The sequence below is a fragment of the Biomphalaria glabrata genome, chromosome 14 (genome assembly GCF_947242115.1).
Source record: "Biomphalaria glabrata chromosome 14, xgBioGlab47.1, whole genome shotgun sequence".
NCBI lineage: Eukaryota > Metazoa > Mollusca > Gastropoda > Planorbidae > Biomphalaria > Biomphalaria glabrata.
Genome location: NC_074724.1, coordinates 14,396,573 through 14,672,105, shown reverse-complemented (window position 1 = coordinate 14,672,105; position 275,533 = coordinate 14,396,573). Strand labels below are relative to the sequence as shown.

At 37.0% G+C, this 275,533-nt stretch overlaps 13 protein-coding genes and 1 long non-coding RNA gene across 30 annotated transcripts; 5 read left to right on the top strand and 9 right to left on the bottom strand.

Moving 5' to 3' along the window:
- Positions 1-3,844: 3,844 nt before the first annotated feature.
- Positions 3,845-18,189, bottom strand: LOC129922666 (uncharacterized). The gene is made up of 11 exons (XM_056009377.1): positions 18,057-18,189; positions 16,363-16,692; positions 15,807-16,085; positions 14,568-14,870; positions 13,438-13,494; positions 13,112-13,144; positions 11,278-11,385; positions 11,101-11,128; positions 9,248-9,279; positions 8,121-8,326; positions 3,845-5,645 (listed from the first exon to the last, which is right to left on the bottom strand). Exons 1-11 carry the CDS (start codon positions 18,127-18,129, stop codon positions 5,463-5,465), a joined length of 1,632 nt encoding a protein of 543 aa, XP_055865352.1. The 5' UTR covers positions 18,130-18,189; the 3' UTR covers positions 3,845-5,462.
- A 9,523-nt stretch (positions 18,190-27,712) lies between these two features.
- LOC106059659 (uncharacterized) lies at positions 27,713-31,968 on the bottom strand. Its single transcript, XM_013217334.2, has 6 exons — positions 31,682-31,968; positions 31,429-31,536; positions 30,864-30,897; positions 30,597-30,655; positions 29,022-29,551; positions 27,713-28,467 (listed from the first exon to the last, which is right to left on the bottom strand). The coding sequence occupies exons 1-6, from the start codon at positions 31,797-31,799 to the stop codon at positions 28,264-28,266; spliced, it is 1,053 nt and encodes a 350-aa protein (XP_013072788.2). The 5' UTR covers positions 31,800-31,968; the 3' UTR covers positions 27,713-28,263.
- A 1,187-nt stretch (positions 31,969-33,155) lies between these two features.
- Positions 33,156-79,850, bottom strand: LOC106059656 (uncharacterized). The gene is made up of 7 exons (XM_056011141.1): positions 79,479-79,850; positions 76,200-76,490; positions 73,338-73,697; positions 72,163-72,429; positions 69,829-70,128; positions 68,182-68,502; positions 33,156-33,445 (listed from the first exon to the last, which is right to left on the bottom strand). The coding sequence occupies exons 1-7, from the start codon at positions 79,552-79,554 to the stop codon at positions 33,156-33,158; spliced, it is 1,905 nt and encodes a 634-aa protein (XP_055867116.1). The 5' UTR covers positions 79,555-79,850.
- Positions 79,851-86,627: 6,777 nt separating this feature from the next.
- Positions 86,628-96,138, top strand: LOC106059657 (uncharacterized). Its single transcript, XM_013217332.2, has 9 exons — positions 86,628-86,820; positions 87,186-87,515; positions 88,573-88,691; positions 89,964-90,183; positions 91,243-91,367; positions 91,871-92,087; positions 92,770-93,054; positions 94,136-94,453; positions 96,015-96,138. The coding sequence occupies exons 1-9, from the start codon at positions 86,766-86,768 to the stop codon at positions 96,086-96,088; spliced, it is 1,743 nt and encodes a 580-aa protein (XP_013072786.2). The 5' UTR covers positions 86,628-86,765; the 3' UTR covers positions 96,089-96,138.
- A 2,699-nt stretch (positions 96,139-98,837) lies between these two features.
- On the bottom strand, positions 98,838-121,905 carry LOC106066054 (organic cation transporter protein-like). Its single transcript, XM_056010674.1, has 12 exons — positions 121,683-121,905; positions 120,815-121,035; positions 120,621-120,724; positions 113,547-113,673; positions 111,361-111,557; positions 109,765-109,945; positions 109,458-109,567; positions 107,630-107,764; positions 106,602-106,690; positions 104,971-105,091; positions 104,069-104,141; positions 98,838-102,482 (listed from the first exon to the last, which is right to left on the bottom strand). Exons 1-12 carry the CDS (start codon positions 121,867-121,869, stop codon positions 102,303-102,305), a joined length of 1,725 nt encoding a protein of 574 aa, XP_055866649.1. The 5' UTR covers positions 121,870-121,905; the 3' UTR covers positions 98,838-102,302.
- Positions 121,906-123,404: 1,499 nt separating this feature from the next.
- Positions 123,405-134,207, top strand: LOC106066055 (glycoprotein-N-acetylgalactosamine 3-beta-galactosyltransferase 1-B-like). 3 transcript variants are annotated; one of them, XM_056011511.1, is made up of 7 exons: positions 123,405-123,600; positions 123,888-124,057; positions 125,251-125,392; positions 128,061-128,196; positions 128,428-128,549; positions 130,249-130,507; positions 132,340-134,207. In XM_056011511.1, exons 2-7 carry the CDS (start codon positions 123,985-123,987, stop codon positions 132,544-132,546), a joined length of 939 nt encoding a protein of 312 aa, XP_055867486.1. In that variant the 5' UTR covers positions 123,405-123,600; positions 123,888-123,984; the 3' UTR covers positions 132,547-134,207. The 3 variants fall into 3 exon arrangements, with proteins under 3 accessions (XP_055867486.1, XP_013080481.2, XP_055867485.1); XM_013225027.2 differs by lacking the exon at positions 123,888-124,057 and having other exon boundaries at positions 123,406-123,600; XM_056011510.1 differs by lacking the exon at positions 123,405-123,600 and having other exon boundaries at positions 123,629-124,057.
- An 11,527-nt stretch (positions 134,208-145,734) lies between these two features.
- LOC106066053 (uncharacterized) lies at positions 145,735-149,721 on the bottom strand. 4 transcript variants are annotated; one of them, XM_056010699.1, is made up of 4 exons: positions 149,659-149,701; positions 149,292-149,350; positions 148,650-148,712; positions 145,736-146,959 (listed from the first exon to the last, which is right to left on the bottom strand). In XM_056010699.1, the coding sequence occupies exons 3-4, from the start codon at positions 148,696-148,698 to the stop codon at positions 146,025-146,027; spliced, it is 984 nt and encodes a 327-aa protein (XP_055866674.1). In that variant the 5' UTR covers positions 148,699-148,712; positions 149,292-149,350; positions 149,659-149,701; the 3' UTR covers positions 145,736-146,024. The 4 variants fall into 4 exon arrangements, with proteins under 4 accessions (XP_013080476.2, XP_055866674.1, XP_055866675.1 ...); XM_056010700.1 differs by lacking the exon at positions 149,659-149,701 and having other exon boundaries at positions 149,309-149,330; XM_013225022.2 differs by lacking the exons at positions 148,650-148,712; positions 149,292-149,350 and having other exon boundaries at positions 145,735-146,959; positions 149,659-149,721.
- A 64-nt stretch (positions 149,722-149,785) lies between these two features.
- Positions 149,786-154,487, top strand: LOC129922859 (uncharacterized). The gene is made up of 3 exons (XM_056010698.1): positions 149,786-150,208; positions 151,316-151,416; positions 152,188-154,487. The coding sequence occupies exons 2-3, from the start codon at positions 151,368-151,370 to the stop codon at positions 153,552-153,554; spliced, it is 1,416 nt and encodes a 471-aa protein (XP_055866673.1). The 5' UTR covers positions 149,786-150,208; positions 151,316-151,367; the 3' UTR covers positions 153,555-154,487.
- A 6,292-nt stretch (positions 154,488-160,779) lies between these two features.
- Positions 160,780-170,673, top strand: LOC129922816 (uncharacterized). 2 transcript variants are annotated; one of them, XR_008774726.1, is made up of 2 exons: positions 160,780-161,202; positions 161,750-161,897. XR_008774726.1 is itself a non-coding variant. In XM_056010355.1 (2 exons), exon 2 carries the CDS (start codon positions 169,332-169,334, stop codon positions 169,929-169,931), a length of 600 nt encoding a protein of 199 aa, XP_055866330.1. In that variant the 5' UTR covers positions 160,900-161,202; positions 169,126-169,331; the 3' UTR covers positions 169,932-170,673. The 2 variants fall into 2 exon arrangements, 1 of the variants encoding a protein (XP_055866330.1); XM_056010355.1 differs by lacking the exon at positions 161,750-161,897 and adding an exon at positions 169,126-170,673 and having other exon boundaries at positions 160,900-161,202.
- Positions 170,674-171,266: 593 nt separating this feature from the next.
- LOC106060025 (uncharacterized) lies at positions 171,267-178,939 on the bottom strand. 9 transcript variants are annotated; one of them, XM_056010350.1, is made up of 6 exons: positions 177,944-178,268; positions 176,435-176,554; positions 175,974-176,103; positions 175,697-175,778; positions 173,765-174,901; positions 171,267-173,729 (listed from the first exon to the last, which is right to left on the bottom strand). In XM_056010350.1, exons 4-5 carry the CDS (start codon positions 175,743-175,745, stop codon positions 173,766-173,768), a joined length of 1,185 nt encoding a protein of 394 aa, XP_055866325.1. In that variant the 5' UTR covers positions 175,746-175,778; positions 175,974-176,103; positions 176,435-176,554; positions 177,944-178,268; the 3' UTR covers positions 171,267-173,729; position 173,765. The 9 variants fall into 9 exon arrangements, with proteins under 9 accessions (XP_055866325.1, XP_055866324.1, XP_055866322.1 ...); XM_056010349.1 differs by lacking the exon at positions 177,944-178,268 and adding an exon at positions 178,842-178,939 and having other exon boundaries at positions 171,267-174,901; XM_056010347.1 differs by lacking the exon at positions 177,944-178,268 and adding an exon at positions 178,659-178,792 and having other exon boundaries at positions 171,267-174,901.
- A 4,606-nt stretch (positions 178,940-183,545) lies between these two features.
- LOC106061720 (organic cation transporter protein-like) lies at positions 183,546-214,949 on the bottom strand. Its single transcript, XM_056011263.1, has 12 exons — positions 214,776-214,949; positions 212,573-212,790; positions 211,112-211,215; positions 209,667-209,793; positions 208,741-208,937; positions 207,551-207,734; positions 205,864-205,982; positions 203,322-203,456; positions 201,237-201,325; positions 192,385-192,505; positions 191,670-191,742; positions 183,546-186,616 (listed from the first exon to the last, which is right to left on the bottom strand). Exons 1-12 carry the CDS (start codon positions 214,912-214,914, stop codon positions 186,440-186,442), a joined length of 1,683 nt encoding a protein of 560 aa, XP_055867238.1. The 5' UTR covers positions 214,915-214,949; the 3' UTR covers positions 183,546-186,439.
- LOC129922948 (uncharacterized) lies at positions 196,444-200,568 on the bottom strand. Of its 3 annotated transcripts, none has more exons than XR_008774870.1 (4): positions 200,402-200,568; positions 198,206-198,311; positions 197,788-197,856; positions 196,444-197,425 (listed from the first exon to the last, which is right to left on the bottom strand). It is a non-coding gene; the product is annotated as an uncharacterized LOC129922948 (long non-coding RNA). The 3 variants fall into 3 exon arrangements; XR_008774871.1 differs by lacking the exon at positions 200,402-200,568 and adding an exon at positions 200,141-200,230; XR_008774872.1 differs by lacking the exon at positions 200,402-200,568 and adding an exon at positions 199,517-199,642.
- A 7,175-nt stretch (positions 214,950-222,124) lies between the features above and the next one.
- Positions 222,125-238,867, bottom strand: LOC106061721 (uncharacterized). Its single transcript, XM_013219924.2, has 7 exons — positions 238,474-238,867; positions 237,291-237,478; positions 230,224-230,437; positions 228,714-229,004; positions 225,588-225,705; positions 225,337-225,378; positions 222,125-224,848 (listed from the first exon to the last, which is right to left on the bottom strand). The coding sequence occupies exons 1-7, from the start codon at positions 238,541-238,543 to the stop codon at positions 224,602-224,604; spliced, it is 1,170 nt and encodes a 389-aa protein (XP_013075378.2). The 5' UTR covers positions 238,544-238,867; the 3' UTR covers positions 222,125-224,601.
- Positions 238,868-255,674: 16,807 nt separating this feature from the next.
- On the top strand, positions 255,675-264,289 carry LOC129922919 (uncharacterized). The gene is given in 5 exon segments (XM_056011140.1): positions 255,675-255,729; positions 255,877-255,956; positions 263,601-263,832; positions 263,835-263,869; positions 264,128-264,289. Coding segments are annotated over 5 exon segments (564 nt in total).
- Positions 264,290-275,533: the final 11,244 nt, after the last annotated feature.

The window sequence follows — 275,533 nt, the reverse complement described above, 5'->3', positions numbered from 1 at the left end:
CTTGAAAGCGTATCAAGTTAGTGTGTTCAATTAAACCTAAAAGAAAGTTCTGAATCTGCAGATGTCATGTAACTTGATGAGACTATACTACTACACCCTAAAAAAAAAACAAGACAAGACATAGATATTTTCTAGAATATATAAAGATGACATTGGAGTAATTTCAAAATAAGTATTTAACTGCCCCCCCCCTCCTCGACACCATTTTTTGTATTATTCATATTTGTGGATCAGTTTATCTCTATTTAAAGTTAGTTGATGTAAGAACAGAAATACAAATATGCTTCAGAAGAGTTTCTAGACCTATAAAGGGCCTACACATGAATGTTCGACAGGCTAATAGTTAGAAGCCAGCATTATATATGATTATTTTCAAATTCACATTTTTGTTGACTTTGGATTGCTGGAGATATTATCAAAAATAGACGTTATTAATAATGTTTAAGCACATGCAAATATTTTAGCAAATATATTTTTATAGTAGAGCTTTGTACTGTTATCGCCATAAAAACTAAAAGCCTTTCAGCATTTTACTGTTACTTTCTTCTCGTCTAATTGGTAAAATAAATCCTATTAAAAAAAAAACATAACAAAGGAAAAGAACTCCTTTAAAAAAAAAGGATGTATTTCCATCATTCGATAAAAAAGTAATAATTGCCAAAAATTAATTGACTAACTGGTTCATGTTTTGTTAGGTACAATAAATAATTGTTTCAATTTTCAACTTGATCCGAGAATAGGTGTCGGAGAAATCACGTGTTTAATAATTTGTTCCTGTAAAAGCCCTACATATTTACCCAAGTCTGTGTATACTTAAAGATTAACTTCCTTTTTTTGGTATTAGAGAAAAGAATTACTCTACGTTCAAGATAGCTAAAGGACAAATATAGTTTTTATTTATTATGTCTTTTCCATGCCAATGAAAAATTGTACACATTTTAACTTGATCCGAGACTGACTAAAAGACCTATTATTATTTGACATAAAGATGACTCAAGCAAGATTACACCCTTTACAACATACATGTAACTCAATGACATTGAATGTTTGACAAGCTTCAGTGTTTCATCTCATGTGGTTGTTGGATCACATAGTTGAGAAACACTGGGTAACACTTTATTTGTAAGCAAATTGTTTGTGAGCTATGACAATTAAAACTAGAGATTCTGGTTCAAGTGAGATGACTCATTAGTTTCAGTCTCTGCTTGAAAAAGTTTCTTTGTTATTGCTAAGTGGTTTTTAAAAATGCAGACAGTGAAATGAATAAAAAAAAAAAAAACAAGCAAAATATAAAAAAAAAAAAAAAGCTTTGTTCAGGAGAAGAACTCCGCACTTACAACTAAAGTTGTCAGTAAAAAAAAATAATTTCCCTTTTCGATACCCAACAAAATAATTACTTGCCAATAATTAATTGAATACTTATTTTGTTATTTAGTTTTTGTTTGGAACAATACATACTAGTTTACAATTTCAACTTGATCTGATAATGGGTGTGAGAGAGTTAATGTGTACAAATACGATATATTTGAATACTGAAGCCTGGGCGTGCTACCCTGCCTTATAGTGGCGCCCGGGTGGAAACGATCGTAGGAGGAAACGATTAGGCTAAAAGGTAGCGAAACAAGACTCCCGTGGGGGTGCCTAAGGGGGTTCGAGAGCATCCTCATTGCACTGCGCGGAGTTGTAAAAAAGCTCCCACAACCTTGTCACAATCCAGGCGCTGTTCCTCAAGGGGCCGTTACATAAATGGCGTGTCCCGCACAGTTTAGCCTGGTATAGAAAAGGAAAATGGCAGGGGTCTTAGTGTACGTGGCCTCTTGCCGCGAGTCTGGCCCACCGTCAGTCAAAACAGTGTAGACTGTTCTCATTCAGGCCGGTGAAAGGGAGCTCTTGTTCACTTTTGCTTGCTTAGAGTTCCAAGAGCCGAAGGCTCAACTCTACCTGACAGTTCCAAGAAGAAGAAGAAGAAGAATACTGAAGGATTAATTTCCTTTGTTGGTATCTAATAAAAAAGTTAATACATATTATTTAATTGACTAATTCTTTTTTTTAATTGATTTATGATTTATTTGTTACAATAAATAATTATTTAAAGTTTCCACTTGATCCATTAATGGGCCTTGTAGAAATAACGTGACAGAGTGAGTTGATGTAATTATTGCAATAAGCGGAGGAAGACAGACAGAGACAGGATGTAATAGATCAGAAATAGAGAGGAGACAGATAAAACGAAAGAGGGCCTGTTACAGATTGTTGGCCTCCTTCTGTCGTAGAACGAATACAGTTCATCTCGCATACTTCCTTATGTGGCTGTGGAAAGACACTCCCGTCCACAAATAGCGCAGGTTAAGGTGGCTTTTGCTTCGGTGGTAGAGAAGCTGACCATTTTTTGTATTGCATGTTTTTTTTCCTGGGCTGAGACCCATGTTCTTTCACTTTCCATGGCTTTCTTGGTCACTGTCTCCATCTGATGCTGTTACAGATTGGTTATATCAATAAATCAACATGAATATTTATTTTTAGAACGCCTGTGAGTCTACTCTTCTATGAATACCTAACATACGTCAGGGGAAGTAAGGGCGATTGGTCGTTGTTCTGACCACATGATACTCTCGTTAAACAACGGCCATAGGAATAGATTTAGTCCATCTACCCTTATATTATTGTTATTATTATTATAGATAGCAAGGCATGACAATGGCTCATTTTATTACATTATACTATGTGATCTCTGATTGAGGTTTAAAAAAGAAATCGAAAATATGTAGTTCAATTGAAATGAAGTCAGAAAAGTTTTAAGTACATTATGAGTTCTATTTATTTCAAGGAACAGAACGTTCTTGGTGTCTATTACACACACACACACATTTCATTGCATATATTTAACACAAAAAGTGCTGAGTTTATTTCATTTACATCTTTTTTAAAATAATGATCTAAAAACGAATGTACCACAAAACGTCAAGTGTTCATACAGAAGGGTTGATTGGTTAACCTTTGTGATATTTGGTAGGTATTACTTTTCCATTACATTTTGTCTTTAACTCAATGATGATATATATATATATATATATATATATATATATATATATATATATATATATATATATATATATATATATTATAAGCCTTTTTCTGTTTCTTATATGTATTTATAATTAGTGTGGTGTGCAAATTGTTAGTGACTATGACAAAGTAAGATATATATGGTGAAGCTCATTTTATGTTGGTTTGAAATAAATACATATAAACATTTATCTATAATAAAATAGGCATGAAAGTTTATCGTAAGCGCAATGTATCTAGTGTAAAAGGATTATACTTCAATCAGCAGATTGCTTACCAAGTTCAACTAACACATACTATAACCCTTCAAATGTTCTTGAAGTGGTCTAATGAATGTTTTACTTTAAAGACAAAACTGCATTCTAGAAAATAGGAGACACAATTTTTGTACATTAACAATAAATATTATTTATTCTGTAAGAAGTTAGAAATAAATTTACTGCAATCTTAGTGGGTAGAGGTGCTTGGTGGAGGGAAGGAAGACGATGGAGGCTTGAATGTAGTTACGTAAAAGAGTTACCTTGATGTTGTTGACTCAAAGACCATATTGTACTAGCACTTGATCATTTATTTTTAAAATGTAGTTAGATTCACCTTGTGCCGGTTGTACAGTCTATAATATAATTATAGCCTTTTATTATATTATTTATATTCGCGAGATGATTCTGGTTTGGAATATGGTAAATATTTCAAAAGAAGAACACAAAAGTATTAACATTATAATAATATTTAATATTTTGTATCAAACAAATACAGAAATGTGGGTTATTAAATGCATTTGAGAGTTGATTATACGTAAATTTCATTTAAAAAAAAAACAATAAAATCGTACAAATTGTAATTTTTAATACAGAATTTATCTTAACAATCTTAACAAAGAACAACACAAAAGTAATAACATTATAATAATATTTAATATTTTGTATCAAACAAATACAGAGATGTGGGTTATTAAATGCATTTGAGAGTTGATTATACGTAAATTTCATTTTTTAAAAACCCAATTAAATCGTACAATTTATAATTTTTAATAGAAAAATTATCTTAACAATCATGTGTAATGGAATTCAATTCTCTCATTTTTTTTTCTCAAATACTAGAGACTTGCCTTTGAGAGAGAATTTCAATATTACAGTTATATAAAATGTATTTGAATGTACAATTGTCTTGACTTTTTTTCAAGCAATTTGTATGTCAATTCTATCATCACTCTATTCCAGCATACTCAGTAAGCTCTGATTTCAGCTCTTTTAGGACATGTGGGAGGGGGGGGGAGCGAAAAAGTTTCCTTGATTCATTTGGGCGCTCAACAGACACAAGAGAGGTCAAGTAGAGATTGGAACATAAATCAGCAAAGCGATGTAAGCCACTCGCCACAATTTTATTCTCTCGAGGACAGTATGAGCTTACCATCCAGAAGTTTTCAGATCTATTTTTATTCTATTCGATTTTATATTGAAATCTAAATTTTATATTGTGTAGCGATATCAGCCTTACAATTGTATTGAGTATTTAAATGTTTTTTTTTTTATGGTTGCCTTTTCTAAATCTTCCACTACACAGACTACAACCACGTTTTGAATTTTTTAATGACCCATTTCATTATTAATATCAATGAAAAGTTATCGATGAAATAACATTGCATTAAATTATGAATAAAGTATGTTACTGCCAAGTATTGTAAGTAATCAAATACTTATAACCCTTAAACTTCGTTATTATGAGAAAAATAAATAATTGAAATCTTTCAATAGCCAAAGGAAAACAAAGTAAAGCTGATAATTTGAGGGGCCAGTGGATGCAAACCAATTTCTTATAAAATTGACAATGATTTCATTTCTATTATTGACTAAACTTCTAAGTTGGTCTGGCTCGGCTATATTGCAAGACATTGAAAGTAAAAGTAAAGTTTTCCTTTCAGACCTTGAGATCTCTAGGGCAGAGAATGTTATGGTCATGCATTTTATTTGTTGAACATTTAATGAGCTTGGTGGCCTTTACTAAAGTCAGGTACCCCTTAGAGTTAGATAAATTCAGGGGCGCCCTAAAAATTCTAAAATTCAAAACCCCATTCTTTACCGAGTTTCAAACCAGGACCTCAGGTTCGGAAGCCAAGCGCTTAACCACTCAGCCACAGCGCCCCCTGCAAAGACATGACTCACTGTCAAAAGTCATCGTTAAAGTTAGAGGGATATAGCACAAAGAAAGAGTGGTCAGAAGAAAATCTGGCTGGACAACGTACTAGAAATGACTGCCTCTCTTGTGTTATCGTGCAAAGCTGCTGACCAGGAGAAGTAGAGGGTTTAAGTTTCGTGAATTGTCACTGCACCCCTACGACAAAAGTAACGGATAGATTATGATAATAATGGTAAAATTCTAAAATTTATATTTCAAAACTAGTGTTTTCTTTGCTTGTGTTTTCCAAAGGACGTTTTGCCTGTTCGGTTCATGTCAAGTGAAGCGTAAATAATTTTTTCTTGAGAGTTTTCTTTTTCCAGTACTAATGGTCTTTTCAATAGGCCCTCTTTCGTTAGAGTGACGTAAATGAGTCCTTCTGATGACACATATCTGCCACTCTCCTAAAAATAATAAAAAACGAAAAAAAAAAGTTATAACATTTTTATTGTGAGATACGATCCGAAGTGTAAATTAACACATCAGTTTGACAATTGAACACGTAGGCCTATTTAGACATAAAATATAAGTAAATTCTAGATTTAAAATGATATCTTGATTTTTACAAGCTATGTAAAGGTTTTTAAAATACTATGGTAAACCAATATGTTGTAATGCAACTATTAACTAGGGAAGTTTATTTAATACATGATTCACGTATGTGCGAAGAATTTTTGTTTTTGAAAATATTGATTTTATTATTAGAACGATCAAGCATGTTAATGTAGAATAGATACACATTTGAGATAAGTTCTCAAAAAAAATATATAAGGGACATAAATAACGGAAGTTCTAATTATTTTTTTCATGAGAAGAACTTGTGAATTAAAATTGGTGTAAGAAAGGACAGTAATGGCCAGGACAGGGACTCTCAAACTGGCAGCAATATAAGTAAAGATAGACTTGTCACTCTACCATCCAGTAACCCTCTCCGCCATCCAAAACATATGTTCTTTTTTTTTTTTTTTTTTTGAGTAATGTCTCCAGCCCATTCCATAGACAACCACTCTCGCTTCAACCATAATCATTGCAGAGACGCAGAATATGCAACCACTCAGCTTTTATTTAAACAATGTATTTGTCTATATCTCAACACTAGTCAAGTTTATCATCAATAAACAAACCTAAGGAAGTGTTAAAAAGTGGGTAATGTGCAGTTTCAAAAGCAAATATCATTTATTACTACTTTGTTTCACTTAGTGTTACCACTATATATGTAGATTGTATGCATCATAGGTGTTACAGCTTTCCTATTATATATTAATTATGACTCTCTGACAACTACCTTCCCGATGAGTCTAGGTGTCCCAAGGTTCCGCTGTAATTATCTAATATAACAATTAAACAACTTGATCAATACAATACAAAATTTAATGATCTTTACGGCATGTATTTCAAACTGATCTCTCTACTTTTGACAACTAACACACTTCCGGTGATTAGCTCTAAGGTAAAAATAGATTATACACACATACACACCTTCACCCGTGACAATAGGCTTTGATAAAGTTTACCCCAAATAAATCGCTTAACAAGGTTACAAAGACAGCTTGTGTGGAAACACAAACTCCAAATCGGCCCCGAAGTGGTCCACCCAGGCAGGCTTCAATATTTTCAGAAAGAACATCCGAATGAAATTATATAAAAAACAAATGACAGATAAGAATGGAAAAAGAAGGTAGACAGATCTTGTGTAGTGCCCCAACGGTCCAGCAGATCAAAGGATAAGTGAAAGCGAATGTAAATTAGATGTTAACTTGTGATCTATCGGGCAGATGATGTAAAGTTCATCTGTTTATGTGGCCTACGGTTAACGAGGGTGTCATGTAGCCAGCACAATGACCAACCGCCATTGCTTTTTCCCCAACTAATGTCAGGTACCCATTATAGCTGGGTGGACTCAGAGGCGCCCAAGGATTCCGAAGTTAAAAATCCCAGTCTTCACCAGGATTAGAACCCGGGACTCCCGGTTCGGAGGCCAAGCGCCTTACCACTCAGCCGCCGCGCCTCCCCTGGCCTAACTGATGTCTTATAATTAATCTAATTCTTTTGAAAAGGCTCACTCACTTATTCGAATCCTCAAGAAAAAGAATATTTTTGTGTGTGCCGTATAATGTGTTATACTAAACTACAACAAAATGCTGTTTACAAGATAGCTATTCGTTTTAAATTGTGTCTAACTTATAATGCATACTAAATATATTTTTTTTCTTTAAAAAATTAGTAAACATTTGTTTGTGTGTAATTATAGTATTTATTATAACAGAACTTACATAACTTAAGAATACAAATATAAAAACAAACATTTATAACAAAAATCTACAACTGTTTGCATAAATGTGTTAAAAAAATGGAAAACGGTCATCTCCCCTAATAAAGAGCGTTAAGTGTTTGAGTGCTTAATAGTTAATAGTTGTAAAAGTGGTGTATTTTTATGAAAAAACTGCTTGCAAAAGTGATTTAAAAAACTAGATTTTTCGCTTTCAGAAAAGAAAAAAGTAGCCGTTGCATCAGAACTTTGAATGGTCTAAAATATTGTGATGTCGGATTTTCACTATCTTTTCTAGTTTAAGAGATCTAATCGGGACGTACGGACAGACGGATAGACAGACAGACATTTCACACAAAACTAATTTCGGGGGCCGCTAAAAAATTGAAATATTTTTGCATTGATGATGCTTATCATCAGAGGATTAAGGATTTTCTGATAGGGAGAGAACAAACTGTAATAATAAATTTATTTAAACACCAATAATACTAAACTCAAATGTACCTCAATGAACAGTATTAGGTCCACTAGTATTCTTTACAAAGAGAATTAGACGAATTACTTTGATTATGTGGATGTATTTAAAAAAAAAATGTTTTGTTATACGTACTGAGCTGTCCCCTAATGACGTCTCAGTTAGATCACTGTCTAGTACTATAGAATTCGTGTACACATGTTCATTAGAAGTCCTAGTGGTATCGTCTGGATGCAATAATTGATGAAAAGAATCAAGCTGTGCTATTCTGACATTGAGATAACCTGTTTCTTTCTTTATCCCTGTAACTCTTTCTTTCACTGTTTCTCTCTTTGTTTTTACTGTTTGATATGTAAGAAGGAAAAAAAAAAGTATAAAATTTAGTCAAAAACTGTAATACACAGAAGCACATTCACTCACAAAAAGAAACAATTACAGAGACTGTAAAAGAGAGAGAGAGAGAGAGACAGAGAGACAGAAAATATTTCAAAGATCTAGATATACTAGCTCTGTTTAACTGTTCTATTAACATAGAATTAAGAGAAATGAATTAAAGTCAGATCTGATTAATCGAAGCACATTGCTTCTTTGATTAATAAATTGATCTAGAGTCTTTGTTTTTCTGTGTTTGAGAGAGAGAAAAAGAGGGAGTAAAAAATGGCACTTTGTATCACTGTAAAAAACAACAACATAATAACTAATAATTAATCCTAATAGTATTGAAGAGATAAATCTAGATCTTTTGTCCTTTCGCTACATTGAAAAGGGGGCAAATAGACGATTGAAATTAATAAAACCTAATACCTATTTCTTTTTTTTTATTTTATTTAGAGAGAACCAAATACCAAGAACGGGAACTGCTACGAAGGGCTAGCTTTTTTTTTTGTTGTTGTTGTTGTTGGCGGGGAGGGGGGAGAGGATAAGTAAAAGGGCTACTAAAATTAACGGGCCCAAAGTATGAAGCGGGTCTTTCCGAATCAAGTTAAAATTCTATGTGGGAGAAAATACGTTTCGCAAATAAAAAAAATTGGGGGTTCCTCAGAGCGAAAGAGAGAGATAGAGAAGGAAAGAAAGAGTGGGCCGTGAAATTTTATTGTAACATTTACACTAATTCAGGGGCTAAAAAAGTCTATAAGGTTGGTCGTTAGAATGAGGCCCATTTGTTACAATATAATTAAAAATAAGTGGGCGGGGATATTCCGGCCAACAATTCAGCGGGCGTAGCCGCTGTGTACTGTTAGTTCAAATCCAGATGTACTTACTGTTTCTGTACCTCTCCTCAATGTTGTAGTCGCTAGAAAATATTAAAATTTAAACTAGAAAAACTTTTTAAAAAAAATACTTAAAAAACAAAGCTTATACAAAAAGTAATTGTATCATTCAGAACAGCCATGAATCTGTTGCCCCCGAAGGGGGGGGGGATCGCAAACTGGTTGCATGTTAGATAATCGGACTGCTCTATCGTTAGGGCAATAGCTTGATACCCAGGACTGGTGCCCAAGGCTGCTGAACCATAGTCGGCACTGCCTGCTTCCCCTAAGAGAGAGGACGTTTAGAGATCGTTCCTTTCAACGTTCGAAAGTAATGCCGTCGGCGCGGCGACTTTGTGCAATACCTTTGTTTCCGGAAACACTGGCCCCGAGACCTGTCAACGTCTGTGACACGCTGTTACCTCTAGCGCACCGACCACCAGGCTTTTCACCTCCATACCTAACCTTGTGAGTCAGTTGCAGTGGCTACTAGGCTCGCCAGGTGGAGGGTGGCGTCTAGTATCTATTTCTACATTGGTCACTTAGCCTTTAAAACCGTAACCAAAAACCATTTCTTTCTGGCCACCCCACACGGCAACCACGATGACGCAGGAGCTGGAACTGCCGTGTCCTTGTACGGGGGCAAGGCGACCTTACAACTCACTGCCCGCTTCCTCTTCCGTATTCTAAGGGAGTATTTCTCAGCATGGTTCGTTGCCAATGTGGTGTGTGATTCAGAACAGCCATGCAATTAAATTTGTAAAAGATCTAGAACATCAACACCTGAGCGATAAGAAATATTTTTACCAATTCTTTTGTTTAGCACTATTTAGAGCTTTTAGCTTTTTTTTAATTTTTCAATACGCTCTAATCCTATGACTTCTGTGGACCAGTTGGGATTTGGGGGAAGGAGAAGAATTAAAGGGACATCTGGGTGAATAGTACAGCTTTTTAAAAAAAAAAATAAAATAAAAGTGGGACGATCTGAATTCGAGCTCCTAACTTAGGCCTCCTAAAGATTCTATAGCCATGTATTGTTTATTTCAAGCGTGGTCGAGAGGCCAAGTGCGCTTGAACTTGGCTTGGCTTGGCTACCTAGAAGGGGGCTTGAGGTTCGACACCCGACTCGGGCAGAGTTGTGTTTACTGAGCGCCTAAAGGCAGCACGGAAAACGAACTCCTAGATACCCCCTTCCCCCCCCCCCCCACCGGTCCACAAATGAGTTTGGACCAAAAGCGCTCTGAGCATGCTATAAGCATGAAAGTAGCGCTATATAAAAGCTATAATAATAATAATAAAAAAAGCGGCGACCTATAAAAGGGACTGACTCAGCTTATATCACCACTTCACTCAAGTACAATTTCTTTACCTATTTCGAGATACCAAATAAAATATTCACTAATAGCTAATTAAGTAAATTCTTTATGAAAATATAAAGTTTTATAGTTCTTTTCTTAGCGTCAAACTTTAAAGTGGCGACCTACAAAGTATATAGGGGCTGATTCAAGTTATATCACCACATCAGTCAAGTACAATTTCTTTCCCATGTTCGAGATAAACAAAAATACCTATAGTTAATTAACTAATTGGCTTTTTTTACTTATTGCTTTTCTGTTGCCAGGTAAAAGAAATTTCCGCTTGATCCGAGATTGGGTGTTAGAGAAATAACTTATACAAACTTTTTACCAGATAGACAAACATTGTGAGTGGATATTAGCTTTGTAAAAATTTTAATACAATAAAACTAGACTAAATCTTATTATTCAGAGTTAAGTAGTGCACTATAATATAATAGAATTATGCAAAGATTACTAAGAGTAAAGAGGTTAAACTAATTTTTATTGAAAGGTATTTGAATCTCCTACCTTTCGGGGATTCTCCTTTTAAATAGAGCTTTAAGTAAAAGTAGAAACGTGAGAGGTATTATTTCTACAATAGGAAAACTTTTTGAAGACATCAAATACAGAAAAAAAAATGTGACAAATTTGTTCTTAAAGCAAATAAAACGTGAATAGAAATGGTGATTGCTAATGTGTATTTACCTCTTTTGAACAAGATAAGAATGTATAGAAGAATAGCTACCAGTAGCACAGAGGCAGTAATACCGAGGATATATACATGTGTATTGGCTTCCGTATTCTCATCAGTCTCTGCATTGGTGGGAAAGAAAATGTGGTTTATTTCATTTGAATTAATTAATTAAAAAGAACTGTAATTGTTTTTCATGGTTTAATTTAAATTCTAATGACTATCGAGATGGATGAAAAATAAAACAGATGGGAAAACACCTTTAACACATGAACGTAACTAACAATGGACCAGACGTAAAGGAATATAGAAAACTGTGCTTTCATTACACCTGCTATATAGTGCAAAATATATACATATTATACCCTCGTGTGATTTTTTTACAATAGTATCCTAGTCCGAAGTGTTTAAGACTTGTATGTTTAGTGTAATTATTGCTATGTACATATATGAATGTTAAACAAAGTAAAAGGTATCTACATGCATTCGAGATCTATATATACTAAATAAAGTGTAACCAGGACTCTGTTATTGTTGGAAAAATTCTTGTGTATTTTGGACTGTACTAAAAGATGCAGTTATTGGTGACACATTATTACGACAACGAGTAACAGAAAACGAAGTCGTAAAAGGACAATGCCTCTAAAAATGTGTTGACTATTCATCATGGCGATCATTTTACTCTAATAACTAGTGAATGAATAAATGTTAGATTTAAAAAAGAAATATTTTTTATCCCGCCCCATTAACCCCCTCACCACGAAAAAAATTATGGTCATGTGAATGTATGAATCCACTCAAGAGTTTGTATGGCTCTTCTGTCTCGGAAGACAATGGATGCGCCATTGGCTTTGGTTTTGTTTTGAGACTTTCTTTTCTTTTTCATGGTTGATGCAGCTTCATTTCTTTTGCTCTCAGAGAAGTTCATATCAGCACGTACAGTCTGTCTCCGTGCTGTCCAGTCTTGGGCTGTCTCTTCCCACATACTTTGTTCAATGCTCATGGTTCTCATGTCTCGCTTGCTGACATCTCTGTAGGTTAGTCTTGGGCGGCCCTTGGGTCTGGCTCCCTCCGCGAATGTATAAATCCACTCAAGAGTATATAACATTGTAATGATAAGACTGTACATGAAGAATCACAAGATGGCGCTCAAAATGTTCCTGAATGTGTATTTATTTCAATCTTTAATGAATAAGACCTACATATGGAAATACCCGGTGAATGGACTGTTAATATACATTTGCCAAGACGTAACTTAATATTAGAAGAATATTTTTGTAATATAACGGTTGAACTAGAGTTTTCCTAGAGGGGGCATATTATCTAGTATTTCTTTTCCCGAAGATAAACATCAACTGTCAAATTTCTATGAAAATTGTTTGAGCCGTTTTGAAGATTCCTGTCCAGGTTCCAGTTCCCGTGAATTTGCCAGCTGAAAAACGGAATTTTCAAACAAGCAAAATTTTAAAAATGTTTTTTGATTCGTGCATTGTCGACTGTAAATAAATATGCAAAAAATTTCAACTTGATCCGAGAACGGGAAGAGGGAGAAAAAATTTACAAAACGTTATGTGGGGAATAGCTCCACATATACTGCAACATCTCTCAATAAGTTACATTTATTCCCTTTTATGATATCAAATAAAATGAACAATTAACAATAATTAAATAACTGGCTGTTTTTTATATTAATTAATTTTTTTAAGGTACAATAAATAATTGTAAAGTTTCAGCTTGAACCGAGACTGGGTGTAGGAGAAATAACGTGTTCGAGGCAGACAGACAGAGTGTGTTAATACAGATATAGATAACATATAGAGGTCTAATGAAAAGAAATGTTGTGATTACCTTCGTAAGGTAAGACTTTTTTTGACTCGGTACCTTTTCATGTGTTAACAGAAAAAAAAATAATGAAATTTAGTCTTTTAAAGCTTAATAGAACAACATAAAATTGTAGGAAATCAGATTAAGAGAACCACACAGGAAAAGGTAAAGAGTGTGTTTGAGAAAGAGAGAGAGAGAGAGAGAGAGAGTTAAAGCAATATTTTATTGACTCCATTTATATATCATTGGGAATAATTCTAAAACCAAATACTAGGGGGTTTCTTATACTTAAAAAAAAGTATTATAAATCAACAAACATTAATCTAGGGGGAAAAGTTAAATAAACTTACCATTTTTAAGCGCATGTATTTCTATTGTAGGTTGATTTGTTTCATATTCATACTGGTCTGATGAAACATTATTGTATTTAATAAAAATTGTTTGTATTTAAAGTTTAAAAATGTTAATTAAAAAAAGAGAAAGTTGCAAACAATTTTTCTTCAAACTGTAGATGTAGGAGTACAGAGTCATTGATTACTGCTTCATAAATATGTTCTGCAATATCAAAAAAAAAATGTTCTCCTTTCAGTCTTTAAGATAATTTTTAGGTCATATCATTCTAAGGTCCAAGTTTAACGAGGGTGTCACTAGGCCAGCACAACGACCATTTCCCTTGACAGATGAGTGGACTAAAATTCAACAATTGGAAAGATCAGTCTACATCAAGATTTGAACGCAAGACCCTCATTTCGAAATCCAAGCGCTTTACAATTCAGCTACCGCGTCTCCACTGTAGCTATATTCTTCCTTAACAGTGAGACTAATAATAATAATAACAATAATAATAATAATAATAATAATAATAATAGTAATACTACTACTAATAATATTTTAATCTCTAGAGCACTGTTAATAAGTCCATGTTGTGCGCCAATCAAGAACTATAACACACAAGCCAGTGCACACAGCTAATCAGCTTTTCAGATCATCTTTAACTAATAGTGGAAATGTTTGTGGAGTCTCCTGATCTAGGCGTCTTTGTTGTCACTCTTATTAGCGTCTCTAAACATGGCGCACGGCTTCCAAACAGGGGGTCCCTGATTCAAATCCTGGAAAAGATTGTAATTTTTATTTCATCTTTGAGCGCCTCCCAGCTCTAATGTGTACCTGACATGAGTTGGGGAAAAGTAAAGGCGGTTGATCGTTGTGCTGGCTACATGACACCCTCGTTAACAATAGGCCACAAAAGCAGATGACCTTTACATCCTCTGCCCTATAGACCACAAGGTCTGAAAGGGGAGCTTTTTAACGTTAAACATGGCGTATTTCCTGTCTGATTCTATCTACTCTTTTGGTCTTAAGATTACTACAGAAATTTGAATTAAATATGTATCATAACACGTGGTATATGTACATATATGTATTTATTCTCAATAATTAAGTTTCATACATTCTTTAATAAACAAATTAGTCTACTTACCATAAACGTTAAATTCAATGTTTTTATTCAGTTCCTCGTCTCGACTAGAATTCGAAGTAGAAATACTAAGCGTATGATTCCCGATGTAACGTTCAAGCATTTCATTTATGTAGAAATAAAGTATTATAGATTTGTTACTTGAGATAGCTTGAGTCTCTTTGTACGATACATTGTTTATCTTTGTCGAAATATTAACAATGAAGTCTTGGCTAAGATTTAAACAAACGGAGAAATTCAGAGATTTTCCAATAGTCGCATTCAAACTTTGGGACTGTGTTTGTCCATCACAAAATTTCACAGCACCTTTTGTAAAACAAGTCAAGAACATGATGTTAGAAGGTATATTTGTGGCACAACATATTCTGTCAAAATGAAGAAATAATTAATCTAAATGTTGAATTATATTTCTATACTTAGAATTCGATAACAGATATTTGAATATCTGGATAAAAAGAAGAATACAAAATACCTATGCCATGATATATATATATACTTTTTACAAAGCTCATATCAACTCACTCTATCTCTCTGTCTTGTAAAAATGTTTAAGTTTGTACACATTATTTCTTCCACACCCAATTTCGGATCACGCTTTTACTTGACAATACAAGAAATAATTGAAAAAATGTAACCAATTAATTAATTAATTATTTGTATTTAATAATTTTGTTATCTCGAACAAGGGAAAGAAATTGTACTTGACTGATGTGGTGGTATAAGTTAAATTAGCCCCTATATATTTTGTAGGTCGCCTCTTTTAAGTTTGACGTTAACAATAGATAACTATAATTTCTTTCATAAGGATTTAGCTGGCAGAGTGATTAGTGAGGAAGCTGAGGAGCTCTTAGCCCTCGAGTTCAAATTCAGTTCATTTACTTTTTTAAAATGAATTTAAAAAGCGATCACCCAGATACCCCTTCTTTCTCACTCTACCCCTTTCCAACTGGTTCGGACACGTGAAAAGATCATAGTTCATTGAGAAATCTAAAGTATGAAACTGCACCAAACAAAAACAATTGATAAAACTATTTGTAATCATTCAGATTTATTGTTGTTAGTCTAGATCTATTTCAAATTTAAATACATAAATGATCCAAACTAATTAATATAACTTTGCCTAATTTAAGCTATTCTTAAAAAAATTATCACAAGCCTAATAGTGTTATTCTTTATGTGATGCTTGTTTAGTGCGTGTAAAAAAAATGTGAAGCATAAACAATGTTTTATATAAGTACTTACACAGACGTCTTTTATTGACATGCTCCACATGTTTGACGTTGTTTTGGAAATCTGTCACTAGACAGACGTATACATCTTCATTTCTGCAAGGTGGGAGCACGTTTTGATAATTGGCAGTTTTCTTCTCGACCTGATTCAAAGAATTATTTAAGGTTGCCAACACTTTGTTAGTTAATTTATCTTTTATTTCAATCATCTTAGGGAACCAATTCGCTTCACATACCACCACCACTTCATTTTCATCTTCTTTTTTTGTATACATTTTTAGTGAATATTCTCCTGAAAAAAGGTGAACTAACTTTATTATACAAGTGTAAATGATTGAACATTATTTTTAGCTTTACGAAGTAGTTCTTTTTAAGTGTAAGTCGTAAAGAGTACCAGAGGCGTAGGTAGGGTGCACGAGGGAAGGGGATAATTTGAAAACGGCCCCCCACTTGAGGAGACCCCAATGAGTGTTTTTACATTAAATATAAAATATTACTCCAAATGCAAGGGCTCCCTAAGATCCCCAAATGATGACTGATTTCTAGCTACGCCTCTGCAGTGTACAAACCTGGAGGTTTGATCACAAGTGTCAAATCTGTTTCTAAACTTTCTCCAAAAAATATTTGAACTGTAGAGTTTCCAAAGTTGTACACCGTAAAGTTTCGGATATGCAGTGTGAAGTTCAATGAATTCGAAGGTTGATCTAGAGCAGTCGAAGTAAAGTAAACATCAGCAGTTTTCTCATCTCTCGGTATCAAGACATCATTATATGTTATATTAAGTTCCGATTGGCCTGCTTTAGAAGTTCGAGGAAGACATATAGAATAGTCTACTGCAGTCCCGACTTTCTCGACCTGAGTGATATAATCTTTATGCAGGGCGCAAGACTTATGTGAAGCTGGATTGAAATGAATAAATAAAAAAAAGTATAAACAGTTTTAATCAGCAATCTTCATTTAGAAACTTCAATAGGACGTAGTCAACTTTGTTTGAGTTTGTATAAACTATTTGAAAACCACTGAATACAAGTTTTGCTAGAATTAAGTGCAATTTTTTTCACAGCCATCCTTTTTGTTTTTAAATCCAAATATACAATTAGTATTATTAATGCACTTAACAACCTTTTCTAAACGAGATTTTAAAATAGTATATTTAGATAAGTTTTGAAATAATAATGTAGTACTCAGTCAGTGTTGCACCTGGTCTTATGCCGCTGTCGTCTATGTTACTTGTGATGTTGCTTATAGTTTTTAATTGTGTGACCATTCATTGCCAAAGCAAGCAAATGTTAACTATTTTTTTTTAAACAACAAAGGTAACCATTATTTTTGTTGTTTAGTTTAAATTATAGTACAAACTGCATACATTTCAAGAGTTAAATAAGAAAATCTTTAAAATACTTTTAAAACAAAAAGACAACATCTCAAGTATGCAACTTAAAGAGCGATTGTTTTTCTCTTAAAAATTATTGAATGTTACATTTAAAAACAATGGAAATATTTTCTTTACCCCACCCCTTCTCCCCGAGAACAAATCCTGGCTAAGCGAATGTACAGAATTACACTTTATAATAGTCCAGTGATAAGCATTTATGTTTTTAGATCTAGACTTAGAAGACGATGCGCACAATTTTCCTGAACATTAACTCATTAAACTCTTCAGTCAGAAAAAATAACAACTTTGCTTTCGGAATTTTCGGAAAGAATTTAAATTAATTCTTTTTTTTACTTGACAAATTTGAACGGTCAAACTAGAGTTTTCCCGATGTGACCAACGAGCTGGTGAATCTTTCCTCAGCGATATACATCAACTGTTAAATGTATAGAAAAATCGTTAGAGTCGTTTTTTGAGATCAGCGTCCAAGTTCTGTCTTGAATAAAGGTATTGTAAAAAGAATTCAATAAATATTTATGTTCTTTAATAATTTTGTTCAGATAATATTCATACAATCGAGATCAGTATGCTGAATGTGATGTAGATATTTCATTGCTGGTAACGAGTTTTGTGTAAGCATGCTAGACCGACAAATCATAGATATATGTTCTTGTTGATAATAAAGCATATTTAACGATGGATAAAAACCTATAAAATGTTTTAATGATAATAACTTTCGACAGTTTTTGTTAAATAACAAATTCTGTAGCGATAAAAATAATATTGTATTAAATAGCATACAATGAATAATTGGAATGTAAAAAATTCTATTTATTTTGAACATTTAATAGAGAAATGAAATTTGGCAATATAAATGTCTGCACATACCATCATTGGATGCTTGAATTGTATACACAAATAAAGATAAAACTATGCTGAGAACAAAACGTACACATTGCATTTCGTTTTCTATCAAGGAAGTTTGAAAGTTAGCACAAACAAAATATACAAGTTGAGGTAATTGCACTCCAATGTATTAATGACTGGGTCAGTATTGTCAGTAAACTGTAGTTATAGTTTTTTTTTCTTTACTTCCAAGAATCCTAATTGTACATCCTGTGTATGCTTTCAATTTCTTTCAAGGCACGACTGGCTGAATCATTTTCATACCAAATACAAATAAGTTATTTAATTAATTAGTAATCGATGTTTATATGATAATATTGAAGCTAACAGTTATTTAGGATGTGAATTCATAAAGGCGCCTGTGAGGTAATTATTAATATTAGACATATTATGGTTAAATTAAATGGACATTTTTGTAAATGGTTTTCACATTTGTACATAGAAAGGATTGATGGCTTTCTGGTCATGCGGTAAATGTCTCATTTATCCCAGGTTTGAATCCTGACCACGCCATATCCTGCGTGATGTTTAAAATAAGATGTAATAATCTTCAAATCTGAAAGAACATCCGAAACATTTGGAACTAACAAAATGCTTCTTTTTAAATGTTTCAAGTTAGTGTATACATATTGTTAATTACGAAACCATTGTAGAATACTAGATAATAAAATTGTTATTTTTACATGGTATTATGTTTCTTTGGAGTTTAGGTTAATGTTGGATATGATTTGATTTTCTTCAATCCTTTTTTTTTAGAATATTTCCAGTATCAATGTGTTTGTATACAATGTGGTGTGTTAAAGAACATCTGGATAGAGATATAGAAAAAAAAATCATCGACGTCTGGAATAAGTCTTTTGTTTAATGAAACCCTGGCAGACGTGACCCCCTGTCACTTATTGGCAGTAGTTAAGAACACTAAATAGAACAAACTGAAAGTGGCATTATTTTAAAAACAGAATATAGAGACTTAGTGAACATTACTTTAGGACCATCACAGAAGCCAAATCTTTCTAGCGGTAGGGACTATACTGAAGACAGTTATGTGTTGAATATTTTAAATTTATTTCTTCATCAATGTTGATTTGGTCGCAGGGCCGGTCTTAGGCCACTGCAACCTATGCGGCCGCAGTGGACCCCTCACTTTGATAAGCCCCGCTCGAATTCTAGGTATAATATATCTAATAAACCATTTTAACGTATTATTACAGGGTTTCTGGAATTTTCCTAAAAGTGTAAAATATACGAAAAAAAAAGTCATGAAAATCTCCTGAAATTATTTAAAACTTCTGAAAACTGATGCAAATCTCCTTAAAAACAGACAAAATTGTCAAATCTGAGTGTCATTCAATATGGAAAACGCCAATACTACTAACTATTAAAAAAAGACATTGTCAGCTTTCATTTAATAAAAATGTAATAATAAGGCGAATTTTAACCAAAACAAGAAGCTCAAATTCTTAACTTACTTTAATAGTCCCTGGCATACAAATATAGATCTAAATCTATCTCGACCTCTTAAAAAAAATCGATATTTTTTTCTAATCGATAGTAAATCTAAATGGCAGATCTGAATGTTTATCAGCTTTTTGTTAGAAAGCTCATATCTACTGTAGATGGCTAATTTGAAAGTGATTTTTACTTAGTAAAGATTAATACAATGTAAAGAAGAATTTATTTTCTAATACAAAATATTAATTTTCTCTTATTTTCCTTATCACAACCCAGACTAGGCCCCGCGCAATCGGTTTCGCATAGGGCCCCGCAATCTGTAGGAACGGCCCTGCTTGGTCGACTGTGTTCTGAGAATTGACTCTGTATCTACTATTTTAAAAATGTGTGCAATGTAATTCACCCACTCATTTTTAACTCAAAAGCGATCCCTTTTTTACACCACGGTGGCAAACGCCAACTTAATATGAGTTCTTCCTTTCTATTTGTAATCATCTATTTTTATTCCCCCAGTATTTGCCTTGCAGTGTAATCATCTAGTCTGCCGTTTTAAATTTAGGTCAATTTTTTTTAAAAAGTATGAAAGTAACCGAAACTGTCAAAATGGTGGCTAGTTGCAGTGAATGTTTTAAACTCATTTCCCATACCAGATTTCCCGGACACCAAAATACCTTCCTGTTGTGAAGAGTACTTGAAAATAAAATACAGTCCAAGGAGACCGGCGGAGAACAATGGTAATGAATGGATGAATATTTAAAAACATCAGAAGAAACAAAAGTTTGTTCAATATCATAAGTCATATTTTTTTTTTAATCCAGCATTAACATTTATATACCTCAGTGGTTGAACACATTAAATTTAGGCTAGAATGTGTGTTAATTATTAACACAAGCATTTGGCAACTCACCACTTACAAATTTATCTCTGATAAATTACCTCTTACCCAAAACGTAGACATATATGAGTATTTGATTCCTTGGAAGGGAATTATTCTAACAATTAGTTCATTGTACCCCAGATTATGTATTACATGACAATATCCCCTATTAATATTATTTCACTTAGAATGTTTTTATTGTAAATATTTAACTCCTTTGCGGAGTATTCTTTAAACATATAATTAACTAGTCCTATATATTTCAATATCCAATTGATATCGAGCAAGTTGTCCACGAGATGTTACTGTAGTTGGTCACGTCAGTTTCTATACTTCAGACTTTGTCCTTAGGTGAATGTACATATTAACATATGGTTTCATGAATCAATCATTGTTTATCTCCCTTTTATTCTCTATTTCAGTAAACATTACTTTTCACTTTGACTAGTGAGCATGTACTTTATGTAGAAATTATTTTGACATCTCCCTTGATAACCACCTTTGTTATTATTCTGCTATTTATATCTTTTTTTTTATTACTGTGTTATCTCCCCCTGACATCAGTTCCCCACTACGACTATGTTTTCATCATTACAATGTTCACATTGAGTGCGTCTGATACATATATTTTTATTACCAGAAGTCTCATCATTACAATGTTCACATTGAGTGCGTCTGATACATATATTTTTTATTACCAGAAGTCTCATCATTACAATGTTCACATTGAATGCGTCTGATACATATATTTTCTATTACCAGAAGTCTCATCATTACAATGTTCACATTGAATGCGTCTGATACATATATTTTCTATTACCAGAAGTCTCATCATTACAATGTTCACATTGAATGCGTCTGATACATATATTTTTTATTACCAGAAGTCTCATCATTACAATGTTCACATTGAATGCATCTGATACATATATTTTTTATTACCAGAAGTGTCATTATTACAATGTTCACATTGAATGCGTCTGATACATATATTTTTTATTACCAGAAGTGTCATCATTACAATGTTCACATTGAATGCGTCTGATACATATATTTTCTATTACCAGAAGTCTCATCATTACAATGTTCACATTGAATGCGTCTGATACATATATTTTTTATTACCAGAAGTCTCATCATTACAATGTTCCCATTGAATGCCTCTGATACATATATTATTTATTACCAGAAGTCTTCGAAGAGACAGGTACAAACTCGTTCCGCTTGATTGTTTCATTTGAAGCTTTTTCTCCATTTTAACAGGTACATAAGTGCCACTACAACGGCTTCACGCCCAGTGTCCACTACTACCTACTGCACATGTCCAGTGATAAGAGCCACTGCCCATTAACCATTGCCCAGTAACCAGTGTCCAGCACCTAGCGTCTGACATCCACTGCCGAGAGGCAGCAGTCCTTTACAAGCTAGAGAGCCATCAAGCAACTGCTAAGATAATCTAACGGAGATAAAGGACAATCTCACTAAGCACCTCCAATCGATAATGATCAATACGCATGCCAGTTCATGTACATTTAGCTGTCTAGTGTAAACTGTCACCCTATTATATGTTGCTTTCCTTTTCCAGAAAACCTTGTAATGGCCTCGTTCATTGCATGCATTTTACCTTTGTGCCTGTAAGTGTTACATTTGTGCAAGTGTGGGAAGCGTGGTCGAGAGACTAAGTACGCTTGGCATGACTTGGCTACCTATGATGAGGGCTCAAGTTTCGACACCCGACTGGAGCAGAGCTGTGTTTACTTAGTGCCTGAAGGCAGCACGGAAAACCTACTCACATATACCCCCTCCTCCCACTGGTCCACAACTGAGATTGGACCATAGCGCTCTGAGCATGCTATAAGCATGAAAGTAGCGCCATATAAAAGCTATAAATTATTTATTTAAGTGTTGATACAACATAAAATCACCTAGAATCACATAAAGCATGTCACAGTGTCACGAGTATATGAACAGGTGGTCGTCTTTCCTACCCTTCTAAAGTATCACCTTTAAATGTAAGTTGTCCGCTGTGGTCTGCAACCCATTTTTGTCCCCTACAGTTTAATTGAATATTTCTTGAAATGAAGCTTCTATGTGGAGCGGTTGATGTATAAGTCGTTGAATTTGACTCATTTCTCGTTGAATTAATTTAATTATTCTTTTTACCAGTGCAAGGGAAATAGCCCAAACAAATGTATTTCCAAAAAATGCAACGTTCATTGTCTCCCTTATTATTTTAAGTCGAGGGCAGCATTGATCCCTCTTCAGGTACTAGGGAGGCATTGAAGTGGATCGTGATGACAAAACTAAGCAACAGAGTGTAATAGAGAGAATTGTTATCGAACTAAGCAACAGAGTGTAATAGAGAGAATTGTTATCGAACTAAGCAACAGAGTGTAATAGAGAGAATTGTTATCGAACTAAGCAACAGAGTGTAATAGAGAGAATTGTTATCGAACTAAGCAACAGAGTGTAATAGAGAGAATTGTTATCGAACTAAGCAACAGAGTGTAATAGAGAGAATTGTTATCGAACTAAGCAACAGAGTGTAATAGAGAGAATTGTTATCGAACTAAGCAACAGAGTGTAATAGAGAGAATTGTTATCGAACTAAGCAACAGAGTGTAATAGAGAGAATTGTTATCGAACTAAGCAACAGAGTGTAATAGAGAGAATTGTTATCGAACTAAGCAACAGAGTGTAATAGAGAGAATTGTTATCGAACTAAGCAACAGAGTGTAATAGAGAGAATTGTTATCGAACTAAGCAACAGAGTGTAATAGAGAGAATTGTTATCGAACTAAGCAACAGAGTGTAATAGAGAGAATTGTTATCGAACTAAGCAACAGAGTGTAATAGAGAGAATTGTTATCGAACTATGCATAGAAAGTGTCCAATTGAATTATTTACAATGGGGTTGACAAACTAGCTATCACTATAATAGATAGACGATAACTGTAATATATACTGTTTAATTCTATCAACACACTTATGTGACCAAATAAAATGTTAGTAATGTTGAAAAACGAAAGCATCACGGCTACTGCATCAGCAGCGGCAACAGCATTTCCTCCCCGAGAGCATTTATGTATCTTAAACAATAAAATACTTTTTAAAAAAGATTATATAAAGAAAAAAAACGCGAAATTACTGCAATATATTTCAATAGTTTAATCTTATCTTCTTATCTTATCTTATATAATACAGACGTTACTTCAAAAAAGAAGATGATTACGTCCTACGCGTCATGCATTTAGTCATGCATATTAACCAATGACTTAAATTCTGCCAAGTCACTGGTTTTCCTGGCTAGCTCAGGCAACCCATTCCATGCTCTAATAGCACTAGGGAAGAAGGAGTATTTGTACAAATTTGTCCTAGCATATGGGACGAGGAATGTACCTTTATCTTTGTGTCTTTCAGAGTATTTTATTAAATTTTGTTTTTGTATTTGAAGATTATGGTTCAGTGTTTTATGTATGATTGCTACTTTACTTTTGAGCCTTCTGTCCTGGAGGCTTTCTAAATTTAGTGATTTTACTAAAGGTGTTACTCTAGTCAAATGTGAATATTCGTTTATTATGAATCTCACTGATCTATTTTGTGTCTGTTCCAGTTTCTTAATGTTTTCTTGAGTTGAGGGGTCCCAAACGGAGGATGCATATTCTATTATTGGCCTAACCAAGGTTAAATAACATTTTAGTTTTATGTTCTTATTTGATTTATAGAAATTTCTTTTAATAAATCCTAATGCTTTGTTTGATTTTTTTGTAGTTTCATCAATATGTGGATTCCATGATAGTTTTTCATTTATTATAACACCTAGGTATTTTGCGTTTTTAGTCTGTGTTACTGGTTTGCCATGAATAAGATAAGTGGAATTAATTTGTTTTAGTTTTTTTGTTACTCTTAACAACTGACATTTTTCTGGGTGGAAAGACATGCTCCAATTTGATTCCCATTTCTGTAATTCATCTAATTCTCTTTGTAAAATATCTGTGTCTTGTGTTGTTTTTATTGTTCTATATATTATGCAATCGTCTGCAAATAATCTGACTTTTGTTCCTGAACTAATGCAATTTGGTAAATCATTTATGTAAATTAAAAATAGTAGTGGACCCAAGGCTGTTCCTTGAGGTACACCTGAGTTTACTGTTATCGGTGTTGATTTAGAGCCATTTATTATTACAGTTTGTTGCTCTCCCTATCAGAAAATCTTTAATCCACTGATGCAGTGGACCATTAATGCCGAAATATTTTAATTTTTTAAGCAAACTATGGTGGTGAACTTTGTCAAAAGCCTTAGAAAAATCTAGTAAGATAGCATCTATTTGTTCACTATTATCTAAACCTTTTGAAAAATCATCAATTAGTCCTATTAGTTGTGTTTCACATGATCTATATTTCCTAAAGCCATGTTGGTATGGTGTGAGGACATTATGTTTGTCTAAGTGGTTTATGATGTTGCTACATATTATGTGTTCTAGGATTTTACATGTGATGCTGGTAAGTGATACTGGTCTGTAGTTTCCTGGGTCAGATTTTTCTCCTTTTTTAAATAGGGGGGTGACATTAGCTTCTTTCCAGTCCTTTGGTACTCTGCCCTCGTTAAGTGAAGCCTGAAAGAGTATTTTGAACACTGGGGCTAGCTAATTGCTTAGTTCTTTGAGTAATCTAGCTGGAATACCATCAGGTCCAGAAGCTTTATTTGGTTTGGTGTTGGCTAATAGTTTTTGAATTCCATTTTCTTGTACTACTATATCTTCTATGTTGTTTACTTGGTTCAAATTCAGTAATATGTCTTTGTCTCCTGGGGCTGAGAATGCTGATGCAAAGTATTTGTTTAGGATGTTTGCTTTAGTTTCATTATCATTATGTATTATGTTATGTTCATCTTTTAATGGTTCTATGCCTGTTGTTTCCATTTTCTTAGACTTAATGTATGACCATAGGTTTTTGTTGTTATCTTTAGATATTACATTGTTTATGTATTCACTCTGCAGCTGTCTGCTTACTTTTTGGGTTAAGTGTTTAATTTTGATATACTTTTTGTAAACTCTTTCTGCATTAGTTTCTTTAAATTTTTTATATAGGTTTACCTTCTGTTTACAAAGCTTCTTTAGTCTATTATTAAACCAGCATTTATTTATTTTGTTTGATGTGTATTTAGTTGGTATATGATTTTCTATAATGCTTTTAAGATGGTTTTTAATGAAATTCCAGAGGTCATCGACTGGTTGGTTAATGTCTTTTTCTAATAAGAATGTTTGTTGAAAGTTTAGTGCAGCTTGGTGTAGTTGTGTCATGTTACATTTATTCCAGAGTAGGATGTTTCTTTTGGGTTTTGTATTGGCTACTGCTTTTATCTGACTGTGTATTGTTATGATCTCATGGTCTGATAGACCAGGGATAATTTCATAATCAACTACTAATCCAGGTCTGTTGGTTAAGAAGAGATCTAATGTGTTGATTAATCTAGTTGGCTTTTTAATGATTTGATCTAAACTTAAGATGTATATCCTTTTTATATTTAAAAAAAAAACAAAGTAAAATATCAACAATAATTAAAAAATGTGGACCTGACAGACAGACAAACAGACAGAGTTGAGATAATCTTCATTAAATTAGAGAGATATTACATTGTTCATCCATGTTCTTATTGGTGTCATACAAAGAATGTTGTGTATTACGTTTGGTAACATTTAATTTGCTGTCAGATGAAAGAGAAAGTTCATCTATTGTTTGTTTTTCTTTGAGTTTATTGTATTGAAGCCTTTATTGAAGACGTTTCATAAAAAGAGATGTTATTGACGTCCTATAGGTATGCTTGTCTCTAGTCATGTTGTGTGTAATAATAATACAATTAAAACTACTACCAGTTCAAACAATAACGCGAATTAGTAAGAATAGGCAATTTCACATCTTTGTTATCTGGCATGAAACATGCGCTTCTTTTTATATTTCTTTCTGAATATCTTTTTAGGTTTTGTTCTAGTTTTTGCTTGCATGCATTATTTCTACTTTATGCTTTTGCCTTGAAGTGTCTATGAATTTTGTGCATATACAAATTGTGTTTCTCAAGTCTAATGCGAATATTTGTTTCTTGTAAATAGGACGACTTTATTTTGCACCTATTCTAGCTCCATTATTATTTCTGGAGTGGTCCCAATCAATGGACTCATATTCAATTATTAACCTAATGAAAATCCAATAGCAAATTAGATGTATGTTTCTGTTTAGAAAAAGAAAAAGTTATTTTAATTAAAAAAAAAAACAAATAATTTGGTTGTATTCGTAATTACATCTTAAATACCCAATTATTTTTTGTTTTCAATCTGTATAACTGGCTTAGCACTGTTAGAGAGCGGGTGATCAATCAAGAAAAGGTTTATCCTCTCCAAGATAAATAAGCTTAGCAGGTCCCTATATAGTTGGGCTTAGTGTGTATCCTAAACCAGCAAGTCTGAGTGTAGTGTACACGTTATTTCCCCATCTGCCCAGTCTCGGATCAAGCTAAAACGTTGCACAATTATTTATTGTTGAAGAAATACATAAGGCAATACAAAAACAGAGTCAATTATTGGTAAATATCAAATTAAGTTTTGTTTAGAAAAAGGGAGAGAAATAGTACAGCATTGAGAAATACGGTATAAATATTGTATTTGTTTATATTTATCTCTACAGCCTCCTTCAGTCGCTAAGCGACTATTGATCATCTCATGGACAGTAGCTGTGGTCGGAACGATGTCACATCAGTTACCCCCTCTCCACGCAGTTGATGTATCCAAAGGAACGGCAAGTGCCGATACAGTTTGGGGTCAGCAGCATCGCAGGTTCTGCCAAGGTGTAGCACTGGGTGCTGCAAACTGTCTGATTTTTCCTCAGGGTTGACTCAAGAAGCCTTTCCCATGAATGGGTATAGCTGCAAGACAGCAGAGGTTTGAATTCAGAGTTTTCCTTCTCCAAGGTGGGTAGCCAGTCATGGCTAACGAGAGCCTCCTGCCCGAAGCTTACTGGTTTGGGTGCCAATTACTCGCCTTTGCCCCTTCTCCTGTTAGTGAGAACAGTTCCGTCGGACTCAATATCTGAGCCACACGTGAAGGCCAGGAGTTGGACTGGTTGTCAGACGCTATTTGAGACGCATGCCATTAGGAAGCATTAGTGCAGTGCTTACATCCATTACCACTTCCGGCAATGAAAGCCTTGCGGAACCTAATATAAATAAATATATATATATATATATATATAGAGAGAGAGAGATAGGTAGATGATAGATAGATAGATAGATAGATAGATAGATAGATAGATAGATAGATAGATAGATAGATAGATAGATAGATAGATAGATAGATAGATAGATAGATAGATAGATAGATAGATGGATGGATGGATGGATGGATGGATGGATGGATGGATAGATAGATAGATAGATTGATAGATAGATAGATAGATAGATAGATAGATAGATAGGTAGATAGATAGATAGATAGATATTTGTGTGTTTGGCTTGTTTATTGTTTTATAGAAAATGGGGCATATTTCCATTTCAACTACTGATATCCTAGTGATGTTTTTAGCAGATTCACACACAAGCACACACACACACACCCAATAAAATACATCAAATATATCAACATCTTCTCTTTAAATCAGTATAATTTTTTTTTTGCTTTATCTTGATTCTCAATGTAAAATTACAAGATTTACATTCTTTTATTTCATTTCAATGATTGTTTTATTGATCCATAGAGCAACCTTAATTATTTGATACAATTTCCTCATTATCTACATTTGACTTATATTGTATTTAATATAACATTGAAAAGAAAAATACGTTTTTAAGTCGCGTGGCCAATTACTTCTCTAGGTGGACTTATCAAGGTTAGTTTCAGCTGACAAGCATTTATTGATCCAGTTAATGTCAGCGTAGATGACCTTCTCATCCTCTGTGCTAGCAGACGTGTTGCTATGTTTTGTATTCTTCTGTCTTCTGTATCGGTTTCCGATGTAGTCATGGGACAGACTTATATAGATCAGACCATCATCATTAACGTATCGTCCAAGAGACTGCAATAACAACACAAAATAAAAGATTGCTTTAAAAATCTGGCCATTAACAAATCAAATAAATGATATTATTTATGAACCCATGCAGGTAATTTTGTGTTTGAATTGTGGAAAAACGTATGTTATTTATCTTAATAAAAATGTAAAATATCCCTTTTAGACGTTAATATTTGTGGGACATATAATGTAAAGGTCATCATCTGTAGTCCACGGTTAACGAGGTAGTCGTGTAGCCAGCACCAACCGCCTTTAAATCATCCAACTAATGTCAGGTACCCATTAGAGTTGAGTGCTATAATAGTCGCCCTGAAAATCCCGAAATTCTTTTACGCAGTATTCAGCGACATTTTAAGATAGATCGCCCGGATCAGAAGCTAAGCGCCAAACATCTTCAATATTTCTATAATGTAAGAAGACCACATGGAACCTGAACTCTTTTGTTTCATTATCTGCTCCAATAGGATGTGTTCGAAGACCCACAAGCGCTTCCTATATAAGAATACAATTATAACTAAAATGCAGTGACTAATTTTACACTTGCATTCATTACTTACCATTACTTCGCGTAATTCTTTCGGGTCAGGTATCTGCTTATAATCATCTTCTGATGAGCTTTGATGTACATCCAATATATAGCTTGGCTCTCTTATATCCTTATTGCTCCCCTTTAAATGTACATAAGCATTCACAGTTTCACTAACACCGCCATTGTTGCTAGAAGATAGTTCATCCCTGAGCGTTATATTTTCAGAACTAGAAACTAGAGACGAATGGAATAATCTTGTTTTCTTTAAGTCTTTGCCTTGCCCACGGCCAATATCAGGCATCTGTCTTTTAAAACTTTGACATAGTGCAGAAGTAAGCCTATTCTTCTGGTACCTATAATTTTGGAATGTGACCATGTTTTCGTTGTTCAGCTTCATACATTTCTTTAGACTTTGGGCCAAGTTGTTCTCGTCTAGACTCTCTAAAAAGCTGAGCGATGTATAGACGTTGTTTGGGGAGATGTTCTCGTATTGACGTTTCATTGCTTTTGATTCATTATTTTTCAGGACTTCCGTGTTTTCTGTTGATAAGCTAACAGCTGGAAAACAAAAGAATAATTATATTTTTGACTTATAGAATACAGTTAATTATTATCACGAATTTGCTTTCAACCAGAAGTCTACATTTAGACACCCTGACTGAGCTGACGAAAGCTTAAAATAACTAGCTTAATTTATTTTCTTTTCAAAGTATTTAGTTTGTCTACTTTGGCAGTGTTATTAGATCTGGGCTTAAATACAGACATCGGTTGAGGCTCTCGAGCGTTAACACAAGAAGCGCCTCTTCTTGATAAAGGACATAAATGGGAAAGTCTGGCAACAAAAATCAATGTTGTGGTTAATCTTGGTGTCGAGAACTTTTTTCTTATTTGACAGCTGCGCCTTAAAAAGTTTGGGAAGATTGTACATTTTTGTGAATTTAAAACAAGGTAGCATGAATTAAAAGAGTGACCTTCTGGTAATTCGTTAAAGAGTGACTCTGGATCAGTTATAAATTATAATGCCAGTACTATATTTCCACACCAAAATCTATTTGTCTTTATTTATCACAATATATACCTAATTAAATCTCTGGACTCTATTCGGTACATGCTTGACCATAGGAGCTCGTGACTTTTTGTTTAATATTGTTAAAATTGTGGTGTCGACGATAGGCAAACGGTCACCCGTGATAAATGCTGAGTAGCGACTCTATAGGAAAGATTTGTGTTGTTAACATTACACTATATCAATAGCGAAAGAGTCTAGTGAAATTACAACTTCACAATTCAGTCCGGTAAAATGATTCTAGTGCAGAGTAGGTGCAACACAACAGGATCCAGTACAAGTCCAGGTCGAGACTGAGTGGTCAGTACATTTGGCTACAGAAGTAAGAAGGGTATAGGACAGTACAGTTATCTACGGTAAAGAATTTGCAGTGTTAAATCTTGCCAATTGTACAGGAATAGCTCTCGCTTTATTAGAGTTAGGGTTAGGGAGTTCTGAGCTATCAAGTTCCATGAGTTTATATAATCATGTAGTGCACTGTTTTCAGAGAGCCTAGATATAAATTACAAATATGTATGTAAAGTCGTGTTACTTTACCTGCATAATTTCGAGGGTGTATGGACATTTCTTTACTCGATAACTGTTTATATACCAATCTGAAAGAAGCAAGACAAAATCAAGACATTAAAGCTTTTGATTAAATTTATTATCATACCACTTTTAGTATTTCCTTAACCCTTGAAATGGGATTCAGAGTTAAGAAAAATATATCTTTGAAGTTTAAGCTATGTAAAAATTACTTTTGACTTTTAAGCTTTCAGCATTTTTTAAATTTGTCAAAAACAAAAGGATGTAAACAGTTACCTTAATGAGGTGTATTTGGACTTCAATGTATTGCCTGGTTTTAAAAATACACACATGTAGTCTTTATGTATGTGTGATTTTAGTAATAAAATTACATTTCAAACTAAAAAAATAATCGTTCTACCATAAATAAATAACTGTTTTTTTTTATAAACTTACAAATCTTAAAAAAACGCAACGATATCATAACCACATTTGTGGCTGCATTCCGTGATCTAAAATTTCTTAAGAAAGTTTTTAAGAATTTAAACATAGAATACCATCTTAGAATTTTAGGATTTTAATATCACAAAAAACAAAAAGGAGACACTGAGGGAAAAAAAAAGACACTAAACTTTTTGTTTTATTTCCTTTACTATTTAATTATTTCATAAAATCCACATTTTTGTTGTAACCATCGCCCGTTACGTTTACATGTAGGCTGACTTGAATCTAGGGTGCATGTACTGACGTATGTTCCCATTGCTCCTTATAATAATATTTTTGTAAGTGTTAAGCACAGAGATAGAATTAATTTTCTCAAAGGATAATAACTATTTATTATTAGTAGTATTAATGAACGTACCAAAGTATTTCCAAGTGACACAACAAGCCAAAAGTGTCAGCAACACGGCTAAACCAGTCACTACAAATATCATGTAGTGTCTTTTGACTTCACCATCTTGAACTGAAACTTTAAAATATAAAAGCACTGACTGATGTTTCCTGGTTAAAGTATTTACGTTTTTTTTTCTTTTTTCCCCGTGTTTTCCCTCTTCGTGAAAACGGAACACTATTTAAAATAAAAATTTAGTGCAAAACAAAACTAAATCCCCTACCTTGAGGTAAATGTAGTTGTGATACTATAGCATCGTCGATCTTTAGCCATAGAAAGTCAGTGTCCAGCTCTGTCCTGTTCACAAAGGTTATGGTCAGATCATGATGAAACGTGCTCATGGTGTTGTTATTTACGGTGTATGTGAAGGTGACGTCAGATTTGGGAAACAATTTCTTAACTACAGCTAGTTTCCATTTCTTGCTAGTAACTCTAAAGACGCAAGTCTTGAATTCAAGTTTTGAATGTTCAACAGTTGCAACATTATCATACGGTGTACACAACAGAACAAAAATACGAAAACTTCGTAATACAGTAGTTCGTGCTACTATAAATAACTAATTCAATGTATAAACTTTTCTTGGATTGAGTTGAATTGCGGCCCATTATTTTGAATCAATTAATTAACCAATCACCTGGTACGTGTCCTTGCTTCCTTTTTATAAAGAAATTAAAAAAAAAAAATAAAGGTCTGCTAGTTAAAATTTGAAGCCTCCACGATGAGAGATCAACGTGTTTTGCCACTTAGCTTTTCAAGTACATATAAAATAAATATCTATTAATTTATTATTTGACTAATTTATAATAAACGATATAATTCTCTACTTAGTGTGAGTATTGTCACGGGACACTCGTCGAAGATTTGGTACATTTTTATATAAAACTAAAATTAATTAGTTTCTACTTATTTTTTAACTAATTTGTTGCTTATTTGTTAATTTTGTGTTGTGATGTTGCTTATCTGTCCTGTCATGTAGTTAATTGTTGCCTGTCTTGTAGTTAATTGTTGCCTGTCTTGTAGTTAATTGTTGCCTGTCTTGTAGTTAATTGTTGCCTGTCTTGTAGTTAATTGTTGCCTGTCTTGTAGTTAATTGTTGCCTGTCTTGTAGTTAATTGTTGCCTGTCTTGTAGTTAATTGTTGCCTGTCTTGTAGTTAATTGTTGCCTGTCTTGTAGTTAATTGTTGCCTGTCATGATTACGACAGATTTCTCTGCAGATGCCTGGGTTTCTTGTGCGGGTGTATTTCAATGTGATTAACTCCCAACCAAACAAGCACATCTGTTTTAACACGTCAAGAGACAAGTCCTAACACCGTTGAACAATTTAAATAAAGGTTTAATCCACAAAAGGCCACAGTCGATGTCTCTGTCCATAAATACATACTACCCTTATGAAATTATATCACCAACTCACCAACTGATTTTCTGTCTCCAAGTAGCCTCTAAGACATAGCGTCACTAGTTGTGTTTAAAATCCGTCCATTATGGTGCGTCTCTACATAAACTAAAAATACTAACTGTCTAACAGTGTCCAAAACGAAGAGTCACACTTTTTTTTTTAAATCCACCCTGCACTTCGATAATATTACATTAAATACTGCAATTATAGGTGGTCGATTTGTATGCTGGTCACACGAAATGTTCTTCTAGTGTCGTCCCCTAAAAAAAACTGTTTTAACGTTAACAATTGTTTATTTTTTATAAAGACTTACATGATTTAATGCCCATGGCCAATGTTTTAACTGCATTGCCTGAGTAACAGTAGTAGATTCCTTGATCTTTACACTTTGTTTTGTTTATTACTACTGACGTCAATGATTTCCTAGAGTTAACAAGAAGATTGTTTTCGTGCTTGATGCTTGCATTAACCCCCGAGCAGTTCAAGGAAGTCCTAGTATCAGGGAATGTTAAAAATTGAAAAGTTTCCCCTTCACCTGATACATTGTTGACTGTAAAAATAACTTGAGTTTGGTTGTTGGCTTGTTTTTCTGTGGAATAAAAAAATAATACCAGAAAAAACGATCTGCTTCTAAATGAAGTTTAACAATCTGTATACAAAAAGAAACAGCCTCAGTTCCGTTTTAACTACTTCATGTTTGTAACAATGTGACAGGTGGGGAAAATGTGACGTGTGTTTGGCACGTTTAATGTCTAGGGGATGATTATTTTTAAAGCTATCACACACCAACCTATCAGCATATGAATCGGGAGCAGACACGCAACGAGACGAAGCAATGAAAGATAGATACAAAAGTTAAAATAAAGAATATTTATTTACATAAATATACATATAAGGATAAAAAAAGGGGAGGGTTTGCATCTATCTCTAGTATATTCTATGTTTAATCATCACTCTTGCACCTATTAAGAGAGTATGTCACTTTGTCCTCTGACTTAGCTGGTATTCCTGTTGATGTCGCAGCTGGCTGTGTCCTGGCTTGAGGTTCTGCAGCTGGAGGTGGCGCTCTAGCGGATAGAGGGACGCCGGTGATATAGTTCTTGTGGAGTCTCAATCCCCAAAATCTAATATCTGTAGTGGGCACAGTAGGGCGGGTGGCCGGCTACCGTGGGCACAAGGTTACTGCGGGCAGAGCGGATCTGCCGTGGGCAGCGTAGTTGACAGGATATGTCCAGTGAGTTGCAGAGGGTTGGCGTAGCTATGACGTCTCACACAGATCTGGTCTATAGGGACGTCGCACCTAATAGCATGACAGGTGGGCTGTCAAATAGGCGGGCAATGCCGATAGCGCCGAGCAGTAGAGTTGAGTAGATCTCAGTAGGCAAATGCAGCGCTGAATAGCACTAAACACATAGGCAGTAGTTGAGTGGCGTCGAGTAGACACTGAACAGCAAATAGCAAATAAATAGGCAATAGGTCAGTGAGCTAATGCAGTGCTGAAGAGCACTAAGCACAAAGATAGTAGGTGATTCTTGATATCAGCTAAATACAGTGCTGAATAGCACTAAGCATCTAAATAGGAGGTGATTCTCGATAGCCAATAAATAGGCAGGTAAGTAATCCGATAAATAGGCAGGTAACTCTTGATAGCAATTACAGTGCTGAATAGCACTTAGAATCTAAATAGGCAATTGCAGCGCTGATTAGCACTAAGCACAACTGCAGGTAAATAGATCGTTGATCCAATAAAAGGCAATAGGTATTCCTCTAGGAGGGAGAATAAGTGATATAGTCCAGACTCGATAGCTCAGCTCGAATGAGAAATGAAAAAGGGTCTGGCTTGAGTTGGTTCACTTTATATAAGCCTGGAAAGTGCGGGCGGACACAGGAAATGCCCTAGGCTAAAATTTATCTTACACGTGGGTGGATTTGACTCGAGGTGGGAGCCGCACCTTGGAATATCACGCGGTGTGTTGACCAGGGTAATCTCTTAGATCAAAGAGAGATGTGAGAGAAGGGGGGGGGGAGAAGGATTAGCTTGCATTCAAACCAAGGTGGTGTCAACTGCGGCCGTCAGTCAGACATCCGGCGGATAAGACAAAAGAGATAGTGTGGTTATCTTTCCCCGATCAAGGGCAGATAAATGAAAGGACTGGCCTAGTTTTCTTCCAAGGTGGTGGACTAAGGTCTAGCCTGGAGAGAAAAAGGTGGGGCGGGTGGATGATTTAGGGGTAGGATGGACAAATAATTAAAATAAAATAAATAAATAATGAAAAATAATAATAAATGCTGTGATAATTTAGAGTGACTGACAGCGAGTTTTTGACTTGTCACATACGCCGCCGCCAAGATGGATCTATCGCAGAAAGATCCATAAAGTGCGAGCAGACTGATGTCACTCTAACTTTAAGATCAGTTGTCATCACAGCTTTAGAAAAAAAAAATCTGGGAAAATAAAGGGGTAGCCATGCCAGGAGGAGAGTCTGTCCAAGTTTGTCCGTGGTCTACTTCCCGTCCCTGATTATGTAGTCACCTGGGTGAAACACGTGGGGCTGCTTGGGAGAGTAGATTGGGCGATTGGATGAGTTATATTTCCGTCCTGGGGCGGATTGGGGAGGGTGATTGGGGTTTAGGCGGGGTGCCCAAGGCTCGTGTGCCCGTTGGGGCTTACCTCCAAAGCCGCTGTGAGGCGCTTCTTCACGAGAGTAAGTGGTCAGCTTACCTCGGTTTCGTCTGACACGATCAATGTCAGGGAAGAGTGGCCTGATAAAGAATGTGGAGTTCTGATCGAGAACGTCCCCACGAGTGCGACCATTCGGCTTACATCGTGGCTTCCTGACACGGTCAATGCCAGGAGAAGGTTGATATTGATTGGTGGCTGAGGAGCCACGAAGAGAAATGTTTTCACGAGCGCGTGGGTTCGGCTTACCTCGTGACTTCCTGACATTATCAATGCCAGGGGAAGGTTGATTTGGAATGGGGGCTGAGGAGACATGAAAAGGAGTGAGACCACGAGAGCAAGGGTTCATCTTACCTCGGGGCATCCTGACACTGTCAATGTCAGAGGAATGTTGCTTAATTGTGGCTGAGTAGCCTGGGTCAAGTAGACCCTAACGAGTGTGCGGGCACACTTTAACTCGTGACTTCCTAGCAGTGTCAATGCCAGGGCGGAGTGGTTTGAGCTTCGCTGATGAGTCGGGACTAGGCGTGTTAGTGTGGCGACCAGGGTTTCCAACCTGCTGGTTGCTGCCACGTCTCTGCTTCGTCGATCTACCGACGGGCAGAGAGAAGTACGGTTTGTTGACTACTCCAAGAGGGACATATTTGGAGCCTAGAATGAAGTCATATACTGGCGTGTCCATGACGGCTGCGTCAATGGTGCCGTGTACGTACTTGCATTCTACGTGGACCCTAGCAATAGGAAAAATCTTTGGAGGAATCTCACGGTCAAGGGACTGAATCGTCACAGTTCTATCTGTGAGATCAGCCGGATCAACCAGTGCTTTGCAGATAACTGAGCTTACCGCACAGCCTGTGTCAAATAGGGACCGGACGTACCGTCCGTTAACCAGAATCTTCTCTATCCCGGGGGAAGATGAGACAGGGTGAGGAAGTGCCGGTAGGACTTCCGTTTTCCTAGAGCCAAGGGCAGTGTGTTCAGGGGCCACAGTCAGTGTTGATATGACGTATGGGTCGCCCGCTGTTCTATCAGTCTGTGTTTGCTGATTAGACGCAGAGGGTTTGGGGACCGCGGTCATTACTGAAATGGTCTGTGAGGCCTGCTGCTTTTGGCGGTTGGGTTGGTGGCTACGCATGCTGTTGTTGCAGTCACGGTAGGCACGGTTAGGTTTGTTGCCACGCGTGCTGTTGTTACAGTCACGGTGGGCTTGGTTGTTCTGGTCATGACGAGGCTTACGTGCTGGAAAGTTGCCGTTTTTGTGCAAGGCTGGTTGTTGGACTGGTGCCTTTTTAGGTTGGGGTTGGCTTGGGGGCATGGGCTGAATTGGGGCGTCGCAGTTTGCAGGACTATTAGACTGAGCAGGAGGGTTGGGCTGGGTGGACAATGTGGAATCATCGAGAGGAGGGATATCAGGTATGAAAGCTTCATCCTTGGCAGCAACTTCTGTGTCCGTTTGGGCAGTGTACCCGCTTTGGATGTAAGTCGTGGTTTTGCTCTCCTCTGCTTCCTGGTCTTGTCTTGCCGGTGTGGTGTTCAGCTCCAAACTCTGCGGCCTATAGCTCTGTCTGATTTCTGGTGTTTCCTGTGCATGGGCTTTGTCCAATTCTTCCATTTCTTGCTTGAATTTTCTTTCATTGTTAATCAACCGGCGTACGATGTCTTCCACCTTGGGGTCTTCATATCCAAGGAGTATCATAATCTCCTCAACTTCAGAATCTAATTCTGTTGAGTCCATGATAATAGAGGACGGATTAGAAAAGGTATGAAATGGAATAGCGGAAAGGGCCACTGGAGAGCAATTGCTCCTGAGTTACAGGAAAAAGTGCAGAAGGAATGTGGTGTCTGCCTAAGTTAATCACAAAGTTCCTGCAAGGAAATGTTACACATGAAATGCAATAATAGTAATAAATAAAATATGACAGAAGTGACACTCTTGATAATGCGAAGTGATGATACTTATAAATATTTTTAGAAAAAATTATCGATATGAAATTTAGTTATTGCTGCCTGTTCGTGCCTGCTGTACTAATGGGTTAAATCCAGGACGGGCTCGCCAAAATGTGACAGGTGGGGAAAATGTGACGTGTGTTTGGCACGTTTAATGTCTAGGGGATGATTATTTTTAAAGCTATCACACACCAACCTATCAGCATATGAATCGGGAGCAGACACGCAACGAGACAAAGCAATGAAAGATAGATACAAAAGTTAAAATAAAGAATATTTATTTACATAAATATACATATAAGGATAAAAAAGGGGAGGGTTTGCATCTATCTCTAGTATATTCCATGTTTAATCATCACTCTTGCACCTATTAAGAGAGTATGTCACTTTGTCCTCTGACTTAGCTGGTATTCCTGTTGATGTCGCAGCTGGCTGTGTCCTGGCTTGAGGTTCTGCAGCTGGAGGTGGCGCTCTAGTGGATAGAGGGACGCCGGTGATATAGTTCTTGTGGAGTCTCAATCCCCAAAATCTAATATCTGTAGTGGGCACAGTAGGGCGGGTGGCCGGCTACCGTGGGCACAAGGTTACTGCGGGCAGAGCGGATCTGCCGTGGGCAGCGTAGTTGACAGGATATGTCCAGTGAGTTGCAGAGGGTTGGCGTAGCTATGACGTCTCACACAGATCTGGTCTATAGGGACGTCGCACCTAATAGCATGACAGGTGGGCTGTCAAATAGGCGGGCAATGCCGATAGCGCCGAGCAGTAGAGTTGAGTAGATCTCAGTAGGCAAATGCAGCGCTGAATAGCACTAAACACATAGGCAGTAGTTGAGTGGCGTCGAGTAGACACTGAACAGCAAATAGCAAATAAATAGGCAATAGGTCAGTGAGCTAATGCAGTGCTGAAGAGCATAAACACAAAGATAGTAGGTGATTCTTGATATCAGCTAAATACAGTGCTGAATAGCACTAAGCATCTAAATAGGAGGTGATTCTCGATAGCCAATAAATAGGCAGGTAAGTAATCCGATAAATAGGCAGGTAACTCTTGATAGCAATTACAGTGCTGAATAGCACTTAGAATCTAAATAGGCAATTGCAGCGCTGATTAGCACTAAGCACAACTGCAGGTAAATAGATCGTTGATCCAATAAAAGGCAATAGGTATTCCTCTAGGAGGGAGAATAAGTGATATAGTCCAGACTCGATAGCTCAGCTCGAATGAGAAATGAAAAAGGGTCTGGCTTGAGTTGGTTCACTTTATATAAGCCTGGAAAGTGCGGGCGGACACAGGAAATGCCCTAGGCTAAAATTTATCTTACACGTGGGTGGATTTGACTCGAGGTGGGAGCCGCACCTTGGAATGTCACGCGGTTATTTGACCTGGGTAATCTCTTAGATCAAATAGAGATGTGAGAGAAGGGGGGGGGGAGAAGGATTAGCTTGCATTCAAACCAAGGTGGTGTCAACTGCGGCCGTCAGTCAGACATCCGGCGGATAAGACAAAAGAGATAGTGTGGTTATCTTTCCCCGATCAAGGGCAGATAAATGAAAGGACTGGCCTAGTTTTCTTCCAAGGTGGTGGACTAAGGTCTAGCCTGGAGAGAAAAAGGTGGGGCGGGTGGATGATTTAGGGGTAGGATGGACAAATAATTAAAATAAAATAAATAAATAATGAAAAATAATAATTAATGCTGTGATAATTTAGAGTGACTCTGACAGCGAGTTTTTGACTTGTCACATACGCCGCCGCCAAGATGGATCTATCGCAGAAAGATCCATAAAGTGCGAGCAGACTGATGTCACTCTAACTTTAAGATCAGTTGTTATCACAGCTTTAGAAAAAAAAATCTGGGAAAATAAAGGGGTAGCCATGCCAGGAGGAGAGTCTGTCCAAGTTTGTCCGTGGTCTACTTCCCGTCCCTGATTATGTAGTCACCTGGGTGAAACACGTGGGGCTGCTTGGGAGAGTAGATTGGGCGATTGGATGAGTTATATTTCCGTCCTGGGGCGGATTGGGGAGGGTGATTGGGGTTTAGGCGGGGTGCCCAAGGCTCGTGTGCCCGTTGGGGCTTACCTCCAAAGCCGCTGTGAGGCGCTTCTTCACGAGAGTAAGTGGTCAGCTTACCTCGGTTTCGTCTGACACGATCAATGTCAGGGAAGAGTGGCCTGATAAAGAATGTGGAGTTCTGATCGAGAACGTCCCCACGAGTGCGACCATTCGGCTTACATCGTGGCTTCCTGACACGGTCAATGCCAGGAGAAGGTTGATATTGATTGGTGGCTGAGGAGCCACGAAGAGAAATGTTTTCACGAGCGCGTGGGTTCGGCTTACCTCGTGACTTCCTGACATTATCAATGCCAGGGGAAGGTTGATTTGGAATGGGGGCTGAGGAGACATGAAAAGGAGTGAGACCACGAGAGCAAGGGTTCATCTTACCTCGGGGCATCCTGACACTGTCAATGTCAGAGGAATGTTGCTTAATTGTGGCTGAGTAGCCTGGGTCAAGTAGACCCTCACGAGTGTGCGGGCACACTTTAACTCGTGACTTCCTAGCAGTGTCAATGCCAGGGCGGAGTGGTTAGAGCTTCGCTGATGAGTCGGGACTAGGCGTGTTAGTGTGGCGACCAAGGTTTCCAACCTGCTGGTTGCTGCCACGTCTCTGCTTCGTCGATCTACCGACGGGCAGAGAGAAGTACGGTTTGTTGACTACTCCAAGAGGGACATATTTGGAGCCTAGAATGAAGTCATATACTGGCGTGTCCATGACGGCTGCGTCAATGGTGCCGTGTACGTACTTGCATTCTACGTGGACCCTAGCAATAGGAAAAATCTTTGGAGGAATCTCACGGTCAAGGGACTGAATCGTCACAGTTCTATCTGTGAGATCAGCCGGATCAACCAGTGCTTTGCAGATAACTGAGCTTACCGCACAGCCTGTGTCAAATAGGGACCGGACGTACCGTCCGTTAACCAGAATCTTCTCTATCCCGGGGGAAGATGAGACAGGGTGAGGAAGTGCCGGTAGGACTTCCGTTTTCCTAGAGCCAAGGGCAGTGTGTTCAGGGGCCACAGTCAGTGTTGATATGACGTATGGGTCGCCCGCTGTTCTATCAGTCTGTGTTTGCTGATTAGACGCAGAGGGTTTGGGGACCGCGGTCATTACTGAAATGGTCTGTGAGGCCTGCTGCTTTTGGCGGTTGGGTTGGTGGCTACGCATGCTGTTGTTGCAGTCACGGTAGGCACGGTTAGGTTTGTTGCCACGCGTGCTGTTGTTACAGTCACGGTGGGCTTGGTTGTTCTGGTCATGACGAGGCTTACGTGCTGGAAAGTTGCCGTTTTTGTGCAAGGCTGGTTGTTGGACTGGTGCCTTTTTAGGTTGGGGTTGGCTTGGTGGCATGGGCTGAATTGGGGCGTCGCAGTTTGCAGGACTATTAGACTGAGCAGGAGGGTTGGGCTGGGTGGACAATGTGGAATCATCGAGAGGAGGGATATCAGGTATGAAAGCTTCATCCTTGGCAGCAACTTCTGTGTCCGTTTGGGCAGTGTACCCGCTTTGGATGTGAGTCGTGGTTTTGCTCTCCTCTGCTTCCTGGTCTTGTCTTGCCGGTGTGGTGTTCAGCTCCAAACTCTGCGGCCTATAGCTCTGTCTGATTTCTGGTGTTTCCTGTGCATGGGCTTTGTTTAATTCTTCCATTTCTTGCTTGAATTTTCTTTCATTGTTAATCAACCGGCGTACGATGTCTTCCACCTTGGGGTCTTCATATCCAAGGAGTATCATAATCTCCTCAACTTCAGAATCTAATTCTGTTGAGTCCATGATAATAGAGGACGGATTAGAAAAGGTATGAAATGGAATAGCGGAAAGGGCCACTGGAGAGCAATTGCTCCTGAGTTACAGGAAAAAGTGCAGAAGGAATGTGGTGTCTGCCTAAGTTAATCACAAAGTTCCTGCATGGAAATGTTACACATGAAATGCAATAATAGTAATAAATAGAATATGACAGAAGTGACACTCTTGATAATGCGAAGTGATGATACTTATAAATATTTTTAGAAAAAATTATCGATATGGAATTTAGTTATTGCTGCCTGTTCGTGCCTGCTGTACTAATGGGTTAAATCCAGGACGGGCTCGCCAAAATGTGACAGGTGGGGAAAATGTGACGTGTGTTTGGCACGTTTAATGTCTAGGGGATGATTATTTTTAAAGCTATCACACACCAACCTATCAGCATATGAATCGGGAGCAGACACGCAACGAGACGAAGCAATGAAAGATAGATACAAAAGTTAAAATAAAGAATATTTATTTACATAAATATACATATAAGGATAAAAAAAGGGGAGGGTTTGCATCTATCTCTAGTATATTCTATGTTTAATCATCACTCTTGCACCTATTAAGAGAGTATGTCACTTTGTCCTCTGACTTAGCTGGTATTCCTGTTGATGTCGCAGCTGGCTGTGTCCTGGCTTGAGGTTCTGCAGCTGGAGGTGGCGCTCTAGCGGATAGAGGGACGCCGGTGATATAGTTCTTGTGGAGTCTCAATCCCCAAAATCTAATATCTGTAGTGGGCACAGTAGGGCGGGTGGCCGGCTACCGTGGGCACAAGGTTACTGCGGGCAGAGCGGATCTGCCGTGGGCAGCGTAGTTGACAGGATATGTCCAGTGAGTTGCAGAGGGTTGGCGTAGCTATGACGTCTCACACAGATCTGGTCTATAGGGACGTCGCACCTAATAGCATGACAGGTGGGCTGTCAAATAGGCGGGCAATGCCGATAGCGCCGAGCAGTAGAGTTGAGTAGATCTCAGTAGGCAAATGCAGCGCTGAATAGCACTAAACACATAGGCAGTAGTTGAGTGGCGTCGAGTAGACACTGAACAGCAAATAGCAAATAAATAGGCAATAGGTCAGTGAGCTAATGCAGTGCTGAAGAGCATAAACACAAAGATAGTAGGTGATTCTTGATATCAGCTAAATACAGTGCTGAATAGCACTAAGCATCTAAATAGGAGGTGATTCTCGATAGCCAATAAATAGGCAGGTAAGTAATCCGATAAATAGGCAGGTAACTCTTGATAGCAATTACAGTGCTGAATAGCACTTAGAATCTAAATAGGCAATTGCAGCGCTGATTAGCACTAAGCACAACTGCAGGTAAATAGATCGTTGATCCAATAAAAGGCAATAGGTATTCCTCTAGGAGGGAGAATAAGTGATATAGTCCAGACTCGATAGCTCAGCTCGAATGAGAAATGAAAAAGGGTCTGGCTTGAGTTGGTTCACTTTATATAAGCCTGGAAAGTGCGGGCGGACACAGGAAATGCCCTAGGCTAAAATTTATCTTACACGTGGGTGGATTTGACTCGAGGTGGGAGCCGCACCTTGGAATGTCACGCGGTTATTTGACCTGGGTAATCTCTTAGATCAAAGAGAGATGTGAGAGAAGGGGGGGGGAGAAGGATTAGCTTGCATTCAAACCAAGGTGGTGTCAACTGCGGCCGTCAGTCAGACATCCGGCGGATAAGACAAAAGAGATAGTGTGGTTATCTTTCCCCGATCAAGGGCAGATAAATGAAAGGACTGGCCTAGTTTTCTTCCAAGGTGGTGGACTAAGGTCTAGCCTGGAGAGAAAAAGGTGGGGCGGGTGGATGATTTAGGGGTAGGATGGACAAATAATTAAAATAAAATAAATAAATAATGAAAAATAATAATTAATGCTGTGATAATTTAGAGTGACTCTGACAGCGAGTTTTTGACTTGTCACATACGCCGCCGCCAAGATGGATCTATCGCAGAAAGATCCATAAAGTGCGAGCAGACTGATGTCACTCTAACTTTAAGATCAGTTGTTATCACAGCTTTAGAAAAAAAAATCTGGGAAAATAAAGGGGTAGCCATGCCAGGAGGAGAGTCTGTCCAAGTTTGTCCGTGGTCTACTTCCCGTCCCTGATTATGTAGTCACCTGGGTGAAACACGTGGGGCTGCTTGGGAGAGTAGATTGGGCGATTGGATGAGTTATATTTCCGTCCTGGGGCGGATTGGGGAGGGTGATTGGGGTTTAGGCGGGGTGCCCAAGGCTCGTGTGCCCGTTGGGGCTTACCTCCAAAGCCGCTGTGAGGCGCTTCTTCACGAGAGTAAGTGGTCAGCTTACCTCGGTTTCGTCTGACACGATCAATGTCAGGGAAGAGTGGCCTGATAAAGAATGTGGAGTTCTGATCGAGAACGTCCCCACGAGTGCGACCATTCGGCTTACATCGTGGCTTCCTGACACGGTCAATGCCAGGAGAAGGTTGATATTGATTGGTGGCTGAGGAGCCACGAAGAGAAATGTTTTCACGAGCGCGTGGGTTCGGCTTACCTCGTGACTTCCTGACATTATCAATGCCAGGGGAAGGTTGATTTGGAATGGGGGCTGAGGAGACATGAAAAGGAGTGAGACCACGAGAGCAAGGGTTCATCTTACCTCGGGGCATCCTGACACTGTCAATGTCAGAGGAATGTTGCTTAATTGTGGCTGAGTAGCCTGGGTCAAGTAGACCCTCACGAGTGTGCGGGCACACTTTAACTCGTGACTTCCTAGCAGTGTCAATGCCAGGGCGGAGTGGTTAGAGCTTCGCTGATGAGTCGGGACTAGGCGTGTTAGTGTGGCGACCAAGGTTTCCAACCTGCTGGTTGCTGCCACGTCTCTGCTTCGTCGATCTACCGACGGGCAGAGAGAAGTACGGTTTGTTGACTACTCCAAGAGGGACATATTTGGAGCCTAGAATGAAGTCATATACTGGCGTGTCCATGACGGCTGCGTCAATGGTGCCGTGTACGTACTTGCATTCTACGTGGACCCTAGCAATAGGAAAAATCTTTGGAGGAATCTCACGGTCAAGGGACTGAATCGTCACAGTTCTATCTGTGAGATCAGCCGGATCAACCAGTGCTTTGCAGATAACTGAGCTTACCGCACAGCCTGTGTCAAATAGGGACCGGACGTACCGTCCGTTAACCAGAATCTTCTCTATCCCGGGGGAAGATGAGACAGGGTGAGGAAGTGCCGGTAGGACTTCCGTTTTCCTAGAGCCAAGGGCAGTGTGTTCAGGGGCCACAGTCAGTGTTGATATGACGTATGGGTCGCCCGCTGTTCTATCAGTCTGTGTTTGCTGATTAGACGCAGAGGGTTTGGGGACCGCGGTCATTACTGAAATGGTCTGTGAGGCCTGCTGCTTTTGGCGGTTGGGTTGGTGGCTACGCATGCTGTTGTTGCAGTCACGGTAGGCACGGTTAGGTTTGTTGCCACGCGTGCTGTTGTTACAGTCACGGTGGGCTTGGTTGTTCTGGTCATGACGAGGCTTACGTGCTGGAAAGTTGCCGTTTTTGTGCAAGGCTGGTTGTTGGACTGGTGCCTTTTTAGGTTGGGGTTGGCTTGGTGGCATGGGCTGAATTGGGGCGTCGCAGTTTGCAGGACTATTAGACTGAGCAGGAGGGTTGGGCTGGGTGGACAATGTGGAATCATCGAGAGGAGGGATATCAGGTATGAAAGCTTCATCCTTGGCAGCAACTTCTGTGTCCGTTTGGGCAGTGTACCCGCTTTGGATGTGAGTCGTGGTTTTGCTCTCCTCTGCTTCCTGGTCTTGTCTTGCCGGTGTGGTGTTCAGCTCCAAACTCTGCGGCCTATAGCTCTGTCTGATTTCTGGTGTTTCCTGTGCATGGGCTTTGTTTAATTCTTCCATTTCTTGCTTGAATTTTCTTTCATTGTTAATCAACCGGCGTACGATGTCTTCCACCTTGGGGTCTTCATATCCAAGGAGTATCATAATCTCCTCAACTTCAGAATCTAATTCTGTTGAGTCCATGATAATAGAGGACGGATTAGAAAAGGTATGAAATGGAATAGCGGAAAGGGCCACTGGAGAGCAATTGCTCCTGAGTTACAGGAAAAAGTGCAGAAGGAATGTGGTGTCTGCCTAAGTTAATCACAAAGTTCCTGCAAGGAAATGTTACACATGAAATGCAATAATAGTAATAAATAGAATATGACAGAAGTGACACTCTTGATAATGCGAAGTGATGATACTTATAAATATTTTTAGAAAAAATTATCGATATGGAATTTAGTTATTGCTGCCTGTTCGTGCCTGCTGTACTAATGGGTTAAATCCAGGACGGGCTCGCCAAAATGTGACAGGTGGGGAAAATGTGACGTGTGTTTGGCACGTTTAATGTCTAGGGGATGATTATTTTTAAAGCTATCACACACCAACCTATCAGCATATGAATCGGGAGCAGACACGCAACGAGACGAAGCAATGAAAGATAGATACAAAAGTTAAAATAAAGAATATTTATTTACATAAATATACATATAAGGATAAAAAAAGGGGAGGGTTTGCATCTATCTCTAGTATATTCTATGTTTAATCATCACTCTTGCACCTATTAAGAGAGTATGTCACTTTGTCCTCTGACTTAGCTGGTATTCCTGTTGATGTCGCAGCTGGCTGTGTCCTGGCTTGAGGTTCTGCAGCTGGAGGTGGCGCTCTAGCGGATAGAGGGACGCCGGTGATATAGTTCTTGTGGAGTCTCAATCCCCAAAATCTAATATCTGTAGTGGGCACAGTAGGGCGGGTGGCCGGCTACCGTGGGCACAAGGTTACTTCGGGCAGAGCGGATCTGCCGTGGGCAGCGTAGTTGACAGGATATGTCCAGTGAGTTGCAGAGGGTTGGCGTAGCTATGACGTCTCACACAGATCTGGTCTATAGGGACGTCGCACCTAATAGCATGACAGGTGGGCTGTCAAATAGGCGGGCAATGCCGATAGCGCCGAGCAGTAGAGTTGAGTAGATCTCAGTAGGCAAATGCAGCGCTGAATAGCACTAAACACATAGGCAGTAGTTGAGTGGCGTCGAGTAGACACTGAACAGCAAATAGCAAATAAATAGGCAATAGGTCAGTGAGCTAATGCAGTGCTGAAGAGCATAAACACAAAGATAGTAGGTGATTCTTGATATCAGCTAAATACAGTGCTGAATAGCACTAAGCATCTAAATAGGAGGTGATTCTCGATAGCCAATAAATAGGCAGGTAAGTAATCCGATAAATAGGCAGGTAACTCTTGATAGCAATTACAGTGCTGAATAGCACTTAGAATCTAAATAGGCAATTGCAGCGCTGATTAGCACTAAGCACAACTGCAGGTAAATAGATCGTTGATCCAATAAAAGGCAATAGGTATTCCTCTAGGAGGGAGAATAAGTGATATAGTCCAGACTCGATAGCTCAGCTCGAATGAGAAATGAAAAAGGGTCTGGCTTGAGTTGGTTCACTTTATATAAGCCTGGAAAGTGCGGGCGGACACAGGAAATGCCCTAGGCTAAAATTTATCTTACACGTGGGTGGATTTGACTCGAGGTGGGAGCCGCACCTTGGAATGTCACGCGGTTATTTGACCTGGGTAATCTCTTAGATCAAAGAGAGATGTGAGAGAAGGGGGGGGGAGAAGGATTAGCTTGCATTCAAACCAAGGTGGTGTCAACTGCGGCCGTCAGTCAGACATCCGGCGGATAAGACAAAAGAGATAGTGTGGTTATCTTTCCCCGATCAAGGGCAGATAAATGAAAGGACTGGCCTAGTTTTCTTCCAAGGTGGTGGACTAAGGTCTAGCCTGGAGAGAAAAAGGTGGGGCGGGTGGATGATTTAGGGGTAGGATGGACAAATAATTAAAATAAAATAAATAAATAATGAAAAATAATAATTAATGCTGTGATAATTTAGAGTGACTCTGACAGCGAGTTTTTGACTTGTCACATACGCCGCCGCCAAGATGGATCTATCGCAGAAAGATCCATAAAGTGCGAGCAGACTGATGTCACTCTAACTTTAAGATCAGTTGTTATCACAGCTTTAGAAAAAAAAATCTGGGAAAATAAAGGGGTAGCCATGCCAGGAGGAGAGTCTGTCCAAGTTTGTCCGTGGTCTACTTCCCGTCCCTGATTATGTAGTCACCTGGGTGAAACACGTGGGGCTGCTTGGGAGAGTAGATTGGGCGATTGGATGAGTTATATTTCCGTCCTGGGGCGGATTGGGGAGGGTGATTGGGGTTTAGGCGGGGTGCCCAAGGCTCGTGTGCCCGTTGGGGCTTACCTCCAAAGCCGCTGTGAGGCGCTTCTTCACGAGAGTAAGTGGTCAGCTTACCTCGGTTTCGTCTGACACGATCAATGTCAGGGAAGAGTGGCCTGATAAAGAATGTGGAGTTCTGATCGAGAACGTCCCCACGAGTGCGACCATTCGGCTTACATCGTGGCTTCCTGACACGGTCAATGCCAGGAGAAGGTTGATATTGATTGGTGGCTGAGGAGCCACGAAGAGAAATGTTTTCACGAGCGCGTGGGTTCGGCTTACCTCGTGACTTCCTGACATTATCAATGCCAGGGGAAGGTTGATTTGGAATGGGGGCTGAGGAGACATGAAAAGGAGTGAGACCACGAGAGCAAGGGTTCATCTTACCTCGGGGCATCCTGACACTGTCAATGTCAGAGGAATGTTGCTTAATTGTGGCTGAGTAGCCTGGGTCAAGTAGACCCTCACGAGTGTGCGGGCACACTTTAACTCGTGACTTCCTAGCAGTGTCAATGCCAGGGCGGAGTGGTTAGAGCTTCGCTGATGAGTCGGGACTAGGCGTGTTAGTGTGGCGACCAAGGTTTCCAACCTGCTGGTTGCTGCCACGTCTCTGCTTCGTCGATCTACCGACGGGCAGAGAGAAGTACGGTTTGTTGACTACTCCAAGAGGGACATATTTGGAGCCTAGAATGAAGTCATATACTGGCGTGTCCATGACGGCTGCGTCAATGGTGCCGTGTACGTACTTGCATTCTACGTGGACCCTAGCAATAGGAAAAATCTTTGGAGGAATCTCACGGTCAAGGGACTGAATCGTCACAGTTCTATCTGTGAGATCAGCCGGATCAACCAGTGCTTTGCAGATAACTGAGCTTACCGCACAGCCTGTGTCAAATAGGGACCGGACGTACCGTCCGTTAACCAGAATCTTCTCTATCCCGGGGGAAGATGAGACAGGGTGAGGAAGTGCCGGTAGGACTTCCGTTTTCCTAGAGCCAAGGGCAGTGTGTTCAGGGGCCACAGTCAGTGTTGATATGACGTATGGGTCGCCCGCTGTTCTATCAGTCTGTGTTTGCTGATTAGACGCAGAGGGTTTGGGGACCGCGGTCATTACTGAAATGGTCTGTGAGGCCTGCTGCTTTTGGCGGTTGGGTTGGTGGCTACGCATGCTGTTGTTGCAGTCACGGTAGGCACGGTTAGGTTTGTTGCCACGCGTGCTGTTGTTACAGTCACGGTGGGCTTGGTTGTTCTGGTCATGACGAGGCTTACGTGCTGGAAAGTTGCCGTTTTTGTGCAAGGCTGGTTGTTGGACTGGTGCCTTTTTAGGTTGGGGTTGGCTTGGTGGCATGGGCTGAATTGGGGCGTCGCAGTTTGCAGGACTATTAGACTGAGCAGGAGGGTTGGGCTGGGTGGACAATGTGGAATCATCGAGAGGAGGGATATCAGGTATGAAAGCTTCATCCTTGGCAGCAACTTCTGTGTCCGTTTGGGCAGTGTACCCGCTTTGGATGTGAGTCGTGGTTTTGCTCTCCTCTGCTTCCTGGTCTTGTCTTGCCGGTGTGGTGTTCAGCTCCAAACTCTGCGGCCTATAGCTCTGTCTGATTTCTGGTGTTTCCTGTGCATGGGCTTTGTTTAATTCTTCCATTTCTTGCTTGAATTTTCTTTCATTGTTAATCAACCGGCGTACGATGTCTTCCACCTTGGGGTCTTCATATCCAAGGAGTATCATAATCTCCTCAACTTCAGAATCTAATTCTGTTGAGTCCATGATAATAGAGGACGGATTAGAAAAGGTATGAAATGGAATAGCGGAAAGGGCCACTGGAGAGCAATTGCTCCTGAGTTACAGGAAAAAGTGCAGAAGGAATGTGGTGTCTGCCTAAGTTAATCACAAAGTTCCTGCAAGGAAATGTTACACATGAAATGCAATAATAGTAATAAATAGAATATGACAGAAGTGACACTCTTGATAATGCGAAGTGATGATACTTATAAATATTTTTAGAAAAAATTATCGATATGGAATTTAGTTATTGCTGCCTGTTCGTGCCTGCTGTACTAATGGGTTAAATCCAGGACGGGCTCGCCAAAATGTGACAGGTGGGGAAAATGTGACGTGTGTTTGGCACGTTTAATGTCTAGGGGATGATTATTTTTAAAGCTATCACACACCAACCTATCAGCATATGAATCGGGAGCAGACACGCAACGAGACGAAGCAATGAAAGATAGATACAAAAGTTAAAATAAAGAATATTTATTTACATAAATATACATATAAGGATAAAAAAAGGGGAGGGTTTGCATCTATCTCTAGTATATTCTATGTTTAATCATCACTCTTGCACCTATTAAGAGAGTATGTCACTTTGTCCTCTGACTTAGCTGGTATTCCTGTTGATGTCGCAGCTGGCTGTGTCCTGGCTTGAGGTTCTGCAGCTGGAGGTGGCGCTCTAGCGGATAGAGGGACGCCGGTGATATAGTTCTTGTGGAGTCTCAATCCCCAAAATCTAATATCTGTAGTGGGCACAGTAGGGCGGGTGGCCGGCTACCGTGGGCACAAGGTTACTTCGGGCAGAGCGGATCTGCCGTGGGCAGCGTAGTTGACAGGATATGTCCAGTGAGTTGCAGAGGGTTGGCGTAGCTATGACGTCTCACACAGATCTGGTCTATAGGGACGTCGCACCTAATAGCATGACAGGTGGGCTGTCAAATAGGCGGGCAATGCCGATAGCGCCGAGCAGTAGAGTTGAGTAGATCTCAGTAGGCAAATGCAGCGCTGAATAGCACTAAACACATAGGCAGTAGTTGAGTGGCGTCGAGTAGACACTGAACAGCAAATAGCAAATAAATAGGCAATAGGTCAGTGAGCTAATGCAGTGCTGAAGAGCATAAACACAAAGATAGTAGGTGATTCTTGATATCAGCTAAATACAGTGCTGAATAGCACTAAGCATCTAAATAGGAGGTGATTCTCGATAGCCAATAAATAGGCAGGTAAGTAATCCGATAAATAGGCAGGTAACTCTTGATAGCAATTACAGTGCTGAATAGCACTTAGAATCTAAATAGGCAATTGCAGCGCTGATTAGCACTAAGCACAACTGCAGGTAAATAGATCGTTGATCCAATAAAAGGCAATAGGTATTCCTCTAGGAGGGAGAATAAGTGATATAGTCCAGACTCGATAGCTCAGCTCGAATGAGAAATGAAAAAGGGTCTGGCTTGAGTTGGTTCACTTTATATAAGCCTGGAAAGTGCGGGCGGACACAGGAAATGCCCTAGGCTAAAATTTATCTTACACGTGGGTGGATTTGACTCGAGGTGGGAGCCGCACCTTGGAATGTCACGCGGTTATTTGACCTGGGTAATCTCTTAGATCAAAGAGAGATGTGAGAGAAGGGGGGGGGAGAAGGATTAGCTTGCATTCAAACCAAGGTGGTGTCAACTGCGGCCGTCAGTCAGACATCCGGCGGATAAGACAAAAGAGATAGTGTGGTTATCTTTCCCCGATCAAGGGCAGATAAATGAAAGGACTGGCCTAGTTTTCTTCCAAGGTGGTGGACTAAGGTCTAGCCTGGAGAGAAAAAGGTGGGGCGGGTGGATGATTTAGGGGTAGGATGGACAAATAATTAAAATAAAATAAATAAATAATGAAAAATAATAATTAATGCTGTGATAATTTAGAGTGACTCTGACAGCGAGTTTTTGACTTGTCACATACGCCGCCGCCAAGATGGATCTATCGCAGAAAGATCCATAAAGTGCGAGCAGACTGATGTCACTCTAACTTTAAGATCAGTTGTTATCACAGCTTTAGAAAAAAAAATCTGGGAAAATAAAGGGGTAGCCATGCCAGGAGGAGAGTCTGTCCAAGTTTGTCCGTGGTCTACTTCCCGTCCCTGATTATGTAGTCACCTGGGTGAAACACGTGGGGCTGCTTGGGAGAGTAGATTGGGCGATTGGATGAGTTATATTTCCGTCCTGGGGCGGATTGGGGAGGGTGATTGGGGTTTAGGCGGGGTGCCCAAGGCTCGTGTGCCCGTTGGGGCTTACCTCCAAAGCCGATGTGAGGCGCTTCTTCACGAGAGTAAGTGGTCAGCTTACCTCGGTTTCGTCTGACACGATCAATGTCAGGGAAGAGTGGCCTGATAAAGAATGTGGAGTTCTGATCGAGAACGTCCCCACGAGTGCGACCATTCGGCTTACATCGTGGCTTCCTGACACGGTCAATGCCAGGAGAAGATTGATATTGATTGGTGGCTGAGGAGCCACGAAGAGAAATGTTTTCACGAGCGCGTGGGTTCGGCTTACCTCGTGACTTCCTGACATTATCAATGCCAGGGGAAGGTTGATTTGGAATGGGGGCTGAGGAGACATGAAAAGGAGTGAGACCACGAGAGCAAGGGTTCATCTTACCTCGGGGCATCCTGACACTGTCAATGTCAGAGGAATGTTGCTTAATTGTGGCTGAGTAGCCTGGGTCAAGTAGACCCTCACGAGTGTGCGGGCACACTTTAACTCGTGACTTCCTAGCAGTGTCAATGCCAGGGCGGAGTGGTTTGAGCTTCGCTGATGAGTCGGGACTAGGCGTGTTAGTGTGGCGACCAGGGTTTCCAACCTGCTGGTTGCTGCCACGTCTCTGCTTCGTCGATCTACCGACGGGCAGAGAGAAGTACGGTTTGTTGACTACTCCAAGAGGGACATATTTGGAGCCTAGAATGAAGTCATATACTGGCGTGTCCATGACGGCTGCGTCAATGGTGCCGTGTACGTACTTGCATTCTACGTGGACCCTAGCAATAGGAAAAATCTTTGGAGGAATCTCACGGTCAAGGGACTGAATCGTCACAGTTCTATCTGTGAGATCAGCCGGATCAACCAGTGCTTTGCAGATAACTGAGCTTACCGCACAGCCTGTGTCAAATAGGGACCGGACGTACCGTCCGTTAACCAGAATCTTCTCTATCCCGGGGGAAGATGAGACAGGGTGAGGAAGTGCCGGTAGGACTTCCGTTTTCCTAGAGCCAAGGGCAGTGTGTTCAGGGGCCACAGTCAGTGTTGATATGACGTATGGGTCGCCCGCTGTTCTATCAGTCTGTGTTTGCTGATTAGACGCAGAGGGTTTGGGGACCGCGGTCATTACTGAAATGGTCTGTGAGCCCTGCTGCTTTTGGCGGTTGGGTTGGTGGCTACGCATGCTGTTGTTGCAGTCACGGTAGGCACGGTTAGGTTTGTTGCCACGCGTGCTGTTGTTACAGTCACGGTGGGCTTGGTTGTTCTGGTCATGACGAGGCTTACGTGCTGGAAAGTTGCCGTTTTTTGTGCAACGCTGGTTGTTGGACTGGTGCCTTTTTAGGTTGGGGTTGGCTTGGGGGCATGGGCTGAATTGGGGCGTCGCAGTTTGCAGGACTATTAGACTGAGCAGGAGGGTTGGGCTGGGTGGACAATGTGGAATCATCGAGAGGAGGGATATCAGGTATGAAAGCTTCATCCTTGGCAGCAACTTCTGTATCCGTTTGGGCAGTGTACCCGCTTTGGATGTGAGTCGTGGTTTTGCTCTCCTCTGCTTCCTGGTCTTGTCTTGCCGGTGTGGTGTTCAGCTCCAAACTCTGCGGCCTATAGCTCTGTCTGATTTCTGGTGTTTCCTGTGCATGGGCTTTGTCCAATTCTTCCATTTCTTGCTTGAATTTTCTTTCATTGTTAATCAACCGGCGTACGATGTCTTCCACCTTGGGGTCTTCATATCCAAGGAGTATCATAATCTCCTCAACTTCAGAATCTAATTCTGTTGAGTCCATGATAATAGAGGACGGATTAGAAAAGGTATGAAATGGAATAGCGGAAAGGGCCACTGGAGAGCAATTGCTCCTGAGTTACAGGAAAAAGTGCAGAAGGAATGTGGTGTCTGCCTAAGTTAATCACAAAGTTCCTGCAAGGAAATGTTACACATGAAATGCAATAATAGTAATAAATAAAATATGACAGAAGTGACACTCTTGATAATGCGAAGTGATGATACTTATAAATATTTTTAGAAAAAATTATCGATATGGAATTTAGTTATTGCTGCCTGTTCGTGCCTGCTGTACTAATGGGTTAAATCCAGGACGGGCTCGCCAAAATGTGACAGGTGGGGAAAATGTGACGTGTGTTTGGCACGTTTAATGTCTAGGGGATGATTATTTTTAAAGCTATCACACACCAACCTATCAGCATATGAATCGGGAGCAGACACGCAACGAGACGAAGCAATGAAAGATAGATACAAAAGTTAAAATAAAGAATATTTATTTACATAAATATACATATAAGGATAAAAAAAGGGGAGGGTTTGCATCTATCTCTAGTATATTCTATGTTTAATCATCACTCTTGCACCTATTAAGAGAGTATGTCACTTTGTCCTCTGACTTAGCTGGTATTCCTGTTGATGTCGCAGCTGGCTGTGTCCTGGCTTGAGGTTCTGCAGCTGGAGGTGGCGCTCTAGCGGATAGAGGGACGCCGGTGATATAGTTCTTGTGGAGTCTCAATCCCCAAAATCTAATATCTGTAGTGGGCACAGTAGGGCGGGTGGCCGGCTACCGTGGGCACAAGGTTACTGCGGGCAGAGCGGATCTGCCGTGGGCAGCGTAGTTGACAGGATATGTCCAGTGAGTTGCAGAGGGTTGGCGTAGCTATGACGTCTCACACAGATCTGGTCTATAGGGACGTCGCACCTAATAGCATGACAGGTGGGCTGTCAAATAGGCGGGCAATGCCGATAGCGCCGAGCAGTAGAGTTGAGTAGATCTCAGTAGGCAAATGCAGCGCTGAATAGCACTAAACACATAGGCAGTAGTTGAGTGGCGTCGAGTAGACACTGAACAGCAAATAGCAAATAAATAGGCAATAGGTCAGTGAGCTAATGCAGTGCTGAAGAGCATAAACACAAAGATAGTAGGTGATTCTTGATATCAGCTAAATACAGTGCTGAATAGCACTAAGCATCTAAATAGGAGGTGATTCTCGATAGCCAATAAATAGGCAGGTAAGTAATCCGATAAATAGGCAGGTAACTCTTGATAGCAATTACAGTGCTGAATAGCACTTAGAATCTAAATAGGCAATTGCAGCGCTGATTAGCACTAAGCACAACTGCAGGTAAATAGATCGTTGATCCAATAAAAGGCAATAGGTATTCCTCTAGGAGGGAGAATAAGTGATATAGTCCAGACTCGATAGCTCAGCTCGAATGAGAAATGAAAAAGGGTCTGGCTTGAGTTGGTTCACTTTATATAAGCCTGGAAAGTGCGGGCGGACACAGGAAATGCCCTAGGCTAAAATTTATCTTACACGTGGGTGGATTTGACTCGAGGTGGGAGCCGCACCTTGGAATGTCACGCGGTTATTTGACCTGGGTAATCTCTTAGATCAAAGAGAGATGTGAGAGAAGGGGGGGGGAGAAGGATTAGCTTGCATTCAAACCAAGGTGGTGTCAACTGCGGCCGTCAGTCAGACATCCGGCGGATAAGACAAAAGAGATAGTGTGGTTATCTTTCCCCGATCAAGGGCAGATAAATGAAAGGACTGGCCTAGTTTTCTTCCAAGGTGGTGGACTAAGGTCTAGCCTGGAGAGAAAAAGGTGGGGCGGGTGGATGATTTAGGGGTAGGATGGACAAATAATTAAAATAAAATAAATAAATAATGAAAAATAATAATTAATGCTGTGATAATTTAGAGTGACTCTGACAGCGAGTTTTTGACTTGTCACATACGCCGCCGCCAAGATGGATCTATCGCAGAAAGATCCATAAAGTGCGAGCAGACTGATGTCACTCTAACTTTAAGATCAGTTGTTATCACAGCTTTAGAAAAAAAAATCTGGGAAAATAAAGGGGTAGCCATGCCAGGAGGAGAGTCTGTCCAAGTTTGTCCGTGGTCTACTTCCCGTCCCTGATTATGTAGTCACCTGGGTGAAACACGTGGGGCTGCTTGGGAGAGTAGATTGGGCGATTGGATGAGTTATATTTCCGTCCTGGGGCGGATTGGGGAGGGTGATTGGGGTTTAGGCGGGGTGCCTAAGGCTCGTGTGCCCGTTGGGGCTTACCTCCAAAGCCGCTGTGAGGCGCTTCTTCACGAGAGTAAGTGGTCAGCTTACCTCGGTTTCGTCTGACACGATCAATGTCAGGGAAGAGTGGCCTGATAAAGAATGTGGAGTTCTGATCGAGAACGTCCCCACGAGTGCGACCATTCGGCTTACATCGTGGCTTCCTGACACGGTCAATGCCAGGAGAAGATTGATATTGATTGGTGGCTGAGGAGCAACGAAGAGAAATGTTTTCACGAGCGCGTGGGTTCGGCTTACCTCGTGACTTCCTGACATTATCAATGCCAGGGGAAGGTTGATTTGGAATGGGGGCTGAGGAGACATGAAAAGGATTGAGACCACGAGAGCAAGGGTTCATCTTACCTCGGGGCATCCTGACACTGTCAATGTCAGAGGAATGTTGCTTAATTGTGGCTGAGTAGCCTGGGTCAAGTAGACCCTCACGAGTGTGCGGGCACACTTTAACTCGTGACTTCCTAGCAGTGTCAATGCCAGGGCGGAGTGGTTTGAGCTTCGCTGATGAGTCGGGACTAGGCGTGTTAGTGTGGCGACCAGGGTTTCCAACCTGCTGGTTGCTGCCACGTCTCTGCTTCGTCGATCTACCGACGGGCAGAGAGAAGTACGGTTTGTTGACTACTCCAAGAGGGACATATTTGGAGCCTAGAATGAAGTCATATACTGGCGTGTCCATGACGGCTGCGTCAATGGTGCCGTGTACGTACTTGCATTCTACGTGGACCCTAGCAATAGGAAAAATCTTTGGAGGAATCTCACGGTCAAGGGACTGAATCGTCACAGTTCTATCTGTGAGATCAGCCGGATCAACCAGTGCTTTGCAGATAACTGAGCTTACCGCACAGCCTGTGTCAAATAGGGACCGGACGTACCGTCCGTTAACCAGAATCTTCTCTATCCCGGGGGAAGATGAGACAGGGTGAGGAAGTGCCGGTAGGACTTCCGTTTTCCTAGAGCCAAGGGCAGTGTGTTCAGGGGCCACAGTCAGTGTTGATATGACGTATGGGTCGCCCGCTGTTCTATCAGTCTGTGTTTGCTGATTAGACGCAGAGGGTTTGGGGACCGCGGTCATTACTGAAATGGTCTGTGAGGCCTGCTGCTTTTGGCGGTTGGGTTGGTGGCTACGCATGCTGTTGTTGCAGTCACGGTAGGCACGGTTAGGTTTGTTGCCACGCGTGCTGTTGTTACAGTCACGGTGGGCTTGGTTGTTCTGGTCATGACGAGGCTTACGTGCTGGAAAGTTGCCGTTTTTGTGCAAGGCTGGTTGTTGGACTGGTGCCTTTTTAGGTTGGGGTTGGCTTGGGGCATGGGCTGAATTGGGGCGTCGCAGTTTGCAGGACTATTAGACTGAGCAGGAGGGTTGGGCTGGGTGGACAATGTGGAATCATCGAGAGGAGGGATATCAGGTATGAAAGCTTCATCCTTGGCAGCAACTTCTGTGTCCGTTTGGGCAGTGTACCCGCTTTGGATGTGAGTCGTGGTTTTGCTCTCCTCTGCTTCCTGGTCTTGTCTTGCCGGTGTGGTGTTCAGCTCCAAACTCTGCGGCCTATAGCTCTGTCTGATTTCTGGTGTTTCCTGTGCATGGGCTTTGTCCAATTCTTCCATTTCTTGCTTGAATTTTCTTTCATTGTTAATCAACCGGCGTACGATGTCTTCCACCTTGGGGTCTTCATATCCAAGGAGTATCATAATCTCCTCAACTTCAGAATCTAATTCTGTTGAGTCCATGATAATAGAGGACGGATTAGAAAAGGTATGAAATGGAATAGCGGAAAGGGCCACTGGAGAGCAATTGCTCCTGAATTACAGGAAAAAGTGCAGAAGGAATGTGGTGTCTGCCTAAGTTAATCACAAAGTTCCTGCAAGGAAATGTTACACATGAAATGCAATAATAGTAATAAATAAAATATGACAGAAGTGACACTCTTGATAATGCGAAGTGATGATACTTATAAATATTTTAGAAAAACTTATCGATATGGAATTTAGTTATTGCTGCCTGTTCGTGCCTGCTGTACTAATGGGTTAAATCCAGGACGGGCTCGCCAAAATGTGACAGGTGGGGAAAATGTGACGTGTGTTTGGCACGTTTAATGTCTAGGGGATGATTATTTTTAAAGCTATCACACACCAACCTATCAGCATATGAATCGGGAGCAGACACGCAACGAGACGAAGCAATGAAAGATAGATACAAAAGTTAAAATAAAGAATATTTATTTACATAAATATACATATAAGGATAAAAAAAGGGGAGGGTTTGCCATCTATCTCTAGTATATTCTATGTTTAATCATCACTCTTGCACCTATTAAGAGAGTATGTCACTTTGTCCTCTGACTTAGCTGGTATTCCTGTTGATGTCGCAGCTGGCTGTGTCCTGGCTTGAGGTTCTGCAACTGGAGGTGGCGCTCTAGCGGATAGAGGGACGCCGGTGATATAGTTCTTGTGGAGTCTCAATCCCCAAAATCTAATATCTGTAGTGGGCACAGTAGGGCGGGTGGCCGGCTACCGTGGGCACAAGGTTACTGCGGGCAGAGCGGATCTGCCGTGGGCAGCGTAGTTGACAGGATATGTCCAGTGAGTTGCAGAGGGTTGGCGTAGCTATGACGTCTCACACAGATCTGGTCTATAGGGACGTCGCACCTAATAGCATGACAGGTGGGCTGTCAAATAGGCGGGCAATGCCGATAGCGCCGAGCAGTAGAGTTGAGTAGATCTCAGTAGGCAAATGCAGCGCTGAATAGCACTAAACACATAGGCAGTAGTTGAGTGGCGTCGAGTAGACACTGAACAGCAAATAGCAAATAAATAGGCAATAGGTCAGTGAGCTAATGCAGAGCTGAAGAGCATAAACACAAAGATAGTAGGTGATTCTTGATATCAGCTAAATACAGTGCTGAATAGCACTAAGCATCTAAATAGGAGGTGATTCTCGATAGCCAATAAATAGGCAGGTAAGTAATCCGATAAATAGGCAGGTAACTCTTGATAGCAATTACAGTGCTGAATAGCACTTAGAATCTAAATAGGCAATTGCAGCGCTGATTAGCACTAAGCACAACTGCAGGTAAATAGATCGTTGATCCAATAAAAGGCAATAGGTATTCCTCTAGGAGGGAGAATAAGTGATATAGTCCAGACTCGATAGCTCAGCTCGAATGAGAAATGAAAAAGGGTCTGGCTTGAGTTGGTTCACTTTATATAAGCCTGGAAAGTGCGGGCGGACACAGGAAATGCCCTAGGCTAAAATTTATCTTACACGTGGGTGGATTTGACTCGAGGTGGGAGCCGCACCTTGGAATGTCACGCGGTTATTTGACCTGGGTAATCTCTTAGATCAAAGAGAGATGTGAGAGAAGGGGGGGGGAGAAGGATTAGCTTGCATTCAAACCAAGGTGGTGTCAACTGCGGCCGTCAGTCAGACATCCGGCGGATAAGACAAAAGAGATAGTGTGGTTATCTTTCCCCGATCAAGGGCAGATAAATGAAAGGACTGGCCTAGTTTTCTTCCAAGGTGGTGGACTAAGGTCTAGCCTGGAGAGAAAAAGGTGGGGCGGGTGGATGATTTAGGGGTAGGATGGACAAATAATTAAAATAAAATAAATAAATAATGAAAAATAATAATTAATGCTGTGATAATTTAGAGTGACTCTGACAGCGAGTTTTTGACTTGTCACATACGCCGCCGCCAAGATGGATCTATCGCAGAAAGATCCATAAAGTGCGAGCAGACTGATGTCACTCTAACTTTAAGATCAGTTGTTATCACAGCTTTAGAAAAAAAAATCTGGGAAAATAAAGGGGTAGCCATGCCAGGAGGAGAGTCTGTCCAAGTTTGTCCGTGGTCTACTTCCCGTCCCTGATTATGTAGTCACCTGGGTGAAACACGTGGGGCTGCTTGGGAGAGTAGATTGGGCGATTGGATGAGTTATATTTCCGTCCTGGGGCGGATTGGGGAGGGTGATTGGGGTTTAGGCGGGGTGCCCAAGGCTCGTGTGCCCGTTGGGGCTTACCTCCAAAGCCGCTGTGAGGCGCTTCTTCACGAGAGTAAGTGGTCAGCTTACCTTGGTTTCGTCTGACACGATCAATGTCAGGGAAGAGTGGCCTGATAAAAAATGTGGAGTTCTGATCGAGAACGTCCCCACGAGTGCGACCATTCGGCTTACATCGTGGCTTCCTGACACGGTCAATGCCAGGAGAAGGTTGATATTGATTGGTGGCTGAGGAGCCACGAAGAGAAATGTTTTCACGAGCGCGTGGGTTCGGCTTACCTCGTGACTTCCTGACATTATCAATGCCAGGGGAAGGTTGATTTGGAATGGGGGCTGAGGAGACATGAAAAGGATTGAGACCACGAGAGCAAGGGTTCATCTTACCTCGGGGCATCCTGACACTGTCAATGTCAGAGGAATGTTGCTTAATTGTGGCTGAGTAGCCTGGGTCAAGTAGACCCTCACGAGTGTGCGGGCACACTTTAACTCGTGACTTCCTAGCAGTGTCAATGCCAGGGCGGAGTGGTTTGAGCTTCGCTGATGAGTCGGGACTAGGCGTGTTAGTGTGGCGACCAGGGTTTCCAACCTGCTGGTTGCTGCCACGTCTCTGCTTCGTCGATCTACCGACGGGCAGAGAGAAGTACGGTTTGTTGACTACTCCAAGAGGGACATATTTGGAGCCTAGAATGAAGTCATATACTGGCGTGTCCATGACGGCTGCGTCAATGGTGCCGTGTACGTACTTGCATTCTACGTGGACCCTAGCAATAGGAAAAATCTTTGGAGGAATCTCACGGTCAAGGGACTGAATCGTCACAGTTCTATCTGTGAGATCAGCCGGATCAACCAGTGCTTTGCAGATAACTGAGCTTACCGCACAGCCTGTGTCAAATAGGGACCGGACGTACCGTCCGTTAACCAGAATCTTCTCTATCCCGGGGGAAGATGAGACAGGGTGAGGAAGTGCCGGTAGGACTTCCGTTTTCCTAGAGCCAAGGGCAGTGTGTTCAGGGGCCACAGTCAGTGTTGATATGACGTATGGGTCGCCCGCTGTTCTATCAGTCTGTGTTTGCTGATTAGACGCAGAGGGTTTGGGGACCGCGGTCATTACTGAAATGGTCTGTGAGGCCTGCTGCTTTTGGCGGTTGGGTTGGTGGCTACGCATGCTGTTGTTGCAGTCACGGTAGGCACGGTTAGGTTTGTTGCCACGCGTGCTGTTGTTACAGTCACGGTGGGCTTGGTTGTTCTGGTCATGACGAGGCTTACGTGCTGGAAAGTTGCCGTTTTTGTGCAAGGCTGGTTGTTGGACTGGTGCCTTTTTAGGTTGGGGTTGGCTTGGGGCATGGGCTGAATTGGGGCGTCGCAGTTTGCAGGACTATTAGACTGAGCAGGAGGGTTGGGCTGGGTGGACAATGTGGAATCATCGAGAGGAGGGATATCAGGTATGAAAGCTTCATCCTTGGCAGCAACTTCTGTGTCCGTTTGGGCAGTGTACCCGCTTTGGATGTGAGTCGTGGTTTTGCTCTCCTCTGCTTCCTGGTCTTGTCTTGCCGGTGTGGTGTTCAGCTCCAAACTCTGCGGCCTATAGCTCTGTCTGATTTCTGGTGTTTCCTGTGCATGGGCTTTGTCCAATTCTTCCATTTCTTGCTTGAATTTTCTTTCATTGTTAATCAACCGGCGTACGATGTCTTCCACCTTGGGGTCTTCATATCCAAGGAGTATCATAATCTCCTCAACTTCAGAATCTAATTCTGTTGAGTCCATGATAATAGAGGACGGATTAGAAAAGGTATGAAATGGAATAGCGGAAAGGGCCACTGGAGAGCAATTGCTCCTGAATTACAGGAAAAAGTGCAGAAGGAATGTGGTGTCTGCCTAAGTTAATCACAAAGTTCCTGCAAGGAAATGTTACACATGAAATGCAATAATAGTAATAAATAAAATATGACAGAAGTGACACTCTTGATAATGCGAAGTGATGATACTTATAAATATTTTAGAAAAACTTATCGATATGGAATTTAGTTATTGCTGCCTGTTCGTGCCTGCTGTACTAATGGGTTAAATCCAGGACGGGCTCGCCAAAATGTGACAGGTGGGGAAAATGTGACGTGTGTTTGGCACGTTTAATGTCTAGGGGATGATTATTTTTAAAGCTATCACACACCAACCTATCAGCATATGAATCGGGAGCAGACACGCAACGAGACGAAGCAATGAAAGATAGATACAAAAGTTAAAATAAAGAATATTTATTTACATAAATATACATATAAGGATAAAAAAAGGGGAGGGTTTGCCATCTATCTCTAGTATATTCTATGTTTAATCATCACTCTTGCACCTATTAAGAGAGTATGTCACTTTGTCCTCTGACTTAGCTGGTATTCCTGTTGATGTCGCAGCTGGCTGTGTCCTGGCTTGAGGTTCTGCAGCTGGAGGTGGCGCTCTAGCGGATAGAGGGACGCCGGTGATATAGTTCTTGTGGAGTCTCAATCCCCAAAATCTAATATCTGTAGTGGGCACAGTAGGGCGGGTGGCCGGCTACCGTGGGCACAAGGTTACTGCGGGCAGAGCGGATCTGCCGTGGGCAGCGTAGTTGACAGGATATGTCCAGTGAGTTGCAGAGGGTTGGCGTAGCTATGACGTCTCACACAGATCTGGTCTATAGGGACGTCGCACCTAATAGCATGACAGGTGGGCTGTCAAATAGGCGGGCAATGCCGATAGCGCCGAGCAGTAGAGTTGAGTAGATCTCAGTAGGCAAATGCAGCGCTGAATAGCACTAAACACATAGGCAGTAGTTGAGTGGCGTCGAGTAGACACTGAACAGCAAATAGCAAATAAATAGGCAATAAGTCAGTGAGCTAATGCAGAGCTGAAGAGCATAAACACAAAGATAGTAGGTGATTCTTGATATCAGCTAAATACAGTGCTGAATAGCACTAAGCATCTAAATAGGAGGTGATTCTCGATAGCCAATAAATAGGCAGGTAAGTAATCCGATAAATAGGCAGGTAACTCTTGATAGCAATTACAGTGCTGAATAGCACTTAGAATCTAAATAGGCAATTGCAGCGCTGATTAGCACTAAGCACAACTGCAGGTAAATAGATCGTTGATCCAATAAAAGGCAATAGGTATTCCTCTAGGAGGGAGAATAAGTGATATAGTCCAGACTCGATAGCTCAGCTCGAATGAGAAATGAAAAAGGGTCTGGCTTGAGTTGGTTCACTTTATATAAGCCTGGAAAGTGCGGGCGGACACAGGAAATGCCCTAGGCTAAAATTTATCTTACACGTGGGTGGATTTGACTCGAGGTGGGAGCCGCACCTTGGAATGTCACGCGGTTATTTGACCTGGGTAATCTCTTAGATCAAAGAGAGATGTGAGAGAAGGGGGGGGGAGAAGGATTAGCTTGCATTCAAACCAAGGTGGTGTCAACTGCGGCCGTCAGTCAGACATCCGGCGGATAAGACAAAAGAGATAGTGTGGTTATCTTTCCCCGATCAAGGGCAGATAAATGAAAGGACTGGCCTAGTTTTCTTCCAAGGTGGTGGACTAAGGTCTAGCCTGGAGAGAAAAAGGTGGGGCGGGTGGATGATTTAGGGGTAGGATGGACAAATAATTAAAATAAAATAAATAAATAATGAAAAATAATAATTAATGCTGTGATAATTTAGAGTGACTCTGACAGCGAGTTTTTGACTTGTCACATACGCCGCCGCCAAGATGGATCTATCGCAGAAAGATCCATAAAGTGCGAGCAGACTGATGTCACTCTAACTTTAAGATCAGTTGTTATCACAGCTTTAGAAAAAAAAATCTGGGAAAATAAAGGGGTAGCCATGCCAGGAGGAGAGTCTGTCCAAGTTTGTCCGTGGTCTACTTCCCGTCCCTGATTATGTAGTCACCTGGGTGAAACACGTGGGGCTGCTTGGGAGAGTAGATTGGGCGATTGGATGAGTTATATTTCCGTCCTGGGGCGGATTGGGGAGGGTGATTGGGGTTTAGGCGGGGTGCCCAAGGCTCGTGTGCCCGTTGGGGCTTACCTCCAAAGCCGCTGTGAGGCGCTTCTTCACGAGAGTAAGTGGTCAGCTTACCTCGGTTTCGTCTGACACGATCAATGTCAGGGAAGAGTGGCCTGATAAAGAATGTGGAGTTCTGATCGAGAACGTCCCCACGAGTGCGACCATTCGGCTTACATCGTGGCTTCCTGACACGGTCAATGCCAGGAGAAGGTTGATATTGATTGGTGGCTGAGGAGCCACGAAGAGAAATGTTTTCACGAGCGCGTGGGTTCGGCTTACCTCGTGACTTCCTGACATTATCAATGCCAGGGGAAGGTTGATTTGGAATGGGGGCTGAGGAGACATGAAAAGGATTGAGACCACGAGAGCAAGGGTTCATCTTACCTCGGGGCATCCTGACACTGTCAATGTCAGAGGAATGTTGCTTAATTGTGGCTGAGTAGCCTGGGTCAAGTAGACCCTCACGAGTGTGCGGGCACACTTTAACTCGTGACTTCCTAGCAGTGTCAATGCCAGGGCGGAGTGGTTTGAGCTTCGCTGATGAGTCGGGACTAGGCGTGTTAGTGTGGCGACCAGGGTTTCCAACCTGCTGGTTGCTGCCACGTCTCTGCTTCGTCGATCTACCGACGGGCAGAGAGAAGTACGGTTTGTTGACTACTCCAAGAGGGACATATTTGGAGCCTAGAATGAAGTCATATACTGGCGTGTCCATGACGGCTGCGTCAATGGTGCCGTGTACGTACTTGCATTCTACGTGGACCCTAGCAATAGGAAAAATCTTTGGAGGAATCTCACGGTCAAGGGACTGAATCGTCACAGTTCTATATGTGAGATCAGCCGGATCAACCAGTGCTTTGCAGATAACTGAGCTTACCGCACAGCCTGTGTCAAACAGGGACCGGACGTACCGTCCGTTAACCAGAATCTTCTCTATCCCGGGGGAAGATGAGACAGGGTGAGGAAGTGCCGGTAGGACTTCCGTTTTCCTAGAGCCAAGGGCAGTGTGTTCAGGGGCCACAGTCAGTGTTGATATGACGTATGGGTCGCCCGCTGTTCTATCAGTCTGTGTTTGCTGATTAGACGCAGAGGGTTTGGGGACCGCGGTCATTACTGAAATGGTCTGTGAGCCCTGCTGCTTTTGGCGGTTGGGTTGGTGGCTACGCATGCTGTTGTTGCAGTCACGGTAGGCACGGTTAGGTTTGTTGCCACGCGTGCTGTTGTTACAGTCACGGTGGGCTTGGTTGTTCTGGTCATGACGAGGCTTACGTGCTGGAAAGTTGCCGTTTTTGTGCAAGGCTGGTTGTTGGACTGGTGCCTATTTAGGTTGGGGTTGGCTTGGTGGCATGGGCTGAATTGGGGCGTCGCAGTTTGCAGGACTATTAGACTGAGCAGGAGGGTTGGGCTGGGTGGACAATGTGGAATCATCGAGAGGAGGGATATCAGGTATGAAAGCTTCATCCTTGGCAGCAACTTCTGTGTCCGTTTGGGCAGTGTACCCGCTTTGGATGTGAGTCGTGGTTTTGCTCTCCTCTGCTTCCTGGTCTTGTCTTGCCGGTGTGGTGTTCAGCTCCAAACTCTGCGGCCTATAGCTCTGTCTGATTTCTGGTGTTTCCTGTGCATGGGCTTTGTCCAATTCTTCCATTTCTTGCTTGAATTTTCTTTCATTGTTAATCAACCGGCGTACGATGTCTTCCACCTTGGGGTCTTCATATCCAAGGAGTATCATAATCTCCTCAACTTCAGAATCTAATTCTGTTGAGTCCATGATAATAGAGGACGGATTAGAAAAGGTATGAAATGGAATAGCGGAAAGGGCCACTGGAGAGCAATTGCTCCTGAGTTACAGGAAAAAGTGCAGAAGGAATGTGGTGTCTGCCTAAGTTAATCACAAAGTTCCTGCAAGGAAATGTTACACATGAAATGCAATAATAGTAATAAATAAAATATGACAGAAGTGACACTCTTGATAATGCGAAGTGATGATACTTATAAATATTTTTAGAAAAATTATCGATATGGAATTTAGTTATTGCTGCCTGTTCGTGCCTGCTGTACTAATGGGTTAAATCCAGGACGGGCTCGCCAAAATGTGACAGGTGGGGAAAATGTGACGTGTGTTTGGCACGTTTAATGTCTAGGGGATGATTATTTTTAAAGCTATCACACACCAACCTATCAGCATATGAATCGGGAGCAGACACGCAACGAGACGAAGCAATGAAAGATAGATACAAAAGTTAAAATAAAGAATATTTATTTACATAAATATACATATAAGGATAAAAAAAAGGGGAGGGTTTGCCATCTATCTCTAGTATATTCTATGTTTAATCATCACTCTTGCACCTATTAAGAGAGTATGTCACTTTGTCCTCTGACTTAGCTGGTATTCCTGTTGATGTCGCAGCTGGCTGTGTCCTGGCTTGAGGTTCTGCAGCTGGAGGTGGCGCTCTAGCGGATAGAGGGACGCCGGTGATATAGTTCTTGTGGAGTCTCAATCCCCAAAATCTAATATCTGTAGTGGGCACAGTAGGGCGGGTGGCCGGCTACCGTGGGCACAAGGTTACTGCGGGCAGAGCGGATCTGCCGTGGGCAGCGTAGTTGACAGGATATGTCCAGTGAGTTGCAGAGGGTTGGCGTAGCTATGACGTCTCACACAGATCTGGTCAATAGGGACGTCGCACCTAATAGCATGACAGGTGGGCTGTCAAATAGGCGGGCAATGCCGATAGCGCCGAGCAGTAGAGTTGAGTAGATCTCAGTAGGCAAATGCAGCGCTGAATAGCACTAAACACATAGGCAGTAGTTGAGTGGCGTCGAGTAGACACTGAACAGCAAATAGCAAATAAATAGGCAATAGGTCAGTGAGCTAATGCAGTGCTGAAGAGCATAAACACAAAGATAGTAGGTGATTCTTGATATCAGCTAAATACAGTGCTGAATAGCACTAAGCATCTAAATAGGAGGTGATTCTCGATAGCCAATAAATAGGCAGGTAAGTAATCCGATAAATAGGCAGGTAACTCTTGATAGCAATTACAGTGCTGAATAGCACTTAGAATCTAAATAGGCAATTGCAGCGCTGATTAGCACTAAGCACAACTGCAGGTAAATAGATCGTTGATCCAATAAAAGGCAATAGGTATTCCTCTAGGAGGGAGAATAAGTGATATAGTCCAGACTCGATAGCTCAGCTCGAATGAGAAATGAAAAAGGGTCTGGCTTGAGTTGGTTCACTTTATATAAGCCTGGAAAGTGCGGGCGGACACAGGAAATGCCCTAGGCTAAAATTTATCTTACACGTGGGTGGATTTGACTCGAGGTGGGAGCCGCACCTTGGAATATCACGCGGTGTGTTGACCAGGGTAATCTCTTAGATCAAAGAGAGATGTGAGAGAAGGGGGGGGGGAGAAGGATTAGCTTGCATTCAAACCAAGGTGGTGTCAACTGCGGCCGTCAGTCAGACATCCGGTGGATAAGACAAAAGAGATAGTGTGGTTATCTTTCCCCGATCAAGGGCAGATAAATGAAAGGACTGGCCTAGTTTTCTTCCAAGGTGGTGGACTAAGGTCTAGCCTGGAGAGAAAAAGGTGGGGCGGGTGGATGATTTAGGGGTAGGATGGACAAATAATTAAAATAAAATAAATAAATAATGAAAAATAATAATTAATGCTGTGATAATTTAGAGTGACTCTGACAGCGAGTTTTTGACTTGTCACAAACAACATCTGTTACTTTTCGGTTTACTTTGTAATAAAAGCTGTATCTTTGAAACATTATACATTTTGTCTATTCATATTCTCTTGTATCCAGAGGGAGCACATTATAGATTTGTATGGCCAAAAACAAGATATCCTACATTAGAAAGTGAAAGCAAGAATTGAATGAAATAGGAACTACGACATGGAGAGGAGTTTGGGGGGTTACAGCTGTTGTGCTACATCTTTTCTATGAGATGACCCAAAGTCGCTAGGCAACTGAAAGAGGTCATAGATTTTTTTTTAGTCTAGCAAGAAAGGTAGCATAAAGAAATGTCGTAACATTTGACAGTATTTGTTTTCTTAGTCTAATTTAGGAAAAAAACGTTAATTTGTTTTTGTATGACGCATGGAGAAACTATTGACTCGTGACTAAGGCGCAATCTCTTGTGGGGACAGTGTGTGGGGCAGTGTGTGGGACAGTGTGTGGGGCAGTGTGTGAGAAATATTTGTAATGAAGAGCTTCTTGAAAGCGCTAGACCACACCATATACGTCTGTTCGTCAAACACACCTACATGCGCACGCTTGCACGTACTTACACATACACGCACAAAGCCTGTACCTAACACACACATTTGATCTCAAATTAAAAAAAAAAAAAACAACCTCGGGTTTCGAAATGTGCTCACCTATGTTGATAGTTTCCCCCTCCCGTTCTATTGAAACCTATTGAAACTAGATACACTTACATACCTTTCCTTGTGTCCCTTCTTATAAACTTTAACCGCACATTTCTTTTGTAAAGTTTCTGTCTTCCTTGGGTTATTACACGAGCAGAACAAGACGAGCTGATACACTCGTTATACAATGTTACATTTCGTATCACCACTGTAACAATTGTCTTGTTACTTAAAATGAAATAACTTGCTTCATTGCTTGATGTATTTGATGTCACTGTCTCTCCTGAAATTTGTAGTTTCTTCAATGTTCTGTCTGGATGTATCTTAAGTTTGAATTTCAGATACTTTTCGTCCTCAAAGAATATTTTCTTTATTCTCTTGCTTGTTTTAATGCCTAATAGAAATACACATATAATGAAATTATGTATAACAAATTATATATACGATAAGGCGCGGTGGCTGAGCGGTAAAGCACTTGACTTCCAAACCGGGGTCCGGGGTTCGAATCCTGGTGAAGACTGGGATTTTTAATTTCGGGATCTTCGGGCGCCTCTGAGTCCACCCAGCTGTAATAGGTACCTGACATTTGTTGGGGAAAAGCAAAGGCGTTTGGTCGTTGTGCTGGCCACATGACACCCTCGTTAACCGTAGGCCACAGAATCAGATGACCTTTACATCATCTGCCCTATAGACCACAAGGTCTGAAAGGGGGATTTAACTATTTTTTTTTCTTTTAAGATAAGTCATAACAGATAACAGACAAATATAAAATTCAATTATTCATATGAAGAGAGACGACACAAATTTATAACGGGGGCCGCTAAAATAAAATAGTGTATTATTTGTCATTTTATAGGAACTAAGACCTCTGTGAACACGGGAGACACGTGACTGCATGAGTCGCTGTGAAATAAACTTTGGACTTTAAAAATGAATATCACCGCTTCCCTTCTTGACCTACTCGTAAAGTGATAGAGTTCGCGATTGGGGTCAATAATTGCTTTAATCATTAGATGACTATGGTCCAATAACTCGTTGATCTTTAGGGGGAAGGGTTATCTGGGAGTGTACGTGCTGCCTTTACAAAAGCAATTGAATATATCTATCTGAGTGGTGGCTGAGTGGTTAAGCGCTCGCCTTCTGAACCTGAGGTTCTGGGTTCGAATCTCGGTGAAAGATGGGATTTCGAATTTCAGGATTTTTAGGGCGTTCTTGAGTCCACCCAACTCTTTGGGTACCTGACTTTAGTTGGGGAGAGTAAAGGCGGTTGGTCGTTGTGCTGGCCACATGACACCCGCTCGTTAACCGTTGGCCGTAGAAACAGATGACCTTAGCATCATCTGCCCCATAGATCGCAAGGTCTGAAAGGGAAACTTTACTTTACTAACTATTACACAAAGCCACATAAAACTAATATCGCCTTTTCGAGGAACGCGATAAAAGAAAATCTACTTGAATCAAACGAAATTGAGAAATAAAGTTATTAAGAAACTTGAACGTTATAAACAGTGGTATCAATGTTTCTACATTCCAATTAATCTTAATATTAATAGCATGCTAAAAATAATTTTACAGCTATGTCATTCAAATTGATACAACCTAAATAAAGTACTACAAAATAAAACATAGACAAGTTGACAAAAAAAAAATAAGGACGCAGACACATATGCATAACAGTAGAACGTACTGCGATAAAACTAAAAAAAACATTACAACTTACGATGGTTCCTTCTGTACTGCAACTTAAGTGTGAAGCTTCTGTTACTCACGTCTTTGATGGTCAATTTCATCACGTTGTTTGTAGCATTGCTATGTTTGAAAGTGCACTTGTACTTGAAGAGTTTATTTCTGCATTGAAGACTCACTTCTTGTGTTTGGTCTTTATTGTTGATGACTAGAGTCTCATTATCGAGTTGTGCAGTGGTTGATATGTTTTCAGTGGAGATGAACTGGAATCTGTACTGCCGCTGATCGCCATGTTTATATTGAGTTACTATTGATTCTGTTTGAAAAGGCGGGCCTAGAAAGTTAAGACAAAGTAGATTTTTAATAACAATTACATCTTTCAAGATTGAGACAAGAACATAGTTTTTAAGTATTTAAACCAGGTTTCAAGACCCAGTCGAGGTCAGAAGTAAGTCACATTATGTAACACTTCTCCTGGAACCTGAGTCTTGAACTTAATGTCCGAGAAAATGCCGTTAGAAAATTAGTCTAAATTTTGTTTGTAAGAGCTGATTTTATTTATTATGTTTATTTTATTATAGTGTATAATAGAACAGCATTAAACACGTTAAGTTATAAACTGAAGTGACACAGCAATCAACCTAGCAACTGTTGTAAATGAGAAAGGGAAACAAAATTGAAATCACAGTACTCAATGTAAACAAACTAAAAGCTAGACTGCTGGAAAGTTAGAACAAAGACTCACTGATAAGAATAACCCCAATACTCATTCATGTTTCAGAAGTACAATATTAAAATACATTTTTTAGAGATGCAATACTATCAAGGTATGTCGTAAAATGTTTTCTTTTTGTTCGACATTTTACAGTAGTACCTGGTCAATGTCTTAAATTAAAGCGTCCTTAATAATCTCGAATCAGTCTGTTATGTGTTTGACCTGCACTGCACTTTCTTAACTACATGTGCAGTATGTTTTGGATGTTCCTTCAGGGTTGAAGATAATATTCTTCCTAGTTCAAACCTTTCGCAGGACGACAGCTTGCAGGTTATAAACATGGGACTATCGAAAAGTCCGAACGACAGTCCAGAGCGAATACCGCAAGACTAGGCAGCCACGCAGTGCCCAAATGTAATCTAGCTGTAAGTTTAGGTAGTAGAGAGGTTTAGTTGTCCTTAGCAATTGAACATCGCCACTTTTTTAGGTGTAGTCCTAAATAGTAATTTTCTTTTTAATGAAAAACTTTTAATAGGTAAATAAGAGGAATTTGTTTCGTGAATAATCAATATTAAATGACATGATTAATTAATCTAAACTATTATATCGATAGTAGGAGCGGCAATGATATTTGTCGCGTCTATTCACCACATTCACCTGAAATAATCTCGTTCTATATATATATATATATATATATATATATATATATAATTCTCTTCTTCCCTCAAGAGTTTGGACTAAAAGCAAGAAGTAAAGGAAAGATCACTCTCTTATTTCTGCGGATAGTCACCCCACGAGGGGTGAGAAAACGTTTTCACAGCTCGCTACGGATGGCTGCGCCAGGACTGTCAAATCCTGCCCACTCCCATTCCTCTTTCGTCCTGCGTGAGGTTTGGACTAGGAATTAAACTATCGCCGACTCTGAAAGAACATCCGAAACATGTAAAACATTTTACAAACAAACATTAAATAAACACTGAATAGCAGCGCCGGTGTTCACCATTGTGAACAAGAAATCATGGAAAAAGAACAGGTAATCTATGTATATTTACAGGTCACTAAATAGCAGGGCCGGACTTAACAATTGTCTGGCCCAATGCAAAACGGATTTCGCTGGGCCAAGTTTGGGTAGGGAATCGGATAATAAGTGAAATTTAAGAGTTTATATCAGAAAATAAATTCGTCTATGCATTTTAATCATTCTTTACTACGTACAGAATTACTTTACGAGCCTTGCGTGTAGCAAAGTCATAGAGTATATCAAAATAATTATGTTTCCTACATAGATCCCGCTCAATAGCAAGAATTACCAAATGTTTCAATCTATCTTTGAGAATTGTTGACCTCAAGTAAATCTTCATTAGTTTGAGGCGCGAGAAGCTTCTTTCACCAGTTTACACAATGGACCTCATTTACCAAACGTAAATATACACATTTAGCCACGTTATAATATAAATAAGACAATGAAAAAAACGTAACCCGTTTTAAGGTATAATATGGTTTAACTTAATAATTTATAAACCTAGAATTAGCGCGGGTCCTATGAAAGTACGGGGCCCATTGCGGTCGCAATGCAAAATAGCGGCGTATGCTACGTCGCCGGTCGACTAGTATTTCCTATTTTCCTATCGGCCCAATCATTCTGTTGCTTACATAATTGGTTCAGGACGTCTAAGTCTCCTTTTAGCTTTGCTCCATAGGTATCAAACACTGTGCAAGAAAAAGATCCACACTTCTTTGTGATGTCATAAATGGCATTGCTTAGAGAGTTGCGTGTTTTTTTCCCAATTCTTCGCGTCCTTGAGCTTCTAAAACTGTGGATCTTAAACCTCCCCAAAGAAGAGCGTACTCTAACTATTGTAGCATTGAATCCAACAAGCAGATGTTTCTTGACTTGTTCCTGACATAAGAAACACCTGTCTTCGAAATAGAAAAAAAAAGAAAGTTAATATTTAAAAAAGTATATCTTTATTTTTATAATATCTCTATTCAAGTCACAACTTTATGGAACCTTTGTAGAAGAACCTAAAACGTGGACAAGGATCTCAAAAAAAAACCGGATCTAACGCATTTTCCAATGAATTTTCCATTGTTTTTAAATCTAACATTCATTAATAATTAAAAGAAAATCTGTAAGTTGTATAAACAAGGAATTGTTTTAAGAAATATAATCAAGAGAGTTTTTCTTGTTGATTACAAAAAAAATCTTAATTAATTTTCCAAAATTATGAGGCTCACTAAAATTGGGAAAACGTAAATACAGGTAGGGAATTGTGGAAAAATTTGAAGGAACCCTCGAAATTGAACGAATGTAGGCAGATAAACAAGGAAGATATTACGGTTGCTAAGTACTGGGCACTGGCCAGTCGAGCATATTTTGCCAAAGTCAAGGCGAACTTCGATTGACGTTGTCAACGCTGCCAACAAGGATGATTAAACAGTCAACTATCTGCTTTACGAGTGCGCGATACTACACCCCCCCCCCAAAAAAAAAAAAAAATGGCCCTTTGATTGACAAAGAAACCGGTATGCATGGCGAGTTAGCTCTGTACGGAGACAGAGCAACACTGCAACAAACTGCTGCTTTCCTTGTCCTTGTTATCAGAGAATAGTCTTCTCAACAAGGTGCCTCAGAGCAATGAGACTTAAAGGGTAAAGCACTGTGTACAGGAAGCTCCCCGGCGCCTATTTTTCTCACATGGTTTATATCCAAAGCCGTTTCAATGTTTGGGTCTAGCCTCAAGGCGGCAGTATATTGGGTTTTTAGTTTTACCTAACCCGAAGCTAAGCTGGTAGTAGATTATACAGATGATAAAAAATACACTCACTGCAGTAAATGAAAAACGAAAACTTTATCCTCTGACCATGTTCTGATTGTAGAACAAAAGTATAGTGGCCCAAGTCCTGTAAAGTAAGATTAAGTATCGAAATGGTGAGCAGATATGTGAAGCTATTTCTTCTATTTGGTCGAGAAGAAAGTTGATACTTGTTATGTTGATATTTCTCTTGTTGTACGTTGACTTTCCTATAGTAGTCTCTTGGCAACAGATTAAGACGCTGACCATTTAATTTAAATATGGTGTCATTCAAATTAGCCGCCACAACACAAAGAATGATTGATTTGTTTTCTCCAAGGTTCGCTCTTAGTTGTTTTAAAGACGGCTGTCTGTGACACAGTCGTGGAGGACCTGTGAAACAATCCAAATAAAATCGAATAAAGTGACATAAAGATCACTAGTCAATACACTAATTGGGGCTGTGAATGAATAATTTATCAAGTGATCAAGAGCATTATTCACGTGATAACATGCTTACTTTATGATATTGTACTATACTTTTTCATAAATAATTAAATATAAGTGGCCCGACAAAATAGCGCCTACAAAACATTCAGTATTTGAGGGTTAGGGCAATATTTTTTTTTGTCGAGGTTTCTATCTTCTTCAATACTATAAGATCTACAAGTATGCCATATTTGTATAGATAGTGAGTACTTTTTTTTTTTCTCATTCTCCTTTTTCACCAATTTTTAAAATGCAAATATGTTTTTGAAATGTGGTGCTCCTGTTGAAGGTATATGTATATGTTGATGTTTATGTTACACATATGTGTTATAGTCTAATCAGAAATCTTGATTATATGAGGCATCTCTGTTTGATCAAACCAGGGCGTCTTTTGTAGCAACCTTGGCAAACTTAAGTGCGTCAGGATTAGTTAAGATGGCGATCATTTATCTCAGCAAAATGTTTGTTAAATCGAAATTTGTTTTGAATAAGCGATGTCAATTCTGCCTTCGAAGAGCTAAATGAAGCTCGGCCAGATCTTGTAGGGAGTTTGTAGGACTATTTGGAGGGCAACTCTATTTCTCGCCAGAGACAAAACAGCAGAATGACTCCAAGATTTACTAAAGCATTATGAAATGTATGAAATCTAGTACAGGACAATATGCCACGAACAAACATTTCAGTAGAGGGATAGCACTATGCATTTCAGCTGTCTGACAAGTATGGACGTTTCCTTGAATGTTTTTGAAGTGCACTTTTCTAATATAAATAAATGCTATATTTGGAAATTATTCAATTAAAAGCTAATTATAATTCTTGCATAAGCTTTGCATAATCATACTTTATGATAAATAAAGTGTCTCCTTCAAAATGACTGAAAATGACTGAAAATTTATGATAAATTAAAAAAAATGGTACTGTTAATATTTTACGATATAATTTATAGATCTATAAAGTATTTATTGTATAATGACTGAAAAAATATTTTTTCCGCGGTACTTTATTCGCGTTATTTATATATATATTAAGGAAGCACCGGATAGTAGCTCTGATTTCGTCTGAATATGTAAATATATACATTTTCACTCTCCTTCAATATTCCTTGACTACGTCACGCTGACCAGACGTATGTCCAGCTTTGCGCTTATATCTTCAAAGGTAGAGATGAACAACTTCCATCCCATTTCCTATTTGTTTAGTCCATCACATAAATTACATTGATAGACAGGTGACCACAAGTCAACTACGATGGACTTAAGCTTAATATCAACAAGGAAACGTACTTATTTAAAGAGGGGGGGGGGGGCTTGAATTACAGCCAAACCTCTACACGAGTAACCAGGTAAGTAGTTTGTTTACTTGGTGATAAATCCCAAATACTTAACTGGACTACAAGCCACACATCTACATGGGTTTGGAGTTTGTTTACTTGGAAATAAATTGCAATTAGAAAACTGGACTACAGAACTAACAACTACACGAATGAGTTTTCGCTACACAAACCGCGAGTTTATCACAGCCCAGTAAGCCAGTAGCTAATGTTGATAGAGATCAAAATTACAAAGCTCAGATTTGTGTATATGAGCAAAAGAGGCTCTGACTAGGGCTAAATTTAAAGGGAGGGTTAAACAGCTCCTACTCCTTTTTTGTTTAGTCCTTGACACTGAATTAATTAATTGACATTTTAAAACAAGATTGAAGAAACTCTACACACTATAACTGATACTGTAAATAAATATTTCTGTTAAACTATTTTTCCTCACAATTTAGCTTCCAACCGTAAGCTACTACTGCGTTGTGTGTTTTGATATTCGTAATTATTTGGGAGTATCACGTGACTTCTCGTTATTACCTTAATTGCTTACCTTCATTAAATAACATTGAGGAATAAAATTTAAACAAAGCATGAGAGGATCACATTTAGTTTAAAATGATCGTTTTTTTTTTACCTTTCAGAAATATGTTGTTATATACTAGAAGCAATGAAGATATAACTTTATGAAAATGAAGCAAAATTTAAAAAAAAAAAATATATCCTTTAAAAAAGAGGGAAATAACTCTAGACTTACAAATATCTCAATAATGTAGAAGTTATTTCCACTATTCGATATTAAACAAAAAAAAATTACCAATAATTAATTTACTAATATTTTTTTAAATAATTTTTTCGTGTTTTGTTAGTTACAATAAATAAATGTTTAAAGCTACAACTTGATCCGAGAAGGAAGGGGTGTGCAAGAAATAACGTGCACAGACTTTATTACCAGACAGACCGACAGAGAGACAGTCAGACAGAGTGAGTTGATATAAGCTTTGTAATACAAAGAAGTCACAACATTTCATTTGCAATGGTTAGTGTGAACATAAACACAGAGCGTATTCTACAAAACAATGTGCTCTTCTTACACTTCATCATCATAGCAATATCAACTCGCCGAGCAGACTTGCTGTTTGTTTGGCAGAAGTAGCTTCCAGTATCTGTGCAAGTCATCGCTGGGATCACAAGTGAGCTAAAGTTTTTAAAATGATCTGCTATTGAAACTCCATGAGAGCTTGTCATTGTCACATTATCTCCTGATCTCGTTGTCCAACATCGAAGTTCAAGCCTGGAGCCTGGCACGGCTATCAAAGTCTGGCTTGGTTTCTTTAGAAGACGTATATTATTGACAGTAAACATTAAGTCACCTTTCTCTAGCGCTGCAATTTTGTAAACCAAAAATACATAATTAATTATCTAGAAATAGTAAGTCTTATACATCAGAATTATAGATCTAGAATTAGCAAGCAAGTATTTGAACATTACATAAGAAAGGCGCAGAAAATGAAAACTTAAATAGACCACCTGTGGAAAAAAACTTGGTCTGCACGAGATGCGAAAAATATGCAGGTCGCAATTTAGATTGCCTGGTTCTGTGAAACACTGCACTTGTCCTTAATCGTACATAATTAAATTTTTAATGTTTGATGTCTTACAATCTATTGCGAAGTTAATGTGTAATGCCTCTGTGTCGTGGCCTAAAAATTATAGTGCGTTAAAAGGCAGCTCCACGACTATTCGTTTTTATGTAATCCAACTAAATCTTAAAAACTTAATCATAATTTAAAAGGAAAAAAGAAAAAAAATTAGATTACACCTATAGAGTGGATTAAAGATTTTCTGATAGGGAGAGAACAAACTGTAATAATAAATTATCTTATCTTATATAATACAGACGTAAATTGCTCTAAATGAAAGCCGATAACGGTAAACTCAGGTGTACCTCAAGGAACAGTCTTAGGTCCACTACTATTTTTAAATTACATAAATGATTTACATTAATTCAGGAACAAAAATCATATTATTTGCAGACGATTGCTTAATATATAAAACAATAAAACAACACAAGATACAGAAATTTTATATGAGAATAAGATGAAATACAGAAATGGGAATCTCGACGTCAGTCTTTAAGAGTAAGATAAAATCTAAAACAAATTAATTTCACTTATCTTATTCATGGTAAACCAGTAACACAGACTAAAAACGCAAAATACAAATGTGTTATAATAAATGAAAAACTGTCACGGAATCCCCACATTGTAGACACTATCGAAAAATCAAACAAAGCATTAGGGTTTATTAACATAAACTTCTATAAATCAAAAAAGAACATAAAACTAGAATGTTATTTAACCTCGGGTAGACCAATAATAAGATATGCATCCTCTGTTTGGGACCCCTCAACTCAAGAAAACGTTAAGAAACTGGAACAGACACAATTATGCATAAAACACTGAACCATAATCTTCAAATACAAAAACAAAATAAAAACAAGGTTACAAAAGAGAGTTTGCATGTGATGATTATCTGAAAATCGGCCCCCGAAGTAAAATGTTTTACATAATTCGAATAATCCTTCAGAGTTGAAGATAGTTTACTTCCTAGTCCAAACCTCCCGCAGGACGACGGGGATGGGAGCAGGCAGGGTTTGAACCTTCGATCGTCGATAAATCCAAACGACAGTCCAGCGCGCAAACCGCACGACCAGTGGTCCACCCAGGTAGGCTTCAATATTTTCAGAAAGAACATCCGAATGAAATTATATCAAAGACAAATGAGAGATAAGAATGGAGAAAGAAGGTTAACAGATCTTGTGTAGTGCCCCAACCGTCCCGCAGATCAAAGGATACGTGAAAGTGAATGTAAAGTTAGATGTAAACCTGGCCTAACTAGTTTGTGGTCTATAGGGCAGATGATGTAAAGTTCATCTGTTTTTGTGGCCTATGGTTAACGAGGGTGTCATGTAGCCAGCACAACGACCAACCGCCTTTGCTTTTCCCAACTAATGTCAGGTACCCATTAGAGCTGGGTAGACTCAGAAGTTGAAAATCCCAGTCTTCACCAGGATTCGAACCCGGGACCCTCGGTTCGAACTAAATAAGTTATTTGTTTTGAAAAGGCTCAATCTCATATTCGAATCCTCAAAGAAAAAAAAATTACCGCTATATAGAAAAAATGTTCACGAAATTGATGTTTATAAGATTACTATTCGTCTTAAATTAGGTCTTACATATAATGCATACTAATTAGCTTTTTCTTATAAAAAAACTGCTTACATAATTGATTTTAAAAATTAGAATTTTCGCTTTTAGGAAAAAAAAAAGTAGCCGTTGCATCAGAACTTTGAATGGTCTAAAATATTGTGAAGTCGGATTTTCAATATCTCTTCTAGTTTACGAGATCTAAACGGGACAGACGGACAGACGGACAGACAGACAGACGGACAGACGGACAGACGGACAGACATTTCGCACAAAACTAATATCGTCTTTTCCCCTTTCGGGGGCCGCTAATAAAATACTCTGAAAGACACATATGCTAGGACAAATTAGTACAAATCCTTTTCCTTTTCTAGTGCTATTAGAGCATGGAGTAGGTTGCCTGAGCCAGCCAGGAAAAACAGTGACTTGGCAGAATTTAGGTCATTGGTTAGTATGCATGACTAAATGCATGACGCGTAGGACGTAATTATCTTTTTTAAAGTAACGCCTGTATCATATACGGTAAGATAAGAGAAACCAGACAGGGATTAATGAGTTTAGTGAACCTGAGATGAACTCCAATTGGTGGCAAGGCTGGAAGGATCAGTCCTCCCGTAGAGCCTTGGCGAGAAACTCTGCTGTTAGATGTAGTGCCTAATTTAGTGAACCAGAAGATTACATAGAAGTATCGAAAAAAAAAATCACGAGATCTACAGTGGACTGATGTCATTGGACTTTATCAGACTCAACACAACATTCTTATACATAATGCCATGCGGATCAGTATTTCCAAAACAATTATGATTTTATTCATAGCGTATTTCAACATAATTTCAAAGAGTTAGCCTATGTTAGCATTGTATCTATAGTGACGGAAATAAGAAGAAACAGGTGACATTGGGCAGGTCACCTCGAAAGAATGCCAGAGAACAGAGGAGCAAAGCTGGTTCACCGGCACAACAACAACAGAAGGCAGGCGCCCTAAAGGCCTCGATGCAGAGGCAAATCTACAACAGCTAAGAGTCCGGGCATGGAGACGTAAATAACATGATAGATCAGAAAGGAGAGACCAGTGACCTCCATTGGCTGTAGCGCCACTGGGATGGATGGATTTTATCATTAAACTAAGAACTAGCCTGGTTAAAATAGACAAGAAGTACTTACATCCCTTACAGCACATTTCAAGTGTGTTTATTGTAATGAAAAAAACGTAACACAATCTGCGACCTACACGAGACATTGTTTCCTAAACAATTCAATTAAGTTCTTGGTCTGCTATCTACTGTGTAAACTACTGACTTCGACTGTCTGTTAAAAAATAATTAGATTTTAACTTCCCCGTTATACCAATATGTAGGGGATGATTACCAGAATGTTCTAGTTGGTTCACGTTGTTAGCGATACTTGCTATGTAGAAAGTGACAGGAAGTGTCGGTAATGATGTGGGATTGACGGCTACAAGTCTTGAGTGCAAACTACAACATCATTATTGTTTGATTCGGTTTAATAGCTATCAAATAATATATGATTAGTTAGTGAGACGGCAACAAGTGGTTGTGTGGACTCTTGTCTCTCCAACTTTCAGCCTAGCTCGTTTACATCTCGAATACTAACTGTGTGTTTGAGTGAGTGTGTGTGTGAGTATAGTGATGGTGAGTAGACGCTGGTGATTGGTTAGTAGCTATGCGAATGATGCAAAATAAGCGCCACTCTGGAGAGCAGTCTTGTGTACGCCAGATGATTCTAGAATGCCAAAGTAAAAAGACGTGTTTTGTAATGAGTTTGATACTATTCATAATACCATTTTATATGATTACAAAAGTCTACTACCTTGATTTCATTTCTTCTCGAGTTAAATTAGTTTATATAATAATAAACGTTATTTTACCCCCTGTTCACAAATAAGTTATTCAAGGTATTTCAAGTTTTATAACTTAAGATATTAAACGCCTACAGCGGTTTAGTTGTCTGCCAGCAGATTGGTGCTACAAGTCCACGGCCGTCAACAACACAAGTGAACTTATTAAAAACTCAATTTCACTTTTGTATCGCCTTTTTAAAAGTGAAAAGTCTATAAATTATTTTCTGAAAATTATTCTCTGAGTTATATGATGACACAAATTCCTTTTGTACACCTCTGGAATGTTTCCTTTATTATAAGTTTAAATTGTAGGTATATCAGTAGAAAACGATTTCCAAATAAATGAACAACATTCAGCATTGGTCATCTTACATAGTTGAATATTTGCTCATTTGATATTTGTATATCACTATATTTTCATGTGAACCATTTACATTTTATTTCATTTGTCCATGGCTATTTGTATGTGATTTATTGCTCTTGATTGTTTAATATAATAGTATTTATCCCCACTTCTTGGATGACTATCAGACTTCGTGAATATTTGCCTTTGCTTATTACTGATTGGGTAACCCAGTGCTTAGGTCGCAAAAGTTTATGGTTTAAGTCATTTATTGTATTGTTGATATGCTCTAACCACTTTAAACATGGAGGGACACCATTGGGGAGTTCTTCGAAAGTGCAGTTTATATCGTTCCTCTTATGTTTGACTGATTCTTTCAAACTTGAAACTCTGTCGGTCCCATGCAATTATGCTGACTATTTTAGAAGTGCATGGTATATGTTTCGGTTATTCGCTTGTCCAGAAAACACTCAGAAAAAACATTTGGTTGGCGTTTAACAAAAAAATAAAAAATATATAGTAGTCTGATGAATGCCTGACGTATTAGAAACATATATGTGAGACTGTTTGTTCACAGTAGGGTCACGATCGTTTACTAAGACAGTGTCATGTGTAATAGACTAAAACAACACGAGCTTCAATAAACACAAAACACATTCGTCCTTATTTATGCTCTCTACTCCAGCCACTTGTTCTCTATACTCAGACTTCCTTTTACACACAGTCTCTGACACACTGCTGTTCACTCAAGCATGAACACTCAAGGTCCACTGGTCATTTCATACACAGGCACACACACTGCACTACCAGCCACACAAAACACATACACTTACTATCACATCATGGAGCACATGCGCAAGTTTATGCTTAAACCACTAAGAATCATGAGAGGTTCTTTTGGTTGTGTAAACTGAGGAAACTACAAGCAGGTCTTGCAAAAAGAAATTGAAAAAAAGAGGGGTGATGGTTGAAGGGGAAGTTGTTCTTTTGTTGTTGTTGCGGAAAGACGTGAGACAGAAAGTGTATTTGTAGAGAGTTTTTCTTTAAATCATTATTTCCTTCTTATAAATAATACTCGATCTTATTTTAAGTACAATCTGTGTATATTTATTTATACTATTTTATTCAAGTTTGTTTCAAAAGAGAATACTATAAACAGTGGTTCACTCTTACAGTAATAAATCTTTATTATGTTTTAAAAGAAGTCTCGAGCTACTAACCAATGACCGAGCATCAACGAACTGACAACGAGTATTTCTGATAAATATAAACGTCTATTTCATGTTATTGCTGTGATGAAAATGTAAACTTTGAAATGTAAAATGAAATATAATAAAATAATATAAACTAACTAATCACATTTTGTCAATAGTTCGTAAAAAAAAGGTTTCATCATAAAGGTTATGTTTGGCTTCTCTTTTAATTCTAATTTGACTGAAAATTTTCTTTTTTTTTAATCGAGGTAACGAGAAAAGTCTTCCACATATACCTGACACTGATTTCTCCATATGTCCAGGAAAAGAATAGGACCAGGGTGCAGGGTCCATGTAGGCCAGAGCAAAGAGATCATACTCCTATAGGAGCAAGTAGACTTGTCTGCAGAGAGTGCGCTGTTGTAGCAGGGAGACATATGAAATCAACAGTCTAACTTTAAAATCACAAATAACCAGAAAACATTTACATTATTTCTACTACTAAATAGCTCCTTACAGCCTCCACACAGGGGAACATTACATAGCATTAAAATGATTTTAAGACTTAAACGAGAAAAACATTTTAAAATAATGTTAAACAATGACAATATCCCCATTATAAATCTTATTGAGCGATTTTTTTTATTGGCTCTTAATAACTAGGTGTTAATGTAAAATAAAAAAAAAAATGGTACATTTTTACTCACCACCCGATTTACCCCCACCCCAAAAAAATAGATTGTGTGTGTGTGTGTGGGGGGGGGGGTGTATATGTGTTTGTCTCATTTTGTTTTGTGATACTCTACTAAGTACAGTGTGTAGCCAAAGTGTTTGAATTCAAAACAGTCGTCTGGAAACAGAAGACAGTTCGCTGTTCAACTGGCAGGTTCAAGACGTACACTGGGCTTGGAAAAGGAAGCGGAAGTCGACAACTTTAACAATGAGTCACTGCTGTTGGAGCTCTTCCGCTTACGTGGAAATTAGAAGCAAGTTTAAACGTGCTGAAGTAACACTTGAATCCATTTTCCAACCTTATATAGATGTATTTGATTTTAGCTGTAAACATACTTACAACTTAAAACACAAGTACATACAAAATCACTTATTCAAGTATACAGCCACAAAGAAAAAGAAAACCTATCAAAGTGTTAGCCGCTATGCATCATTAATTAATCGCAGTGAATAAGCAGATCTGACCTTAGACGTACTCTTTTTAAATAGAAGAGTAGCAGGATAATGACATCTCAGAATAAGCATTTTTCAGTTTCAAATACCGGAAAAAATGCTTGGCGCCGGACTGCTCACAGCGCTCCCCTGACCCGCCAGATGACAAAGAGGGAGGGGGGGGGGTTCTACTGTCTTTCCACTAACTACAGGAAGAACCTATTATAGGGTACAAAGCACATCCGAAAGAATGAAAGGTCAAAGTGTAATTAAGATCAATTAAACACACACACACGCGAAAAAAATCCTGGCTACGCCCATGTTTTTACCATTTATTTAAAGTGTAATGCTTTCATTATTTCGAACTTTCTTTGTGCTACAAACGGAAAAGTTTAGAAAATATGATGCAGCAGTGCTCACAGGTAATCATCACAGACCTATAGAGTAGAGTCACTATTGCGGAACAGTTTGCAGCTACTTTTAGTTTTCAATTTTTTGCTCCGTAATGGTTAGACCTATGGAAAAACTAAAAGTATCTAGGCATTGCCCATCCATTTTCCGATAAAAATAGACGCTTTGTTTAGTTTTTCAACAGATAATTAAATTTTACATTCAATTCAACTGAGATATGGGTAGTCACAATTACGGAACAGGATTTTTAAAGAAGTCACAATTGCGGAACACGGTAAAAATGTCGGAACAAAGCCTATATAAAGCATATATTTTATTACTCTAATACTTGAACTCCTTATCCTTTACATTAATTTTATTTTATTAAAGCTTAAGACAACACATTGTCACACTATGATTCTCTACCTCTTCTTTAATTGTATTTGACGTCACACTACCCTGATTTTCCTTACAAGTTTTTTTCCCACTATTCTTTTATTCTTTTTTGTTATATTAATATTATATAGGCTATATATGGTATTATGATTTGTCTTCTTTTTGCTGGACGTATGGTAATCATAAATTATATATTATATGTAATATTATTCTCTAAATGTTTTTAAATTTATGTATACTAATACAAACTCATATTTAAATTCCGATATCTAAATCAGTATGTAAATATTAAGCTAAATGATAGTTAATGCTCAGGTCAAATAAATAACATCTATAGTGTTCCACAATTGTGACTATCTTTAAAAAGGTAAAAACAGGATAAACACCTCCTAATTTTTTTAAATTGAATTCCTGGTAGATAGCTATGAAATGAAATTTTTCCTCATCCATTTATAAACCGAAAAATATGTGTATCATGCAGATGATGTGCCATTATCATTTTTAAAAAGCCTTAAGCCATGGCCTATGCGGTTCTCCTGGTACGTGAAAAATAATGGACGATTCCACACCTGTCAACTTTAACCTGGAGTCAAAATTAATTTTCTGCTGTGAAAGGAAAACCCTTATATTGGAAATGTAGAGAAATGGACCATGCGCAGTACCGTTACAGTAGTTTAGCAGTAAATTTCAAAATAAAGTAGATTTTAACTAATTTCGACGAGCTGTTCCGCAAACATGCCTGCTCCGCAATAGTGACTCTACTATATATATTATATCTAGTCTGGAAAACGGAAACGACTTCTACCCCATAATGATAAGAGCACAGGCCTATATATATATATATATAGAGAGAGAGAGATTGTTTCGTATGCAACATCATTTAAGTTGTAAAAGAAGTCGTCCCGAAAGTAGGAAAATTGATCTTTTCTTTTTTAGAAAAGTAATGATCTTTAGTTTTCAAAGTTTTGAAATAATACAATTTTGCGGATTTTGATTTGAATGGGCTATTTTTAATATTAACCACTGAGCTATTTATTTACGCAAATCTATGATATTAAATCATTTCCTGATAGTTTCCATTTAGATTATGTTTCATAAATTCTTGATCGAAATAGTTTAAGTCTGTGATTTTAGATTGTTCATTAATTACCTAGACCTTTCTAGATTATGTATCTATAAATTACAAAAATACAATTATGTGACGAAAGTGCTCTTATTTTCGATGTTCAATTACTAGATCTAGATCATAGACTTATATATATTGTATCCAAACTGGACATGGAGATCTTTTAAAACTATACAAAATGTGATTTTTTTTTAAAGTGTGCCACTATTTCTCCTCCTGTGGACCTGAAACCCATTCCCAAAGCCGTTCTCTTGAAAGCCCTACGAATCAACCTATTGAGCCAATGATCTTGGTGACCCCAGTCCTGAAATCATATCCTACCCCATGTGTTAAGTGGCTGCCCTCAGTAGGGAATGACAGAAGAAGGCGACGTTCGCTAATTCCAAAGTGCATGGCCATGGAACCACGACGTCAGTGCAACCAGGTGAAGGTCGACTGGAGACAACCAGGTGAAGGTCGACTGGAGGAGACGAAAGCTGAGTTCAACGTGCATGGCGATGGAACCACGACATCACTGTAACCAGGTGAAGGTCGACTGGAGGAGAAGAAAGCGACGTTTGCTGAATGCGACGGGGATGGCTTCGTCTAGTTCAAGAGGCAAGCTCACTGTCACCCCCACCTATCGACCCCCACCTGCAGCGATGAAACTTCAGATCCTAGGTTATGAGATGGATGCTGTCCAGGACGGACAGATCTAAGGAAGGGACAGTGTTATAAACCTGGTGGTGACATAGTGCTGTGTGTGTTTTAGCCTACTCAAATCGCCCCAGTCCAGCGCTGGACGAGCGGTCAAACGTGACGAGTGACAGTACACGCCAGTTCGGCCAGGACCCGTGTTGTAAATATTACGCACGCAAGTCACGGCAAATGTTATCAACCAGTGGTCAAGCAGCGTTCCATCCGATTCTTGAAGGCCTGTAGGAACCCTGTATAAGAGCGAATGTGTTAAAGTCAAGACACTTCACGTTATCTCGCCTCAGACGAGGCGAAGTCAGAACAAGCACGTTGTGTGACGTCAGTCCGGAGCAGAGATTAGGATTTTATGAAGTCAGTGTTAATTGTGATGTATTTGAAATTAAACTGAAACTGTTACTTGGGAGCCCTGGGTTGTGAGGTTCTTTAAATGTGTTGTGTCGTGTGGTGCAGTTTGAAGAGAGCCTGGATAGTGAAGAATCGCAACATTACTATATTTTTTTTTCATTTCTTTCTGGTTACATGGCAGGATCATCCAGATTTCTCATAAATCGACCACATTTTGCTCATTACCCATAACAAAATGTTAATAAGTTTTCTCATTCACCGCTGCAGTTTTTGCATTCTTCAAAGAATCTCTTTCGGCTGTCTCACTAGAAGTTGTCATGTTCTTATTTTCTGGTTTTGATTGTTTTAAAAACGCATGTAGGGCACCAATCTTGTTACTAGCTGAAGATTTAATAGCTTTATTCTTCTTTCTCTATTTCCAACCATAACACATACTTTCTACCTATGTGACTTGACCTTTTAAATACTTTTCTATCCATCCCACACCAAATAATTAATTTAATAATTTACACCTAGAATTGGCGCGGGTCCTATGAAAGTGCGGGGCCCACTGCAGCCAAATAGGCTTCAGTGTCCTAAGGACGGCCCTGATCAAGAAGTAGCACGTTCTTCACTGTATGGAAACAAAACATGACGTAGCTGCACTATGTTTCTATATTGAATGAGATGAAATGTGTATCAATAATAATCATTGTGTATCTATGTTTATCAATGCTTATCAAACTAAGGCGATCTGTGGTCTTATTATCCTACAGTGCAATCTGTACAAAACACATACTTTTTATCTTTCCCGTTTCATTAGATAAATTCAGAATGACTAAGATTAATGACATTCATTTAGTGTCTATGTTTAAGAAGTATGTGTAGTAGTTTCAAAACTGTTTAAGGAGTGTGTTTAGTAGTTTCACAACTGTTAATATCAAGAATACATTCTTTAATGGCGCTGCTATTAAAATTATTTACCTTTTCATGGCTATGTATATACATCATAAGTGAGTGATATCTGTATCGATAGAGCCTAAGTAAAATACTATCTTAAAAATGTATTCATCTACATACTGTTTATAAGTATTCATTTTGGATATAACACATAGATTTGTTGCCGCGCTAGTAAATGTACTTTGTATTGTAGCACCTGTAGTGTTATTGTAATTTACTGATAAACTCTACGTGTTGACATATCGAATAAATGACAATTTTAAAAACGTTACAAATAGGGCGGTGGGAGGGTTGAAAACATTGTACGTCTATATAACAGACCAACAGTAGAATAAAGTTATTTGTTATGCAGGCATGAAGATTATTGTTTACAATGTATTCTACCTCCTATATCAGTTAATATTCTAAACATCTCCAGATGCTATGTGTTTCTACAAGGACAACTCAACAATCCATCTATCATGTGACTTAGACGATTCATCGACCTCCGTCTCCTGGGTAATCTCGGGCCCTAATGGTACGATCACTTTATTTCACTGTAACACATCTACATGTCAAGAGGTGGACGCTATGGGCATTGAATTCTCGGCTGCAACAAATCTAGATCACGATCACAAGCATATAGTAAATAGTACACTGACCGGCGTTCTGGTAAATGGAAGTATGGCCTTGTTGAGACAGTTCACAAAATTACATTGTGAGACAGAAAATACAACTGTAACTGTCTGTAATTCGTTTGAACAATACGGTATGTATCTTTGTATGAAAATATTTCTCAATCTTTTGTGATTCATTTGGATATACATTTTAGTAATTTTTGAACACTTGAAAGAACAACTTAAAAAAATATCCCGAATTTTTCCTAGTGATTTATAGGCTGTTAGTATTAATGGGACAATTTGGCCATTCTCCAGTTAAACTCTTTTAAGAGAAGTGTGATAGGCCCTGATCTTGTAGTTGTAGGTTGGCTGTCTGACTTCCACAGATTACTCAGAAGATGTTTGAATTTCTTCTGAGGGTGCATTAGATGCGTTTAAACTACTTATGACCAAGACCTACACATTAACAAGATGTAAGAACTAAGTCCAGACTTTTAGATGCTTAAATAAAGTTTAATGCATGAAGGCAACAGTGGAGTCTCTGTCCGTAATAAGATGCTGTCACCTTGAACTTCTAACACCAACTGACTAATCAAAACATAAATAAAGTAAAAGCCACTAATCCATATTTTCCGGTAACTATGGTGCGTCTCTATACTAACTGTCTCACGCTAGCCATTATCTTTGAACTATGTTGTAAAGTCTTTGTCAACATTCTAGATCTAATACTTAAAGAGTAATTCTAACACATGTACTCAAAATAGAAACAACACTAGAAGATCACATGTCTAAATACGTCACGTGACGAAAATGAACAATAATTTAAATATTTTTCAATGTTTTAGTACAGACTTTTAAAACTAAAATTATGCTTCAAAAAAAAAAATAAATAAATAAATTTTAAAAAAATCGGAAATAATGGAAGCAATACTACACTTGTCTTCTAGTCCGAATATTTAAAACCAACATTGTCTAATTGTTTTTCTAAGTCGTTATTGGACTAGAGTTAATAGTTTATATTTACTGTACATTTCGATTTTTAAAAACAATTATACGGCTAGATAAAAATGTTATAATGTAAAGTGTAAGAATGAGTTTGTTTGATTTCGTTAATTTCTAGACTCTCTCTCTCTCTCTCTCTCTCTCTCTTTCTATCCCTAGAATGTGACGAATGAGTTAATTTCTAGACTCTCTCTCTATCCCCAGTTGATCCTGAGAATGTGACTTGTGAGCCTACGTTAGTTGTTGCAGACATACTTGCAATGGATTGCGTCATCAATTATGTGTTTCCTGTTGCAAGCTATTCAATCAATATCATTGCAGACGTGAGTTCTAATGAAAAATATTTATTCTATATCGATTTAATTGTTGTTATTTTCTTTTTGTTTAAACCTGTATCACAAGAGACAAAAACTTTTCCCTAATTAGACATTTTGTTGCGCTCTAGAAAAGAAAGTGATGAGTTTGTTATGGGTAATGGCGAGACTAATCGTTATAAACGGTCTGAACACTGACCTGCGAAATCCAATTCTGTAAACAAAGATTGAACTCCACAGGCTTCTTCTCATCTATGCACACAATGTAGAGCATTTTGGATACTTCATACTATAATATAAAAGTTGTAGTACCTGAGGAGTAACATTTACAAAATGCCGCCATATCTGGCTATCCTGTTTTCAAAGACATGTTTTCTGCTTGATAGGGAAGGGGAGATGAAGAAATGAAGCAATTAATTAGAGAAGGGTCCACTCTACATTTTATTCTAATTTATTACTAATGATTGCATTTGACATTGGTTCGTGGGAGATGTGGTCTATATATTAGTGACAGTTTTTTTCTAACATCAATTTTGTATTGTCTCCACTAAAACACGTCTGTCTTCCCCCACCTCCCTCAAAGAGAGGACCTGCCTGGGGGCGGGGGGGGGGTCATTACGTCAACCGCCCCGCCAACCGTCCAGCCTGGTAATGAAAACCCGACACAATATACAAATGGGTAATAACATCAATAAGTAGCAGATATATTTAACTCATTTTCTTCACTCCTCCCCGACCTCTGAAGAATTGGTGTCGGTGGGGGGAAGGGCGGTAGAGACCATAGCTCTACCCATACCGCACAATGGGCCAACAAACCATAACGAAATATTGACAATATAAAAAAATTGGTTAAAATATTAATAAGTAGCTTATATAATCCAGATATCTGACTAATTTTCTTTACAAACTGTGATCTCGGCCAAAGTCCCCCAACCCTACGAAGATGCATTGGCATCCACCCCCCCCCCCATTCCAAAGACTGGAAAACTGGTAGGAGCGGCATAATATAAAAGTTGGTTAAAATTTAAATTATAATATTCAGAAGAAAAAATAATTTTGTACACAAAATATGCTACTTTTGTATTAAAATTTGGTGAATCCTACAGTGATTCCTTTTCTTTGTAATTCTCTTTTTTATTTTTTTTTTACAATATTTTATTTTTTTCAAGAGCATAAGCTGGATCTTAGAAATTAAAAAGTCAACACAAATAACTGCAATAAACCTTTTAGTAGGAAAACTCAAAAACTATCCAAGAGCTTGATAATGATGTTATATTTCAGAATGTGAGCGAGTCAGACAACTCTGTCATTGAGAATGTATGTAGGTTTGTTAATCCAAGCACTCAAATGTTTTACCTGTACATCCTGGACTGCCAAATTGGAATGAATATAACCCTTCTGGGTTCCGGACATTATCAGTTCAGTATTACTGCATCTGCCAACGTCATTGAACCCAACAAATTATTTGTTCAAAGTAACATAATTAGCATGCCAATTTACGGTGAGAAACTCATATTATTTACAAAGCAACTTTCTATGTCTGTCTGTCTGTCTGTCTGGTACAATTTTGTTACTCAATATGTTTCCCATTCCCATTCTTGGGTCAAATTGAGATTTTACACAATTATTCATTGTATGTAAAAAAAAACAACAACATTAACATCAATCATTAAAAAAATAACCAGTTTTTTTATAACCAGCATTTTAATTATTGTAAATGGAGTATTTATCGTATAAGTGGAATGAATGTTACTTATTGAGAGATATATGGACGTTTTGTATATATACGAATTTTCTCCCAATTTTTCATTCGGGAATAAAGTTGAAAAAGTGCATAATTATTCATAGTCAACGACCAATAAAAGGCTAATTAGTTAATCAATTAGTAGTCCTTAACTAATAACTTTTTTAAAATAGAAAAAGGAGCTTATTCTTGCAATTTGTGATATGTGACAGTGCAATTGAGGTTCTTCCCCTTAGATAAGCTTAACTTTTTATTTTTTTGTTTGTTTATATTTGTTTGTTATTTTCTCAAAACATGCAATGTTATTATAATTAATAATTGTATATATTTGTATGTATCTTTATAGTTTTTGAAATAAGTTGCATGGCTTTTGAGATTCTAATCCACTATTTGAAACTTCTAAATAAAACCTTTGCCTGCACTTAGTAAATATAAACCTAAAATTGATTGACTAGTAATTTGTGTCCCTTCGATAACAACGACCAACTGTCTTTCCTTTCCCCCAACTAAAGTTTGGTGCACATTAGAGCTGGCTGGTCTCAAAGGCAATCTAAAAATTCCAAAATTCAAAATCTGAATCTTCAACGAGATTTGAGCCCAGGACTCAAGGTTAGGTAGCTAAGCGCTTAGCCACTCTGCCAAAGTTTCTATCACTTTTTGTTTTAGATTCAGCGGGATTTTTATTAAAGTTACTCAAACTGTATTACTAGTTCACTTATGATATATATTTCATACACTTCAAATCAGTAGACCACAAGTTTGTTTACTCTATTTTATAAAAATACAACATTTATTTTGATTATATATTTCGTACAGATCATATTACTTCCGTTGTATGTTTAAAACCTGAATACGATGCTGGGAATTCATTTCTGATTGTCACTTGTTTGGCACCGTTAACAGTCCGTGACGTCGTCTGTAGGTTGAACTTACAAACAAATGTAAGTATCAATTATGTTTTTCTATTGTCTTTTTTTTTTTGTAAGCTAGACATGATGGACATATGTATTATGACCTTTGAACTACTTTTGACGAGTACGTTATATTTGTAAAGTTAAAGGCCATAAATGATGAAATTATAATTCATTTTAACACAGAGACATAAGTGGAGTCATATCTTCAATAATATCAGTTTCCTGAAAACGTATAAATATTAACATATTATAATAACATAGTCAGTCGGATTAATTGTACAAATACAATCCACAAACGATGATCTTGTATATAGGCAGGTAGAACAAATAGTTTTTTTGTTTTTTTTTTAGGTAGTTTATGAGATTTATAACAGTATATGACTGTGCTAAAGATATTGAAACGTGTCTCTTTATTTACATTGTTGTTGTTTTTTTGTGGTTTTGATTGGATTGAATATTGAACGTTTTCATTAAATTTAAAATATCTTCTTAAAGCTTATGATGAAGAATCGTTGTTTCAATATTACCAGGGAACGATTTTTCACGACCGCTTCTCAGACAGTAGAATGAGCAAACTTATTCCAAGTGAAAATGTTCTTAACACATTTGCTGTAAAGTGCTCGTTTGACATCTTCACTACAAATCTAGGGATAGGCAGTCACCAGTTCCAAGTTGACTTGTCAACAAGAAACAATAGTGACCAATGGGTCTTCAACACAAGTGACTGGACATCCCCAATACGTTATTGTAAGTATTTTAATTTTATCTGAACCCTCAAATAGTTTACTGTTGACACATACATGTGTAAGCAGCATACAGTATGCACTTATTATTGTTCTCTTAGCAGAGCACCTTTCTGGAATGAGATTGATAGGATGTAAAAGTATTCATTAACGCTTTCTCTCCTAATCGACGATACCATCGTTGATTTTGACCTCATTAAATGAAATTAATGTTTACTTTTTTAAACTTGACTTTGAATTATATAAAAAGAGCATGCAGTTCCCTGATAACAAACAACAAATCTATTGAAGACCAATCATAACAGAGCGGAAAAATAATTACGGAGAGAAAGAGTTAAAAAGCTGTGTCTGTGTGTGAAGTATTATAAAATACTTCTCTGAATTATTTATGACATTGTTACTCTTTTCTTAAAGCTTCTTAACATTATCTCTTCATCTTCTGAATAGTTCACAATTACGTCCACACCAAGATCACTTCTGGGTTTTCGAGATTTTTCAGTCTAATAATAAATAAGTTGTTTTTGTACACATACACTAATGTGATTGTGGCCAGATAACCTGGTCAGCCCTTTTCTTCCGGCTTTTTCTTTAAGGCGTGACATGTACACTCTTTCTCTCTATCTCTTCCGGCTTGAACTCTGACGCGAGACAAAGCTATTATTAAAATACTTTTTTTTTTCTTCCAGATGCCCAAACACAGATCAACTATACTGTTAACGATCACTCCGATGGTGTAACCGTTAAAATTGGGGACACTGTGACCTTCTACTGTTCTTCTGATGGCTTTCCTCCACCGGCCAGAAGACTGCAGCTGGACAACTCTCCATCTGAAAACGTGACCTACTTTAATGGCACAGTATTAAGTTTCACCATCACAAACTGTCAACAGGCCGGCTTTTACTCTTGCGGGAGTTTCGGGCATTTAGGTGTGAATAACTATATACACAGGAGTGTCTTTGTCAACATTAAATGTAAGTTGATCTTTGGAGAAGTCTGTCCATAAAGTAACACAAACTTTGTAATGTAATGTAAGTTGATCTTTGGAGAAGTCTGTCCATAAAGTAACACAAACTTTGAAGTTTATTCTGCAAATCCATTGTTTTATTGTAGTTCCCGACGGTATAGAAAAAGGAGATACGGATGAATGGATCACATGAATAGAATTAGTTTCAGGGCTTTTAAATGTTTATATGCCCAATCAACAAAGAAAAAAAACAACTAATTTCTTTTGGTCTATTATTTTAAACTCTCCGGAGTTTCACTATGAAGTACAAAATCTTAAAATATTAAAAAAAGCGAAAATCTATTTTGAAACAAATCTTTTTGTTACCGTGACTGACTGCACGTACAAAGGGAGGCAAGAAGCAGAGCAGCAAAAAACACACCACATAGAAAACTGAAACAAACAAAACAATCACTGCACAGACCATACAAGAGTTAATGATCGGAATCCTGACTATAAAACTTCCTTAGTAGATTTATTACATTCAAATGTAGCAATTAAACTTTACAATCATAAAAAAAGATAATCTAAAGAGATTAATAGATGAAGAAATAATAACTTTAAGGAGCAAGAATCAGATAGAGATAGACAGAAAGATATAATTAATAAGGGAGCGCGCGCGAAGGAAAAGAGGAAAAAAAAACGAAAGAGACAAAGAGAGAGAGAGAGAGAAAGAAAGGAAGCGAGAAAAAGCGTGAATAAGATAATGAAGGAGAGAAAGAAAGAGAAAGAGAGATAGAGTGAAAGAAATGGAAAGACACTAATAGATAAGGAATGAGAGAAAGAAAGAGAGAGAAAAAAAGAGTAGACAAATAGAGAGAGAAGCGGAGAGAGAAAGAGAGAAAGCAATAGAGTAAGAAAGGAATAGAGGAAAAGAGAAAAGTGCTAAAAGAGATGTAGAGAGAAAGAGAGAGAGGAGTGAAAAAAGAGTAATTAAGCTACACCAGTACTACATTGAGAAAATTGAGTTTAGCTTTACAAAGGTAAGAATACACTTTGAAATAATTGTATTAATTTTTTTTTAAATAACTTTTCCTTCTTCTATTCAGGCCCACAGCAACTGTATCCAATAAAAGGTTGGAAAGGCAATAGGCAATACGTCGGCCAATTTTTAGGCAAGACAGAACTAGACATTACCGTTATAGGCTACCCAGCACCTTCAACTATGTTTTTATACAAACTCGACCATCCTGACCAAGCCATTGTTTATGACAAAGCTGCTGTAGTTTACAAAGGCGGTGACGGACCTTACGGAGACATAGGTGTTATATTCAAAGATCTAAGCCTAATTCGAACAGAAACTAATTTTACTTTAAAAGTCAACAACGGAGAGGGAGATGCGACATTTCTAGACTTTTCCATTCAAGGTAATAATACTGTTGAAATAAAAAATAATTGTTTATTTTCTATATTTATGTTATACTTTGCTACTTAAAAGTAAAGAAAAAAGTAAAGTTTCCCTTTCCTTTCGGACCTTACAGTCCATGGGGTGGGTGATCTGTTTTTGTGGTCCACAGTTAACGAGGATATCATATGGCCAGCACAACGACCAACCTCCTTTACTTTTCCCCAACTAATGTCAGGTATTACAAATCACATTCTTCACCAGGATTCGAACACGGCACCCTTTGGTTGGGAAGAGAGTTTTTTTTTTATCAAAGCATTACCAGTGCTTTAATATAATTATTAAGAAAAGCTAAAGCTATTGCCGCCTATTGCCTAAATTATACAGATGGCAAAAAGGGAACTTACATAATTACGGACAGATAGCAACTTTGTTGGCATTAGATTTGAAAATGGAAATATATATAGGTGACAGCTAGGTCTACATAATAATAATAATAATTACGCTAATTACTGTATTCCACCTAGATTTCCGTACTGGAAAAAATGTTCGCACATTTGTTGTCATTTTTTAAATATTTGCGTTTAAACAAAATATTTTTAATGTTCTAAAATAAATAAATATATATATATATATATATATCGACGTATGTGAGCTATCGCCAACGCAGCCTATCCTAAAGTTTATGTTATTATTAAAATATTATGCAGTATCTGATATAAATATTTTCTCCAGATCTCGATGATTTTGTCGTATTCCTATTATACAAGGCTAATGTTAGAGTTGGCCATGGACTAGTTTTTTCTTTACAATACCTCTATTCATGTCATAATTTCATGAAGGGTGGGTGAGCAGAACCTGAAGGCTAATCTCAAAAACGGTTCTAGCGATTTTCCTAGAAATTTAACAGTTGATGCATATTACTAACAAAAGAATTACTTGCTCGTTGGTCATAAAGTGAAAACTCTGGTTTGACGTTCTAATTTGTTAAAGTTTAAAGGAAATAATTTTAAATTTGGGTATACAAACAGCGTAGTGTACCGATAACTGAGCTGTTTAATGAATTTAAAGCTGCTTAAAGTTTATTGATTGATTATCTAAGATAATGAAGGTACCATTAAATAAATGCTTTCAAACACAACAGCTGCTGACCTAATTGGTAGAATCATTCGTTTAAGAAGCTAACAGTGTCAAAATCACGAGTTTGATACCCGGTTTAAGCTAATTTTTTACAAATATTTTTATATCTTATTTTAAGTTGTATAATGAAGGTATTGTATTTCTTTTTCAAATTTTTTTTTGTATCTTTCTTGCTTATAATACTTGTTTCTCTCTTGTTAAACATTTAAGTATCATTGTTTCTTTGTTTTTCTTCGATATATCTCAATATAGATACTTTATTTAAGCAAAGTATTCAATTGTCAATGGCGTCTGTATATGTTTTAAAGAGTTAGATAAAAAAAAAATTCCTTAATATCAGAAATGTATTTTGAAATTGCAGATTTTGTCTCTATTTGTTCATTATTGTTTTAGAATCCTGTTTTAACGGCAACCATATGAACATGTTTTCTTTCCTCTCTTAGGTGACAACGGTGCTTCTGTGGTGCGTGCAAGTCTCTTAGCACTTGCTGTCAGTATTGCACGTGCATTAGCTTGACCAAAACACGTGGGACAATTTCGTTCTATTTTATACAAGTCATTGAGGGGGGGGGGGAAACAGACTTAAGAAACTAAGTGTAGAAGGGTCGTATGTAATAATGATATCATAGCAGTCACATATATGGGTGTATCTGGTTGTTAGCGTACGTTAGAGAGATTTACTATTGAAATAAAAGTCTTAAGCTGCACAATGAATCAGATATATGTAATAACAGAGAATAAAACAAAGGTTGACATGTTTAATTTTTTTAAATGATAATACAGTATACTTTGCAAAGATGAATGGCATTACCTTTTCAATTAATGTCCACTTTATTAATGAAATTAAGAAATAATTTTTAAAAAGAATTTCTGGAGTTACAATTAAATGTCTAAAGTACTTAAGATAAATCTAGATTTGCTTGATACAATTTGGAACAATAATGTAAGCAAAATTTCGGACTGATACTTTTTAATATTAGCATCTCTTCATTTGTATTTTTAAAAAATGTAAAGAATATATAGAAATGTGTACTACAAATAAAAAAAAAGAGGTTTTTAAACTTAGGGTTAAGTCCAAGAAATATACATCATAACTTGTCATGCTATTTAGATTCATTTAATTCTTTACTTTATATTTGAAGACCTTAGAAATTCTGTTTAGAATGACTTCAGAAAAATGTAAAACTGATTGTTTGTTGTTTATAACATTAAACATATTTGTTTTATTTTATACTAGAATTAAATGAATTTTTAACTGTGTTTAACTGTACAATGTTTAGCTGACTGGAAAGTTTATTACTGATTTGTTTGTTATGGCTTTATGCGTATTTGTATCATTGAATAAATTATAATAACAATAATATTGCACTGAAGAAAATGCGTTTTAATGCATTTTAAATAACAAAACACCGAAGTAAACTAAATAAATGAAATGTTTAATATAATATGTGTAGTCTAGTAAGTGTAGTCTAATATGTGTATGGGCAGTCTAATATGTATAGTCTAATATGTAATCTAATTTTTGTAGTCTAGTATGTGTAGTCTAATTATTTTAGTCTAATATATGTGTAATCTAATTTTTGTAGTCTAGTATGTGTAGTCTAATATGTATAGTCTAATACGTAATCTAATTTTTGTAGTCTAGTATGTGTAGTCTAATTTGTGTAATCAAATGTGCGTAATCTAAAATGTGTAGTCTAATATGTTTAAGTGTGATATATGTAGTCTAATGAGTGTAATCTAATATGTGTAGTCTAATTTGTGTAATTTGATATATGTAGTCTAATGAGTGTAATCTAATATGTGTAGTCTAATTTGTGTAATTTGATATTTGTAGTTTTGTGTAGTCTAATAATTATAGTGATATATACATACATATATATCTACTAGACATATGTTACCCGCGACCCGCGGGTCTTTATTTGCGCATTACTGTTGATATAGTCACTGAGAGTGAGAGTAAACAGTTAAACGAAATAATAATGTAATAAGTAAAGCGAATGTGTCAATGTAAAAATAGTGTGAATGAAGCTATCAAATCAGAATAGCTAATAGGCTTAAATCCATTTAAAAAAAAATTAAAACATTTGCTTGTAGGCCTACATATATTTGATTAAAATTTGAGATGAATAGACTAAATTTTGTATGTTCATGTGTATAAAGTATAAAGTAGATCTTGAGGTAGACATAGATCTAAATTTAATCTACACTAATCTAGAGCTTTAATAGACTATTGAGTTCATTCTGTGCTGCGCATGCGTGAACTTTTTTTCATGAATGAATATAGGCCTATCTCAACACGGCTACGCAGCTTTAGCGAACAAGGAACGAATGTATTAAAAATGCTTTAGAAAAACAAATTTGAATGTTAATTGATTAAAATATGAAATGAATGGCCAATAATTAGTATGTTTATGTGTTAAAGCATAAAACTATCTTTGCGAAAAGAAGTTTTATCATCTTAGAGTTCAATAGAGTTTTAGACCTAGGCCTAGGAATAGACTCAGTAGAGAGATGTGTAAATGTGTAACCATTAGGTAATGTCTAATGAAATAATGTTCGCCAGGAAATCTGTAGTCACAGATATCAGGAACTAATTTATGTAAAAAATGCTTTTGGATAATCTAGTGGATTGGATTTAGATGTATGTTAAACGTAGCTAATGATCCTTTCACGTTATTTTTCTTTCGCTACGAAAATAAAATTAGTTTTGCGAAAATGGGTTTACCCGAAGTCGATACATTCTTATCTATTAAAAACGAAAAGAGCGATAGCTTTGTTAAATGAATGGGATTATAAAGTAACAATAAAACGAAATAATTTTTAGTACGCGATTCATGAATGAATATAGATCTAGGCCTTTAACTCGGCTTCGCAGCTTTCGTAGATGAATGTAGCTTTAGAAAACCAAATTTGAATGTTTATTTGATCAAAATATGAAATGAATGGACTTTAATTAATATGTTTATGTGTTAAAGTATAAAACTATCTGTGCGAAGAGAAGTTTTATCATCTTAGAGTTGAATTAGAGTTTTAGATCTAGGGATGGGATTATAAAGTAAACAATTAAACGAATTAATATTTATTACGCGATTCATTACTGAATTGTCTAATGAAAGAATGTTCGTCAGGAAATCTGTAATCACAGATATAAGGAACTAATTAATGTAAAAAATGCTTTTGAAACACAAAATTGAAGGTTAATTTTATTATATAATGAAATCAATGGACCTTCTTTTGTATTTTCATGTGTCAAAGTAAAAAACTATCTGCGCAAAGTGTATTTCTTAAAATTAGATCTAGGTAAAAATCCTTTCGATCTTTTCTCATGTCAACATTGTAGACATGGCCTAGATCCATAAAATACTATAGCTGTAATAGAGTCGGACAACTTTATTTTTTTTTGAGGGTCTTAAGTTTGTTTTAAGGCTACAATACATACACTACGGTCTAAGTTAGTACCCAAGGAACATTCCTGCCTAGTTTTATCAAGATTGGTCAAGCGGTTTTGATGTCTATAAGTAACATACATACATACATACACCACACATTCTACTTTATAATATAGATATATATGGCTCCTTTTGTCTCGAAAGGCAATGGATGCGCCCGAATGAGTCACTGGTTTTGGCTTAATCTTGAGACGGGCAGAATCTGGTGTGGCTAATAAGCCAATTCTAGAACGGCAGACTTTGCCACAATTCGTACATGTGTATGCCTCTGATTTAGGGCTAGCGGACATTATATATATATCACTGCACACTTGAGTTATTACAGCAGTTTCATATACATGAGTTAAATATATACCTGAAGACTAGCTAGCCATTACAGTACTATAATGATAGATACATACACATAATAATAAAAATGAAGCTCTGAACGAATCGAAAGAAAATTCTTGTAATCATGCTAACTAAATTTATGGTGTGTTTAAAAAAAATTAAATATATTGCCTAATTCAGTTGCGAAACGCGTATCAATCATCTCATAAAAACGAGATGAATGCCTGGGCATTATCTATTGTTGGAACGTTGTCGCGAACACACTCAGGTGATCTCTCCATATGAATGGCGTGCTGATACAATTTAAATTTAAACGTTTTTTCCTGCGTTGAGTAGGAAGCCAGTGGAAACAAGACCCAAAACAAAGAACTAAAAACATTAAAATGTTTACTTACTTAAGGCTTTCTCCCTCAGTCTGTCTTATCTAACTTTTCTTAAGTTTGTATACGTTATTTCTTCTTAATCCTTAAGTATTCACATATAGGGCTAAAGATGTGTGGTTTTGTCCATTTATATAATAGAATACATTTTTTTCTCCCACACCAGGTTTTTGATAAAGTGAAAACTTTCCAAAATTATTTATTGTAGCCTACCTTACAAAACAGAAATGATTAAACATTTAACCAATTTGTCAATTAATTATTGGTAATTATTTTTTTTAGATTGAAAAAGTGAATTAATTTCTACATTACTGAAATATATTTGTAAATGTGGAGTTTTTTCACTTTTACATACTAGGTGGCTGTATTTATTATATAATGCTTTCGCATTGTGGATATGTTTCAGTTTCATTTAGAATTTAGAGTAATACAGGGAAGGTAACCGGTAACTTTTTAGAGCGTTTGAAAACACATAAAAAAACATCTGATAAAATACTCATTAATCTATATTATGATTCGAATAACTGTGCTTCTGATTTATATACCACAGTCACATACCGATCAAGAATGACAAATTTATGTCTTCAAAAGAGACGATATTCGAAGTTCTCTAAATGTATACCATATTAACGGTTGTCTCCCTTAGATCATTTGATATTGCCATATAATGAAATGCCAAGAACAAAATGCTGACCTGTTCTCAATATATGTCGACTTAACAAAGGCATTCGACACTGTTAGCAGAGAAGGACTCTGGAAGATCATGTCAAAGTATGGCTGTCCACAAAAATTCATAACCATGATGAGACTATTTCATGATGGCATGAAGGCTCGTGTCCAAGAAAGTGGAGAACCATCAGAGCCCTTCGAAGTATCAAACGGGGTAAAACAAGGCTGTGTCCTAGCACCTACACTGTTCAGTATCATGTTCTCTTCTATTGCTGACAGATGCATTCACAAACAGAGAAAACAACGGGATAAATATATCATACAGATTTGATGGTGGCCTATTCAACCCAAGGCGGCTTAAAGCAAAATCAAAAACAAATGCAGCAGTAATCAGAGACTTGCTATTTGCTGAAGACTGTGCCCTAAATGCCTGCTCTGAAAATGATCTTCAGAGCATCGTCAGTGACTTCTCAAGAGCATGCTCAGACTTTGGCCTTACCATCAATACGAACAAGACTGAAGTCTTATATCTACCTGCTCCTGGGAAAGCCTACTCGGATCCAAGCATTATTATAAATGGACAGGATATAAACGCAGTGGACAAATTCACATATCTTGGCAGCACACTCTCCAGAAATGGAAAAATCGATAGTGAAATCGACCTGCGTATCGCCAAGGCCAGTGCATCCTATGGCAGACTGTCTACAAATGTCTGGAACAGAGGTGGTATCACCACAAACACAAAGCTAGGGGTCTATAGAGCCGTCATCCACCCTACATTGCTCTATGCCTCAGAAGCATGGACAGTGTGCAGTAAACATGCAAAAAACTAAACCACTTCCACATGACATGAGTGAGAAAAATACTAAATGTTAAATGGCAAGACAAAATACCAGATACAAAAGTCCTTCGAAGAGCGTGTCTGCAAAGCATCCACACAATCCTGATGCAGTCCCAGCTGCGATGGGCAGGTCACGTCTACAGAATGGAAGACCACCGCACCCCTAAACGACTCTTGTATGGCCAACTAAGCGAAGGAAAGCGCTCGCAAGGTGGTCAAAGAAAGCGCTTCAGTGACACCCTCAAAGCTTCTCTGAAGGCGTTCAGCATAGACCCTGGCACATGGGAGACAGAGACACATGACAAAGCATCATGGCGTCGCGCTGTAAAAACTGGCGCACAGGTTGCTGAGGAAAAGAGAACAACGCTGGCAGAAGAAAAACGCCAGAAAAGAAAGCAAGACAAACGACACTAGCTCCATCTGGAATAACCTGCCCAGTGTGCGGCTGAACATTCCGGGCTCACATAGGTCTCACCAGCCACATGAGGAGGCATAAAACCCCAGTGCAAAGCCCTCAGCCCCCTGGATGACAAAGTGGTCTTCATCGAACCACGATGGGCGAACTATATGTATAATGAAATGCAAATAGGATGAATGAATTTTTTGTTCCTTGAGTTCGGATACTATGATGTCTAAATAATTCAGGGAAGATATTGTCTTTTTTTTTCCCATGTATGGGATCTTTATAATTTTGACTTGTTTGTGACTATACAGTGAATACAAGCTTGTGTGAAGGAGAGGGAAGGACTGCATGTTTAAAGTTATTTATGTAGACTTAGCTATATTCTGTATTTTAACATGGCATTGTGTGTATTTTTTCTATAATATCAATTTGGATAGTATTTGTTTACAATTCTGTAAGATTATTTTTTTTTACTATTTCTCATTTCCCAGACTACGCTTGGATGTTGCCTTCAGCACACAAATTCCATGGTCACAATACTGTTAACTTAAGGATAATGCTCTATAGTTCTAGTTTACTATAAGCGTCACATATTGATGGAAGTTTATCCTATAATTTGGAATAGAGCATTGCCTTCATAGGATCAAACATTTTTGCTATTTGATTAAAAGATTCTCTGTTGACACCGTTATGAGTGGCTGAGGTTTCTTCTCTAAGTCCTCCAACGTCTGGGGTAGTTCACGGCCAAGTGTTTCTGGTAAACTTCGGATAGCCAATGGCAGGCTGATGCAAAGGGCGCCAAACATGACGTTAGGGGCCCACGCCACATGTCTTACCTATGGGGAGAGAAGTAAACGTTAAATCTGTTAATGTTCACATTATCTGTTTATATATTTCTGACATCATTTCACATTATCTGTGTGTCTGTGTTGCTGACACCATTTATACCTGTCTGAATCGACTTTTATCTCTTCATTTCCTTTACATCAATTTTGATATTTTTAGCGGCACCCGAAAGGGGAAAAAACGCTATTAGTTTTGTGATGATTGTCTGTCTGTCCGTCCGTCTGTCCGTCCGTCCCGTTTAGATTTCGTAAAATAGAAAGCTAAGATAAGATAATGGTATTGATCCAATCAAAATGGAATTCAGTTTGACTACTATTGACAACATCAGCGTAGCTACTGTACAATAACAGTATAGATGAAAAATTCGAACAACATTCACGCACAAAACACATACACATTCACAACCAGCGCTTTATGAATTTAACTTCTTTGTACTTCTCAATGACGACAGCTGATCTTGTAACACTCTGACCGAAAGTGGGATAAAGGAGTTTTAAAATCTTTCTGTTTTAGTCCTAATGGAAAGGAGACGACACTTCGTTCAGATCTTTTGTAACAGTGGTTTAATGGGTGCAGGTTGTCCTTAAGTATCGAGAGTGTTTTGGAAAGGCATCTTTAATTAAAATGCTCTTCAAGAGATGGTAGCTGTATTCGAGTGATATGCGATGCTTTTTTAATTAATCTATTTAGTCTAAGTCTTTGTGCCAGTGAAGTATTACCATACCAGCAGGTGATGGCAAAGCTAATTAGACTGCTGATGGTTGCTGTATGAAAAAGTTTAATAATTGTTTTGTCGATGTTAAATTTTCTTAGATTTCTGAGATAGAAGAGTCGCTGGTGAATTTTTGTGTAGAGGTTTTCACTGTTTTCGCGTATTTAAATTTGTTGTTGATAGTTTTTCCTAGAAATTTACATTCTTGTACTTGTTCTATGGTTTGATTGTTTATCTGAATTTCTGCAATATGGTCTTTATGTTTCCTAAAGTCAATAATCATTTCTTTAGATAATGAAAATCCGACATCATAATATTTTAGACCATTTAAAGTTCTGATACAATGGCTACTTTTTTCTTTCTGAAAGCGAAAGATCTAATTTTTAAAAACACTTATGCAAGCAGCTTTTTCATAAAAATATACCACTTTTAAAACTATTCACTTTTAATAGTAACAAACACGGGATGCTCTTATATAGATACAGCAAAAGGAACGGATGGGAAATAAAAAAGGCAATCACTACTTTTACTTCTATTCATACATGTAATAAAAATAATTCTAATTAATTAAATCATTTAAAAAATCAAATTGTCACACAGCCAAGATTTTGGTTCCAGCTACATTGGTTAATGATAAGTTGTCAAGATGAATAATTTAAATTAAGCAAGTTTGACTGACGAATGAGTGAACTAGTAGATGTACGTCAGAGTTGAACACACAGTTTAATATTGTCCACTACCTTCACGATGTTGTCTTGTTTAGTAGTTAGTAATAACAAGAAATTGTTCATTAATTCTTCATTATTAAATTGTATAGTGTTGCATAGTGTATCTCCATGCAGACACAAAAACAAAAACACTTACTAAAGTTCTGCTATATGGTGAGAGTAGAACTCCTATTGACCCTGCGACATATGCCATACCACATCCAGTGTTTCTATAAAAATACATTTTAAAGTAATTTTCAACCATATAAGTTTAACCCTAACCATGTTACAAAACGATAGAAAGACAACTATCGAAAATTACAAACACATAATAGCCACCTATAACTGTCTATAACTAAATTATGAGCTTTACAAAAGTAGTGAAGGAAAATTTGATGAAAACGAAATATGGAAAATCACTTTGTTTTTCACCATTTATTTCTTTCCAAGAACTAGACAAATTGAAAAGTAATACGGTTTAAAAAGCACAAGATATATTGACATTATTTTATTCTTATCATTGAATTCTTCTTCAGTTTGGCATTCCTTATGGCAGGGACAAGGACTCTTACAAATCAGTTCACGCCTTCAGTGACTATTAGATACTAGACTAGAGTTTGTTTAAATTGTTTCTTTTCCCAACAAGGACAGGATATTTTTAGAATGTTTTTTTACAACAAAGGAATTTGCTAAGAGATTCATTTTCCACCAAGGTACATGATTTTGTTTAGTGTGTACTTTTCCTCAACAAAGTACATGGTCTGTTTCAAGAAAGCCTATTCTCTGATGAAAACAAGGTACATGATTTTGATTACATTGTACCTATTCCAGACAAGGTACAGGACTTTGTTTAATTTTTACCTATTCCAATCAAGATACAGTATTTAATTTGCAGTTGCCTATTCCAGACAAGATGCAGGATTTTGTGTAGAGTTTACCTATTGCAGACAAGATAGAAAAATGTGTCTATTCCAGACAATGTACATGATTTGATTTTGTTAGTGGGAATTCAAACTTTTTAAAAATTAAACAGGAACAGCTTCAATCGTATACGTTTACCTGACACAAGTTGGAAACAACTCGTTTGCATAAAGTATGGAAGATTGATACGTAACACTCATGGCTATTCTTCCTATAAGTGGTAGTGCTATTAGAAGCCAGTCTCTGCCTGGACTAGTCCCTAGAAAATAAATACAAACAAGAAGACATTGGCTTCGCCAATAAGAATACCATAAATTAATGAAAATCTTTTAATAAGTGTTGGTATTTAATAAAGATTGCGTTCTAAATCACGGAAGCACAATCAAACACTCTGTTCGACAATACACTGCGTACATGAATTCTTCCGGCAAATAGCGGTGCATGCTACGCCGCAGGTCGAATAGTAAATATAACTCTCTTCGTGGCCCAACTATGCGGTACACCACAATGAAAAAGTCATGGAAAGATAACTCTTTTATTTCTGCCAGTCGGACTAGATTTACCCCACGTAACAGAGAGCGATGCTCGAAAAAAAAAAAGGGGGGGGGGTGAATGTTACGGCTCGTTGTTTTTTTATATTTTGTTCATTTTTCGTAAATTGTCAAATTGTCAACACAATCTAAACAGGATTAAATTAAATAATGTTATTTCTGTGTTGCACATTTAGTTGTGAATTAGTTGAAGACACTTTCTCCACATTTCTATTCTATTTTTTTACATTTTGACTTGTAAAAGTTTAACACACTCCTTGAATTATGAAAAAAAAAAGAATAACAAAGAAGAGGAAGTAAAGTGTTATTGCATATCATTAAACTTGAATATAGTAATTACTATGTGGATGCGTGTACGTTTGAACTTGGCTTGGCTTGGCTACCTATGAAGGGGGCTCGAGGTTCGACACCCGACTCGAGCAGAGTTGTGTTCACTGAGCGCCAAAAGGCAGCACAGAAAATCTTCTCCCAGATACCCCCCCCCCACCTCGACCCCCCTTTCACAGCCAAGCCAAGCCAATATCAAGCTTACATAGCCTTTCGACCACGGTCGGAACACGCATTCCACTAAATAATATGTATTATATATATATACATATATTATACTGTAAAGATAATTTTTATTATTAAATGTAAAAAAACAACAAAGAAATGATAATCGATTTTCGTAAGGACAAGAAGGAAAATGATATTGTTTCTGTAGCTGGAGAGACTATTGAAATTGTGCAAATATTTAAATACCTTGGTACTATCCTAGACAATAAACTAAATTTTACAGCAAATACTGATTATATCAGCAAAAAAGGGCAGAAAAGATTACGATTACTAAGAAAACTGTCCTTATTTCGTGTTAGCGAAAAGTCCTTGGCTATGTTTTATCACGCTCATATCTGCAATATTTTAAGTCTCAATAGTACTGCCTGGCATGGCAATCTCTCTTTGTAATATATATATATATTAGGCACAACAACCCGAACGAACACTTGAATATCACAAGATAAAGTAACGTAATGTTTTATTTTGTATTAATTTTACTAATATGGGTGCTAACGGGTAAATGGTAGAAATAGTATTACACAAAAAAAAAAAAAACGCAGACAGTAAAATTTAAACTGCACCCGTCCCGCTTGCTCGCCCTTATAATGTTCACCTAGTTCACCATAACCTCGTCCTCCGTTCATGTCATGATATAAACTAATATCAAAATGAAAGACTTACCAGCAAAAGGTGCGTTTAAAAGTGATGTGCATATTAGCAAGAATGCAGCCATTAAAGGGAAAATGGACAGACATCTTTTTCGTCCAATTCTATTTGAAAAATATTAAATAACTTAAGGCACTAAATACAAACAGAAGCGTCTCTAGCAGTTCCGTCTCATAAGGTTAGTTAAATACTAATGTGGCACAGTGACTCCGATAAGCCTATTTAAAATTACATTTTTGAGGAAAAAAACAACAACAACAAAAATGTAGTATTTATATCCCATACAACTAATTTGAACAAAAAATCAGATTAACTTACTATATGCATATTTGTTTTCAAAATGGCTGACTTACCAGCTTAAAATTGTTTTGAAAAATGTTCGCTTTAAGCAAAGTCTACATGATTAGTCTAGTTATACTCTTGTAACAAATAGTTACATGATTAGGAGATCGCATTTCTAAATGTCCGCTTTTTTAAAAAAAGTATTGTATATGTGTTTTCTGTCTGTCCCGCTTACGTCTGCAACGTTTCATTCTAAAACTAAGTGTTTTGATAATTTGATTTGAACAACACCTGATTCGTATTTGAAATAGAAGCCACGAGAACAGGTAAACTGTTGTTTTTGAAAAGTATATGTTATGTCATGTCATGCTATAAGCATGAAAGTAGCGCTATGTAAAAGCCATAATTTATTGTCTTTAGTATAGTGGTTTACAATTCAAAAGGAAATAATTAAAACTATTCATATTTCTTTGACGTACACGTATATGGAAATAGAATACGATTGCTTCAAAACCATCAGAGGAAGGATTATTTTATGCTAGAAATACTTCTGAAATTTTTTTAGGCATTCTTGAGCAGCTAGTTAGGCAAATAGTTATCTCAACTCACACAATGTGGCAACTTATTTTTAACAAAAAAAAAAAGAAAATTAGTATTTTAAGGTGTTATTTTTATCTTTTTTATTTATTTTTCGTTTAGAAACTTTACATTTAATTATTTTCTCACAGAAAACTTAAGAGAGAGAGAGAAACGTGTAATACCTGTTGATAAGACACCAAAACAGTATCGTCCCTGGTAATTCCATTAATGTTCCCAGCGTGTAACCAAGGTAAAAATCGTCTGTTAGATAGGTCGAGGTCATCACTAAACCCTGGGTGCTTAATGCCACAGCAAACCTGGAAAAAATACGCGACAGACAAGGCTCATATAAGCTTAATGTGCAAGATAGATCAAATCACGGATTGACTAAAGTTTATCTCAAAGAAATGAGATCAAAGATTGGACTTTAGCTATGTTGAAATGAGGCCGCCCACAAAGCAATAATAATAATAATAATCTTTATTATCCGTAAGGAAATTTGTCTTACAATTTTGTGCATTACACCAAACAAAAAACATTATAACTATAAGAAACCAAAGTGTACATTCACACCAGACTCACTCATAATTTACATGTGACAAAATTTATACCAGATTGTTCTTATTTAATGATTTGATTGCCAGGGGAACAAAAGAGTGTTTGTGTCTGTTTGTCTTTGCTATCGGTGTCTTGTATCTCTTTTGTGATGGTAAAATCACGAAATCCTGACACAAAGGGTGATTCTTTATTTCGAGGATCTTGTTAGCTTTTTTATAGATGTTTGTCTCAAACAACTGCCCAAATGGGGTTTGTTTTTTGCCAATGATTTTGCCAGCAGCATTGAGGATTCTATTAAGTTTATTCCTATTTTTAATGCTCAGATTGCCATACCAGGCAGTGATATTGATAATACATCTGGTGCTGCAGGTATCTGAAAAATGTTGGGATCATAAGCCTTGCAATTGAACTGTGTGCTGCAAGCCACTTCAGGGTCACAGGGTCCTGATTTGACATTAGCATTGACCTAGAAGACTATATGTTGCTTAGGTTTGGATTTATAGTTTTACTTCTCCTAAGTCGGTAGACATACAAGGCTCACTAGCCCCTTCCTCCTATCCGTGGCTTACTGGTTAAAGCTCCAGTTGCTCGTCTTTGCCTCTTATTCTGTTGGTGATTAAAACTCCGCCAGCCATTAAATCTAAGCCGCAAGTGAAGGCGCGGAGTTGGACTGGTTGTCAGAAGCTATTTAACACACATGCCATAGGAACATTACCACTTCCGGCTAAAACAACTTAACCGAACCAAGGTTGGCAATGTGGTTTGGAAATTAAATAATTGAATAATAAATAAAATAAGGAAATAAGGAATACTATTGGACTTCAAAAAGATCGCTCTAATTTACTGACTAAGATGATTACCAATTACCTTAGTTGTAAGTCGGGTTTTGGTAAACGTATTGTAGATGTCATAACATAATTTGAGATATGTTTTCCGCATTATCAACTAGAGTTTTGTTTCTCAGATACATGGCTGCCTGGTCTTCAGGAATGCGCTCTGGATTGTCGTTCGATGGCTTCGAACCTTAACTCGACAAGTTTCCTCTACACCGTCGGTAGCTGAAATGTGTAGTGAAGCATTACAGCTTACACGGCTAATAGCTGACTTCAGAAAATGTAATGGAATCCATGCCATAGAAAAAAAATTGACTAAGTTGAAATCACAAATATATTAAAGCATTTTGTTTAGTAAGAACACGGAACCTACACTTCTATCTGAATGATTTCTCATAAAAATAAAGCCCTCAAGCAGGATATGGAGGCTAAATTTGAAATTTACATATATCGATTCTAGAGTGGACGTTGGATCCGATAGCTAGACCTAGCTTAGACTTGGAATGTACTTCTATAATCTCTAACAGAACTTAAAATAGTCTCGTTGATTTTTCGCCAGTCATTGTAACATAAGCATATGAATAAATCTGTATAAACCAATAAAATATAATATACCAACCATAAATACATTGCTGTCACTGTCAGCTTCAGTAGCCGGCTGTTTGTTAGAAACAGTTTCATTTCTACACGGCTCTCTTTCTTCTCCTCACATTGATTGTGTAATAAACTCTAAACAAAAATCATCCATTATTGCTAAAGAGTGAAGTAAGATCTCACTAGTCTGCACATAGTTTAAAAAGGAATTCTATAAATTGTGTCTTTCAATACACTAAGTTATTGTTTGACTTAGAAATAAACAGAATAAGGAAACTTGACGTACTAAAAAAAGTGTAAAATATAGAGCATTAGGGTGAGAAAAAAAATACTTTTGTGTCCGTCGTGTCAAGCTCATCGCATTTCTTGGGGTTTGGCCAGAGTTTGAGCTGTAATAGTCCCAAAGCCTTCTCTGGGTCCACTTTGTTTATTCTTGCAATCTTTCGGACCAATGCCTCAGCCTCTTTAGATTTCTTGACTGAACACAGCCAAATCAAGGATTCATCAATCAGCCTTGTAGTGTATGACAAAATAAAAACAAAACAATCTCCAATTACAACTAATTTATGTTTGTTTGTTTGTTTGGTTTGAAATGGATTTGATGCTCATTAACATAACGCATTTATAAAAGTATAGCACGTAGGCCACGAGGTATAACTGACTAGATAAGGCCTAGCCATCAAGTATAGGCCTACCATCAAGTATATTTGATTAGTAAAGGCCTAGCCATCAAGTATAGCTGAATAGTCATTAAGTATAACTGACTAGCCATCACATATAACTGACTAATACAGGCATAGCCATCAAGTATAGCTGACTAGCCATCAAATAAAACTGACTAGTCATCAAGTATAATTGACTAGTATATGCCTAGCCATAAAGCATAAATGGCTAGCCATCAAGTATAACTGACTAATTTAGGCCTATCGATCAAGTATAACTGACTAATTTAGGTCTAGCGATCAGGTATAACTGACTATCCATCAAATATAACTGATATAACTGACTAATATAGGCATAACCATCAAGTAAAACTGACAAGCGATCAAGTAAAACTGACTATTATAGGCCTAGCCATCAATTATACCTGACTATTGTAGGCCTAGCCATCAAGTATAACTGACTATTGTAGGTCTAGCTATCAAGTATAACTGACTATTGTAGGTCTAGCTATCAAGTATAACTGACTATTGTAGGTCTAGCTATCAAGTATAACTGACTATTGTAGGTCTAGCTATCAAGTATAACTGACTATTGTAGGTCTAGCTATCAAGTATAACTGACTATTGTAGGTCTAGCCATCAAGTATAACTGAGTATTATAGGCCTAGAAATCAAGTACAGTAAACATACGAGTAGATGCAAAAAAAGACAAAAAGGAAAAAAAAAAAAACTTATTTTAGGGGAAGAAATCCGCACTTACAGCTATAGCTCTTAATAATGTAGAAGTTATTTCAATTATAAAATATCAAATAAAATTATTAATTATCAATAATAATTTGACTACTTGATTATTTTTTTTATATTGATTCCTGTTGTTTTTTTTTAGGCACGACAAATAATTGTTATCGACAATAGGTTATTTTGTTTCTTTTTAAATGATAAAACTAAAAAAAAACGATACAGTTTACTATTTGATTTGAGAAAGCGTTCTGCTTCAAAAGACAAATAGTAACAAGTAACAGCTATATTAATTTTTGGAACGGTAAATTAACTTTAAGTAGCCTAATGGATATTTAACGTGACAGGCGTACAAACGGACAGAAATATAGACATATGGAACAAAACAAATAGCGTCTTTTTCCCTTCCTGTGGAAAAGGGCAACATATATTTATGGGCTACACAAGAACTTTATTGAATGCGGTAGAATAGCATGAGCCTAATACTAAAGCACTAAACATACGCTATGTTAAAGACAGAGCACTAACCAGTAAAGCAACACGACGTACGATGAATACAGAGATATAGTGAGCTGGATAAAGTGCCAGTGTTGTACTACCATGGCGATAACACATAACATTAAACCGCCTAGTAATATCAACAAAGACTTGATAGTCTCTGGTAGTGCTCTTTGATCTGTCGGCATCATTTCAATCAGCAGGGTGTACGTAGACAGACCAGCATTCTACAAGAGAAGCATACAAATAATTTACATCTAAACAACAATGACATTGTAAGAAATATAGGTATATATCAAATGATCTTTAATACTTTATTTACTACAGAGTTAAAGTTAGATAAACTTCACAGATGCCATGGAAGTCTTTATGTCATTGATATTAAATTAAAAACACTCTTTTTTAATTATCATTGTCATCTATCTATCTATCTATCTTTCTATCTATCTATCTATCTATCTATCTATCTATCTATCTATCTATCTATCTATCTATCTATCTATCTATTTATTTAGTTATTCATATTTTTACGTATTATCCATATCTAGCTATCTATCATTCCTATTACGATCTCTATACAGTTTATCTATCTAGCCATTTATCATGTGTCTCGCTCTCGAGCGTGTCTATCTACTTATTATCAAGTCATAGTTTGTGTGTATTTAGCTATACTTCAGACACATCGTATGTGTTGGACAACACCACTAGCTTTATTAGTATAGAAAGAAAAAAAAAGGGTATGTCAATGAATCAACAATATAAAGAACAAAACAGGGTAGCCAAGGTCATGGGCAACATGTCCCGGCTGCAGAAAATAGTGTAGAGCAATACCTTGTTGTCTACTAATACCAACTTTCTAGTCTACCGGACCTGTCTGATGAGAACTCTGCTATACGGTGGTGAAGCATGGTCAATCTACTCTTTGCAGGAAAAAAAACCCTTCCACCTCTGATGGTAAAAGTGGATTTTTAAAATTAGATGGTAAAATAAAATAACCAATGAGGAAGTGCTACGAAGATCAGGGTGCCAGGACATTCGTGCTGTTATTAGCAGCAGACGCCTTGGCTGGCTTGGCCACGTTCACAGAATGCCACAAGGTCGACTTCCACAAGACATTCTGTAAGGTGATCTCACAGAAGGCATGACAGCCGCTGGTCGTCCACTTTTACGGTATACGGATGTATGCAAACGCGACATGAAGCTTTCTAAAATTGACACCAACAGTTGGGACAATGAGACACTGAAAAATTCAGAAGGATAGCAAGCATTAAAACAAGGTTCCTAGTTTGCAGATTGTTTATACACGAGAAGTAGAAAAAAGGGTGAAAATGTTACAGCGTCTGGTGATTACATATGACCAATCTGTGACTGCAGCTGTGTGTCAAGGATTGGCCTCTTTAGTCACACGAGAAGTATCAAACGGAAGAGACCAACTCTTATGACGTAAAAGATTATTAAAACAAACTATCCCTATAACTCATTCTGTATACACAGATACAAAGTCATATTTTTGTGTTTTAATATTAATAATTTCCTAAAAACGAGGAGATTGTAAGTGTTTGAGGAGATTGTAAGTGTTTGAGGAGATGTGTTTAAGGAGATTTTAAGTGTTTGAGGAGATGTGTTTGAGGAGATGTGCTTGAGGAGATTGTAAGTGTTTGAGGAGATTGTATGTTTTTGAGGAGATTGTAAGTGTTTGAGGAGATGTGTTTGAGGAGATTGTAAGTGTTCGAGGAGATTATAAATGTTTAAGGAGATTGTAAGCGTTTGAGGAGATGTGTTTGAGGAGATTGTAAGTGTTTAAGGATGTGTTTGAGGAGATTGTAAGTGTTCGAGGAGATTATAAATGTTTAAGGAGATTGTAAGCGTTTGAGGAGATGTGTTTGAGGAGATTGTAAGTGTTTGAGGAGATGTGTTTGAGGAGATTGTAAGTGTTTAAGGATGTGTTTAAGGGGATTGTAAGTGTTTGAGGCGATTGTAAGTGTTTGAGGCGATAATAAGTGTTTGAGGAGATTGTAAGTGTTTGAGAAGAGTGTAAGTGTTTGAGGCGATAATAAGTGTTTGAGGAGATTGCAAGTGTTTGAGAAGATTGTAAGTGTTTGAGGCGATAATAAGTGTTTGAGGAGATTGTAAGTGTTTGAGAAGATTGTAAGTGTTTTTTTTACAATGTGCGCACAACAAAAGATGAAATGACTGCTCTGAACTAAATTCTTAACTGCAAAAAAGACTCCTGTAACAAACTTGAGAATCAGAAACAGAACAAAGTTGTGCACAAATGAAGAAGTTGTTGAGAAGATCAACATCACCAGACTGCTCCAAACTAAAGTCTTCTTACGTCCGTGTCTGCGGGGATAGATACAAAAAAATATTAATTAAAATAGTTCTTGTGAAGTCAAATGTGATAGATTTTTTTAAAAACTATGATTATCCTAATATACCCCAAAACTTTATCATTGCTGTTAACAATTTTTATTCCATTGGTTATAATAATATTTTGGTTTAAGTAAGACATTGCAAAAAATTTTTGAAAAATTCTATATAGTAAAGATTTTATGAGCCTACACTGGCATTTTACGCTATAAGGGAGTTGTCCCGTGTGGAAAATTATACAAGATATTATATTTCGTATTATATTTTACAACCTTTAAGTTCCAGTAGATAAGTTATTACATTGAAAATGACTCCGAGACTCACAGCTTCACGTCATGAGGAGCGATAATCGAGAGCTGTGTTTCCCAGCCGTGAATGTCGATATCGCATTCTTTGAAGGATCTCATGAGAGTGTCTTTGTGGCGCTTGTATTGACCCCCTGGGAGCGCTTTCCTGCACACAAGTTCCCTTACAGAAGTCGTTTAGAAGGCGATTCGTTGTCATGCGGACTACATGTACCGCCCATCGAAGTTGGGACCTTTTTACTGTCGCATTGATATTGTTCATGTTGGACAGCTTTAAGATTTCTGTGTCTGGTATGTGGTCGGACCAACGCACCTTATGGATACTTCTTAGGGGAGTAAAGAGTTTAACTTTTTCATGTGGCGGGAATATAAAGTCCAGGACTCTGATCACTAGCGGATCCAGAACTTTGGAGTGGGGGGGGCGATTTTTTTCCAAACCCTAACCCTAACGCCCAGTAAACCCTAACCCTACGCAGAAACGTGCATACAGTGCGCGCGCGCGCGCGCGCGCACACAAACACACACACGCGCGCGCACACACACACACACACACACACACATATATATATGTATATATATATATATAAATATGAGAATAAAAAAAGCAGCATTTCTCAACCTTCGGCGAAAAAACAAAACAACTGGGGCAGCGCTATAAGGTTCTCTGGTGAAGTTCGGGGCGAAGCCCCGACGCCATAAGCGTTTTTCTTGCTTTTTTCACTGCAGAAACGCATTCTCCTGACAAGTACAACTCATCATTCATCAATGGAGTTCGGGGCGAAGCCCCGAACCCATAAGCGTTTTCTTGCTTTTTTAACTGCAGAAACGCATTCTCCTGACAAGTACAGCTCATTATTCGCCGAAAGCGTTTTCTTGCATTCTTCTCTGCAGAAACGCATTCTCCTGAAATCTGCAACTCATTACCCATAAATGAAGTTCGGGGCGAAGCCCCGACTCCAAAAGCGTTTTCTTGCATTCTTCTCTGCAGAAACGCATTCTCCTGAAATCTACAACTCATTACCCATAAATGAAGTTCGGGGCGAAGCCCCGACGCCAAAAGCGTTTTCTTGCATTCTTCACTGCAGAAACGCATTCTCCTGACCTGAAGCTCATTATTCATACTATTAAAAAACGACCTTTCGAATAATGTTGTACTTGAAAAATATTCTAATTTGAATTTATAGGCTCATAATACATTGCAAATAAAGCCGATTTGTTCCTTGAAAAGATAGGATACCCCACGTATTTAGATTTTTGCTTTGAGGATCGCCGCCGAAAAAAAACTTATTCGATAAATAGTATTCAAGAAAACTGTAGTATAAATTGTGAGTTATAGTCCCAAATTTTTTTAGCTAGAAAAATATCAGATTGAGTAAAGGTTGGGAAAAGGTGACTATGAAAACGTTATTTGAGTTTAGAACTCATCTCAATCGTTACTGATATATTGAAAAATTTCGTTTGAATTCTAACTTTTCCAAAGTCTTTCTTAAAATAATTATGATAACAACATGTGAAATTACACAAACTCTGTCTGGAAATGGGAGGGGGGGGGTAGAATGAAAACGATTAATCCTCGCTCCTTTACTAATTTCTGCTAAAGATTGCATTTGGCATTAAAGAATAGGGGTGGGGCGACTCGATATAAGAATTTAATTTATAGTATATATAAATTATATTAGTGACAGATTTTTTAAATTTTGTAATTTCTTAACTATAATACAAAAAGAAAAAGTATTGATTTGTCCGATGAGGGAAATGCGATTGCATGAATCGCCCCTCCCACTTGGTACAACCCTTTTTCATTTAAATTTACTAATGATACAATTTGAGATTAGAGTGTGGTACGACATATTTACAATGGGTCACATATCAATACGTAGTTTATATTATATAGATATTCAACTAATTTTATTCACAAACTATGATTCTCCACAAAAATAGGACCGCCCCCCCCCCAGCACTCAGAGGGCTAGAGTGGGGAGGGCAGTACATGCAATCGCCCCCCCCCCCCTCACCCCGCTGAATCGGCCAAAATACCAGAAAGGGAGCGACATAATATAAAATTTATATATTAATTCAACTAATTTTGTTCACAAACTATGATTTCTCCATAAAAACGGACCGCCCCCCCCCACTCAAAGGTTTTTAGGTGGGAAGGGCAGAAGAGGTATTCGTCCCCCCCCCCCACCAATCGGCAAACAGGGAACGACATAATATAAAGATCGGTTAAAATATCAATAACAAGTTACAGGGATATAGATATTTAATTGATTTGTTAGAAGGCTGTGTTTTCTACCGATAAATTGGACCGCCCCCCCCACTCGAAAGTGTAGGGGGGGGCGGAATTGATACCATCGCCCCCTCCCGACCCCACCAAATCGGCCAACATACTAGAAGGGGGGGGCGAACGAAATAATCTAAAAATATGTTGAAATATAAATAATTAGTATATATTTTTAACATAAGTAATAAATTCGTATACAAATTGTGTGAATCCTATACTAAAGTTCGTCCGCCCCCCCCTGGGGGGGGGGGTCGGCCGAGTGGGGGGGGCGATCGCCCCTACCGCCCCCCCCCCCCTGGATCCGCCAGTGACTCTGATGCATATAAGAGTGACAGGGGAACTACAGCACTTTATACTTTCAGTTTTGTAGATATCCTGAGTCCTCTCCCTTGCCACACTTGTCTTTAAAGTCTACCAAAAGCAGCCCTGGCACGAGCAACACGGAAGTCTACCGATGCTCACCCAGCACCAACCTGGTACATTTTCTTCAACAACAAAACTAGAATAGTGAGACATTCAAACATATTTAAACATCATTTCCATTTCCATTAAAAAGAAATAAAATAAAATATATATATTCCAACCAAATTCACAAATTCACAAATTTAATTACACGTCTGATTGATACACTCCAATGGTTTTTCAAATTTGAGTTATTGGCGTATTTAAATTTTGCGTAAAAAGTTGTAATAGTAAACATTTTACCTATTTGTATTTAATTGCTTAGTGTCACAGTCTTAGTTGACATTGCATGATCTAAAGTTCACCTCATGTTAAGAGTTTAAAAGACACGTGGAATTCCTGATGTAGAAAACAGGAAGTAGAATGAATAAAGTTGACTTTGGCAGTCAGTCAAGTCAAGCAGTCAAGTTAAGTCAAGTTAGTAAAGTCAAGTGGTATTCTTTGGACCGAGTGGTCAAGTATATTTTGGTCCGTGATGGACAGTAGCGACTTAGAAAAGTCTGTAGTAATTCCAGTTAGAAAGTAACTTGTGGGCAGTTATTGCCAGTGGTCTTTTGAGACATATATTAGTCAATCTATATTTCTGCACAGTGTTACCCGCTGAGATGCGGACGTGACTTGTAACTAACATATATTGGATATTTTTGATACCGCTGTTATGCGGATAGGATTGTTTATTATTTCTTGACTTGTAGCACTAACAAGGAGTGCAGTATTATTATTATTATAGTAAAATAAACTTTATATTTGTCTGCTGAAACGGACTTAAGTCAGTTTATAGTATTTGTCTTGCCACGTGTCATGAGTACTTTAGGAAGCAAGAACCCAGCATTACACGACATTCGCATTCTGCAACCTTACACCATTAAACCTGTCATTTACACGTAGAAATATTTATATTTAATAAAATAGACAGTAAATTCTTGACATCTCAAAAAACAACAACAACAAAAAACTGGGTTCTTTGAGATTTTGTTTTTAGGTTAGGCATACGTCACTTCCATCAACAATACTGAAAAGGAAAGTATTTGGTAATACCGCGTCTATTCCAAACCATTCGTATCGCTTCTTTCTTACAGTAGCTGCCAGGTTGTTAGGCTTAGTGACGGCCTAGTCCAGAACTATGCTACAGTTTTAGAGAGAGAGAGATCTAAAAGCATTAGGATAACCAACTCGACAAAAAAAAAGTAACATTTTCATCAAGTCTCTCACAGTCCCAAGAAGTAAATATATCGTGGGTCTGACTGATTCGAACAAACTGGTCAGTGTAAGGCTAGTCGAGACTACGTGTAGTCAGTCATGACAAGACAACCAAGCGATAGTGTTTGTTGTGTGTTGAGTGGTCAGGCGAGAAAATACACACTGCCGTGGTTAGTCAAGCATGTAAATCTATTTTTAACACGCATTTTCTCTTTGATTACAAGATCTAGATCTAACTGCATAGATGAAGATTTATTTCTTTACGAGAATGTAAACTTTACTATATGGTTTTCCGTTATTCAGTAAGTCTATAGATTAAATAAATAGGTTTATGTGATGTAACATAGAAACCCGGTGAAAGACTGACAGTTTTGGATGCGCAGTAAAATTACACCAGAAAAGCATCAATTACTAAGTCATTATTGCAAATTAAAAAAACAAAGAAGAATGCATTCATCATCTGTAAATCCAAACATATATTATATCAAAAAATGTCAAAACCATCGGAGTTTCCTTTAATATAAACAAAGCCACCTTTTTTAAAAGTTTTTTTTTTAATTTTGCCTTTTTTTGTTGTTTTTTTTTTATTGTTACTCTGTCCACGCTTTTGGGGCATATAGCAATGTAGGGAGGATGAGAGCTCGGTAGACCCCTAGCTTTGTCCTTTTGGTAATACCGCCTCTATTCCAAACATGTTTAGTCTACCATAGGATGCACTGGCCTTGGCGATACACACATCGATTTCATTATCGATCTTTCCGTTTCTTGAGAGTGTGCTGCCAAGGGAGGTGAATCTGTCCTCTGTATTTATTTCCTGTCTATTTATCTTAATGCTTAGATCTGAGTAGGCTTTACCTGGAGCAGGCAAATACAAGACTTCAGTTGTTGTTGTTTTTTAGTGTTTATAGTGAGGTGGAAGTCTGAACAATCTCTTGAAAAGTCAGTGAGGATGCTCTGCAGATCATTTTCGGATCATGCATTTAAGGCACATTCGTCAGCAAATAGCAGGTCCCTGATTGCTTCTGAATGTGTTCTTGATATAGCTTTGTGCCTCCTCGTGTTGAATATAGTTTTAGTTCTCTCGTGATTATTATTTATTCAAGAGCTACTAAATTTAAAATGACTATCCATTATAAATTATAAAGTCTAATGAATATTCTTCAATATTTGTATCTAGTAAAGGTTTTTTTAAATTCCTTTTGTTTTGTAGTTCTGTGGTTACTGGAACTTATAACTGTATGTCTAATGCTTTAATAATGTTAACAGAATGATGAAGGGACCTCAAAAGTTCAATTTCAGCTTGTGGCATTCTAAAATTCCTTTATGCCGCAATCATGACTGCGTTTCTGTCGTGTCATAGGGCGTAGCCTGACAATAACAGCAGAGTGATGTAATTACAGATAGAATGGATACAAACACCAGTAATATCTCTAGCATATTTTACTGTATTTAGTGATATAATTTTATTTATATATATATATTATTATTAAACAAAAAATAGTAATAAAATGAAACTGTCACCAAGGATAATGCTGTGTCCGCCCCAAAAACCTGATCGCCAGTGCATTGCACACATTACACAATAGGTCGTGGCGGCCCTGTTACACAGCCCGCATATATGTTATTGAAAGGGTTTCGCCCATCATTAAATGCAAGCCACTTCACCAACGATGCTTGTTGGTTCGCCTGCATGGCTTTTACTAAAACCAAATAATGTATGTGCCATACTCATGAACATTATAATAATTATAAAAGAACTCTACTAATATAAGGGATGAAATAAAGTGCCTTTGTATTCTTCTAATTACTTCAGTATAGAATTAAATTCTGTGTGAGTATTTAGATGCATTCTTTTGCACTTCATCCTGCTTGGTTTATCAATATATGTTTATATATGTTTGTATGTGTGTTTGCAGGCCAATTTTGTTGTTTTATTTTACATTCTAGAATCAAGTTGAAATTTATCAAAATTATTCATTGCTGATAACAATACATTAATCAATAAAAAAAAAATTAATTGATTAATAAGGTTTTGTTTTATATAGAAAAGGGGAATTAAGCATTGCAGTATTGAGAGATCTGCCAGTGATGTTGCGGTTGTTCCCCTTAAATAAGTTTTGTTTTAAAAAATATTTTGCTTATTTTATTACTATTTATTCATAATTATTTTCTTCAATTTTTCAGGAAAGCGAGATTATTTTGTTTTATTTTCCTGCTTTCTCAATCTGCTATACTTGTCCAGTAGGTCAGCCTTTTTTTTTTCTCTTTAGTTAAGGTGTGGCAGGATTCATTGCCAAACATTTTTCTTGCTATTATTGTTGATGTTAATAAAAGCAGTCCTGGTTTGTTTAATATCAGTGTTTTTAAAAGATTTGAAGGACTATTTTAGCATGTCAGGGAGACAATCCAGTTTATTGTGGCTCATTCATTCAATCAGTCTACCCGCTCATCCATTTGTTGTGGATTTTTCAGATAATTCATTTGGATATACTCAGACCTATTGTTTGAGGCAATGATTTATTTTTAATGTATGTATTACTATCTTATGTTGTAAACACATATAATAGTGTCTCTATGCAATTACATGGATCTCTTTTTAAATGAATGAAACTCGTAACTGATATTAAATATGAAAACGTATCATTTAAGGGGTGAAATTAAAAACTTACGTATCCGAGAATCTGGAAAGAAAGAGAGATCCAACAAGCTCACCAGACATAAATACAAGCTGTAAGTGATCAGACATCATTTCTTTCTCACAAACTAAGTCCCACTATAAGTAATACAAAGAACAATTAATTATTAAAGATATATCGGAACACTATTTAAAGGTTATATTTACGTCACCCCATTTTATTCCTACCTCTGACACAAAAGAATGTGTTTCAGGTTCACTATAAACGTATCCGTCCAAGCAGTGTGTTGTGAATATGACGTCACTTCCGTTACTGACCCGGATGTTGCATTGTTCAAGCGTGATGTTAAATATGGCGTTACTTTCGTCTGACAATACATTTCGTGAAGTGTTGTGTATGGTGACGTTTAGACTCTCTGGTGTACGACAGTGGTGATCTGGCATTTTACCTACAAAGCAGAAAATAAAATCACGAAAAGAGTTTGCTTGGGTCGGTCACGAAAAAAGTTTGCATGAATTGGTAACTCTACGGAGACCCTTATGGGTCTGTTTAGCTTAATATTTCGTTATAAACAGTTTCACTCCACAATTTAATCAGGGCTTTATTAATTCTAGACACGTAAAGTCATAAACTGATTAATCTTTTATTGAAGGCGTATCTAATAAGCTTATAAAAATTAAAATTATACCGTTTTAAAATACACATTAAGCTGTATTTGCCTATAAAAAAAAAATCGCTTGCATGTTCTATCTTATCGTTACATTGACACTTATAGTTGAATCTAAACCAAAGCTGCATTTAACTTCCGTTTATCTCCTTGGCAAGTGAATTGTGGGTGCTTCTTTATTTTTTATTTAAAGAACTTTTTTGTCTTCCTTTTTTTTCCATTTCTGGACACCCCTTAATTAAATACCAGTATTATCCCATTAATCAGATAAAACCAAACGGTTGTAATACTATTTATTATGTTTTAGACATTATACTAATACTTTAATTATAGGATTTAGAAATGCCTTACAGTATTAAGATTTATATTTGTTTCAAGAATAAAAGTGCAATCTCATATCTACAGATAATATAACCAGTGTCACTTACCTATAAAGACTACGGAACTCTCTTGAAATATCATTGATATTGGATACAACAATAAGATAGCACATCGAGTCTTTTGATAGAGGCCGTTCGACTTCAAGGCTTGAAATAAATCGTCAAAATTACCGTCCATTATTCTCAAGTGATAATAAACTGGGGGGTGAAATAAATGTGATGGTACTGACAGCATTGGGTCGAGTTTGTTAGCCCAGTGGTCTGGTTTAACAAAAGAAATAACACAAAGACTAGATCTATACTGAATACTGCGTAGAGGTCAGAATAACAAAAAAAACAATGCTGGTCTTTTTTTTAGATCATTTGTTCATACGTAGGCATGGCTCTCCAATAAATAAGCCGCGGTCCTCAAACAACGTGAATGAAAGAGCATCACACAGAAACAAAATGATTTATGATATCTCTTAATCTAGTTCAACCATTTTAGTGTTTTATAAGAGCCTGTGTCTCACAAGTGAAATAACCAATCCTTAGAGGAGTGGAGAAATGTCGATGCAATAATATTATCTAATATATATATATATATATGTGTGTGTGTGTGTGTGTTTATAAATATGAAACGACCATACATACATTTTCTATCCATAGCTTCAATTCCAAATACAAATGTTTACTATCTCAGCATGTTTCGTTTCGTTTCGTTTCGTTTTTGTTTTCGTTTTTGTTTTTGTTTTTGTTTTTCTTATAAACCAAGGGACAATCTCTTTTTGCTCTTGATATGGCGATGGTAGACTTCAGAGAAAAGACAATGAAATATAGTTTATATTTTGAAAAATCAGGAAATAGCTGTCATGTAATTATGTGTACACAATTATTAAGGTATGAAACTGAAGGCTTTGAGGACTGAATCTACAAATCTTAGATAAAGTTGAAGCAGGCTATTGCAATGCTAATTAATGTTAACAGTTGTCTACTGTACTCGCTTCAAATTAGTAACATAATTTTCACTTTTAAATGTTATAATGAAAATAGCTTAGCAGTATCATCATCCACATGCATTAATTAAAATTATAATTATATACTATATAAAAGTATCAAAAGTATATATTATATAACAAGTGCGAGGCTAAGTGCTTAAGCACTCAACATCCGAACCTGGGGTCCTGGTTTGAATTTCTATGAAGACTGGGATGTTGAAAATTTGAGATTTTCAGGAGTCCACTGAGTCCACCCAGCCCTAACATGTTCTTGACAAACGTTGTGTAAATAAAAGTGGTTGGTCGTTATGCTGGTGTAGCTAGAGATTTGGCTACCCTGACACGAGCTAATGCACTAAATATAATTCTAATGTGTGGAATACAAGCAAAATGGACACCAATTTACATACTATATGAATAGCAAGTAGCAAGATAACATGGCATTCATTAATATTGAATGTACAAAAAATAAATTTAAAAAAAAAATAAAAAATTAGACACTCATTTAGAGTCCTCCTCAATTGGGGGCCCTGAGGAATTTTCAAATTGTGACCCCTCCTTTTCCCCTACCCCAGCTACTCACTGCGTTCGAAACATAGAAACAGACGATCTTACATCCCCCGCCCTAAACATCGCAAGAGTTAAAAGAGTTACTGTCCATGTGTTATACATTTATTTTTACTTTTTATTAGAAAGATGGAAACAGCATTAATTTGTTTCGCATTTTAATGATTTTTCGATAATCCTTTTTAAAACCTCAGGCTCGCAGCTGTTGTTAGTAAAGTTAACAGGGTTTTAACAATGTAGGCATCGATCTAAACTTTCTTTAAACTTCTTGTTTAAAAAAAGACTAACAGAGAATTTAAATTAATGTAGCGTTAGATGAAGTTTTGTGTAAATATCTGTTTGGTGGTGGAGCATACAGCTTAGCTTGGTTGTTTTAGTCAATCTTTTCAAAGTAAAACTTACTTGGATCAGCCAGTGCTTGAGTAAGTCAACAGCTGACATGAAAATCAATCAGTATATTTAATACCATTGTGTTTGTCATTCTTTAACACACTAAACACATCTCTGTTGTTAGAGGAACTGCAGTTTATTGTGTACGCTTCGTTTTTCAATGACATCGTTTTACGTTCAACTATTTAACGTCATTGTGATTACAGTATATATTTAATATACTTATGGTGATATTTAATTTTTTTTCTCGAAATATGCAAGCATCCACAAACTTGTTTCTTGTTGCTTTTATTTCTGTTATTATTATTATTGGATTCAGTTTCGTTGGCTTTGCTACATGGCCGCAATCCTACACGACACCATTCCGGCTTAACATAGAGGATACAGCAAAAGTGCATTACATATCAAGACATAAAATGTTAGACGCAGGAGAAAGACGAAGTAACAGTCGAGGCCTCAATTTGGATAAAGACACATCTCTTACTCATGGTAACTTGATGAGGCTCTTTATCAACTTTGTTTTTACAAAGCTTATATCAACTCACACGCTGGTTCTCTCCTTCCCCATTGCCGTATCAAGTTGAATTTTTTGCAAATATTTTAATTGTTTCTAACAAAACAGGAATTAATAATGAAAAAAACAACAACAATAAGTTAAAAAAATATAGAAGTAATAAAATAATATTTCTTTTATAACGAAAAAAGGGAACAAGGATTACAGTATTGATATATACGGGTCTCAATGTGAAATTTTCCTTTGGGAATCTTTGCTTTTTTTTTTTTAAATATTGTTATGTTTGCTTATCTTATCTTATATGATACAGACGTTACTTCAAAACAGAAGATTATTACGTCCTACGCGTCATGGATTTAGTGCTTGTTTTTCATTTCTTACAGTATTTATTAAAAATAAATTTTACGCCAATAACTTAAGCTTTTAAATGCAAAAAATGTATATTTTAGTGACATGGAATTGATTACCATTATGTACTTCTTATTTGTCAATCCTTACCTGTCGTCCTTGTGCCATGTATAATCTGGCTTTTAGAGCTATTTGATCAACGTTTATATTTATTTTCGTATCATCAAAAAGTATAAAAATATTTTTATCATGTGTAAATTGTCAAATTGTCAATACAATTTAAACAGGATTAAATGTATTTTTTTTCTGTATTGTACATTTAGTTTGTGACTTCGTTAACAACAGTTTCTTCACAATTCTGTTCTATGTTGACAAAGCTTATATCAACTTTTTTGATACTTATTTTGTTTTTATATTCGTAAAGAACAAGGGATAATTAACATTTATGTGGTATAAAGACTTCGGAGAAGCGTTTTAATATAACCTCTACATACAACCACCTATTAAAAGAAGTAGAATAATAACTACTTAATGTTGATCAACTTTTCAAAGTATAAGGAGAAATATGTGCTACATGTATGTTATAAAGCACGTATATCAGACTAATATAATAGATATTTATCCCGTATAAAGTGGGCCATCATTAAGACTTACACCCAGGTGCCGCAAGTAACATATTTTTTTTGTTCCATTATTAATTTAAAGAAAAATGACTTAAGATTATACTAATCAACCGATTTTTTTTTTATAAACAACCTTATCAAAGTCGCTTGAAATAGTTGTGATCATAGCTTTAAGGTTCTGATTCCAATCTGTATAGATGAACAAGACATAGCTGCTGATTTAAAGGACCAAGTCAAGATTCTTGTCTGGGTGATGACTGCACCGATGTATCACTCGACTCGAGGCAAAGCTGTCCAAGAAACATGGGGGAAACATTGTGACAACATTCTGTTCTTCAGGTAAAACACAATGTGTGCATCCCAGAGAGTTGAATTTAATATTAGTTAGTAGAGGAACTCATTCAGGAACAGCATTCGGGGATACACATGATGACTGCCTGGTCGTGTAGTATGCAGGGGCTTAGTGAGGGGGGAGGGCACGATGCTCCGGGCGCCTCACGCATGGGGGCGCCACACGAAGCCCATATTTTTCAAAGTGATGTTCATGGAAAATGGTGGAGGGAGCGCTAATAATGTACCTTGTCCCGGGCTCTCGTTTTGCTCACTACGCCTCTAGTAGTATGTCTCCTGATTCAAACCTTTTTCTTTGACATTACCCAGCGTCCTTGTGAAGGCTGTGCTCAGAGGCGTCAATAGAGTGGGTGTCAGCCGGTGCGCTCATGGTGTCAGCCCCATCCGAAAAATGTCACCAACAAAAAAAAACTTTCGTTAGTTTGTTCTTTATGTTCAAGCACAATTCAGTGAGATCATTTAGTTTCTTCTTCCTCTATCCAGCTTTTTGCTGCTGAGCTGTCAGCTCTTTTGCAGACTGTGCCAAGGAAAAATAGCGTGCTGTTTTCTTTAGTTGTTTAGCACTGCTGTACAGGGTGTTGGTTATGTTGGGCTGGAGTGGAAGTAGGGTCTGCCTAAGGTGGGTTAGGAAGGGGCATTCAAAGAGATAATTTACTTACATTCATTGATTGATACAGGACGACTCAGTGGGTGACGATTCTGTATTAACTCTCGTTATGAATTACAAAGGGCTACATTAAAATGTGAGTTTATTTAAATTGGATACATTTTTAAACCACGATTGAAACAATTCAAGTTTAGAGGGTACAAACAGCACATAATCACGTTCATAAACTTCGCGATTAAAATCGTTCAAGAAATTAAATGTTTAAATATTTAAATCATCAAAGTCTTTATTTTCATACGATTTGAATTTCAATAGAATACTTGATCTGAATGTTTTAAGTCTGACTTGTCGTCGTTCTCAAATAGTTTTTGATTTGAATTCTGCATTGCATTTTTTCAAAGCTTCTTTCAGATAATAGTTGAATTTCTTGAGAAGATAATTTGTAGTTAAGACAAAAAATTAAAAAAAAATCTTTTAACATTTGTATAAAAGATTTGAACCCCAGAGCTAGCAGTTTAATATGAATTTCAGTTTGAATCTCAGAAATACAAGAATAGAAAAAAATAACTTTTTTACGCATGATAATAGTTTCGCTTAAATTAATTTTTGCCAAGATAATCAAACTTCATAAATCTGAATATACCACCATTTCACTTTACCTTCACCCATCCCTTAGTCTGTGTAACCTTTGGGGCTCTGTACATGATTTTAAACCGTTTCCTACGTTCCTCTCTGTCTTTTACCATGACAGAGCCGTCCATTCTTCAATCCTGTCTTATCATCTATTTCTCTCTCTGCCTCTTCTTTTTTTCCTAGTACAGTTCTCTGAAGGAGTGTCTTTGCGAGCCTTGAGGATCGTTTGTTGCGGCCATTAAGTTCTAGTTTTAAATTTTTCGACAGTGGTCAGCAGGCCATCGTGGGTCCGATTATCTGTTGGATCATGTTTCTAGCCTCCTCATTTGTGATGAGGTCTTTGTATGCAATACCAAGGATCCTTCTATAGCATCTCCACTCGATAGCTAGGACACTCTTCTCTAGTTCTAAAGTTAGCACTCAAGATTCACAGGCATACAAGAATGTTAAGCTTGGTGGCCAATGCCTTTGTCTTTCCAGATTGTTTTGAGCTTTGCAAGAGCGTGGAATTCTATACAAATCTGAAAATATAGCATGATGATTCGGAAGTTTTGAGTTCATTGCTGTGCTGGCTACATTATAAATCTTGACGATAGAGCCTGTGATGTGTCTGTGCGCTACTAAAGAAGACTAAAACTAATTACCCGTTCAGACCTTGTGATCTATGAAGCAGATGATGTCATCTGTTTCTGTTACCAACGGTTAACGAGGGCGTCATGTGGCCAACTCAACGACCAACCGCCTTTACTTTTCCCCAACTAATGTCAGGTACTCATTAGAGCCAGGGGGACTCAGAGGCGCCCTAAAATCCCAAAATTCAAAATCCCAGTCTTCACCAGGATTCGAACCCGGGACCCTCAGTTCGGAAGCCGAGAGCTTTACCACTCAGCTACAGCTCCTCCTTTAAAGAAGTCTAACAATTTTTAATATGAGATTTGTACTTCAAATAAGTGATTTTTTTTTGTGCGCTTAATGGCAGCATGGAATCTTCTTCCAGATACTCTTTTCCTCCAAGCATATTATAGCAGCTATGAAGGCTTGCTATCTAAGCCCAGCTATAATATTAGTAGTAATTTTAAACATTAAAATAATAATAATTTTTATTAATGATACTGGGTGGCTACCAGATCGTGTGGAATGCGCTCTGGGCAGTAGATCGTCCTTGGTTTGAATCTTTCTAACTGCCATCCCCCCTCACCCGTCCTGCTGGAGGTTAGGACCTGGGATGTTATAATCTTCCACTCTGTACGAACACCCCCTAAACATGTAAAACAACAGCTTTCCGTTAATTAATATTTATTAATAATTAAATACGAACATTTTTAAATTATTTCCTCAAGCTTTATCTGTTTAAGACAAAAAAAATTAACTTTCGCTGACCAGTTTTTGCTTTTATCTCAATGTTTGCATTGACAGCACACAAAATGACTCAACCTTACCAGCCATTGGTCTGAATGTTGAAGAAAATTATGAAAACCTCAGTGCAAAGACAATCAAAGCATTTTACTATTTATATGAACATAAATTTGATGAAGCTGATTGGTTTATGAAGGTCAGTGACAGAATTTTAGCACTGACCTATATTATTTAACAAGCAAACCTTAATAAGGCGCTATGTACAAATTATTGGCCCACCAAATATGTATATAGTGTGAGACTATTTCAAAATGTATTGACTTTGCAATGTTAAAGTGAAAAACCATTTATTACTCCATTTAAACTAGATATTGTACCACATGCATCTGTTTACATTAGATTAATACAGTTTTATGCCATAATTTAGGTTGACGACGACACGTACGTTATTCCAGAAAATTTGAGGTACTTCTTGTCTGAACAAGATCCCCGAGACCCGGTCTACTTCGGTCATCACTTTAAGGCTTACATTGAGCAAGGCTATCATAGGTGAGTTCTTTTTCTGTTCTGTGCTGTCTGAGTATCGTTAGACTTTAGACGCAGGACAAACGAGAACGTATAAACATGGTTCGTTTAGCAATTGAATGCATTGCGTCCCTTACAAACCCTAATGTAAATTCATGGTTCAATGAGCTTGTAAATATAATGAATCCTTTTAAACAATGACACTGTCTACATGTTCTTATTAAGCATATAAATAAATCTTCAGCCAACTTGCTGTCACACCGATTAGTTCTAGCACCTTCTGTCACCCCAAATTGTTCAGCAGCTTCTGTCACACCAATGAGTTCTAGCACCTTCTGACACACCAATGAGCTCTAGCACCTTCTGTCACACCAATGATATCTAGCACCTTCTGTCACACCAATGAGTTCTAGCACCTTCTGTTACACCAATGAGTTCTAGCACCTTCTGTTACACCAATGAGTTCTAGCACCTTCTGTTACACCAATGAGTTCTAGCACCTTCTGTTACACCAATGAGTTCTAGCACCTTCTGTCACACCAATTAGTTCTAGCACCTTCTGTCACACCAATGAGTTCTAGCACCTTCTGTTACACCAATGAGTTCTAGCCCCAACTAGCAACACAAGCCAGTTCAAACATCTACTAACTCTTAACATAAACGATTTCTAGCATCAAGTAAAATTACACAAACTAGCTTTAGCACCAATTAGTTCTAAGACATACTAGTTTTTATACCAAGTAGAACTTGCATAAATCAGCTTACGTATCAACTCAACCTCACAAATTAACTTTCACATATTCTGGTTCTTTTACCTTATTGAGAATCAACGAGTCGGATCGAAGTTCCTTAAGACTCTTGACCAAAGGAAAGAATCTGTACTCCATAACCTAAGTAGCCGACACTCCCTGCTCAGTGTTGACCCTCATTAACTAGACATTTCCATTGCACAGATTCTGATTGAAAGTAATCAAAGAAAGACGATAACGCGGACTACATGTGAAGCACATCTTAACTCTTTCTCTCCTAATCGACGATACCATCGTTGATTCGACCCCATTAAATTAATTTTTCATTTTATAAACTTGACTTTGTGTTATATTTCCCTTTAATTATATACCAAATACAACATTTTTTGATAAACAACAATGCTTTTGAAGATTAGTCATTACAGGGTATTAAAATAGTAATGAGCGAAATGAAGAGTTCCTTCGAAACGTTGAAAACAAATAATGGAGAGAAAGAGTTAATAGGTACAATTTGTCTAGGACAATGATACTGAGATATAATCTGGTATGTGTTGGAACAAACTCACCTGGATTGTGGAATACAATATATATATATATATAATCAATAAAAGACTAGATATATATATATAATCAATAAAAGACTCAGGGTTTTAAAAGTGTAATACTACTGTTTAAAAGGTAGGGGATGAAGTTTACCCCTAGTTAATGGTGTATCTGTTCAACTTCACAATATTTCACAAAATCAACATCACATTATTAGCATCACAAGATTAACATCACAACCATCACAATATTATAACAACCTCATAATCAAATCATCTACATCACAGCATAAACATCACAATAACAACATAAAACTATTGACATCACAAAATCAACATCACACCATTATTACAACACAAACACAGAATCAGCACACTTTACATCATTAAACTACATGCACTAGTATTTATTATGTTATCTTGTTACACCAGTGGTGGAGCTGGCTACGTCCTGAGTAAAGAAGCTCTGAGAAGGTTTGGGGAAAAAGGCAAGCTGTTCAGTCAGTGCAATGAGACGAATTCTCCAGAGGACGTTGCAATGGGGGCATGCATGGAGAAACTAGGCGTCAAAATAACTGACAGCAGAGACAGGTTTGGTAGATCAAGGTTTCACTGTCTGGACCCCAAGCTTCAAGTTCTAGGAGACTTTCCTGATTGGTATATCGAAATGGATGCACATGGGGCGAAAAACGTAAGACAACCTTTGACCTTTGACACGTTTTATTTGTTTTAAGGTGATTATTAGGTTCTTACAAACGCATTAAAACTGCTGAAATGTATCCCTCCAGCCCATTTTCCCAGTGTATCAGAAGATTGGTGTCAGAAGTTATAAAATGATTAACTATCATTGTAAACCTCTGCGCTGTGTCTTATGTAAGGTATGTTTAACGGGAGGCACTGCCAACTAACATCTGAACACAGATGAAGGTCAACGATGAAATGATACAATCAAAAGTGATATCAATTCATATCATTGAATCTGGCAATGAAAGGAATTCATTTCTGGAGTCGCTTAAGTCCAAAACTTTCCTATGGACAAACATGAGTTCATCCTAATGACGCTCACATATGAACTTTTATATTTCATATCTTACCAAGCTACACTTTAAAATCTAAACCCCCCAAAAAATAAAACAAATGTATCCAAACTTATACGCTCCACCTTCCTCAATGTAAACTAAAGAGACTAACAATATGGAATGGCTGCCTGGTCGTGCGGTTTGCGCGCTGGACTGTCGTTCGGATTTATCGATGGTACTGGGTTCAAACCCTGCCCGCTCCCATCCCCCGTCGTTCTGCGGGAGGTTTGGACTAGGAAGTAAATTATCTTCAACTCTGAGGGAACATATTAAACATGTAAAATATTTTACAAAACAAACAAACTTTAGTTTTTCAGAAAGTTTTGAAATTTTGCTTTCATTTCTACCTATGCATAAGATGAACATATTCATTGGCAACATCTGAAGAAGATGTATAATCCTCAATCAGTGTTATCATGTGCTTTTCATAAAATATAATTTGTTAGTAGGACTGATCCACTGCGCCAAACAATAGTCACACAAACTATTTTTATGTATGTATCTGTGTCACAACAACATTCGGATGGTATGACGTCACGATGTGTTGTGATGCCGGGGATTTTATTTGAATTCAATAGTTAACAAAAATGAAGATCTAAAATCACAATTGACAATTCTTTGATAAAACAAAACTCTGGAACTTTATTTAAACACAACGTAAGTACAGTTATGTACAAATTACAAATCAATGAGCATATTACAAAGGCTTTTCAAACAGAGCTCTTAGAAACGTGACTAGCTACAAGGACTTAATATTCTCGACTGACTTTATCTTCTTACTACCGCCAATTCTCTGGCGCTAACTCTTTTCAAAAATGTCTTTGTTTAAATTCAAATCAACCAATAGATTTCAAACATACTAATTAAGTCCCTTGGGTAAATCCTGACTTGAATGACAAGTGTCTAAATTTGAGGATTAAATCCCGAGACTCATGTCGAGGGCTTATATTTCTTTTAAATAAGAAATGTACACACAATTCTATAATGTGATCTGTGACAATCTGTATGTTATATCAGCTTACAGTTATCAAAGATATAGTCACACTATTGTAAACTTTGTTAATAGTATGAAATAGATCTTTGTTTTAATTTTACAACTTGTCGAATATGCAATTTACAAAAAAAAAAGTATTAAATACAGTTAAATAGGGCATAGAAAAGCATAATTAAAATAGTAGCTTGACTATCAGAAACTAAAACACACAAAAAAAACTAAACATAACTTATTGAAACCATTGGCGTAGCTAAGGGTGGGGAGGGGGGTCCAATTTACAAACACCTTCAGGGCCCCCAATTGAGAGAACCCATGAATGAGTGTTCGAAATTTGTTTTTATAGTAAAAATTACGCCATTATCTCAAGTCATAATGTCAAATATTAAAATGCATGGGCCCCCAAATCCTTAGCTACGCCACTGATTAAAACATTGTTTCCTTATATTCTAGGACGTCAGCGACTACGCCATCAGTTTTCATTACGTCACTCCGGAGGATATGTACGTCTTGGATTATCTCGTCTATCATCTACGACCTTACGGTCAATCGTCAAGGTCACAGAGAGTAAATAAGAGACTTAGACGTTCTCACAAGTCATTGAAACAGAGAGTCTCTAAACAGCGACAACAAGGGAAGTCAAAGTTTGTAATTGTTTAATTACACACATACAAACAAAGACTATCTGGAAACAGTTTTTCTGACCTAAGACTTAAGTTGTAAAGTATATGTCATTCAGAATATTGTAGTGATACGAAGCCCTGAACAGAAGGCTTTAATTTTATAAACTCTTCAAGCTTCAATATAAATATTTATCAATTTAATAGCATGTCATATTTGTGAAGAAAAAAAAATAAAATTTGTTTGAACTATTTCCTTATAATGAATTTGTATATTTTTGTCAAAGTATATTTATATTTTCTTTTGTATGCGGAGACTCCCTTAAAGGGTAGCCCTGTGCGGCTGCAATGTCCTTTAAGGGGTAGCCTGTGAGGCTGCAATGTCCATTTGAAATTGTCATGTACAGTTGTGCAAAAGCACTTGGAACCCTAAGGCCAGCAAAAGCGAACAAGAGCTCCCTTCTACCGGCCTGAATGAACGGCGCAAACCTCGCATACACCGTTCTGTCTGACAGGGGGTGAGACTCGGGTTTAGTTTTGCGATTACTTCCGATGGACTAGACAATTGAGACGCGGCCGAAGGCCGCACCACCGGGATCCCCGTCATTATCCTTTGATTTACCAGGCTAACCATGCGGGACACGCCATTTATGTAACGGCACCTTGAAGGACGGCGCCTGGACGTTGACAGATCGCTGTGGGAGATCTTTAACATCCCCGCAAAGTGCAATGAAATTGTTCTCACAACTCTTAGGCACTCTCACTCTCAGCCTTGTTGTCCTACCCTTAGGTCTAGCCGTCCCCTTTTATGACCGTTTCCACCGGGGCGCCACGATGAGGCAGGGTAGCGTGCTCTTGCAATGTCCTACAGTTTTCTCATTTCGGCCATGTGTGCGCTTTTAGACCTATTTTAATCCTTTATTTCTATACAATGGTTATAGAATTTTAAAATATTTTAAGCAGAGTTCAAACTGTAAATTCAATTCTATATTGATTAAAATCTTTTTTTTCAGTTCAATCCGATTAATCGGACATCATCGGAATGCGATGTTCTATTCCTAATAACCGGCTAGTCCAATTAACCGCATAAAAGTATTTTGTTATGGTACTTTTTTATTAGATCCTAATAGGGCTGGTCCGATTTATCAAGTGTGTGCTAAACCTGATGGAGTAAAGTGTTTAGGTGTGCTTATGATATTGTATCACGAGTCACCAGAGTCGAATGAAGAATTTATCTCTATACCAGGATAATGTTGTTTTTGTTTTTTTTTTGTTGTTTTTTTTTATTTCCAATTTAAAAATTCACACACATATTTTGATGTTTAGTTTATACTTTGAATTCTTTTGTTTTTTTATACATAAATTATATTTTATTACTGTCGAATCTGGAATGAACTATGTTTGTATCAGTAGTGTTATTTCTACATAAACAATATGTTTTATTGGTGTTCTTGATAGTCACGAAAAAAAAAAATCTTTGTGGAAACATATTTCGTTGCGGATATGTTTGATTTGTGTGAACTTGTGTAACGCCTAGGCAACACCTGGCCTCATCATTCTTAGTGAAGTGGTTTGTAACGACGCACATCCCATAAAGTGTTTGTCCTACAATTCGTATTGTTAATATAAGATTTGGTTTTCAAAGACATGTTCACGACATTCATTTTAAATTGTTATAATAAATATGTATTGCTTATATTATTATTTGATTTCTTTGTTATTTTAAGCGGCCCCCGAAGGGGAAAATGACGCTATTAGTTTTGTGTGGTATGTCTGTCCGTCCGTCCGTCCGTCCGGTTTAGATCTCGTAAACTAGAAAAGATATTGAAAATCCGACATCGCAATATTTTAGACCTTTCAAAGTTCTGATGCAACGGCAACTTTTTTATTTTCTGAAATGTTTTTTAAAAAACAAAATACACCGTTTTTACAACAAACACGGGAGGCTATTTAGTAAGGGGCGTGACTATTTTCCATATCGCACAAAATTTGATGCAAACGGTTTTATATTTTTGTCAAAAAATGCATATAAGTGGAACATAGTTTAAAACAACAATTAATAAGTAGTTTTTCATATTATCGCGTTTACTGCAGAGTGACACTTATCTAAAGTACGGAAATGTTGATTCTTTCTTGAGGCTTTGAATAATAGATTGACCTTTGCAAAACAATTTGATCAATTAGATAATCATTATATGACATTAGTTAGGTCAGGTTTACATCTAACGTCACCTTCACTTTCACATATCCCTTGGTCTGCTTGTCCGTTGGGGCACCAATGAATGATTGTGCGTAGTTTCAACTTGATCCGATAATGGGTGTGGGAAAACTAACACATTTTACCAGACAGAGTGAGTTAACAATTATTATAAGTTTTGTAACAATATCTAAAATAGCTATGAATATCTGTATTTGTTAACTTAGACCTTAGGGACAATAAAAAGTAAAAATAAAAGTAATGTTTCCCTTTCAGACTATTCCGTCTATAAGGCAGATGATGTTTCATTTATTCTGTGGTCCACGGTTAGGTGAAGTTGTCATGGGGCCAGCACAACAACCTATTGCTTTTATTTTTCACCAACTAATCTTGGGAGGACATGGAGGAGCCCTAAAGATGACCAAATTTAAAATCCCAGTCTTCGCCAGGATTCGAACCCACGACTCTCTTAGGAGCAATTACATTTAGGTACAATCTGTTTTTTTTTCTGTTTTTTTTTAGATACAAATTGTACCCTACATAAACAAGTCATCTGATAATCACAGACTGGCCCCCATGACATCATCAAAATAGTTTTGTTTCCTTTATGTCAACAAGTCAAGAGTACGACACCATTGTGTTAGTCGTTCATAAGTCTGAAATTGGAAATCACACTTTTCGAGTTATATAAAATGTCGCGAGTATTTGCCCGTGTCTATGTCGGAAGTCTCTGATATCCTTGATACGCATTTTAGCAAATAAAGATGAACAGATACGCTATTCTCGCTATTTTCCTGCTGACTTGTTTAATCGTAGCAGAGTCTTTCCCTTTCGTAAGTATGACATTAACTATTTGAGTTTCTATCAAGTCACTGTGTCTTTCTGGTTACAATCTTACACGTGTTAGTTCTCCAACTTCCCATTCTCGGATCAACGTTGAAACTTTGCGCAATTAATCATTGTGAATGACATCACGTGATTCAATCAAGAGATGTACCAATTGGTTAATCAATTAGTCTTAATTAATTAATTTTTTTTTCTATTGAAAATATGATAACTCACTGTAACTCAGTGACTAGCGATAATAAACACAATAATGTAGAGTATTAGGTCTATCGTCAAAAATGTTCAACCTACAAGAGATTAGTTAATTATCTTAATATGTACTTAAAGCACTCAGGCTTGAGTTTGAATTCCGACTCGAGAATTATTTTTTATAGCGGCCCCCGAAAGGGAACGAGACAATATTAATTGTGTGGCCTGTCTGTCTATTCGTAAGTTTGTACGTCTCGTTCAAATTGAAAATTGGGAAAGGTTTTAAAAACTCGATATCATCATATTTTCGATCTTGCAAAGTTGTGGTGCGACGGCTCTTTTTTTCTTATATGAAAGTAAAATTATAAGTTGTAAATATTTCATTTTCATAAAAAACATTACTCTTTTACAACCATTCACTATTAATAGTTTTAAATGTGTAGATATTAGTTTATGTGACTAGATACGCTAATTCAGGGTTCTCTTATATTTTAAGAATATGCAGAAAAAAATACGGATTACAAATATGTAATTTGAGTTCTACGGAGATAAATATGTTTTAAAATATTTATTTTTAAGTTTTATTTCTTACTAGACATATGTTACCCGCGACCCGCGGGTCTTTATTTTCGCATTACTGTCGATATAGTCACTGAGAGTGTTTTGTAAACAATTAAAAGAAATAATAATGTAATAAGTAAAGCGAATGTGTCAATGTAAAAATAGTGTGAATGAAGCTATCAAATCAGAATAGCTAATAGGCTCAAATTAATTGTTCAAATTAAAACATTTGCTTGTAGGCCTACATATATTTGATTAAAATTTGAGATGAATAGACTTAATTTTGTATGTTCATGTGTTAAAGTATAAAGTAGATCTTTAGGTAGACATAGATCTAAATCTAAATTAATCTAGAGTTAAAAATTGGCTTTTTTAGAGTTCATTCTGTGTTGCGCATGCGTGACCTTTTTTCATGAATGAATATAGGCCTATCCCAACACGGCTACCCAGCTTTATTTAGCGAACAGCGAACGAATGTATTAAAAATGCTTTAGAAAAACAAATTTGAATGTTAATTTGATTAAAATATGAAATGAATGGACAATAATTAGTATGTTTATGTGTTAAAGCATAAAACTAACTTTGCGAAAAGAAGTTTTATCCTCTTAGAGTTCAATAAGAGTTTTAGACCTAGGCCTAGGGCCTAGGAATAGACTCAGTAGAGAGATGTGTTAATCACTGTTAATGTGTAAACATTTGGTAATGTCTAATGAAAGGATGTTCGTCAGACATTACCAGCGGCCTGCAGGTCTAAGTTTGTGTTTACTAATCTAGTGGATTGGATTTAGATGTATGTTAAACTAAACTAATGATCCTTTCAAGTTTTTTCTCTTTTGCTACGAAAATAAAATTAGGTTTGCGAAAATGGGATTACCCGAAGCCGATACATTCATATCTATTAAAAACGAAAAGAGCGATAGCTTTATAAAACTATCTGTGCGAAGAGAAGTTTTATCATCTTAGAGTTGAATTAGAGTTTTAGATCTAGGGATGGGTTATAAAGTAAACAATTAAACGAATTAATATTTAGTACGCGATTCATTACGGTATTGTCTAATGAAAGAATGTTCGTCAGGAAATCTGTAGTCACAGATATAAGGAACTAATTTATGTAAAAAATGCTTTTGAAACACAAAATTGAAGGTTCATTTTATTATATAATGAAATCAATGGACCTCTTTTGTATTTTCATCTGTCAAAGTAAAAAAACTATCTGCGCAAAGTGTATTTCTTAAAATTAGATCTAGGTCTAAATCCTTTCGATCTTTTCTTATGTCAACATTGTAGACATGGCCTAGATCCATAAAATACTATAGCTGTAATAGAGTCGGACAACTTTTTTTTTTTTTTGAGGGTCTTAAGTTTGTTTTAGGGCTATCTTCTTCTTATCTTATATAATACAGACGTTACTTCAAAAAAGATGATTACGTCCTACGCGTCATGCATTTAGTCATGCATATTAACCAATGACTTAAATTCTGCCAAGTCACTGGTTTTCCTGGCTAGCTCAGGCAACCCATTCCATGCTCTAATAGCACTAGGGAAGAAGGAGTATTTGTACAAATTTGTCCTAGCATATGGGACGAGGAATGTGCCTTTATCTTTGTGTCTTTCAGAGTATTTTATTATTTTTTGTTTTTGTATTTGAAGATTATGGTTCAGTGTTTTATGTATGATTGCTACTTTACTTTTGAGCCTTCTGTCCTGAAGGCTTTCTAAATTTAGTGATTTTACTAAAGGTGTTACTCTAGTCAAATGTGAATATTCGTTTGTTATGAATCGCACTGCTCTATTTTGTGTCTGTTCTAGTTTCTTAATGTTTTCTTGAGTTGAGGGGTCCCAAACAGAGGATGCATATTCTATTATTGGCCTAACCAAGGTTAAATAACATTTTTGTTATATGTTCTTATTTGATTTATAGAATTTTTTTTTAATAAATCCTAATGCTTTGTTTGATTTTTTTGTAGTTTCATCAATATGTGGATTCCATGACAGTTTTTCATTTATTATAACACCTAGGTATTTTGCGCTTTTAGTCTGTGTTACTGGTTTGCCATGAATAAGATAAGTGGAATTAATTTGTTTTAGTTTTTTTTGTTACTCTTAACAACTGACATTTTTCTGGGTGGAAAGACATGCTCCAATTTGATTCCCATTTCTGCAATTCATCTAATTCTCTTTGTAAAATATCTGTGTCTTGTGTTGTTTTTATTGTTCTATATATTATGCAATCGTCTGCAAATAATCTGACTTTTGTTCCTGAAGTAATGCAATTTGGTAAATCATTTATGTAAATTAAAAATAGTAGTGGACCCAAGACTGTTCCTTGAGGTACACCTGAGTTTACTGTTATCGGTGTTGATTTAGAGCCATTTATTATTACAGTTTGTTCTCTCCCTATCAGAAAGTCTTTAATCCACTGATGCAGTGGACCATTAATGTCGAAATATTTTAATTTTTTAAGCAAACTATGGTGGTGAACTTTGTCAAAAGCCTTAGAAAAATCTAGTAAGATAGCATCTATTTGTTCACTATTATCTAAACCTTTTGAGAAATCATCAATTAGTCCTATTAGTTGTGTTTCACATGATCTATATTTCCTAAAGCCATGTTGGTATGGTGTGAGGACATTATGTTTGTCTAAGTGGTTTATGATGTTGCTACATATTATGTGTTCTAGGATTTTACATGTGATGCTGGTAAGTGATACTGGTCTGTAGTTTCCTGGGTCAGATTTTTCTCCTTTTTTAAATAGGGGGGTGACATTAGCTTCTTTCCAGTCCTTTGGTACTCTGCCCTGGTTAAGTGAAGCCTGAAAGAGTATTTTGAACACTGGGGCTAGCTCATTACTTAGTTCTTTGAGTAATCTAGCTGGAATACCATCAGGTCCAGAAGCTTTATTTGGTTTGGTGTTGGCTAATAGTTTTTGAATTCCATTTTCTTGTACTACTATATCTTCTATGTTGTCTACTTGGTTCAAATTCAGTAATATGTCTTTGTCTCCTGGGGCTGAGAATGCTGATGCAAAGTATTTGTTTAGGATGTTTGATTTAGTTTCATTATTATTATGTATTAGGTTATGTTCATCTTTTAATGGCGCTACGCCTGTTGTTTCCATTTTCTTAGACTTAATGTATGACCATAGGTTTTTGTTGTTATCTTTAGATATTACATTGTTTATGTATTCACTCTGCAGCTGTCTGCTTACTTTTTGGGTTAAGTGTTTAATTTTTATATACTTTTTGTAAACTCTTTCTGCATTAGTTTCTTTAAATTTTCTATATAGGTTTTCCTTCTGTTTACAAAGCTTCTTTAGTCTATTATTAAACCAGCATTTATTTATTTTGTTTGGTGTGTATTTAGTTGGTATATGATTTTCTATAATGCTTTTAAGATGGTTTTTAATGAAATTCCAGAGGTCATCGACTGGTTGATTAATGTCTTTTTCTAATAAGAATGTTTGTTGAAAGTTTAATGCAGCTTGGTGTAGTTGTGTTAGGTTACATTTATTCCAGAGTAATATTCTTCTTTTGGGTTTTGTATTGGCTACTGCTTTTATCTGACTGTGTATTTTTATGATCTCATGGTCTGATAGACCAGGGATAATATCATAATCAACTACTAATCCAGGTCTGTTGGTTAAGAAGAGATCTATTGTGTTGTTTAATCTAGTTGGCTTTTTAATGATTTGATCTAAACTTAGGTTGTGTAAAGTTTTTATGAAAAGCTCATTTATGTCCTTAAGGTTTTGGTGTTTATCTATGGTGTTTTCCAATTTTTATCAGGTAGGTTGAAATCACCCATAATCCAAAAAACTGCATTTTTATTTGTCTCTTTAAGTGTAGTAATCTGATTACATAGTTCCTGCATGTATTCTAAACTAGAATTTGGTGGTCTGTAAATGCTGCCTATTATTAGGGATGTTGAGGTGGTATTAATTTTACAAAATGTTGATTCTATATTTTTTGGGTTAGGTAAGGTACAATACATACACTACGGTCTAAGTTAGTACCCAAGGAACATTCCTGCGTAGTTTTATCAAGATTGGTCGAGCGGTTTTGATGTCTATAAGTAACATACATACATACATACATACATACATACATACATACATACACCTCACATTCTACTTTATAATATAGATTATCATATATTGTCATTGGAAATACCCATTTTTGTATTGAAGGCTTAATACTAGACTATCTCCCTTGAATTACTTGCCAACTTTTTTTCTGTTGCTGTTTTGTCTTTCTTTCTCGTGAAAAAACTTTTAAAAGCGAAACATTTTTTCCTATTTGCCACTGAGCTATTTTAGTTAAAAAATAAATATGAATATTGCCTGCAAGATTTGTCTCGTATATAAATTGCTTTTTTTTCTTAAATACGATACGGTTCCTTTATTTTCAGAGAATGTTATATAAATTATTGCCTTTCATTTCAGCGTGAGGGAAGTGTTTCAAGTGGATTAGGAGGAAGTTTCGGAGGTTCTAAAGGTGGACTGGGAGGATTTGGTGGTGGTGTTGTCAGTCGTGACATAGCTGAACAGGCCGAGACTTGGACATAAAAATATAGGATGTGAACATAAGCCTTCCTTAAGACCAGGTCACTGTGACCTAATTTATATTTAATAAAAAAAAATCAAAATGAAATCTCACAAAACAGTTTTGTACCTGATTATTTGAAAACATTCAGGTGTTGTTGTTTTGCTATTAATTTTGTAAAAATTAAAAATAAATAAATGAAAAAATAAGTAAGAAATGTCAGACATCATTAATGATGCTAATTTAATGTATATAGAACTGTATCATACATAACATGATCTCTGTGCTGTATGGGTTCCAAACCTGGAGTGATCAGCTCATTAAGACAGAAGATGATCTTTATGGACGCAATGTGGATAGAGCGAAACCACCTTGTGACTTAGTCTTGCACTAACAGGAACAAATGAAGAATGCAGTAGGGCAGTAGCAAAGTCAGACCAATCGTCTTAGAAGGCCCAAACACTGACCTGTATTGGATTTATATGTATGTCAAACTTTGCTAATGTTCCTTTCAAGTTGTTTTTTTTCTATCGCCACAAAAATAAAAGTGCTTTTGCGAAAATTGATTTACATCAATATGAAAAAAAAAATTATGGAAATGGGTTTACCCGATTTGTTAAATGCTTCTTAAATAAACATAAATTCAGCTCTAAAATGAAAGAAGCTCGAGATGAATGGGATATAAACTACAATTAAAACGGATTTACTCAATTTTTAAAATGAATGGGATTATGGAGTACGTCATAACGTCTAAATTCGCAGATATAAGGAACGAATTTATGTAAAAAATGCGTTTGAAACACAAATTGGAAGGTTAATTTTATTAAATAATAAAATCATTAGACTATAATTTGTATTTCATGTGTCAAAGTAAAAAAAACAACTACATGTGCAAAGTGTATATATATAGTTTTAAAAATTAATGTAGATGTAGATCCTATCCATTTTGTCTCATGTAAACATGGCCTAGATCCATGAAATAGTAATACTTTCAAAGAATTGGGCAACTTTTTTTTTGAGGGTCTTAAGTTTGTTTTAGGACTACTATACGTCACGGTTCCAGATAGTACCCAATAAACATTTATGCAAAGTTTTATAAAGATTGGTGAAACGGCTTTGCTTTCTATGAGGGAAATACATACATACACACATACATACGTATAATAGATTCTAGTCATTTTTTAGATCTAGATTGGTGAAACGGTTTTGCTTTCTAAGCGGGACATAAATACATACATACGTACATACATACATACATACTATACATACATACATACATACACACACACATACGTATATACATACGTTTAATAAACTTTAGCCTTAAGACTCATTTTTCAGATCTAGGTCTAAATTGACAGTTGGGCCTATAGATCTAAAAGCATTAGGATAACCAACTCTAGAAAAACAACCAAACATCTTAATCAACACCCTCCCTGACCGAAAACTAAATATACTGTGTCCGACTGATTTTAACAACCTGTAGGCCTAGAGTACTGTACGTGTGTAGTCGATGTTACTACAAGACTACCCTGTGTTTTTTTTTTCATTGCGCGTTATGCAATAGTGTTTGCTTAATGTCGAGTGGTCAGACTAGAAAATAACACACTGGCATGGTTAGCCAAGAATGTTCGTAGATCTATCTTTACACTAAAATAGTTACAAACCCTCCCTGCCCAGGAAGTAAATAGACCGTGTGTCCGACCTGGTCAGATAGACGTACACATGTATGTAGGTCTGTGTACTGTAGTGTATCGTGCAACCCAAAATGACAAGTCCACCCCGTGTTTTTTTTTCCCTTTCGTGTTAAACGGTTAGGCGATAGTGTTTGTGAGTGGTGTATGGTGAGTGGTCAGACAAGAAAACAGAACATTGGCATGGTTAGTCAAGCATGTACTTTACACTGAAAAAGTTATACAGGTCAAATGTTTTATAAGACTACAACAATTTCGTTTCTATTTATTGGGTTACTAGATCTGGATGTAAGATTTTTAATCTGTTTTATAATGAGATTTTCAACTTTACCGTATAAGTAAGATTTTCCGTTATAGAATAAGTTATTTTTTTTTAAGTACCAGGTAAAGGTTTCAGCTCAAAGCGAAAGTACAAGCACACATATTTGACATATTTAATTAAACCTCTTTTTTTCCTTAAATTTTATTGTGCATTAACGTTTATGTATGAAAATTTTTCTTTATTACTGATTTTATTAGGTTCTACAACGTTATATGAATTAGTTCGAGCCGTAGGCACAGAGTCGGATGATTATAGCGAGGTCTAGATTACCCCCTCCCCTGATCAAAAGAAAAAAAGTTATTAAAAAAATGTTTGTACAGTTTAATTAATATTCTTTAGTTTAGTTTAACTACATTTTAAAACTCATGATAAACTTTTAGTTTAACTACTTTATTTCAGTTGAAACTTAGTTTTAGTTCAGCTTTTTAAGTTTAGTTTAGTTACCATCACAATTCATAGTACATGAGGTTACAGCCTATTTGGTACTACGTACCTGTTCGATACTACGTGTTTTTTCGATACTAAGTGCCTATGCGATACTTCATAGCAATTGCCTTACTGAACTGATCCTATTGATAACACTGCCCACGGCAGATCAGCTCCGCCTGCAGTACCCTTTGTGCCCATGTTAGCCGGCCACCCGCCCTACTGTGCCCACAGAGACTTTGGATTGAGACTCTACAAGTACTGAGTCACTGGCGACCCTCTACCCGCTTGAGCGCCACCTCCATCTGCAAGACCTCCACCCAGAAGCACAGCCAGCTACAACGTCTATAGGACACTCAGAGAAGTTTGAGGACAAAGTGACATATACTGTTTTATAACGTGCAAGGAGTGATGATATAATATCACTAAGAGATAGATGCACCCCCCCCCCCCTTTTATTTTTCTTCTCTATATATTTTATGTAAATATCTCGGAGTCTCGAGATTTGAAGCAAGAAGAATGACCAGGATGAAAGAGCGCCGAACCAAAAAAAAAAAAAAAAAACTGATAGAAGAAGCAGGTCTATCTACAACTGACCAAAATCTACCCATGCGACATATGTGGCCGGTTTTTTAAAGCGAGGATTGGACTTTACAGTCAACATCGAGTCCATAGGAAATGAGAAATGTGCTCATCTTCGATCACAAAGGATGAGCTATATGTAAATAAATATCTAGTGAATTTTAAATTATTGTATCTTTCTCCCTTGTCTGTTTGTTGCGTGCCTGCTTCCGATGTATCTTTGATGGCCCAGTGTTTTTGCACATTCAAATAATCATCCCCTAGACACCAAACAAACCACACATAGAAGCAATAAACGAGGGCGGTCACAGTTAATATGTGTATAAACATAATATCTTGAATCACCACATAGGAATTAGGACATACAATAGTAATCCAAGTGCTGGAACAACCCTATATAGAAACATGTTCGACAAATAGAACTAGAGTAATAACACAGAGTTAGTAAAAAGTCCCTAATAATTCTTTATAAAGACTATCCTCTAAAAAGTGCTTATGGCGACTGCCTTCAATGACTGCTATCAAGTATCTGGACAGCTCAAGGTTACAAATATTCACCCTCTAAAAAATGAGTGATATGAATTTCACTCTAGTATCAAACTAGGGTTTTACAAACTAGGGTTTTACAAACTAGGGTTTTACAAACGGGTGTTACAAACTAGGGTTGTTACAAACTAGGGTTTTACAAACTAGGGTGTTACAAACTAGGGTTTTACAAACTGGGTGTTACAAACTAGGGTGTTACAAACTAGGGTGTTACAAACTAGGGTTTTACAAACTAGGGTTTTACATACTGGGTGTTACATACTGGGTGTTACAAACTAGGGTGTAACAAACTATGGTGTTACAAAGTAGGATGTTACAAACTGGGTGTTACAAAGTAGGATGTTACAAACTAGGGTGTTACAAACTAGGGTGTTACAAACTAGGGTGTAACAAACTTAGGTGTTACAAACTAGGGTGTTACAAAGTAGGATGTTACAAACTAGGGTGTTACAAACTAGGGTGTAACAAACTGGGGTGTTACAAACTGGGTGTTACAAAGTAGGATGTTACAAACTAGGGTGTTACAAACTAGGGTGTTACAAACTAGAGTGTAACAAACTGGGTGTTACAAAGTAGGATGTTACAAACTAGGGTGTAACAAACTGGGGTGTTACAAACTGGGTGTTACAAAGTAGGATGTTACAAACTAGGGTGTTACAAACTAGGGTGTTACAAACTGGGTGTTACAAAGTAGGATGTTACAAACTAGGGTGTTACAAACTAGGGTGTTACAAACTAGGGTGTTACAAACTAGGGTGTAACAAACTGGGGTGTTACAAAGTAGGATGTTACAAACTAGGGTGTTACAAACTAGGGTGTTACAAAGTAGGATGTTACAAACTAGGGTGTAACAAACTAGGGTGTTACAAAGTAGGATGTTACAAACTAGGGTGTTACAAACTGGGTGTTACAAACTAGGGTGTTACAAACTGGGTGTTACAAACTGGGGTGTTACAAACTAGGGTGTTACATACTAGGGCGTTACATACTAAGGTGTTTCAAAATAGAGTGTTACATACTAAGGTGTTCTACTGTATGGCACAAACTATGAGGTGGTTGATATTTTTCTTTCGACAATTAGCATTTCATAGATTGAAAACACATTGCCTCTATTCTCTTTACATTATGCAGTATATGCGAATGATGTTTGTTCCATAAATCATGCAACTAAAGTAGGTCATTTCTGTCCACTAGACAGAGCTTATTACAGGAAACATAATACGAATTGTATTTCATTGCAGCGTATAAAGTGGTTGATAAAAGTTATAATTATATTTGAAACAAAATAAAAAACAAACAAAATATTTAGATATTTTTTTATTTATATATAATCTGTAATATCAAAAAATGTTATAAAATAAAAACTCCAGAGTATTCTTGCCAAAGTTTTGATAATCTGAGATGTAACAGAGTATCTAGTAGGTAAATAACACTAGAAGTACTTAGCACGATATATTAGAAATGAATACATAGAAAGCCAAAGTCAAATTACATTCAATGTTTGATTTTTGAGCTTTTTTTTTCGAATCTTTAATTGACATTTTTTTAAACATTTATTCCAAAGGTGCTAAATGTAAACCTCACCTATGCAAAAAATGTTTACATTGTCCACTGTTATTGTTTATCTCTTTCACTCCAAAATGTGCTATAATTAACAGTTGTGTTACCGCCACTATGAACATATTCTTCTTTAAACCAGTTCTGTCCGAATACATACACTGGGGCTCCACTGCTGCCTTTACATGTCTGCGCGTCATACACCCAGTTATAACAAAAGTCTGTCTTAATGTTCCTGGTCTCTTGGCTTATCACGTGACCCACAGAGATTTTCTTGTCACCCCCATGAGGATGCGAAACGATTATCACCAATCGTTTTTGATATTTTCTGTCGTTTTCCGCAAGTTTAGTATCTTCTAAATATTTGGTTTCAATGCTTCGCCATAATTTGTTGAAATATTTAATGTTTTTTGAAAGTTCTTCGGCCACAGCTTTATCACATGTGACACACTCTAGTAGACATAAGTCCCCTGCTGTGCTTGACCACCTTTTCGTGGCCCCATGAAATAGCTTACTGCCCCCTGGTTCACAGTCATACAGTAACTTTAACTTGGACTTTTTCCCTTCTGTATCGTCGTAGACCACGTGAGTAGCAGTAAACACTAGAACTATCCACGTCTCTCTCTTACCACTATCCTGTCTAGATCTACACTGCGGACATTGGCAAAGTTTTCGCAAAGTCGAATCTTGATAGACGTCGGCTATTCTGCCACTGCCTAGCAGGCACGTCTTGCTGCCTCTACATTCGTAACCTGGATAGAGCTGGTCGGTGTCATACCAGCGCTTCATCCTTTTCTTGCTACTGTACATCACAGAGATTCTAACAGTCAGCCCAGCCATTGCTTTGACTAGCTCGAAAAGATCGTTCTCGCGATATTCTTCGGGCAGATATTCCATAGAAAACTTGAGGATTTGTCTGTAGTTGTCGTGAGGTTTGACACAGTTTTCCTCAGAGCACGTGTTGTCACTAAGATTAACAGTTTCGTGGGTTCCTAAGGAAGATATTTAAAAAAAATATTAGTATAGAAGCTTCAACTAAATATTTTTTACAGATCCTAAAGTAAAAAAAAAAACAACCCATTTTTATTTTACTTGTTTCTACTTTGCTTTATACTTATTTAGACATTTATTATTTTTATTTATTTTGCTGTCAATTTGTTTGTCTGGTTAAGAAATCATCAGAGTCATGGACCCAATAGTCACGCCACATCAAAAAGCTAAACGCGTCAACCTACGCTAAGAAAAATTAATAAGGTGCATTGGTCTGACCACATAAAAGATACTGAAATCCTAAAGTTGTCTAATATAAACAGTATCAATGGCACAGTAGTCCGCATGCCAGAAAATCACCTTCCCAAACGACTTTCTTTTACGGGAAGCTACGAGCAGGAAAGCGCTCCCAGTGCGGTCTATGCAAGCGCTATAAAGAACCCCTTTAAGGTCTCCTTCAAGGAGTGTGATATTGACATTCATGGCTGGGAGGCACAAATTCTCGATCGCTCCTCATGGCGTGAAGCCGTAAGTGTCGGAGTCAGGAGATACGAAGCAAGGAGAGTGGCCAGCATGAAAGCGCCAAACGAACAAAAAGCTGAGAGAAGAAAGAAGCAGGCCTATCTGCAATTCACGAAACCTACCCATGCCACGTATGCGGCAGGCTTTTAAAGCGAGGATTGGACTTTACAGTCATCTTCGCGTTTATAGGAAATGAGAAATGTGCTCATCTTCGACTGCAAAGAAGGAGCTAGTCGAAGATGAGCACATATGTAACTTTCTAGAAATAAAATGCTAAAACTACATTGGAATATCTGAATGTTCACCGTTTGCTTTAAAAATAAAAATAAATATGTTATAGTCAAAAAATTCTTAGAGCGACTGATTTTTTGCTATGATTTTGTTTATTGTAGGTGAGATTTTAATATTAAACCACCCCTTGCCCTAGCGCAGCCAAGGGCGGTTTGAGTTTAAAACCCTCTACCAGGGGATTTTTCAGTTAACCCCCCCCCTCTTCTATAAAACAAAATTAAAAAAAATGCAAACGACAATCCCTAAATTCCAAGAGCATAGCTAAGGAAGATTATGATTTTAAAACCCCCTTCAAAAAATGTTTTTGCGATAAAACCCCCCTCCAGCGGGGTTTGAAGCTAAAAAACATCTCTCAATAAAAAAAAGCAAATTACACACTCAAAATTCTATGAGCGTTGCCAAAGGGAATTTTGAGTTTAAACCCCCCTTCTGCATGGTTTAAAGCCAAAAACCACCTCTTCAATACAAAAAAAATTACATACTCAAAATTCTATGAGCGTAGCCACAGGGCTTTAAGTTTCAAACCCATTCAGATGGTTTCAAGTTTAAGATCCCCCTAAAGATAATTTTGAAGATGAAAACTCCTCTCTTCAATATTATTCTAAAGTAAACTACAGTATCTTATGGAATGTTTCATAAAATCTAAAGCAAACTACATTCCCTGAATTCCAAGAGCGTAGCCAAGAGAGGTTACAAATTTCTACCACACGCTGGGCTACGCCCATCATATATATATATATATATATATATATATATATATATATATATATATATATATATTTGTGTGAGTGTTTGCGTGTGTACTAAAAAATATCAGCTTCCCCCCACCGGAAAAAAATCCTTGCTACGCCCATGATGTTTGTTTAAAATTTAAATTACCGTAGTCAAATCTGGTTGAGTTTGCTAAGCTTGAAGGACTTGATCCCATGCTTTGATTGTCTTCTGTAAGATAATATAGTGATTGAAAGATGTGGAAGTGGTTTTGTTACGCTATCATTTAATTTAACAGGGTCGGGTTTAAGGGAGGGCTACATTTCCGGTCCTCCACAAGAAAGGGGTCTCCACAAAAGAGAACAAATATTTTCAAATTTCGATGGGTCAGAAATTATTTTTTTCTAACATTAATATCGCATTTTTACGGCTGTCAAAAATGTTGTGATAAAGAAGTGTCCGCTTGTAGCATGCTGGGAAATATGTCACTACAGCATATTAATTTAATTGTTTTGTATTCCATTTAGTAATATTTTTTTTTATCAAACGTTTTGATTAGAAATAAATATATTGCTGCTATCATATTAAAAACAAACAACCATGCTTTACAATACTTGTGTTTCTAGTTTACAAATCACTTTTTTTTTTAAAACATACAATTTTTTTGGGTGTTAAATTAAACATCTGCAAAATATAATTACAAACAGTTGTTGAGCACATTTAGTAAGATAAAATAAATTACAAACATGTGTTCAGTATATCTAGCAAGGCAAATTATGTTCTACTTTAGTATAGGTAAAATGTACTTACAAATGACACAAACTCACATTCAAAGCTTAGATCATAGCATAATGTTGATGGCAACATAACTGGTTGAATAGAATGAAAAAAAAAACTTGAACGCATTGATTTTATTGATTTCTACTGGCACGGAGACGTTCAAATATTCATGACCTAGTTTTTCATTCGGAAACAGCATTTAAAAAATATTCTTATTAATTACATGTTTTTCCTTTAAAAAAAATTAAAACTAAGCCTAACTGTTTAAACGATACAGTACATTCAAACAGAAAGCAAAGATCTAAATAAAACTAAAATTAATTTTGTTCAAAAGTTAACGACAAAAAAAACAAAACAACAACAACAAAATAACAGTAGGTCTATCTATCTATCATACTTATCAGGAGGACTGCGGTCGTGCCGTTGTCTCGGTGGTCCAGCATGCACTGCCCGCTGCCATCCCCCCCCCCCCCCCCCCCCCCGTCGCCTTGCGGGAGGTTTGAAGTAGAAAGTAGATTATCCTCAACTCTAAGGAAATATCCGAAACATGGAAAACATTGTACAAATAATGTTTAACATCTATCTTGGTAGCTCAGCCTATAGAACAATATTGATATTCAAATAAAAAAAATTAATTGTTGCACATATTGTTCTTAAATATTTGTACCAGTGGTCTACAATAAATGTTTGTAACAAGTCAAATTTAAAGCCAGTCAGACGACAATGATTACGATATACACTACAACTTGTCACAGTTGTTAAATAAGTCCGCAAGACTACACGATAACCCTTGACCCAATTATGAGGCAGTGTGTATCACGTATGAGGTAATAACACACGACGTTGGTTACACACTGCGCAGCTAGGCAGCCATCAGTGGCTTGGATCTACAAGCAAGTTTATGACAGAAGAGTATCTTAAGATCTGCAGAGGTTGTAATTTTACAAGTAGGTTTTATTGTTTTTAAATAAAACTTTCTACTCAATCTAGACAAGATTTAGATCTAGCAGAACTTAAGTATTTTAATGTCAAAGAGAAATTGGGGTAGGAACAAATTTCAAATGATCAATGGTACAAATGTCTGCTATAATTCTGTGTTGTTTCATGTCGTGTACAATTGTAAAACAAATTTCTTGACTGATAATAAAGATTATTATTGTAATTAGTATTATTATTGAAAAACTAATTCATGTAAATGATTATGAAATTTACTATCAGTGTTATTTAGGTTTTATATTATCTAGATTAATGTAAAATATGTGTAGATATGTATCTGTATGTGTATATTGCCGGTTTAGTTTATGTACGTAATGCAACTTATTAATTGTTGTTTTGAATTATATTCCACTAAATAGATTTCTTTCTTTAGAAAAAATAAATAAACATATTTTTGTAAATATTGATAGTTAGTATGACAGTAAATATTTAGATAGCTAATACTGTTCTATTTTTTTTTTATTTGTGACAAAAAAATCTAAAACAGTTTGCATAAATGTGTTACAAATATTGTAGATTATGCTCACCGTTTCAAAATAGTCTCCTGTGTTGTTTTTTTCACTATTAATAGTGTAAAAGTGTCGGGGGTTTTTTTGTCTAAAAAACTGATTGCATAGTTGATTTCAAATAAAAAGGTAGCCGTTGCATCAGACCTTTGAAAGGTCTAAAATAATATGTCTGATTTTCATTATCTTTTCTTGTTTTGGGAGATCTACACGGGACGGACGAACCGACAGGCCACACAAAACTAATAGCAGCTATTCCCCCTTTCGGGAGCCGCTAATAAAAAGAAGATTAATATAGATTTCGAAATAGATTAACCAAACATTTTCAAGAACGCCTTATTGAAAGACCATTAACAATAACGTGTGCTACAAGCAGTGCTTACAAACTTTGATTCTACTGTACTTTAAAGTGTGTCAACTTATTGTAAGCCTTTTGAAAGACATAGCCTCGAAGAGAAGGCTTATTATTATAATACAAAAATAAAACACTAGCTGGACACATTTGCACAAACTTTATTGTTTGTTTAATTTTGTATTTGTTTTCCAACACAGCGTTGCTTATTGTTACCTGAATGTCTTCACACTTCTGGATACATAGAGATCAATGGGACTAGTAGCATCCTACTTTACCAACAAACTTGACCGTTTTTATGGTAAACCTTTTTTTTTTGTTCAAGTAACGTTTTGCCTCTTGTTATAAGTTATTTATAGTTATTCATAGTTAATTTTGTAACTGAATCTCTTAATCTACCTCAACTCAAGAAAACATTAAGAAACTGGAACAGACACCAAATAGAGCCGTGAGATTCATAACTAACGAATATTCATATTTCACTATAAAAGTAAAATCACTAAATTTCGAAAGCCTTCAGGACAGAAGACTCAAAAGTAAAGTAGCAAATATACATAACACACTGAACCATAAACTTCAAATACAAAAACAAAATCTAATAAAATACTCAGAAAGACACAAAGATAAAGGCATATTCCTCGTTCCATATGTTAGGACAAATGTGTACTAATTCTTCTTCCCTAGTGCTATTAGAGCATTGAATGGGTTGCCTGAGCCAGCCAGGAAAACCAATTACTTGGCAGAATTTAAGTCATTGGTTAACATCCATGACTAGATGCATGACGCGTAGGACGTAATCTATTTTTGAAGTCACGTCTGTATTTCATAAGATAAGATCTTCTTCCTCTACCTTCTCTCTCTTTCTCTCTCGCTTTCTTTCTGTCTTTGACTCACTTGGCATATACTATAGGAATTGTTTATTTTTGTATATAATAAATGACATTAAAACTAAGTATACAATAATTAGAATACGTATATTTATTCCAAACACACACACACACACATACAGAAAACTAGAATTCAATTGTAAAAAAAAAATTGGCCTATTCAGCAGTAACATTTTTTTCCCCAGGCCAACATGAGGTTGACAAATTCTCCGGCGAGGCTGAAATATCATGTCTACCAGAAGATTGCAAAAAGTCCAAGGGACACAAAGATATGATACCAGTGTATGAGTTTACCAAAGATCATCTGCCCGAACGTTATAGAGATGAGGATGAGATCTACAAGCTCGCCCAGTCTATCGCTTATTTAACGGTCAGGCTGAGAACCTCCTTCGTCAGCAAAAAGAGGCCGAGATACTTACCGAAGACAAACTATGACTACCCTTTGTTTGAGAGCAGGGGCGAGAGCTGCATGAACACCGGCTCGGGTAGAGTCTGCGACGTGGTGAGAAACACAACTGGGAGCTGCTCCTGCAAAAAGTGTAAAGACTCTGGCAACCCCAGTAAGCTGTGGTGGACCATCAAAATCTTCACGGCCACCCACGTCGTGTACGATAAAGACGAGGCTGAGGCAACGACTTGCACGCTGTTCTTTGAAGGCAAAGAGAGCAACAGGAAGCGAGTAGACTTTGATGGGTGCAAAAAGATTTGGCTGGATGTGAGCGGAGACCTTTGCCTGCTGGAGACACCAACCTGCGATGAGACGCTGGCTAAAGAGCTCTTCGCTGAAATCAAACAGTTCAACGTTTATTGGAAGTCTTTGAAGAAAAAGTACCAAAATGACGAGGAAAAAGAAAAACTAATTATTATAGTGTCCCACCCACACGGTCAAGAAAAACGCATTTCTCTTGGGCTTGGGCTTGACATTGGTAAACAGAAAAAACTTGGATACAGCAAATTTATATACACAACTCCCACATGCCCCGGCACGAGTGGCGGTCCCGTGTATGTCCTGGGTTACGATTGGTTCAAAACTGAGTATGTACATGGCGGAGCAATTCTAGAACCAATCAGTGATTCGGACTCATCCTCTGACTCTGAAGGCGCTATGAATCTTGCGTCCCAAAAACTTTCTGATTTGTTCCCTTCCTATGATGAGTCCTCTGTAATGCCATTATCATATTCCTCTATTTACATACATACTGACAACTCAGAAAATTATAGTCTAGACAATTCTTCGATTCAATCTTTGCAGTCAGGTGAAATACAAGACCTAGACTTGAACATGAGGCCTGAGAGTTCCAATGACTCCAATTACTTTTCAGATACTCAATCCCACAATTCAGCCTATTCAAACGATACAGTCTCAGATAAGAGAGTAAATGCTAACATGAAAGCAATGTCTCTTGCTACAGCAATGTCTAACTCTGATATTCCATCCGATTCCATTTCTGATGACCTCACATCCGTGTCAAATGCTGATACTACTTCTAGTTCTAAATCTAAATTTGGGAAGTATTTCAGATTTTCTAATTACAGTGCAAGATGGTACTAACATCAACATACTTGGAACATTTGGGGACTTTTCACCAAGTGTACCTTTATTCTCCATCGAGTCAATGTACTTGTAAATGTACATCTAGTCCTCTTCAGAAACAAGCTGTTACATTGATGTATTGTTTATTGTCTTATAATGGTCGCTATACGATCTCCTCTGTCTGTCTTTCGTGTCCTTTGAAATACACAAACTCTCATACTCAGTATCCAATTCAAACTGAAACTTTCAATAATTAAATAAATGTAACTAACTCTAAATGTGTTGCACAAAATATTTTACATTTATAGAGGTTATCTTTAACGTATTTATCCATAGTGCTAATAGTTGACATATATCAGTGCTAATAGATGTATTATGTAAATTTGTATAACTCATTTTCAGTTTGCTACAATACGTCATACTTATTGTCTTTCTTGCACACCATTCGTTCACACAGTGTAGCATAAACAACTATTGGTTTAAAAACATATTTTAGTTGTTTTTTTTTTAATTTATCAATTGCTATGTAAATTGATCATCGTTGAAAAGGTTTCTTTACACCCAAACATTCTGTTTGTGTTGGTACTTTACTGTTATTCTATTTGTGTCAGACGTTCTTGTGCTGATTGATACCTCTAGTGATAAAGATTTGGTGTAGATGTTACTGGGGAAAGTACGAAATTCTGTTGTGGTGATAAAAGAAAAGAGAATTGTGAAATGTCTTAACGAAGAGGAAAAACGATGGATAGTGGAGTAAAAACAGACTCATAGACATTTTATGTTCCAACTAGGTGTTTTCTCATTACATCTCTTGTTCTTTTTCCACAAACTATTTTTTAAGGCAAATGTTTTGTTCATTTTGACTATTTATTAACTTATTAAGTAAAAGAAAAAATAATCTATTCATATAGATTTACTTTTTTGTTTTTAAATATATATCTTGTAATATTAGATCTTGACTTGCATTTTTTATTATACTTATTTCTCTCTATGAGAAAAAAAACAGAATAAAATGGGAATGTGTACTCTTTATGTTAAAATGAGATCAAATTGGTTAGCTGCCTGGTTATGTGGTATATGCTCTGGATTGTATATGTCCTGGCTTGTATATGCCCTGGATTGTATATGCCCAGGATTGTATATACACTGGATTGTAGATGCTCTGGATTGTATATGCCCTTGATTGTATATGCTCTGGATTGTATATGCCCTGGACTGTATATGCTCTGGATTGTATATGCCCTGGATTGTATATGCTCTGGATTGTATATGCCATGGATTGTATATGCTCTGGATTGTATATGCCCTGGATTGTATATGCTCTGGATTGTATATGCCCTGAACTGTATATGCCCTGGATTGTATATGCTCTGGACTGTATATGCTCTGGATTGTATATGCCCTGGATTGTATATGCCCTGGCTTGTATATGCCCTGGCTTGTATATGCTCTGGATTGTATATGCCCTGGCTTGTATATTCTCTGGGTTGTATATGCCCTGGATTGTATATGCCCTGGCTTGTATATGCCCTGGATTGTATATACCCTGGAATGTCGTCTCGATGGTCCCAGGCTTAAACCTGCAGCCGCAATTAACTCGCGTCCTGCTGGAGGTTTGGGGCTAAAAAGTAAAAGGCTAATTCTCAATTCTCCAATCTAATGAACAAAAATTGTTAAATAACAATTATAAAATCCAACTAATAATGAGTATAAAATTTTGAAATTTCATAATAGCTATTTAAAATACAAGCTGAGGTACTGAATCTAAATATTATGTTATCGTTGTAAAATGTTATAAAATCTTCAGTCTCAAAACTAAACAAGTATAATCATATAATTACGATATAGAGATTTATGATTCGTGAATAATGTTTGAAAGATTTATTCCAATAGTAAAGTCATGTTAGAACCCGCATTGGTAAAGCTCGAGCAGCCTTTCATCAGCTGAAGAATATCTTGGGATACAGGGACTCTGTGATACCAAGTCAATACTGCATTATGAAGCAGAGACCTGGAGAACCATTGTCACCACCATTAAAATAACAGTTATTCCCCTATCTCAAAAAGATTCTTAGAATCTGCTGGTTAGACAAGATCACAATGTAGCAGATATTTATTTAGAGACCCCGGCGCAATCCTTCATTCAACAACACAAGCCCTCACCAGGAACTCCAAAAGGAAAGTGCAAGAAGGGACAGTCAAGAAATACCTGGCAATGGTTATAGGACCAGGCTCTTAAATTATTTTGAGCAAATACTTATTTACCGAAATAAATATTTTACAAATACAGTTAATTGGACCAGACTATCACTTCCTGTTGTCGTCCGATTACCCGGCTTCAGCTGTTCATAAAACGTTTTGATCCAGGTCATACATATTCGACAGGAACATTTACATTCAATTCAATGTTTTATTAAATGTATGACATCCTAACAATCTACACAATTTTCTGTTGATTTATATACATACAACAAAAGATTGACGCCTACCTTCAAACAGATGGAGGTTTCTTACAAAGGCCTCGGGATGCACATTTGGGACAAAAGCAAATCCATGTAGATGGCCAAAAGAAAACCTAAAAATGGACCACCGCGGGACAACGTCTAGTGCTCCTCGATATCTTCGGACTTTAATAAAAGTTTATTATAAACATTATTGCTATCATAATTTATGAGACTTGGCGTTGGTAAAAATGTGATCAACTTGTTTCGAGTCCTTTCAGCTTATTGATATCCTACTCAATATTCTTTATAGTCAAAATCTAAGACTTTCCTGGGTTAAAGAAGTTCTTATAATTTCCTTAATGTTCTTGATAACATTTAATTTGCTTGCTAAAGGGCCTATCTCCAAACGTGATCATCCTCACTGTGGCATCAAAAGTATTAAGTGACTTCACACAGAAAGTTTATTAAGTGACTACACACATAAAGCTCATTATTAGACTACACACAGAAAGTTCATTATTAGACTACACACAGAAAGTTCATTATTAGACTACACACAGAAAGTTCATTAAGTGACTACACACAGAAAGTTCATTAAGTGACTACACACAGAAAGTTCATTAAGTGACTGCACACAGAAAGTTCATTATTAGACTACACACAGAAAGTTCATTAAGTGACTGCACACAGAAAGTTCATTAAGTGACTGCACACAGGAAGTTCATTAAGTGACTACACACAGAAAGTTCATTATTAGACTACACCAAGACGTTTTGATCTTTTTCACGTTCCCTAAAAACGTTTGAAGCAAAGTTACAATTCCCGCAACTCTACCAGTCATTGAAGTAATCCATTAAAACCTATACTAAAGAGTTTAGGCAAATTTAATTGCTGATTTTCTATAAATGACGTCGCTTTATCAAATAAGTCTGAGGCTCTGGTTTTCCCATGGAGTGACTCAAGGTCAATACATTTTAAAATATGTTAAAAGTAGCCTTGTATAACAAAGCTTACACTATAAATGTCAAGCAGATTCTTACAAGACTATTGCAAAGAAGGAGCACGGTAAAATCCAATGTGTACAAAAACATAAAATAGTGTTCTGGGTTTATAGATTGATTAGTACTATAACAGTGTTGGTCAATTTTGGTGTCGTAATACCTAGGGAGTTCAATCGAGACCTATATTGAAGGCCTGAACACTGATCAGCAACGTCGCAACCTGTGTGCAGTTTAGACCAATAGCTTGTTGCTATGTCACAGGTCTGTACTATTATTTATTTTTTATTCCCCATTTTGGTCAATGAAATCACCGAAGACTGCAAGTGTGTGCGCGCTGTCCTCTTTGCCTTGGAGTCGCTCAAGGCGCTAGAGAATTCTTTTATGGCATCCTGTTGTGTCAGCAGCCTGGAGCGTAGAAATTTATTACAGTCTTTAAAAAAATGCGTTTTGTAATGCGCTTACAAAGCAGGACAGATACAGGAACGACTGCTCTCAGCAAATTTCTACACTGATGGTATTTAAACTGACCCGCCTGGGCATGAGCATTGCTGCCCTTAGAGAGGTAAGTTTGGCCTGACAACTTTCATAGCAAGGTCATTGTTGAAGTGGAGTTTTGAGCTTATTTTAAACTTGCGTCTTAAACAGTGTTTAATTACTTTGCAGTGTACGGCTGTCACGTGGTTTAGACAAGTGTCTTTTGCTTTCTACCAACTCTGTTAATTTTTTTTTCTCTACTCGTAATTCTTGTGCGAGGCGAGAGCGCCTTGCATTTTTTGTTTTGAATTGTTTGCTACGTCACAAAGTCCGGTGGCATTTATTGGTCATTCTTTTGCCATAAGGAAGTTCACACTCGGAATTTGGTTGAAACGGACGGTGTGTTGGTCTGTAACAAGATTATTAATCTGTGTAAACAAGTACTAGTTCCTTGGAATTATTATTCGGTAGGATTTTTAGACCCCTGTTTTGGATGAGTTACTTCGTTTGTGAAAATGCAACGGCGCCTGGTGATTACATATGCCCAACCTGCGACCACAGCTGTGTATCAAGGATTGGCCTCTTTAGTCACACAAGAATTTGCAAAGGGAAGCTGTCATTCCCAGAGACATAAAATGCCACAGACTTCGTTTGTGATATCTCTTATTATATGTTGTATGAGGTTGTCACTATTTCTAGTATTAGAGTAGAAGTTGAGTTTTGTGTTTATTTCGTTTATAGGGTGCCAGTGTTGGAGTTGTATGTACTAATCTCGATTCTTTGCCAGAGTAGGCGTCGATATCTTCTCAGATGTATCTATTACAATCAGGTTTAGAGGTTATTTAGGTTATTCAATAGCTAAACAAAATTAAGGTCGCGAGGTTCAACCTGTCAATATCATCTAGTTCAGTGTCACAAAGAGAGTGTAGAGTAGTCTGTCAATATCATGTAGTCCAGTGTCAGACAGAGAGTGTAGAGCAATCTGTCAAAAGACGACCCATCAATGTATTTCAGCAATGACGTTTTTGCCAGACTATTTGTTGTTTAGTTTAGCATAATTCAATTCTTCAAGGCATTTAAATACTTTATGGCCAATAACTTTTGTGGATCAGTCATCATCATCAAACTCCATTTGAGTGAGGGCTTGAGAGGTTCAAATCCTCTCTTGCAAAAGCCCTGGACAGAAACCCTGCTGTCTTGCGTAGTGCATAAATGTCGCCATACAGGTCGAGAATTTTTGGTTTCCCAGACCTGTCGAGACGGAGATCAGCAAGTCTGGGGCAGTCAAACAGAATATGAAACACGGTTTCCTCTTCCTCCCCGCAGCGGGGGCACCGTGAATCGAAATTTGGCCATAGCCGTGAGAAATATGAGCCAACAGGACAATGGCCTGTCCTGCACTGTGCTATAATAGCTTGCTCAGGTCTGGACAGCCTCCACCACGGGGAAGTGCGGTCAGGGCGCTCATATGCTCCCAGACTCCACGGGCTTTTTGGGAATTGTCCCAGCACTCAAATCACTTTTCCATTTCTGTTTTTTTTTTAAATTATAGCCAGGGCATGATGAAAACATACAGCCTGTTCAGTGGGTGGAATTTGCCCACCCTGGTGGGCCAAGGAGTCTGCAACAGTGTTGCCAGTCACACTTATGTGACTCGATACCCACTGCATTATTACAGGTGTGCCATAGCGTTGTTTAATGTTATGTGAAGTATTAGTTTCTTTGACTTTTTTTTTCTACAATACCGGTACCTTTATTTAAGAACGCATTTAAGAATATTTTCATGTCTATATTCTTAGTTATTATGATTTAGATGCATTTAGTGTTTTGATCGAGATTTGATATCGGCATCTCTTGTTTTTGTTCAATCTTGTTTGAATGCTAAATAACTCTTAAAGTTCAACTGCATAGAGTAACATAGTCCTGATATATTTATAATTGATTTGATTTTTGATTTTTTATTTGAGGCACATCGGCACAATTTAGGCCATGTCGTGCCTGCAGTCCCTTAAGGATCCCTTTCTCTCTAAACAACAAGGGCCAGATTCTATACAGTCATATCATTAAAATCAAGGTCTATTCATAGTTAAAATAGTAAAGGAAGTAAAAATTTAAATATTTGGTAAAAATCTAATGTAAATAGTGCATGTTCACAAATTCATAAATCAGATCTTCGTAGATAGCCCCACTTCCCGGATAAAGCCCAGTACCTTCCCAGGGTCGACATTATCAAATAGTGTATTTAAATTAGTGACTCTAAAATATTTCGCCCTGACATCCTGGTATCTGGGGCAATCAACGAGGATATGTTCCACGGTGAGGCGAGAGTCACAGTACTCACAAAGTGGGGGCTCCTCTCTCTTCAGTACAAATGAGTGCTTGATGTAGGTGTGGCCAATCCTAAGTCTGGACATGGTCGTGCTACCACACCTTGTCAGACCCTTAGATGTGGGCCGCCACCTGACATCCGCCACAATCTGCCTGAGTTTACTGTGAGTCTCAGCCTCCCATCGGTTCTGCCACTCTCGATAGGTGGCAGAGGCAATACTTTGTCTCAGGTCCGAGTAGGGAATTTGGGTTCCTGACACCGCATGATTTAGGGCTCTCTTTGCTTCTCTGTCTGCGGCTTCGTTTCCCTCAATGCCAACATGGGAGGGGACCCAGATGAAGGTGACATCCCTACGGTCGGCTGTTATTTGGTCCAACAGCTTCAGGCTCTTATGTACCAATGGGATGTCAGTCTTCATCCGCCTCAAAGCTTGCAATGCAGATTTGGAGTCGGAGCAGATTATAAATTTCCTCCTTTCTGATGCTTTTACGGCCATAAGTGCAAGCAATATTGCGTGCAATTCGGCCGTAAAGATGGAGCAGCCATCGGGGAGTCTACGGGAGATTGTTTTGTTCCGAAAGGAGCAGGCACACGCGACCTTTCCCTCCATTTTGGATCCGTCTGTGTAGATGGTGCCACAATCTCCGTAGCTCTCCTGCAGTTCCCTAAAGTGGACTTGTAGTATGCTTGGGTCTGTATTTTCTTTTTTGAAATTAAGGAGGGATAAATTTAATTTGGGTTTATTCATTAGCCAAGGAGGGTTCTGAGGAGTTTCTATTTTAGAGATTTGGTCAATGGGTGGGGTTAAATTTTGGATGGGTTCTCTCATTCGAAGGCCCAACGGCTGTATGACGTTAGGCCTTCGATTGTGATATATTTATGTGTGTGCATGTATTTACATCCGTGTATGTTGGCTGACAGTGTTAATGTCCTGGTTACAAAGTCAACCCCCCCCCCCAAAAAAAATAATTTTGGATCCGTTCTTGTTGTGATGGTTACTTGTATACATTTTAACGTCTAAATCTTAGAAAAAAAATTATTTGCTAACAGGTTCGATGATATAATCAATAATAGAAAAAATCAATTCTTAGGAATGTTGTATAGAGACTGCGTCAATGTAAAGTATTGTAAAGGTGGCGCTCCAAAAACGAAACCGAAAGCCTACTTAAACTATTCTGAGTAATGAAAAAAAAAACAATCCTTAAATTTGTATGTGAGTGTGTGTGTGTGTGTGATTATTGTGTGTTAATGTGTAAGCTCAGGAATAGTAGGCTAACCCTGTTGTTCTTTGAGCTGTGCTTTAATTGATCAGAGACACCATTTCATTCCAGCGCTTGGTTAAAAAAATAAAAATAAACCCACAACTCAAATGGGCCATATATATTCTTACTTCTTTCAAGCTAGAGATATTCTGTATGGTAAATATTTCTTTTCAACTAGTTCTATACTTTTGATTTGATTTTGATTTTAAATATAAATAAACAAAGCAGTAAATTTTAAAAAGAAATTACGTTTAAAAACAAAAACAAAGCTAATCTAAGGAGAAGAACCGGCACATTTACTACAATATGTCTCAATGCTGCAAGGTTTAACTCCCCTTTGTCTATATAAAACAAAATTAATTAATTACCCCTCTTTGTGATTTACAGACTTTACATTTTGTTTTATTGATTCACGTATTGTCATCAACTAGGAACAGTTACGCAAGATTTTAACTTGATCTGAGAATGGAACGTAGGAGGAATAGTATAAGAGACTCTGGCTAGACAGTGGGAGGTAATAGAAGCTTGGGAAAAAAAAAGGTAGTTTATATTGCTTGCCTAGAAGTCAATGCGTTATTTCCTTGTGTGCTACAGTTAGCATTCTCCAGAGTTTTCTATTAATTGATTAATATATATATATATATATATATATATATATATATAAATCAATTGTCTGGAGGTATTTTCTGCTTATTTAATGCAGGTCATCGTGGGTCATTTTGTACTTAACGGAAATGATCCAGTTGAGAGCATTATTAGGATGTCAACATTTGGAATTCAACATTAGGATGCCAACATTTGGAATTCAACATTAGCATGTCAACATTTGGAATTCAACATTAGGATGTCGACCTTGGGAATTCAACATTAGGATGTCGACATTGGGAATTCAACATTAGGATGTCAACATTGGGAATTCAACATTAGGATGTCAACATTGGGAATTCAACATTAGGATGTCAACATTGGGAATTCAACATTAGGATGTCAACATTGGGAATTCAACATTAGGATGTCAACATTGGGAATTCAACATTAGGATGTCAACATTGGGAATTCAACATTAGGATGTCAACATTGGGAATGCAACATTAGTATGTCGACCTTGGGAATTCAACATTAGGATGTCGACATTGGGAATTCAACATTAGTATGTCAACATTGGGAATTCAACATTAGGATGTCGACATTGGGAATTCAACATTAGGATGTCGACATTGGGAATTCAACATTAGGATGTCAACATTGGTAATTCAACATTAGGATGTCGACATTGGGAATTCAACATTAGGATGTCGACATTGGGAATTCAACATTAGGATGTCAACATTGGTAATTCAACATTAGGATGTCAACATTTGGAATTCAACATTAGGATGTCAACATTGGGAATTCAACATTAGGATGCCAACATTGGGAATTCAACATAAGGATGTCAACATTTGGAATTCAACATTAGGATGTCAACATTGGGAATTCAACATTAGGATGTCAACATTAGGAATTCAACATTAGGATGTCAACATTTGGAATTCAACATTAGGATGTCAACATTTGGAATTCAACATTAGGATGTCAACATTTGGAATTCAACATTAGGATGTCAACATTGGGTATTCAACATTAGGATGTCAACATTGGGAATTCAACATTAGGATGTCAACATTTGGAATTGAACATTAGGATGTCAACATTGGGAATTCAACATTAGGATGTCAACATTGGGAATTCAACATTAGGATGTCAACATTGGGAATTCAACATTAGGATGTCGACACATTTGTTGGAATGTGTTGCTAAAAGGCAGATACTACTTTGTTTACCTGATGCTAATTTTCAACACGTTAGTTCTCCATTTTCCCTTCATCGTATCAAGTAGGACTGAAACTTTGTAAATATTTGTAAACATATAGGCTACAACTAAAAATCTATGTATACAAATTAATTTTCACAAAATCATACATTTCTTTCAGGTCAACACGAGGTCTATGTTGCTTCTTTAGGCTGTTCTCAGTGTGAACATAAACTTGAGCACCAGGACATGATTCTTGTTTCTCGAATTTACAAAGTATCACCTCCCAGAGAGATACAGAGATGATGAAGACCTCTATGAACTTGTGAAGTCTATTGCCAGTCTGACTGTACGTTTAAAAGCTAACTACGTCAGTGAAAGAAGACCAAGCTATATATCCGGAACCAACAAAGAATATCCATTGCACGAATGGCGAGGAACGAAGACACTGAGGACTGGAACTGGCCGAATTGGTGATGTTGTGAAAAAATCGAAAGGATGTTGCACTTGCAAGAGATGTAGGCTCTCCATGAATCCAAGTCGTGTCTGGTGGTCTGTGAAAATATTTACATCAACCCACATCGTGATGGACGACGGAGAAGCAGGGGATACAACATGCACATTATTCTTTGATGACACACAAGATACAAGTCGAAGAGTCGATTTCATTGGGAGAAAATTGAAATGGGGCTCAAGCACTGTGGAGCTGGCTTTGCTGGAAATTGATACGTGTAATGAAGAAGTTGCCAAGAATCTCTTCGCTGAGATAAAAAGGTTTAACACTAACTGGAAAGTGTTTCATGATAGATACAAGGACGAGAAAGACATGGAGAAACTTGTTATCATTGTATCCCATCCTCATGGAGGAGCGAAGCGCGTCTCTGTTGGCTTCGGCGTGGATGTTGGTCAAGAAATGAACCTTGGGTACCGTAAATACATATACACAACACCAACCTGCATGGGTTCTTGTGGAGCGCCGGTCTATATCTTGGGCAAAGATTGGTTTCGTACTGAGTATGTACATTTGGGCACTTTCAAGTGTGGTGTGTCTATAGCGACATCTGAGACTATTGACAAAAGTGAAATTCCTGAAATATATAAGAAATACAACAACTATAGCGCTCGTTGGTACTATCAGAATTGATAAATTATGCAGTGGCGTAGCTATTGCGAGGAAGTATTTGAGAATTCCCCCGAATTATTTTTTTTTTCATTAATGTCATCATGTCGAATATCAAAATGCATGGGACCCTAAAGAGGTCAAGCCCCCAAATGATGTCAAATCCCTATCTACGCCACTGAAATTATGTGTTCTGATTTGATGTAAACAATTATATGTAAACATGAAAAACGGTTTCTTGAAATATGTCTTTACTCTATATCAGGGTTTCCCAAACTGTGTTACGCGAAACGCTAGTGTTCCACAAGCGCTGAATAGGTGTTCCACGAACTACTGGAATCATTAACTGGTGGTTCACTAAGCGAAGTGTTACGTTAAATATTCCAACTGTGCATGCAACCATGTGCTCTCTTCTATGTCAGCTAAGTCAAGTTTGCGCCATAAGCTGGTCTTTTAAGGGTTTCGGTGTTACGTCGACCACTTTTTAGGTCACCAAAAAAGACTGTCTTTGGCATGCGTTCGTCTGAGATTCGTCTCCCATACAGGATACTGCTCTGTCCAGCGTAACTGTCGGACTTAAAGAATTCCCTCTATACAAAGGCCGCGGATACACATTTGAGACCAAAAGAAAATTTGCTGCCGAGGACAGACGCAGACGCTAAAAGAAAATCTTAATCGAGCATCGCGGACAATGGTTATGCTTGCCCTGGATGTGGTAAGATATGTAGGTCACAGCTGCAATCCTCATTAATTTTCGGACTCTAAGACAAGCCTTATTATTATTATTATTATTTTGCTGGTGAATTATTACCATGTGTTCATGCTTCAGTGTCTACCTCTCCTGTACCAAAACAAAGGAAATGGTCATAACACAACTTCTCTACGCCTTACTTGCTCACACTAAACATGATATCCATCTAGCGGTCAACGAGTTTGCGTACACTGCAGCCTCTTTTGATTTAACTATAAACCTCGGTAAAAAGCTTGGAGTTAGGGCCAGGAGAGATCTGAATGGATGGATGTGTAAAAGCAGGCCATAGCACCACTAGGATGGATGGATGGCAAAAGCCGGTATGAACTTCCTATAGTCCGACAGTCAGGCTGGGCAGGGCACGTAACCCGTATGGGTAACGAGCATATTGTTTGGCGTAACAGAGGTGCCCCACGGAAACGTTTCTTTAGAAAACTAATGCCATGATTTAAGTCTAATAAGAAACAAGACTACAAAGAGAGTTTGTGTTACACAAACTCAGAGGCGGCCCCCGTCGAAGTCGGATCTGCATATTCGCAAATAATATTCAAGAGGTGATTTAATTTTGATGTAAAATGTTTTACACGTTTCGGATGTTCCTTCAGAGTTGAAGATAATTACTTCCTTGTCCAAACCTCCCGCAGGACGACGGGGGATGGGAGCGGGCAGGGTTTGAACCCTGGGCCATCCATAAATCTGAACGACAGTCCAGCGCGCAAGCCGCACGAGCAGGCAGCCATCCGATGGTCAAAAGTAATAATGTTTCAAAGATTCATTTGCCGTAAATTTAAATTTAATAAAAAAATAGTAGATTAGTTTTAGTATATTAAAACATTACAATATTGATCAAAACGTTTGGAAATGAAAATCTACACTTTTTTTTTACACTTTAAGTTTAGAAATGGAAATTCTACATCTTAATCTAGTCTATTTTAGTCTAAACTAGATCTAGAAATTCTAGATCTAGACTCTAAAATAATTTTAATTAGAATATAAATCCAGATCTAGATATACTGTAATAAAAATCTAGATCTAGTTTAAAAAATCTAGATTAGATCTAAATCAAGATATCATTCCTTTTTTAAACGCGAGTCACATAACGAGGCTTAATAAACATTACTATACCGAGTTCTTTTTTCATTTCATTTGAAGAATTAATTCCATATAACGTCAGAGGGAAAAAAAAACACTACGTCACACGGCCTAGCTAGACTAAAAATCGCCTTCATCTATAAGAGCCATTTATCGAGTGTTCATAGACTTTGGTGCACCGAGTGCGTTCTTTAAGCATTTCATTTAAAGAATTCATTCCATATGACGTCAAAGGAAAAAAAACACTACGTCACACGGCCTAGCTAGAATAAAAATCGCCTTCATCATTACGAGCCTTTTATCGAGTGTTCATAGACATTGGTGCACCGAGTGCGTTCTTTTAGCATTTCATTTAAAGAATTCATTCCATATGACGTCAAAGGAAAAAAAAACACTACGTCACAAGGCCTAGCTAGACTAAAAATTACCTTTATCAACACGAGCCATTTCTCGAGTGTTCATAGACATTGGTGCACCGAGTGCGTTCTTTTAGCATTTCATTTAAAGAATTCATTCCATGTGACGTCAAAGGAAAAAAAAACACTACGTCACACGGCTTAGTTAGACTAAAATATGTTTTCATTAATACAAGCAATTTTTCCGAGGGTTAATAGACATTGGTGCACCGAGTGCGTTCTTTTAACATTACATTTAAAGAGTCCATTCATATGACGTCAAAGAAAAAAAATTCCATTACCTCACAATAGGCTAGTACCGGTACCATAAAAAAAAATGTCTTTATTTACACGAGATATTTAACGAGGGTTCATAGACATTGGTGCACTGAGTTCTAATAGATATTATTTAAAAAGGATCAAAGCCACATTGTTTTTGCGTTTTGTCTGTCAGTCGGTCTGTCCGTTATCTTGATATAAAAAAAACAACTAAAAGTTATTAAAAATTGATTAACCTTTATTTTACTTTTCAAAACATCGCAATAATTTTTAGGTATGAACACAATTGAAAAGTTTATATAATAGATTGTTCCGGATGTTTGTATAAATAGTAAAAGAAAAAGAGAATTTCAGATAAATGTAATACCGTTAATTAAATTTTTTGGATGGTCTCGTATAAAAATTAGATGTACTACAGCCACGTGGAGATATTTTCATACCTTACTTTGGTGTTTGGATTCTGTTTTCCTTAAAAATCGGAACATAATATTAACGATAATTAGATTTTTTAATGTTTTAGGTAGAAAGTTAAATGTACTGTAAGAGAGTAGTGAGTTAAAATATTTTTCATAAAAATCCGTAAAAACATTATTTCGTAAATGAGAAGATTATTTGTTTATTAATTAGAAGAGGGAGTTCAAACAATTATTTGGCGTTAGTAGATTTTTAAATAAATTCGGAAATTTCTGGCGACGATTTGTAAGAAACAAAATCCGGAACTTTCTTTATCGATTACAAAACTTCTATGCTATGTTTTACAAGAAAATTAAATGTCTAAAAAGTAATTTTCAGTAATCAATTCTAGTAAATTACTTTTTTTAAAAGCCTTATGCGATTTCAAACAATCATTAGGCATAATTCATGATTTATAAAACAATATCCGGAACATTTTTACACTTAATGAAATATATGTCAGTATATAGATTATGATTTAGCATTAATATGCTATTTACATAAAAAACGGAACAACATATTATTGATAATGTGTTTTTGCAACGTTTAAGCATGGAAATTGAATGTAATATAAGTTAGAAGAGCAAACAAACATTTGTTGGCGTTGATTAGTTTTGCACAAAAAAATCCGGAACAATCAATTTTAGATACTTAAAACTATTGAGATGTTATGGGAGGAACATTTAAGGGTAAATCAGATTTTCAATAGCTTTTAGAGTTCTAGTTTTTTAAATCTAATCGTGACGGACAGACCGACCAACAGACAAAACGCACAAAAATAAGCTTCTTTTATTCGGATGGGGGCACTAAACAAAAAATAAATAAAATCTGATTTTTTTTAAAAATTTAAGGAATTGGTTTAGCACCTGATCATGTTGCGACGTTACGCTACTGCACGAAAATCGCTGCATAAAAAGTCCATTTAAAAAAATGTGCGTGATATTTACATACAAAGTGCATTATTAGCCTTTATAAACAAACAGAAATGTTTTCTTTTAATTTTAGCAGCTAGTTGACCAGAAAAAACGTCTTTAACTATTATTTGTATTTGTTGTAAACATTTCCTGTACATTTTAAAAATATATTTGACTTAGTGATACTGAAAATACACAAAAATTGTCCATCTTTGTTAGCATATTGTAACATTGCCTCCCTTACATTTACGTAATTGTTTTAGAATTGGTGTATTTTTATGAAAAAATGGCTTTCATAATTAATTTTATAAATTAAACGGTTTGCTTTTAGAAAACCAAAAGTAGCCGTTGCACCTAAACTTTTCAAGCCGGATTTAATGATGAAATAATATTTTTCATATCTCTTCTAGTTTTCGAGATCTGAGTGTGACAGACGGACAGACGGACATTTTGCACAAACCTAATAGCGGCTTTTTCCCCTTACGGGGGCCGCTAAAAAAGCGCCATTTTACTTTGTCACTAAGTGCATGTTTTACCCTATAACGTAGAGAAGTTACATTGCAAAGACTTTCTTCCAAGCCAATAATAGTAAGCCTACAATAGTTTTACGCAAAAGATGGATTGTAAAACTATAAGACGGACGTGAGCTGTAGTTTGTCTAGACTGTAGGAGGACTTAAAAGACTTTAAATTTAATCGACATGTACAATTAGGCCTACAATTAGAACTAACAGAACACTAAAACAACTCTTCAGATTAGTAGTCTTTATCCGATCGTTCATTTTCGTAATTACAAGAATATTCTCAAAATGACTTCGGGTATATAACCTTCCGAAATTATTTAACAGAGCGAGGTTCGGCCACCTGGTACAAAAATATTCTCAAAATGACTTCGGGTTAATATCCTTCCTTAACAAATTATTCATCCGAGCTAGGCTCGGTCACCTGATATTAAGAAACTTATCAAGCAACGAATATGAGGGAAAATGTCACGTGTCTGCATGTTCTTTATAGACATTAGAATAGTTTGCTGAAACATGGCATGAATATTCCATAGATCTAGATGTATAATATGTTAGAGGTCCAAACCACCAGGGAATCTGAATTTGTACAAAATATAAACTTTCATATGTTTGTTTGTTTAATAATTTTTGTTTATAGACTTATTAACTTGTTGTTTTTTTCAATTGATTTATGCCTTGTGTGAATGAATAATTGGGAAAAGTTTCAACATTATCCGAGAATGTTTGTAAAATGTTTGACATGTTTCGGATGTTCTTTCAGAATTGAAGATATTCTACTTCCTAGTCCATGCCTCCCGCAGGACGACGGGGTATGGCAGCGGGTAGGGAGGGTATGAACCATGGGACATCGTAACAACCGAACCCCAATCCCACGTGCATACCTCATGACCAGGCAGTGAAGTGAAAGAAATAACGTGTACAAACTTTGTACCAGACATACAGAGTGAGTTGAACTTTGTACCAGACATGCAGAGTGAGTTGAACTTTGTACCAGACATGCAGAGTGAATTGAACTTTGTACCAGACATGCAGAGTGAGTTGAACTTTGTACCAGACATGCAGAGTGAGTTGAACTTTGTACCAGACATGCAGAGTGAGTTGAACTTTGTACCAGACATGCAGAGTGAGTTGAACTTTGTACCAGACATGCAGAGTGAGTTGAACTTTGTACCAGACATGCAGAGTGAGTTGAACTTTGTACCAGACATGCAGAGTGAGTTGAACTTTGTACCAGACATGCAGAGTGAGTTGAACTTTGTACCAGACATGCAGAGTGAGTTGAACTTTGTACCAGACATGCAGAGTGAGTTGAACTTTGTACCAGACATGCAGAGTGAGTTAAACTTTGTACCAGACATGCAGAGTGAGTTAAACTTTGTACCAGACATGCAGAGTGAGTTGAACTTTGTACCAGACATGCAGAGTGAGTTGAACTTTGTACCAGACATGCAGAGTGAGTTGAACTTTGTACCAGACATGCAGACTGAGTCGATATGGTCTTTGGAAAAACAAAACAAAACAAAAATGCACGTGTCTTTATTGCGTGTTTCAATGTGCACCTTCTAAGAGCATCAAGTTCAGTGGGCGACCAGGAAAATGGGCGACACCATTAAAATCAAGTTAAACATGTGCAGTTTTCATGTTGTTGGTTGGTCGTTGACTTGTAGCCCCAGACTGCTAGCAGATCTACAACTAAACCAATGTAGGCGTATTATTTATTTTAAACTAGAAAAACGTTTTTAAAATTCATTTTTTTAAAGACAATACCTCAATTAAACAACTTAGGCTAGAATTTAAAAAAAAACAATATTAAAAAATAATAATAATAAACTATCCTGTGTCTAACTTGTGACTTTGACAAAGTTCATTGAACGAACGATTTTACCCATTCGGCCAGCCGGAATTAAAGATTGTATCTACCTGAGAAAATATTTATTGGTGTCAAGTTTTTTTTTTCTACTTTCCTGCTGTTGGCCTTGTTGACGTAAGCTGTGTCAAGTTTTTTCCACTTGATGTCATATGGAAAATTTTCATTAATAAAACATTCAAGCCAAACTTATATTTTCGATAAACATTTTCAAACCGATATAACGGTCGACCTTAAGTTTTCCTCTTGTGGTCAAGGACTCGAGATTTTTTTCTCTCATGTAAATACATAGACCTTGAAATTTTAAAGAAAATCGTTTGAGCCGTTTTCGATATAAAATATATATACAGGAATTGCTCGCTTAAGAATATTAGATAATATCATCAATGAAACTATTTTTTCTTTGCCTTCTTGTGTAACATTAAATTTTGGTGAAAAATATATTTGTAAATTGTTTATTATGTGTTTGTTAATTAAACAACAATTTACTGTTTAGGGCAGCTTTTCTAAAACTGTGGGGGGTACGTTCCCCCGTGTGCCTTTGTTATTACAGCCTAGTTGCTATTCTAGTGAGTTCAAATATTCTGTTAGTAGTTTAGGTCCCAAAATTCTATAGTGGAAAATTAGACTAATGGGAGATACAAGCCAATGGTTTTAGTGTATCACTTTGGGTGAATCTGGAAAATGTGTAAAATGAATCAACCAATGAAGTCAATAACCACATTGAACTTTCCTAATGCAAAAATTTTGTTTAAGCAATAAATAACTGATACATATATATTTTTTTTAATTTAACAAACTCAAATGATTTGACAATAGATTACACCGCTAGGCCAACTTCTAGCACATTATAAAGTTTTTTTGTAATTTAGATTATCCATTTACATTGTTGTAGATTGTAGTACTTGATTGCTTATGTCCCTTTGGTGAGAAAGACATTTACTTCTTGTTTCTTATCTATTTCAAGTCATTTGTAAGTAATAATGTGTTCTGTGTGTGCTATCATTCTTACAACTTTCATAGTTAAACTCGACTTTACCAACACTTATGATTTATTAATGTAAAATTACAGCTTTGTTCATGTGCAGCATTAATATATAAGATGACATTTGTAAAGAGGCATCCAGTATCATCAAGAGAATATGAATGTATAATATATCATGACAACAATATTGTCCACAATGGTTAAAAAAAATATAACAAGTATATATTTTGAATATTTCAATTATTAGAAACAAAATTTAATGTATTCAATCACAGCATCCCCTAACTCTCCTCAAGAGCAAAAAAAGTAAATAACAAAACTACTGACTGTTTTGTGAGTTGCAAGAATCAACTTTCAGAAGACAAAATCAAAACAAAAACAACTTACTCTTTTCAACCTCCTACCTATTGCTCCCCCCACCCCTCCATCATTCAAACATACCTGGAGCCCACAACTCAATCTAGACAAGCAAAATTGAAATATTCCATTTACTGGTACTTTTTGTACATGTCATCTACAAATATATCATCTAGAGTTTCCAGTACCTAATTACTGTCAAACCTATAAATTATAAATAGACACTAAAAAGTAGCTGTTACATCTTTAACCAGCATGATGAAAGTGAAGGCCAAATCTGATTTTCAAAAAGCACTTTAGGATTTTTAGAATTTAAATGTGAAAGACAAACATGGCAAATATTGGCTAGTCTTTATATGTTCCACTAAAAATAATCTTACTTTGGAAAAGTTCTGTGGCATTCTTGGCAATGTGACTAGTTTTGTAAGACTTGTATGTGCATTAAAATAATTCATTTTGCATTAGAAAACAAACATATTGAAAAAAATATAAAGAAACTAACATATCTTAGAAAAATACTTAACAATATTTTTTTTTCACAATGGAATGTAAGACATGACATGAGTTGGTACAGAGTAATAATACAGCATTGAGTCCAATATTAAAGTTTAGAAAGAATGCAGCATTTTATTTGGATGTACAAACCCAGCTGTGGCCTCATTTTTTTTGGTCACACAGGACGCTGATTAAGAAGTATGTCAATTCTAAAGGCAGATGATTTACTAAGGGCCTCAAACACATGTGCTAGAGCCTGTTAAAAAATCTCCAGGTGTTTCTTTTTTTTCCTGCTCCCACTTCATGAAATGGGTTGCCTGAATCAGCCAGGAAAACTAATGAATTATCAGAGTTTAAGTCACTGATTTACAATTATGATTAATTTGACACATTGAAACAATTAGGATGTAATTATATTCTGTTTTGAATGAACCACTTTCATGTTAAAATAAGACTAAGCATAAATATTATGTAGAAAGTGAGTTTAAGTAATTGATGTACCACCAAATAGATTTTGTTTTAGTAGTCCAATAGTTTGTCCACCGCATCTCGCAGATCCCAATGATGTCCAGCCAGTAGGTGTCAAGCTGGGGCAGTTTACGCATTGGTTCAGGGTTCTTACGTTCCATATAATGGTCAGTTTCTTTGTGTTGAAGGGCTTGCCATTTTAACATGAAAGTAGTTAATTCAAAACAGAATATAAAGAAAGACATGATGATGCCTACATCACGAATGTGTTCCGTATTATGTCCTGAGTATATCATGGTTTTGCCATCATAGATTAATAGAGAGGCACCCAAAATTGGCCTCCACATAAACTTGGATAAGACAAAAATTTTAGGAGTGGGATATAAGGAAAAGGGTGCCCCCGTCAGACTTGGCGAGTCAAAGCCTGAAGAGTTGGACAAGCTCACAAACCTTGGCAGCATCATAACAAATGATGGGGATGCCTACCGTGATAAAGCGTGACGAATAGGAGAGATGGGGAGCAGCCTATTTGGACAAGCCAAGTCATTTCACTTGAAATAAAAATACACCTCCTTAGCACAATCGTCATCCCAACAGCAACATAGGCATATAAGACATGAAAGTCATCCGCCAAAATTGAGGTGGCTCAACAAAAAATGGCTGAGAAGGATTTAGGGAGTCAGTTCTATGGATCGGGTCTCAAACAAGGAAATCCTATGTTGAACTGGGAGTCGAACACTTAGTGAGGTTGTAGCAGAGCATTGCATGAGGTTTGCGGTATATGTTCTCCAACAAAATGAACTACACAGACCAAGAGTTGCGGTGACATGGAGGCCAATACAAGGAAAACACAATCATGGATGTCCTTGTATAACTTGGTGCCAAACTTTCATGGAGGACCTCAGAGCAATGGACACAAGGTGGGAAGAGGATTCAGACATTGCCAGTGACAGATTTTTGTGGAGACAGCTTGCCACCAAATGCACCAAACAGAGTGGGAGGACCTAAGTCTAAGTCCAATAGTAGCTTCTTCTGAGTGGAACTTCCATTTACTACTTAATGTTCTCAATTTCTCAGAAGATGTTATTAATTTACATTGTTTAGACAACTTTTTCTTTATAAAGAGATTTGATTTGTGTAAATAAAAGTAAAAATTGTTTTTTTTCCTGGAAGTGATCCATGTTTACATACTGTACTTCATATTTACATCCAGTAGGATATGAATAGATCAGTACCATCTAGTACTATATCCTTTATATTTGACATATTTTTCAATATCAGGAAATGTCTGTGGAATGTATTCTGCCCCTGCTAAGGTCTCTGTCTTATCAGCACAACTGGTGTTTGTAAAAAATATGCTTTCAGTTTGAGAACTATCTTTTCCTGCATTTATGAAGCTTATGGATAAATTTGATGGGTCTAAAACTTCAGAATGACTTTTAGAATAGACAGGTGAGTGTTTAGGTGAATCAACGTCATGTCGGTAACCACTGTGAACATATTCAGTTTTGAACCAGTTGTTGCCGAGGGCATAAACAGGGCCTCCACTTGATCCCAGGCAGGTTGGGGCATTGTAAATATATTTGCTGAAACCAAGATTGCAGATGGTTCCAATATCTACACCATGGCCAACAGAGATACGCTTGTGATCACCATGGGGGTGAGAAACAATAATTATCAATCTCTCATCTGTAGCTTTAAGATTTTTGAAAGTCTGATTTAGCCTCTGCCATAGAACATTAAATGTCTTGATAGTTGAAAAGAGAAGTTCGCAAAGTTTCTTGTTGCATGAAATGATCTCAAGCAAGCACAAATCCCCTTCCACATCAAGCCAAACACACCTGCATCCACTTATCTTAAATTTATTGTGATCATTTTCACCTCCATGGTCAAAGAAAGTACATGATGTCTGATTGGCCTCTTTGCTGTCATAGACCACAGCAGTGGCGGTGAATATCTTGATAGTCCACCAATTCTTGCTAGGATTCGGAGAGATCTTGCATCCGCTGCACTTGCATGTGTCACCCCCTTTACCTTTCTGCTGCACAACATCACACACCCTACCACTTCCCATACTGATAAAATCACCAGAGCCTCGTTTGTCATATAAGGGATATGGTGAATCAGTTTTTGGAATGAATTGAGGTCTGCTGTCACTCACAAATGTCACTTTCAGCTTCACTGTAAGGCTTGCAATAGCTTGGGCCAAATTGAAAATGTCATCATGGCGATATTCTATAGGTAGGTGCTCCAAAGTAAACTTGTCTACATCAACCATGTCATCTGAACAGCATCCTCTTGCACACCTTTTGGATGATTTCTCAGGGTTTGTATTGGCCTCTGCAACTTGTACTTCATGTGTACCTAAAAATTGAAAATAAGTAAATAAATGATGCCAAGTCATTACATGATGATAAACATATTCTTTTTTACAAATTTAATGACGTAGAGGCAGATCTTCAACAGCTAAAAGTTCGGGCATGGAGACGTAGAGCACAGGATAGATCAGAATGGAGAGATGTGCTAGAGCAGGCCAGGGTCCTCCATAGACTAAAGTACCACTGGGATGGATAGAAAAGTATATTTTATGAATCTTAATTAAGCAAGAATTCTGGCTAACAGAGTGTGAGGTAAATTGCTTGTTTTCAAACCCAAAGCATATCTGTAGAAAATTCCAAAAGAGCAATATATGGGTTAATAATAATGATGACACTGTCTTCAATGCTTAAGATTAAGGATGAGTGTAGTGTTTCACGTGACTATGCAAACCCAGTTGCATATATTTCCACATCTGATGCAGACTAAGCCTTTGTTTGTTGGGGGTTGATTCTTCAGGTTTAAATTAAATGTTGTCAGTCATCACATATTACATTAACTGCAAAAACTCCTTTAAAAGTACTAGAAAAAAAAAAGGGATAAATATTGATTAACTGTCCCTAGTGCCATAAGAGAAGGGAATGAGTTGCCTGAATCAGCCAGGAAAACAAACCACTTATTTATAGAGTTTAAGTCAATGATTAACATGCATGACTAGATTGATACATGAAATGCGTAGGACATAATTATCTTCTTATTTGACGTAACATCTTTAATATATAATACAAGATAAGATACATGTGCAAAGTAGCAGGTACTAGTATAATAAAGTTTTAAAATTACCATAAAACAAATCTTTATTGGCTGTGAGTGATGCTAAAACTGTCCCCATGATATGTTGTTGTGCCTAATCATCTAAAACCTGTTCCAGAAAAAAATATATTCACATTTAAAAAATATATTATTTATTTTTTTTTTACAAATGTATTTGACATAATTTTCTCAATGTGATTCAAACACTAATTTAATTTATCATAAGTATTTTCATATAAATATCTTGGTAAGAATATTATATATGTACTTGCTTTTATGGTCAAAGTAAAAATTAAAGTTATATCTGAGCAGTAAAGCATTAGGCTGACCAGTTGAAACTCACAAGGTTCAGTAAAGACTCAAATAGTTCATCTCCTTATGGATATGATTTAAAACTTGGGGTATGCTGCCGAACTCTATACCTCCAATCTGATTGGCTGAAACAATACAAGTTGTCATTTTCATATTTGTAACATGAGTTAGAGAAATTAATATCTAAATTAAATATTATATTCTGCCCCATGGAAAATTAAAATGCAGATTTTGCATGTGTATATATATATATATATATATATATATATATATATATATATATATATATATATATATATATATATATATATATATATCATTTGACTCTTGACTTTTGTCATAAGGTTGCTGTGACATATCAAGTAACCAAATCCCTCCATTTTTTTCATTACTAGAAATATTAATATTATTTTGTTATTTTGAACTTTTTGTACCTTTATATGTTACTGTTTGTACCTTTATATGTTACTGTTTGTATTATTGTGGCTGCCTAGTGATGCAGTATGCGTGTTGGACTGTTGTTTGGTCATCTCAAAGGTCCCAGCTCATACTATGCCCACTGCACTCCCTGTTGTCCTGCAAGAGGTTTGGACTTGGATGTAGATTATCTTCATTACATGTCAAACATTTTACAAACAAACAAGCAAATCTAGATAAGATCTACTTCTGAATCTATATCTTATCTTATATAATACAGACGTTACTTCCATAAAGTAGATGATTATGTCCTATGTGTCATGCATTTAGTCATGCATATTAACCAATGACTTAAATTCTGCCAAGTCACTGGTATTCCTGGCCAGCTCAGGCAACCCAATCCATGCTCTAATAGCACTAAATCTAGATCATATAATATGCAAGACTTGACACTGTCACTATATCTAGATTTGAACTATTTGGTATTAATTTTGTTTACTAAAAGTAACTATGCCTTTCATTGTAGCCCAAGACAACATCAACATCTATAGGTCTAGATCTAGTATAGGCCTACTAGATTTTAACTAGATCTTGTCTAACGATTCTATATAAGTCAGATATGTAGTTATGTCTATATCTAGCTGAACTATAGATCTAGTGTTGGGCGCTTCCGCGTTGTGTAATGCAAATAAACCAAATTGAGGTAACACTCAAAGTAATCCAATAACACAGCGAAAGGCAGAACAATCAATCAAGTCAGTTGATGCTGATACTGAATGTCGAACAAGTTTAATAGCAATGAAGGGAACTGTCGAATGTCAGCTAACGCTATATCATATGTTCATAAAATGTTCATCCTGTGCAATTTTCTCAAAATATTTTCTTATACATGTAGTTGTCAGAGTTCAATTGCAGACATCTCTAAATTCTAAATAGAATTTAGATTAGATTCTTTGTTTTAAACTATTTAAAGTATTATACTTTATAGATCTACCTGGATCTATATAATATATATATATAGCATTATGATTATAGGCCTATCTAGATAACTACAATGCCTAGACATTAATACCATAAGAAAGGCTAACAGCTAAGTCTAAGTCTAGTCTAGATCTAACAATTTATATAATAAAAATTTCATAACCATGGTGAGAACATTTCATGATGGCATGAAGGCTCGTGTCCAAGAAAGTGGAGAACCATCAGAGCCCTTAGAAGTATCAAACGGGGTAAAACAAGGCTGTGTCCTAGAACCTACACTGTTCAGTATCATGTTCTCCGCTATGCTGACAGATGCATTCACAAATAGAGAAAACAACGGGATAAATATATCATACAGATTTGATGGTGGCCTATTTAACCCAAGGCGGCTCAAAGCAAAATCAAAAACAAATGCAGCAGTAATCAGAGACTTGCTATTTGCTGACGACTGTGCCCTAAATGCCTGCTCTGAAAATGATCTGCAGAGCAACGTCAGTGATTTCTCAAGAGCATGATCAGACTTTGGCATTACCATTAACACAAACAAAACTGAAGTCTTATATTTACCTGCTCCTGCAAAAGCCAACTCGGATCCAAGCATCACTATTTATGGACAGGATATATAAACGCAGTGGACAAATTCACTCTAACTCTAAACTCCAAGTCTAATGACGGTACTGATTAATTTATGATAAATGACTAGTCTAATATCTAGATCTATATATTATATATAGTATATAGCCTAGGTCTCTAGACTAGTATGCCACTGACTGACTAAGACTAAAGTGTCTAAAGTACCTACTAACCTAGACTTACAGTTACTAGTAACTAGATCTAGAATCCTAGACACTGCCTAGAGCTAGAGGCTTAGACTTAGACTCTAGATCTAGTAATATAGAACTAGGACTTTTAGACTCATTCTCATTATGATTATCAGTAAATATCACTAGATGTTGTATCTATCATCACTATGACGTCCTATGACAGTGACTATGTCACAATGTGTTGAGTATGAGTAGTTTGAGTCTAATCTAGATCTAGACCTATTTAGACATTATCATATTTATCATTCATTATAATAATATAATAAAATATTATAATTATTAATTATTTAATAATTATGATTTATCTAGATTTTACATCTCTAGACTTATAGTTATAGATCTAGTCCTAGATAAATTAGACTCTAGACCTTTATTAGATTCTAGATTAGACGAGTCTAGATCTAGACATCTATATTAATCAACTAAAATTCTTAGTCAAGAATAATAAGACTGTTTACCGGAGGTCCTTACATTATCTACACACTAAACTTGAGCTTGGACCTGCACATTGAAAAACTAGGTCAATTGAAGTGAAACTCTTTTTTCTAGGAAAAGGCCGGGAGCTGTTTACTACTGAAAAATGTCCTAGGAGACCAATTCTAAAGTTGGGTAGAGTCAATAAATAAATTAGATCGATATACCTACTGATCTATATTATTGTAGTCGCAACAAAATTGAACTCGTGTTCGTCAGAGAGACCACCTTGTGACACACTTAATTGTGTCAGAGCACAATTATAATAGCTTTATAGAGATAGGCCAATAGACCATAAACAGATGATAACAAGAGCTAGTTTATATCAGTGGTTCTATAACGTTATCCGACACTCGTGCCATATCAACGAGAAGATAAAAAGTGAAATATATAATAATATTTTATAATAATAATAAGGCTTGTCTTCAAGTCCGAATATTAGTGAGGAATGCAGTATTTCCAAAGCACTCTTATACAGTGGCGTAGCTAGAGTATTAGATGCCTTGTGCGGCAGTTCCTCGTGATGCGCTCCAAAAATATTTTTTTTTAAGTAGTCATTATTTAAGCATTGCTATTTCGCAAAGAATCGATTTTACAAAAAGCTAATACAAGTGAATCTCACGTGCTTTCTCGCCGGCAAACTATCGATAATTTTATTAAAATCATTTTTTTCCACTAGGTTTTGTTCAGTAGATGAACTTACCAAATCAATTATTGAGTCGTAAGTATTTTTTTTCATCAAAGTAAGTTTGGAAAAAGTTCGCTTGCATTAATTAAGCCACACTAGCCTCAAAAGTAAAAAAAAAATGCGAATCAAGATGGCAATATTCGGATAGGGCCTACTGACATATTTTTTTTTTCATAAAACACTAATGCTCAATATATTCTTGTTTTGGAAGTTCAGAGACTTCTGGAGAAAGAGCGACAATTACTTGAAGCCCCCCTGACAAAATTCGTTTTTCTCTATGTCGTTAGGATAACCATTGAGATTGATTTCCATCTGAGGATGGGCCTGAAGATGATCTGCTGTTGTTATTACTCAGGACGGGTAATACTGTAATACTCCCAAATTACCCGAGTCCTGTCTGTAATTGGCTTTTAAAAATGAAATCAACATAATTTGGCAGGTAAATTATAGTATTACCACATATCACTAACAAAAAAAACTTAGTTTTAAAAAAATCTTTGACTTTTCGTCAACTTTTAAATTCCATATCGAAATATTTAGAAGACCTATTTGTATTTTATAAGATAAGAGGATTCAATACAGGCGACTAAAATTCATATATATCATGACGTGTTTTTATGAGGTTATTATTTTATGAACTTTACGGTCCAACCCGCTCCAAGGAATGTATTTCCACCAATAGCTCTTTCTTGTGTGTTGATAGAAAATCAATCTTCATCTTTTTTCACCTGGCAATTTTTCTTGTGGGCAATACGTCTTTGAGGCTCTGCATGACAACGTATCATAAAATGTTGATCCAGATTTTAGATGTTAGGTGTACTTTGGAAAATAATCGAGAAATATTTGATTTTTATATTTTCTGTATGATTTTGTTTTGGTTTTTTGTTATCGTGAGCACTTATACTACAATAAATTCGTCAATTCTTCCTAAACTCGTTCGTGATGCCCACGGAGTGCCAGATTCTGCCCTAAGAGAAAACGCATGATGCCCAAGATTCTCTACAGATACTCTCTCCACATTTTCTCTCTTGCATTATTATCTCTTGCATTATTTGAATCTTGAGCCTTGCTGTCATTATCGTTGCCTAGTCACAGACAAAGTTTCCCTCAAGCAAATGATGAGTGAATGAGAGGCTAAAACCGCTTGGCTACGGCTCGGCCACCTTACAAGGGGGCTTGAGATCAAATTCCGACTCTAGCAGAGTTGTGTTTGCTGAGCGGTTGGAAAACCTTCTCCCAGATAGCCCCCCCCCCCCAAACTAGTCCACAAAAGAGATTGAACCCTTACTAATTAGTAATTAAAGAAAACACCATTATAGACTTGTCCATAACTAGTGCATTGAACAATGAAGAAACATCATGTAAGGCTTTAAAAAAAGTGTAAAAGAGATTTGAAAAATAATCTGGTAAAATTTGATTCCAGCTGGTCTACATCTTACATTTAATTAAATTAATTTAATAAAGAAAATAGGATTAAAAAAAACCTAAACAAATAAATGTATCTTTTTTTATTTATGTAATTACAATGTGTAGTTTTACTGAGAAAGTTTGTATTCAGTTTGACGCCCCCCACGACTTGATGCCCCGTGCGGCCCGCACGTGCGGCTAGCTACGCCACAGATATTTTATAGGAAACTAGTAAATCTAGTATGTCTACTTACATTATTTCATGAGAAGTTTATCCTAAAGCAACTTTTAAATATCCGGCTGCAGACATCAAGTCGGAGCACTAAATTTAGAATTCTAGCGTCCGTGAAGGAGTACGTAACATGGGTTTGGCCCGATTCATCACTGCAAAGGTTTGTCCTCACAAAAAAAGGCTTGTAGTTAGTGTGATCATCCTTAACGCTTGTTGTAGGAGATTGAGAAACGTTTCTTTGAGGAACACGGTGTTGGCATCAATTGTCTGCATCACTTGAAAGTTGTCTAGTAGAGATTCGATTTGTCTGGCTTCGTAAGTTCCAGTTGTACATTTGTATGGGCACTTGACACATTGACCGTAGATAGATCACATGGTCCAGACTGAACACCCTGCCTCATAGATTTTGTTGGGGAATAATTCAATGAAACCACAAAGGTTCTGTTCCATTTCAACCATACTTCTGGCACCATTAGAAGTCACTTTCACAAATTTCTCCCATGGAAAAGAAAGATCCTTTGTGATGGTTGAAACATCTTTGCCAAAACTTTGTCAGGGGTTGTCCCACACATGCTCCTCACGGCTTTTAATTTTCTGATTTCAGAAGTCCAGTTTGTACGCGAATAAATACCAAGATTTCGAGCATTCTTATTTTCTGACACATTTCTTCCATCATTGCTAGCGAGCACTTTTATATTCATTTGTTTTTTTTTTCTTTACTTATAATGTGAGCTTACAGCCGACTCATTTTCTTTTCTCCTTTTGGAAAATATTCTTACCAATACTTCACTCAAGGTTTGGTTTCATACAGCTGTTTAATGTTATTTTCTTTAAAGGAGACACTCTTTCTTTACATATCATTATATCAATGTACGTATAGATATAAATCTAGTTTTATTTTAAAGAGGGTGGACCCTAAAAGTTGAACAACTTTTGGGGATAAGATTTTTGAATAGATTTCTACGTTGCACATTTTACTAGATATTTGTACTGCTTCCGTGTAAAATGTATGTTTACGAGAAGTGTTAAAGATCAAATTATTTAATTTTTGTTTCTTTGTCAGTAAACAAGTAACATTAACAAGTTGAAAATTTAGTTTGGTGATACAGATACAGACATGCATCATTGAAAATATGTAGTCTAGACTAGAACACCGGATCTACATACATGGCTTAGAAGATTCCAGTTTGATGATAGGTCAATTAATTCAGACTTAGATAACGGTGCGCAAAATGTTCCGAAGGTCTATTTAAATTTAGTTATTTCATCAATACTTGCAGAATACCCGTTGACGTAGATGTGTTTAAGATAAAGATTGTCTAGAACTCCTAACCAAATTTAATTTTAGATTATTAAAAAAAAAAATTACAACGATAAAAAAACAGACACTATTAGTTTTGTGTGGTCCGTCCGTCCGTCAAGATCTGTCAACTTTCTTTCTCCATTCTTTTCTGTCATTTGCCTTAGTAAATGATTAGTGGATTCAAAATGAAGTTAAAGCTATTATATGGCTCCTTTTGTCTCGAAGGGCAATGGATGCGCCCAAATGAGTCACTGGTTTTGGCGTTTCAGCCGCTTTGCAGCAACACCAGAGTTTCCTCTCCGGGGTGCATTCCTGGGCCTTGGATAAAGGGGTCATGGGTGGCCCATGCGTCATGATCCCTCTCTTGACCTTGCTGATGTGATCCAAAGGAACGCATCGCATTACATTTGGCACCAACTCAGTTGCAGAAGCAGCCGGATGGAATTTCATAGCTGATACTCCCAAGGCCTAAGGGGCTTCACTCCTGATTTCTCCTCGAGGTTGTCTCCTGAAGCCTCAGTACCGCAAGGCAGCGTGGGTTTGAAGTCAGAGTACCCCTCTCCTAGATGAACTGCCTTACTAGGCTGACGAGCTCCATCTGCTCGAAGCTCCCGGTTTTGTGGCGCCAGGTATCCGCCTTCACCCCTTCACCTGTTAGTAAGAGCAGTTTCGCTGGGGTGGGGCTTAATATCTAAACCACATAAGCAGGCCAGGTGCTGGACTTAGTTGTCAAAGGCTATTTGAGACGCATGCCATTAGGAGTATTTTATAGACAAGCTATTTAAGAAAACAAAGATATGAGTCAATTTCCACATTTAAAAGAAGAAAGTGATTTTTTTTTAGATCAACTCAAGTGTAGAGCATAAAATAATTATTTCAATATTACAAGAATTCTTTAAAATTTGCTTGAGTGATTGTGCTGAAGAAAAAAAAATCTGTATTTTGCAGAACTAGGAACAATTGCTTAAATTTATGCCTGTCACTAAGGATCTTCATACAAATTCAAGCCAGCATTTTCATCCATGAAAACTAAAGTCACAACTTCCAGAAAAACTGTCTCTGGCTTTCACTTACGAATGTGACTCATGATATTACAGATTTGGAGAAAGTAAAGCTACTGATGCCTATCTTGTCTGTATAAGTTGTCAGGTCATTCTGACTACCAAATGTAACCCAATCATAAATATAACCGTGACAACAAATATAAAAATATAATGAAGATTGAGAATGTCTATTCACGGACTAATAACTTGTTTTATTGAGAATATAAATAAAATACAGGCACAGTTCTGGCAAATGAAATATCTAGCATGGAACTAACAGAACAATATCAGATACACTGAATAATAGTTACACAATAATTAAAGTCCAGAAACTAAAATCCATATATCCTAAACTAAAAACAAAAACCAGACTTACTATGAGTTACATTCGATTCAAAAAAACATCTTACAAAGGCAAATAAACAAAATAAAAACAACATAGTGAAAATAACCTAAATTGCTCCCCTTCACCTCTAAAAGTTAACAGGAGACCCAGAACTCTGGCCTGACATGAGTTAGTATTTTATATTTTATCAGCTAACAGTGTTAATATATTATTAGTAATACTTTAAAAATCTATAAGACTATAAGATTTATTTCCTATAATCAATATCTAACTAAATTTAAATAATTACTACTACCACAATGAAGTAATTAATTGGTTCATTTTTCTTTTCATTTTCATTCATACTTATGTATTCAGCTAATAAGCATAGTTAAGAACAATCAATAGCTCTGTTAAGTTTCGGCATCCAACCATGTGAATAGTACACTCACTGTTCAGCACTTCCACATCCAACTTTAGAGAGATATCCAGTGTTTCTAAGCACTTTCACATTCAAACATAGGGTAGGAACCAGTGTTCTAGTAACTTTCCACTTTCAGCCAAAGGTTGAGATTCAGTATTTCTAATCACTTTTACATCCAGCCTTAGGATGAGAACCAGTGTTTCTAAACACTTTTCCGACCAGCAATAAGGATAAGAACCATATATAGTGTGAGAACCAGTATTTCTAAGCAAATACGATTTCAATGCTCAAACTAGACTAGAAAACACGCTAAGAGCAAACCAACAAACTGCATACTCACTCACCAAGGAAAAAAAAAGTAAAATTAATCAAATCAGAAATAGATTTGAAAGCGATGAGACTGAGATTCTAGAATGATATGATATCTTATAAATATAATAGTCTTGAATATGCTAGTGAGAGTGTAATGCCAACAAAATAAAGTTAAACACTTCTAAATAAAATCTATCCAATGTGGGTTTTAGTATTAGGCTAATCACATAATATTAATCTTTGTCTGCATTTTAATTTTAAAATCCAGTTTACAGTTTCTCTTCTTTGTGCAATAAAAGACAGTTGTAGAGAAAAAGAAGATAAATGAAGAAATACTGTATTGAGATTTCCTCGGAAAGCATCTAATCCACAGACCTATACATTATATCTAGACTGTACATGGAGATCTTTTAACACTACAAAAAATGTCTTGAAAAACGTTTTTAAAAAGTTGAAACAAGGCGTTGTTTTGTAAAGTAGTTATAAGAAGTAAAGTTGTTTTTTTCAACCCTAACCTATGTAACATATAATTTAATGTTTAGATTTAGATCTAGTAATTGAACATCGAAAATAAGAGCACCCTGTCTCATAATTATTAGATTTAGATACATAAAAACAAAATCAATCTATTTAAATGTACATAATATGACTAAAATTAATAGACATGAATTATTTCTATCTAGAATCTAGTGGTGTGATCTTCAAAATGGAAACTAGCAGGAAATGACTTTATTTCATAAATTGGCGTGAATATATAGCTCTGTGATTAATACATAACAATCTATATGTATAGGTCTGTGAAATGATCAATCGCGGCTAAGACTTTGTTTCCGTTTTCCAGTCTAGATATAATATATATAACCATAGACATAAATAAATATAGACTGGCCGATTAAAGAGTTTTATGAAACGAAAATTTGTGACTTGCAATTTTGTGTACTTTATTATACAGCATTTATGAGCAGTATAAAAGTTAATTATTCATATCTATTTCAGCCATAACCTATATAACTATTACATTATTTTCACTATTGTTTTTTTTTTAATTTCTAAGACTGAAGATATTTCAAGATAATGTAATTTTTCATAATTCGGAAATCCGAATACAATAGATATACATGTTTTCAAGTTACATGAAGTTACTTCCTTCGGCCAGTCTATATTTATTTATGTCTATGATATAACCTAAACATTTTATAGTAGATTCTTGTTCATATTCCTTGGTCCAATTTCGGGAATATTGGAAACTGTGTTGCAAATTTTTTTTTTAGAATGAAGAGAAGATTCACAGAAAACTTATCGACCATTTCGTTTTATATACTATTTAGTATCCATGTAGTTAAAAAAAAAGTCTCTCTCCCCTCTTTTCAGAACTTGTGATCTATGGGGCAGATGATGTAAAGCTTATCTGTTTCTGTGGTCAACGGTTAACCAAGGTATCATGTTACCAGCACAATGATCAGCCGCTTTTTCTTTCCCAACTAATGCCGGGTACCCATTAGAGTTAAGAAAACCCAGGGGAGTCTTAAAAGTTCCGAACTTCAAAATCACAGTCTTCATTGAGATTCAATCCCTGTTTGGAAGTCAAGCGCTTTGCAATTTTGGCAAGACCCACGCCCCGCTCTATATAGATAGCATAAAAAAGCAGAAGAATACAGATTATCTTATTGTTCAGACTTAGTTTATCAATACTACTGCATTCTGTTTATCAGATATACCAACAACGTATCAATATTGCGGCATTCTTTTCATCTGATATTTAAAACACATTTCATAACTACAGCTTTCTAATTACCAGATATACCAAACACTTATCAATACTATTGTATACTATTCTTCCGAATATACTAAACACTTTTTAATACTATTGCATTCTGTTCATCGGATATGCCAAAAGTTAGATATGTATAGTTTCATCTTCATTTATAAAAAAAATCAATCATACACCCGACCAACATTTTCAGCAACTTTTTAAAATTCAAAACGCAATATTAAAAGAAAGACAACTTTAAAAAAGAACAACATATTAAACTAATTAGTGCTGTTTTCCTTGATTTCTTGTTGCGGTTTGCTCATCATTTTATTCATATCTTCTAAGGTGTGAGGTAGTTCTCGCCCTTTAGTTTCTGGAAGGCCTCTGATAGTGAGTGGGGCTAACACACACATGGCACCTAAAATAACATTCGGCGCCCACGGTACATGCCTTACCTTGATTAAGAAAAAAGAAACAAGGCAATAGGAAAAGAAAACTTTTCAAAATCAAAGCTTATCTAAGGGGAATAATCTCTAGTTACTACCATTTATTTAAAAATAAAGTGTTTAGCTCCTTTTCTGCTATATAAAACAAAATAAATTAATTAGTACTAAAAAAAGTAACTAAGTAGTTTATGTTTGGATTGATTCGTGTATTGTTATGGACTATGAGTAGTCATTCAAATTTTAACTTGATGTGAGAATGAGAAGTGGGAGAAAAATCGTATCGAAACGTGATAAGGGGACTAAATCCATATATATATATATATATATCATTAAGTAGAATTAATCACCTTATTTCGAAATCAAAGAAAATAATTAATCATCATTAATTAGTTAACTAATTGTTTAATTCTTTTGATCTTTTGATTGATTCATGTCTTGTCAGGTTCCATGAAGAATTGTGCAAAGTTTTCACTTGATTCGAGAATGGGAAATGGGAGGAAAAATATGTTCAAATGTTTTGCCAGACAGACAGAGAGACATACATTTTGAGTTGATATAAGCTTTGTTAACAAAAACTATGTAGTGGTAACGAATCTTTAAGGCATTACAATATATATTTAGAGATGTAATTCTATTGTGTTTTCAACTCATTCCAAACAGGTGTTAAAAATGAGGTTTTGTTAATCTACAAAAATTATAGAATAAATGTCCTTGGAGAAAAAGTTGTCACGTAGGAAAGGTTGCATATAACTCTGTTAAATGTTCAATATACAGAGTTGTTTACCCTTTAAGTCCGTGTTCGACTTATTGTTCTCTAAGGAAGTTGAGAACCGCCCTACACACACAAAGATCGTGACGTCTTAGTCAAAACGAGACGTACAGATCTGTGACGTGGCAACGATCTATTGGTCTATACTGCCCACAGGTTGTGACGTTGCAGTTAAGTGTTCAGGCCTTCTATAACGACTGGTGTCGGTTCGAACTACAAAATTGACGGTAGGAGAGAGAAGCGAGCAGGGTTAGTAATTGGGACCATTTAGACAAGTATTTAAACCATAAGAGCTGGCTACTGAAACTGTCAGGTAGAGTTGAGCCATAAGAGCAGGCTGCTGAAACTGCCAGGTAGAGTTAAGCCATAAGAGCAGGCTGCTGAAACTGTCAGGTAGAGTTGAGCCATGAGAGCAGGCTGCTGAAACTGTCAGGTAGAGTTGAGCCATGAGAGCAGGCTGCTGAAACTGTCAGGTTGAGTTGAGCCATAGGCTCTTGAAACTCTAGGCCAGCTATAGCGAACGAGATCTCTCTCTCACCTGCCTGATTGAACTGTGTGTTCTGTCTGGCGGAGGGTCTTACGAGTGACATTTCCAGTGACACGGTCACTCAGGACTCGTGGTTCACTAGTAACCTCCGCCATTTTCTTATTCTAAACCAGGTTAAGACCATGCAAACATCACACTAGGTGTAAATTGAGTTGCCAAGACTAGCCGGTATAAGTCTAATACTGTAATTTGGGCATGCAGAATAGCCAGGATTAGGAGAAAAAAATCATTTGATTGAATCAATCGTTGTACAGCAACAGACGACCTTTACATCATCTGCTCTATAGACCTCAAGGTCTAAGAGAAGAACTTTACTTTTTTACTTTGTACATTTTGTCTTCTGTACACATTTACAAACATAAAAAGTGTTGGATAAATGTCTACCCCCAATCCAAAAACAAAAGCACAAACCAGAAAGCTTTAGACTTACACATCACAATTTCATTTTCTTGACCCATTTTGAGAAGACCCTTATGGGGCATCAGGAATATGATCCCATAGGAAAACAATGAATATACGATGGATAAATAAGAAGCATGTCCACCCCCAATCCAATAAAAAAAAAAAACAACACAAACCAGAAAGCTTTAGACTTACACATCACACAATTTCATTTTCTTGACCCATTTGGAGAAGACCATTATGGGGCATCTGGAATATGATCCCATAGGAAAACAATGAATATACTGTTACGTATTTCTGAATCTTCTGGCTAGATGTATTAGTTGGCACACAAATAAAAACACAGCAAAGAACTTGACGACTAAACTCTCAGTTTCATATAACTTTAATGACTATTAACTCTAACAATTCGTTACTGTAACATGTAGCGTAGAAGACTGTACAATATCTGTCATTTTACAGTTAGCTATACTTCGTTGCAATTCATCTCTTCACTTCGTTGCAATTCATCTCTTCTCAACGTTCCTCGAGCCGTATTCCACAGAACAGACCAACGACACACTTCCCAGTGTCGCTCCAGGTCTCCCAAAGCTGAACCAAGTCGTACTCAAGTCTACCGAATCAGAGCCGCACACGTCTTACATCGACTGTATCGACTGTAACGGCTCAAGTCCACTGTAGTTCGCTGTATAGACTTTAACGACAGTAGTCCACTCCAGTTAACTCTACCCTAGTTAACTTGCATCGAGTCGTACACATTTCTCTTCCACAAAGCCGCACACGTCTTACATCGTCTGTATCGACTGTAACGGCTCAATCACGACTCCATACGTCTGACTTTCACATTAACTTTCAGGCTTATATAGAGTCCCTAATCGCTTCTCTAAAGTTGCACAAACACTCCTAGTATCCTCTGGAATAACATGTCAGGAAACGTCACATCCTGTCTTTATTTATAAATGTAGATTCCAGAAAACACTCGCTGCAGTGTCATCAAGTCGGGGTCACACGTAGTGACCTTTATCTGTCACTGTTCATTAGTAACTGTCCCCCTACTTAAATCTGTTCGTCCCCTGGAACAACACGTGAGGACACGTCACATCCTGTCTCTGTTTATACATGTACATTCCAGGGAACACCCGCTGCTGTGTTATCTCGTCGGGGTCACACGTTAACCTCTTCCTCTCACTGGTCATTTGTAACAATACGATGAATGTCATTAATGATGTCATTAAAGCGGCCCTGAGTCCAACAGTGTCTAAGCCTGCCCCCCTTCTATCCAAATCAGGAGAAAAAATTACAAATCAAACCAAGCAGATAGAACGATGGACAGAACACTACCTCGAAGTCTATGCCACGCGGAATACAGTAGACAATGTCGCCCTGGCTTCTCTACCAGATCTTCCAGTACTGGAATGCCTAGATGAGCTTCCGAGCCTTAGTGACCTCAAAAAAGCAATTAACTGCTTAAAAAATAGAAAATCTCCTGGGAGCGATGGTATCCCAGTGGAAGTAGAGAAAGTCAACGAATCACTCCTGCTCCCTGAACTCTATATTCTCCTCTGCCGCTGTTGGGAAACAGGTCATGTCCCACAGGACATGCGTGACGCAACTATAGTCACAATATACAAGAACAAAGAGGATTGGAGTGACTGTTACAATTATAGGGGTATCTCTCTCTCCTCAGTATAGTTGGCAAAATCTTTGCAAGAGTGGCACTATCCAGGCTGCAAGTGATAGCTTCTAGAGTCTACCCAGAGTCTCAGTGTGGATTCAGGAGTGGTAGATCCACTATAGACATGCTATCTTCTCTACGACTACTGCAGGAGAAATTCAGAGAGAGAGACAGACCCCTTTACATTTTTTTTGTTGATCTGACTAAAGCTTTTGACATGGTCAGCAGAAGTGGCCTTTTCAAACTCCTGAGGAAAATAGGTTGCCCTCCCAAACTACTGAAGTTAATTGAGTGTTTTCACGAGGAAACTAAATGTACTGTCAAATTCAATGGAGCCCAATCAGCACCTTTTGAGGTTTGCAGTGGTGTCAAGCAGGGATGTGTGCTCGCACCTACTCTGTTTGGCATATTCTTCTCCTGTCTACTGCACTATGCGTACAGCGACATAAACGAAGGTGTGTTTCTCCATACAAGATCCTCTGGAAAACTATTTAATGTATCAAGGCTGCGGGCAAAAACCAAGGTTAGGAAGCTACTCGTCAGGGAACTCCTGTATGCTGATGATGCAGCTATTGTGGCTGATTCTGATACTCAGCTACAGTCCATGGTTAACAAACTATCTGCTGCTTGCCAGACGTTCGGCTTAAACATCAGTCAAAGCAAGACTAAGATACTTGTCCAAAACACAAACACTGCACCTCAAGTAAGCATTAATGGCCAACCACTAGAAATTGTCGATCACTTTTGTTACCTTGGCTCCATCATATCCAACAACACTCTACTGGATAAAGACATAAACAACAGGATAGCCAAGGCAATGGCCACCATGTCACGGTTGCAGAAAAGAGTCTGGGACAACATATTGCTGACTAGCAGTACTAAAGCCCTAGTCTACCGGACCTAAGTGTTGAGCACCTTGCTGTACGGAAGTGAAACATGGTCAACCTACTCATGGCGGGAAAAAAAGCTGAATGTCTTTCACCTCCGATGCCTAAGGCGGATCTTTAAAATTAGGTGGCAAGATAAGATAACCAATGAGGAAGTGCTACATAGAGCAGGATGCCAGGACATCCGCTCTGTTATCAGCAGCAGACGCCTTGGCTGGCTTGGCCACGTTCGTAGAATGCCAGTAGGTCGACTTCCACAGGACATCCTGTATGGCGATCTAATAGAAGGCAGGAGAGCCGCTGGTCGCCCACTCTTACGTTATACGGATGTATGCAAACGCGACATGAAGCTCTTCAAAATCGACACTGGTAACTGGGAAGAGGTGGCACTGGACAGATCCACATGGAGAGAGAGCATAAAGGAAGGGTCACAGATTGCAGATGTCATACACAACAGAAGCAGAAAGAAGGGTGAAAATGCAACGGCGCCTGGTGATTATATATGCCCAACCTGCGATCGCAGCTGTGTATCAAGGATTGGCCTCTTTAGTCACACAAGAAGTTGCAAAGGGAAAAGATAGTCTCTCGAGACGTAAAATGCCACAGATGTCCACCCTCAATCCAAAAAAAAAAAAAAAAAACAACAGAAAGCTTTAGACTTACACATCACACAATTTCATTTTCTTGACCCATTTGGAGAAGACCCTTATGGGGCATCTGGAATATGATCCCTTAGGAAACAATGAATATACGATGAATGTTTGAACATGAACTGAACTTACCAGAGTTCGAAAATATGGAGAGATAAGAGTCCCCACGCTTGATGCAGTATCTGATATACCAGTTCCAGTATTTCTGTTCGGAGTGGAAAGAGTTCAATACGAAGATACATTGTTTTGTAGGGGTACACGCACTTACACGTTCACACACACTAGACACATTTGTTTAGTAAAAGTAATTTAATGGAAAACAAATTCAAATAATGTATATCAATAATCTTGAAAATGGAGCAAAAAGTATATTTGACAGACTTTTGGTTAAATAAACTAAAAAATATTATTTTTAGAATCTCAATTTAGAGGGGAGGCGCGGTGGCTGAGCGGTTAATCCTGGTGAAGACTGGGATTTTTAATTTCGGATTCTTCGGTCGCCTCTGAGTTCAACCAGCTCTAATAGGTACCTGACATTAGTTGGGGAAAAGTAAAGGGCGGTTGGTCGTTGTGCTGACCACATGACACCCTCGTTAACCATAGGCCACAGAATCAGATGACATTTACATCATCTGCCCTATAGACCGCAAGGTATAAAAGAGGAACTTTACTTTACTTTATATTAATTTAGGCCTATATACAAATGATACATTTTAATATTTACAGTTAAGCAGGGTATAATTTTTTTTTTAATTTAAAAAATGTGTTTTTATACCGAGCTTCAGTCAAAATCATTTCCGTAGATTTGCTATTAGAATTAATATTCTTGTAGAGAAGATGACTTTACCTGACACAAGTAGGAAACAGTTCCAATGTGTATAACACAACTGCTGGGTAACATATTGAGATAGACCATCTTCCACACAGTGACAGGACAAAAGACAACCAGAATTTTCCAGCAAGGTTTTCTAGAACATTCAAAGAAATAGGTCCTCACGTAAACCAGTAAGTGGCTCAGTTATATTAGACAGACATAAATTAAACTATAGTTAAAAATAAAGGCTTCCGTAAAATATACCATACTAACAAGAACACATTTTAAAAAGATTTTTTTAAAAAGGCAATACCTCCATTATTAAACTTCAAATATAATAAAATAATTACCAAAAATAATAATAACATCTAGATTCAACACTAGACCTAAAGTTCTGATTTAGAGATTTTCAGATCTACTCTAGATCTACTTCTAGAATCTAGATGTAATCTATAAACTTCAATAAAACTGAAGCAACTTTAAATTTACTCAGTTATGGCATAATTACCGTGATTCAGCTGGCTACGCTTTATTGGCTCTAGACCTAGATATAGTCTCCAGTCAAATTTATATTTATTTATCTTTTATTTTGAAAAAATATAATGATCGAATTTATTCTTTTCTCAGTGATACACACCAACTTTTAAATTTCTAGGAAAATCGTTAAAACCGTTTTTGAGATAAGCTGTCCAGGTTCCTGGATCCAGTCTCTTTTAAGTTCTGACTTGAACAGAGGTATAAAATACAGTCGTGATTTGGAAACTGCTTAATTACAAGCACTTTGGTGCCCTTGTATGACCTTGTTATATATTTAGAGTGTTACAGAAATAATCAATGCTCAGATGCAATGTAAATCTTATATATTTTAAGGTTATTAATTATGTATACCATGGAACTATACTAATGGAACACCAGCTTCGAGTTTTTTACAAAGACAAAGAGAGTCGAAGTGCCGTCGCGCATCTTTTTCGCGCACCATACCATTTTGAAAAATCGATGAGGATGCCAAAGAAGAAATTTACTCCGAGAGCCACTTGGATTGACCTTCATTGAGAGTAAAACTTCCCCACACTATATTTTATTAGATCTGTAAAAACTTTATCCATTTTCTGACTATCTGATAAAATAGATACAATTTCCCTGAATAAGAGATCGTCACAAAAGTTATTTTTTTCGATCACCCTATAAAATGCCACTTATTTTCCAAACAATAGAATCTAAATTCCGAAAATACAATCTTTCAGTGTTTCTGTGTTTGGTTTATTTACACTAAATCGGGATGAAGACCTGTCTACCGTTCCGCCGAATGCGTATTTGTTACGATATACTAAATTGCACGAAATAAAAATAGGAGGCCTAATACAGTTTTGACACTCCAAGCTACGCATTTCTAATCGTTTTTTTTTTATTATCATCGAAAGGACTAGGCTATAGGCATACACGTCTCGTGGGAAACAAAGAAAAAATCTTAATAATATTGTAGCCTAAATAAAATGACAAAAAAAAACAACAAAACAACAATAGCCTAATCTAAAATGAAATAGATCTAGAGCTAGATTTTCTTGGACGAATGATATAAAATAAGTATAAATAATAAGTCATATGAATCTGATAGATCTAAAACAAATACTGATAGAGTCATTCATTAATTAATTATTAGAATTACTTGACTACCAACTGGGTATTTTTATTGCCAAAATACAATGTATTTTATGTGCATTTATTAAAAACAACAACCAAAAATTAAGCGTTTGACGCAACTAGATCTAATATTAGTAATATATAGATTCTAGTTCTAGATCCAGAAAGCTACTTCTCTAATTCAGTTTTCTAGTTTAATTCTAGTTAGATCTAGATGTCTAGACCACTAGATCTAAATCTAGCCAGGGTTTTTGTCATGGAATAGATTTATAAAACTTCAGCCACCTACTGATCACGATATGACAGATAGGCCTACTCTCTCTACTACTAGATTACTAGACTCTAGATCTAGAATCTAGTACTACTAGATCACTACATTTGACTAGATGATTACTAGATCACAGTAAAATTCAATGTGTACTTCCGACTTTAGCTCAACAAACAAGTCTACTCCAAAGTATAGATCTACTAGTAAAGTCACAAAGTGTAAAGGATCATTATATATTCACATAAAAAAAATTATAGGCCTAAAATGAATCGAATAATCAGTCACTAATTTGACTAATCAGTAATCTAAATTGGTTTTTTTTAAATGGCAAGTATATGACTTCTGACTTGTAAACCAGTTGCAGAGATTCTAGTTTTTATTTTGATGACATGTTACGATATATCAATGATATTTAGATAAACCTAGTGGAACAGACAGAAGGACCATTTAATATAAGGCAAAGAAGTAAGATGTTTATAATCCATCAAACTATGATCAAACTCACAGAGGACTTGTGTCATTTGTGACGGCATTTCATGCATTTACAGAAGCTACAAACTATTCTACAAAAATGTTAGGCTTGTCTTTGATTCCGAAGACTTATGAGGAATGCTATGTTTCCAGTGGCTACTCAGCCCCAGCTGTGACCTACATATTATGCCACACTGAGCACAGGCATAACCATTGTCCACCTGTGGTAGAATCAGTTGTTTTTTTTCTTTTTGCCGTCTACCCTCTGCAATTAATTTTCATTGGTGTATACCACACCTTTGTAAGTGACCTCCAGCTGTCTCGCTATGAAGCTGTATGCTACCAGGTGCTCTCATACATTCTATGTCAGTTAAAGCAAGTTGGCGCCTAAGCTTGTCTTTAAAGCATTTCTGTGGTACCTCTTTATGTGCATATGACATGTTAGGCAAATAGGTTTTGCCTATCGGAAGGCCATTTCGGAATATATAGGTGTTTAAAATGAAACTCCAAACATATGGACTTCCAGTAACTAAGAAAATAAGCTTAGGATTCAAAGAGACGACACTGGCATTTCAGTAATCAGTAAAATTAATAGCAACTTTAATTGCAGTCCACCAAACAAGATAAAAAGAAACAAGTGTGGCTTCAATAGCATTGATGATATTTAGTTTACTTTTATCTCATTTACTAGTATTACTATTTCATTGACTAAGGTTTTTTATTGTCAAATATGCATAAGTACATGTACTAGTTCCTGCAATTTGATGAAAAATAATAATTAAATTGTGTGTAGTCTATATACAAATGTTTATAAGAGATCACAGCTTAGCTTAATTTACTTAATTTCAAAACTATGATTTTGTGTTCTGACTCTACTCTAAATAAATTATATTTTATTTTAAGAATGCAAAGTTGGAAATACTGTTCTGATGAAAAAAAAATTATTAAAATAAAGTAGATGTTTATGGTTTCTTTGTATTTATTTTTAAATTATTTATTCATTAAAAATTAATTGTTCATTAACATTTACTTGAAGTAAAGATCAAAAACACAAATTCAATTCATGCAGATCACAGCCCATCACTTAAATGTATTTACTGTCAATTCTACACACTATTCATTTCAAAATGTTGCTTTAAATTGTTATATGACACAATCAAAGTACTGGTACCTCACATTGATGTAGGCCTAAAGCACCTGAAATAATGACAAATTTTCATTCAATAACTTGTACTGTCATTTATTATCAGACGTGTTAAAAACTAATGACCTGTATCATCATCATTGGCCTCCTTCAGTCGTAGAAATAGAAAGACTAAGGTTTCATCTCAGAGCACACTTCCTCATGTGGCTGTGGAGCCCTATTTCGGAGAGACACTCCCATCCACAGATAGCACAGGTTAAGGTGGTTTTTGCTTCGGTGGTAGAGGAGCTGGCCATTTTTCGGATTGTACGTTTTTCTTCCTGAGCTGAGACCTATGTACTTTCACTGTCCATAGCTTTCTTGGTCACTGTCTCTCCATCTGTTGCGGTCTAAAGCTATGTCTTCCCAATTGTCAGTATTGATGTTCACTGATTTGAGGTCACGTTTTATTACATCTATGTAATGGAAGTGGGGGCGACCAGTTTTTCTTGTGTCAGTAGTGTGTTAAAACTAATGACCTGTGTATATAATTTATTAAGCAGGAGCATCAACAAATCTTGAACAATAATTGTCTACAGAAAAACTTTATTCTTATCCAAACAATATACATTTACAATGTATTTAAGCAAGTTAATTTATATTTATACAAATCTATATGGCCTAAAGATTATAGCGTATTTTGATGTGTGAATACCAAGTTACATTATTACATGAAAATAGTGTACTCATTTTTAAAATATTCTGGGTAATAAAAATAAAAAACTAATGATACAATAAAATTGAAGCATTAGTCAAAAAAAGAAAAATTTCAATCAAGATCTATGTGAACTCTGCTTGAAAATTAATTAATTAATTAATTTTGAAATTAATTTAAAAAAAAAATTATGGTTCTTTAGTCAATGGAATGATAGCAGCAATTATTTAACAATTTCATGATTATCCATTCATTTCAATATACTTATAACTGAAAAATAATTCATAATGTTTAGATACAACCATTTGAAATAATTTTTATAATTTTTTTCTTAATTTGCTTAATTCAAATCTAATATAAACAAGATTTCCTCTGTCAAGAAACTTATGAGGGAACAACATGCATGTTCTTCTCAGTAAGTTTTGCAAAGGGAATTAAGAATATTTAATTGATGTTGCTTTTTTTTTTGCCAACATTTTAAACCTTTGCACCAGGTTTTAGTTTTAAGGAGAATGCACCATATTTTATATGTTTACTTTTGTTAGATTCTTATTTTAATTTTAAAAAAGTAAAATTTCCCTTACCACTCATCCACTGCACTCCCTCTTGTTTTAATGGGGCTCAGATTAATAGTTTTCAAGTACAATATCAAACAGATTTAAAGAAATACTAAATCCAAACCTGTTGGCTGAATGACAGGATATACATAAATATGTATACAGCTTACAGTATAATATATGAATCTTAAATTAAAATTGGTCCAAGACTTTTATTTTGCAACATGATGGGATTTTCCTTTCTGGTGGTGCTATGCAGGAGTCCAAGAATCTCATCTTTTCTCATAACAGAAAGTTATCTAGTTATAAAAATAAATAAAAGGATTTTTTAAAAAATTAAAAAATATGTGTGACATATGTGTTGACCATGCTAAACGTATATATGTTATTAATTATAGTTATATAATTTTGCCATTCTAAAAATAGTCTGTACCTAAAAGGAGCTACTGCGTTAATGTGTAGACATGGCCCTGACCTTAATAGTTATGAATTATTACTAAAGGTGAAGGCAGATGTTCAGTTAATTTGATGCACATTGAACTAATCTAAAAGCAACTATAACATATATTATGATTTACATTTTCATGGAAAACTAGTTTTTCAAAAATACAAGTACTTCAGCTTATGAGAAAAGTACATGGGAAAAATTGCAGTACCTTACCTTTAAGAGGTGCAACCAATCATTGACTTTTCAGGAATGCATGCCTTTTTCTTGCATTTCCAAACATAACTGTAATTATACAATTAAGCATATTGGTTAATTTCTTTTGAAAACATTACAATTAAAAAATAATAATATTAAATTGAAAACGTTGTATCAAACATACAAATTATCAGACAATTTTGCCTAATTTCATCTAACAGTTTATTGTAAAGGAATGGCCTGCACAACAGCCAAGGTATATTAGGCATTCATGAAAGATGAATGTGCTTAGGAGTGTTATAAATAAAAAAAAAAAACTTAGAGAAAAATGTTAAATTCCATCCCAGATATTTGGATGTTGCTTGACCATGAAAATCACACAATTCATTAAACATCTATTAGATAACTAAAATAAAAATTGTATAGTAGTACTTACATTAAATATTGAATGGATGCCCAGAGAGTAGAATAGTATAAGTATGATCCTTGAGCCATTCTGGTACATCATCAGAACTGGTTGCCATGGTTCTACTTGTTAATAACTGAAACATTACAAACATTTTTTTTTATTTATAATTTATCACAGACTAGAATAGAAATGTTGCCAGGAAAAATACCAATGGTTAGAATACACCTGATGCTACTTTTGTAGCCTTATTACTGGTTAAAATGCACCTAAACTTCATTAATTAAATCTGATAAGAAACATATATGTATCACACAAGTCCAAGTTTATCAGAGTGTCAGCAAATAATTAACTAGATATGTGAGTTTTATATTAAAGTACTGAATTTCAGGGGATAGATCCAACTTGACACCACATCATTTATTATTTCATGAACTCATGGATCTGGGTATGGCATGGAATGGAAACTAATATATATGGGGTGTAGGCAAGGCATGGATTATAAATTGTCTTGTATAGATTAGATTGGGTAAAACTGCCAATCGAAGGTAACTTTTACTAATAGATCTGGATCAATTATAAATTTATGGGACCTAGGCCTGCATAAATTTTATCTTTTATTTATATATTTTATGTACATATATAACTAGTCTAGAATCTATAATTAATCTTAATAATAATTTTTGTAGATAGATGTCATATAATATCTAACATATTAAGTATAGATCAGTAGATTTAGAATTTTAGCTAGTGGAATATTTTTATATCCTAATCTGAACTGGATCTATATATCTAGAATTTAGATCAGTAGATTTAGTATTTTAGGTAGTAAAAACTTTTATACTCTAAATCTAAACTGGATCTAGATCTAATTATTCTAGAAGCTTAGATCTAGAAGACTAGTTGTCAAGATTTGACTACACTATGGCTAATGCACTAGCTTAGTAGGCCTACTAGATAGATCAAGAGACAGAGTACTAATAGACTCGTCTTGCCTCGTTGGGCCTCTCAAATCAGCTATAGACTTTAGAGACAATTTAGGAAGGTGAATATCGATCCAATTCAAAGATCTACAATCTACATGTTAGAGTCTAGCTAGAGATGCTAGATCTAGTCTAGAAGGCTTATCAATAAAAAATAAAATCAATCATTTCTAAAGTTTGTAAAATTATATGTAGATCTAATCTATCTATTTATAATATAATAAAAATCTATGTCTACTTTTTAAATATTTAAAATGATATGGCTGGTGATATTAATTATTTTAATTGAGACATTGACATACTGTCACATACAAAGTAACAAAATAATTAGATCTTATACTAACTCATAGACTCATACCATATTATATTAAACCTTCGAGTTTACGTTCCACTATCTTGACTTGACTATATCGACTAAATAAAGGGCACTATGATTATAGATGTAGATTATTATCTATGATGATGATGTTTATCAACTGGTAGATCTATAAGAAGTATCGTCACTTTAAGTATAATCAATATAACTACTGCATTCGTTTCATTCAATGTCTGTATCAAATATCGTGTGAATGACTGAATGTGATGTGAAAGTGAAGTCTAGATTTAGAATAATCTAGATAGAATTGATAGATTATAGAATATAGATCTACTATTAAAAAGTATTAACTATATACTAACTATAGTGTCTATACTATAGTATAGCCAGTATGACTCGTATGAGTATACTCATATACTGTAAAAGTGTATAATAGTAAGTATAGCTATAGACTATAGACAGACTAGATCATAGATGATCGATAGATCTAGAATCTAAACTAGAGTCACTAGATTTGACTAGATCTATAAAATGATAAATATTCATATCAAATTATTGATCTCATGTATGCCTGTATGGTCTAGATCTAGATAAAATAGAGTGGATCTCATGACTGTCTATATTAGATCTATTGATTTTTTTTTAAAACGTTAAATAAATCTAGACCTTAGTCTTTAACTTTAGTCTAGGCCTAGGTGTTGTAGATCTATATTATTCTAGATATTATACAAGAGATCTAGATCAATATAAGTTCGGTTTTTTTTAAATTCGCATTCAAAATTTTAAATACCCAGATTTAAGTATTTATATACCCATATTGGTAGGTCCGAGTTAATCATTTATTAGATCTATTAAAGCATGTCTATATAAAAGATTATTATTTAAAAAATATATTATTATATAAAAGATATAGTTATGAATATTTACTTTAAAAAATTAAAGAAAATGAATTTTTCACTTTTGCCAATTAACACTCTGGCTAGCAAAAAGGATGACTCCTCAATACTGTGAAAAGACGATAACTGCATGAGTTGGTTTGGAATTGTATTTTGTAAGACTAATTTTCAAAACATATCCTTCATGAGAGAGAACGAAAAAAGTTTGTAAAAAAAAAAAGCTGGCTGGACTACGCAAATAATGGACCAGCCTCTCTCTCTCTTGATATCTTGTTAAGAACATTGGTGACCGGGAAAAGTGGATGGTTTGGTTGCGCGGGACAGATGATAAAAATGACATGTACATAAAAAAAATCCAGATTTTGTGTAAAATACCCAAATGAGGAAGTACTGGAAACACCTATTTTAATGAAGTGGCCTTAAAAAAAAATCTTTTGTGACGATCCATTATTCAGGGAAATTGTATCTATTTTATCAGATAGTCAGAAAATGGATAAAGTTTTTACAGATCTAATAAAATATAGTGTGGGGAAGTTTTACTCTCAATGAAGGTCAATCCAAGTGGCTCTCGGAGTAAATTTCTTCTTTGGCATCCTCATCGATTTTTCAAATTGGTATGGTGCGCGAAAAAAGATGCGCGACGGCACTCTGATCATAAAATCTCGAAGCTGGTGTTCCATTAGTATAGTTCCATGTGTATACTTTAAAAAAAAAAAAACTTACTGGTTGCGTCATTATATTGGCATTTATATACATTTTTGATTTACAATTTTACCATTTACAATTAACGCTGTCTTTCCTTGAGAAATACAATATGGAGGAGTCTGTCTTTTACAACCTTTTGACAAAGAAATTAAATAACTTACCAGCAAACGGCATGAGGAGCAATGATGAAATGATCAGGACTGTTCCAGCAATATAATGGAATATGTACACACACTTCTTGCGTCCCAGTCTAAACATGTAGATATAATTTTTTTTCTTTTGTGAAAATGTGTATTGCATTAAGCATTTTTTGTTTCTATGTCGTTAATATTAAAACTGTAGGGGTTTACAAAACTTTTTCAATGTAAGAGCGCGTTATGGAGTGCGCGCGCGCGTGTGTGTGTGTGTGCGCGCGCTTCCACAGTGACATGTTAGTGTGGCTAGTACAATGCAGATTTAATGTAAAACTATACATTTCATTTCAAACAATGGCTATATGTAGATTAATTGATTCCGATACATGTAGATCATTTTTCCAAACATCTATATATATATAATTCTCTTCTTCCCTCAATAATTTTGTCCAGAAGTAAAGGAAAGATCACTCTGCGGATAGTCCACGAGAAAACAAGAAGGGGGGGGGGGAGAGAACACGTAGTCACAAAATAGTGGGGCAGGGCCGGTGCAATATCACTCTTTTTTTTTAATTTCTACCTCACGTTAAAAAAAAAAGGGGTGGGGGGAGTAATCTACTCTAAAGTAACTATCGAGGCGACAGAGCACGCTCAAGAGTTTGGACACAATAGAAAAATCACTCTTTTAATTTTGCAACTCGGACGTAGGGAGTTATCCTAGGTAATTTAAGAGAGAAAGAAAAAGACAATTTTCGTCTGTATATTTCAGGAGATTTGTATCAGTTTTCAAAAGATTTTAATAAATTTCCGGATTTTTCCAGGACTTTTTCGTATATTTTGCAATGTCAGGAGATTTCCAGGACCTCCTGTTAAATCGACAGGAGGCCGCGGGAAATCTGTTATAAGTTATAAAATGGTTTAATTTAATAATTTATACACCTAAAATTAGCGCGGGTCCTATAAAAGTGATGGGCCCACTGAGTGAAGTTGGATCGTTTTTTAGATCAGTTGTCCAGGTTGCTGGATCCATGTTTCTGCTGGATCAAGGTTCCTGGATCCAGGCTTCTTAAAATTCTGACTTGAATAGAGGTTTTGTAAAAAATACAATCATGATTTGGAACTTGATGATAGCACCTTTATTTTTTGCTATTTAATTACTAACACTTGATGCCCTTGTATATGACCTTGTGATCATCTAGAGTGAACTGTCGACAAGACCTTTTGATTATTTGCGTTGACCTTCAGACGGTTTAGTCCGGCACAGTCCAGTATAGCAGGAAAGGTAAGTACAATGAGTCCAGCGTTACGTCGGATCGGTTCAGTAATATCCGGGACAAGTCCACGAGGAGATAGAGAGACCAGTACAATAGTACTGTTATCCTTAGTGTACAGTCAGTGTCTCCTGTTGCCATTTGTATAGTATTGGCTTTTGTTATATTAGATATTAAAGAGTCACGTTATTTGGAGAGGGAAAGTTTTTGAGTTGGTGGTTTCCTTGTTGTTCAGTGTTGGCAGAGAGGCTGATATTAAACCGTAGCATTACAAGTGTATAGTTAGCATAAAAGGTGAAAACAATCCTTAGAGAAAATAATATTTTTTAAAAACAAAGCTTATCCAAGGGAGAAAATCGCTAATTACTGACATTTTATCTGAAAATTAAAGGACTTAGATCTCTTTCTGTTACATAAAACAAAATTAATTTAGTACTAAATGATAAAATATTTGGTTAATTTTTGGATTGATTATCGACTATGAATAATGATGCAAAATTTCAACTTGATCCGAGAATGAGAAAAGACGTATCAAAGCGTAATAAGGGGATTTCCATATATACATCAACATCTATCATTAAGAAGCATTTATTCCCCTTATTTCGATATCAAACAGAAAAATTCATCACCAATAATTAATTAACTAGTTGCTTAATCTTTTGATTAATATCTTGTCAGGTTCAATGAACAATTGTGCAAAATTTTAACTTCATCCGAGAATGGGAAATGGGAGAAAAAAAAGTTCAAACTTTTAACCAGACTAAAAGACAGACAAATAGATATACAAGACAGACAGAGTTAGTTGATATAAGCTTTGTAAAAAATGAAATGTTTTGTTCACCTGTTGACAACCAAATAGAAGAGGAGGGTGGCCGGATACTCCACTAACGTCCCCAGGGAGTAGCCAAGATAGAAGTTATCTGTTAACGAAGAGGATGTAAAAACCAGTCCTTGATTTCCTACTGTAGCCACAAACCTGGGAAATAACAAATCAAATGTCTACCTTGTAGCCATAACTAATGGCTGACCCTTAACCTTTGACATAAAAACATTTAGAACAATGGATATTAGGAGTTGCCCCTGACTGAAAGGTGTATCCAAAATTTATGGATCTCTTAAAACAAGAATCAATCATATAATATATTTTGTATACATCTAGATTCTAGACTAACAATAATACATTTGTACGATTGGAAATATTTTTATCAATTACTTTGCTTAGTGCTACAATTATGCTTTTGGCTGTGGGGGTGGGGGACTATCTGGGGAGAATGGAGAATGTATCGTGCAGGATTCTCAAAACCAGTTAATGAATAAAAGTTTATGATGATTTTCTACTTCCGTTGTTTTAGTATTTTAATGCGATGGAATTTATAAATATATAGAAGGTTTTGCAGTTATCAATTGTTGATTTTAAATTTTCAACATGAGGCTTATCTACACTTAGATAGTGATATCTCTGTATGAACACAATTATTGATTACGACTATTTAATAACATAATTGGTAAATTTTTATTTATTCATTCCTGTGTTGAATAGTAGTGCAGAGCTTTATTTTGATTAGAGACTGAAAAGTGGAAGAACTATTGTGTACAAGATTCCACCCAGACAGACAGAGTGAGCTACAGATAAAGTACATATTGTGTACAAGATTCCATCCAGACAGAGTGAGCTGCAGAATTTAGGATTCTCTGGAGTTTATTTTTATTTTTAGTGATCAGATTGCTATACCAGCCATGTGATATTAAAATTTAAAATATTGTAGGCCTTTCGCTAACAGACAGACAGACAGACAGAGTGAGCTGCAGATAAAGTACATATTGTGTACAAGATTCCACCCAGACAGACAGAGTGAGCTGCAGATAAAGTACATATTGTGTACAAGATTCCACCAAGACAGACAGAGTGAGCTGCAGATAACGTACATATTGTGTACAAGATTCCATTCAGACAGAGTGAGCTGCAGAATTTAGGATTCTCTGGAGTTTATTTTTATTTTTAGTGATCAGATTGCTATACCAGGCAGTGATATTAAAATTTAAAATATTGTAGGCCTTTTCGCTAACTTTAAACGAGGACAGTTTTCTCAGTAATCGTAATCTTTGCTGCCCTTTTTGCTTATATAATCTCTTTTTCTTTCTCGTTCTCTCTTTCTCGTTCTCTCTGTTTCTTGTTCTCTTTCTCTCTTTGTTTCGCCTTCAATCGTTTTCCAATCACCGGAGTTTGATTTTGATTTAAATAGAGGCTAACCTTATTTTCAATTATTGTCTGGAGTTGCTTTAGCTCTTTGGGAAACAAGGGTGCTAGCATACTTTAAAAAATATAATCAACTTTCTAATCTAGAAACACAATTTTGAAAAACATAGATTAGAAAAAAAAAACAACTGCTTGAATGATTTTTGATTATTTGTAACATTTGACCTGATCCTTTTATCAACTGGAAGATACCACAATAGATCAGCACAATCTACAGTTATTTTTTTTTTATTTATCTAGCAACGTAGAAGCCAAGCTACAGGCCTCTAAATTATATCGATTGGAAACGGCAATGAAAACAAGAAGTAACTATGGTGACAGCTGTGGCGTTGTTTCTGTTCAAATTGCAATTATGGAAAAGTGGAGAGAAAAAAAACAACAACAACTATATATGCCAAACGCTAACATATAGATACATGTGGCGTCTGGTAAAGTCGGGTTACAAATAATTTCATAAAGAACAATATCAAAAGAACATGCGGTATTATAAAACAAAAAATGTAAGTATTTTTTTTTTATCGCTAATGTTTTGATTTTAAAATGTATTTAAGTATAATAGATCATTAATATGTCTTAGATACAAAGAATGAATAGTTTTTTTTTTTTTTTAAATTGTACATAATAACCTACAAATGGTGACTTTTCTTTCGAGATATAATAGGAGGGCCGGTTAAAAAAGATATTAGTTAAGTAATACAGAACCAACCGGTTCGCTTATTGTATTCCTATTTCTTCCTCTCTCTTTCTTCTTCTCTCGTTCTCTCTCTCTTTCTCCCTCTCTCTTTCTCCCTCTCTCTCTTTCTTCTTCTCTCTTTCTTCCTCTCTCTTTCTCCCGCTCTCTTTCTCCCTCTCTCTTTCTCCCTCTCTCTTTCTCTCTTTTCTCCCTCTCTCTCTTTCTCTCTCTCTTTTTTTCTTCTCTCTTTCCCCCCCCCCCTCTCACATTCTCTCCTTTCTTCCTCTCTTCTGTGTGGTCCCTCTTTCTCTCCAAGTCTGTATTTCTCACTATCTCTACCTCTTTACATCTCTCTTAATTTCTCTCTCTTTCTTTCTCTCCCTCTTATTCTAATTGAAAAGGTTAGCAGTTCACTTTTGTTTTCGCAGTTCTCAAACCACTTTGATTGAATACCTCAACACTGATGAGATGAGCACCAAATTTAACAAATTCTTATTTTTGACAAAGTCCATCCAATGAATTGTGTCGTCTGCAATCAGGCGTTCCCTCTCAGAGCTCTCTTCGTCTGCGGACTAGACAATATTTAAAGTTTTTAATACAATTTTTAGCTATGTTTTTTTTTAAAAAGGTGATTCGGCTCTTTTCCTAGGGTTTTAGGTTTCCAGACAAAATAGTGCGGACAAAAAAGCGCCGAAAATAGCGCGAACAAAATAGAGCGAATAAAATAGCGCCGACAAATTAATGCAGAAATAATATTTTTCCGTCATTTAGCTAGAAATACCTTAGATATATTTTAAAATATTAATAAAGTCAATATTTATTAAAATGATGTCATTATTTTTCAGTCATTTTGCAAGAATCAGTTTTGATATAAATATGCAAATCAACTGAATAGACACAGTAGTCAATAGTGATATGATCAAGGAGGCAAAACTTCATAAAACATAAAAAAAAAACTGGAACAGACAATATTTAGACCTTATATTTATATAACAAACTATGTTCACATTTGATTAGAGTAACACAATTGGTAAAGTCAATATTTAGAGATACTTCAGGAAAAAAATGAAAATAAAGTAGCAATACTAAACATGGGCGTAGCAAGGATTTTTTTCATGGGGGGGGGGTGTTTGGGGGGCATTTAAACTCAAAACCCCTTTAACTACACTCATAACATTTTGAGTGTATAATTTGCTTTGTTTTTATTTTTAAAAAGATATTTTTTACCTTCAAACCCCGCTGAAGGGGGGTTTAAACTTAAAACTGAGTCAAAACCCATTTAACTATGCTCATAACATTTTGAGTGCGTAAGTTGCTTTTTTTTATATTGAAGAGGGGGTTTATCGTAAATTTTGGAGGGAATTTTAAAATTTTAAATTTGGGAATTGTCGTTTGCATTTTTTTTTTGTTTTATAGAAGAGGGGGATTTAACTGCAAAACTCTTTTAAACTTAAACCCCCTGGTAGAGGGTTTTAAACTCGAGCCCCCCTGGTAGAGGGTTTTAAACCCCCTTGGTTGTGCTGGGGCAAGTGATGGATTAGTATTAAAATCTCACCTAAAATAAACAAAATCAAGCAAAAAATCAGTCACTAAATTTCGACCCCCCCCACAGGGGGGATTTCATTTCGGGGGGGGGCTTTAACCCCAAATCCCTCCCCTGGCTACGCCTATGATACTACAAAACTGCTGAACCATTATCATCACATACAAGAAGAAAAAAAAAAGACACAAAGATAAAGACACAGATCTTATTTTTTATGCCAGGACAAATTTCAACGTGCTTAGTCTTCAGTATTGCTGTTATGAATGCTTTAATCAGTCAGGAAAACCAACGGCTTAGCAGAGTTACGTCACTGATTTAACATGCATGACTAGATTGAGACATGGAATAAGTAGAAAGTATCAATCTTCTCTTTTGAAGTAACGTCTAAATATATATGATAAGAAGTGAAGGTTTTGGGCAGTTTTTTGCGCCTTTTCGAGTTCTAATATAATATAAAATAAAAAAATAAACAAATTCAATAAGTAAAGATATATAATATATATATATACATATAGATAGATAGATACATAGATAGATAGATAGATACATAGATAGATAGATAGATAGATAGATAGATAGATTTTAAAAAAGTGTTACCAGAGTGCCATTTAACACAATTGTGTCCTTATCTTGGCTTTCTCTTGATACAATCATCTTTTTCAGTGCCTCTAAAGCTTCGTGGGGGTCAATTTCATTTACTCTAGCAATCTTGCGTATAATTTCCTCAGCCTGTGTATACTTCTTGGTGGCACAGAGCCAGATAATTGATTCATCACTAAACCTGCAAGGATGGCCAGATACAGTTTATGTTCGTTGTAGAATCAAACTATTTCAATCTAGTCACGGTTGAGATCTTCAGAAGTCTTTTTACTATAACAATTTTTTAAATTACTTTTATATAGCTCTACTTTCATGCTGATAGCATTCTCAGAGTGCTATGGTGGGAGGGGGAGGGGTATCCCGGAGAAGGTTTTCCGTGATGCCCTTAGGCAGTCAGTAAACACATCTCTGCACGAGTTGGGTGTCGAACCTCGAGTCCCCTTCATAGATAGCCAAGACAACCCAAGTTCAATTGTACTTCACCTCTCAATCACGCTTCCTAAAAAAAATAGGTCTTAAATCGTTTTGAGTTGGCATTTTAAATGCTGTCAATAATTTGCTTTGAAATGTTAATTAGATTGATTTTTTTTAAATGTAGGGCTAGACGTTGATGTTTCCACATTCAATAAATCCAAAATTTAAATTTCAAATATTTCTTTCTCTTGTTGCAAGAAGTTACTTTTATTACAATACCTCTATTCAGGTTGCACTTTCTGAGAAGGCAAAACATTCAGGCTAGACACGGTTCTCGAAAATGACTCTAAAGAATTTCTTAGAGATTTGACAGTATTTCGTTGAGACAAGAATTACAAGCCAAACTGGAATAAGCTCTAGTTTGACCATTATGATTTTTCAAAGTAGATACAAATAAATTAGATTTGGTTAGAGGACTAGTAAAACTTTATCTTGAACAGATGACGTCTTCGGGGAATTCCGCAAAATAAAACAATGGAAAAGATGCTAAATTCAACTTTTATATTGCCAACTAAATAACAGATAGAAACAGATTAGCTTAGGCAATGCTAAAAAGTGCACACAAATAATGATATAACTTTAGAAAAACACCTAGGTTATCATCATTTCCTATAGCATGTACACCGGATACACCAAAACTTGCTCTTTTTAGTTTTTCCGCCATGTATGAACATCTCAAATAAAGTAGTACAGCTCTTCTCAAATTCACTTACCAATGTAAAATTACTACGTAGGCAGACAGGAGGGCTAGAGTCATTTGCACCCAATGCCAGTCTTGTATCAGGAAAGCGATCAAACACGTGATCAACATGGCGGTCATGTAGAAGAAAGCTTTGATTGTCTCTGGCAATGCTCTGTAGTCAGTTGGCATCATTTCAGTCAGTAATGTGTACGCTGACTGGCAGGCATTCTGAAAAGTTAATTTAATATTATTAACAAGGAAAAAAATCTAATGGAAAAAAAACTCCTCACTAACAACTATATCTCAATAATGGTAAGACATTTTTTTCCTATACGAAAAAACATAGTAATGGGTTTCGCTGTTGTAGAGATGTGTTTGAGTTTCTTGTACGGGCTTATTTCAACTTATCCAAGTTCGATACGCAAAAAACACTATACGTAGAAAGTACTGAATCTAGATCTCTGAACTATTCTAACAAGTCTAATACAGAATTGGCTACTGCTGAGTATCTGTCGATAATTAGTCTGGACCAGTTTAAAAGAAAAGGGGGGGGGGTGTAGGGTTTAGGGTTGGTTTAGACTAGTTGGTTACTTTTTTTCAAACTGATTCCTGTCTTGTCTATGCTAATATATAATTGTGCAAAGTTTCACTTTGATCCAATAAAGGGCGTCGGAGAAATAATATGCACACACTTTTTACCAGACATGGTTAGTTGATATAAGTTTTGTAAAGAAATGTTTTGTGTATATTTTGTGTACTGAGATTTACGTATAATGTAGGCTTGTATACTATGTAATAAAATACTTATTATCACAATAATTTTGACAACTTAATAAAGTCACACTATCAATTTGAGCGTAGCCACCCCACCCCACGGTTGATGGCACACCACTAGTTTGTTCATTCTTTATTGTGATGTACAAGCAATGTTCTATCTAAAACTGGTTGACACTTAACTGAAAGAAATACTCCAGTCAGAAATTTAAACACAATGAGGAAAATCAAGTTCGGTGGAAATGCACACAAGATCGAAGTGACCAGAGCTAGCGCGCTGAACCATACCAGTGTTGGCTTTCGTCCATAGCTATGGAGGGAAAAAAAAGTTAAAAAAATTATATTCCAAATGTACGAATATTCCTTATAAAAAGATAATCATGTGAAACCTTTATTTGTCAATAAAGATTATATGAATTAACTCGTTTGCTTGACAAGATGAAACGAACTTTACTATGTTAAGCGAGAGTATTCTGTTGTTTGCACACGTCAAGACACCATAATATTTACTTGAGTCTTCAAGACCAAAAAAAAAACCAACTACAAAGCATTCATCATTGTAATGATCGATGCAGCAAACATTCTTGCGAGCTCTCTAGCTAGTGGACCAGTAATAATGAAAACAAAACATCTACGTGGCTATTTTTCATTAATATGAATGTTTTATCTCTTTATAGGAAAGATACTTGGTCTTTTCTTTTTGCATCGCGGCTGCCTAGATGGTGGGTATGAGAGGGGAGGGGACATGGGGGACCTCGTATTCTCAGGTTTTCACGTCGTCGCTGTGCGAGACTCTCCAAAGGCGTTCTGAAAGAGGTCAGCAACTCTTGCGTGTTTCTCATTAGTCTCTAATCTAAGCCTAGCAGAACCCCCCCCCCCCCCTAGATTATAACTAATACGGAGGTGCGGTTGCTGAACGGTAAAGCGCTAAGCTTCTGAACCGGGAGACCCGGGTTCGAATCCTGGTGAAGACTGGGATTTTTTATTTCGGGATCCTTTGGCGTCTCTTGTCCACCCAGCTCTAATGGGTGCCTGACATTAGTTGGGGAAAAGTAATGGCGGTTGGCCACGTAACACCCTCGTTAACCGTGGGCGACAGAAACAGATGACCTTTTTATCATTTGCCCTATAGATCAAAAGGTCTGAAAGGGGGAACTTTACTTTTTATAACAAAAACAAAAGTCTTTACAATTTCCAATAGCATGACTAACTATATACCCTAGCATAACCTCTCGTAAAAACTAATTAAGTCTCTCTCTCTTAATTATTTTCCATGATCCGACGGAATTATTTATTGTTTTCATTGGCAGTTCACTTCTCTGTTATGATTTAAATTCTATTAATATTTGTATCAGAAAATATTTTATCTGTTATAGAATTGAAGGGAAATGCATGCTCTTTATATAATACAAATTAATATTTAAAAAAAAAACATAAATTAATTAAATGTGGTCAAATCAACGATGGTATCGTCGACTAGGAGAGAAAGGGTTAATTAATTTAATGGAGATTATTTATAGCTTATTCCAAATATATAAACTCAAAACTATGTAAATTGTAAACTCCCTTTGCGCAGCGCATGAAAGAACACACGTGTGTTTCGGGTGTTACCCCAATCTATGACTTACTTGTCTGATAACTGGCACAGAAATAGTGATGCAAATATCTCTCCAAGCATGTAGAATAACTGCACATTGTCAGACATGACTTCCTTCTCACAGACCAAGTCCCACTTGTGATACAAGATGGCATTAAGGGTATAGAACAGTCAACACATGTTTATCGAATTCAAGTGGGCAATCAAAATAGTTGATGACAAAATGCAAGTGAAAATGAGTAATAACAAGCAATTAAAGAAATACATAAAGCAACTAAGGTTATTTGTTTGTTTGTTTGTAAAATGTTTTACATGATTCGGATGTTCCTTCAGAGTTGAAGATAGTTACTTCCTAGTCCAAACCTCCCGCAGGACGACGGGGGATGGGAGCGGGCAGGGTTTGAACCCGGGACCATCGATAAATTCAAACGACAGTCCAGCGTGCAAACCGCACGACCAGGCAGCCATCCCGACCAGGCAGCCAGTTTGGAAAGAATCGCGATATCACTGCCATATCTCTCAATACTACATGAAAGTAAATTAATTTGTAATAAATAATTGATCAATATATTGATTTGTATATTGTTATTGATTATGAACAATTGGGCGAAATTTCAACTTTATCCAAGATTGGAACGAGGGAGAAATAACGTGTCCAACATGTTGACCAGACAGAGTTTATATAAGCGAGGTAAACAGTGTTTAGCCCAAGCATTACTTCCCTTAGGACGGAGGTGGCTGGGTTAGAGACTTAGATGTCAGCACGATACTACCATGTTATTAGTATCTAAGTATCTAGTTAGTCTACATTACAAGATTATTAGAGACACTCTTTTTATTTAATAACCATAGTCACATAATAAACTACAAACTAGCAAAAAGAATTTATAGATCCTCGAAATTAGCAATATTTGTCAAAAAAAAAAAAAACGCTAAATTTAGTTAATCACCACTAACTCTAATGTCAAATGCTAATTACATTTTAAAAAAGATTTCTAGTCGCTTTAGGGTTGCATATCATAAATGGACCTCATTCACCAATCGTAAACAAACAAGATTTAGTCACGTGATAATAGTGATAAAACAACGAGAAAAAATGTCATGTGGTAGCCATTGTGTATTAAAAATTAGATCGTAATTTGTATAGACGAGATACAGAATGAGATACTGACCAAATAATAAAGATACTTTTATACCAGAATCCATACTAATGGCTAATTATAGTAAACTAAAAATATGGAGCCTAATTCTATAATTCTATTCAAATAACTATTAAAACATCTCTACTGCTAAATTCTGAACTAATTCTATAATTCTATTCAAATAACTATTAAAACATCTCTACTGCTAAATTCTGAACTAATTCTATAATTCTATTCAAATGAGTATTAAAACACCTCTACTGCTAAATTCTGAACTAATTCTATAATTCTATTCAAATAAATATCAAAACATCTCTACTGCTAAATTCTGAACTTATATGTTAAGCTACCTCTGACACAAATGACTTGGACACATCTTCATCATAGTCATAGCCTTTGCAGTCAGTGCTGAGAATGACGTCAGTGGCATTCCTGACGTCAATGGAGCATTGATTGTAAGTTACGTTGTAACTGCGGTGACTGGCGTTAGACAGGACGTCTAGGGTAACATTGTTAACAGTTACGTTTAAGCTCTGCAGCTCTCGGCAGTGGTACCCAGGAACGTTTCCTGCATTGGAAAAAATTTAGTTGTTTTAATCATTTGAAGATGTTTCTACAGTAAGTCTTTAGATTGGTATACTTTACTATAAACCTACTACGATAGTCGTAGGACGATGGTAGAAATGGTTCATACTTAGGCATTTAATTACAGTCTAAAACCCATAGGACACAATCAGGTGAGCTAATGAAAATGAAAGTAAAAAGAAAAACTACAGTTGAACCTCAATTATCCAGATGAACTGGAATCGAACTAAATTGTCCGGATGGCTGCCTGGTCGTGCGGTTTGCGCGCTGGACTGTCGTTTGGATTTATCGATGGTCGAGGGTTCAAATCCTGCCCGCTCCCATCCCCCGTCGTCCTGCGGGAGGTCTGGACTAGAAAGTAAACTATCTTCAACTCTGAAGGAACATCCAAAACATGTAAAACAAAACAAACAAAACCGAATGCGGAACATTATAAACTGTCCATTTCACCAGCTTTATAAAGACAACTATTATGTGGGTAGCAGAGAACAGTCGTTACAGTAGGCCTGAACACAGACCTGTGACGTAGGAAACTGTGGTCGGAGAAGACTAATAGCATGTTTCCACGTCACAGGTCTGTGTTCAGGCCTACCATGCCCCGTATGACAATTGGTCTCAGGTTAGCGCCTTTTCACACACCAAAGTTCCCGTCGTTGAATCACTCTTGCTCCGCCGTTGTCTTCTCTGCAGTCAAGTTTTGAGACAAATTTCAGAATGGTGTCTTGCGTTTTGTAAAGATCAAAAACAACCCGGATGTGCCGACGTTGTAAATCTTAGCAATAGAAGCTCTATTTTTTCCCTAATCAAGGCGAGTTAAGATTTCTAACTTCGATTTCATTATCAGCACGTTACATTTTTTTTCAACTTAGATAAAGCCATGTTTCCTGCCTCGTACGACATCTTACAAGACAGCCACAATATTATATAGTATATACATCTCCTGTCTGTCTTGCAAGCTTTAAAACCGTCGACTTGTTTACACGTGTTTCAGAAACTCGAGTCAGCCGGGATCAGAAAGATCAGAAAGTAATGCAATAGACGAAGTCGCTCTGCAGCAAGAGCACTTGAACCACTTTTGTAAAAAAAAAAAAGGTAGTCCGTATATTTGACACTCCGGTTTACTAACGTCCGGATAAACGGCTTTCTAATGTATGTTTTTACATTCTTTGTAGCTTTGTAACACTCGGCTTCCAAACAGAAATACTTGAAGATTTGGACTTTTAGCACGCCACCAAGGTTATCCATCTCTAAATCGTTAGTACGAGGTATTAACAGTAAATTTTAAAAACAGATGAGCCCAACAACGTTTACTCCATGGACAGCATCATAGTAAAGTATAATTAGAAAACTTAATGAATACCTTTTAAGCTTGAATACATTTAGTTTGCCATGAGATATATTGTTAATAATCTTAAGGTTTAATCGGTATGAATTGAAACATTTCAAATATCAAAATTGTATTAATGTAAAGTTGATTGACTTTTTAATCTTAATCAATGATGTTTTTATGTTGTACACAAATATTTCTATCTCATATCCTAATGTCATGTCATCAATTGTATTTAATGTTATTGTAAGTCTCACAATCTATCTATCTAACTACCTGTCTGTCTATCTATCTATCAATCTATCTATCTATCAATCTATCTATCTATCAATCTGTCTATCTACCTGTCTGTTTGGTCTATCTATCTATCAATCTGTCTATCTACCTGTCTGTCTATCTATCTATATCTATTTATCTATCTATCATCTAATAATAATACATTTATAAAATAAAATTCCTTTCTTTCTACAGTCGCTGAATTACTGTCTATGAGAGATTTGCACTAATCTAGTTCCGTTATTCAAAAGATTTGGTCGTGCCATACTAACTAATCTAATAATTCTTTTCTTATAGATTAATTGTTTTGTTTGTTTTTTGAGTACTTTAGTTAGTACATATCCATAGACAAATGTATCACTTACCTATAAAGATTACTGAGAGTTGATTGAAAGCTAGGATTACTGAAAAGAGCAATAAGACCGAACATCGCGTCACTTGATACCATCCCTTCCATTGGAGAGATCGAAACACTTCATCAAACCTGCTATCATCCTGCTCCATGTTTTGTCAACTAACTCTATCACATAGACTGACACCATCACATAGACCTACAGCGGCTGTTTCATTTTACTTCGCTAAACATAAAATACTGCTGATGGCAGAGTTTCATTGTGTATGCTACATAAGGGTGCCTATTGTTGTGTATTGTTCTAATATTCTTTAGTATTTATCGAAAGTAGAAATACTTGGATTATGTGTGCGCGTGTGTAAACTTTCAAATTGATGTGCGTCTTTTTCTAAAATTAATGTGTGTCTTTTTTTATATCTTATGACTTTTTTTTTTTAATATTAAATATTGATCATAATCACTCCTATTATAGTTTAACTAATTGTTATAATATTATTATAATTTTAGACATAACTACTACATCTCTGATATTCTAGTGTATGCAAACGCGACATGAAGCTCTTCGAAATCGACACTAACATGGGGAGAGAGCATAAAGGAATGGTCCCGGATTGCAGATGTCAAACACAACAGTATTAGAAAGAAGTGTGAAAATGCATCGGCGCCTGGTGATTTCAGGTGTCTAACCGCATCTGTATATCAAGGATAGGCCTCATAAGTCACACAAGAAGTTACAAAGGGAAAAGATTGTCTCTTGAGACGTAAAATGTCACAGGGGTCAGAGACCAAGTTAATAACAAGTACAACAAATGTTTACTTATATATTACGTAAACAAGAAACAAAAAGGAAATGTTTAATGTTAAAGACAATTCCTACTTTAAAAAAAAAACGCTTATTCCTCAGAAGAGCTATTACTTTACTTATAAAACTAATGAATATATATTTTTAAAATTATGGAGCACCTTTACCCCGCCCTTATCCAAACCCTTTACCACAAAAAAAAACAAAAACAAAAAAACTTCCTGGCTAAGTGAATGAACAAATCCACTCCAGAGCATACAAAACTCCAATGCTAGCCAATAGATCCAAACTTTGGAGACACGTGACCAAAATGTTCCTGAGCATGTATTTATTTATTCAAATTTTTCATGACTAATGTCTAGCAGAGGGAAAAACCGGAGGACGTATGTCTGTTTTAGAGATAGTTTTTGAAGACCAAATTTAGTTTTATAATACTATAATTCAAAAAAAAAATTTAAGGTCAAATTAAAAATTTCCCTGTGTAATTCGTTTCTCAAAGATATACATCAACTGTCAAATTTATAGAAAAATCGTTAAAGCAGTTTTCGATATCCGTGTACAGTTTTTTTCCATCCTGTTCCTATGAATTAGCAAGTTGAAAAAAGGAATGGTTAAAAAAAAAAGAAAAAAATGAGCCAAGGGATCAAGAAACTTCTTACAAATTTATTTAAAAACATCATTCATAAAACACAACTTCTTATTAGATTTAGCATTCAGTTGGTAATCTCTTTTTGAATTGTTTATAAGGACATTTTCAGATTACATGTCTTAGGCTACAATAAGACACTTTACACATATGACCTTTTAATTTTTACTACACAAAATGATCAGGGCTTACACATTTACATTAAATAGATTCTTAACAGCAAAACCTTTGGAATTGAATACATTTGAACCCTTAATAGCTATAACTGATTTTACTTTCCTTAGTAGCCTACAATTTTCTGTTTAATGGGCAATCCAAATGATGCCTTCATTCTGCTATTAGATCTAATATGGAGGAAACAAATTTAAATTTTATATTTCTACTAAGGAGCACAGTTGTCTAATTAGCCTAAATCTAATACACCAAACTAATTGTATGGAGTATGTATGTAGGCTAAAATATATGATCGCGACTGTGAATAAAGATAATCTTTAGGCTATACCAAGCTAATTGTAAGGAGTATGTATGTAGACTAAAATATATGATCGCGACTGTGAATAATCTTTATACCAAGCTAATGTATTGCCAATAGAAAGACAGGAATATCTATCGGTGGAGCTACGTAGCTTACAGTCCTAACACGGTCATAAAGAACAATTGACTCGATCAGATAGTCAATAACGTAAAGAAATGAATATATATGTACACCAATTATACTACCAGTTGTTTCAATTCAAGTGCATACACCTTAAACCTTTCTCTCCGGGACGAGGAACACATTCCCATTTATTTTTTAATTAAAAAATCTGACTTTCTGCCTTAGGAAAAAAAAAACAACTCTCCTACAAAATCTTTCATGTACACACCTTATATTTATATACACCCTTACCCACAACCAACTCACGAATAAAATAATAAGAACAGGTTTATTGTAGTAATTCCTTTATATGGTGTTCAGGTGTGTTGGGAACTTTGTCGAGGGTTTTAAATATATTAATTATTGTAATTGATCAATTGAAATTGTACATTTAACACTCTTTTTATATTTTCGTGTATTACATATGCATGACTGGTAAAAAAAATATTATAGAGGCTCAATTGTCTCTACTATCTTCACTGCTATAAATGAGGGCGTTTTTTTTCCTGTCCTAACTACAATAACTACTTTGGTCATGTGACAGATGGGATGAAAAACAAAAAGTAGAAATGGAACGAAATAAAAGTTAGGAGTCTAAACTCTCACAGAGATGTCGTCGGAGCAAAAAAACACTCGAACAATTATACGTTGATTTTTAGACAGACAGACAGAAATAAATAAATAGACAGACAGACCACTAGCGGATCCAGAACTTTGGAGTGGGGGGGGGGCGATTTTTTTCCAAACCCTAACCCCAACGCCCAGTAAACCCTAACCCTATGCATAAATGTGCGTACAGCACACACACACACACACACACACACACATATATATATATATATATATAGCATTTCTCAACCTTCGGCGAAAAACAAAACAACTGGGGCAGTGCCATAAGGTTCTCTTGTGTTCGCCCCGACGCACAAAGCGTTTTCTTGCTTTTTTCACTGCAGAAACGCATTCTCCTGACAAGTACAGCTCATTATTCATCAATGGAGTTCGGGGCGAAAACGCATTTTCTTGCATTCTTTACTGCAGAAACGCATTCTCCTGACCTAAAGCTCATTATTTTTACTATTAAAAAAGGACCTATCGAATAATGTTGTACTTTAAAAATATTCTAATATGAATTTATAGGCCCATAATACATTGCAAATAAAACCGATTTGTTCCTTGAAAAGATAGGATACCCCACATACTTAGATTTTTGCTTTGAGGATCACCACCGAAAAAAAAAATTATTCGATAAATAGTATTCAAGTAGATTATGAAATTAATTGTGAGTTATAGTCCCAAATTTATTTAACTAGAAAAATATCAGATTGAGTAAATGTTGGGAAAAGGCGACTAAGAAAAGATTATCTGGGTTTAGAACTCATCTCAATCATGATTCTTATACTGAAAAATTTTGTTTGAATTCTAACTTTTCCAATGCAAAGTCTTTCATAAAATAATTATGATAAATTCATGGGAAATTACATAAACTTTGTCTGGAAAGGGAAGGGGCGGTAGAGTGAAAATGATTAATCCTCGCTCCTTTAATAATTTCTGCTAAAGATTGCATTTGGCATTAAAGAATAGGGGTGGGGCGACTCGATATAGGAATTTAATTTATAGTATATATAAATTATATTAGTGACAGATTTTTTAAATTTTGTAATTTCTTAACTATAATACAAAAAGAAAAAGTATTGATTTGTCCGATGGGGGAAATGCGATTGCATGTATCGCCCCTCCCACCTGGTACAACCCTTTTTCATTTACTAATGATACAATTTGAGATTAGAGTGTGGTACGACATAATATACATAATATATCAATACGTAGTTTATATTATATAGATATTAAACTAATTTTGTTCACAAACAATGATTCTCCACAAAAATAGAACCGCCCCCCCCAGCACTCAGAGGGCTAGAGTGGGGAGGGCAGTACATGCAATCGCCCCCCCCTCACCCCACCGAATCGGCCAAAATACCAGAAAGGGAGCGACATATTATAAAATTTATATATTTATTCAACTAATTTTGTTCACAAACTATGATTTCTCTATAAAAACGGACGCCCCCCCCCACTCAAAGGGTTTAGATGGGAAGGGCAGTAGAGGTATTCGCCCCCCCCCCCTCTACACCAATCGGCAAACAGGGAACCGCATAATATAAAGATTGGCTAAAATATCAATAACAAATCTTACAAATATAGATATTTAATTGATTTTGTTAGCAAGCTGTGATTTCTACTAATAAATTGGACCGCCCCCCCACTCGAAAGTTTATGGGGGGGGGGGGTGCGGGATTGATACCATCGCCCCCTCTCGACCCCACCAAATCGGCCGACAAACTAGAGGGGGGGGGGCGAAATAATCTAAAAAATAGGTTGAAATATAAATAATTAGTATATATTTATTTACATAAGTAATAAATTCGTATACAAATTGTGTGAATCCTATACTAAAGTTCGCCCGCCAACCCCCCCTTTGGGGGTGGGGGGTCGGCCGAATGGGGGGGCGATCGCCCCTACCGCCCCCCCCCCCTGGATCCGCCAGTGAGACAGACAAAAAGATGAGATAGATACATAGAAAGATAGATGTTAAACAAACAGATAGATAGACATATATCATAGATACATATATAGACAGACAGATAGATAGATAAATAGATAGATAGATAGATGTTAGATAGATAGACAGACAGTCCGATAGATAGATAGATAGATAGATAGATAGATTGATTGATAGATAGATAGATAGATAGATAGATAGATAGATAGATAGATAGATAGATAGATAGATAGATTTAAGAACATTTTGATGGGAATAAATAGGTTGTTTTCTGAGCATCCTGTCTTACAGTACTTTTACTAATATAGTGTAACATTGATAATTTATGTCTTTTGTAAACAGCAGTAAAGACAAACCTTTTATCATTCAACATCTAACTACACATCAGCTGATAACCACAAAATTTGCTTAAAAACACCAACTCTGTAAAGCAGTGAACTTTTTATTTTCTTTTTTCAACAAATAAAGCAAGGGAGGGGATATATTTTTTTATTTATTTTGGGAACCAAATTTTTGTTGTGTCCCTTATAGACATTTGATCGTTTGTTGTATGAGAATATAAAGATGCCGTGTTTTAGGTTTTCAAACTTAGGGTGAGATAATGTTTGTCCAGCTGTTTGAGTTCGTTTGTGTTACTTTTGGTTAATTTTTAATAAAGCTGGGGCCTTAAATAAAATTAGAACACTTTCTCTTACAGAAAAAAGGGTGAAAATTATTTAATACTGTAAATGATGTCAATGTATATGATATGTTCCGTCACCACTTTAATCAACAGCATTAGGTGTAGGCTATATTGTATAGCATTCTATAAAATGTCGGTTCCCGCAAGTTGCCGGTAACTTCTCTAATGAAAAGGAAGTGTTTATAAATAATTTGTATATTATCTTTTCTTTAAAATATAATTTCAATGCATATTTTAGCAATGCAGAATAATTTTGTTCTTCCGCCAAAGATGCCTTCGCTACATTATGGGCATTAGCATACGCTGGCAAACTACATTACAAATAACCATGTTCTGTTGGAGGCAGGTGTGGACAGTAAAGTGGCGTTAATTACTATTCGCCAACTGTGCTGGGTGGCGGACGCCTATTCCGCAAGGGAGATGACCGCATGCCAAAGGCGATCTTCTTTGAATGAAGACGGCATAACAGAGCTGCACCCCCCCCCACCCCAAAAGCGCTATAAGGATTGAATCAGGCGCCATTTCCCCCAAACTGGCACGGAGGAGGGTGGCTGGATTTGCGTAGTCATGTGAAAAACTGCACCTGTCCTTTACCGTTAAAATTGAAGAGATTGCCATTATTATTATTATATAAATGGTGCAAATTTTTGGTAGGTATTGTCTTGGCTTGGATTGTTTGTTGTCTGTTTGATACTATTTCACTTCTTCTAGTCCGAAAACATCCAAGGGAAACAACAATTTAAAATACATAATAAATCTTGTGAAGACTTCAACTGATGTTAATTTACAAATGGGGATGATCGTCTTGTCTATCTGTTCGTCGTTTTAATTAGCAATCTGTTCACTATACATCTTGCTACAAGCTCTAGCCATATTCTTCTCCTATCATGCACCCACTTTCTGCAACGTTATTCGTCTGTCTGACTACGTCACTACTTTGACCGTTGTTAGAAGCAATCTAGAATATATTTATTTACAAAACTAACATAATCTCTAAACTAAACTAGGTCACTACAGTATATTTAATTAAAATGTATTCACCCTACATTGACTAGGACTAAGTATGAACAGGTTAAGAAGGACTTTAGGTGAATATTTTGTATGCTCGGGCTAACGGTTGGATAGCTATTCAAATCATTGCCAACAGGAAGACAGATAAAACAAATGTTATAACTTACAACACAGTAGAACATGAAATGTACTCAAACTAATAATATAAAAAGTCTTAATTTTTTCAAATGAATTCCTTTTTATTTAGGCTATGATACTGATGGTATTCTATAATTTTTCATTCTTTATAAAGGTCAAACTAGAGTTTTCACTGTGTGAACAATTAGGTTAGGGTTAAGGTCTAGTTTTTTTTTTATATAAAGCTTATATCAACTCACTCAGTCTGGTAAAAAGTGTGCACACGTTGATTCTCCCACACCCATTTGCGGATCAAGTTGAAACTTCGCACAATTATTCATTGATATAGACAAGACATAAAAAAATAGACAATTAATTACTGTTAATTCATCATTTGGTTAAATAGCAACAAGGGATACTATACTTCAGTATTCAGAGATATGACTTAACTTATTGGCTTTAGTCCCCTTAAAGAATTTCTCCCTCACGCATTCTCCGATCAAGATTCTTTAAACAATTATATATTGTACCTAACAAAACATGAATCAATATTTTAAAAAAATCTCAATTAATTATTGCTTTTTAACTATTTTGCTTAATTAATATCGAAAAATGGAAATAACATTACACTATTGGTAGATAGTTTTAAGATAAGCTTGTTTTTTAATTATTTTTTTAAAACATTTTTTATATTTTGCTTGTTTTTTCACAGAAGTAAAATGTGACATTCCAAGAGACATCATTAAAGCCATGGTTTTCAAAATACCTGCCGATTATATTGTTAACTTGAAGAATTTGCAAGCCAATAGGAGAAATTGTATGAATGAAAAAGGTAGAAAGGGAAATGCATCTTGTTTTGTCTATTCCACTTAGTGACCCAAATGAAAGAAATGAAACAATCCCATGCTTGAGATTCAATGCTGATTTAATGCTGTGTCTAGCAAACAAGTTATTGATATTGCACATAATACAAAACTGATTCACATTTTGTATTTTTGAAGTGGAGACATTATTTGATTCAATCATTGCAAAACATTAGTCATACAACAAAGATATAACTATAATTCATTATACTGCTACATCAACATTATATATACATAGAACACTATATAAAGAGATGAAAGACAAGATGGGTTTCAATGGTATGCATAAATATTATGCTAATATATGCTAATTTCCATCCTTTGTTTTATTTTGATTTTGATAAAAAAAAAGGAAGTCGTGTCAAGCAGACTTTTGTTAACATTGGCATACACATATTATGCTAATATATGCTTTTTTCCATTCCTAATATTTAATGTTAATAGAATATAGTAATAACAATAAAAATGATAATAATATGACATACTGTATTATCATGATTATGATTTGGATAAGGGTGGAGGGGAGCATAAAGATTTGGCATAGCCCTAAACTTTTGAAAGCTTAAACATATCAAAGATAATCTTTGTTACCAATCCTAGTATGGTACCACTTGTAAACATGTGGCACAGGAAAAAACACTGTACAAGTGTATACATTTCTTCAACTATGACTAGGTACTACAGCCTTTAAAATAACTACTTTGACAAATTGTATGTTTACACATTTCAAACACAAACCTTGTCCTTCATAATAATGTTGGAGCTAGCAAAAGTACACTAGTTAACAATTAAAGATCAGAACTGACTCAATTCCATAGTAATACAAGACCAAAAAAATTTTTTTAAATAACTTATAACACAGTGAAGAGAGAGGCCAATAATGAAGACGAAAGGAACTATCATACAAAGACATTTTGATGATACAAAGAGTTTAACATTTAAAAGTAGCAAATTGTGTACAAGAAATAGGAGATCATATTATTCCTCTTTTGTATTTATGAATTAAAAAGAGTAATCAGAGCCTTGTAGAACCAAATAAACATCCTTTTTAATCATTTTATCTTGGTTTACACATCTTTGCATACAATAGGCAAAGGTAATTTTTTAAAAAAAGGCACACATTTACAAGAGTTGTTAAAAAACATTGAGAAGAATGATGACAGAGAATATGATTCTGAGCATCAAAGAATTTAAAAAAAAACAATTTAACAATAACATACATGTGACATGTATTTTAAATGATTTAAATTAATTTCAAATATTAAAAACTCCTCTGGGGGACTATTAATAGCCTTTAAGGCAGATAAAACAAAAATTTTACTTCTCTGACATTATTAAGTTTTTAAGATAACTATAAGTAACAAATACTGTCTTATGTTTTTAAACAGTTAATACAAATGTGCATAAAATGTCTACAGTTATTTGGTTTGAAACAGTCTACGCTTTCAAAAGATAAAATGTGCCCATTGCAACTATTTTTTGCATGACAAATTTAATGGTGAAACTCAGTTTAAATGGCGTTTTTTTCCTTCGAAATATGACAGAGTGCATAGGAATAAAAGAGGCTATGTCTAGGTATGCATGTTTTTGAGGACACATTAAAAACGACAATGAAAAGTCATTAAGAAGTTGGCTAGTCTTTGTGCAATTGATAGGCATTATCAACAACTAAAAAATATTTCTAGCAGTGAAAATAAAATCTAATTGTAAAACACAATTAAAAAAAAAATTAAATAAAGTTCCCCTTTAAGACCTTACGATACATAGGGCAGATGATGTTAAGGTCATCTGTTTCCTTTGCCAATGGTAACAAGCAGAGTGTCAATTGGCCAGCAGATGACCAACCCCTTAAACTTTCCCTAACCTAAGTCAGGTACATGTTTGAGTAACAGTAAAAAAACAAATATTTTCTGTCAAAGATATTTATAGCTCTATTTTCTAACACTGCTCTAATAAGACACTGCCTCAATAAGACAAACTTCACGATATCACATAAAGTGATATAAATATGTTTCTCTCTTTCTATATAAATGTACTATTATAAACAGCTATTCAATTCATATTAATATGTAAAAAAACAACTTAACTATAAAAATCTTCAACAGGCTCAATAAAACTTAGATAAGGCAAGATCTAGGTCCATCTCACATAGAACTAAAGAAAAGTCTACTGTTCAGAAGCAAAACATGTACATTTAAAAAAAAAAATTCAAATCAAATTAGAGGATTAATTTAATATTAATGCTAAAATATTCTATACTATCCACCCACTGGTTCTTAATACAGGTTATTTTGAACTATCAATTTGCACAATTAATTAATCATGAGTAACTTTTTGGGTTTGCCTATTCAATTCTATGTGATAAACAAAAGGAAAAAAGAACAATAAATTCTTACAAATAATTATGATTCTGACACATTTTTTTTTTTCTTCTCCATTTTGCAGAGGCCATCTTTTTAAAATTCTTTTCTTTCAGGATTCTCTCTTTATCACTTCCGTTCAGAACAGACATTAAATTTTGCTAATCAGTAACTTCTTTAACATCATCAAGTGACTGGGTTTCCAACTCAGGTGACTGACTTTCAGCTAAATTTAGTGGGTTCAACTGGATAGTTTCTGTTTCCTCTACCAACTCAGGTGACTGACTTTCAGCTAAATTTAGTGGGTTCAATTGGATAGTTTCTGTTTCCTCTACCAACTCAGGTGACTGACTTTCAGCTACATTAAGAGGATTCAATTGGATAGTTTCTGTTCCCTCATTGTCATAACTGAAAATAAATAAATTAATAAATTATATGAGCTAATTATACTTTATAACAACATATGTGTGTCTTAGGATTTAAAGATTCTCTTTAAAAAAAAGTGATTACATACTTTGGTATCCATGTTTTAGTCTAGTCATATTTGTCAATTAGAGACATGACCTCAAATTAGAATATTTAATTAGTGGATAGTTTCAAACTTGTTAATTGTTTTTTGGGGTAAACATGTATTGCTTACAAGATAAGAAATGTGCTTAGGCAGGGGTGGACAAATTACGCCCGCAGGCCATATGCGGCCCGCTGAAGTGTTTTATGTGACCCGCGGACACCTAAAGAAATCACATTAAATTTTTTACATTTTATTTCTTATCACTTAGAATGAAGAGGCTAAAGAAACATTGTCTCTAAACGTCTTTCTAACAAGTTCAAAGTAAACGAAGGTTATTTTAATAATAATATTTGGAAAAAAATTCAATTAATTTAATTCAACTAACCTTTTTCCTTTCTTTCTTGTATTCTTTCCTTTCCTTCTCCAACTGAAGAACAAAATAAAAAAAAATTAATTAAAAACTACTTGACCAATTAAATATGCATACATTAATAATAGATTTATTTGTGAAAAGTAAAGAGATTCAATGTTTGTGTTAAATGTAAAAAAGAGATGAATGTAAAAACTTTATTCTGATTTGAAATGTTACATGTGTACTTCTATTGACATTTCTATGGCTTTGGTACTTATACTTACCAAAGAAATGCCATGACAGCTCCAATGACCAACAGCACAATAGATAGGCTAGACACACAGATTAGTACAGTATGATCCAAACTGTTTGGTATTTCTTTCACTTGTTCCTTTTGCACATCTGAAATTAAAACATTCATTATTGGTTAACTGACTAGACTTACAGCTCTTGTGTTTTACATTTTCTTTACATTTAAATTCTTCCTGTTTATTCTGACACCAATATATTATTGCCGATTGTTGATGTGTAGCACCAAACTGCTGGTAGAGAACTAAACCTCTGTTGGCGTGGTATATCTTAGCTAATAAAACTTCAAATAACTTGAATAACTTCCTTGTAAACAATACTAAATACATAACTTTTATTTATAATATAGACAAAATCAAGATGATATGAAATACAGTAAATAGAGTAGACTTTAGTAATAATAATGTTTAACACAATCTAAACTTTCTACAATAACACAACCTTTCATCTCTCGTTCTGGAGTCATCTCACCTAACTAAGATCAAATGACTACAATGCCACCTATGTATTATCATTCCAACCAATCACTAACCTCGTCCCACCGTCACCATAGAAACACATACACACACACTCCATAACATGTATAGACCTTTCAACTTCTATTTCTTAACATTTATGTTTTTTTTTTGTTTTCAGTTCATCCTTCTGTTATTTCTATGTAACTGTAGAGAAGATGTTTAACAATAATTCAATAACATTATCAATTATTTGTTTAAATTAATTATTATTTACCTTATTAATTTTGTGCAAACTACATTAATCTCAATTTCAAAAGGTATGAAAATTTGCATTTATGAAATCTTGTAAACTGATTTAATTTGGTGAAACTGTCACTGTCTAATATAATTTAACCTTTTTATTTTTAATCCTTTCATTTAAAATAAAAAAAAATACCATTTTCAAACAATATTTAATGGCTCACTATAGGGTTTGGACTCGGGAGAGTCTGAAAAATCTAGAGATTTAAAAAAAACCTGTCTTAATCAGGATCAAGACTTGAGACCCCCCCTCCCTCCCCTCCAGAGCTCAGCCACTACACCCCATAGACCTAAGCAGGGCTGTTTTTTGTGATGGTATGCACCGGTGAGGCGTAATAGCACCTTTTTCAATGTGGGGAAAAATATTAATTTTCTTGTATTTTAACGTTTATTATTACTTTATTAGGAGTTAAAAGTTAAGCAATCCATCACTGAGTACCGGCACCTATTTTTTTTTTTTACAAAAAAAAAAAGCGCTGGGCCTAAGTATCAATAAAATTACAAAAAGACTTTTAATGTATGTACCACTTAGAAACATGAAAAATTGCTTATGACAACTAAATAAGTTCAAGATGTGAATATTAAAACATTTATAAAAAACATGTTGATGTATGTGGTATGTACCAGCTTTTACATGTAACAGTGTTGTTATACTCAATGCTTGTTTGTCCTACTTAAAGTAGGCCTACTGGTACAAAAATACTATTGGGTTTTTCATAATTTTTTTCCACTACCTAGATGGGTATAGGTAAACATACATTCTTAATATTAGTCTTTCTCTTTCATTGGCCTGTGAGAATTTAACATGTACCAACATGGTTTTTAACTATATAGAATTGGATAAATGCTATCATATCTTTTGACGCCTTCTATGAGCAGTTGGCCTATTTACTAAAACCTTTATAAAGACTTCATAGATAATTCTGGAACCCCTAGAAAGCTTAAAACCAACTGAACGAACCAGGGACCCAAATTAAGTATGTTTGTTTTATTGAGGGGGAGAAATGAGTAACATTTTTCCCCATTTAAACTTAAAATCCAACAGCTAGTTTCAAACTCTAAACTGCACCTCCATCTGCATGCACAAGTTTTAGTCCTCAACAAAACAGAGCTAAAAGAGATGTGTTTTGTGTACAAAGTATTCTTCAATGCTCAACTACAGTTAAAATACAGTATGAAACATATTCTTCAATGCTCACCTACAGTATACAGTATGAAACATATTCTTCAATGCTCACCTACAGTTAAAATACAGTATGAAACATATTCTTCAATGCTCACCTACAGTTAAAATACAGTATGAAACATATTCTTCAATGCTCACCTACAGTTAAAATACAGTATGAAACATATTCTTCAATGCTCACCTACAGTTAAATACAGTATGAAACATATTCTTCAATGCTCACTTACAGTTAAAATACAGTATGAAACATATTCTTCAATGCTCACCTACAGTTAAAATACAGTATGAAACATATTCTTCAATGCTCACCTACAGTTAAAATACAGTATGAAACATATTCTTCAATGCTCACTTACAGTTAAAATACAGTATGAAACATATTCTTCAATGCTCACCTACAGTTAAAAAACAGTATGAAACATATTCTTCAACGCTCACCTATAATTAAAAATAAAACATATTCTTCAATGCTCACCTATAGTTAAAATACAGTATGAAACATATTCTTCAATGCTCACCTATAGTTAAAATACAGTATGAAACATATTCTTCAATGCTCACCTATAGTTAAAATACAGTATGAAACATATTCTTCAATGCTCACCTACAGTTAAAATACAGTATGAAACATATTCTTCAATGCTCACCTACAGTTAAAATACAGTATGAAACATATTCTTCAATGCTCACCTACAGTTAAAATACAGTATGAAACATATTCTTCAATGCTCACTTACAGTTAAAATACAGTATGAAACATATTCTTCAATGCTCTCCTACAGTTAAAATACAGTATGAAACATATTCTTCAATGCTCACCTACAGTTAAAATACAGTATGAAACATATTCTTCAATGCTCACCTACAGTTAAAAAACAGTATGAAACATATTCTTCAATGCTCACCTACAGTTAAAATACAGTATGAAACATATTCTTCAATGCTCACTTACAGTTAAAATACAGTATGAAACATATTCTTCAATGCTCACCTACAGTTAAAAAACAGTATGAAACATATTCTTCAATGCTCACCTATAATTAAAAATAAAACATATTCTTCAATGCTCACCTATAGTTAAAATACAGTATGAAACATATTCTTCAATGCTCACCTATAGTTAAAATACAGTATGAAACATATTCTTCAATGCTCACCTATAGTTAAAATACAGTATGAAACATGTTCGTATGAGCTGTTGCAGTAGCGCTTCCTAAGGATCAAGTTTGTGTCATTCTTAAGGATAAAATATCCTTGAATGCTGTCAGATCCTTGCAGTATGGTATTGTTGGTCAATCCATCAGTAATTTCCAGCCAGCAGGGTGAAGGCCAATCAATATCACATGTGTATCCTAGCTTCACTAGGGAACTGTTGGCATTTGCTCTGCAATCTGTTTCCGACATGATATTATCGTTTACTAGAAAGCTGCTCCAGACATAGCTTGGATCTAGACCAAATAAAAAAAAATTATCCATAACATTAACTGTTAATAGCTTACCTAAGTTTAATTTTTTTATTTTTTTTATTTAAAAAATAACAACACATTTTAAAATAAGAACTAATATTAGTTTTACTTAATATGAGTGCTTTTAGAATTACAGTAGCTATGGTCTGTTTGGACATATGAAGGAAGGGTTTTCTTCAAAGGATTAAGAATAAGAGATTAAAAATTAAACAATCCCCTTATCAATAATTCAACCATCATTCAAACGGCCTACATTCCTTAGGCCTGGCTCAAGCTGAACATGTATCTTCCTAACGATCAGTTCACTAAGTACTTATGGATATTAACGTAATAACTCAGCCGGACAAAACAATACAATCACATTGGCAACACTTTCACCCCTGCACACATGTATTTTGTATGGAGGTAGGGAGGATTGTGGTGGATAGTTTGTAATGTATAGTTCTAATGACAGGGCGGAAACTATTGCAACCTGCCTTCTTACCTGCATTGCTTACCAAACAGATTACCCATAGGGGACACCTAAGTTAATGTGCAACACAAACTCTTTGTACTCTTGTCATTTTACAATACAAAAAGTAATTTATGAATGATGTCTAAAGTTCCCCATTTAGGCTTCGCAATCTATAGGGCAGATAATTTAAACGTCATGTGTTTATGATATCCAAGGTTAACAAGAGTGTCATTTGCTAGAACGATGACAAACTGCCTATACTTTTACCTAATTAATGGTGGATTCAGAGGTACCCTACAGTTTCTCTTTCAAACCTTGCAATCTATGGAGCAGATGATGCAATGGTCATCTGTTTCTGTGGCCCATGTCAACGAGGTTGTCATGTGGCCAGCACAATGACCAACCACATTTACTTTTCCCTAACTAATGTCAGGTACCCATTAGAGCTGGGTAGTCTCAAGAGGCGCCCAAAGATCCTGAAATGCAAAGTCCTAGTCTTCACCAGGATTCAAACCCGGGACCCCCGTTCGGAAGCCAAGCGCTTTACCACTCAGCCATGAATGATATATACTAGATATTCCCAATAATAAATAGGATGATCATAGTGCCCATCATGTGGGTTATTAAGGACTCTGTAAAGACATTACTGAAATAAAACAGAACTTAAAAGTCTCACCAAATTAACTTTTAAACAATGGCCTTTGTGTTCTTAAACTTAGTACATCACAGCCTGTTGTTGATACTTACCATAAATTGGTGGAATTCTTATTGTATCAGTGGCCAAAACAGTTAAATTATTTAACATTACTTCTGTTTTGACAAATCCTCTGCTATAGATCTGCAGTGCCGTTATTTTCAAAAGCAAAGCATATGTATCCATTTTATCTGTGCGTTGACAGTGGCACTCTTTGGTGATTAGTGCTTTCCCATTACACATTGATGGAATTTTCATAAAACATATCTAGTGGATAAAATTATAACACATACAATTTAACATAAGTTACAAAAGACAGTGTGTTAGACATTTCTCTCACAATGCTGTACAATTTGTAAGTATCAGGGGTCATGCTCAACAAGCGACCTTTATACTTAAATTCCAACAAGGTAAATAATATATTGATGCGTCTTCTACTTTAATAGCTCAAAGGTTGAGAAGGTTGAGATTAAAACAATAAATCTGAAAAGGATTTCTATAAGAAATCGTGGCATTACAACCAATGCAATGCTTCTTTTTACAAATAGTAGTGTCATAACACTAAGTTTTTATGTCTTCTTAATAGAAACAAACTTAAGTTACAATGACCCCTGTGGGCCTCTATCAGTCATTGGTTTGAATATAAGGGGCCCAATCACACCTTTGCTACAACACAACTCAGTTACACAGATCAGGTCTGAAACAAGGAAACCCTATGCCCAACTGAGAATAGAGGTTGTGATATAACGTCGCATGAGGTCTGTGGGACATGTCCTCTGACAAAATGAATTACGCATACCAAGAGTTGCGATTTACATGGAGGCCAATATGAAGAAAGTGCTAAGAGGGATTTGGCGCCAAATTTTCATGGAGGACCTCAGAGCAGCGGACACCAGGTGTGAAGAGGCTTCAGACATTGCCAGTGGAAGATCTTTGTTGAGTCAAATGGAAGCCCAATGCGCCAAACGGTGCGGGAGGATCTAAGTAAGTCTAAGTAAGCCTTGTACCACTCTAGCAGTTTTAAAACAAGATTCACATAAAGCTTTCATGAGCTAAAATAATAAAAGATTTAGACTAGGAAAAAAAAAGCTATGTTAGGAACGTTCAATTAAAAAAAAAGGCACAAAATAGAAAATTCCAAACTCTGTGAAATATGCGAACAGACAAATATAAAGAAGCAGACCTTATTCAAGAAAAAGTTGGCAATGGATTGTACACAGCCTATGTAAGGTTGCCAACAACAGAGCTAGATAAGGCTTAGGTTGGAACAAAATGGAATAAAAAGCTGTTATGAAAATTATATTCTGTATCGGTTGTCGTTCTTATGTGCTTGTAACTCGTCCGTGAGAATGTGTTCACGAAAGGTGTACTGTGTAGTCATTCAGTGTATTAAAGCCATACTATACAGACATGGTTCTCGACTCTCTTATCTTTATGTTCATAACAAATTAATACACTGAATCCAAAACTGTGAAGTTGTTAGAATTTCGAAATGGATAGGATTTTCGCCCAAAAATACGGTTGTTAAATGTCTCAATGAACTTTTCGCCCGTTTATGTCTACAGAGGTGCAGCATTTCCTCCACGAGAGAGAAATTACAACCAGTAGAACTACCCCTTACAGTCCGAGAGGAAACGGACAAATTGAGAAACTTAATGGGACTTTATGGAAAGCCATCACCTTGGCTCTACATTCTAAGGAATTGGACATAGATAAATGGGAACTAGTACTAAGTGATGCTCTCAATCCATCCGGTCATTACTATGCACTGCAACTAACAGGACACCACATGAACGACTTCTTGGGTTCAACCGAAGAAGTGGTTCCGGGACATCCTTGCCAACATGGTTGACCAGTCCTGGTCCTGTCCTGCTGAAGAAGAACGTTAGATCATCTAAATATGATCCCATAACAGAGGAAGTTGATTTGGTAACATAACCCTCAGTACGCTGTTATCCGAACACCAAACGGTCGAGAGGAAACTGTCTCATTATGAATGTTAGCCCCTAGGGAGGAACAAAAAGTTATAGAAAATGAGAATAAGAGTAGAACAGAGCTTGATATTGGCTGCCCTATCCAAAGAGAATCAGAGTGGAACAGAGCTTGATATTGGCTGCCCTATCCAAAGAGAATCAGAGTGGAACAGAGCTTGATATTGGCTGCCCCATCCAAAGAGAATCAGAGTAGAACAGAGCTTGATATTGGCTGCCCTATCCAAAGAGAATCAGAATAGAACAGAGCTTGATATTGGCTGCCCTATCCAAAGAGAATCAGAGTGGAACAGAGCTTGATATTGGCTGCCCCATCCAAAGAGAATCAGAGTGGAACAGAGCTTGATATTGGCTGCCCCATCCAAAGCTCACCTTCCAAGAATCAACCTACTGATTCTATCATGCCTGAAGAAACCACCAGCACCACCTAAGACATAGCCAGACCGTCCGAAACTCAAGCAGATGAAACTGCACATACATACAATCTTAGAGTAAGGAGAACTAGGCCCAACTACAAAGTGTAAAAGCTCATCAGCTTACTAGTGCTCTTACTTTGACATTCAGTTTTGTCTCCGAAATGACATTTGTTTATTTTACCACTTTCATTTGGTTTTGTTGACTTTAATGTGATTTTTGATCTATCATGATATATTTTAATAAGCTTTTTGATTTACCATGTTATATCAACATGTTACATTATGTCATGCTATTCTACATTGTTTGTTTACTTGAATCTCTATTATTACTCTACACTTACTTATATCAACATGTTACATTATGTCATGCTATTCTACATTGTTTGTTTACTTGAATCTCTATTACTATTCTACACTTACTTAATTCTTTCATTGTTTATAATACTAGTTAGCATTATTTGAACCGGGGGTGAATGTTATGAAAATTATATTCTGTATCGGTTGTCGTTCTTATGTTTACATGTGCTTGTAACTAGGGGTGCACCGGATAGTCGCTCCGGCTCCGGCTTCTGCCGAATATCCGGCGTTTTTTACTATCCGGTGCTATTCGGCTCCGGTCGGATATCACTACCGGATAGTAAACCGGATAGTAAAAAATACACCTATTTAATATGCATAAAGTGGACCTCGTTCCATTAATGTCTGTTGTAGAATGTATTAATGTTTATATTAAAACAAAATAATGTGCTTAAAATAGAGCCATTATGAATATGCACCAAACATCGTTTATTATAAAGACAAGGCGTGTTCATAACTTAATAACTAAATAGAAATGAAACTTTACATCATTAATGCGCTTTACATACAGAGCTGCAATGGCTGGCACTTTTTTCAATTTGTCTTGACCTTTGAGTAGGTTAGTTAACATGTTAAAATGCTACATTCCTTGACTACGTCATGCTGACCAGACGTCTGTCTAGCTGTGCGGGTATATCTCCAGAGGTAGAGTGGAACAACTCCCACCCCCTTTTATTTGTTTAGTCCATCACATTGAGTTTTTTTTATAGGTAGGTGACCCAAGGTAAATACGATGGACGTAGGTTTAATGTCAGCGTATTGACACTCTCTAAAGGTCACACCTTTCGAGGGAACTAAGTTTGTTTACTTAGTAGTTAATCTTTATTAGGGGGGCTGGACTACAAGAGCCACACCTCTAAGGTAACTAGGTATATTTCCAGATTAACAACTCCATCCCCCTTTTATTTGTTTCGTTCATCACAATGAGTTCATTGATTGACAGGTGACCCCGAGTCAGATACGATGGACGTAAGCACTCTCTAATGGTCACACGAGGGAACTATGTTTGTTTACTTAGTAGTTAATCTTAATTGGGGGGGGGGGGGTGGACTGGACATCAAGCCAAACATCTACACGGGCATCCGGACAAAGAGTTTGCTTATTTGGAGAAAAATCTTAATCACGTGGTTGGGCTAGAGGCCACACCTTTTCAAGTATGCCGAGTTACTTGAAATATAAATCTCAATTATTAAGCTGGACTAAAGATCAGACGCATTTAAACGAGTGACCTTTAGCTACACAGAACACAAACCGCGAGATTATATAGCCCAGTAAGCCAGTAACTAATTATTTTGTAGAAGACACGACCAGGGCTATTTTTAAATGGATAGCTAAACACCCCCTACTCTTTATTTTATTTCTTTGGTCCTTGACACCCAATTTATTGATAGACATTGACCATTTATAAGCCAGAATTAAAAAACACAACCTGCTAACAAAGGATATTACACTGTCAATAAATATTACGGTTAAATAATTTTTCTAACGTGTTAACTTGAATATTACTCCTGCAGTTAAGTGTCTTGATTTTTTTGTGCCTTGTATTAAAACATTTAGAAAGAAAGCTAATTTCTTTGTTGAATTCTTTTGACTTAATAAATAACGAAAAACCTTACAGTACATTTTAAAATCGCATAAAATAAATTGAATAATAGTACCGCAGTTAGATCTAGCAAATAAAGAAACAATATGCTGGAGCGTAAAAAAAAACAACCCTTGACCTCTAACTAGTGGACGGGTATAATTTATCTATACGCTTCACTGACCATGCCAATGTGTTATCTTTTTTGACTGACACCCAACTCTATTGCGTGCGTATGCTCAAGGAAAAAAAAACAATGCTTGATGGTTAACACAAACAACTATACACACTACACTTGGACTACATGTGTAGGCTCATTAGGTATATCTGACCAAGTTGATGGTCTGAAATTATTGAACACACACATCCGACCACTATACAAGGCAGATTGTACATTACTTATGAGATTTACATTAGTAACTAGTTAAATATATACTAACATTATTTACATTGACCTTCCTACACACATCCTTTACAGTGGGTGGCATCGTACATACACACAGACACACTTATGCTATACAGATTTTTAGAAATACTGTTAAGTTTGAATAAATCAATCAGTAACAGAGTTTAAAACAATAAGGTATATAAAAGAAAAAAAAAACAACCAAACAATATAGATATGTTATTTAACAGTTTCGTAAAATGTTCAGTGATACAAGATATTTACAAGACACTTAGGTATCCGGCTCCGGCCCCGGCCGAATATCAAATTTTACTATCCGGTCATATCCGGCTCCGGTCGGATATCAAAAAGTACTATCCGGTGCACCCCTACTTGTAACTCGTCCGTGAGAATGTGTTCACGAAATGTGTGTTGTGTAGTCATTCAGTGTATTAAAACCATACTATACAGACATGGTTCTCGACTTTCTTATCTTTATGTTCATAACAAAAGCAAAGACCAAAAAGAACGACGCTGGAAAGAGCTGGAAAGAGCTGGAAAGCAATTTAAATACTAGCAAACGAACGTAGTTCAGTGGTTCCCAAACTTTTTTGTCTTCTGGACCCCTTACCATGTTTTCTGATTTTTGGTGAAACCCCTGCTTAACTTATATTGCATTTTTGCAGATTCATAAATTCCATTTTTTGAACTAATTTCTAACTGTATTGAGTCGAAGAGTGAAAAAGTAGTTTAAAGCTACATCAAAATTTTTTTACTGATAAAATTCAAATTTAAACCAATTAAAATAACAATATGTATTGCTGGAATCACTAAACACACTAGAAATTTTTTATTTTGCATGTTCATCATCCGTTACTATAGATTTATGATTCATATAGAAATGTGGTCTTTGAACTAGTCCTTCAAACATTGAATATTAATTAATTAATTTGGCTTAAGTATCATTGTACCCTAAATGTTTTCACAAAGAGCAAATTCTCGTGTATTTCTTGATCTTTCAGGACTGGCTCAAATATTGTTTTCACTAACAGGGTCAAAGGTGAGTTATTGGCGCCTAAACCAATAAGCTTCGAGCAGGAAGGACCCATTAGCCTTGTCTTGCAACCCACCTAGCCGAAGTAAAACAGCTATACACCCAAACATGGGAAAGGTTTCGTGGGTCAGCCCTGGGGGAAACCATTACACAGTTTGCATCTTTAATGCTAGAACTCATCCCACCCATGTGCCCATGAACTGTAGAGTTACTTTAAGAAATTTGTTGCATAATATCAGGTGTAGGTTTGTGTAAAACAGTTCTTAAAACCACTTCAACGGCTGGTAAAATCAATGATTTATCTATAGTGTTTTCCGAATTTGGCTCTAGGAAAGAGATCTTGTAAGATGCTCCACAAACCACCATCTTTTCTATATGATGATTAAAGATTTTGTGGGTCTATTCTGAACTTTATTTCTTTGTTTTCAACATTTTTTTCACACCTTTATCTTTTTATTAGGGTGGCATCATCTCAAATAATCCTTCAGTGTAATTGGTTTCATATGGTCATAAACAGGCACTTAACAACTGCTTATTTAACAAGAAAATAATCTACGCTGTAAAATCTAGCTTTCTTTTTGTTAAACATTAGTTACATGTAGACAAAATTAACTATTTAAATAGGAATTGAAATTAAATACCACAATTTTACATTTGAATAGCAGAATACATATTTATAACTAAAGTACAAAGTGAAAAAAAAAGTCATGACTTGCTTAAATGAAATCCACTATCGTAGGACCCCCATGGACATCTTATTGACCCCCAATTCACTTTTTCACTTTTGTAGACCCCTGGGGGTCTCAATATAGACCATTTTGGGAATCACTGCCCTAGGTAAATGTGTTTTTTTTACGGAGGCACACATTTCCATGATGCACACAAAGTATATAGATAATGATAACAATGTGATAACAATGAAGATAATTTCAATTATTATGAGTTTTACATAAGAAATATTCCTACCCCCCCCCCCCCAAAAAAAAAGCATTAAGAAATGCAACAGATAAGTGCAAATTGGTTAAGTTTAGAACGATGGATTAAAAATAGTATCATATAAAATGCATGAAAATTGTGCATTTCTTTTTAGTGATTATAGTTGTCTTAGGAAGCAAACCTTAACGCTAAAGCAGAAATACTAATTTAAAGTTACTAATTGTTGATGTGTCTTCTGTAAATTTAATGCAACAAGATCACACAAGAAAAAACAACATTCCATTTTAAGCTTAATGACAAAATGAAACCTCACTAAACATGACTGGCGACATAAACATCTTTTCAATCTAAATCACTTAGAACTAGTCTAAATCTCAATTATAAAAGTAAAATGCTTACATGTTTAAAATAACGCCTGGTCTCTCTCTTTATTAGGTAAGAGACAGACCTGAGTGTGTTGTTGAATTTTGTTAGGTTTACAATTGTCTTAAAGACCATTTGATCTTCCGTATCAAGAAGTCCCTCAGTGCAAAACGTAAGACTATTTTCCTGTTGCAGATTCACACCATCCACGGCATAAGCTGAATCTGGAAAAAAATATATAGTTGGGAAAGTAAAAGGGGGTTGGTCACTGTGCTGGCCTTATGATACTCTAGTTAACCGTAGATTATAGAAAAAGATGACCTTAACATTATCTGCCCTATAGATGACAAGATCTGAAAGAGAGAGGTACTTAACTTTCAATCTGTCAAACGTTTGTTTCCAAATCTGTTTAAGACCTCTCGACTCAAGAGGGAAAAAAAAAGCCGTGAGATTTATAAGTAATAAAATAATTATTTTACTAGAGTAACTATAGTAAAATAACTATACTTACAAACACTTGTTGGCAGAAGACAAAAAACAAAACAAATGTAGCAATAATACTTAAAAACACTAACCCATAACTTGTAAATAAAAAAACAACATTACCTAATAAATACCCAGAAAGACAAAGATAACGTCAAATGTTTCCATATATGCCAGGACAAGTTGTTTGAAGTTTTTCTTCCCTAGAGACGTTTGTTACAGATTTCTATTTTAACTGACTAGAAAGTACATTGACATTAGTTAGTATCTCTATTTAGCCTCTTGTAAAACAAACATTTAACACATCGTTTCGCCTCTCTATTTAGCCCCTTGTAAAAACAAACATTTAACACATCGTTTCGTCTCTCTATTTAGCCTCTTGTAAAACAAACATTTAACACATCGTTTCGCCTCTCTATTTAGCCCCTTGTAAAAACAAACATTTAACACATCGTTTCGTCTCTCTATTTAGCCTCTTGTAAAACAAACATTTAACACATCGTTTCGCCTCTCTATTTAGCCCCTTGTAAAAACAAACATTTAACACATCGTTTCGTCTCTCTATTTAGCCTCTTGTAAAATAAACATTTAACACATCGTTTCGCCTCTCTATTTAGCCCCTTGTAAAACAAACATTTAGCACATGCAAGAATACATGTCTGAAATAAGATCAGATCTGAATACCTGCTTTCATAAATCAAATGTAGACTCACACGTAATGAAATCTATTTATTACCTGCACGAAAGAAGACACACATCGCAACTTTGGCCACCACCAGGATGGACACAGAATTGAGAGGCACCATGTTCTCAAATGAAGCTGTGTATTAAAGTGGCATACAGAGAGTCGCAATGAAAACCGAGAGTCGCAATGCACACAGAGAGTCGCAGTGTGGAGATGACACGATAGTAAGAGTGAACTGTTGGGGAATCCAACTATTTAACTGTTTACAATACTCCCGCCTGGGCTGGCTGAAACCAGTTATAATTACTATTAAAAAAAATGACCTCATGTGACGTAAAACTTGAACCAGTGCTTACCGAGCATTTTTTTTTGTCAAGGTCATGCCACATCTAAGCTTCTGTAAATTTTTGACGCCCCTATAGTTCTAGGTCACACACTTGACAAAACTTCGATTCCTTCATTGATTCGTACTAGAATTGTGCTCTGCTTATAAGGACTTTATTTTTAAAAACAACAACATCAACACTTCCACAAAAAGTTGTGAGACGACACACAGAGACGGCTGCTTGGTCGTGGGGTATGCGCTCTTCATTGTCACCTCCTCGGTTCAGGGTTCAAGCCATGCCCGCTGCCATCCCAGTCTTGTGGGAGGCTTGGGCTAGAATGTACCAATCTTAAAATGTAAATAAAAAAGACACGGTTAACAGACTCAACTAGTAGCGCTGATATACTCTGTCAGAGTAGCGCTAATATAGTCCATCAGAGAAGCGCTAATAAAGTCTGTCAAAGTAGTGCTAATATAGTCTGTCTGAGTAGCACTAATAGAGTCTGTCAGGGTAGCGCTAATAAAGTTTGTCAGACTAGTCTGACAGAGTAACTCTAATAAAGTTTAACAGAGTAGCACTATTATAGTCTGACAGAGTAGCACTGATAAAGTCTGAAAGAGTAGCACTGATAACGTCTGACAGAGTAGCACTGATATAGTCTGACTGAGTAGCACTGATAAAGTCTCACACAGTAGCGTTAATATAGTCTGCCTGAATAGCACTGATATAGTTTGACAGAGTAGCACTGATATAGTCTGACAGAGTAGCGCTGATATAGTCTGAAAGAGTAGCACTGATAACGTCTGACAGAGTAGCACTGATATAGTCTGACAGAGTAGCACTGATATATTCTGACTGAGTAGCGCTAAATTAGTATGACAGAGTAGCACTGATATAGTCTGACAGAGTAGCACTGATATAGTCTGACTGAGTAGCACTGATATAGTCTGACAGAGTAGCACTGAATTAGTCTGACAGAGTAGCACTGAATTAGTCTGACAGAGTAGCACTGATATAGTCTGACAGAGTAGCGCTGAATTAGTCTGACAGAGTAGCACTGATATAGAATGACAGAGTAGCACTGATATAGTCTGACAGAGTAGCGCTGATATTGTCTGACAGAGTAGCACTGATATAGTCTGACAGAGTAGTGCTGATATAGTCTGACTGAGTAGCACGGATAAAGTATGACTGAATAGCACTGATAAAGTCTGACTGAGTAGCGCTGATAAAGTCTGACTGAGTAGCACTAATATACTCTGACAGAGTAGCACTGATATAGTCTGACTGAGTAGCGCTGATAAAATCTGAAAGAGTAGCACTGATATAGTCTGACAGAGTAGCACTGATATAGTCTGACTGAGAAGCACTGATATAGTCTGACTGAGTAGCGCTGATATAGTCTGAAAGAGTAGCACTGATATAGTCTGACAGAGTAGCACTGATATAGTCTGACAGAGTAGCACTGATAAAGTCTTACAGAGTAGCGCTGATATAGTCTGACAGAGTAGCGCTGATATAGTCTGACTGAGTGGCAGGGATAAAGTATGACTGAGTAGCACTAATATAGTCTGACAGAGTAGCGCTGATATAGTCTGACAGAGTAGCAATGATATAGTCTGACTGAGTAGCACTGATATAGTCTGACTAAGTAGCGCTGATATAGTCTGAAAGAGTAGCACTGATATAGTCTGACAGAGTAGCACTGATATAGTCTGATCGAGTAGCACTGATAAAGTCTGACAGAGTAGCGCTGATATAGTCTGTCAGAGTAGCGCTGATATAGTCTGACTGAGTAGCACGGATAAAGTATGACTGAGTAGCACTAATATATTCTGACAGAGTAGCGCTGATATAGTCTGACTAAGTAGCACGAATAAAGTATGACTGAATAGCACGGATAAAGTCTGATAGAGTAGCACTGATATAGTCTGACAGAGTAGCACTAATATAGTCTGACAGAGTAGCGCATGATATAGTCTGACACAGTAGCACTGATATAGTCTGACTGAGTAGCACTGATAAAGTCTTACAGAGTAGCACTGATATAGTCTGACTGAGTAGCACTGATATAGTCTGACTGAGGAGCACTGATATAGTCTGACTGAGAAGCGCTAAATTAGTCTGATAGAGTAGCACTGAATTAGTCTGACAGAGTAGCACTGATATAGTCCGACTGCGGAGCACTGATATAGTCTAACAGAGTAGCGCTGATAAAGTCTGATTGAGTAGCGCTGATATAGTCTGACTGAGTAGCGCTGATAAAGTCTGACTGAGTAGTGCTGATATAGTCTGACTGAGTAGCGCTGATATAGTCTTACAGAGTAGCACTGATATAGTCTGACTGAGAAGCGCTGATATAGTCTGACAGAGTAGCACTGATATAGTCTGACAGAGTAGCACTGATATAGTCTGACAGAGTAGCACTGATAAAGTATGACTGAATAGCACGGATAAAGTCTGACAGAGTAGCACTAATATAGTCTGACTGAGTAGCGCTAATATAGTCTGACTAAGTAGCGCTTATATAGTCTGACTGAGTAGCACTGATATAGTCTGACTGAGTAGCACTGATATTGTCTGACAGAGTAGCACTGATATTGTCTGACACAGTAGCATTGATATAGTCTGACAGAGTAGCACTGATTATGTCTGACAGAGTAGCGCTGATATAGTCTGACAGAGTAGCACTGATATAGTCTGACTGAGTAGCACTGATATAGTCTGACTGAGTAGCGCTGATATAGTCTGACTTAGTAGCACTGATATATTCTGACTGAGTAGCGCTGATATAGTCTGACAGAGTAGCGCTGAATTAGTCTGACAGAGTAGCACTGATATAGTCTGACAGAGTAGCACTGATATAGTCTGACAGAGTAGCACTGATATTGTCTTACACAGTAGCATTGATATAGTCTGACAGAGTAGCACTGATTATGTCTGACAGAGTAGCGCTGATATAGTCTGAAAGAGTAGCACTGATATAGTCTGACAGAGTAGCACTGATATAGTCTGACAGAGTAGCACTGATAAAGTCTGACAGAGTAGTGCTGATATTGTCTGACAGAGTAGCACAAATATAGTCTGACAGAGAAGCACTGATAAAGTCTGACAGAGTAGCGCTAATATTGTCTGACAGAGTAGTGCTGATATAGTCTGACTGAGTAGCACGGGTAAAGTATGACTGAATAGCACTGATAAAGTCTGACTGAGTAGCGCTGATAAAGTCTGACTGAGTAGCACTGATATAGTCTGACAGAGTAGCACTGATATAGTCTGACTGAGTAGCGCTGATAAAATCTGAAAGAGTAGCACTGATATAGTCTGACTGAGTAGCACTGATATAGTCTGACAAGGTAGCACTGATATAGTCTGACAGAGTAGCACTGATATTGTCTGACACAGTAGCACTGATATAGTCTGACAAAATAGCACTGATTATGTCTGACTGAGTAGCACGGATAAAGTATGACTGAGTAGCACTAATATAGTCTGACAGAGTAGCGCTGATATAGTCTGACTGAGTAGCACGGATAAAGTATGACTGAGTAGCACGGATAAAGTCTGACAGAGTAGCACTAATATAGTCTGACTGAGTAGCGCTGATAAAATCTGACAGAGTAGTACTGATATAGTCTGACAAAGTTGCACTGATATAGTCTGGCAAAGTAGCACTGATATAGTCTGACAGAGTAGCACGGATAAAGTATGACTGAATAGCACTGATAAAGTCTGACTGAGTAGCGCTGATAAAGTCTGACTGAGTAGCACTGATATACTCTGACAGAGTAGCACTGATATAATCTGACAGAGTAGCACTGATATAGTCTGACAGAGTAGCGCTGATATAGTCTGACAGAGTAGCACTGATAAAGTATGACTGAGTAGCACTGATATAGTCTGACTGAGAAAAACTGATATAGTCTGACAGAGTAGCACTGATAAAATCTGACTGAGTAGCATGGATATAGTCTGACAGAGTAGCGCTGATATAGTCTGACTGAGTAGCACGGATATAGTCTGAATGAGTAGCACTGATATAGTCTTACAGAGTAGCACTGATATAGTCTGACTGAGTAGCACTGATATAGTCTGACTGAGGAGCACTGATATAGTCTGACTGAGAAGCGCTTAATTAGTCTGACAGAGTGGCACTGAATTAATCTGACAGAGTAGCACTGATATAGTCTAACAGAGTAGCGCTGATAAAGTCTGATTGAGTAGCACTGATATAGTCTGACTGAGTAGCGCTGATAAAGTCTGACTGAGTAGCGCTGATATAGTCTGACTGAGTAGCGCTGATATAGTCTGACTGAGTAGCCCTGATATAGTCTTACAGAGTAGCGCTGATATAGTCTGACTGAGAAGCTCTGATATAGTCTGACAGAGTAGTGCTGATATAGTCTGACAGAGTAGCACTGATATAGTCTGACAGAGTAGCACTGATAAAGTATGACTGAATAGCACGGATAAAGTCTGACAGAGTAGCACTGATATAGTCTGACTGAGTAGCACTGATATAGTCTGACTGAGTAGCACTGATATAGTCTGACTGAGTAGCACTGATATAGTCTGACAGAGTAGCACTGATATTGTCTGACACAGTAGCACTGATATAGTCTGACAGAGTAGCACTGATTATGTCTGACTGAGTAACGCTGATATAGTCTGACAGAGTAGCACTGATATAGTCTGACTTAGTAGCACTGATATAGTCTGACTGAGTAGCGCTGATATAGTCTGACAGAGTAGCGCTGAAATAGTCTGACAGAGTAGCACTGATATAGTCTGACAGAGTAGCACTGATATAGTCTGACTGAGTAGCACTGATATAGTTTGACAGAGTAGCACTGATATATTCTGACAGAGTAGCACTAAATTAGTCTGCACTGATATAGTCTGACAGAGCAGCGCTGAATTAGTCTGACAAAGTAGCACTGATATAGAATGAATGAGTAGCACAGATAAAGTCTGACAGAGTAGCGCTGATATTGTCTGACAGAGTAGCACTGATAAAGTCTGACTGAGTAGCACAAATATAGTCTGACAGAGTAGCACTGATATAGTCTGACTGAGTAGCACTGATATAGTCTGACTTAGTAGCACTGATATAGTCTGACTGAGTAGCGCTGATATAGTCTGACAGAGTAGCGCTGAATTAGTCTGACAGAGTAGCACTCATATAGTCTGACAGAGTAGCACTGATATAGTCTGACTGAGTAGCACTGATATAGTCTGACAGAGTAGCACTGATATAGTCTGACTGAGTAGCACTGATATAGAATGACAGAGTAGCACTGATATAGTCTGACAGAGTAGCGCTGATATTGTCTGACAGAGTAGCACTGATATAGTCTGACTGAGTAGCACAAATATAGTCTGACAGAGAAGCACTGATATAGTCTGACTGAGTAGCACTGATATAGTCTGACTGAGTAGCGCTGATATAGTCTGAAAGAGTAGCACTGATATAGTTTGACAGAGTAGCACTGATATAGTCTGACAGAGTAGCACTGATAAAGTCTGACAGAGTAGTGCTGATATTGTCTGACAGAGTAGCACAAATATAGTCTGACAGAGAAGCACTGATAAAGTCTGACAGAGTAGCGCTGATATTGTCTGACAGAGTAGTGCTGATATAGTCTGACTGAGTAGCACGGGTAAAGTATGACTGAATAGCACTGATATAGTCTGACAGAGTAGCACTGATATAGTCTGACTGAGTAGCGCTGATAAAATCTGAAAGAGTAGCACTGATATAGTCTGACAGAGTAGCACTGATATAGTCTGACAAGGTAGCACTGATATAGTCTGACAGAGTAGCACTGATATTGTCTGACACAGTAGCACTGATATAGTCTGACAAAATAGCACTGATTATGTCTGACTGAGTAGCACGGATAAAGTATGACTGAGTAGCACTAATATAGTCTGACAGAGTAGCGCTGATATAGTCTGACAGAGTAGCGCTGAAATAGTCTGACAGAGTAGCACTGATATAGTCTGACAGAGTAGCACTGATATAGTCTGACTGAGTAGCACTGATATAGTTTGACAGAGTAGCACTGATATATTCTGACAGAGTAGCACTAAATTAGTCTGCACTGATATAGTCTGACAGAGTAGCGCTGAATTAGTCTGACAAAGTAGCACTGATATAGAATGAATGAGTAGCACAGATAAAGTCTGACAGAGTAGCGCTGATATTGTCTGACAGAGTAGCACTGATAAAGTCTGACTGAGTAGCACAAATATAGTCTGACAGAGTAGCACTGATATAGTCTGACTGAGTAGCACTGATATAGTCTGACTTAGTAGCACTGATATAGTCTGACTGAGTAGCGCTGATATAGTCTGACAGAGTAGCGCTGAATTAGTCTGACAGAGTAGCACTCATATAGTCTGACAGAGTAGCACTGATATAGTCTGACTGAGTAGCACTGATATAGTCTGACAGAGTAGCACTGATATAGTCTGACTGAGTAGCACTGATATAGAATGACAGAGTAGCACTGATATAGTCTGACAGAGTAGCGCTGATATTGTCTGACAGAGTAGCACTGATATAGTCTGACTGAGTAGCACAAATATAGTCTGACAGAGAAGCACTGATATAGTCTGACTGAGTAGCACTGATATAGTCTGACTGAGTAGCGCTGATATAGTCTGAAAGAGTAGCACTGATATAGTCTGACAGAGTAGCACTGATATAGTCTGACAGAGTAGCACTGATAAAGTCTGACAGAGTAGTGCTGATATTGTCTGACAGAGTAGCACAAATATAGTCTGACAGAGAAGCACTGATAAAGTCTGACAGAGTAGCGCTGATATTGTCTGACAGAGTAGTGCTGATATAGTCTGACTGAGTAGCACGGGTAAAGTATGACTGAATAGCACTGATAAAGTCTGACTGAGTAGCGCTGATAAAGTCTGACTGAGTAGCACTGATATAGTCTGACAGAGTAGCACTGATATAGTCTGACTGAGTAGCGCTGATAAAATCTGAAAGAGTAGCACTGATATAGTCTGACTGAGTAGCACTGATATAGTCTGACAAGGTAGCACTGATATAGTCTGACAGAGTAGCACTGATATTGTCTGACACAGTAGCACTGATATAGTCTGACAAAATAGCACTGATTATGTCTGACTGAGTAGCACGGATAAAGTATGACTGAGTAGCACTAATATAGTCTGACAGAGTAGCGCTGATATAGTCTGACTGAGTAGCACGGATAAAGTATGACTGAGTAGCACGGATAAAGTCTGACAGAGTAGCACTAATATAGTCTGACTGAGTAGCGCTGATAAAATCTGACAGAGTAGTACTGATATAGTCTGACACAGTTGCACTGATATAGTCTGACAAAGTAGCACTGATATAGTCTGACAGAGTAGCACGGATAAAGTATGACTGAATAGCACTGATAAAGTCTGACTGAGTAGCGCTGATAAAGTCTGACTGAGTAGCACTGATATACTCTGACAGAGTAGCACTGATATAATCTGACAGAGTAGCACTGATATAGTCTGACAGAGTAGCGCTGATATAGTCTGACAGAGTAGCACTGATAAAGTATGACTGAGTAGCACTGATATAGTCTGACTGAGAAAAACTGATATAGTCTGACAGAGTAGCACTGATAAAATCTGACTGAGTAGCATGGATATAGTCTGACAGAGTAGCGCTGATATAGTCTGACTGAGTAGCACGGATATAGTCTGAATGAGTAGCACTGATATAGTCTTACAGAGTAGCACTGATATAGTCTGACTGAGTAGCACTGATATAGTCTGACTGAGGAGCACTGATATAGTCTGACTGAGAAGCGCTTAATTAGTCTGACAGAGTGGCACTGAATTAATCTGACAGAGTAGCACTGATATAGTCTAACAGAGTAGCGCTGATAAAGTCTGATTGAGTAGCACTGATATAGTCTGACTGAGTAGCGCTGATAAAGTCTGACTGAGTAGCGCTGATATAGTCTGACTGAGTAGCGCTGATATAGTCTGACTGAGTAGCCCTGATATAGTCTTACAGAGTAGCGCTGATATAGTCTGACTGAGAAGCTCTGATATAGTCTGACAGAGTAGTGCTGATATAGTCTGACAGAGTAGCACTGATATAGTCTGACAGAGTAGCACTGATAAAGTATGACTGAATAGCACGGATAAAGTCTGACAGAGTAGCACTGATATAGTCTGACTGAGTAGCACTGATATAGTCTGACTGAGTAGCACTGATATAGTCTGACTGAGTAGCACTGATATAGTCTGACAGAGTAGCACTGATATTGTCTGACACAGTAGCACTGATATAGTCTGACAGAGTAGCACTGATTATGTCTGACTGAGTAACGCTGATATAGTCTGACAGAGTAGCACTGATATAGTCTGACTTAGTAGCACTGATATAGTCTGACTGAGTAGCGCTGATATAGTCTGACAGAGTAGCGCTGAAATAGTCTGACAGAGTAGCACTGATATAGTCTGACAGAGTAGCACTGATATAGTCTGACTGAGTAGCACTGATATAGTTTAACAGAGTAGAACTGATATATTCTGACAGAGTAGCACTAAATTAGTCTGCACTGATATAGTCTGACAGAGTAGCGCTGAATTAGTCTGACAAAGTAGCACTGATATAGAATGAATGAGTAGCACAGATAAAGTCTGACAGAGTAGCGCTGATATTGTCTGACAGAGTAGCACTGATAAAGTCTGACTGAGTAGCACAAATATAGTCTGACAGAGTAGCACTGATATAGTCTGACTGAGTAGCACTGATATAGTCTGACTTAGTAGCACTGATATAGTCTGACTGAGTAGCGCTGATATAGTCTGACAGAGTAGCGCTGAATTAGTCTGACAGAGTAGCACTCATATAGTCTGACAGAGTAGCACTGATATAGTCTGACTGAGTAGCACTGATATAGTCTGACAGAGTAGCACTGATATAGTCTGACTGAGTAGCACTGATATAGAATGACAGAGTAGCACTGATATAGTCTGACAGAGTAGCGCTGATATTGTCTGACAGAGTAGCACTGATATAGTCTGACTGAGTAGCACAAATATAGTCTGACAGAGAAGCACTGATATAGTCTGACTGAGTAGCACTGATATAGTCTGACTGAGTAGCGCTGATATAGTCTGAAAGAGTAGCACTGATATAGTCTGACAGAGTAGCACTGATATAGTCTGACAGAGTAGCACTGATAAAGTCTAACAGAGTAGTGCTGATATTGTCTGACAGAGTAGCACAAATATAGTCTGACAGAGAAGCACTGATAAAGTCTGACAGAGTAGCGCTGATATTGTCTGACAGAGTAGTGCTGATATAGTCTGACTGAGTAGCACGGGTAAAGTATGACTGAATAGCACTGATAAAGTCTGACTGAGTAGCGCTGATAAAGTCTGACTGAGTAGCACTGATATAGTCTGACAGAGTAGCACTGATATAGTCTGACTGAGTAGCGCTGATAAAATCTGAAAGAGTAGCACTGATATAGTCTGACAGAGTAGCACTGATATAGTCTGACAAGGTAGCACTGATATAGTCTGACAGAGTAGCACTGATATTGTCTGACACAGTAGCACTGATATAGTCTGACAAAATAGCACTGATTATGTCTGACTGAGTAGCACGGATAAAGTATGACTGAGTAGCACTAATATAGTCTGACAGAGTAGCGCTGATATAGTCTGACTGAGTAGCACGGATAAAGTATGACTGAGTAGCACGGATAAAGTCTGACAGAGTAGCACTAATATAGTCTGACTGAGTAGCGCTGATAAAATCTGACAGAGTAGTACTGATATAGTCTGACACAGTTGCACTGATATAGTCTGACAAAGTAGCACTGATATAGTCTGACAGAGTAGCACGGATAAAGTATGACTGAATAGCACTGATAAAGTCTGACTGAGTAGCGCTGATAAAGTCTGACTGAGTAGCACTGATATACTCTGACAGAGTAGCACTGATATAATCTGACAGAGTAGCACTGATATAGTCTGACAGAGTAGCGCTGATATAGTCTGACAGAGTAGCACTGATAAAGTATGACTGAGTAGCACTGATATAGTCTGACTGAGAAAAACTGATATAGTCTGACAGAGTAGCACAAATATAGTCTGACAGAGAAGCACTGATAAAGTCTGACAGAGTAGCGCTGATATTGTCTGACAGAGTAGTGCTGATATAGTCTGACTGAGTAGCACGGGTAAAGTATGACTGAATAGCACTGATAAAGTCTGACTGAGTAGCGCTGATAAAGTCTGACTGAGTAGCACTGATATAGTCTGACAGAGTAGCACTGATATAGTCTGACTGAGTAGCGCTGATAAAATCTGAAAGAGTAGCACTGATATAGTCTGACAGAGTAGCACTGATATAGTCTGACAAGGTAGCACTGATATAGTCTGACAGAGTAGCACTGATATTGTCTGACACAGTAGCACTGATATAGTCTGACAAAATAGCACTGATTATGTCTGACTGAGTAGCACGGATAAAGTATGACTGAGTAGCACTAATAAAGTCTGACAGAGTAGCGCTGATATAGTCTGACTGAGTAGCACGGATAAAGTATGACTGAGTAGCACGGATAAAGTCTGACAGAGTAGCACTAATATAGTCTGACTGAGTAGCGCTGATAAAATCTGACAGAGTAGTACTGATATAGTCTGACACAGTTGCACAGATATAGTCTGACAAAGTAGCACTGATATAGTCTGACAGAGTAGCACGGATAAAGTATGACTGAATAGCACTGATAAAGTCTGACTGAGTAGCGCTGATAAAGTCTGACTGAGTAGCACTGATATACTCTGACAGAGTAGCACTGATATAATCTGAAAGAGTAGCACTGATATAGTCTGACAGAGTAGCGCTGATATAGTCTGACAGAGTAGCACTGATAAAGTATGACTGAGTAGCACTGATATAGTCTGACTGAGAAAAACTGATATAGTCTGACAGAGTAGCACTGATAAAATCTGACTGAGTAGCATGGATATAGTCTGACAGAGTAGCGCTGATATAGTCTGACTGAGTAGCACGGATATAGTCTGAATGAGTAGCACTGATATAGTCTTACAGAGTAGCACTGATATAGTCTGACTAAGTAGCACTGATATAGTCTGACTGAGGAGCACTGATATAGTCTGACTGAGAAGCGCTTAATTAGTCTGACAGAGTGGCACTGAATTAATCTGACAGAGTAGCACTGATATAGTCTAACAGAGTAGCGCTGATAAAGTCTGATTGAGTAGCACTGATATAGTCTGACTGAGTAGCGCTGATAAAGTCTGACTGAGTAGCGCTGATATAGTCTGACTGAGTAGCGCTGATATAGTCTGACTGAGTAGCCCTGATATAGTCTTACAGAGTAGCGCTGATATAGTCTGACTGAGAAGCTCTGATATAGTCTGACAGAGTAGTGCTGATATAGTCTGACAGAGTAGCACTGATATAGTCTGACAGAGTAGCACTGATAAAGTATGACTAAATAGCACGGATAAAGTCTGACAGAGTAGCACTGATATAGTCTGACTGAGTAGCACTGATATAGTCTGACAGAGTAGCACTGATATAGTCTGACAGAGTAGCACTGATATAGTTTGACTGAGTAGCACGGATAAAGTATGACTGAATAGCACGGATAAAGTCTGACAGAGTAGCACTGATATAGTCTGACAGAGTAGCGCTGATATTGTCTGACAGAGTAGCACTGATATAGTCTGACAGAGTAGTGCTGATATAGTCTGACTGAGTAGCACGGATAAAGTATGACTGAATAGCACTGATAAAGTCTGACTGAGTAGCGCTGATAAAGTCTGACTGAGTAGCACTGATATACTCTGACAGAGTAGCACTGATATAGTCTGACTGAGTAGCGCTGATAAAATCTGACAGAGTAGTACTGATATAGTCTGACAGAGTAGCACTGATATAGTCTGACTGAGTAGCACTGATATAGTCTGACAGAGTAGCACTGATATTGTCTGACACAGTAGCACTGATATAGTCTGACAAAATAGCACTGATTATGTCTGACTGAGTAGCGCTGATATAGTCTGACTGAGTAGCGCTGATATAGTCTGACAGAGTAGCGCTGATATAGTCTGACTGAGTAGCGCATGATATAGTCTGACTGAGGAGCACTGATATAGTCTGACTGAGTAGCGCTGATATAGTCTGACTGAGTAGCGTATAATATAGTCTGACAGAGTAGCACTGATATAGTCTGACAGAGTAGCACTGATAAAAGATGACTGAGTAGCACTGATATAGTCTGACTGAGAAAAACTGATATAGTCTGACAGAGTAGCACTGATAAAATCTGACTGAGTAGCACGGATATAGTCTGACAGAGTAGCGCTGATATAGTCTGACTGAGTAGCACGGATATAGTCTGACAGAGTAGCACTGATAAAATCTGACTGAGTAGCACGGATATAGTCTGACTGAGTAGCGCTGAATTAGTCTGACAGAGTAGCACTGAATTAGTCTGACAGAGTAGCACTGATATAGTCTGACTGAGTAGCACTGATATAGAATGAATGAGTAGCACAGATAAAGTCTGACAGAGTAGCGCTGATATTGTCTGACAGAGTAGCACTGATAAAGTCTGACTGAGTAGCACAAATATAGTCTGACAGAGTAGCACTGATATAGTCTGACTGAGTAGCACTGATATAGTCTGACTTAGTAGCACTGATATAGTCTGACTGAGTAGCGCTGATATAGTCTGACAGAGTAGCGCTGAATTAGTCTGACAGAGTAGCACTCATATAGTCTGACAGAGTAGCACTGATATAGTCTGACTGAGTAGCACTGATATAGTCTGACAGAGTAGCACTGATATAGTCTGACTGAGTAGCACTGATATAGAATGACAGAGTAGCACTGATATAGTCTGACAGAGTAGCGCTGATATTGTCTGACAGAGTAGCACTGATATAGTCTGACTGAGTAGCACAAATATAGTCTGACAGAGAAGCACTGATATAGTCTGACTGAGTAGCACTGATATAGTCTGACTGAGTAGCGCTGATATAGTCTGAAAGAGTAGCACTGATATAGTCTGACAGAGTAGCACTGATATAGTCTGACAGAGTAGCACTGATAAAGTCTGACAGAGTAGTGCTGATATTGTCTGACAGAGTAGCACAAATATAGTCTGACAGAGAAGCACTGATAAAGTCTGACAGAGTAGCGCTGATATTGTCTGACAGAGTAGTGCTGATATAGTCTGACTGAGTAGCACGGGTAAAGTATGACTGAATAGCACTGATAAAGTCTGACTGAGTAGCGCTGATAAAGTCTGACTGAGTAGCACTGATATAGTCTGACAGAGTAGCACTGATATAGTCTGACTGAGTAGCGCTGATAAAATCTGAAAGAGTAGCACTGATATAGTCTGACAGAGTAGCACTGATATAGTCTGACAAGGTAGCACTGATATAGTCTGACAGAGTAGCACTGATATTGTCTGACACAGTAGCACTGATATAGTCTGACAAAATAGCACTGATTATGTCTGACTGAGTAGCACGGATAAAGTATGACTGAGTAGCACTAATATAGTCTGACAGAGTAGCGCTGATATAGTCTGACTGAGTAGCACGGATAAAGTATGACTGAGTAGCACGGATAAAGTCTGACAGAGTAGCACTGATATAGTCTGACTGAGTAGCACTGATATAGTCTGACTTAGTAGCACTGATATAGTCTGACTGAGTAGCGCTGATATAGTCTGACAGAGTAGCGCTGAATTAGTCTGACAGAGTAGCACTCATATAGTCTGACAGAGTAGCACTGATATAGTCTGACTGAGTAGCACTGATATAGTCTGACAGAGTAGCACTGATATAGTCTGACTGAGTAGCACTGATATAGAATGACAGAGTAGCACTGATATAGTCTGACAGAGTAGCGCTGATATACTCTGACAGAGTATCACTGATATAATCTGACTGAGTAGTGCTGATATTGTCTGACAGAGTAGCACAAATATAGTCTGACAGAGAAGCACTGATAAAGTCTGACAGAGTAGCGCTGATATTGTCTGACAGAGTAGTGCTGATATAGTCTGACTGAGTAGCACGGGTAAAGTATGACTGAATAGCACTGATAAAGTCTGACTGAGTAGCGCTGATAAAGTCTGACTGAGTAGCACTGATATAGTCTGACAGAGTAGCACTGATATAGTCTGACTGAGTAGCGCTGATAAAATCTGAAAGAGTAGCACTGATATAGTCTGACAGAGTAGCACTGATATAGTCTGACAAGGTAGCACTGATATAGTCTGACAGAGTAGCACTGATATTGTCTGACACAGTAGCACTGATATAGTCTGACAAAATGGCACTGATTATGTCTGACTGAGTAGCACGGATAAAGTATGACTGAGTAGCACTAATATAGTCTGACAGAGTAGCGCTGATATAGTCTGACTGAGTAGCACGGATAAAGTATGACTGAGTAGCACGGATAAAGTCTGACAGAGTAGCACTAATATAGTCTGACTGAGTAGCGCTGATAAAATCTGACAGAGTAGTACTGATATAGTCTGACACAGTTGCACTGATATAGTCTGACAAAGTAGCACTGATATAGTCTGACAGAGTAGCACGGATAAAGTATGACTGAATAGCACTGATAAAGTCTGACTGAGTAGCGCTGATAAAGTCTGACTGAGTAGCACTGATATACTCTGACAGAGTAGCACTGATATAATCTGACAGAGTAGCACTGATATAGTCTGACAGAGTAGCGCTGATATAGTCTGACAGAGTAGCACTGATAAAGTATGACTGAGTAGCACTGATATAGTCTGACTGAGAAAAACTGATATAGTCTGACAGAGTAGCACTGATAAAATCTGACTGAGTAGCATGGATATAGTCTGACAGAGTAGCGCTGATATAGTCTGACTGAGTAGCACGGATATAGTCTGAATGAGTAGCACTGATATAGTCTTACAGAGTAGCACTGATATAGTCTGACTGAGTAGCACTGATATAGTCTGACTGAGGAGCACTGATATAGTCTGACTGAGAAGCGCTTAATTAGTCTGACAGAGTGGCACTGAATTAATCTGACAGAGTAGCACTGATATAGTCTAACAGAGTAGCGCTGATAAAGTCTGATTGAGTAGCACTGATATAGTCTGACTGAGTAGCGCTGATAAAGTCTGACTGAGTAGCGCTGATATAGTCTGACTGAGTAGCGCTGATATAGTCTGACTGAGTAGCCCTGATATAGTCTTACAGAGTAGCGCTGATATAGTCTGACTGAGAAGCTCTGATATAGTCTGACAGAGTAGTGCTGATATAGTCTGACAGAGTAGCACTGATATAGTCTGACAGAGTAGCACTGATAAAGTATGACTGAATAGCACGGATAAAGTCTGACAGAGTAGCACTGATATAGTCTGACTGAGTAGCACTGATATAGTCTGACAGAGTAGCACTGATATAGTCTGACAGAGTAGCACTGATATAGTCTGACTGAGTAGCACGGATAAAGTATGACTGAATAGCACGGATAAAGTCTGACAGAGTAGCACTGATATAGTCTGACAGAGTAGCGCTGATATTGTCTGACAGAGTAGCACTGATATAGTCTGACAGAGTAGTGCTGATATAGTCTGACTGAGTAGCACGGATAAAGTATGACTGAATAGCACTGATAAAGTCTGACTGAGTAGCGCTGATAAAGTCTGACTGAGTAGCACTGATATACTCTGACAGAGTAGCACTGATATAGTCTGACTGAGTAGCGCTGATAAAATCTGACAGAGTAGTACTGATATAGTCTGACAGAGTAGCACTGATATAGTCTGACTGAGTAGCACTGATATAGTCTGACAGAGTAGCACTGATATTGTCTGACACAGTAGCACTGATATAGTCTGACAAAATAGCACTGATTATGTCTGACTGAGTAGCGCTGATATAGTCTGACTGAGTAGCGCTGATATAGTCTGACAGAGTAGCGCTGATATAGTCTGACTGAGTAGCGCATGATATAGTCTGACTGAGGAGCACTGATATAGTCTGACTGAGTAGCGCTGATATAGTCTGACTGAGTAGCGTATAATATAGTCTGACAGAGTAGCACTGATATAGTCTGACAGAGTAGCACTGATAAAGTATGACTGAGTAGCACTGATATAGTCTGACTGAGAAAAACTGATATAGTCTGACAGAGTAGCACTGATAAAATCTGACTGAGTAGCACGGATATAGTCTGACAGAGTAGCGCTGATATAGTCTGACTGAGTAGCACGGATATAGTCTGACAGAGTAGCACTGATAAAATCTGACTGAGTAGCACGGATATAGTCTGACTGAGTAGCGCTGAATTAGTCTGACAGAGTAGCACTGAATTAGTCTGACAGAGTAGCACTGATATAGTCTGACTGAGTAGCACTGATATAGTCTGACTGAGGAGCACTGATATAGTCTGACTGAGGAGCACTGATATAGTCTGACAGAGTAGCGCTAATATAGTCTTACTGAGTAGCACTGATTAAGTCCGACTAAGTTATGGAACACACGAGTTTTTGTATTGTTCGATTCTAGCCTAAATGGACACAAGTCTTCCACTTTAGGACGACTTGACATGATTTATTAGTATAATTACCATCAGTACCTATATTACCAATCTTTCTATTACTGATCATATATTTAAATCTTACACACAAAAAAAGAGTAAAAGCCGGACACCTACTTTTTAGCGTATACACCAATACATGCCTGACGGAGGACGTGACCTCAAAATGGAGGACATGTACTCCTTTTGTCGAAAGTCTGGTAGCATTAGATATGTGTAGAGTTTCAAACATTTGACACTATTTCTGAAAGCTTACTGTCATAGTATCTGTAAATGTGTCTGGATGTGTAGACATAACAATGGGGGAGGGAGAGATCTGTTGTTTTACTGGACTAGTCGACCCAGCACCTGCTGGTCAGATGACAAAAAAAAAAAGACTAATAAACATGTTCTAAAGTAGAGAAATGACTCTACTTTATCAAAACATGTTTACATTGTGTAAACATTACAAACATGTCAAATGCAATACAAATGTATTTAAAACTCTATTGTTGAATACAGAGAACTTTCTTTGTCATCCTGTGGAAGAAGAAGAGAAAGAATCGTTGAAGAGTGAGTGCAAGGCTTCTAGCCGAGAAGAGGTAGGTGTTGGAAGTTTAGGCGACCTGCACCTACGTAAAATTCATGCTTCGATGTTATCTTTCGGTTGGTCGCTACATGATTTTCATAAGGTTTTTAGTACAGTGGCGTACTAACAATGGTTCAATGAGGTTCATTGCTCTCAAGCATGTGACAGGCCCACAGCGACCTTTAAATGTTAAAAAAAAATGATGGGAACAACACTAATTAAAAAAAAATTAAAAACAAGAACAGAGCCGGCCTTAGGTAAATGGATGCCCTAGGCATGGGCGCCTGCGGGGGGATGCAAGGGGTGCACCCCCTCCCCCGATTCTGAGCAGCCATACTCTAGCCATTTTTTGCACCGTCAGATCAATTAAAATCTAAGTAGCAACTGAACAAGTAGTGCTTCCACTGGTGACTGAAGTACAGTTGTAAGTAGACTAGCCTAGGCTTATCAGGCATTGATGGCTGACCATGTACGTGCACACATTTGAATTCTGAGAAACCAGCTTTTAGCCAGTTTTTTTACACCTTCAAATCAATTAACTTCTGCTAGGAAGCAACTTAACATGTAGTGCTTCCAATGAAATAAAGCTAATAAGGATAAACTATTATTGTAATAAACTAGAATAGGCTAATATGTAGTTCATGTCCGACCATGTGCACTTTAGCCTATTATTGGCTTCTAATTCAATATTCTATAGCACACTAGACGTGACGATTTGTTTTCCTTTATCTATCATTCTATTTAGTAAAGGCCTAGAATATTGTTACGAATCTCACTATCCAGGCTCTCTGCAAACTGCACCATACACCACCAACTTAAAGAACTTTACAAGTCAGGGCTCCAAATTAACGTAAAGGTTTAATGTCCATAAATAACAGCCAATACTGTACAATTGGCAGCACGTAGAACAGTACAAATAGTTCTGCGATAACAAATATCTCTCCGATAACACCGTTCCGCCGTATCAAGTCTTGCACTGGCCTCTCCGTCTCGTTCCGGGCTTGCACTGGGTTCAACAGTTCGGGACTGACTTCACACACTTGGGCTCGTTGTGTCGGACTCGATCACAGACCAAGATCAAGACGCCGTTCGTCTCAACTGTACTTGACAGTACTCCGCACTGAACCGTCGTAATGCTCCGTACAGAACCACACCGTTGAACTGTGCTGTAGTCGACCGTGTTCTGACCTCCTGTCGTGAACCCGCTTTCTGAACCGTCTTGACTGCGTCACCTCCGCTCTTATATAGGGTCCCTACTGGCCTTCTCGAACCGGACAGAACGCCGCTCGACGTTTCTGGGTGGTCAGATGACTACAACTCTCGTGACGCCCCTGAGCTCTGTTCACGTCGGCGATCCTTCCCGAACTCTCTTGTTGACACTCGTCTCGGCTGATCGTCGTAACTCGTCACGGTTGACCGCTCGTCTAGCGCTGGCCTGGGGCGATTTGCGTCGGCTGACTACACACACACCACTACCCCTCTCTGTGCCACCACCAAGTTTATAACAATATGATAGTTTTTTTATTTTTTTTTTGTTCTATAGGAAAAATCCTTGCCAGCTGTCTTTTGACTTGATATACGAAATTGAAAGTTTCTTTATTCAAGATTGAAGAGTGCAGTCGACTTGCTAAATGTATTAACGTCTTGCGGAGTTGCGGTCAGTGTTAGCGCTCAATAAAAAAAAATAGCAGGTGAAACACGTCCACCAGTTTACGAAAGACAGAAGAGATATAAGAAAGTTCTTCCCTAGTCATCTGAGTCAAAACGTTGATTTGTATCGACGGAGCACTGGCGGTAGCAAGAAAACAAATTATACGAGCAGCATGAATCCACTGCGTTTCCTTGGTATTTTGTTCATAAAAACGCAGATATCTCTGGCACTGAATAGATGAGTTTGAGCGTTGGATTTGTTGATGGAGATTGTATTCGAGAAGAATTCATTGGTTTTTGTCACTGTTTTTAATAGAGACGCAGTGTGTCTAACCTAATTGTCAGCGAATATATTAAGTAAAGTCTAGACATGGACAAACTACTCGGCCAAGACTACAATGGCTGCCCCGTGATGGATAGCATTCAGAACTGTATTTAGGCAAAATATTCGGGGAAAATATCCAAAAGCAGACCTTGTCCGTTGCGCGTCCCACGCACTTACTTAAACTTCTTATCATTGACCTAAATGACGTTTCAGAAATACTTAATGCGTAATGCTGTTAATGTCATCAAGATTATCTATTTCTTCCGTAACAGTCCCAAGCGAGAGGGTTGATGCTAAAGTGACCTTTTTGTGTGAGACGCGATGGACTGAGAAATACGAATTCGTTTGAGCTTTAAGTCAAGACTTTGAGAAGATCTTTGACTGTTTGTCTTTTAATTGTCGTCAATTATTCACCCGTTCTTGAACCAGTTTCCGTGATGTTGCATTCTGTACATCTTAGCACAAGCGGCAGCTCAACAGCACATCAGCAGTCACATTAATGACATAATATAAAACCAACTTGACTAAGCTGAGGAACACTTCAGGGATGGCATTCTAATTAAGGCGACACTGCTGGCAGACAAACTTGGTATTGAGTTGGTGCTGCCGAGAATTAGCAATCTACAGACGAACGAAAAAAAAAATACATGCTTAGAATTTGGAATTATTATAGAACACGGCTTTACATTCCATTGCTTAGTTCAACCTGTTTTTGCCTACATCCTAAAACAATGCAAGAACTGCAAATTAAAGAAGAATATCAGAACTGCCAGATAAGCGTTCATCGCCGGCCTGTCCATCGAGACGAGAAGCAAGTCATCAGTCAAGTGATTGACAGTTTCGGCAGCGTTTGCATTTTTTTTGTTTGATCGACCGTCAGCAGGCACGAGCCGCACGGATAAACTTAACAACGAGTACAGTAAATACTTTGTTCATATGTTAGTTTTTTTTATTTTCATGTACCGTAGTAAGTATTTACAGTGAACTTAATATCGCATAGGTATGAAGGCGAGGGGGCAAAGCTCTTTTCTTCAATATTCTCTTTAATAAAAAAATGTTGAAGCTACTACTTTGAGCCATAGGTGGCAACTTGCACCCCCTTGCAAAAAATCCTGCGGGCGCCTATGGCCCTAGGCCAAGGCGAAGTGAATAGGGAGGCCCAAGGCGAAGTGAATAGGGAGGCCCAAGGTGAAGTGAATAGGGAGGCCCAAGGTGAAGTGAATAGGGCGGTCCAAGGCGAAGTGAATAGGGAGGCCCAAGGTGAAGTGAATAGGGCGGTCCAAGGCGAAGTGAATAGGGAGGTCCTAGGCGAAGTGAATAGGGAGGTCCAAGGCGAAGTGAATAGGGAGGCCCAAGGTGAAGTGAATAGGGAGGCCCAAGGTGAAGTGAATAGGGAGGTCCTAGGCGAAGTGAATAGGGAGGTCCTAGGCGAAGTGAATAGGGAGGTCCAAGGCGAAGTGAATAGGGAGGTCCTAGGCGAAGTGAATAGGGAGGTCCTAGGCGAAGTGAATAGGGAGGTCCAAGGCGAAGTGAATAGGGAGGTCCTAGGCGAAGTGAATAGGGAGGTCCTAGGCGAAGTGAATAGGGAGGTCCAAGGCGAAGTGAATAGGGAGGTCCAAGGCGAAGTGAATAGGGAGGCCCAAGGCGAAGTGAATAGGGAGGTCCTAGACGAAGTGAATAGGGAGGTCTAAGGTGAAGTGAATAGGGAGGCCCAAGGCGAAGTGAATAGGGAGGTCCAAGGCGAAGTGAATAGGGCGGTCCAAGGCGAAGTGAATAGGGAGGCCCAAGGTGAAGTGAATAGGGAGGCCCAAGGTGAAGTGAATAGGGAGGTCCTAGGCGAAGTGAATAGGGAGGTCCAAGGCGAAGTGAATAGGGAGGTCCTAGGCGAAGTGAATAGGGAGGTCCTAGGCGAAGTGAATAGGGAGGTCCAAGGCGAAGTGAATAGGGAGGCTCTAGGCGAAGTGAATAGGGAGGTCCTAGGCGAAGTGAATAGGGAGGTCCTAGGCGAAGTGAATAGGGAGGTCCTAGGCGAAGTGAATAGGGAGGTCCTAGGCGAAGTGAATAGGGAGGTCTAAGGCGAAGTGAATAGGGAGGTCCAAGGCGAAGTGAATAGGGAGGCCCAAGGCGAAGTGAATAGGGAGGTCCAAGGTGAAGTGAATAGGGAGGTCCTAGGCGAAGTAAATAGGGAGGTCCAAGGCGTAGTGAATAGGGAGGCTCTAGGCGAAGTGAATAGGGAGGTCCAAGGCGAAGTGAATAGGGAGGCTCTAGGCGAAGTGAATAGGGAGGTCCTAGGCGAAGTGAATAGGGAGGTCCTAGGCGAAGTGAATAGGGAGGTCCTAGGCGAAGTGAATAGGGAGGTCCTAGGCGAAGTGAATAGGGAGGCTCTAGGCGAAGTGAATAGGGAGGTCCTATGCGAAGTGAATAGGGAGGTCCTAGGCGAAGTGAATAGGGAGGTCCTAGGCGAAGTGAATAGGGAGGTCCTAGGCGAAGTGAATAGGGAGGTCCTAGGCGAAGTGAATAGGGAGGTCTAAGGCGAAGTGAATAGGGAGGCCCAAGGCGAAGTGAATAGGGAGGTCCAAGGTGAAGTGAATAGGGAGGTCCTAGGCGAAGTGAATAGGGAGGTCCTAGGCGAAGTGAATAGGGAGGTCCAAGGCGTAGTGAATAGGGAGGCTCTAGGCGAAGTGAATAGGGAGGTCCTAGGCGAAGTGAATAGGGAGGTCCAAGGTGAAGTGAATAGGGAGGCTCTAGGCGAAGTGAATAGGGAGGCTCTAGGCGAAGTGAATAGGGAGGTCCAAGGTGAAGTGAATAGGGAGGTCCAAGGTGAAGTGAATAGGGAGGTCCAAGGTGAAGTGAATAGGGAGGCCCAAGGTGAAGTGAATAGGGAGGTCCAAGGCGAAGTGAATAGGGAGGTCCAAGGTGAAGTGAATAGGGAGGTCCAAGGCGAAGTGAATAGGGAGGCCCAAGGTGAAGTGAATAGGGAGGCCCAAGGTGAAGTGAATAGGGAGGTCCAAGGTGAAGTGAATAGGGAGGCCCAAGGTGAAGTGAATAGGGAGGTCCAAGGCGAAGTGAATAGGGAGGCCCAAGGTGAAGTGAATAGGGAGGTCCTAGGCGAAGTGAATAGGGAGGCCCAAGGTGAAGTGAATAGGGAGGCCCAAGGTGAAGTGAATAGGGAGGTCCAAGGTGAAGTGAATAGGGAGGTCCAAGGTGAAGTGAATAGGGAGGTCCAAGGCGAAGTGAATAGGGAGGCCCAAGGTGAAGTGAATAGGGAGGCCCAAGGTGAAGTGAATAGGGAGGTCCTAGGCGAAGTGAATAGGGAGGCCCAAGGTGAAGTGAATAGGGAGGTCCAAGGTGAAGTGAATAGGGAGGTCCAAGGTGAAGTGAATAGGGAGGTCCAAGGCGAAGTGAATAGGGAGGCCCAAGGTGAAGTGAATAGGGAGGTCCTAGGTGAAGTGAATAGGGAGGTCCAAGGTGAAGTGAATAGGGAGGTCCAAGGTGAAGTGAATAGGGAGGTCCAAGGTGAAGTGAATAGGGAGGTCCAAGGTGAAGTGAATAGGGAGGTCCAAGGTGAAGTGAATAGGGAGGCCCAAGGCGAAGTGAATAGGGAGGTCCAAGGTGAAGTGAATAGGGAGGTCCAAGGTGAAGTGAATAGGGAGGTCCAAGGCGAAGTGAATAGGGAGGCCCAAGGTGAAGTGAATAGGGAGGTCCAAGGTGAAGTGAATAGGGAGGTCCAAGGCGAAGTGAATAGGGAGGCCCAAGGTGAAGTGAATAGGGAGGTCCAAGGCGAAGTGAATAGGGAGGCCCAAGGTGAAGTGAATAGGGAGGTCCTAGGCGAAGTGAATAGGGAGGCCCAAGGTGAAGTGAATAGGGAGGCCCAAGGTGAAGTGAATAGGGAGGTCCAAGGTGAAGTGAATAGGGAGGTCCAAGGTGAAGTGAATAGGGAGGTCCAAGGCGAAGTGAATAGGGAGGTCTAAGGTGAAGTGAATAGGGAGGCCCAAGGTGAAGTGAATAGGGAGGCCCAAGGTGAAGTGAATAGGGAGGTCCAAGGTGAAGTGAATAGGGAGGTCCAAGGTGAAGTGAATAGGGAGGTCCAAGGCGAAGTGAATAGGGAGGTCTAAGGTGAAGTGAATAGGGAGGCCCAAGGTGAAGTGAATAGGGTGGCCCAAGGTGAAGTGAATAGGGAGGTCCTAGGCGAAGTGAATAGGGAGGCCCAAGGTGAAGTGAATAGGGAGGTCCAAGGCGAAGTGAATAGGGAGGCCCAAGGTGAAGTGAATACGACGGCCACAACAAAAATTAAGACCAAAAAATACGAAATCGTTTGTATCTAAATCAACAAATAAGTAAAATTCCTATAGCACCGAAAGCACATGCTTTTTTTAGTCCTGTGCGAGGCCCACACCAATCGGAGGCCCGAGGTGGTCTAGGCTTCATACTGATCAATAGTAGACCTAAGCTAAATAGCTACATTCTTATACTAACTGTTATGTAGATCAACATTTGCCATGTTGGCTCTCACTAGGGCAGGGGTTCTCAACCTGTGAGTCGCTACGCATTTGGTGGTCGGAAGACGATTTTCCATGGGTCGCCTAAGACCCATATGAAAAAAAAATATTTTTTTTTGTTTTAAAAGAAAATTGAGATTGTAAGGAAAAAAAACCCACTTCCATTGGTAGTTACTATTTTGTTTACTATCATTGACATTGGAAGAGAAATGTTACAAAAAAAAAAAAAGAATCAGAATCATTTCAGACACTTTAACCCCCACGGCAGTTTCAATGCCTGTCCACCAAACGGCACGGCTAAATTCAAAGTTGCGCCATTGCAGAATCCTAGGTATTGTTTCTGCGTTATTAAATAGCATACCCGTTTATTACGCCATCATGGTATTGCAGATATATGTTTTTATCATGAAACAACCCATAAAAATGGATTTTTATAACATTAGCGACAACACTGATAACTTTACGGTTCACATAGTGAGATATTGTAAAAGGGGGTCGCGGAACTAAAAGGGTTGAGAATCGCTGCCCTAGGGGTACAATTTTGTTTACCAGATCCATTTCTGGTTGATCATCGACCTAGCACGCTTCTCAGAATCACAATTCAACGTTTCTAGTGTTTCAGACTTCGCCTTCATTGGGCGAGATATGATACCGTAATCAGGACATTTTATGAACAATTTGAATACTAAGTTAAAAACTAAAAAACTATTAATTTGTCCGAATAAAAACTGTATTACATGATTTTGAAAATTGTTTGAAACTACTAAAAGAGTACTAAGGCATGCCACTTGAATAAGGAGTGAGAGCCACCTCGTCACTGACACATCGTCCAAAACAAGCTCTTGCAGAACATCTTTATCAATAATCATTAACATTAAAAGGACATCCATAAAATCCTTTACTGATTCACTGACATTTTAAAGTGGCCCATTACGCGGCGGCCCCCACCGGCCCATTCTGTGCCGGCCCACCGAACATTTGCCTTTCCGCCCCTGTGCATAGCCCGTGTATATATAGTTTATAAATTATATATATATTTATATGTATACTTATAAGTCCCGTATGTATAAGACGTAAATGTCCTTAATAGTCCTCATGTAGTGTGGGACGAGACAGAGTCCTTATGTAGTGTGGGATGAGACAAAGTCCTTACGTAGTGTGGGACGAGACAGTTCTTATGTAGTGTGGAACGAAACAGAATCCTTATATAGTGTAGGACGAGACAGAGTCCTTATGTAGTGTGGAACGAAACAGAGTCCTTATATAGTGTAGGACGAGACAGAGCTCTTTTGTAGTGTGGGATGAGACAGAGTCCTTATGTAGTGTGGGAGGAGACAGAGTTCTTTTCTTATGTAGTGTGGGATGAGACAGTCTTTATTTAGTGTGGGACGAGACAGAGTCCTTATGTAGTGTGGGATGAGACAGTCCTTATGTAGTGTGGGGCGAGACAGAGTCCTTATATAGTGTGGGATGAGACAGAGTCCTTATGTAGTGTGGGATGAGACAGAGTTCTTATGTAGTGTGGGAGGAGACAGTCCTTATGTAGTGTGGGGCGAGACAGAGTCCTTATATAGTGTGGGATGAGACAGAGTCCTTATGTAGTGTGGGATGAGACAGAGTTCTTATGTAGTGTGGGATGAGACAGTCTTTATTTAGTGTGGGACGAGACAGAGTCCTTATGTAGTGTGGGATGAGACAGTCCTTATGCAGTGTGGGGCGAGACAGAGTCCTTATATAGTGTGGGATGAGACAGAGTCCTTATGTAGTGTGGGATGAGACAGAGTTCTTATGTAGTGTGGGACGAGACAGATCATACGTATTAATTGTAGTCCTAAGTATAGTTTATCATTCCACACTTTCGCTATTGCATAGGTCGACTTTGTTTTAATCATAATCACTCTACAACCATTAATAATAATAATAACCTGTATTGTCCGTAAGGAAATTTGTCTTACAATTTGTGCATTACACAAAACAGAAAATAACTATAGAAAAACAAAATATACATTCACACCAGACTCACTCATAATTAACATGTGAAAAGTGGATATCAAATTGTTTCTATTTAATGTTTTGATTCCCTCTAACTCGTCTACTTTGTACTTTAATAAAGTAGTCGTCATGGAAATATGGAAGAGTTTAAACCTTTCCATTTTGTTTTTATATTAGGAGCTCAACTCAACTCTAAGTTTACAAATATCTTAGTCAAGTATTCGTATCAATAATTATCATCCATAAGCCCGACAACTTTACGGCCAAGATTTGTCCTGGCCGTTTCTACCATAACAAATGCCCGATGTGAATGATCAGTCGTAGCTATTTCTTTTGGATTTTGCGAAGTTAGCACTTTAGAGATCTAAATAATATTTTTTAAAAATAAACTCCTCGCCTGTTCTCAGGGTCAATGAGTAACAGTTTTGATGGTGACAGTAAATGGGTTTGTTTAGACTGTCCTATTATTTTTTTTTATACTGCACTAAACAAAGACGGTGGTCTGTGTTGTTGACATGTGAACGAGCTGACGAGAGGTTACAAACATTAGTTAGTTGACAGAATGCTGAAGGTAGAGAGGCTTATGTCAAGGGCATAAAGAGAAATAGGACTACATTCTCACAGACATGAAATCTTGTCTTGCTTGTGCAATCAGTCCTGCCATTAACCGAATAAACCACTGATCTTTTTTTTTTTGCCACTACTTAATCATTAATCATCAACAAGTTTCTTTGTTTCATTGGTCTTAACATTCTTTTCTTTTACTGCGCAGTTATTCACAGCTGGAGGTCACCCACGAAGGCCGCAGGATACACATTTGAGACCAAAAGAAAATCCGCTGCCGAGGACTAACGCAGACGACGAAAAGAAAATCTAAATCCACCACCTGCGGACAATGGTTATGCTTGCACAGAATGTGGCAAAATATGTAGGTCACAGCTGGGGCTGGCAGCCACGGGAATTACTGCATTCGTCAATAATCTTCGGACTCGAAGACAAGCCTTCTTATTCGCATCAATTGCGGTTGTTTTTTTTTAGAAAATAAATAGGCAGAATATGCAAGACATTCAAACCAAATAGGCAGAATAAATTAGGGAATGCCTTTAGAAAATAAAAAGTGAAATGTTAATGCTTTGGTATAGCCAGTATAGCAAGCAATCTCTTTAGTGGACCAGTGAGGGGAGGGGGTATTTGTGAGAAGGTTTTCAGTGCTGCCTAAAGACGTTTAGCTACTTAACACAACTTTGCTCGAGTCAGGTTTCGAATACGAGCTCTCTTGTTAAGTAGCCAAGCGTTTTTTTTTATCCCAGACAATCATCCCAGCAAATAAATAGGAATACTAAAGAGATAGGCCTGTCGTAACTCATGTCAAATTGAGAAGTAGATTCTGTTCCGATACGCCCTTTCCAGAAATCCTTTTTCCCCTTTTCTTATTGCCCCCACCCCCCCACAAAAAAAAAACTGCCTTGTCTTGAGGTATTGTTGTAATCCCAGGTTCTAATTTTCTCAGACACGTTTGGGACATTAAACAGTCTAATAATCAAGACACTAGATAATCTGCCCCCTAAAATTATTGCAAACATTTGCAGACATGTAGCTCAAATGTCCAGGTAAAGTTGTAATATCTTGCCAGAGGCGTAGTGAGCAAAATGTGCGTCCTGGGCGAAAAAACTTTATTGGCGCCTTCCCTCTCCCCTCCACACACACCAGCTCCCATGAACATCACATAGAAAGATAGACTTATACATTTTAAACAGAACACAAATAACCTTAGAATGTACTACCTAACTAAAATATCTGCAATATACTTTTTGGCACCTCTCTGCGGATGGCGTGCGGGGCATCGTGCCCCCTTTGCCTCTCCCCCACCCCCCAGTAAGTATCTGCATCCTGCCCAATAAAGTCGATAGGTGTAACAGTAGATACTTCGAATTGTGACTCAGATGCGTAGTGGGGCGATGACGGGGAACACTAAGCAACAAGAAAAAAAATATCTAATTGACAAACGTGTACGGTACTTCAAAAAAACTATTTGGAACACTGTTGATTCATCGGACAGGTTTTGTTTCTAATCTCAGCCTTTCACATATCAAACTGGGTCCTCTAGGTATCCTTTTTATTTTTATTTTATTTTTTGTAAATTGCGTTAGAACTAGAGTACTCAAAATAGTTTTTTTTTTAATCGGTTTATGAAACTAATTATCAGTTAAAAGAAATACGCTTTACACTTACAAGAGGATAATCAAAAACTATCTTCTGTGTTCCCTGCGGGACCTTCCCTGGAATGTTAAAGGAAAACAGAGCACACCAAGCTTACTATCATTCTGCTCTTACATCCGATTATATAGCTCAATTCAGATCATGTAATCAAAAATAAATAATTCAATGGAAATAAATCGTGATCACGATGTTTGTGCTTTCACACAAACTCATAAACAGCCCCAGTGTGTCTGTTTTTGTTTTTATAAACCCTGATAAATCAAAGGGCAGATTTAATATTTTTAAGCAAACTTGAAATTACATAAGCTCTTTTTTGGACCGGTTATAATAGAAAAGAAATTTTTTATAAAAAAAAAAAAACAAAAATAAAATTCATAACACTAATCGGATATAAAAAAAAAATGATAAGCTTAAAATTATCAATAACCATTTACTGGGATTATAAATTTCAAAATTATCAGGCACCTCTTAGTCCACCCAGCTCTAATGGGTACCTGACATAAGTTGGGGAAATTAAAGGCGGTTAGTCGTTGTGCTGGCCACATGACACCCTCGTTAACCATAGGCCATAGAAACAGATGACCTTTTCATCATCTGCCATATAGACCATAAGGTATCAAAGGGGAACTTTAATTTACCTAAATGCTTTACAACTATAGGCCCTATAACCTTTTTTTTTAAGCAAAGTATCAAATGCATTTTGGTGTCCCAATTAGGTGTTAAGAAAGTATTAAGTACCGGTATTAAATATAGGTTCAGGTCTTCCTATCTTCTTAACAAAATGCATTTGTGAGAGTTCTTTATTTTAATCCTTTCATAAACACTGTTCGCCAGACAAAGGAAAACGTAACTTTATTTTTGTAAACACCTTCTAGCAAAACAATATTTATTGTAACAAAACTCAATATGTATTTACATGTTTAGAATACACATTTGTTAAGATGTAATTATTACCAAACATTCTTGACATTCTCTCATTAATTCCATTCCGTCAATTTGTCAACACAGGACTTAATTTACAGGTCACTGGCCACACAGTAAAGACAATGGTCAATCTGTCATCAACACCAGTGGAGTCACAAGGGTTAGTGTCATCTGGTGCTGTGGTTTCACTCTCCTCATTTATAATTTTATAAATGCACATTGCTTTTTTTTTTTTGGTACACATTCTTACAGTTAATACTGAGGTGGACAATTGTAGTCCAACTGTCAACATTTTTGTCAACCTGAATTTCCATACACTTTCTTTTTAATTGTGAAATGTTATTAATTTAAAAAATTAAGATTAGTATAATTTGAAAAAAGCCTTTACTTCAACTGAAAATGTTTTCTGTAATATACTTACAATGCCATTCACAAAATACATTACAAATAGGGCGAGTATAAAATAAACATTAACTGCATCAAAGTCAGTAATTTTAACCAATAAGAATGAAAGTGGTAGATGCTGCAGATGCATACAATGATCTATTCATATTTTTTTTTAAATACAATTTTCGAATTGAGACTTTGGTATTTTATTTTTTTGAACCACATATTGTCTACAGTGATTCTTTTGTTGTTAAGCAGGCGAAATTTTTAACAAGGCAAAAGATAGTTCTTGCAGGCGTATAGCAGCAACAGTGTGTTTATAGTGAGCAATATTTGATAAGTAAACTTGCATGCCAGCTATGTTGGAATTGAATGCAACCAATGAGTGTGATGTTATATTATCAATCATTGTTACACTCTGTATCTCTCACATCAGCATGTGAGGTTGAAAGAAGAACACTATTTCAGAAAGTGTATTGCTTTGATTTAACAACTAATGAGCTCTTCTGCTCAAGCAAAAAGAAACTATGGTCTCATAACCATACTTTGTCTTTTTGGTTTGAATGCCTAGTGTATTCTGTCTCTTAGGTTTGAATGCCTAGTGTATTCTGCCTATTTGGTTTGAATGCCTAGTGTATTCTGCCTATTTGGTTTGAATGACTAGTGTATTCTGCCTATTTGGTTTGAATGCCATGCCTATTTGGTTTGAATGCCTAGTGTATTCTATTTGGTTTGAATACCTAGTGTATTCTGCCTACCGGTATTTGGTTTGAATGCCTAGTGTATTCTGCCTATTTTGTTTGAATGCCTAATGTATTCTGCCTATTTGGTTTGAATGCCTAGTGTACTGTGCCTATTTGGTTTGAATGCCTAGTGTATTCTGTCTCTTGGGTTTGAATGCCTTGTGTATTCTGCCTATTTGGTTTGAATGCCTAGTGTATTCTGCCTATTTGGTTTGAATGCCTAGTGTATTCTGTCTCTTGGGTTTGAATGCCTAGTGTATTCTGCCTATTTGGTTTGAATGCCTAGTGTATTCTGTCTCTTGGGTTTGAATGCCTAGTGTATTCTGTCTCTTTGGTTTGAATGCCTAGTGTATTCTGTCTCTTGGGTTTGAATGCCTAGTGTATTCTGCCTATTTGGTTTGAATGCCTTGTGTATTCTGTCTCTTGGGTTTGAATGCCTAGTGTATTCTGTCTCTTGGGTTTGAATGCCTTGTGTATTCTGTCTCTTGGGTTTGAATGCCTAGTGTATTCTGTCTCTTGGGTTTGAATGCCTAATGTATTCTGCCTATTTGGTTTGAATGCCTAGTGTATTCTGTCTCTTGGGTTTGAATGCCTAGTGTATTCTGTCTCTTGGGTTTGAATGCCTAGTGTATTCTGTCTCTTGGGTTTGAATGCCTAATGTATTCTGCCTATTTGGTTTGAATGCCTAGTGTATTCTGTCTCTTGGGTTTGAATGCCTTGTGTATTCTGTCTCTTGGGTTTGAATGCCTAGTGTATTCTGCCTATTTGGTTTGAATGCCTTGTGTATTCTGTCTCTTGGGTTTGAATGCCTAGTGTATTCTGTCTCTTGGGTTTGAATGCCTAGTGTATTCTGCCTATTTGGTTTGAATGCCTAGTGTATTCTGTCTCTTGGGTTTGAATGCCTAGTGTATTCTGTCTCTTTGGTTTGAATGCCTAGTGTATTCTGCCTATTTGGTTTGAATGCCTAGTGTATTCTGTCTCTTGGGTTTGAATGCCTAGTGTATTCTGTCTCTTTGGTTTGAATGCCTAATGTATTCTGCCTATTTGGTTTGAATGCCTAGTGTATTCTGTCTCTTGGGTTTGAATGCCTAGTGTATTCTGTCTCTTTGGTTTGAATGCCTAATGTATTCTGCCTATTTGGTTTGAATGCCTAGTGTATTCTGTCTCTTGGGTTTGAATGCCTAGTGTATTCTGTCTCTTGGGTTTGAATGCCTAGTGTATTCTGTCTCTTGGGTTTGAATGCCTAGTGTACTGTGCCTATTTGGTTTGAATGCCTAGTGTATTCTGTCTCTTGGGTTTGAATGCCTAGTGTATTCTGTCTCTTGGGTTTGAATGCCTAGTGTACTGTGCCTATTTGGTTTGAATGCCTAGTGTATTCTGTCTCTTGGGTTTGAATGCCTTGTGTATTCTGTCTCTTGGGTTTGAATGCCTAGTGTACTGTGCCTATTTGGTTTGAATGCCTAGTGTATTCTGTCTCTTGGGTTTGAATGCCTAGTGTATTCTGTCTCTTGGGTTTGAATGCCTAGTGTATTCTGTCTCTTGGGTTTGAATGCCTTGTGTATTCTGCCTATTTGGTTTAAATGCCCTGCTTACCATGTCTAGAGGTATTCATCTTTCAGGAAGGCATTAACTTTTCTGATATGCCCTCAAACTCAGGAACATTGCAATGACTTCTGTACTTTAGTGCCAATATTTATTGTTAATGTAATATTTATTACTCTTCCAATACATTACCGTACATTTCTTTTCTTTTTCTATATTAATATTGGCACAGACAGAATCAATAGCCGAAGATAAATGTAAATATTGAAAACACACTAAAGAAACTACTGTATTTTTTCTTTATTAACTTTTTCTAACTTATAATTCCAACAATACATAGATTTTCTATTCAACAACAACTTGACATAAATATCTTGTTAATATTTAACTATAACTTCAACTACTGGACAGCAACTGTTTTAGAATAATTCAATGCAATACAATTCAATGCAATACAATTCAATGACCAGTTACAATACAAAGACCCTGACAAACTTGCTTTCCCCCAATTTATACTTTTGACACCGTATTTTCAAGAATCAAAGAAACTTCTATTCTAAATATTTTAAACTATGACCTTCTAGAAACTGACGTATGCAACGTTTTTTTCCTGATCTCTTTCAGTAATTGGATGATTGTAATTAACATGTGTTAGTTGTGGCGACTTCTTTGACCTGACCCCCGTTTCGGAAAGAGGTAGATTTATGTCACAGTATTGAGTCGTGACAACAATTACTTCACCAATTAAACTCTTGTCGCATTGAAGCCATACACCTAGTGCAGGGGTTTTCAACCTGTGGCTTGCGAGCCCCTCAGGGGTCAAATGATGATATTTGCAAGGGGTCGCCTAAGACCATCGAAAATATGAACTTATTTGTTTATTTTAACGTGTCAAAGTTAACATTATACATTTTCTCTTCATTAAAAGTTACTTTTCTTCAAATTGTTTTTGGATGATAGATGTTGCAGACGTGTGAATCAAAATAATTAATACATTTTAATTGTCGCAGCTTAACTATTTTAAACAGTTTAAATTTCTACAAGTAAATGCATTCAAACTCTCCCGCCTTGACTACAGCAACGCCGTGCTAGCAGGTATACCCGATGACAACATAGGCAAGCTGTAAGGTATTCAGAACAATGCCGCACGAATAGTCCTTAGAAAAACAAGTCGAGATACTGCTGCTATGCTCTTTGTCATCAGTGTATATATATAACACAACAATGAGATGTCCTTGTACCTTAGCGAACTGATTACTCCATATGTCTCCCAGAGAGCCCTGTGCTTAATGGACTCAACGCTTTTAGTGGTGCCACGTTTCTCCCTCCAAAGCTACGGTCTGCGGGCTTTTTCAGTGCACAGGCCAAAAGTTTGGAACTCACTCCCAATTGATCTCAGACAAACAAGGTGCTACACCACTTTTAAGAAGAAAATTAAGACCTATCTGTTTAAAACTTTTTTAGATTAATTGTCATTTTAGCTGTCGTGTTTGTGTTTGTAATGTTATTACAGCGCCTTGAGCCTACATTTTGTTTGTTAACACGCTTTATAAATAAATTAATATTATTATTAATGTATAATGCAATGTTAAGCCATTGCAGAATCATATATTGTTTCTATGGTAACGTTGAAACACACTTGAAAAGATCAATTTGATTTGTAATCTCACTAAAACATGGCTAAATGAAATTATTCCCGACGCATCAGTAGACTTGGATGCGTACAGATCTGACAGAACAACAGATAGTGGCAAAACAAAAAGAGGAGGACTGGCCATTTATGTCACTAAACAGTACTGCTGTGTCAACAATATTTCAATCAAAACTAAAGTACGTACGACCGATATTGAACTACTATGTAACAATCTCAGGCTATACTACCTGCCGAGAGAGTTTACACAATTTTACGTCATACTTGTGCATATACCACCCACAGCCAACACAGAGAAAGCAACAAAACATATACTTGACATAGTGACATAGTACATATAGTGGAGTCAAAAAGTTCTGATGCTGCCCGACTAGTTATGGGAGATTTCAATCATCTTTCGTTAGCTCAACACTTGCCAACATATACTCAATATGTTAATTGTCCCACACGGCACGATAAAACCTTGGACATGTGTTATAAGTTATAACAACATAAAAATGGCCTACACATCTCAATTGTTATTTCCCCTCGGAGAGTCGGACCCCACAATGATCCATCTTACACCCATGTACAAACTGGTTTTAAAAACAACAAAACCCGAAGTACAGTCCATCTAGTCATGGTGTGACGACGCTATTTTACAACTGCAAGGTTGTCTGGTGCAAACAGATTGGGACATGTTTGTAAACAACTGCCCAGACAGATGAACTTACCACAACTGTTAATTCGTACATCCAGTTCTGTGAAAACATGATTGTACCAAAGATACAATTTAAAACATTCAGTAATAATAGACCCTGGATGACCAACATTAAAAATTAACATTCTGTCGTCATCAAGAAGTACATAGTAGTCTATTTATAAAGAGCTGGTTATGAGTATGTATGTGTTTTTTTTTGTGTGAATGTCGTTCGTATGTGCATCTATATTGTCATTGTACAGTAGTTACGCTGAGATTGTCAATTGTAGTCAAACCGAATATCCATTTGATTGGATCAATAAAAGTTATCTTATCTTATTTATAATTAGTACTACGCCATCGTTTAATAGTCCATGCTATTGAAGGTAATATTTGTATTATGAAACAACTCATGAAAACGGATCTCCAACAAGAGAACGTGATGAAAAAAAAATATTTTTTTTAAATATTATGGTCCTACTTATAAACATGCAATATAAAAGTTAATGTACATGAAATTTTAATATAATATTGTGTTAATAAATGTAAGCTTACTGTGTTCATCCTTTTGCGGTTTATGATGATTAGTGACTGTTGAAGACCTCTGTAAAGTTAAAAAAAAGGTGTAAAGTTGGTTTCTCCACAGTATAGAGGTATCTGTCAAAGAGGAATATAAAAACTATGTTTTTTTAACATTTTTTATGACTTCATATGTTTATTGGGGGCATAGTGCCTGGTTAAAAATTTAGCTTCTGAATTAAGGGGTTCTGCCTTCAAATATCAGAAAAGAAAGTGATTCTTAAGTTTTGGATTTTAAGGACGCTATACTCAATTCTAATGTGTACCTGACATTAATTGGGGAAAGTAAAACGTTTGGTCGTTGTGCTGGCCACATGACACTTTCATCAACTGTTGGTCATAGAAACAGATAAACTTTACATTATCTACCCTATAAATCTCAAGGGGTTACTTTACCACTTGACAGGGGTTACTTTGCCACTTGACAAGGTTTACTTTACCACTTGACAGGGGTTACTTTACCACTTACTTTCAGTAATAAGATATTCTCTTAGACTTTCAGTGGTATAAAATAAGCAACAGTGAACAAAAATCTTTTTTTAATTTTAGTAGTAGGCCTAAATAGGGCAAGGCACTAACAAAATAGATGTAGAATAAATATTGTACCTTGATTCTCATATTGAGTTTTTATTCTATCATGTTCTAATCTCGCTGACAGATGATAAAGAACTTAAAATATTTTAAACTTTTGTATTCTTAATTTGGTTGAAAAGGTCACATCCCAGCTGTAAGCTGTTTTAAAAGTCAAATCAGCTCATAAATTCACAAGTTAAATTTTCTTGACATATAGAGTAAAGTGCGAAGTTCGAGCAGTCCCGATTTGACAAGAGGTTCGAACAGTTCACTTTTTATTGCTATAACTTTTTTATTTGAATGTTTACCAAATTACTACTATATTGCTACTGCGCATGCACCTTTTTTCTTCACTTCCGACAAGTACTATTTCCTTTTCCTTGTAAAGACTAAGTTCATGGTGAGGTCAAACTCAGGAGGTGTGGAATTATTCTTTTTTACTACCCGGTAGTGAAGGAAATGGGGCTATTTTTAAGTCTGATGGCTCATCAGCTCAAAGAGACTATTTGAAGTTGTGGAGGGTGGGAAATGGTGCAATGGATGGTGTTCTTGCGCTGGAGTAAAAAGAAAATGACTTTATAGTGAAAATTAAATATTAAAACATGTTTTTAGATATATTTTCTTTGATCTGTTCGAACCTTCAATCAATCCGATCGAGCTTACTAACTGGGGAAAAATCTGCTCGAGGAAAAGTACGCTTGGCGATACTTACCCTACACCTCTTTGACTTCGTATTTAATTTTAACTAAGCCTAGTGATACATTAAATTCTATCTATTTTTATAGAAAAAAGGACGAGAAATTCAGAGATACCATCAGTTTTTTCATAGGTTAGGCCTTTACGGTGCTATAAAAATCCAAACGTCAAAATTGCTGCCAGCGTACTTAATGCGCTCGAACTTCGCACTTTACTATATGGCTAAATTCTTTTTAGTACAGTTTATCTTCGTAATCCAATGTTTTTCATTATCCAGCATTTCCCCTTCCCCAGTCCCAGGGACATTAACTTAGCTACCTGATGGACTGCAAACAATACAGCAAGAGTAGAGTCTTGATCAGCCACATTTGAGAGGTGCTACTCATAACATCTTGTGCATTCATGCTATACAAAATAAAAATAAAAATATAACAGTACTTAAAAAAAAAGAAGCTTAGATTTATAAGAACTTCAAATTTACTACTATAGCTCTCAATAACATAAGCATTATTTCCTTTTTTATATGATTAGTTGGTTACAACAAATAAAATGATCAAAGTTTCAACTTGATACGAGTATGTGTGTGGGAGACATAATGTGTTCAATCATCTAAGGGGACAAAAGCCAAAATATCACCTTATCTATGAATACTGAAGGATTAATTTCCCTAGTTGCTATCAAAAAACAAATTACTTAAAAGTAATTAATAGACTAACTCCAAACTCGAAGCAAGCAATGCCTGAATGAGAGCTCTTGGATCTCAATTTTTAGCAATAAACTCCACCACTCAATAATTTCCATTGATAGATTGTAATGCAGATTTAATACTTGATCTTGTGAGAAGACAAAAGAGGGGGAGCAAAATAATGAATTTTTTTTGATGAGCAACACGTATTACATGCAATACACATTCTCAACACATATTACATACACATTCTCAACACGTATTACATACACATTCTCAACACATATTACATACACATTCTCCGTCCCGAGACATGACGTTAAACTGCGCTCCTCTTTCCTTAGCACTTTTAGAGCTCAAAAGTGCCCTACTTCTTTTCTATCATTGTGTCTGCCTCCTCTTTTCCTAAGTCTGCCTTTATTGATCATCACACTGTCTCCTTAAC

Bases quoted from the DNA above. Each gene is read 5' to 3' on its own strand.
- LOC106066055 (XM_056011510.1), top strand. From the start codon at position 123,793: ATGGTGATATTTAATTTTTTTTCTCGAAATATGCAAGCATCCACAAAC. The intron at 124,058-125,250 runs GTAACTTGATGA...CAATCTGTATAG, and splicing joins AGACACATCTCTTACTCATG to ATGAACAAGACATAGCTGCT. The intron at 128,197-128,427 runs GTCAGTGACAGA...GCCATAATTTAG, and splicing joins AAGCTGATTGGTTTATGAAG to GTTGACGACGACACGTACGT.
- LOC106059657 (XM_013217332.2), top strand. From the start codon at position 86,766: ATGGCGCTGCTATTAAAATTATTTACCTTTTCATGGCTATGTATATAC. The intron at 88,692-89,963 runs GTGAGTTCTAAT...GTTATATTTCAG, and splicing joins CAATCAATATCATTGCAGAC to AATGTGAGCGAGTCAGACAA. The intron at 94,454-96,014 runs GTAATAATACTG...TTCCTCTCTTAG, and splicing joins TCTAGACTTTTCCATTCAAG to GTGACAACGGTGCTTCTGTG.
- LOC106066054 (XM_056010674.1), bottom strand. From the start codon at position 121,869: ATGCTGTCAGTACCATCACATTTATTTCACCCCCCAGTTTATTATCAC. The intron at 120,725-120,814 runs GTAGGAATAAAA...TATTACTTATAG, and splicing joins CACATTCTTTTGTGTCAGAG to TGGGACTTAGTTTGTGAGAA. The intron at 107,765-109,457 runs GTTGGTATATTA...TATTTTTTCCAG, and splicing joins GTGACAGCAATGTATTTATG to GTTTGCTGTGGCATTAAGCA.
- LOC106059656 (XM_056011141.1), bottom strand. From the start codon at position 79,554: ATGTCTCGTGTAGGTCGCAGATTGTGTTACGTTTTTTTCATTACAATA. The intron at 73,698-76,199 runs GTAAGAAGAGCA...ATTGTTTCACAG, and splicing joins TATTGCTATGATGATGAAGT to GTCCTCCACGACTGTGTCAC. The intron at 72,430-73,337 runs GTGAGTGTATTT...TCTATTTCGAAG, and splicing joins TTCGTTTTTCATTTACTGCA to ACAGGTGTTTCTTATGTCAG.
- LOC129922666 (XM_056009377.1), bottom strand. From the start codon at position 18,129: ATGCAATGTGTACGTTTTGTTCTCAGCATAGTTTTATCTTTATTTGTG. The intron at 13,495-14,567 runs GTAAGTAGACTA...ATGTTTCATCAG, and splicing joins CATTGAATTTAACGTTTATG to ACCAGTATGAATATGAAACA. The intron at 9,280-11,100 runs GTAGGAGATTCA...AATATTTTCTAG, and splicing joins AAAAGGAGAATCCCCGAAAG to CGACTACAACATTGAGGAGA.
- LOC106066053 (XM_056010699.1), bottom strand. From the start codon at position 148,698: ATGGGATCAAGTCCTTCAAGCTTAGCAAACTCAACCAGATTTGACTAC. The intron at 146,960-148,649 runs GTAATTTAAATT...TATCTTCCTTAG, and splicing joins CTCAACCAGATTTGACTACG to GAACCCACGAAACTGTTAAT.
- LOC106061721 (XM_013219924.2), bottom strand. From the start codon at position 238,543: ATGGTGCCTCTCAATTCTGTGTCCATCCTGGTGGTGGCCAAAGTTGCG. The intron at 225,706-228,713 runs GTGAGCATTGAA...TTTTAATTTCAG, and splicing joins ATACTGTATTTTAACTATAG to ATGTGCAAAAGGAACAAGTG. The intron at 224,849-225,336 runs GTTAGTTGAATT...ATTTATTTTCAG, and splicing joins ACAAGAAAGAAAGGAAAAAG to TTATGACAATGAGGGAACAG.
- LOC106059659 (XM_013217334.2), bottom strand. From the start codon at position 31,799: ATGAGCACGTTTCATCATGATCTGACCATAACCTTTGTGAACAGGACA. The intron at 30,656-30,863 runs GTAACTGTTTAC...TGCTTCTTTCAG, and splicing joins TCCAAATACACCTCATTAAG to ATTGGTATATAAACAGTTAT. The intron at 28,468-29,021 runs GTAAGTAATGAA...TTGTTATTGCAG, and splicing joins AAGAATTACGCGAAGTAATG to TCTCTTGGACGATACGTTAA.
- LOC129922816 (XM_056010355.1), top strand. From the start codon at position 169,332: ATGCAGAGTGAGTTGAACTTTGTACCAGACATGCAGAGTGAATTGAAC.
- LOC129922859 (XM_056010698.1), top strand. From the start codon at position 151,368: ATGGGACTAGTAGCATCCTACTTTACCAACAAACTTGACCGTTTTTAT. The intron at 151,417-152,187 runs GTAAACCTTTTT...TTTTTTCCCCAG, and splicing joins CAAACTTGACCGTTTTTATG to GCCAACATGAGGTTGACAAA.
- LOC106061720 (XM_056011263.1), bottom strand. From the start codon at position 214,914: ATGGAGCAGGATGATAGCAGGTTTGATGAAGTGTTTCGATCTCTCCAA. The intron at 208,938-209,666 runs GTTAAGTGTCAA...TTAACTTTTCAG, and splicing joins TGACTGGAGTATTTCTTTCA to AATGCCTGCCAGTCAGCGTA. The intron at 203,457-205,863 runs GTATTCAATCAA...GTTATTTCCCAG, and splicing joins CTCATCTCATCAGTGTTGAG to GTTTGTGGCTACAGTAGGAA.
- LOC106060025 (XM_056010349.1), bottom strand. From the start codon at position 175,745: ATGGGGACAGTTTTAGCATCACTCACAGCCAATAAAGATTTGTTTTAT. The intron at 174,902-175,696 runs GTAATTTTAAAA...TTCAATTTTTAG, and splicing joins CAATAAAGATTTGTTTTATG to GTACACATGAAGTACAAGTT.